The following is a 280,655-nucleotide window of genomic DNA, read 5'->3' as shown; positions in this document are numbered from 1 at the left end:
TCGTCATTCCCAAGCGGCGGGTCCGGAAGGGCTATCAAGTGGCCGGAGGGCTACTCTTATGACCAGCATTGCGTTGCTGGGTCACACTGGTGCATGTAGATCCAGCAGAGGGCTGACCCTGCCTTGTTCCTGCTCTGAAGTTTCTTGCCTTATTTCCAGTCCTGCTTGTTCCTGCTCCGCCTGTGCTTGCATGCTCTCACCTCCCACGGTGTGCCTTGGGGCTCCTCTCTGAGTCAGCCGAGGTCCAGGGGCTTACGCTCTCCCACGAGCTAGCAACCGCACTTCCGCGCTCTCAACACCAGCCTTAGGCCACGCCCGCATCAAGATCTGCAGGCCTCGTGGTTGCAACACAAGCCCAGAGCGGGGAATCCGCTGTGACAGGTTCTAGTGGAGAAGCACTGAGGCACTGCCTAAGGAGCGGCAGCGCAGTAACAGGAACCTATGAAGTAGAAGCGCTGAGAGATACCCCGAGGAGTGGGGACACAGAGACACAGTCCTGTAATGTAGAGGTGCTGAGACAGGTCCCGAGCGGGAGCGTAGAGACAGCGTCTCGTGACGTAGAAGCTCTGACCCAGGCCCCGAGGGACGGAAGCGCTGAGACAGGGTCTCGTGAAGTAGCAGCGCTGAGCCAGGTCCCAGATATAGAAGTGCTGAGCCAGACCCCGAGGAGCGGGGCACCGAGGCAGGGTCCCAGATGTAGAAACGCTGAGGCAGGCCCCGAGGAGCAAGAGCGTGGAGACTGGATTCTGACGAGCAGAGCAGGGATCCATAGAACAGGAACAAGTCCGGAGAACTGGAGCAAGCACTAGCTAGGAACCAGGGAACTTGCTGCCAAGTCAGTTAGTGGTGGAGAGAGGTAGTCCTTAAATATCCTGGGCCAGTGATGTCATCAGTCGGGGATGAGCCTGAAGTTCCCGCCATAGGCCCTTTAAAGGGAGGACAGATGGCGCGCGCCTAGGGAGACCCAAGGTCAGAACGCTGGTTGGCGGCGTCCTAGCTGCCACAGGGAGCCAGGAGGAACGTGGCAGCAGTGACTGGCTGCGGCCGTGAGAGCACCAGGAGTAAAGGGCCAAGCATGACAAGAGGTGAGTTGAGCCGGCCGCGGGTGGCCATGGCTGGTGGGCGTAACAGAGTTTTGATTCTGTTTTGATTTCTCTGCACCAGAAATGGGTTCTCCATGCCTAGAAGGTGTCTGCACCAAAGATGGCATCATGGCTTTGCTTGTGGATAGTGATAAGGGGAAATTACATTAAAGGGGATTTTCTCTGCACCAGAGAAGAGACTGCTGGTGCAGTGCATAGGCGCTTCGTTTCTAGACTTTGCATGATTGCGTTTTTTACAACAAAGAATTTTCATAGGACTGTGTCTTCTTTAATTTGGGTGACGGTCTCTGATGTATGGAATACTTCATCTTAACTGCTGAGGTGGAAACGAGATTTTTAAAAACATCTGTAAGGTACAACTACCCAATGTTATGGATCTTGGTGACATATGAGTACAGGTTGAGCAGTCAGGAACATTATGGGAAGGACTGAGACATTAGATACATTCTTGCAGATCCAAGAGAGTCATTTTTGAAGAGTAATGGGGACACCTTTTGAAACCTGCTTTGTCGTCAACCATGTTGAAAAGAAACAATGCTAAATTGAACTCGATCTATTTTTCTATCTTATTACTTCTTTTTTTAGGAAACTCAAATGAAAAATAAAAGAATAATTATAAAAGGAAAAAACTTTAAGAAAAAACACAAGCAGCTTAGAATAAAGAGGGCAAAAATCACATCCTTGTGTGCTAGTGGAAGGAACAAGACCGAGGAAACCTGCGCAACAACACCCATGCACGTTCACAAAGACTTTCTTAGTCTTTTTGAGCTATGAGATGAGATAGGCGCCATCAGATGATTTCACCCCACTTATGTGGCCGATACTTGTCCTGCCCTGTGCATGGAGAACAGAAGACAACATCTTTGGGTAGACTACTCAGTCCTTCGAGGACCACAAAGAGGTCTGATTTTCAGAAAAACCCGCATTTGCAGGGTGTAACTGGTTCCTAGACCAAATGTATACAGCTATATCTGAAGCATATTCATTGTGCATATATTGATAACCGGGCCTGGTTTACTTGACTTACCTGCAGTGAAACAATGACAGTTGTATTTTACAAATTAGCCACAAAGTATATAGTCTTACGTACTGTACTAAAGCAAAAAACATTGCATTATACAGACATTCTAGCAAATACGTGACAGGCATACTTTCTTTTCTGCCTCACCCTCTTCTAAATATAGAAAATGATCATACTGACAGGGTTGAGAGGACAGGTAAAAGACTGGGGAAGGGTTGCACAAAAGATTTTGTATTTGCATATGCCTAAATTGGAGGAATCTCTACTGGGCAGACCGGAAGGACTATTTGTTGTCATTTACTATGTCACTATGTTATGATGACACATTGGCTTTAGGCTGCTCCTGGGACAAGTTTTATTACAGATTAAATCAGCTACTGACAAACCTTTGATACAAAACCAAAACATCAGTGCTTAATTTGATGTGTAATGCATATTTCTTTTTTAAATATTCTGTTTATTTCTGAGTGTCTTGGTTTCTTCTTGTTAGCTATTTAAGTGACATCTGAAGAATACTGTACATGTGGGTTACTATGATGTCTCCAAATTCATATATTTCAGCATCTCTTTTATTGGTTCAATAATTGGTAAGTTCATATATCATTACAATCTACAAAGACTCTCGTGTTCTCCAGGACCAATACAACTACTAGAACACCAAAATGTTTGTGGTTAAATTATATCATATTTGGAGTCTCCAATTTGCCACAAATGTCCATTCTATATGCTTATTTCCTATATGGTACAGATGTCCAATATTACTTACAATTTTCTAAAACGCCAGTGGATTATATGGCACGAGTAGTCTGACAGAAAGCTGCACTCAGCATGTCTACATGATCTTCCTCTAGCAAAATGCATGCATGCAACACTGGCAAATTTAGGCCAGGGCCAACCTTTAAATTGCAGAACGCAGCACGATGCTAGTTATTAGTACCCACAATTTTCTCATTCATGTTAATTTCTATAATATTTCATTTTATTTCTTTCCTGTACTACAGAGAAGAGCTCTCCCAGGCAGGGGAGTAATTTGGCTGAGGATCCCTGGTGCTCTGTAATTTACAGAATCAAATACAAAACATATTTGCTGGTGGAAAATGGAGCAAAATGTAAAACATATTAAAAGGGTTAATGGGAGAAAGTACCTCAGGGCGTCTGTGTAGGGATGTGTAACCTTACCGGCTTGAAGGCCTGACATGCCGCATTGGTACTGAAACTAGTAAGGCAGGGAGAGCAATTGTACCTGATCAAGCGTGCTGAAAACCTCAGAGCTGGTCATTTCACATTCACGCAAGTTCTTGAAGAATTTTACAGGACGAATATCATTTTGCCTCCAGCTCCCCCAATGTAGCCGCACCCTAACATAAAAGAAAACACAGACACAGCATAGCAGTCTCTCTCATTACTTGATCTTTTTTAACTTTACAAAAATATACCAAACTATCCCAAAAAAAAGGGATAAATACAAAGCAACTGATTTATTTAATTTTTTTTTTATGCTACCACATTCCGACTCTTCACTATATTCAAAAGATTTCTAAACATGAACACAAAAACTTCTGCGAGGGTAAACCAACCCTGAGATTCCTTCCCTTACTCAAGGCAAGAGAGTCTCAACGATTCCCATACATCACTCACAAAAGTTAAACCTCAGTGAACAGGGAAAGCACGACTGTGCAAAATGTGTCACCATATTTTATTTCTATACTAACTCGATCTCCCGAAGTAGTGCATTCAGTATGTGCAAAGTGTGTTCTCACCAAAGCAAGCGGTTGACAGAAAACAACAACAACAACAACAAAAAAAAAAAGACTTGTTGCAGTTAATGTATACTGAGAAGGTTGCAGGAAATGTCTGAGTAAGCATAACTTAAAGATCCCTGCTGCTTCTGTCCCTGCTCGAGATGTACAAGTCCCGGTGAGTTACCTGTCAGCCGGGCACCAGCCCTGGGGAATTCCTGGGTGGCAGCTGCTACTGCCGCTCGGGGCTTTGCGCTATTAGAATTGAAGGAAAAAAACACCTTCTCACCGCCCATTAGCCCCCTGGAGAGGGGGAGGGGTAGGAGTGGGGAAGTGGTGCATTTGATTTGAATATCACTCTTGATTGGCTCTCGAAAAGAAAGAAGCTCAGCTTGGCTGAAATCAAGCGTTTGATGCTTTGTGTTTTTACATATATGTATATTTCTTTTTAATGCATTTGACTTTGTTCAGATGAAGCTGAATTAGTGCTCTTGGCTTAGATAGACATATTTAAACTTGAATGCTATTTTTCTTGTTTTACATGCATTGTTTTCAATCGTGGGAGTTACTAAGGGCAGAAAAATGAGAGAAATTCAGGACAGGAGAGAACGACATTAAACAGAGGAAAACATAGTAAGATTTAAATCTGTCTCCTGGATTTTTTTTTTAAATGTATTTGTACACGTCTCTGCTGTAAACATTTACCTTACTGGCCAAAAGTGACAATTACTTTTTAAAAAAATCTAAATAAACTTTATTGATAAAATATAATTTTACAACAGCAATCATATTAATGCAACATTAGATACTGCCAATTTTTTTTAAAGCGATCTATTAAATTTACTGTGATAACTGGTACATTACAAAAAAAAATTACATACTGAATAGTTGAACTAAAGGTTCATTTTTTTTATGTAGACATTTTATATACCATCGTTCCATATCCAGATCACAATGGTTTACAGAAGTAACATTCATAACTATAAATCAACAAATATCAATAGTTTACAGAGGTAGCATTCATAAATAGAAATTAACATATCAAATGAAATGTTCCAATACATATTAAAACCGCTTACTAAAGATATACGACATAAGGCAAATAGTACAGGAAAATAATATAACTACAGTATCACATAATGATCAGTACATTGTATTGAGATTCATACATTCTCTCGTTACATTTTATTCCTCGTGCTTCAAATTAATATCTCTCATTCTTCATGATACTATAGTTATCTTACATTCAGATGGTTTTAAGTTAGGTTATATGCATTTTTGAATAGTCATGTTTTTAGCTCACATTTAAATCTCTATCTGGTATCAAATGGAACATCTCAGGTAGAGAATTCCAGAGCTTTGGACCTGCTATAGAAAACACACAATCTATGACTTGGGTCAGATGCGTACTCCATAATGTAGGAACAGTCAGTAGTCCTTTATTTTGAGATCTTAGTGTTTGCTGTGGTGTATATGGTCGTAATGTCATGCCGATCAGACCAATATTCCTGGAATGAATGATTTTGACATTAACATTAATACTTTATAATAGATTCGGGACTGTACTGGCAGCCAGTGCAGTGAAATCAGTGAGAGTCTAATGTAATCAAATTTCCTAGTTCCTAATAAAAGTCTGGCTGAGGCATTTTGTAATAATTGTAGTGGTTTTAAGAGACATATGGGAATACTGAATAATAGAGAGTTACACTAGTCTAAGTTTGAAAAAATAAGAGCTTGCAATACCATACAGAAGTCCTTGAAAATTAATAAAGGTTTCAGCTGATGTAATATATGCAACTTGGCGTAACCTGTATTAACTCATTTATTTATTTAAAAGTTTTTATATACCAGAATTTAGCTGGCTGCCTTCATTCCAGTTTACAGATACAACAACTTAATACATTTGGGAGCAACTGACAACAAACAGGAAAACAACTGACATCAAACGAATTAAAAAATAATAAATAAGAGATATCAAATAAGAGACATCAAATAAGTTAAAATAATAAATAAGAGACATGAAATAAGTTAAAATCAACATCAAAATGCAACTTGGATAACTTATATCAACTATTTTAAGTGATGAGGAGAGGGGCATGGAGTATAGTCCGGATTATGATATAGCGTAAGGCGGCGAGTATTGGAGCTAGATGAATCTATGAAAAAATGATTATTATGAGCTTGAGAGAAGGTGTATATAAATGACGTGACATTTATTGATGTGCTTTTCCATATTAAGGTTTTCATATAGCTGGATACCTAAATCGTGCACTTGATTTGAAGGAGTAATTTGGAAAGCACCCAAGTCTAGAACCGGAGGTTTAACTATAGAAGAATTTTTACTTAACCAAATGATTTCAGTCTTATTAGGGTTTAATGTTAGTTTAAGCTGAGATAGTTCTTGCTGTATTGCTTTCATATAGATTGATAGTGTCGATGCTGTATGTTCAAATGATTTAGGGAATGGAATGTAAAACTGTATGTCGTCAGCATACAGGAAGAAAGAAGTTCCTAAATCCACCAGTAATTTACACAGTGGGAGCCAATAAATATTGAATAATATTTCCGAGAGGGCTGAACTTTGAGAGATACCTGTATCAATATGGAAAGTATCAGATATGTGATTGCCCGATTTGACTTGGAATGACCTATTAGATGGAAAGGAAGAGAACTATCTGAGAACACTTTCGTCGATCCCAATGTTGCTCAGCTGATGGCACAACAGGGTATGGTCCACAGTGTCAAAGATGACTGTTAAATCGATTAGCACAAGATAAGATTCATCAGAATCAAAACTCGTAAAACAGGGTCCATTAAGGAGAGGCATAAAGTCTCAGTTGAACAATGTTTCCTAAATCCAAATTGATTTGAGAAAGAATATCCTGGTCTTCCAAATGATTTACAAGTTGGGATAACACAGCTTTTTCAAGTACTTTTGATAGAAAAGACAGATTGGGATAGTTGTCCCAATCGTCAATTCTACTGGTTTTAATTTTCAGAATTGATGTTATCACAACTTGTTTTAACCCAGATGGAACAATTCCTTCTGAGAGAGAAAATTAATTAAAGTTGTGATTGTCGGAGTGATAACACAGTGTACTTGTTTTAAGGAACTGGCTGGAATTGAATCACGTGAGTGAATAGCAGGATTAATTTTGGCAATAATTTGATTAATTTCAAGATTGGTTACTCTGTCAAACGTTGTCCATTTGACCAAGCCATGGGAATCTTCAGGGGCTCGTGTGAGAGAACAGACAGGGAGATGATTTTTAAACCTATTAATTTTATCTAAAAAAGATGTGGCATATTCATTGCAAGCAGACTTTGAAAAGTTATAATTTCTCAAGAAGGAAGATGACAGGTCCTTAATTAAATGTTTAACAATATGAAAGAGTAATTTAGAATTAAATATTACTCCATGAATCTGTTTAATATAATAATCTTTTTTTTTTTTTTTGCTTTATTAGTTAATGCATGGTATTTTGTTAGGAGAGATTCCGAAGATGGACATTTCCGCCAGTGTCACTCTAATTTTCTAAGGGTCTGTTTAGTGTGTCTTAAATTATCATTGTACCGTGACTTCTTATGTTTGGAAGTATTCCTTTCTTTATTAACGGTTCTCGTCTAGACAGGACTGAGGTTTTTCAGCTATGTCATTGACAATCTGATCCCAGGAATCAAATGCTGAGGAGGCATTGGCTTGATTTAATTGAAGGAGCTTATTTTCCATTGATTCTGAAAGTACCTCTTTGTCTTTTTTCCTGAAGTTAAAAGTACGATTTTTTTGTCTATACTTTTAGGAGGGCTGAGGAAGGTTATTTCCACTTTTATTAATTGATGATCAGACCAAGGCAATATAGTATGAGAAGTATTGATTAGACAGTTACCGGTATTGGCAAATATTTGGTCTAGAATATGTCCTGATTTATGAGTAGCTTTGGAAACAAATTGGGGCCATCCTAAAGCTTCCATTGTCTCTAAGATCATTTCACAGGCTGCATTTCTAGGTATCTTATCTACACGAAGGTTAAAGTCTCTTACAATTAAGGTGGAGTCTATGATGGAAACACCTTAGCGAATAATTCAATCAATGGTGAGCAATCTTTTTGTACTATACCTGGAGGACAGTAGACCAGTTCTATGTTGAGTTGGGGAGATTTTAGAATTGCCACTTCATAGGGAGGGTTGATCTCTACTTTGTAGGGTACTAACACATTCTTTTTTGCTAATTATTAATCAACCCCTACCTTTTTGTATAGGTCATAGGAAAATGAAATACATCATAGTTAGGATGAGAGACCTGATTTCTGAGAACATTATCTTTGGCATTAAGCCAGGTTTCAGAGATGCAAAAAATTGTAGGATTTAAATCTTCTAATAATCAGAGGGATTTTATTTGTCAGAGACTGAACATTTAATAGGTGCAGAATAAACATTAAGCAGGAAGAAATAACAGCAGAGTTGTTACTTATCACCGGAAAGACCGAATTTGTATTCTTCTCTCTGCATGTTTCTCTCTGGGGATACTCCTTAGATCTCCATACATGCCACAGCTCAGAATAGGCTCAATGAAGCACATCTTATCCATGATTGTAACAAAGCGGACCAAGGTTCAATTAAATAACCACTTTGGGTCTGCACGAAGGGGCGCACAAAGGGGATAGCTCCTTTGTTGTGTTTCTTAGTCCGTGCGCTTCACGGCACAAGCGCCTTCAGCGTCATCGCTGTGGTTAAAAAAACTCTGCATCCGCTGATGTCAGCGGTGGGTGGGGCCAGCCCACAAGGCACAGATGTCTCCCTCTAAGAGCTAGGGGGAGCGTTTGGAGAGTTGTCAGTGCCATTGGTAGCCTGGCATGGTGTATTCTGAACTGCTTCACAAACACATCTGCCTCTTCATAGTTTACGGTTGGTGTCTGGTTGTAGAGTATGGAGCTCTCCCACTTGTCTCAGTCCTGCATCCTTCAAGCTGGGAGAAGTAAAAAAGAAAGCATTAGGTATCCTGTATGGTATTTGGAGTTGCACCTCAGGCAGTTCTAATGACAATTTCAAGGCTCCTTCCCTCAGGTACTCTTTGGCCAAAATTGCACATTCCAGAAAATTTAATGCTACAGAGAAAAAGCCACTCGCTACCACGAAGTAAAGCCCTAAAATTTTAGTCTCATCATGTTCCTTGCTCACTAACATCAAGCTGAGCCCTCCCGAGCAAGAGGACACGATTAAGGATTTTTGAACCCTTAACTGAAAATGTATGGGTCCCCAACTCATCTAAAACATTAAAATAAAACTCTATATGCATGCATATCTATGTCTATATACAATATCTGTATCTATGTATATATAATTTGATGCATAGATATACTATATACAGTAAACCGTTAATATTGAGATAGTTTGCTGCTTTCACCTCTTTCACATCCCATTTCTTCACTTAATGTTGTGAGTGCCGGCCACGGCAGACCCGCAGCTCAGCCCCCTCACTTCTCTTTGCCAAATCCAGCATCTAGTTCCTCGTCTCTGGCGGTGGTGGGCTGCCAGCTCCATCCTCGGGCCACCCCCGGTGCTCCAGCTTCAGCTACAGGCCTCTGTGCTCTGCGACGGGCCACTCCGCATGGCCCGCAGAGAGATGCTGCCATTCAGCGCTGTGCCCCTCCCTAGGCGCGCATGCATCACTGTCACTTATGAAGGGTCCGTGGCGGTAACTTGGCTGCGGCCCCGGATGATGACGTCGCCAAAGCTCCGGTACTGAAGGCCGGGCTCGGCTCCCGATAGTCACCTTGGCAACAGGTGTCCACACCGGTCGTGTACTTCATTGCCTCCTGGTAATTCTCCTGTGTTCCTGGTTCCTGATCCATGCAAGTTCCAGTTCCTGTTCTCCTTCGTTCCTGTGTTCCTGATTCCTAGCCCTTCTTCGGATTGATTACTTGGACACGATCTCTGCATTGCCTGACTATGCTACTGATCCTCTCCAAGCCCGGACCTCTGCTTTGCCTGACTATGCTACTGATCCTCTCTAAGCCCGGACCTCTGCATTGCCTGACCACGCTATTGATGCTCTCCAAGCCCAGACCACTTCTTTGCCTGATCACGCTACCGATCTTTTCCAAGCCCAGACTACTGCATAGCCTGACTACGCCTTTGATCTTCTCCTTGCTCAGAGCTCAGCCTTGCCATCGCTCCTTAATTGCTGCCGATCCTGACTCCAGCTTGCCTTACAATGCCTCTTCAGTCTATGTACTGGACTTGGCCTATTCAGGCTTCGGCCTGTTCTTGCTTGGGTGCCCCCTGTCTGACTTTGGTTCTATTGGCGCCCGGGTCTCCGGGACTCCGCCTCGTCCAGTATAGACTTTCCAGCTTTGCTGTTGCTGGTTCTGGGCTGACTGCTCTACCTTTCCATTGACGACATCATACGGAAGCCCACATAAGCCCAGCCAGCCCCGTACCCAAAGGCTCAACCTGCAGGGAATGAGGGCTGGTATTGGTGAAGCACCAGCCGGCCTCCGTCTATCAGCCCACTCCGCCTGCCGACGGTGGGGACCCGTAGGATCCTTCCTACGGGTAGCGTCAACCCCACCTCGGCCCAAGGGTCTACCTCCAGTGCAACTCTTAATTCTATCCCTTGTAAATCCAAGAGTGGACAGCTTTCCCTCTCTCATGGTCTAGGAGCAATAGTCAATTCCTTTCCTTTCTTGGGTTCTGGGACCAGACAGACTACTCCTCTTCCTCTCTCAGGTCAGAAACAGAGCTAAATTGCAGCTGCAGGCAGGCCTGGATTAGCCAATAGGAACACTAGACTAGGGTGGCAAATCTAAGGGACAGCAGGCCAGTTGAAGATTTGCTGCCTACCAGCTCTGTTGAATCTCAGTCAGCAGAAAATGACTTTTTCAGTGGACAAGTGGGACCTCAGTAATACTAATGGGATTAGGTCATTGCCGGCATCAAGTTAGTCCTGATCAGTAGCTGAATGCTCTAGAATTTTCTTGCACATGCATGCTGGGTTGGTGCAAAGAGCCATTGCATGAACCTCACTCCTCACCTCTCAATCTCTTTCTGTCCACCACAGCGAAAAATTGAGTCTGATCACTCTCCCGATTCCACCATATCTGATGATGCATGCTCCCACAAGGAAGTCTCCCTTTTTGCCTCTTTCCTAAATTTGAAAAGAAAATGTCTTCTAGAGATACGCATGACATTTGTCTACTCTGGATCCTCACCATGATTCAGAAAATTGCAAAACCTGTACTAGCATGTCACCGAGGGCCAGGTGCTATAGAGAACTCAAAGTGAAATATGAAATTTTTCATGCTCAGGTGGTTCACCAAAAATGGAAACATGGTACTTCACCAATGGATTCACCTCCTCATGAACCTAGGAAATCTCTCTGCTTGAGAACCATGAATCACATGGTGCTCCAAAGCTCTCCAAATGTTGATCTCTCTTACAGCCAGAAGTCTGAACTTCATTCCTCATCTGCTGAACCATGTGGCCCTGGGTCTCTTCACCTCTCACTGTCATTGGTTCCTGCTGGGTCAGGTAAGCCCCATTGTTCCAGCGCTGAATGCATTCTTTGTTGAAACGATTTTTATTGCTTTTCCAATAAATCACATCAAAGTACAAACAACAGGGAGAATACAGTGTTCCTTCTGCATTCAACCTCACTGAACAAGAGTAAGTAGCAACCGGAAAACTTCCTTAACACCCCCTTCCCCCCCAACCCCCCTCCTCCCTCTCCTCCCACCCCCCAGCCCCCAAAGCATCAACTAAGTATTCCGTGATATGGGTTCCAATTCACTTCAACAATGGTGAGTCCCATGCTCTAGAACAGAAGAAAATGTCAGTCATTTAAAAGCCAGCTACGAACTTTGTGAGGTAAAGTCTGTATGTACGAATCCCAAACTTGAAGGAAGATGCGGTGTGTCTTAGGAGAAGTCCGAGCCGACATCCGCTCCATTTGAATCAATAGATGGAAGTGGTTCCTCCAGGCCCAAAAGGAAGGACCCGCCGCTTCCCTCCACTGTAGGAGAATCAGTTTCTTCCCTACAAAACAAGCTTTCATAAACAAACGACGAGGACCCACCTCCCGGATGCGTAATATAGGAATACATTCAAAAAGTATCAATAGGGGGGACACAGGCAGTGAAATCCCCAAGATACAGGCAGTGAAATCCCCAAGATACGCCCCCAAAATCTTTGAATAATCGGACAGCTCCAAAACATGTGAGATAGAGTACCAATCGCCAGGCTGCACTTCCCACAAGTTGCCGCTGGCAGTAAAGTAGAGCGGAATGCCACCTGGGGAGAAACATATGCCTTCCAAATAAATTTGTACTGCATTTCCCGATAGTAGGAGTTCGAGGATACCTGGGCAATACGCCGGAAGCTGGAGGCTGCTCGCAATTTCTGATAATACTGAGAGAGCGATGGCACTCCTCTCTGAGCTAAGTGAAAAAAGTCAGCTATCCCCTGAATGCCACTAGTCGTGAGACTATCCTTCGGCAAGGATTTAATATAATGGGATAGCTGTAAATACGCGAACACAGAGGGATTGCGCAAGCCATAAAGTTGGGACAGCAGTTGTGGGGTGAGTAATTGACCTGTCTCATCGAAAACATGGCCTACTTGGGTGATCCCCTGCCTCGCCCAGTCCCTAAACACCCTTGAGGAGGAGCCTGGCAAAAAATCTAAGTTGCCTTGTAGGGGTAGTAGGTAGGCACTGCCATGTGGTATCTGCAACAACTTCCGAATTTGAGCCCAGGCATGTCTCACCGGGGATACTAAGCTCATCAAGAGCTCGGGCAGCCTCAATTTAGTCCCAGCTGCTTGAAGGACCCAGCGCAGATCGCTAGCCCCAAAAACAGTGCGCTCAGACTCCAAGTGAAAATAATACCCCTCTCCCAGCAGCCATTCTCTTATCATTCTACAGTTACTGGCTAAATTATAGAGGCATAGGTCCGGGACACTCAAGCCCCCTGTGCCCCACTTGCCCTGCAACCAGGCTAATGCTATGCGGGACTTCTTCCCCTTCCAAAAGAAATATTGCATCCCTCTCTCTATCTGTCGATGGTCCTTGATTTTAAGACGCAGTACCAGATTCTGAAAAACATACAGCCACTGGGGCAGAATAACCATCTTAAATAAATGTGTACGACCCCCTAGAGAGAGCGGAAGAGAATGCCATTTACGCATTCTATCCAAATGTAGAAGTGACTAAAGGGGGAATGTTGATATCATATAGCTGGGACATGTCAGCCGACAGAACCACCCCCAAGTAGCGCAAGCGTCCTGGGGCCCATAACAGTGGAAAAGCACCTTCCCAACCGTCTCACAATGCCTCGGTATAGGCTAGCACCTCAGATTTGTCATGATTCAGGCGAAAGCCCGAAAAGAGGCCAAACTCATTAAAGAGTGATAACAGATGCTGTAGCGAGGCCTTGGGATTGGTTAAAAAAAACCAGGACATCATCAGCAAAAGCCACATATTTGAACATGTGTGTTTGGAACCGGACCCCCTTGATTCGTCTACTCCCTTGAATAGCCAGCAGAAGGGGTTCCAACTGTAGCAAAAAAAAGCAAGGGAGATAGAGGGCATCCCTGCCGGGTTCCCCGCTGGATAGGAAAGCTTTCAGATTGCGACTGGTTAACCAGGATGCACGCCCTAGGGTTCTGATAGAGAAGATGTATGGCATCCAGAAACAGACCCATGAAATTCATTGCTTCTAAAATGTGGTACAAATGACCCCACTCCACCCTATCAAAGGCCTTTTCCGCATCAAAACTAATGGCCAGAAAGGGCTCCTTAATCTGCTGACATAACACCATGGCCACCAAAACCTGCCTGATATTGGTAGAGGCATATCTGCCTCACACAAATCCAACTTGGTCAGGTTTAATTAAGGAGGGTAAAACCCGGGCTAGCCTATCGGCCAAGATTTTTGCCAAGAATTTCTGGTCAACATTTAGCAAAGAGATGGGTCGGTACGCTGCAGGAGATTGGGGATCTTTCCCTGGTTTGGGGATCAATGTTATATGTGCTTCGTTACTTTGCCCTGGATAACTGCCCTGGTCTATCAAAGCATTGAAATTAGCTGTAAGCGGACCCACCAAGACATCCGTCAGGGTTTTGTAATATTCGGCCGTGAACCCATCAGGGCCCGGCGTCTTATAAGATTTTGCTTGCCAAATCATCTGTCGGGTCTCTGCCTCCGAAATCGGTAAATTAAGCTGTGCTTGTTGCTCGACAGTAAGTTGAGGCAGCTCTATCCCATCACAAAAGGCTGAACAGCCGGCCACATTGGGAGCTGCAGCAGTATACAGGTGGGCATAGTAATCCCTGAAAACCTTCAGAATGTTGGTTGTATCTGTGACTAATCGGCCCAAAGGAGATTTAAGTGCCGCTACATAGTGGGACAGGCGGCGTGCCCAAATCAAATTAGCCATAAGCCTACCCGACTTGTTCCCCATATGAAATAGTTTATGCTGAAAATACAGCACATTTTTCTTGGCCCTTTGATGTAATAATGAATTAAGCACATTTTGCACCAAAATATACAGTTCCCGATGCCTAGCAGAGTTATCAAGGAGCAAAGTCTGCTTGGCGCTGTGGAGGTGAGTGCTCAGGTAAGAATACACTTATCTAACATTTTCTTCCGATGTGCCACATAGGAGATGATGTCTCCCCTAAGAACCGCTTTAGAGGCATACCAAAAAAGTGTCGGGTCCCCCGTGTGCAATGCATTATTAGATGCGTAATCTTCCCATTTTACCCGAATGTGTTCTCTGAAACCCTGATCTTTGGCCAAATAGTATGGAAATCGCCATCTCATCAGTCAGGGGGTCCCTCCTGCCCATGACAACTCCACCCAGACTGGTGCATGGTCGGACAGAACAATGTCATCTATGCCCGCTTCTGTCAGTTGAGAAAACAAACTAGCACTCAATAGGATATAATCTAGCCGGGAGTGCATGCCATGTGCCCTAGAGAGATGGGTAAAGTCCCATGCCATAGGGTTCAGGATCCTCCAGGCATCCACCAAATCCAACTCTTGCTCCAACAGGGCAAAGGGTTTACCCCAATGACCCCTGTCCTGGCCCCCCATCCCACTCCGATCCAATTGGGGATCCTTAAGAGTATTAAAATCTCCTCCCATGATAAGAGGGTAGTTTTGGTAGGGAATTAGGTGAGTGTGAATAGTTCTGAAAAAAGCTATGCCAGGGTTGTTAGGAGCATACAGATTGCACAGCACTAAGGTGTGATTATAAATCTCTACTATCAATAGAATATAATGACCTTGTGGGTCTTTAACTTCCTGCCTAACAGTAAATGGCAGCCGCTTGTGAACCAAAATAGCCACCCCGGCTGACTTGTTAGTCACCGAGGCGTAGTGTACCCCTCCTACCCACCCTCGGCTCAGTTTCTGATGTTCCGCATCAGTGAGATGCGTTTCCTGTAAGAAGACTAGGTCCGCTGATTTCCTTCTGAGCTGGGAAAGCATTTTTGTTCTCTTAATGGGAGAGTTTATGCCACAGATGTTCCAGGATAGCAAACGCAAGGATTGACTAGCCATTTCCCCCTACCTCAAAAAGATGTCTGAAAAAAATTAAAAGGAAAGTAGAAAATAGGGATCTTCCCAGCTGAGATCCCCATTTCAGGATGAAGTGTAATACTGAACCCACCCTCCAACAGACCATACACCTCCAGTCCCATATCACAGCATACATACTCAAGATGAACAACCCCATTACCCAAACCCTTCCCCTCCCACCCACCCCCGACCCCCCCCCCCCCCCCATTCCACTAAACATACCACCCCACAGCCTTACAGCTATTAGAGATCACTCCAGTACAATCAACCTTCCCATCCACCCCCACCCCCTTGGTATTTGTGGATGTCCTTGCTAGCAATACAACATCAGACCTGCAAACATCATAGCATCTGACAGTCAAGCCCATATCCCGGACTTATAAACAATGCAAAGAGAAACCCTAGAGATTTCCCATCGAACGAGCAGGAACCTATTCTCATCATTGTGTGGGGTCTTGGAGGGCCACATGCGACAAAACAAAAACAAAACAAAACAAAAACAAATAGGGAAAAAAATAAATGAAGATAAAGGTACAACACAAAGAGAAAAAAAAACGTTGTACTGAAGAGGGGGTCAAAGTTCTCCTCTTAATGTCTGCTGATTTCCCCTGCATGAATCGGTGAACCCCCAGCCGATCGCGGAGATGTCCTGCCACAGCAGACCGCCAAGTTCTTCCCACGAGTCTAGGGACAGTCTCGGGGCCCCGAGGGCCCGTCCAGCATCAAGAAAGAAGAAAAGAAAAACGGGGGTGCCAATCAAACAACTCAGACTCTCTCTGCATGCAGCCCCAGTACTTAAGAGTTTCTCTGCTCCAACGTCGCCGAACTTACATCGATTCCAGCCGCAGCCGCTGTACAGGCGCTCCGTTTTCACTGCCTCGGGGCATTCGCCTCATCCGGCGCCGATTTCTCCAGCGTGGCCAGATAAGCCTGCGCCTCCGCCGGCGAATTTAGCCACCGGACTCTCGTTGGAGTGAGCACGCGCAGGCGAGCCGGGTACACGATCAGCGCTCGTTGGTTAAGGGCATAGAGACGGCTGCAGTATGGCGTCAGCGCGCGTCTTTGCTGGCTGAGGCCCGCGGAAAAGTCCTGAAAGATGTGCACTTTGTGGTTATCGTAGTCCAGGCCCTTCCCAGCGCGAGTGGCCCGGAGGATCAGGGACTTGTGCTGGAAGTTGAGGATTTTGGCAATTGTGACCCTCGGTTTCGCCACGTTGTCCCGCTTGGGGCCTAAACGATGGGCCCTCTCGATTCTCAGTGGGCCATGTGCTTGCGAAAGCTCTAGCGCACGAGGCAGCCATTTCTCCAGGAAAGAAGCCAGGTCTCCTTCAGCGACGGACTCCGGGATACCAACAAAACATAAGTTGGATCGTCTGGACCTGTTCTCCAGATCTTCCAGACGATCTGTATGTTTCCCTAAGGTGGCTTTAATACTGGCCAGCTCCTTCCGCAGGCCCTCCTGGTCATCCTGGACATCCGACACTCTCTGTTCAATGTCTGCGCAGCGGGACTTAAAGCCCACGATAGAGTTGGTGAGCTCCGTCAGTTTAAGGGATATTGAGGATAATTCGGGTCCTAGAGCTTCACAGACCGCTAGGCGTATTTCTTCCAAGGCTGGGTTCAGGGAGGCTTCCAGGCCCCCTCCATCTTCTTCCAGGGCCTGCTCCGGGGGACGGGCCTTATCCTTTTCTTTGTCTTTCCTCGTTGCCCTAGACATTTTTCTGCCAGATACCTAGAAATAAAGATGCCCCTTGCAGAGATTATAAAATGATCACTTTAGATCACAATTGGGGTCTCCGATGGGGTAGGATTGGGGCGAGAAGGCCGAGAAGGAAGATCCTGCATCTGATCTCCTTCACTGCATCACGTGATCTCCTGAATGCATTCTTTTGAAGGCTGCTATGCCTCTGCACTGGACTAAATATGACCATGCTTCATCCCACAGCCAGATGGTTTGACACCAAGACATGGGGCAGATTCACATGTATCCGGCTTATCAGCTGTAGTGTAACTCCATGGTACACAGCTGAAGTTGAAGACATTTGACACTGAAAAGAGTTATGCTCATAGCTTGCACTTTACTGTGGTGCCTTCTAAAGTGCCTAAACTGCCACCTCCAGCACCATCTACCAAGCGGTCCCCTGCAGCGCCGTCTATTTCTACTGTACCATCTAAGTCAACACAGTCTTCAAATCCTAAGTCCTCAGCATCATCTAATGCTCCGAAATCCACAGTGCCATCTAAGGCACCAAAGTCTTCAGCAGCATTCAAAGCTCTATCCAAGCAACAAAAACCTGTAGGCCATTCACGGCGCCACACAAAATTCTCAGCACCATCCATGGCACCATCCAAGGCACACAAATCCACAGCGCCCTTTACGATACCACACTCTACAAAGTGTCTCTATGCAAGGCCTCATCACATGTATCCTCTTCTCACCACTTGATACATCAAGTTCTCCTTCTTCCAGCATCCAACCCTCCTGATTTTTGACCATTGAGTTCTGTGGTGCCTCTATTGGGACTTGCCTTAGACCAGTTTGTCCAGCCCCACTGTCTCTCAGATTCCTCTTTGAATTCCAGGCTGGCCGGACCTTGTGCTCCATAGTTTTCTCTCCCAGATCTCTCCAACCCTGTACAAGAGAGCACTGACATGCCTTCTTCAAAGGCTTTTTTTTTTTTACAGACATGCCAGTCACTTCTCGACCCTTGTCACCATCTTCTCCATTCCCAAAGGCCCAGACTCCACAACCATCTCCAACATCTGAAGCCATCCCCTACAAGATCTTGACCATGTTTGAGGTCCTTGGATTCCTTGTACTCACCAGTTTATTCGGTAGTACTATGTTCACCGGACATTTCATTCATATCCTCCCCAGATGCCATGGGCGGGGGGGGGGGGGGGGGATTCATCCCATCTGATGACTTGATTTACTCCATTTTTTTGGCAAAACTAATGGAAGTCAATGGTTTCAATATCTTTGGTGAAGACGCCCCTTCTAAAACATGAAGCTGTTTTTCAATTTTTGCAACCACCTAAGAGAGTTCCATACGGTTCCTATTCATGATGGTCTACACGATGCCTAGCAGAACCTCTGGACAACCCCTTTTCTTTTATCGCAGATTTCAAGTCAGTGGACATTAAATATAAGGCCCAGCTTTTTCTGGTCACACTCAAAGTTAAATTCCACCTGTCTCTATGCTTTACTATGTGCCAAGCATTCTAGGACCCATGCTTCTGTGCCACCGAATAAGGAGCCTTATTTCCTTGATGCTGTGGGAAATACGGTGTTCCATTCTGCTTCCCTCATTACTTGTATCACTGCCCATCAACTCCAAATGGTATAATATTTGTTTATACTCCTGCACCACATTCAGGACTTCTCTGCACAGCTTCCGCAGGGTGTGTTGCCTGAAGCACAAAAACTACTTGTTGATGATAGAGACTGTGCCAAACACCTGACCAGATAGTCTTATGAAGCCTTTGATACTGTTTCTTGTACATTGGCTAGCTACTGCCATTGCCACTAGACATTTTTCATGGCTCAAGGCCTCTGGTGTCCATGAAGATGTACATGAGAAACTTGCTGATATTCCCTGCACTAGTACCAGTCTTTTTGGTGATAAGGTCAACAGGCAGTAACTCATCTTAAGGATCATGCATCAGTGATGCAGTCTTTGTCCCTGCCTTTCTCTTCACAACAGAGGCATAAATAGCCTGCTTACCAATACCATTGTAAGCCTTTCTACACTTATCAGTGCCACTTGCTTCACTCTCAGTATTGTCCTCATCAATCTCTGCAGTTTTCTGCTTCTTTCACTACTCCATGAACCCAGCCTCAAAACTACTCTTGTTCCCAGGACAACTCCCAGCGGCAGGCACAGCAATCTTCCCTGCCTTCGCTCTCTACTTTTTGACAGACAGTCCCTCTCTACAAACCCTTACCCAATACCCACCCATTCCAGTGGGTGGCCATATACTGTTCTTTTCAGAGGAATGGCAAAAATTCACCACTGACAGTTGGGTTCTCAGCATCATCTCCAAGGGCTACTACCTGGACTTCCTTTCCTTGCCACCACTGTGCCCCTCCTGCACCTTTCTCTAGTCCAATGGCTCAGTTGTCCATCCTTCAGCAAGAACTTCACTGAATTTTCCTCATGGGAGCAGTAGAACCAGTTCCTCTGCAATACTGGGGGCATGGGTTTTATTCCTGTTTCTTTTTGATACCAAAAAAGACTGGGGACCTCCAAGCGCTGAATCTGTTCCTTTTTCAAGAGAAATTCCAAATGACCTCTTTGGCAACCATATTTCCTCTGCTCCAGGAAGGGGACTGGCTGATGTCCTTGGATCTGAAAGATGCATACAATCACATCTCCATCCATCTTTCCCATCATTATTTCCAGTTTGTGGTGATGGATCTCTATTTTCAGTTCAAGATCCTTTCCCTTTGGACTGTCTACAACTCAACGAGTTTTCACCAAGTATCTGGCAGTCATAGCTGCATATCTCCATTGACTTGATGTTCTTGACTCTCTATATTTGGATGACTGGCTCATCATGAGTTCTTCAGTTCAGTTAGCGCATCGCCATGTCCTGTTGGTTGTCATCATGATGCAGACTCTGGGCTTCATTATAAATTTCCCAAAGTCTGACCGCTGTTCAACACACACTGAAATTCACAAATTCACAAATTGACTTGACTTCTGCCAGAGCATTCCTCTCTTTCAACAGGGACTCGCCTATTGAGAGCTGGCCCTGTGGTTCCGATCACGCTCGACCATGACAGACCAGATGTTTCTCTACCTTCTGAGCCATATGGCTTCTTTGATCTCAGTGGTACCTTTCACGCACTTCTTCTTGTGGCCTCTCTAGTGGCATCTTTGCTACCATTGGAATCAATTACAGCATCCCTGTCCACTAAGATACTGCTTCCACAGCATCTCTATTTCTCAGTCTCTGGAAGTCTGATTGCATTCTGTATGCTGGACAGAGCATTCATACAACTCCTGTCAAGTTCATCTTGTCGACGGATGCTTCCCTTTTGGGTTGGGGGTGCCCATCTACTCCACCTCTTCACTCAGGGTTCATGGACATGAACATAATGAAAATTTCACATCAATCTCCTCGAGCTCAGAGCTGTTTACCTTGCTTTTCTTACCTTTGAACCACAGCTTCTCCACAAATCTGTCCAAATCTACATGGAAAATATAGTCACAATGTAGAATCTCAACAAGCAGGGAGGTACTAGCTCCTTCCTTCTATGCAATGAGGTCTACACAATCTGGAAATGGGCCTCCCATAGGGAAGCCATCTATCATCTGTCTACCTTCCAGTAAAATACAATGTACTAGCGGACTCCCCCAGTCATCAACTCTTGCCACATGAATGGTCCCTACAGCCCAAGGTCCTTCATCCTCTTTCTTCACTGGAGGATGCCCTCCATAGATCTTTTTGCTTCCTCAGTGAATCATAAGCTGCCCCATTATTGCTCCAAACGTCCTTGCAAAAGTGCGTCCCTAGCACCTCCTTTTAGCCCGGAGCGGCGGCTGTCAGCGGGTTTTACAGCCGATGCTCAATTTTGCTGGCGTTGGTTCTCGAGCCCGCTGACAGCCACAGGCTCGGAAACCGGACGCCGGCAAAATTGAGCGTCCGGTTTTCGGCCTGACAGCCGCCGGCCCATTTAAAAATTTTTTTTAAATTAAAAAAATTTTTTTTTTAAACTTTTTTTTACTCTTCGGGACCTCAGACTTAATATCCTCTTTTGCTGTCATCTATCCTTCCCTTCTCCACGTTCCTCTTTTACTGCTTTTCTGTGCACTTTCCTGGTGCCGATAGAAACTAGCACCTACCTCTGGGTAGGCGCTAATTTCTGAAAGTAAAATGTGAGGCTTGGCTGCACATTTTACTTTCTGTATCGCACGGGCCTACCTAATAGGGCCAGCAACATGTATTTGCATGTTGAGGGTGCTATTAGGTGCCGCGGATTGGATGCGCGTTTTCCGCCCCTTACTGAATAAGGGGTAAGGGAAAATGCGCGTTCAAGGGCAGGTATCGGCCTGTCAGTTAGGGAATCCCATTAATGTGGCTGTCCCACTTGTCCATAGAAAAAGTGAAGTTGCTCACCTGTAACAGATGATTTCCGTGAACAGCGGGACAATCAGTCACACATTCTCACCCTCCTCCCCTACAGCATTTCCCTCAGGTTGTTGTTGCTTGTTCTTGGTTGTTCTGTTCTAGTACTCAGGTATTCAAGTGACAGAGGGAAGAAATGAGGATCATGCAACGGGTCTTCGCGCGAACCCACTGCACATGTGCAAGAAAATTCTAGAGTATTCAGCTACTGATTAGGCCTGACTCAATGCCGTCAGATGACGTGATCCTATTAGTGTGACTGACTGTCCTGCTGGCTGCTGACCATGGAAAACACCTGTTACAGGCAAACAACTTCGCCTTCTGCTTCCTGCTCCAATCCCTCCCCCTGCTAGGAGGGGAGGGGTGAGGCTGGAAAGAACAGAGCAAAGAAAACAACTGCTCTGTTCTAGCCCCTCTCTTCTTTCTTGTCCTGTGCAGGAAACAGGAGGAAGGAAGTGAGGCCTCAGCACACAGCAGGGAGCAAAATCATTCTGCTCCCTAATCCAGCTCCTCTTCTCCTGTCATTGAGAGACAAAGGATGAAGTGAGCTTGGAGCAGATAGAGCAGAATAAAGACAACTCTGCCTTCTGCTCTCTTGTCTCTTGTCAATGCAGGGGGGGGGGGGGGGGGGGAATAAGACAACAGCACCAACAGTGTCTTGAGTTGGCAAAACCCTAAATCGTCACTGGCTGCAGGTTCTAAATGGCAGGACAGGCTTGCATATCCTTCCTTACCCTGCTAAAGGGAGGTGCTGAGCTATCCTCTCTACTTCTCCATCTTTCACCTTCACTGCCCTCTATATCCCCCATCTTGACTAATCCTCTACCATCTTGTTACTCTCCTCCCCTCTTCATCACTTCCCTCTCAGCATCATCTCTTCTCCCCTTCCCTCTTAACTTTTCCTCTTTTGCTGTCATCTATCCTTCCCTTCTCCACGTTCCTCTTTACTTCTTTACTCTCTTTTCCACCTAGCCTGATCTATGTAGCGCTACTGTGGTGCTGGTGGAACAGAAACAGAGAACACAGGAAGAGGCAGCAGAAGGCCAAACATTGCCAAATTAACTCAATGAACCTGTGATTTTCTTAGGGGCTCAAACTAATTTGCGATCGTCTTTTTCAAAGTTTGTGCAACTTTATTGACAGCTGCTCAGAGGAGAGAACTGAGAGGTTGGTTTTATAAGCTACCAGTCAGAATAAACATGGGGGTCTCTTAATCAGGAGTTTGCTCTCCAGAGTTTGAGTTTGCTCAAAACCAAAAATGTATCAGCATAGTGGAGATGAAAAGAAATCCCTTTAGTTTTAAGTCTGCTTACTCATTTTTTATTTTTTTTTGCTCTGGTTATTTAGGCCACCATGATGGCAGCTGAGCAGGTCTATAGTGTTGTTTCTCACAAGTAACCCAGATGAAGGAGGGAGATTTTAGGCCAGGCCTGGGTTTCTGACAACCCCATTCTAATGCATTATGGCATTTGCAGAACTGATTTCAAAAAGTAGAAAAAGGGAACTACAAATACCACAATGCATCAGGATGTAAGATCAAAAACCAGAATTGGCCAAAAATCTCCTTCTTGAATTGGGACACATTGCAGCTCTGCTGATTAACTAACAAACGTGAATATTTTGGATAACAAACAAACGTGAATATTTTGCATAACATTTATTTTTAGAGTAGATCAGCAGCAATGGGAGGAGCCTCCTGGGAGGAGGAGAGCGCCTAGCAGTGGTTCAAGGCATAGGCTGGAGACCCAAATTCAAGTTCTGCTTTTGCAATTAACATTCTCTCTATTCTTAGTTTAGTTTATTAAAATTTTTAGACCCCTTTATGTCATTTAATTTTATTTATTAAAATTTTTATATTTCACACATTACTTTGATAGCAAGTCTATTTCCCAGTGCCTGGGAAATAGACTTGCTATCAAAGTTACAGGTCGATGCAATAAGACGCATGTCTTATTGCATCCCAGTGCCTGGGAAATAGACTTGCTATCAAAGTTACAGTTCGATGCAATAAGACGCATGTAAAAATGTGTATCCAGTGGGGCTAGTCCTCACATTGGGGTAGATTTAAAAACCTGAGCGTGGGCGTACATGTGCACACGCTACCCAGCGCACACACATGTAAGCCCGACTTTATAACATGCGTGTGCAAGTTATAAAATCGGGGGTTGGCGCACGCAAGGGGGTGCACACTAGCGCGCCTTGCTCACGCCGACGCTTGCGGGCTTCCCCTGTTCCCTTCCTCCTAACCTAACCTTCTCACCCATTCCCCTATCCTTCCCCCCCCCTAGCCCTACTCTAACCCCCACCCAAAATTCTTATCAAACCTTTTGCGCCTGCCTGGAGGCAGGCGCAGGTTGCACGCGTCAGCAGCCTGCTGGCACGTGATCCTCCGACACAGCGGCAAATGGCTACTGTGTTGGAGGCCTCTGGCCCCACCCCCAGACCGCCCTTCCCCACCCACATCCCACCCCTTTAGTAAAGCCCCGGGACTTATACACGTCCCGGGGCTTTACGCGCGTAGCCAGGCCTTTTGAAAATAGGCCAACGCGCGTAAGGCGATTTATGCATGTAGAGCTTTTAAAATCCAGCCCATTATGTATACACTGAAAATCTGGAAGGCGCTGAACAAAAACTGAAATGGTCAGAATAGGGCCTTTCTGTGCTCACTCCCCTGCATGGGAACCTCAGACTAGCGATAACTATGATGTACAGAGATGCTACCAATTGGAGAAAATTGGGCCTAAAATTTCTGAGACATTTATGGGAAGATGATAGTACTCAATTTAAATCCTTCCAGGTCCTTAAAGAGGAATTTGGCATGGAGGATGAGTTGGAAGTCTTTTACCGACATTTGGTGGCCAAGTTGGGTTGTTTCATGGAAAAGGGTTGGCAGCCTCTGGTCCCTGATCCAGTAGAGCATATTTTCATTCCGGAAACTATACCTCACAAGGGTAGATCTCTTTTTTTTAAAGCTTTGCAAAAAATCCAAGATGAGCAGGAACCACCTCTGGGTACAATACAGCAATGGAATAGAGTTCTTCAGCTGGAGCTAACTTGCCAGTACTGGAAAGGAATTTGGGGAAAAGCTTTTCTTTATGTATTCATTGTGTTGAAATGATAGTAAAGCTTCTCCACAGAGCTTATAGATACCCCTTATTCTACACTAAATTTTCTTTGAATTCCTCTGGGATCTGTTGGCAGGGTTGTGTCCATCCAGGCTCTTTTATACATGTCTGGTGTTCCTGTGAATTGATTGCGACTTTCTGGCAGTCGGTCATCTTGCGAAAAAAGATAGTCATCAAGCCTGAACTATGTTTTCTTGGGATTTGGGGGGGGGGGGGGGGGGAACACAACCTCATTACTTTGTAAAGAAGCCTGGCAGATCAATTAATACATGCAGGGAGATTTCTGATAGCCTCAATGTGGAAATCAGCACCAACACTGAGTTGCTGGTTGAGTCAGATACACGAAATTGTCTTGGAGAAGCTTACCCATCTGCTTAAGTGGAATATGCTGTTATATGAAAATAATGTGATTCCTCGTATTGGGGCTAGCCATTCAGTATAATTACAAATGTATGGACATGGCTTGTAGATGTGATGGGATTGCCTACAGAATATTTGTAATGTTGCGAATATGGCCTGCGATGCTTAGTATTTAGCTCTAGTTCCCTTCTGTGGGGGGAGGAAGTTTTATTGTTGTTTTTGAGGGGGGGATGGATTCCTTTTTATTTTTCTCTTTGAAATTTTCTTAGAGAGTTATAAAAAACAAAAACGTGCATCCAAACTGGGCACCTGGGTGCCTGATGCAATATTTAAATGAGCTGCTGCATTTAAAAGAACATGGTGGGGAAGATTTGTGTGTCCCTAATGCTCAAAAGCATCAGGTGCCCAGGAGACGTGGCTGTGCGCCCACAATTGCAATGGGCGCTCAATATAAGCATCTGTTTTATCCTGCCTCAGTTGATTTCGCCCAATATACACACACAAAATACATGCCTGGATCGTGTATATTGTGCATCCAGAATTTTTTTTTTTTTTTTTAGATCACATTATTCCTTTAATCTTGAACACCGCAAGCCGTAGATCTAAGTATCATAACTAGGAGGAACCACACAGAACAGTATTTTTGAATTTCTCTGGAGCCCTTGACTAGCGGAATGACTTAACCCCAGCTCCGAGCCTGGAGTTAAATTTGGGCGTGCATTTTGGACGAGCTAATCCCCTTATTGCATCGGGTTAGTCTAGCGCATCCAAAACGCGCTTGCGAGCTGGACGCACTTTATTGCACCGGCCCCTTAGATTATAGAAACATAGAAATGACGGCAGAAGAAGACCAAACGGCCCATCCAGTCTGTTCAGCAAGCTTTCGCTCTTGATTTTTTTCTCATGCTTATCTGTTACTCTTGGCCCTTAGTAACCTTTTGGTTCTATTTCCCTTCCACCCCCACCATTAATGTAGAGAGCAGTGATGGAGCTGCATCTAAGTGAAATATCTTGCTGTTGTATACGTGATCATATCATGATGTAATATAAGTTATACCGTTTTATGTAACGCAAAGCGTATAGATATACCAGTTTACTTTCATGTTTTATCTGTTTTACCTCTACAAATGTAATATGTTGTTTCAAATGTAAACCGGAGTGAAGGCAGCTAGCTAAACTTCGGTATATAAAAATGTACAAATAAATAAAAAAATAAAAAAAATCTAGCTTAATTAGTTAGGGGTAGTAACCGCCGCAATAAGCAAGCTACACCCATGCTTATTTGTTTACCCAGACTATGTAATTCAGTCCTTGCTGGTTGCTCTTCATTCCCCTTGCTGTTGAAGCAGAGAGTTTTGCTGGATATGCATTGAAAGTGAAGTATCAGTCTTTCTCCCCTGCCGTTGAAGCAGAGAGATATGCTGGATATGCATTGAAAGTGAAGTATCAGGCTTATTTGGTTTGGGGTAGCTTTTTTGTGAATGCAAATCCTTTTTTCCACATTTCCTCTTGAAGCTTAGAGCAATGTTTGTCCACTTTCAGTTTCTCCAGCTCTTCCCATACATTTTCTACTGTAAATGGAGTTACATCTACTCCACTCCCCTCCAGTTTCTTGTTAACTAGCGACGGTCCTTCTCCAAGGTCCTCTTTAGTGAACACAGAACTGAAGTATTTGTTTAATATTTCTGCCATTTCGTCGTCTCTCTCCACACATTGATCCTTTCCACCTTTCAATTTCACTATCCACTTTGAACTTTTCTCTGATGTATCTGAAAAATGTTTTGTCACCTCTCTTTATCTCCTTGGCAATCCTCTCTTCCACTTGACTTTTTGCTGTCTTGATTAATTTCTTCATCTCCTTCAGTTCTACCAGATATTCTTCTTTGTGCTCCTCCCTTTGGGATCTTTTATATTTCTTGAACGCTGTTCTTTTAGCCTTTATTTTGTCAGCCACCTCCTTTGAGAACCAGATAGGTTTCATTTTTCTTTTACTTTTCTAACATATAGATTAGTTGTCTTGGTAACTGCTCCTTGTAGATTGGTCCACTGTTGATCCACATCTCTCTCGTTCTCCCAGCCTTTTAGTTCTTCCTCCAGGTTCTTCCCCATTTCATCAAAGTCCGGGTTTTTGAACTGCAAAACTTGGGTTTTTGTGCTTCTTTTCCGTATCCTTGTTGTGATTGTAAAGCTCCGAAAGGCTGGACTTCATTGGGTTCCTATATAATTGGGTGAACAGTGCCCTAAGATAGAACAAAGTAAGAAATGACTCTAAAAGAATATATATACTATGAATTGTTTTTATTTACTTACTTTGACTCAAGGATACTTGTGAATAAGAAACCTAAAAGGGGCACTGTGTTATTCCCACATAGAACAATCAATGCATCATTGCTGTGTGATGTTTTTCTTTTCATACAGAATCCAGGCGAGTTAAATTTTATTGAATAGGGTGACCAGCTATCTTGCATCTCAAAAGGACAGCTCAGATTTTAGTTCACTAATTAATTGCTGGCACCTGTCAGAATCTGGACTCATGAAGCTCTTTATACTTTCATCTCTCATCAGCATGGTTGCCAACTGCCTGTAAGTTAAGGAGCTGCTCATAAAATTAGCCAGAAAATGGAACTGTCCATAAGGTCTGTTAAGTGTCTCCATTCTGCTTGTAAATTTACCAGTGGCTGACAACCCCAACCATGTCTCTCTTTCAGCTTCCTCTGACAGAGGCAACATTTGATGAAACCCTGGAGGCTGGAGTTCCAAGAGGAAGGTGCTAGTGAGGGCTGCTGTGAGCAGAGAAAGACAGCACTTGGAACCCAGAGGCAAACTGGTGGCTTTTGCCTCCATGGGAAACCCCCTTCTGCTCTGCTAAGCCTCCAAGTGGGATAAAAGCCATTGAGGCTGAGAGATGTTAATAAGTACCGGTAAAAATGTTTCTAGAGAATTGGCAACATTGTCAATCAGGATCATATGAAATAGCTCTATAGAGAAAATGTGGGAAATGTCACCATTCCACAACATCGTGCAGTAATACCTCTTTACATAAATAGGCCCAGGCCTGAGCTGTGGTTCTGAGGTCATTTCTGAGATGCGTTAATCCCTGCTGTACACACACAATGAAGCAGCCTTGGGCAACAATAGCAGAAAAATGTTGCTTTCTTCAGAGATGAAGAGTAAAGACTTTTTTGTGTGTCTGAACAAAGAAATTGCTTATTAGAAGACATATTTGGCTGAGCTAGGGAGCAGGTGCAGATAATTTGTTTAAAATGACCAAAACATTATTGGCTAGCAAGACAGACTTTGTATGTTAAATATGGATGCTTTGCTGTGTGTAATAAGGACACTGCCTCTCTATTAGAAGAGAATCTTGGTGCCATATTATGCGCGTGATAAAGCCACGCGGCTTGAACGGCCATTTTCTATCGCTGGCCCCATTATATGGAATTCTACGCCAAGTTCCATCAGAATTTTAAGTGATAAAAAGAATTTAAGAAAGCCATAAATCACCATCTATTTAAACAAGCTTTCAAAAATATTTTATGATCTTATCTTTGTTAAATTATGCTGTCTGTTGACATGGTTTATCATGTGATATATGTCTGTAGTTTAAGACCAATATTGTCTTATTTTAAGATTGCTGACTATTTTAATTATTATATTTTAATTATCTCACTATTTTAAATTGTTTTAGATGATGTACTATATATGACACTATTATGTTCGTATTGCTGTAAAATGCCCCAAACTTCGGAGGATGCGGTCAACAAATCTTTTAAAATAAATACATACATGCATACATACTACATGATCACTTCTCTCTCGGTGTTATTCTGTTTGTCCAGCTGCCTCTTGGAGTTGAACCCAGAAACAAACTTAGAATCCCTGCTTCATTTATCAACCTGAGAAAAAAGTGTGAAGACTGCCAGCAGTCCTGATTCTGACTCCACCCGCTAGGTGGGAGCAAATGGCCTCTGGCTGAGAGCTTGCTATAACTGTTCATACATGCATGCTGCAGCTGTCTTCTCCGTCTCTCTGTGCTCATGTTCAGGCCTTAGCAGATTTTTAATAAACCCATATTATTTATACCTTTCTTGCCTGCTTCTAGCTTGGCAATTTTTATTAGCTGATTTTTTTATTTTCTTCTGTCAAGTTTGTATTATATATTTTAAATGTTTTATGATGTGAACGAGCCTGAGCTGGAGCAAAGGGCGGTATATATACATTTTAATAAATATATAAGTTTGTCAACGATTTGCCCCTTCGGCTTTAATGTGAGCAGTGTATGGAGAAAGAATTAAAAACAGCAAAGGAAAATTAACCAGACAAGCAACCTCATGAAGACAAGTGGGCCTCTGTCTGGGAAGTGCCTTGACTCTTGCCAAAAATTCTCCATGGTACTGGCATGATTGTCCATAACAACACATTAAAGAGTCTTTGATTTTTTCGAACAAACTGATAATTCCGAATTTCTTGAGATATCAACAATGGCTCATATTGAAGAGATGGGACAGAGACATTAAACATCTTTCTTTTTTAATTGTTTAGGCATAGCAGTTCTCTCCTTCTCCTTTAAGCTTCCAGCTTGGTTGGAACCAGGCTTGAGATCCAGTGCACTTTGTACCAGCCTAGCTATCGAGAGAGAGTGAGAGTGAGAGTGAGAGTGAGAGAGAGAGAGAGAGAGAGAGAGACCTAGCTTGATGGACTCTCTGGGTAACATCAAGCTAGGTTGAGAGAACATTGCACAAATCTCATCTTTGAGTGAGTTTCCTCACTCCGAAGGTCATCAAATCTTCACAAGAGAGCACTGTTCTGTTCGTACATCTCACTTTGAATGTCAAAGTGGCCCCTAACCCCTACACTAATACCTAAACCTCACCTCGAGTTAGTAGGTGGGCCTCCCATAGAGATATAAATACATATCTAGTGGGAAGGCATTATGGCTAGGCGCTCTCGCTCTCTCTCAAATTGTGATAAACTGCCTATTACCATAAAATACACCCCTTTTTGTATCACATGCAATATTTAGTGCATTTTGATAAATCCAGGCTTAAGTTTGTACCTGAGGCAATGGAGGATAAAGTGACTTGCACAAGGAGCGACAGCAGAACTCAAACCCTGGTCTTCTGGTTTGTAGCCCACTGCTCTAACCACTAGGCTACTCCTCCACTCCACTAGTTGTCACCATTGCACGACTGGGACTTCCCCTCCCCCAGGGCCTGTGAATAGTGCCTCTATAACATGGACAGAACTTGAAAGAAAGTTGTTCTTACAAGTGTGGTGGAATCAGCTACATACACAGTCATATACTCACTAGCGTCTCCATAGTCATCCACAGATAAATCCTATGATGAGACAGTGGTAGGGCAGAAAACATACTTTTCACCAAGGCCATTTACAATCGCCCAAAGATGTCAATTCTGCAAGTGGGAGCAACATCTCAACAAGAATGTCACAGTTTGCATTGCTGACTGACAAAATCCTACAACCTTTGCTTTATCATCCATGATAAAACTCTATAACATCACCTCTTTACAGAGGCTGACCTAATGTTTGCAATTGCTTGAAGACAGGTCATTGCCCTTTAAACCATGTCTCAGCACATGAAAGAAATCCATTCAACCATGTTAACAAGAATTCACAAAATTCACAATAACCACTGATCAAACCCCACCACCCACAACAACAGAGAAGGCAAACTCCACATTATTATGTTACTGCTAGGACATAAATCATACAGTGGATTTGTGTCAATTCAAGGATGAGTATTATTCTTAAGAGAGGGTACACTGAGCATGTTTACCACATCAGGTCCAAGACATAAAGGAAGAAAGAAAAACTGCAGGTCTCTTGAACACATACTATTGAGTCAACTGAATCATCCATGCCTGATATTTACAACAGAATATACAAATCATGAGCAAGTATCAAAGCAACCACAATACTGAATCATTAATAATAGTGATTATTAATGAAGTGCCATGTTATATGGAATTTAACCCAGGAGCTGCTTTCAACATCATCTTGTAAGATATATACCAAGCACTCTAGTCTAACATCATCTGAAGTTACCACTGTCAACCATCTTGCTATGTTATTTATCAGAACTGTGTTATCAGTGCATGATCTTCCACTGCAAATGTTCAACATGACAAATACCAAGTTTCACCACCACTACTGTCACAAGTGGACACATTACAAGCCTCCTCATTAGAAACTCATTTGGAATTTTAATGTTAGGAAGTAGTTCAACAAATTACTGAAGTATTCAGAGGAGAACCCAGGACTTAAAGACCAAAAATCTCAATAATCCCAAAATGAAAGCTCATGATATTCCAAGCATGCTGAGAGTGAAACTTGATGCTTACATTCAACAAAAGGTGTTTTAGAGTCCATCACATTCTCAAAGCAGACAATATCCATCGTTATAATGTAGAAAACAGATGAAGATGGAATACCTCTGTTGCAACAAGGTTACAATCAAACTACTTCATTCTTCAAAATGCATTATGGCGTCAACGCAAAGGTGCATGCTATCACATATTCTTAACTACACCTTTTTCCCTGTCATTAAGCTGTGCGATATGCCCAAAATGGCCATATTGCAATTTGTGATAAATTTTTGGAATTGCATTTTGGCCATTTCTGGGCTGGAGAGGGAGAGAGAGAGAGTGCTTCTGGGGAGGGCCTCACTGTGTGCACCTATTTAAATCTCTATAGGAGAGCCGCCTAACAGGTTGAGGTGAGGTGTTAGGGGTGGTTTAGGAGCCAGTTTTGCATGTAGCATGAACCATACGAACAGCACAGTACACCTTGGTGAAGATTTGACATCATTTGGAGTGAGGAAAGTCTAACAAAGATAAAAGTTTGTACTATGTTCTCTCACCCTAGTTTGATGGACTCTATAAAAGGGTAACATCATGTTTGGGTGAGAGAACACGTGGTGTGGTAATTGCAAAATTTCCCTAAATATGTCCCTTTTTGTTACCATGGGCGTTATCACTGTTAAGACTTTTTGATGAATCTAGGGGAAAGTTCTTAAAGGTCTGTACGGTTTATAATGCAAAGCAATTTTTGGAGACAATCAAAGGAGGAAAAATATTTTCCAAAGTGAATTTGGTCCAGGCCTATCAATAGCTGAAAGATGACAAAATCTGCAAATACACAAACTCCTATCAGGCAAGGAGTAGCATTCCATATTAAAAAATTACAGTTCAGAGGACATCTCCCCTAGGATATGTCAACATCTCTAGCTGCATTGAAGGAAGTCTTATACTATTTTTATTGTTGCTGGTTCAGAAGAGGAGTTAGACAGGAAAACAAAGATATAGTTGCGATGGAGAAGGTACAGAGAAGGGTGACCAAAATGATAAAGGGAATGGAACAGCTCCCCTATGAGGAAAGACTAGAGGTTAGGAGTTTTCAGCTTGGAGAAGAGACGGCTGAGGGGGGACATGATAGAGGTGTTTAAAATCATGAGAGGTCTAGAACGGGTAAATGTGAATCAGTTATTTACTCTTTCGGATAATAGCAAGACTAGGGGGCACTCCATGAAGTTAGCATGTGGCACATTTAAAACTAATCGGAGAAAGTTCTTTTTCACTCAATGCACAATTAAACTCTGGAATTTGTTGCCAGAGGATGTGGTTAGTGTAGCTGCGTTTAAAAAAGGATTGGATAAGTTGACTTAGAAAATAGCTACTGCTATTACTAGCAACAGTAACATGGAATAGGCTTAGGGGTACATTTTAAAAAACAGCGCAGGCGCGAACAAAAGTACGCTGGATTTTATAAGATACGTGCGTAGCCGCGCGTATCTTATAAAATCCGGGGTTGGTGCGCGAAGGGGGTGCACATTTGTGCAACTTGAACATGCCGAACCCTGCGTGCGCTGCCCGTTCCCTTCCCCTACCTAACCCCCCCCCCCCCCCCCCGGCCCTATCTAGACCTCCCCCTACCTTTATTCGAAAAGTTACTACTGCCTCCGGGCAGTAATAACTTACGCGCACCGGCTGTCTGCTGGCGCAGCAGGCCCCGACACAGGCTGCTGTATCGGGGCACTCAGCCACGCCCCCGGACTGCCCACACGCCCCCCCCCCAAACACACCCCCGAGCTGACACCACGCCCCCTGGCCACGCCCTGACCGCCCCTTTTTGCAAGCCCCGGAGCTTGCGCGCGCCGCCGAGCCTATGCAAAATAGGCTCGGCGCGCACGGGGGGGGGGGGGGTGTTTAAGGGTTACGCACATAACTTATGCGCGTAACCCTTTTAAAATCCGGCCCTTAGTTTTTGGGTACTTGCCAGGTTCTTATGGCCTGGATTGGCCAGTGTTGCAAACAGGATGCTGGGCTTGATGGACCCTTGGTCTGACCCAGTATGGCATTTTCTTATGTTCTTAGGATTTTGTCAAATGTTCTACACTCACCATCTTACTGACAGTTTTCATCTAAAGATAAAAGTGTGAATTTTTATTGAAGTGTTCCACATACAATTCTTGGGTTATCACATTGATAAATAAGGACTTTGACCCCCAGATGAGAAGGTTTGAGCCATCCATGAAAGCCCCTTTTGCCTTGCTCCAAGCAGGATTTACCTATTTACCTTGGATTCCTCAACTTTTTATCATAACATCTTGAAAGACAAGCCTAGGATTACAAACCTCTCCATTGCCTTCCGGAAAATAGAACACTATAGAAGTGAACAGATCATCACAAAAATGCCTTATGTGCAGTTAAACAACTATTATCATCTGAAGTACTGATGCACTACAATGAAAAAATGCCACCGATTCTCACTAGTGATGTTTCACCTTATAGTATGGGGCATGTATTGAGCCACAAGAGGCAAAGTTACCAGTCATCTTCTACTTAAGGATATGAACATTCATGGTGAAAAGCTAAATACATAAAGGTGAATTTTACAAGTCTGACATACGCATTTAGGGGATGTGCGAATATGTCAGGCCTGTACACGCTGAGTCTTTAAAAAAAGGTGCCAGGATACACGCATACATGCCACTGCGCACACAAATAAAAAGTTCCCAAAAGGGGGCAGATTATGGCCTGGGCGTTCTGGGATTTTACCATTAAATGTACTTGTAAATATTTAGGAACACTGCCACGCACCAGTGTCCCCTGCCGCGTAACTTTATGTCTGCTATAGATGTGTATGTAGCAAAACAAAAAGATATAGGCAGATCAGCAGGGTTTTTTTTTTGGGCTAACAGGGGAGAAGGGAGGTTATTAAACCAAGGGGGTTTGGAAGTCCTATCCCTTAACTGGGCAAACTAGGAAAACTGGCAATGGCGTCTGCTTGCATGCCTTTTTAATTTCCCCAATTAAGCGGTAGAAGTGGAGTTTGAGCACACAGATGCACATCCACTTAAAATTGCACAATCATGTGTGCGCCGTCAGGCTATTTTATAACTTATGTGCATGCATAATAAAGGGACTTTCAATTTCAGTTTTTATTTTATTTTTCATAGAAATTTCAATACTATAACAAAAAAAAAAAAAATCAGTGGAAAAACGAGTTTTCCACTGATTTTTCTCCTGTTTATTAAAACAAAATAATTTTTCCACTAATTTTTTTTTAAAATAAAACATTGAAATTCCAAAGGAAAATAAATTAAAAACTGAAAACGAAAGTCCCTATATATACACAACATACAATTAAGCTAGTCTATAAAAATTGTTTAAACCCTGTTCAATAAATAAGAGGACAAGCAGCAATACATAAAATCAAATATATCAAATAAAATTATATTAAATTATAAATATACTTCAATATACATTGCTCAATTAAACTCCCAGTTTTCATATTCTATTATTCTGAATCTAAAAACAGAGATAGAAAATTAATTAGAGAATGCCATATTAAAGAACCAGGTCTTACACATTTTTTCAAATTTTTAAATATTTTCCCATCAACATTAGTTATTTCAGAAGAGTTTTCCACAATAGGACCTACAGAAAAGAAAGCTGTGTGTGAAAAAGCAGCCTAGTTTGCACTAGCACTAGAATTTTTAAACTTAAGACACAGAAAAACATAAAACTCTAGTAGGATAATATATTTCTATTCTTTTTCGCAGATACTGAAGGCCTATTCCATAAATCAATTAATGTACCAAGGTTAAAATCTTAAAACTAACTAAATAAAATAGGTAACCACCAATACAATTTCTATAGAGCACGATACAAGATCCGACAGCCTCAATCCTATCACTGTACGTGCGGCAGTGTTTTGAACAAATTGTAATCTCTGTCAGTAGAGAATTACAGTAATCCAACCACCCTAGCACAAGAGCCTGAACCATCCTGATTAGATCATTCTTACTTAGATATAGGCGAAGATTACGTATCTGCCTTAATTGCCAGAAGGATAATTTTACCATATTTATCTGAACATACATGGTCAACCCCAGATCCAAAATAACTCCTAGAATTTTTATCTCAGATTTTAATTATAATGGATGACTTTTCCAACTTGCAACTGGTGGTAGGGTTTCCATAGATATCACTGTTTTCTAAAGATTAAGCAACTATTTATTAGGGATGTGAATCGTGTGCCCGATCGTCTTAACGATCGAAATAGTCTGGCAGGAGAAGAAAATCGTGTTTGGCACGATTTTTTAGTTAAAAAATTGGTTTTTCCGATTAGTGCGCACTAACCGGGAGTTAGTGTGCACTAACCATTGTTAGTGTGCACTAACAGAAAATGATACAATTTGACACTTTTCAGGTCAGTTAAGGTCAGTTTAGGAATGAATATGTATTCCTATTGGCTGCCCTCTTATTTATTCATGTTACCAAGGTTCCCACTGACAATATATGGGGGATGGGAAATGGAAACAGTTGGTAGCTTGTCAAAAAAAGTAATGTGATCAGTCAATGTGACTAGAACTTGTGCCCTAGCCCTGATACCGGGAGTGTTGTGATCTTCCTGCATGCAATGCCATATCCCTGATACCAGGGGTGTTGTGATCTTCCTGCATGCAGTGCCCTATCCCTAATACCAGGAGTGTTGTGATCTTCCTGCACACAGTGCCCTATCCCTGATACCGGGAGTGTTGTGATCTTCCTGCACGCAGTGCCCTATCCCTGATACCGGGGGTGTTGTGATCTTCCTGCACGCAGTGCCCTATCCCTAATACCAGGAGTGTTGAGATCTTCCTGCACACAGTGCCCTATCCCTGATACCGGGAGTGTTGTGATCTTCCTGCACACAGTGCCCTAACCCTGATACCGGGAGTGTTGTGATCTTCCTGCACGCAGTGCCCTAACCCTGATACCGGGAGTGTTGTGATCTTCCTGCACACAGTGCCCTAACCCTGATACCGGGAGTGTTGTGATCTTCCTGCACACAGTGCCCTAATCCTGATACCGGGAGTGTTGTGATCTTCCTGCATGCAGTGCCGTATCCCTGCTCAGTGCATTAAGATTACAACACCCCCGGTATTAGGGATAGGGCACTGTGTGCAGGAAGATCACAATACTCCCGGTATCAGGGATAGGGCACTGTGTGCAGGAAGATCACAACACTCCCAGTATCAGGGATAAGGCACTGCATGCAGGAAGATCACAAGGGCACAAGTTCTAGTCACATTGACTGATCACATTACTTTTTTTGACAAGCTACCAACCGTTTCCATTTCCCATCCCCCCAACCATCACCTCAGTGTGAACCTTGGTAACATCAATAAATAAGAGGGCTGCCAGCCAATAGGAATACATATTCATTCCTAAACTGACCTTAACTGACCTGAAAAGTGTCAATTTGTATCATTTTCTGTTAGTGCGCACTAACAATGGTTAGTGCGCACTAACTCCCTGTTAATGCGCACTAACTCCCGTTAGTGCGCACTAACCCAATTAACGATTTTTTAACGATAAATCGTTAGAATTCCTATTGTATTGTGTTCTTTAACGATTTAAGACTATTTTAAAATTATCGGACGATAATTTTAATCGTTGAAAAACGATTCACATCCCTACTATTTATTGCTTCTTGCCTATAACTGGACCTCCTGTAGATACTACATCAACTGGCCTATGATTACATCTATGGCTGTGAGGTACAGGTTGCAACATATAAAACGCCACTGTTAGAGTTACAGGCCAATAATAAATTAACACTGAAAGTAGTGGCTCCCTGAATGTTTTGCTGAATTGTTTGGTTGCATGCATATGATAACAAGTCTACCATGCTGGAAAATGAATCATGATTACAGACACTCTGAGCCAATTGCAACTGAAGGGTTAGGAATTCAATATTCTAATAATGATTGAAAATCTGTCAAAGTTCCCAATTCTGGGTAAGAACCTTGGCCAAGGTTCTTACCCAGATCCCCTCCCTACCCGAGTGTTTTAGACAAGAACCACACCCAGATAGCTTCTGTAATTATTGTCTTTATTTAGACTTATGCATAAGGAGAAAAGCTTTGCAATTCTGCCCAAAGCAGGAAGTATGTGACAATATATCACTTCAGTCATTCATTAGTAACCAGAAAGCTATTAATTAGTACTCAGCTAATCATTCGCTACTACAAACCTCAGAGCGTGGTTTACCCAGGACCATGTAAGTAAGAATTTTACCGCAAACAGTACTTTTTATCAGTAAAACCGATCACTAGATCTAACTAGTTTCTACCAAATCTGACTACTCCTTTCTCAGAGGTCATTGTAGGTTATACAGTAGCTTTAAGAAATTAAAAGCACATTCTAACAGGTCTGTGCAGTTCTCTTTAACTGAACAGTGTAAAAGCACAATCCAGGCAAACCGAACAGGGCCTTCTAAAGTTCTACAGTTCCAATGCTGGAAACAATACCAAAACCACCATCCCACATAAATGATATCACAAGGATAACATTAAAAGAGCTTTTCTGGTCATGTATCCTCAACTAGGTACAGGGGGAGGGGGCCACAAAAAAACAGGAGACATTTAAAACTTTTGTTGCTCATTGAAATGAATTGCCAACATACAAAGGATGTCTCTGGTCAGGAAGTTTTTGGGATCTGTGGGAGGGAGTGCTAGGAAGCGCTCTCGATTCCGGGGGGATGTGTGCCCATGGACCACGACGCAACTGCAGAGAGGAGCTCCGTGGAAGCGCCGCAGCAGGCAAGACGTGTCCTAGTATGGGAGGAGCAGGCTGACCACTGCCCTAACCTCTGCCGAACCTGCATGCACCGGTAAAGACCCAACGCAATGCTGGTCTCTGGGGTAGCCCTCAGGCCACTCGATAGCCCTTTTGGACCTGCCACTAGGGAGCAGCAGATGCGGCAGGATGGACAGAGGTTGAGGACAGGCGACATTACCGGAACTAGGAACAAGACGGGACCTTGGACTTGGATTAGACTTGAAGACTTGAACAAGGTGAGGTCCTTGGTGAGGCCTCACCTGGAGTACTGTGTTCAGTTCTGGAGACCGTATCTACAAAAAGACAAAGACAAGATGGAAGCGGTACAGAGAAGGGCAACCAGGAAGGTGGAGGATCTTCATCGCATGACGTACGAGGAGAGATTGAAGAATCTAAATATGTACACCCTGGAGGAAAGGAGGAGCAGAGGTGATATGATACAGACTTTCAGATACTTGAAAGGTTTTAATGATCCAAAGGCAACGACAAACCTTTACCATAAGAAAAAAATCAGCAGAACCAGGGGTCACGATTTGAAGCTCCAGGGAGGAAGATTCAGAACCAATGTCAGGAAGTATTTCTTCACGGAGAGGGTGGTGGATGCCTGGAATGCCCTTCCGGAGGAAGTGGTGAAGACCAGAACTGTGAAGGACTTCAAAGGGGCGTGGGATAAACACTGTGGATCCATAAAGTCAAGAGGCCGCCAATGAAGAGTAGGTGACTCGCCAGAATGATGGCTACTGCCTGGAGACAATACCCTTATTCAATAAACATACACATGGTTACTGTGACTCCAACATCACTCTAAGCTTCAACAGCAAGAGGAAATGTGGAAAAAAGGATTTGCACTCACAAAGACGGGAGTAGCTGGCTTGTTACGGCAGTTACTACCCCAAACCAAATATCCAAATTACTACCTCCACCTTCCTCTATTCCTGATGCCTTTCAACTAGCTTGATCACTCCATTCTTATACTTCACTTTCAATGCATATCCAGCATAGTTCTCTGCTTCAACAGCAGGGGAGAAGAAAAACTGTTACTTCACACATCCAGCAGAGCTCTCTGCTTAAACGGCAGGGAAGAAGAAAAACTGATACTTCACGCATATCCAGCATAACTTCAACGGCAGGGGAGAAGAAAAAAGGATTCACACTCACAAAGCGGGGAGTAGCTGGCTTGTTATGGCGGTTACTACCCCAAACCAAATGTGCCTGATACTTCACTTTCGATGCATATCCAGCATAGCTCTCTGCTTCAACGGCAGGGGAAAAGAAAAACTGATACTTCACGCATATCCAGCATAACTTCAACGGCAGGGGAGAAGAAAAAAGGATTCACACTCACAAAGCGGGGAGTAGCTGGCTTGTTACGGCGGTTACTACCCCAAACCAAATGTGCCTGATACTTCACTTTCGATGCATATCCAGCATAGCTCTCTGCTTCAACGGCAGGGGAGAAGAAAAAAACTGATACCTCACGCATATCCAGCATAGCTCCCTGCTTCAACGGCAGGGGAGAAGATAAACAACCAATAAGGGCTGTATAACATAATCTGGGTAAAAACAAATAAGCATGGGTGTAGCTTGCTTATTGCGGCGGTTACTACCCCTACTACCTCTAACTAATCAAGCTAGATATTTCACTTGGATGCAGCTCCATCACCGCTCTCTACATTAATGGCGGGGGTGGAAGGGAATTAGAAGCAAGAGCTAAGAGAAACAGATAAGTATGAGAGAAAAAATGAGGGAAGCTTGCTGGGCAGACTGGATGGGCCATTTGGTCTTCTTCTGCCGTCATTTCTATGTTTCTATGTTACTTGGAACTCAGATGAGAAGTGGACACTTGGACCTCAGATGAGAAGAGGACACTTGGAGCTTGGAACTCAGATGAGACGAAGACACTTGGAGCTTAGAACTCAGATGCTAGATGCTCAGACATGGAAGGAAATCAGACGTAGATTGAGGAGAGGATTCCGGTTACTCAGACGAGGACTCTTGGAAGGACTCGGACGAGGATTTGGAACTCAAAACTCAGACGGGATGAGACAAGGACTCTTGGGACTTGGAAGGGAGCAAGGACAAGATTCAGGATACTCAGAGACCTAGAGAGGTGTTGCCCCTCAGGGCGCCCTACATAGCCGATGTGGGCTGGTCATGGACCATCCTGTCCCATGAGGAGAGCAGAGCGAGCACCTGTCCAGTGAGTTAATGGAACAGTATTGTCATGGCCAATACCAGTTGTTGCACAGCTGCCCTATCATTTTAAGACTGCAATACGTTTGAATTTGACCCTGATGTCTGAAAAACTGTTACTTGGGGAAAGGGTGTCTCCCTATGCTGTGTAACCAGCCTCTACAGGCTTTGAACTCCTCCATTGACCTGTGTTAGTTATTATACCTGCCTCTTCTCACTCATGCCAAGCAACCGTACAAGAATCAGCCAATGCTTTTTTTTCTTAGCTTTGTTCTTCAAAAATATTTATTCAGTCCCATAACTATCAACTGAATGTTGGGACACAATCCTCTCTCTCAATACACATTCTAAAATGTCCTAAAATAGCATTTGATGCTTGGCTGCCCTATTCTAGTCAAAATATCAATATCCTATTATTTAAAATAGTTTAACAAAAGAAGGAAAAATTATTCCATGTATATGAAATGAATCTAGCTTAAACCAATAATTGAAGCAAAACCTTTCATAACTCCAAGAGTCACTGTTTGTTTATCTTCTTAATATAACCACCAGATTTCCCTCAGCTAGTGCTTCTTTATTTAAGAAAACCTCTTAAACTGAGTATGTGTGTTGTGTTTAAAGTATGTCTTGTACTCGTCCTTGCAATTACCTATCTTAGAGCTTCTTTATAAAAATATTTCTTTATGGAGAGCAGTATATCCTCCTATAAGTAAATTCTCTTGCATTATGTATATATTGAATGACCCTGTGCAAAAAAAAAAAAAAAATTGACATTACTTCCTATAGTATGAATGACTTTCCACCTCCTGAAAACTAAGCATCTTGTTGTAAATATGAAGCATTGAATTCTGTGTTTGACTATATCTGTCTCTAGCATTTTTCCCATGCCGATGTCTCAAAACAAGTCTAATATGGTTTGCGTCTCCAGCTAAGCCTCTGCTTCAGGGATCATCCATTCTCCCAAATTTCATACTGCTCTCTCAGATCCATAGCTTCAACTTTTACTTCTAGAAAAGCAGTTATCAATACCAGTCTTCACACAAGAACTTGTTTTTTTATCATTGAATTTAATTCCGACAAAGAAATATTCCTAGTATTAGAATTCACTATACTGAGTTTTCTGCAAAGCAACATGAAGCTGAGCACCATAAAAATATCATGATAAGGTTAATTGGAGAGTTCCAGCTACAAAATCCCTGAAAGGATCTGTAAAAATACATTTATTACAGTGGACAGTAATTTTTAAACAGCTGTGCGGGTGCACATTTACATGGCTATTTTATAACATACGCGCGTATGTACACGCATGGTACAAAATAGGCTGTATGTTGTACATGTGCGTGCAAATGCCACCTCTCCCACATTAAGTGGGGGGATTTTAGTAGCTACATGCACCCATGAAATTATCAGTTCACTCATTTAAAGGGTAGGACTTCCTAACTCCCCTACTTAATCAGTCTCCCTTTTATCCCCAACCCTTAAAAACCTTGCTAACTAGCCTCAGGTTTTTTTTTTTGTTTTATTAGTTTCACGCCATCCATAGCAGAAGTAAAGTTCTGTGGATAGGGACCCCAGCACGTGCTGGTGCACATAAACACTTACACACCGGTTTCATTCATTTTTTCTGGGACACCCATTCCCTGCTCAGATCCCTCCCCCTTTTAGAACAAAAATGTTTTGCCCGCATACCAGGAGATACGCGAGTACTCGCATGCTGTTTAAAATCCACGTGGCGTGTGCCAGCCCGACTTCTATGCATATCTCCCGGCTTTGGTGCATAAGGGCTTTTCAGATTCACCTTTAAGGAGGTAATTTTAAAAGGCGTTATATACGCAAATGTAACTTGCTATCATAATTTTAAAATCCAAAGGACAATTCAATAGCTTATATCATAGCACTTTTCAAAAGCCCACTTACATACATCCTTCTGAAAATCACCTCCTAAGGTTGTAACTTTAAAACAAGTACTTATGGGGTGCATGAGCACTACAAGTACATGCGTATGATTTAAAATACGCCTACTGCGCATATGCGTGCTAATTTTAAGCGGTTACTAGAGTAAATGTATCTCACATATCTTCCTTAGGACTTTGTCAGCTTTAACACATGCAGGTAAGTAGATTTTAAAACATACTCGCCTGAAGGCCATTCACAATTTTCCCAAATAGTCAATCAGTTTGCCCAGTCCATCTCAAGATCATCCAGGACCCTCTGGTTCTTCAGCTTGCTCTCCCCCCAGTTGACTCAGACCCCCTCACCCAGTACATTTAAGATAAAAAGTAATTTCTGCAGACTTACAACTTCAACAAGTGCAGAAGTAAACATGTGTGGCTAAAAGCCCGCCGTGTGCTGAGCTGCCGGATTTAAAATACTGATTTATGCACATAACTCTTGGCCCCATCCCGGAATGCCCCACTCATGCACAGCCCATATACTCGCATACATGGGCCTTTTAACACAAGCAACATTTAAAATTCACCCCTAAGCTTTTATCTCACAGACACAGATGGGTAAAAAGCCTTAAAGGATAACTTTCAAGCAACTCTGCGTGGCCATATATGCATGCAAATGTGGCCACACTGAGATTTACAATAGTATTTTATAACCCATGAGTATCAGATAAACGCTTATAAAATATGCATTAGTGTATCCCCCAACATACATAAGTATGTGTGTTTACATGCGAATCCATGCAATGTACTGAAAGTGAGTATTTCAATGCATTGAATGTGTGCACTTTTCCTTCTAATTTTAAAAATATGCATATATATCTTATCCACAAAAAAAGTAGGACTTAGGTAAAACCCAATTTTATGAGTGAAATCAGTATATTATTTATTTATATTGTTTTATATACCGATATTCTGTAATCAATCATACCGGTTCACAATTTCAAAATAAAAAGCCAAAAGAACTGTTACAATGAAACAAATAAAATAAATATGAACAAAAAATAAAATCAAGTCATAAAAACAATGAAATTAAAAGGAAAAAATCAAGTACCACAGCTATAAATTAATAGATTTAAAAACAATAAACATTAAACATCAGTAAAACAATCAAAAGAGCATTAGCCTCTCAATAGGTTAAGGTTTGTCTTTCAGTAAAGTATAAAACCCTCATGTGGTATCTTCTCCGAAAACTTTTATAAATAGCCATGTTTTTAAATCTTTCTTAAAAGTCTGATAATTCGATTGTAGTCTCAGCTCAATAGGAAGAGAGTTCCATAATCTAGGCCTAGCTATAAGATACTGCTCTTTCTCTAACTTTGGTTAAATGAACTGATTTAACTGATGGAACTGTTAGTAAACCCTTATTTGAGGACTGTAAGTTTCTCTGTGGGGTATAAATCCGTAAAGAAGCATTCAACCATTCAGTGTTCACATTTGATAGATTTGTATAATAAGCAGCAAACTCTGTAATCTGTTCTATATTTTATAGGTAACCAATGTAAGTCTTTCAAAATAGGAGTAATATGATCATATTTTCTTGCGCCAGTTATAAAACATGCACGTGTAAGTGAAATTACCAGTTTTCCAATTCCTCCATCAGTTCACCCGGTCCTTCTCCAGGTCATCGAGACCTTCCTGCTTCTTCAGCCTGAACTCCCCAAGTTCACCCAGACTCCCACCCAGCCAATAAGCAAGTCTGATATCAATTACGCAAGATAATTAGCGGGTGTAAAATTATTTATTTATTTGACGAGTCTTTCATACCGATATTCGTGGGGACATCATATCGGTTTACAGCGAAACTAAAGAATGGGAATTACAAAAAACAGGTAGTGGGGAGAGGGAGGATACATAAACCAAAGAAAGCAAAGAGAGGGATGAAAACAAATTGCCATATGCAAGCACATTTCTTTTTAAAAATAGCAACTTATGAGAGTACTGCCCCTTTTTTTCATGCACATGTGCACACGAAATGTAAAGTACGTGTGAAATTTCCAGATTTATGAACAATTATTATGCAAGTATAGGCCACTGATGAGCATATATACTAATTCTTAGACATGTATCTCTTTGAAAAGTCACCCCTTAGTGCAGGTGGCCACAAACTTTTTAAGCAAAAGGCCACATAAGACATTTCAGATCACTAGGACTACTCTGAAATCCCGAGGCTCCAGGAATTGAAAAATATTACAGAATATATTCCCGTTTTTTTCATCTTTTCATGGAACTTGGCTGTGATATTTGCTTGTAGTTCTTGCAAAATGGCTCCTCTCATTGCTGAGTTCTTATTAGGATCCCTAGACAACGGAGTTTAAAAAAATCTTTTTGTGGGAATCCTTCCATCACTCACTTGTTGGAAGTTATCTGGACTCACTCCTTTTAATAAGTAGCTAGCCTGACTCCTACAATTTGGTTTGCAGGAGGAGAGGGCCCCCAGTACATCACGCTGCAAATTTTCTCTTCATTTTGAGAAAATACTTCTCTAATCTTTTCTTTGCCTTGCAGAAAAGAATAAAAAGCTTTCATCTGATTTATTTTTTCTTGAAATCATCTTCTCTGTATAGGTAGTGACTTGCTTTGCATCTCTTCTCAAATTTTTTTTCTTATTCTACTTAAATTTTACAAAGACTGGTTCCAAGAATAGTTGAAAAAGAGGTATGACAATAATGGTAAACACAATCTTTTAGCTCCAAATCAAATCAAAATGGATAATTAAATTACCACTAAGGTCCCATCCAGCTCTCAAAAAGGGGGGAGGGTGAGGATCTCAAAACAATAGACAAATTCAGAGAGATTAAAAAGGAAAAAGGAAATCTGGCAGACACACAGTACATCAGATAAATTAAATACCGAGTTAAATATTTACAGGTGAATTTTCAAAGGAGCTATGCATGTAAATGCAACATATTGTCATAGCAATTTTCAAAAGCCATTAAGTCAATTAAGTGCATTTTACATATGTGACGGGGGCTACACCTGTCACTAAATATAATCCTCAGATTTTACCAGCTATGGCAGTGGGCATGAATTTGCATTTTTTAAATCCTCTTGCTAGAACCCCATCTTTTGGGGGGATAGGCTTCAAGGGGATATAAAATCGCTTGGAGCATGCTCAGTAGTGAGAGGGTTAGGCATGGCTGAAGAAGCTAGAAGGAAGGAGGTCCCTCCCAGGAGCTCAAGAGAGAGGGCTAGGAGCTGGAGATTACTCCTTGATCACAGAGCAGAGGTGAGACAGAGGAGAGCTGCTTTGAGATTCATTCAGCTTCTCAACTGAGGAACAATGTTTGATAGTGTAGATTTTTTACTTCTTGGTCTGAAGGGAAGGGTTGACCCCCATCTCCCTGAGGGTTGGGATTGGATATCTTTATGCCCATGCAACCAGACAAGTGAGGCTGGAGAGAGAGACTTTTGTAAAGAGAATCAAGAACCTTAATGTTCGATAATTGGAGTCCCCGTTTAAGATTTTGGGAAGTTTGGAGCCCATTTTGGATATTTTTCGAATGCGGATATTTTCCCAACAGATTGGTTGATTGTGGAACCACAATCTAGTTGTCCTGCCCCACTGGTGAGGATACATTGACTGAGGATGAAGATGCAAGAGGTAGGAGAGAAGTGAAAAAAAATCGAGAATGCTCAAGGATACTACTGCTTACTTTTCTCATTTTGATTTTTTTTTTATGTTCTTGATTTTCTCATTCTTGGCTTGGATACATTTAGTTAAAGTTACAGTAAAGGAGTAATAGACTCCTTTTGAAGTTCATCCTGCTGATTACAGTGAAAGGGCTGAATGGATGGATATTGGGTTGAGTTCATTTTCTACTTTTTTCTACTCATTTTGTTTTCCTTACTCCTTTCCTGGGCAATGTTGCCCCTTGGTGAGATTTTCTACTTAGAGTGTGAGTAAGCCAGTGAGTGATTGTGCCCAGGGCCATGGAAGATAATTCTTCCTCCCAATCCGGACTCGAACCTGGCCCCGTGGCACATCTAGTTAAAGATAAAGCACCAGACAAGGGAATCGCTATGCATGGGTAAAACCTATGGACAATTCAATGGCATATATTGTAGCAATTTTCCAAAGTTCACTTACATGGGTAAAGTGTATTTACACTTGTAGAGCCCAATTTTAAGTGGGTAAATGCTTTTGAAAGTCAGGTCCTTAGGGAATAATTTTCAAAGGCATTTACACGCATAAATCCCAGTTTTCTGTGCATAAGTGGTTCTTTGAAAATAATCCTGGCGGGTGTACATTTATTTATTTATTTATTTATTTATTTTTAATTTTTATATACCGAAGTTCTTGTAGGGACTACAAATCACTCCGGTTTACATACAACGAAGAACTGCTCAACAAAGAGCGGAGCTTTACATGGAACCGTATAACATATGGAACAGTATAACTGGTTGACAATTTAACATAGTGCTAAATAAAGTAATAATATTTTAACTGGTAATAAATAAAGAAATATAATATTTTATATAAGAAGTATAACTATTTAACGTAGCAATAAATATAAATATAAGCAGTGCCTAATATATATATGAAATAAAGTGAATTTTTGAGCTCAAAGATAATTGTCCAGTTGCAGATTCTTAAAAATAGTACTTGATACAGCGTCCATAGTTAAGGGATACCTGGTAATTAGGAGGTCTGTCAGTCACAGTAAGTTTGTCAGTAATTAGGAAGTCTGTCAGTCACAGTAAGATTAAGCGTCTGGGAAAGCTTGTTGGAAGAGAAAAGTCTTCAGTCTTTTTTTGAATTCTTGATGACTGGGTTCTAGTCTAAGATCTGGGGGAAGCGTGTTCCACTGGTGTGGGCCTGCTGAAGATAGCGCTCGTTTGCTCAATGATGATTTTATTTGCGGAGCATGCAGTGTTCCTCTGTATGCGCTTCTGATTGGTCTGGAGGAAGTGTGCGGTTGGAGTTGAGAGCTTAATGTGATGGGGGCTAATTTGTTTGTCGCTTTGTGGATGATAGTGAGTACCTTATAGAGTATCCTTTGTTTAATGGGGAGCCAATGTAAGTTCCGAAGGATTGGGGTGATATGATCTTTTTTGTTAGTGCTAGTTAGAATTCTAGCCGCTGAATTCTGAACCATCTGTAATGGTTTGATAGTGTTGGCGGGAATACCTAGTAGCAGGGAGTTGCAGTAGTCGAGCTTGGAAAGAATGATGGATTGTAGTACTAGCCTGAAGTCGGAGAAGTGAAGGAGGGGTTTAAGTTTTTTGAGGACTTGCAGTTTGTAAAAGCAGTCCTTTGTGGTATTGTTTACGAACTTTTTTAGGTTTAGATGATTATCTAGCCATGCTCCAAGGTCTCTGACTTCAGATGAGAACGAGTTGTTTGTGTTTGGTAGAGAAAGGCTGGAAGAGATTGTGCGTGGATCTTGGGAGACAATGAGCATTTCGGTTTTATTAGCATTCAATACTAAGTTGAGGCTTGAGAGTAGGTTTTTGATGGGCTGTAGGCATTCGTTCCAGTACGTGATGGTTTTTTGAAGGGATTCTGTGATCGGAAGGAGGATTTGTATGTCGTCTGCATAGAGGTAATGGGTAAGCTTAAGGTTTGAGAGTAGATGGCAGAGAGGGAGGAGGTAGATATTGAAGAGGGTGGGTGAAAATGATGATCCTTGTGGGACTCCTTGCTCTGTCAGGATTGGATGCGATTCTTTGTTGTTTATCCTTACTTTGTAGAATCTGTTGCTTAAGAAGGAATGGAACCATCTAAGGGCTGTGCCTTTGATCCCTATGTTGGCTAGTTGGTCTATTAGAGTAGAGTGTTTTACTGTATCAAATGCAGCGGAAAGATCCAGAAGAATGAGCAGGTAAGATTGTTTAATCTCCAGATTAACGAGGATTGTGTCAGTGAGAGATAGTAAGAGCGATTCGGTGTTTAGGCGTTTTCGGAATCCATATTGAGCTGGGGATAGAATGTTATGATCTTCCAAATAATCTGACAGTTGCTTGTTGACAATTTTTTCCATCAGTTTGGCGATAAGTGGTAAGTTTGCGATGGGTCTAAAATTAGCTGGGTCTGATGGGCAAGCGTTTGGTTTCTTTAGTAATGGTTTCAGTATTGCCAATTTTAACTGGTTAGGAACTAAACCTTGAGAAAGGGATGTGTTGATAATTTCTGCAATTGGTTTTGAGATGGTGTTTGGTATGGCGATGAGGAGATTTGTTGGTATTGGGTCAGATGGGTGGGAGGAAGGTTTGAATTTTTTGAGTGTGTTTTCAATCTCCAGTGAAGAAGTGAGCTCGAATGAATCCAGGCTTGTGGTTTGTTGCGGCAAGGATGTGAGATGGTGTGTTAGGGTAAGGCTGTTGGATGTGATTGATTGGGAAAGGTTGGTGATTTTTGTTTTGAAGTAGTTGGCTAGTTCGTTTGCTTTGTTGAGAGCTTGGTGGTCTGGGATAGTAGGAGGAGATGGTTTGGTTAAAGAGGAGACGTAGGAGAAAAGAGCCTTTGAGTCGAATATAAAGTGGTGTATTTTTTTTCCGTAGAATTCTTTCTTTGTTCTAAGGATTGTATTCCTATAGTTGTTGAGGAGGGATTTGTAGATGGCATGTGTTGAAGTGGTTGGGTTTTTTCTCCAGCTTTGTTCTTTTTTTCTAAGAGATTGTTTGAGGGATTTAAGTTCGGGTGTAAACCAAGGTTTCCTATTGTCTAGTGTAGGTTGTATGGTTTTGGTTGTAGTTGGGCAGATTTGATCTGCAATTTTATTGTTAATATTGATCCAAGAGGTAGTTGCAGTTGTTGCGTCTGTGAGATCTAGTTGCTTTAATGCATCAGACATCTTTTCATTGAGTATGTCTGGAGAGCATGGTTTCCTGAAGTGGATGGTGGTTTTGTTAGTGGTTTGAGGTGGTGTGTTGTTGATATTGAGGGTTGTGTGGATAACTTTGTGGTCTGACCATGGTACTGGTGAGCAAGTTGGGTTAGTATGAATGTTAAAGGGTTCATTAATAAAGATGAGGTCCAGAGTGTGGCCTGCCTTGTGGGTAGAACTATTGATAATTTGAGTAAAGCCCAAATGGTTGAGAGAGGAAAGAACAGTTTGGCAGTTGATGGATTGTGGAGAAGCATCTACGTGTAAATTAAAGTCTCCGAGGATTATAGCAGGTTTGTCGGCATTTAAGTGTTTGGCTATAAGTTCTATCAGTAGAGAGGGATCCAATTCTAAGGTTCCTGGTGGTGCATAGATTAAAGCTATTTGGATTTGTTCAGATTTAAAGAGGGAGAATTCTAGTTTGTTGGAGGAATTGGTAAGTTGTAATGTAATATTAAGACCTTTTTTTGTTGCAAGAAGGAGACCTCCACCTCTTTTTTTGGGTCTTGGGACGGAGAATAAGTCGTAAGATTGTATGGGCAGTTGATTTATGAGTACAGTATCTGTGTGTTTTAGCCATGTCTCTGTAATTGCACAGATATCTGGGTTGGCTTCTATGAGGTAGTCACTGAGGATGTCCATTTTTTTGGAGAGCGACTGAGCGTTGAATAGTGTTAAGGTAAATAAAGAGAGTCCTAGGAATTGTGTTATCGGTGAGATCATTATAGGTAATAGTCTTTGTTGTCGTGTGATGTGATGAATTGCTGGTTTTGTGTGCTTTCTGATTTTGTGCCAGATTTTAGGTATGGTGCAGAGGTGCATTATTGTAGCTCAATTGGTTGGGAACAGTGGTGTAATGTTGAAAATGGTGCATTAGGTATTGTACACGCTGGGTGAATGGTGTATAGGCTGGATGATTGCTGGTGAGGATGGATGATTGCTGGTGATGTTAATTGATTGCTGGTGAGTCTGGATGATTGCTGGTGAGGCTGGATGATTGCTGGTGAGGCTGGATGATTGCTGGTGATGTTAATTGATTGCTGGTGAGGCTGGATGATTGCTGGTGATATTGATTGCTGGTGAGGCTGGATGATTGCTGGTGAGGCTGGATGAATGCTGGTGAGGCTGGATGAATGCTGGTGATGTTAATTGATTGCTGGTGAGGCTGGATGCTGGTGAGGCTGGATGATTGCTGGTGATGTTAATTGATTGCTGGTGAGGCTGGATGATTGCTGGTGAGGCTGGATGAACGCTGGTGAGGCTGGATGATTGCTGGTGATGTTAATTGATTGCTGGTGAGGCTGGATGATTGCTGGTGATGTTAATTGATTGCTGGTGAGGCTGGATGATTGCTGTCAATGTTATTTGCAAGCTGGTGGGTCTGGGTGAGTGTTGAGGAGGCAGGTATGAGTGTGAGCCCTGGAAAATGGGATCGCTGGGTGCAAGCTTGGTTGATGTTGATGTAACGTGCTTCGGTTATAAGCCGAGGTGTGAGGCAGAGTCTTTTGGTGTGGGTGGTTTCAGTTTGTGCTCCGATTCACACGAAGGGGCACACAAAGGGGCATGCCCCTTTGTCGCGCTCCTTAGGCGTGCGACTCCAGGCGCGCGACGCCTCGATCAGTTTCAGCCCTTTAAAGGGCTCTGGGGATTTACTCATGATTTACATGATTTACTCATGATTTACTCATACATGTAAAAGTATGAGTAAATCATGACTTTGTGCATATTTTTAGGTGCATACTAAATAGGCACTGAGGGGGCCAGAGTGGGGGGCGAGATTGGGATTTTCAAAAGTACACCTATAAATCATCATGTACCTGTTCTCTCTGTGTGTACACTGCATGGGGGTTCCACGCACAACCTGAGAAATTCTGGCTGTGCGACCTGTTTGACAACTCCCCGCTTAAAGGTGAATTTTAAAAGTCGAGCGTGCACCAACATCGAGAGATGTGCGCGCACGTAGGACATGCTTGTGTCCACCCAACTTACGTCTCCCAATACGTGATCTCACTTAGAATGAAAAAGGGGTGTGGCGTGGGCGTGCCAGTACATGCACCTAGGTGCAGTGCCATGTAACTTTACTTCTTCTATGAAGGAGGTGTAAGTTTAAAAAAACAAAAGGGCATCCCAAGAGTGGTTTAAGGGGTTAGGGGTAACTGGGGGAGTACAGGCTAAAGAACCGGGGTGGGGGGGGGGGGGGGTGTCTGAGGACCTAGCTCTAGATTGGGCAAATTGGTGGGCAAACCAGTGCAACTGGTCATGCAGTGGATGCACGCCTGTTATAAAATTCCCCCACTTGCGCAGTTCATAACTGGGTGTGCGCGCAGCTGTGTGCCCAACTGCAAATAGGGCACACACATAGGCACGCCTAGGCTGTTTTATAACATACACGTGTATGTGCGCATGCTATAAAATAGCTGTCCCTGGGTGCACGCATCAATGTGCAGCTGTGTGCTCCTTTGAAAGTTATCGCCTCAGACGGTAACTTTTAAACAGGCCCGTGGGCTCAAATAATGCATATGCATCAACCCATGGCTAGGGACATGGCAATTTTATAACACATTTATTTATTTATTTATTTTTATTTTTTTCTATACCGATATTCTTGTAGAGATACAAACCATACCGGTTTACATTTAACTTCAATTTCGCCTTATAGCGATACAGTAAACAAGTTAGCGAAGTCAACAGTTTTAACAGGAAAAAGAAAAGTAACATTCTGATCTGATCATTGCATTTTAAAATCAATGGAAATTATTTATACATATCAGATAAGCTCATCCAAGAATCAGAGGAATTGAAATACTCATCTTAAAGGGATGGAAGTAAGGTTAAATAAAGGGACTGATGAGGATAGAGGAGGGGGCAAGAGGTAGAGGGAGGGGTGGGTGAGAGGGATAGGCTGAAGAAAAAGCTAGTAGAGAGCAACGTTGTATGGAAGATAAGTTAAATGTCCTGAAAGGCTTGGCTAAATAGCCATGTTTTTAGTCTCTTTTTGAAGACAGTCGGGCAGGATTCTTCTCTCAGTTCGTGTGGAAGCGCATTCCAGTGGTGTGGGCCAGCTGTTGAGATGGCACATTTTCTGATAGAAGTTTTGGCTTGGGGGGCGAATAGGGTGTCTTGGTAGGCACTCCTAATAGGTCTAGAGGAGGTATGAGGTTTTAGTAGAGTGGAAGTGTTGAGGAAAGTGAGGTTATGGATAACTTTATGGATAATCGAGAGTACCTTGAATAATATCCTGGATTTGACTGGAAGCCAATGTAGGTTTTGAAGAGTGGGGGAGATGTGTTCCCTCCTTTTGGTATTGGTGAGAAGCCTAGCTGCAGAGTTCTGCATCATCTGAAGTGGTTTTAAAACAATGGCTGGAAGACCAAGAAGCAGAGAGTTGCAGTAGTCTAGTTTTTTCAAGATGATTGCTTGCAGTACAAGTCTGAAGTCTTTGAAGTGTAGAAGTGGCTTGAGGTTTCTGAGTACTTGAAGTTTAAAAAAGCAATCTTTAGTGGTGGTGTTAACGAATTTCTTAAGGTTGAACTGATTGTCAAGGATGACCCCCAAGATCTCTGACAAAAGGTGAGGGTTTTATCATAGTGAAGATTGGTTGGGGTGAATTCAGGTTGTCTTGAGAAATAATGAGGATTTCAGTCCTGTTGGAATTCAACACAAGGTTGAGAGAGGCGAGTAGATTGTTGATTATTTGCAGATAGTTGTTCAAGTGATTTATAGTATTTTGAATGGAATCTGTGATTGGCATGATTATTTGAATGTCATCTGCATAAAACTAATGTGAGAGATTTAGCTTGGTAAGCAGGCGGCAAAGTGGGAGTAAATAAATGTTAAATAGTGTGGGTGAGAGGGAGGATCCCTGGGGAACACCCATGCTGGAGCTGACGGCTGGCGATACTTTATTGTTAATCTTGACTTTATAGAATCTATTGGACAGGAATGACTTAAACCAGCTTAGAGCTACTCCCTTGATGCCTATTTCTGCTAGTCGTTCCAGTAGAGTAGAATGGTTGACCGTATCAAATGCTGAAGATAGATCAAGTAGTGCTAGTAAGTGCTTTTGACCTTTTTCCATGTTGATAAGGATGTTGTCAGCGAGGGATAGGAGTAGAGTTTCTGTGCTAAATGATTTCCTAAATCCGTGTTGAGATGGGAAAAGGATATGATGATCCTCAAGATACTCAGATAGCTGTTTGTTAACCACTTTTTCCATGATTTTTGCAATCATTGGTAGGTTGGCTATTGGACGGAAATTAGCTGGATCCAAAGGGGACAGATTCAGTTTTTTTAATATAGGTTTGAGAATGGCAAACTTTAGTTGGTCTGGCACTAGACCTTGGGTTAAAGAAAGGTTAATGATGTCCAAGATAGGTTTAGAGATGGAGTTTGGGATGTTAAATAGTAGATTTGTCGGAATTGGGTCAATAAGGTGCATTGCTGGTTTCAGCTTTTTAATGATGTTTTCAATTTCCAACGTTGATGTAGGTTCAAATGTTTCAAGTGATGAGTTTAGTTGTGGAGGAGTGATGGTGAGGGGAGGATGAGAAGTAGGAGGATAAGAGAGAGTGGTGGTAAGGTCTAAGATTTTTTTCTTAAAGTAGATTGAAAGTTCAATAGCTTTGTCGAGTGCTGCATCATCTGGGATGAGAGGGGGGGATGGCTTGGTGAGAGTAGAGACATATGAGAATAGGGCTTTTGAATCGAAGAAAAAGTGATGAATTTTTTTAGAGAAGAAATCCCTTTTCGTTTTAAGGATGGCAGTTCTGTAAGTAGTAAGTAGAGTTTTGTATGCCGCTTGTGTTGCTGAGGATGGCGTTTTTCGCCAGATTTTTTCTTTCTTTCTGAGATTTTGTTTTAAAACCTTTAGTTCAGGTGTGAACCAGGGTTTCCTGTTAGGAGGAGGATTGCGTAGTACTTTTGTGGAACTTGGACAGGATTGATCTGCGACCTTTGTGAAGATATTGATCCATGATGTAATCGCTGTGTCTACATCCGATAGTTTAAGATAGGGTCATTCTTTTTCAAGGTGAGATTTGATGAGATCAGAAGAGCAAGGTTTTCTGTAATGAATTGTGGATTTAGGGAAAGAGAGAGGAGGATGTTCTTTCACTATAAGGTTAGAGTTGATGAGTCGGTGATCCGACCAAGGGATCGGAATAGTTGTTGGGTTGGAAGTAAGAGAGATACCATTGTTGATGAATATAAAGTCTAAGGTATGGCCAGCCTTGTGAGTAGGACTGTTCACAATTTGTGAGAAACCTAGGTAGTTAAGTGAAGAGAGTAAAGTTTCGCAGTTATGAGAACGGTGGGGGGTGTCTACAGGTAGGTTAAAATCACCTAAAATTATCGCAAGTTTAGCTGTATTGATGTGTTTAGTTATAAGTTCAATGATATGTTCAACATATGCGCTATCTTATAAAATACAGGCACATGTGCAGGTAATTTTAAGTGGATGCTCATCTATGTACGCAAATGCTGCTTTGACCATGTAAGTAGGGGGATTTTAAGACTTGTGTATCACTGCCAGTAGAAGTTTTACCAGTTTGTTCCCAGTTTGCCTAGGTAAGGCAACCCTCCCCCTCTAGTTTAATAGCCTCCCTTCTCCCCTGTTAGACCTGAACCTTAAAATCTGCTAACGCGTTTAGTTTTTTTTTGTTTTATGACTTACACGCCATCCATAGTAGAAGTAAAGTTACGCAGCAGGGGACCTCAGCGTGCACCTGTGCGAGTATTTATGTGCAAATATTAAGGGGAAATCCAGGAACGCCCATGCCCCGCCCAGACCACACCCATGATCTGCCCCCCCCTTTTTGGAACTTTTCATTTGTGCGTGTAGCGGGAGGGAGGGGAGGCTTTTAAAATCCACTTGGCAGACGCCAGCCCAGTTTACACACATCTCCCCATTTTGGAGAGCACCAGAATGTTCAAGTTCACCTTTTAGAGTATCAAGAACATCTATTCTATTTCCCACTTTAAACATCAGGCAGCCTGATCCCCTCCCACCTCATAGCAATTTGCAGGGAGCACTGGGGAGGGAATTTAATTTATTATCCTGCTGTTCATTAAAACATCAGAGCACTGTACAATTTGAAAATACATTTAAATTAATTTGTTACAATAAATATTAAATTATACATAAAACAAATAATATAATAATGGGGGGGGGGGGGGGAGCCTGCGTCTCCCCTCACTCCCAAGCCACTCACAGCTGAAATTATGTGCCCAACAGCAAACATCCACAAAAATAATTGGCGAGAACATTGCTAATCAGATTTCTTCCCTTCCAGTATCATTGCCCATACCCACTGAAAACTCTGGAGATGCATGCGCCACAGCATTTACGTGCGTATATGGGCACTTTTAAAACTATGGTCGGTGTGTGTAAGCCAGACTTCTTCCCGCATCCTCTAACTGATGCGCATGAGGGCTTTTAAAATTCACCTTTAAAAGGAAATCCGAGTAATTTTAACTGCGTTCTGAAGTACATAAATTAAATATTACTAGTATCACACTGCTTTAATGTCTGCTCAGAAAATCTGCTTGCATGTTGTCCATTCCCACTATGTAACAGGCTGCTAACAGCTGTTCTGCCCAGCTGATTAGATCCCGGCTTCCTGAGCAACTGCCCGACTCTTGGTGCCAACCCTGTCGGTTGATGTAAGCCACAGTCATCGCATTGTCCAACAATACTTTCACCGGCTTCAACCTCACCAGAGACAGAAACACTGTAGAGCCAAATGTACCACTCTCGTCTCTAAGCAATTGATGGACCATAAGGCTTCCTCCTTTGAGCACTGGCCCTGTACAGACTGTTCCTGACACACCATTCCCCAGCCGGAGAGACTGGAATCAGTGGTGACTAACATCCAGACTGGAATATCAAGGTCCTCTTCTTGTCTCAACTTGACTGGAAGGAGCCACCATGAGATACTGGACCTGGCAAACTCAATAAGCAGAAGTGAAAGCTGAAACTGCTCTGAAATGGTCCCAGCGGGATAGTAAGGCCAACTGTAGAGGCCTCATATGAGCAACGCCCATGGAACCGACTCTAAAGTGGAAGCCATGGACCCAAGAACTTGTAAGTAATCCTAGACCTTGGGAACCCACTTCCTCAACAATTCGCAAACTTGAGCTTGCAATTTAGAAATCCGCTCTTCAGTGAGGAAAACTTTCCCTGCCTTGGTATTGAAACATGCCCCCAAAAATTCCAAAACCTGGGAAGGGAAAAGATGACTTTTGGACAGATCCACTATCCATCTTAATGGCTACAGGTGCCGGGGGACCAAGTCCACTGCCTCCTGGCAAAGGGTTTCTGACTTTGCTCAAATCAACCAGTTGTCCAGATAGGGGTGAACCAAGTCCCCGTCACTTCGGAGGGCAGCAGCCACCATGACCATCATCATGGTGAAGGTCATGGGTGCTGTCGCCAGAACGGAGAGCAGGATACAAAACTGAAAATGTTCCCCCAGAACCATGAAAATCAGGTATCTTTGATAATCGGGCCAGATTCCTATGTGCAAGTACACTTCGGTCAAATCCAGAGATGCCAAGTACTCCCCCTTGTGAACTGAGGCAATCACCGATCGCAGTCTCCATATGAAACCAAGGAACATTTAGAGCCATGTTCACTTTTTTTTAAATCGAGGACTGGGTGGAATGTGCCCTCCTTCTTGGGAACTATGAAAGAAATGGAATAGCAGCCTGTGCCCTGCTCCTCCAGGGGGAAAGGAACAATGGCTACCAGCATGCAAAGGCGATAAGGTTTCCCATGCTGCCAATTTATTTTCTTCATAAGTACATGGGGAGACCAAGAACAAATCTCTTAGTGGTCAAGCAAATTCTAAAGCGTAACCTTGTTCTATCACGCTTAAGGTCCACTGGTCTGACATGATTCTGACCCACTCTTCTTAGAACAGAGCCAACCGGCCCCCTAATACTGGCACAGAGGAGTGGACCAGCCTGGCATCAATGGGCGGACTTGATTCCACCACCACTCTGGGAGAAGCCATCTCTTCCCAGCCTTCTCCCTCGAAAGGACTGGTTCCAGGATGGCTGCCTTCCCGAGGACTGTCGCTGGGTGCTTCTGATGCTCTGGTAGGCCGAAAATGCCTATTTCCTCTGAAATGAGCACGCAAAGAAAAGGACCCTTTCCCCTTCGGCTTATCTTCAGGCAGTTTATGAACCTTGCTCTACCCAGAGAAGCTTGATCATCTCTTCCAAGTCATGACCAGAGAAAAATTTCCCCTTAAGAACATAAGAAATTGCCATGCTGGGTCAGACCAAGGGTCCATCAAGCCCAGCATCCTGTTTCCAACAGAGGCCAAACCAGGCCACAGGAACCTGGCAATTACCCAAACACTAAGAATATCCCATGCTACTGATGCAATCAATAGCAGTGGCTATTCCCTAAGTAAACTTGATTAATAACCGTTAAAGGACTTCTCCTCCAAGAACTTATCCAAACCTTTTTTGAACCCAGCTACACTAACCACATCCTCTGGCAAGAAATTCCAGAGTTTATTGTGCTTTGAGTGAAAAACAATTTTCTCCGATTGCTCTTAAATGTGCTACTTGCTAACTTCATGGAATGCACCCTACTCCTTCTATTATTCGAAAGTGTAAATAACCAATTCACATCTACTCGTTCAAGACCTCTCATGATTTTAAAGACCTCTATCATATCCCCCCTCAGTCATCACTTCTCCAAGCTGAACAGCCCTAACCTCTTCAGCCTTTCCTCAGAGGGGAGCTGTTCCATCCCCTTTTTCATTTTGGTTGCCCTTCTCTGTACCTTCTCCATCGCAACTATATCTTTTTTGAGATGCGGCGACCAGAATTGTACACAGTATTCAAGGTGCGGTATCACCTTGGAGTGATATAGAGGCATTATGACATTTTCCGTTTTATTAAACATTCCCTTCCTAATAATTCCTAACATTGTTTGCTTTTTTGACTGCTGCAGCACACTGAGCCGACGATTTTAAAGTATTATCCACTATGATGCCTAGATCTTCTTCCTGGGTGGTAGCTCCTAATATGGAACCTAGCATCGTGTAACTACAGCAAGGGTTATTTTTTCCTATAGGCAACACCTTGCACTTGTCCACATTAAATTTCATCTGCCATTTGGATGCCCAACCTTCCAGTCTTGAAAGGTCCTCCTGTAACGTATTACAATCTGCTTGTGATTTAACTACTCTGAATAATTTTGTATCATCCGCAAATTTGATAACCTCACTTGTCGTATTCCTTTCCAGATCATTTATATATATATTGAAAAGCACCGGTCCAAGTACAGATCTCTGAGGCACTCCAGAGATCTGTACTTGGACTCCATTTAATCCTACTCTCTGTTTCCTGTCTTTTAACCAGTTTGTAATCCACGAAAGGACATTGCCTCCTATCCCGTGACTTTTTAGTTTTCTTAGAAGCCTCTCATGAGGGACTTTTGTCAAATGCCTTCTGAAAATCCAAATACACTACATCTACAGGTTCACCTTTAGCCACATGTTTATTAACCCCTTCAAAAAAATGCAGCAGATTTGTTAGGCAAGACTTCCCTTGGGTAAATCCATGTTGACTGTGTTCCATTAAACCATGTCTTTCTATATGCTCTACGATTTTGATCTTGAGAAAGTTTCCACTATTTTTCCCGGCACTGAAGTCAGGCTCACTGGTCTATAGTTACCCGGATCGCCCCTGGAGCCTTTTATAAATATTGGGGTTACATTGGCCACCCTCCAATCTTCAGGTACAATGGATGATTTTAATGATAGATTACAACTTTTAACTAACAGATCAGAAATTTCATTTTTTAGTTCCTTCAGTACCGTAGGATGCATACCATCCGGTCCAGGTGATTTGCTACTCTTTAGTTTGTCAATCTGGCCTACTACATCTTCCAGGTTCATAGTGATTTCGTTCAGTTCGTCTGACTCATCACTCCTGAAAACCATCTCCAGAACTGGTATCTACCCAACATCCTCATTAGTAAACACGGAAGCAAAGAATTCATTTAGTCTTTCTGCAATGACCTTGAAAGGCCAGGCTCCCAACAGAGACTTGGATGAGACGTCAGCTGCCCAATTCCTCAACCAGAGCAGCCTGTGGGCTGAAACCGCCGACATAATTGTCCTAGAAGAGTTCCTAGTGAGATCATATAGCGCATCAGTGCCATAGGCCATCACAGCTTCCAGCCACTGCACCTGCTGCATTTCAGATTCAGATGAGGTTCTGTCTGATTGTGACTGTTGAACCCAGCGCAAGCCCACTCTCAACATGAAACTGCTACACAGCCGCTCGAATGCCAAAAGCAGCACCTCAAATATCTTCTTGAGTTGCACTTCCTATTCTTTTTTTTTTTAAATTTTTTTATTTATTTAATTTTCAAATATTTCAATTTACATTGATGATATATAGGAAAAATTTGGTAGTTATACAAAGAAAATTCTCAAATTCCAATATATCAGGAAACAAAACATCAGTATAACATTTCCCAAATATTATAAGAAAAATGGGGGAAACCCAAATGTAAGCAGATTAATAGGAAATTACAAACTTAATATGCTGAACACGAGTGAGAGAGCAGTTAACATACATATTTAGCCATTCTTACTAGACCTATATGGAGTGAGAGTCCAAGTAAGCTCGTAGTTGTTCCATCTCTGTAAAAATATATCTATTATCTTGATAAATCAACACACAATGGCAAGGGTACCTAAGGTAAAATTTGGCACCTCTGGACACAATCTCATTCCTCATTTTTAGGAATTCTTTTCTTTTCTCTTGAACTTTCCTTGTTATATCAGGGAAGACACGTATTTGGAAACCATAGTAAAGTTCTGCTTGCTTTTTAAAAGCTCTTCTAAGAATTTCATCTCTTTCAGATGTTTGAAGAAAGGAGATAAAGACCGTTGCTCTTTCTTCTATTTTTGCTTCATAGGACTTCTCTAGAAAGTCTGTTAAATTATCTTTAGGGGTGGTATTTTCCATGGATTCATCACATTGCTGCTTTTCTTCTTTTTCTTTCCCTTTTTCTTGTCTCACTGGTAGGTAGTATAATTTGGAAAAAACAGGTACCATTTGTTCTGAATAGGCCAATATGTTAATAAAGTAACTTTTTATCAATTCTTTCAATGGCATCCATTTTGTTCTTGGAAAATTTAGTATTCTAAGGTTATTTCTTCTCATTAAGTTTTCCATAACATCCATCTTTTTTTCAACAAAAGATTCTGATTTTATAAGATTAGTTTGTACTTCTTTAATCTGTTTAACTTCTTTTTCATTTTCTACCAGTGATTTTTCCACATTAATTATTTTTTTCCTCCAAAACGTTAGTCTTTCCCATATTTTCTTTAACCACATTGGTCAAGTCAATTATAGCCATATTTATTGTGGTCAGGGCCTTCCAAATTTCTTCAATCGTTATTTTTTCAGGCACTTTTAGAGGATAGTTCAACATTACTTGCACACTTTTCCCTCTATCTCCAATGTCTAGAAGACCTTTAGTGCCCAATGCTGGAGACCCAGATTCTGCTATTCCCTCCCTGGAGTCTGAATGAACAGAACTCGCCGAAGTAGGCCTGGAATCCATACCTCTTCTCTGGGAGTCCTCTGATTTTCCTGTAGGCAGTATCGATGTTTCCTGCATCTGTTGTTAATCTCCCCTTCCTCCGGGGGTCTGCTGGGCATCAAAGGAGTTGTTGGCTCGCCGGGGCTTAACGATATTTCCTCGGCCAGGGTGAAGGGCAGCCGCTCTCTGCTTACTTCACCAGCGGCCCCGCTTTCCGGCGTAAACTGCCCTGCTTGAAACGCTTCCTCGATCCGCGTTTGTCGATAGGAAATCTCTGGCGTAGAAGCAAGGACCTCTCGGATCCTTGCTTTTCGTTTAGTGTGTGGCATGGAAATTATTTCCAAAAGAAAAGCAGTCTTAGGAAATATTAGGAAATTTTGTTAGGCAGACGAGGAGCTCGGTCGCGTTCGTGCTCACATCGTGGCGGCCATCTTGGATCTCCAACTTCCTATTCTTAAGATCTTTCAGGGCTGCAGAACTGGCAACTGGAACAGTAGTCTTCTTAGTAATCGCCGAAACTGATGCATTCACCTTTGGGACCTTCAGGAGCTCAAGTGTATCCTCTGGCAAAGGATACAACTTATTCATGGCCCTGCTGACCTTCAGGCTTGTCTTGGGAGTATCCTGCTCCCTCACCATCAACGTGCTGACCAATTGGTGAAAAGACCTTGCTGGACCACGGAGGTCAGTCATTGCTAGGTCCAGGTCTTCCAGCCCTGATTCCTCTCGTGGAATCTTTATACCCAGTTCTTCCAGAACTGTGGGAATCAGGGGATCCAGCTCCTCCTTGTGGAACAGCCCTACCACCTTGGGATCTTCCCCTTCCACCACCAGGCTTTTGGTCCACACCTATCTGGATCCTGGTCCACCAAACCTGCATCCGACTCTGGTGGACCCTGCGCCCGCAGATCCTCCAGTTCTGAAGCCTCAGAGGAGGTGTCCTTGGTGGTAGTCAGTGCTGAGGCCTCTGGGACCCTCCAGACCCTTGTAGCCCACTCAGCCCAGGAGGGCCTGGCCCTCTTTGCCAGTCTTGAGCGTGCTGAAGCCACCTGCGCAGTTTTAAACTGACTCACGGCTTTCCTGGCTTTATAAGCTTTGTGCAATAGGAGAACAAAATCAGATGAAAAAGCAGAAGCAGCATTTGAGTCATCCCATGGCAACCCCTTTTTCTCTCTCTCTTTTTTTTTTTTTTAAACAACTTTAAACAGGCAGATAAAGAAAATAACACTTCCCTTGAAAGAAGACCAGCAGCAGGCTCTGTTCCTCCTTCAGGGTGAGGGAACTGGGACCCCCAGCTTTTTATCCTGTCTAGCAATAAAGGACAGAGTGATAAAGGATCCCCAACCCCCTGCTCATCCACCTAAAACCCCCCTGGGAGGTAAGCAATCCTGGATGTTCTAGGCTTTTAAAGCTTTCCTTTTTTTTTCTTCAATCTCAGACTGCAGGCTTTGCACCTCCACCATCTGCTGGAGACAGAGAAATACTGAGGGACTGCGGATGACACAGCCTCGTGTTAAGAGGCTGTCAGTAAAACTTTCTCTGTCCCCATCTACTGGAGGGAGGCAAAACCCAGGAGTCTGGACTGAGCTGGGTACGTAAGGGAATTAAAAATCAATTTAATGTAGCCCTGATCATAAAACAGATTGCTACTACTTAGACCAAAAGCTACTTTAACTGAATTTCTGTAAGTTTAGTTTCAGAACTGTGGAATTCTCGAGCACAGATTTTTCTGCCACATGGAGCCAATTCTAGGTCACCATACAATTCTATTTCTGAAAACTCCAGAGTCACTTAGACACCATATTCCAAAACTCTTCTCACCCACCATGCTAGAGGGAAACAGACAAGAAGTGTTTTTCTATAAAAGCATCTTTTATTCACTGTATTCTTTTGCAAGTAGGAAATGTCCACATCTAGCTTTAAAACAAAAAAATATCCCAAAATGGATTTGAATAGAGTTTATCTGATGACGGATTCTTGCATGTGAAAGTCATATTCAGATCAGGGCTGCACCTCAGACTGTGGGTGTGCTTTCACCTGTGGTCATTTGCCTCTCATTTCCTTCTGGTTTTTAGAATAACCAAAATTAATATTCATGATACATTTGCATTAATTTAGTTTACAGAACAGATTCATTTTGTAGCTTGGTTACCTGGGAAACCACATTCATCTGTGGCCTCCAGAAATGAAGCAGCACGACTACTATTGATCTGGAAGAAGTTCAGTAGCCTCCAAGAAGCGTCTAAACAAAGATTCCTCTGGACGTGCATCCTTGCAATCAGCAAGATAGCTGGTGTCTGTACAGAATGGTCAAGGGCTGGAGGGGACTGGAAACCAAATAAAAAGTTGCATCCACTTTTGAAACTTCTTCACTCCCTGCAAACTACTATGCCAATATGCCTTCTCCTCCCCTCCCAGCCTTATTCTCTGTTCCTCATAGATTTGCCAGTTAGTTTCCTGCGCTGGGCCTTGCTGGTTTTCCCAACTTTGGCCTTCAAGGGTTTTTTAGTCTTGTCTTGGAAACAGCTTGGCTTCTTTCCCTTTGATTTTTTTTTGCTATGGGCATGCAAGGAGGCCGTCAGTGCACAGATCCTGCAGGAGAAACAGAAAAACCATTAGCTAGAATCACTCTTACAGGCTGTGTTTACCTTATATCTGTTTAGGTCACTTAGCTAAACAGAGTCCATTAGAGTTTTCTGTCAATCATATTTAGGACACAAATCCAGTGAGGCCTGGTTGAAGGAAGAAATCCCCTCTTCCCCAATCCATGGTTGGTAACGATTAATATGATTATTAATCCAATATAACAAGTGAAAGCAATTTCCAATTTGTTCTCCCTTTTCTGGATCTAAGGGATTTCCTAGGTTTTGCCCTTGCAGTGACCTGTCATCCTTTGTAGATATTATGTAATAAAACTAATGGCCTTGGCACTCTGTTTCTATCCCAATCCTGTAGCACAGATGCAAACTCTTCTTAAAGGGCAGAAACTGCATGCTCAAAATTCAAAGTAATTTACTGTTTAATCTGGCATATGCATTGGAATAGAGTGGATCACCCAGGCCCTGGATCAACTAGCTTTTCCTGCTGCCAGGGATCTTCATTCTTTCTTTAGCAGGTTCCTGGAACAGCTGATGCTAACACCGCATGGCTCTGCGAGTTTGAGTAGTGCTGGTGCCTGTACTTTTGCGCTGATCTCTGAAACTGAGACCAGCAAAAGAATACAGAGAGTTACATACACAGTGCCGGCATCAGTTGTTCAGGGGACCAAACGAGAGAAACTGAATAGTGGTGGAGTAAGCCAGCAAGGTTTGAGGGGACTGGCTTGTTCGGGAGGAGGAAGTTGTGGTGGAGGCAAGCAGGCTTGCTGGGAAGTGGTGATGAGGCAGGTAGGCAGGCTTGCTTGCTGGAAGGGAGAAGGTGGTTGGAGATAAGATAGTCTGCTGGGGGAAGGCTGGCTAGCAGGCCTCAGGGGATGGCTACGAGGCTATGGGGTGAGGTGAAGACAGGCTGATTGGTGGGGAGGGAATGGCTGATAAAGGACAGGCTGGCTAAAGGAGCAATAGATGGTTATGAGGGCAGGCTGGTTGGTTGGGGATAAAGAAAATTAGGTCTTACCTCCGATAATTTTTGTTCCTGTAGTACCAAGAATCAGTCCAGACTCCTGGGTTTTGCCTCCGCACCAGCAGATGGAGACAGAGCCAAACTTGTCAGGCTCCGTATATATACCAGGGTGCCACCCACAGCCTGTCAGTATAACGTAATGTCGAAGCAGAAAACCCCTGAAACTGAACACTAACTAAACCCCGGAAGATTAACCGGAGAACCCTGGGCTCACTGTCCCCAATGAGAGACCTGCCCCCAAAAGAAAACCAAACATATAGCAATTGATCGGTGTGAAGAAAATCCCCCAATATCCTCGCAAATAAAAACACAGCGGACTCTCCGAAACTGAGATAGTATTGAGGGCGGGACTCTGGACTGATCCTTGGTACTACAGGAACGAAAATTATCAGAGGTAAGACCTAATTTTCTTTTCCCTGTACGTACCAGATCAGTCCAGACTCCTGGGATGTACCAGAGCTAAGATTACTTGGGATGGGATCCGGAGAGGCCCGCTCTTAAAACACCTGCTCCGAAATTGCCTTCCCGTGAACCCTGGACATCCCGACAAGAATGACGTGCAAAAGTATGCAAAGATTTCCAAGTTGCAGCCCTGCAGATCTCCTGTGGAGAAATCTGCATACACTCCGCCCAGGAAGCTGCCTGGGAACGCATCGAATGGGCCTTGAGACCCTGCGGAACAGGTTTACCAGAGAGTAAATATGAGGAACCTATGGTCTCCTTCAACCAGCAAGAAATGGTGGTCTTGGAGGCCTTATTACCCCTTTTTGGGACCTGACAAAGCACAAACAGGTGATCCGATAATCGAAAGTCAATAGTCACCTCCAAGTATCGTAGTAGAGATCTACGGACATCCAACTTCTTCAGATCCCTTGAGACTGGATCTGCCCCCGGGAGATCCCCAAAAGAAGGAAGCTCCACAGACTGATTCAAGTGAAACGAAGAAACCACTTTCGGGAGAAACGAGGGAACCGTGCCCAGCGTAACCCCTGCTTCCAAGATCCGCAAGAAAGGCTCCCTACAGGACAAAGCCTGAAGCTCTGACAATTTTCTGGCAGATGCGATTGCCACCAAGAACACTGTCTTCAAAGTAAGGTCCTTAAGGGTTGCCCGTTTTAGAGGCTCGAAAGGAGGAGCACACAGGGCCTTGAGAACCACGTTCAAATTCCAGGAAGGGCACGGAACCTTCAAGGGCGGACGCCCCCTTCAGAAACCTGTTCACATCGGGATGCGCTGCCAGGGTTCTTCCTTCGAGAAACCCCCGAAAACAACCAAGAACCGCTATCTGTACCCTGAGAGAACCACAGGATAGACCTTTAGCTAAACCAGTAGCAACCAAGACACGAGGATCAGTGAACACCAGGAATTCTTTATTATGCACAAAACATCTTAAAAAGCCAGACTCAGGCCGAGTTTCGTTCTTTGAGCTACTTCAGGGGCTAACAGAACAAAACAAATATAGTCACCTATAAAAACATATAAATGTGAATAAGACATATACACCAAACATGATAAAATTATATAAATAATATAAAATCAAAAACACAAACATAATTATTGACAATAGACAAAAATATTAAAACATGGTCTAATCAATTAACTTGACAAAACTCCTTATGAAAAAACATGATTCTGTGTGTGTCCCTATCTATATCCATGTGTATAAATATGGAAGTAAATAATTATTGTATTTTCAGCCTATTAGTTACAATGTGAACCGGTATGATGTTTGCATACTAATGCCGGTATATAAAAGTTTCAAATAAATAAATAAATAAATTATGAAATACCTATTTTATGTTTTAATATTTTTGTCTATTGTCAATAATTATGTTTGTGTTTTTGATTTTATGTTATTTATATAATTTTATCATGTTTGGTGTATATGTTTTATTCACCTTTATATGTTTTTATAGGTGACTATGTTTGTTTTGTTCTGTTAGCCCTGAAGCAGCTCAAAGAGCGAAACTCGGCCTGAGTCGGGCTTTTTACAATGTTTTGTGCATAATAAAGAATTCCTGGTGTTCACTGATCCTCGGGGCTTGGTCACTACTGCAATTTTGGATCGGTTTCCAGATTGTTTCTTTGGATCTTTAGCTAAACCATCCTGTAGAAAAGCCAAAATAGCTGAAATGGATGCCCGGGTAGCGGGAATTGAACACTCAACGCACCACGATTCGGAGATCTTCCACACTCGTACGTACGCCAATGAAGTCTACTTCTTTCGCGATCTCAACAAAGTAGAAACCACCACGTCAGAATAGCCTTTGCTCTTTAGACGACGCCTTTCAAAAGCCATGCCGCTAGACAAAAGCGATCTACCTGATCGAAACACAAGGGTCCCTGATGGAGGAGATCTGGTAGATTCGGAAACCTGAGCGGCCCCTCCACAGCTAGGTTGAGGAGATCCGCAAACCAGGGCCGCATTGGTCATTCAGGAGCCACCAGATTGACCTCGGATGGATGGGCCTCTACGCGCCGAAGGATTCTGCCGATCAGAGGCCAAGGAGGAAAGAAATACAGAAGAATCGAGGTGGGCCATGGTAACGCCAGGGCGTCCACTCCTTCTGCTCCCGTTTCTCTTCGGTGGGCAAAGAACCATGGGGCCTTGGCATTCTGGAACGTTGCCATCAGATCCATGGCTGGAGTGCCCCATCTGTCGCAAATGAGTTGGAAAGCCCTGTCTGTCAGTTCCCATTCTCCTGGGTCGAGATGATGGCGGCTCAAGAAGTCCGCGTGAACATTGTTGACCCCTGCTATATGGGACGCTGATATGCTGGATAGGTGACGCTCCGCCCACTGGATCAGAAGGCGAGCCTCGAGGGTTACCGGTTGACTTCTGGTTCCCCCTTGACGATTGATGTAGGCCACCGTGGTCTGAGAGGAACCTGACTGACTTTCCTCGGATCAGGGAATGAAACGCCTGCAACGGCAAACACACTGCCCTGGTCTCCAGCCGATTGATCGACCAGCGCGCCTCGGTCGCAGACCAGCTGCCCTGAACTGACTTCCGTAGACACACTGCTCCCCAACCGCGGAGGCTCGCATCCGTGGTGACCACCGTCCATTCTGGCGTCACAAGGGGTACTCCCCTGAGAAGGTTGGTCGAGGAGAGCCACCACCCGAGGCTGAGACAAGCCGGCTTCGTCAATGGGGATCGGGAGATAAAATTGTTCGGACACCGGGTTCCAACGGGAGAGCAACGCGGACTGTAAGGGTTACATGTGCGCGAACGACCAGGGCACCAGGTCCAGTGTTGACGCCATGGATCCTATCATCTGTAGATAATCCCAAACTGTCGGCGGTTATTTCAGGAGTAAGGACCGAACCTGCCCCTGCAATTTGCGGCAACGCTCAGACAAAAGGAAGACCGCCCCTTGGCGAGTATCGAACAAAGCTCCCAAAAACTCCAGAGACTGAAAGGGAATGAGATGACTCTTCGCGACATTCACCACCCAGCCTAGGGAACGCAACAACTGCATTACTCGAGTGATCGCCGACTGACAGAGGGACTCAGACTTCGTCCGAATCAATCAATCATCCAAGTATGGGTGTACAAGCAATCCTTCCCTCCAAAGCTGCGCCGCTACGACCACCATGATCTTGGTGAAGGTTCTGGGAGCTGTGGCCAGATCAAAGGGCAAGGCCTGGAACTGATAGTGCTTCCCCAAGACATTGAACCAGAGATGCCTCTGGTGATCCTCCCTGATCCCGATGTGAAGATAAGCTTCCGTGAGATCCAGGGATGCCAGGAATTCCCCCGGCCGCACTAACGCTATGATGGACCGTAACGTCTCCATGCAAAAGCGTGGGATCCACAGACATCTGTTGACGCACTTGAGATCTAGGATGGGTCAGAAAGTTCCTTCCTTCTTTGGAACGACGAAATAAATGGAGCAATGTCCTCTTCGTTGTTCCTGATGGGGGACCGGCACAATTGCTCCCAGGTCGAGCAAACTTTCCAAGGTCTGTTGGACCGCTCGGCGCTTGTCTGCGTTTCCGCAAGGTGAAGGGAAGAATCGTGGATGGGGCGTAGCCGTGTTTTATTACCGAAAGTATCCATTGATCCGACGTGATCCTGGTCCATTCCTCGTAGATGAGAGACAATCTGCTCCCTACCCTGGGTAACAAGGAATGGTCCAGCCTGACATCATTGTGTGGACTTAACACCGGCAGGGGACTGAGAGGAACCAGGCCTGCCAAAACGCCTGCCCTGAAAGGACTGAGTCTGCTGACGTCCCCCCCCACCACCCCCGAGCGAAAGGAGGAGGAAGAGGAAGGAGTACCTGGGCACGAGGGACGAGCCCTACGATTTCCCCTGAAATGAGACCTAGAGGAGAAGGATGACCGGGGACGTGTTCTGTCCTCCGGAAGACGATACCCTTTATTCTCCCCCAGTAGCTGAATTATGTCATCCAACTCCTTCCCGAACAGCAGCTTACCCTTAAATGGTAAGGAGCCCAGCTTGGACTTGGACGCCCCGTCCGCAGACCAGTTCCGCAACCACAGAAGCCGCCTCGCGGAGACGGCCGAGACCATGGAGCACGCAGAAGTTCGCAAAAGATCATACAGGGCGTCCGCACTGTAGGCCACTACCGCCTCCAGGCATCCGGCCTGTCGAGCTTCCTCTTCCGACAGGCCCTCATTGGCCAGGAGTTGTTGGACCCAGTGTAGTCCCGCTCTGAGCGTGAAATTACTACAAATTGCTGCCTGGGACCCTAGGGCCGAGACCTCAAAGATCTTCTTCAACTGGATCTCCAACTTCCGATCCTGGAGATCCTTCAGAGCCGTGGTGCCCGTGACCGGGCACCATGGCTCTGTGCGCTTCGTGACCGCTGACACAGCTGCGTCCACCTTAGGAACCCGCAGGACTTCCAGGGCGTCCTCCGGTAATGGGTAAAGCTTGTCCATCGCCTTCGAGACTTAACCCCAAGTCCGGGGTGTCCCATTCCCGAAACAGCAAATCCGTAGCTGAAAAATGGAAGGGGAAGGTCGTAGGGGGGGCCGCTCAGACCCAACACCACCAGATCCATGGAGCAGAGTCTCTTCTGGGGGAGTGGCGATCCCTAACTCCTCCAGGATGGCGGGAATGAGGGGTCCCAGTTCGTCCCTACGGAATAGTCTGATAACTCTGGGATCGTCGCCCTCGGAAGCCTGACTCTGCCGCTTTGATCCTGGCGAGGGGTTCCTGTCTCCCTCTGCCCCCCCTCGGGGGTGGGGATGGACCCTCCAAGTCCTCCTGGTCCGATGTATCCGGATCCTCTTGTGGGGGAAGGGCCCTCAGGGACCTCTTCGCCGGTGGCAATTCGGTCGGGGTCCCCCGCTGTGGGCGTACCTTATTTGCTGGGTGTGGCCCCTCGGGTCCACCCGCCGACGCTAAGGGTCGTTTGCGGGTCTTACGGGCCTTAAAGGCCCTGTACATGGCCAGAATAAATTCTGAAGAAAAAGAGGAGCAGGAGACGTCCGAATTGGACCCTGTGACGTCGCCTGCTCTGTTCCCCAGGGGTTCCCCGGGTGAGGCCAGCCGTGGGAGGGGCAGTTGAGGGGACAGGGAGGGCGGCTAATTTCTGCCCTCTCTGACGGCGCCACGATCGGGACCGGTGCCAAAATGGCGGCTTTTGCCGCTCCTGCCTGCAGTGACCTAGGGAGAGGCGCGGAGGGAGTCCCAAACGCGACGGCCATGGCACCCCGCTTTACTACCACCACCCGCGTGGCTCCCGAGGGTCCCTCATCGCCAGGGATACAGGCGGAACAAAGCCCATCCCTGGACAGCCGCGTGCGCGCGCCGACCCGCAGGCCACACAGGCCGCGCCATGTGGCATCGCGGGTCGGACTGCGCTGCCGCGCTAAAAACCTTGAAAAAAGAAAAAAAAAATGTCCCTCGGAAAACAAAGAACAGCCACGAGGAGAAGGAAAATGCCAGACTACCGCCGCGAGAACCAAACGAAACACTAACCCGTTTACTTTTTTTTTTTTTTGGAAGCGATGCTGTCTCCCGGCGAGTGCTGAAGCGGCCTGGTTGGGGTGAGTGAGCCGGGCTCCCTGGTATCACCTCTGCTGGGCCGGTTCTCACATGCAAGATCCTTGACCCTAAGCCACAGCTGCCTGACAACCAGGGGGGATGGCCCCCTCGAGACCTGGCAACCCCCCTGGGAGGCTCAGACCCGGCCAAGTGACACCTGTTCTAAGAAAAAATATCTTCAACTTTTTTTTTTTTTTTTTAAACTTTACTAACAGGATAGAAGGAATGAACAAACCTAGCTAACCAAATCCCTTCTCTCCTAATACTAACAACCAATCTAGTTCAGTAGAGACTGTGGGTTAAGCACCCTGCATCTGCTGGAGACAGAGATATACTGACAGGCTGTGGGTGGCACCCTGGTATATATGCGGAGCCTGACAAGTTTGGCTCTGTCTCCATCTGCTGGTGCGGAGGCAAAACCCAGGAGTCTGGACTGATTCAGTACGTACAGGGAATGGCTGATTGAGGGCAAGTTAGTAAGGACAGAGAAGGGGCTTGCTGTGTGTGAGAGAGCATGCAGGAACAGCGTGGGGGGGGGGGGGGAGTTACTCTTGGATTCTCTCTACCTCTTTTCAACTCTATTTCCTCTGCCCATCCTTGGACCTCTCCCCTTCTCCTCTCCTTTTCCTGTTCTTACTCCAGCTGTATTTCTTCTCCATCCTTGGTCCTCTGGTGGAGGCAGAGGGGAAAGATAGAGAGGAGGATGGGGGCAGGAGATGAGAAAGAGGGGAAAGTTGCACTATGGGCAAGAGGAAAATGGCAGAGGGGGTGGGGAGGGAAGCCAGGATAGAAAAGTAACGAAAGGGGTAGAGTAGAATGTGTTATGTTGGGACCACCAAGGTCCCCTAATTGTTCTTGTGGTCTTGGGGTAGAGTAGAATGTGTTATGTTGTGGCCACTGAGTTCATCCATGTAGGGATCTGTAGCAGTCTTGTTGGTGTTTCTCCACAGGACATGCATTAGTGTTTTAGGGTCCACTGCAATATTTGCAATTCTGCTTTTTCATAGATAAATTTGTTGCTGTTGGAGTCCTGGGAATTAATTTTGCTATGGTGTGGCCAATATTCTACATGTGTGCTGAGTGTTTTTTGCAGGATTTTCTCGTTTCACAGTGCTTGGTATTGGAGGAATTTATGCTGCTTTTACTGAGGACATCAAAATGTGAATTATTTTATATGGGGTAAGTAAACTAGTCTCTCTCTCTCTCTCTCTCTCTCTCTATATATCTATATATATATATATATATATATATATATATAAAACTGAAGGTACAGGATTTATATTGGGTTTATCTTGCTCATACAATGACAAGATTGAACCTCACTCTTAAACCAGGGTGAGGTGGGTATGATCTCAGTCTCTTAAATTTTCTGATAGTGGTGTTAATTCATACATTGTGCGAAATAGCTTTTTGCTGCAATATATACAGGCAACTTATCAAAGTGTGCTTGGAAGTTTTTAAATCTAGCAAGTGGTGCCTAAACAATTGGGATAATTTGTATATCTTTATCACATTTTCCTGGTCTCAGATTGTATCTCTTGGTATTTTATGATCTTCCCTCTCTCCATACATAATACAGAATAGTCTTGTATAGACACGTCTAACAATACTATTGTGGTTTTCTCCTTTACCACTATGCTTTTATATCATCAAGATTTTTTTACTGATTTGTTTGAGAATGTTCCATGTGAACTCAACTTTATTCTCTGCAATTAGGCAGGGTTGTGATTCCAGTATTTCACTGGTACTACAATGTTATAGTGTTTATACCATTTCCAGAGATAGCGCAGTTGCATACCTGTAACAGGTGTTCTCCTAGGAGAGCTGGGCTCCATCTCTGATGGAGTCCAGCAAGGAAAACTTTTGTCAAAGTTTCTAGAAGCTTTGACTAGCACACTGAGCATCCATGCGTCCACGCGAGGTCCCCCTTAAGTCTCGTAATATAGATGAAAAAATACATGCGAAAAAAATAAAACAAACCAAAATGAGAACCCAACCCTGTGGGGAGGCAGACGAGATTCCTGAGGAGTAACACCCTGCTATCCTAGGAGAACATAAGAAATTGCCATGCTGGGTCAGACAAAGGGTCCATCAAGCCCAGCATCCTGTTTCCAACAGAAGCCAAACCAGGCCACAATAACCTGGCAATTACCCAAACACTAAGAATGTTATAGAAAACACTATAGTACCGAAACACTACTAATCTCTAACAGATAATGTACTACGTGGATTTGACAGCGGAAAACACTACATCATGATGTTATTAGATCTCTCAGCAGCATTTGACACAGTTAACCATGACATACTACTAAAAAGGTTAGAAGAAACAGGATTACAAAACAAAACAATTGAATGGTTCAAATCCTACCTTAATAACAGATCCTTTCAGGTACAGATAAAAAACACAATATCAGATAAAATAGAACTAAAGACAGGGGTCCCCCAGGATTCAGCACTTTCGACGACTATTTAACATTTACATGCTGCCCCTTTGCCACCTACTGGCGGGATTAGGTATCATACATTACATATACGCTGATGACATTCAGCTAATTCTACTTGTAGAAGAAACAACTGAAAAGACATTAAACTTGGCAATGTTGTATCTAGATACAATAAGACAACTACTAAATCAAATGGAACTAGTAATTAATATTGAAAAAACAGAATTTATACACCTTGAACAAAATACATTTAAAGAATTCAGAATCCCAAACTTAAAAATGACAAGACAGTGGAATTAAATGAGAAAGCTCGTAACCTAGGAGTAATAATTGATATGGAACTCAGCCTTAAGCAACACATATCACTAAAAGTTAGAGAAGGCTACGCCAAATTAATGGTCGTTAGGAGACTAAAACCCTTATTAACTCAAGCACACTTTCGAAAAGTTCTACAAGCACTAATTTTCGCTAGCACAGACTATTGTAACTCACTTTTCCTAGGATTACCTTATACAACACTCAAACCACTACAAATACTACATAACTCGGCTGCCAGAATACTTACTGGTAAAACTAGAAGGGATCATATCACTCAAACACTTGCCGAATTACACTGGCTGCCAATAGAACAAAGAGTGCAATATAAAATGCTATGCACAATTCATAAACTAATCAATGACGAAAAAGATGACTGGCTAAACACCGCACTGCGATTGCATGTCCCCCAGAGAAATCTCAGATCAGCCAATAAAGCTCTACTAACCATTCCCTTGGTCAAAACAGCAAAACTGACCCAAGTTAGAGAGAGAGCACTATCCTTAGCGGGTCCAATATTATGGAATACAATGCCACTCGAAATAAGATTGATGAAAGATTTAAAACTTTTCAAAAAAGGTTTGAAAACTTGGCTATTCAAAAAAGCCTTTCACAATGAGGTCAATGAGTAAGAACACCTACTCACAGATGAAAACCACCTAAAAGCATAACTGCTTTCTTTACTATTTTTATCATAATTACGTATTAATTTAAGAGCGACAGTATAAAACATATATGATTATCCAATGAATCATAAAAATGGTAATTCCAATCCACTGTCCATATAGATTATTGAAACATGTAACTGAAAAATTGATTGGCACCCCCTAGATAAATGTACAAACCAAACTTATATATGTGCCTAATTGTAAACCGTTGTGATGGTGTATTACTAAACGACGGTATAGAAAAGTTTAAGAAAGAAAGAAAGAAAGAAAGAAGATCCATTGCTACTGATGCAATTAATAGCAGTGGCTATTCCCTAAGTAAACTTGATTAATAGCAGGTAATTGACTTCTCCTCCAAGAACATACCCAAACCTTTTTTGAACCCAGCTACTCTAACTGCACTAACCACATCCTCTGGCAACAAATTCCAGAGCTTTATTGTGCGTTGAGTGAAAAAGAATTTTCTCCTATTAGTCTTAAATGTGCTACTTGCTAACTTCATGGAATGCCCCCTAGTCCTCCTACCTATTATAGGTAAGCAATTGCACTTTCTCCTAAGGCAAGTAGGATGGTAGTCCTCACATGTGGGCGAGTACCAAGCCCCAGACTGTCCCCGGCCACCATAGGGACCACTGCAACCGACCAACGGGCACAACAACTGCGGCGCCGTGAGCTGAAAAGGGACTGTCTGGTTCCCACAAAGCACGGAAAGAAAAAGTTGGGTTCAGGACTGGAACAGGTTGCAGAAGACTGATTGACCAAAGGCACTGCTCTGACGCCCGTCCTTGTAAAAACAGTAATGAGCCACAAACGGGTGAAGAGAACTCCAGGTTGCGGCCCGGCAAATCTCGGCGACAGGGACTGTGCGCAAATGAGCTACTGACTCCGCCATGGCTTGCACAGAGTGAGGCTTTATTCTGCCGGCAAGCGGGAGGCCTGCCTTCTGATAGCAAGAGGCAATGCAATCCGCCAACCAGTTCGACAGAGTCTGCTTACTCACAGACTTTCCCAGTCTGTTGGAATCAAAAGATACGAAGCGTTTGGTGGACTGTCTGTGGCTTGCTGTTCGATCCAAAATGAAAGCCAAGGCCCTTTTGCAGTCCAAGGTATGAAGGGCTTGCTCCCCCGAGTGGGAATGAGGCCTGGGGAAGAAGGTGGGTAACACGATGGACTGATTACGGTGGAAATCTGATATCATCTTGGGCAGATGCGTACACAACACATGATCATGGAAGAACTGTGTATGATGGGTAGGTCACCAGAGCTTGATGCTCACTGACCTTACGAGCTAAAGTAATAGCCACTAGGAACAAAAAAAACTTTCCAGGTGAGGAATTTCAGGTCGCAAGACTGCAGCGGCTTAAAAGGAGGTTGCATGAGTCGTGCCACAACAACGTTGATGTCCCAGGTTGTGACAGGAGGCCGAAGAGGGGGCTTCAGCTCGAGGAGGCCTACCAGAGGTTGCGCGGAAACGGACGTGCCAGTGACACCCCAATGGTACCACTGACAGCACTCAGGTGGACCCTGATCGAGCTGGTCTGAAGCCCAGACTTGGAGAGTTACCACAGGTAGTCCAACAGCTGAGGGAAGGGGCAGGAGAAGGGATCCAAGCCATGTCCCGCACACTAGATGGAAAATATCTTTTCCACTTTAAGCTGTAGGACTTTCTGGTGGAGGGTTTTCGGGACACCACCAGTACCTGGGAGATGCAGTCCGAGAGCACCAGAGGCTGAAGGACTATGTGCTCAACATACAAGCTATCAGAGCCAATGCCTGGAGGTTCAGATGGCGCAGGGTGCCTTAATTCTGAGAGATGAGATCGGGCGCTGCTGCCAGCTGGATGGGGGCCCACACCGATAAGTCCTGCAGAAGGGCGCCACCAGGAACATGGTCCCACTGTCCTGTTGAAGCTTCAGCAACGTCTTCAGCAGAAACAGCAGAGGGGAGTACGCATGTAGCAGGCCTCTCCCCCAGTGGAGGGAGAAGGCATCGCAGGCCAGATATCCGTCCCCCGATAACAGGGAGCAGAACTTGCTCACCTTGTAGTTGTGTTGGAGGCGAAGAGATCCACATCCGGCGTGCCCCAGCGGTGAAACCGCTTGGCCGCCACCCTTGGGTGGAGGGTCCACTTATGAGGCTGAAAGGAATGGCTTAAGAGATCCGCCAGGTCATTCAGACGACCCAGCAGGTACGTGGCACGCAGACACATCCCCTGCGAGAGGGCCCAAGTCCACACTTGCACTGCCTCTAGGTACAGCAGGAATAAGCCTGTGCCTCCCTGCTTGTTGATATACCACATCGCAACTTGGTTATCCGTTAGAATCAGGACTGCCTTGGATGACAACTGGTCCCTGAATGCCCACAAGACGTACAGGATTGCCCGAAGCTCCAGGAAGAGTATCTGACAGCGGCCGTCATAGGCAGTCCAGAGACCGTGCGTGTGGATACCGTTCACATGGGCTCCTCAGCTCTGAGGGGAAGAATCGGTGATGAGAATCGCCTGAGGCGGAGAGGTTTGGAAGGAAAGACTTTTTTCCAGGTTGGAAAGATCTTCCCACCAGGATAGAGACACTCGCAAAGGGTCTGTGATTGCGACAGAAGCCTCAAGATCTTGGGAAGCCTGTCGCCACTGGGACCGCAAGGTCCATTGGGCCCCCCTCATGCAGAGGCAAGCCAGAGGGGTCACATGCCCAGAGGCCGCCATGTGGCCCAGCAGGCGGAACAGAAGGCAGGCTGGTACCATCCGGCTATTCTGGATAAGGATAGCCAGCAACGCAAGGACGATCCCTCTGTCCCTAGGCAAAAAAGCTTTCGCCTGTGCCTTGTCCAGTTTGGTGCCTATGAAGTTCAGCTGAGGAGACTGGCAGAGATGAGATTTAGGGAACTTGAGAAACACCAAAGCCTGCAGCGTCTGCACTGTCAGGGCCAGAGCATGCAAGGCTCCTGAGCGGGAGTCACTCTTGAGCAATCAGTCGTCCAGATAGGGGAACACGTGCACCGAGCGACGCCTGAAGTAGATGGCCACCATTGCTAGGCATTTGGTAAAAACACCGGAGCTGATGCCAGCCCAAAGGGCAGCACTTTGTACTGGTAATGTGCTTTCCCCATCATGAAGCGGAGGTACTTTCGGTGGCTGGGGAAGATAGCAATGTGCGCATAAGCCTCGAGATCGAGGGAGCAAAGCCATTCTCCTCCTCTGAGGAGTGGGAGCAGCATGCCCCCGAGACCATCTTGAACTTATCTCTTACGAGAAACTTGTTCAATGCCCAGAGGTCAAGAATGGGGCGCAAGCCACCATTCTTTTTCAGAATGAGGAAATACCTCAAATAGAACCCTCGACCCCTCTGAAGGCGAGGGACTGGTTCCACCGCACCCACCACGAGGAGGGCAGCGGGTTCTGTCTGAAGTATGACCTGATGGGCTGATGGACATGGGGGAAGAGGTCTCATGGAGCCGACTGAAGTTTTGACAGTACCCCTGACGGATGATAGTGAGTATCCATCAGTCCGACGTGATCTCTTTCCAGCAATGGGAGAAGCTCAAGAGCCTGTCTCCGACTGGGGGATCAGACGTCAGGGGTACGGTCAACTGAACTTTGCTCCCTTGCCACCAGTCTAAAGCTTGTGGCCGAGGTGCCGGCTGGGGCCTAGGCGCTCAATGCTGGCAAGGACGGCCACTGGAGCTGGTGCAAGCCCTGGAGGCTGGAGGGTAATACTTCCTCTGCCTGTAGAAAGGTTTCCTGGTTCCTGGCCTAGAGGACTTCCTGGCTGAGGACAGGGAATCAGAAGTGCTAGCAGAAAGCTGTTGAAGGGTGTCATGATGGTCCTTCAATTGTGCTACTGCATCCCGGATTTTATCCCCGAAGAGGTTTTCACCTATGCAGGGGAGATCGGCTAGCCTGGCTTGGACCTCCGGCCGGAGGTCAGAGGCTCTGAACCACGCCATTCTCCTGGCACAATGCCAACCGCAGCTATACGGGCCACCGTCTTGAATACCATCATAGATGGAATGCATTTCGTGCTTCCTGGCCTCGAGACCCAGCAGGACAATGGCCAAGAGTGTCGACTCAGCAGGACAATGGCCAAGAGTGTCTCCTGTTGAGGTAGGCCCGCTGTGAAGTCCTGGATCTGTTTCCAGAGATTGCGGTTGTATTGGGTCATATAGAGCTGGTAGGCGGTGATGCGGGCCATCAGCATGGCGCCTTGGAAGACTTTCCTGCCCAGGGCATCCAGCTCCCTGTGCTCACACCCCGGAGGAGTGGACTCCACGCCCACTGACTGGTGGAGGAGGTGCCACTACTGAAACCCCACGGCCTGCTGGACCAAGGAGGTGGCGTTAGCCTTTCTACTGATGGGGGAGATAGAAATGGGGTACTCCCTCACGTGGAAGAGGAGGTCCTTGAAAATGTTGTGGATAGGAACCACCACGATCTCCTTAGGAGCGTCGACGAACTAGAGAAGCTCCAGCATCTCGCGCATCCTCCTCAATGAGCAGTTGAAAGAGGATGGCCTCAGCCATGGCCCTGACACATTCTACAAAGGACAGGTCCTTAGGGAGTGGCGACCAGCGCCATTCCTCCGGAGAGAAGGGTTCTGAGAAGGGAGTCGTCCGAATAAATGGAGGACGACTTCAAGGAGTCATCACCCCAAGGTCATAAGGCCCTTCCTCCTCACTGGGACCAGTGTGCCATGGGCATGGTCCGTGAGGGGCATCAGCCCTGTGCTCCGATGGCCTCGAGGGCACCGCGGGAATTGACAATTCCCCTAGCATCGAGGGGACCAGAGGCTGCAGGAGGCCAGAAGGTCCTGGCAAGGGCTCGGGGAACCGTGGTCTTAGAAACATGGTACCACCGTATCTTCCTCATCGGAGGACCTGATAATTGGGATCGCTCTGGTGGAGGGCATCAGTGGCCACTGGGGAACAGAGTGTCCCTCGGACACCGGCTGCGTCGGAAGGGTGCCCAGGACAACGTTCAGATGCTTCAGCAGGGGTGCTAGCATCAATGGCAGAGGCTCGGATACTGGTATGGGGGCTAGTGGAACCAGAAGCTCAACGCTCTGGAGAGCCTTAAGCACTGCGGTCTGTACCCTGCGATCCAACTCCTCCTGAAAGTCCAGAGTGGCCTGGACTGAGGGAGGGGGATGAGGCGTCACCGGCTCTTCCTCAGGTCTCAGAGGTGGCACGGTGCCCGGCACCGGTGTGGAACGCCTAGCCTAGGACTACTGGGGGCATCAGAGGATAGGGCCTCCGATGGCTGGTGTCGCTTCGGCGGCAGCCCGGATGTCTCCGGAATTAGAGCTGTGCATTGATGGCCACCGGTGATGATGCTTGCAGGATTCTCCCCTCTGTGCTCGGCCCGCTCTTTCCCCGGTGCCGAGGAAGCAGAAGATCCAGATGTCCGGGAGAAAGGGGAAATCACTGATGATCTATCACCTTCCCCACGATCCTTGGATCAGCCAAGGGAAGCGTATCAAGGGGCTCACCATGACCTCTAAGCGTCGATGGAGCTGACGCAGAAGTAGTAGACTTCAGGGTCCCGAAATGTTTCTCCATCTTATCGAGGCATGTCCGACATCCTTGGGAGTCATCTGGGCACACAGATGGCACCCATGGATGTCGTGAGAGGCCCCCAGGCAGAGGATGGAAACCTCATGCGGATCTGTGATGGACATGGTTCGCGGGCACTGGGGGCACCGATGAAAACCAATCAACGCCATGAAAAGCACACGGCGTGCGGTCGATGACCACCCAGTCACCATGCGGTGAAAAGTCAGGTATCTACCGCAAAGTTGGAAGAAAGGTAAAAAGAACAACCTACCACACTGAGGATGCACAGACCACGAAGGGGGACCAGACGAGGAATTTGGAAAAACTCGAAAACTATCAAGAAAATAACAAGAAATTTGAGAGCGCCACGAACCGCAAGGCAACTGCACCGTGGAAAAGAAGAGACTGAACGGGGACCTCACACTGACAAGCGGATCGCAGCATGCTTGGCATGCTCAGTGTGCTGGTCAAAGCTTCTAGAAACTTTGACAAATTTTTTCTGTGCCGGGCTCCATCGTATGATGTCACCAACATGTGAGGACTACCATCTTGCTTGTCCTAGAAGAGCCATGCTTTCTCTGCAAAATTTGACACACAGGAAGTGGTAAGAATTATAAAGCTAAATTAATTGGACAGATGGACAGACTAGATGGACCCACAGGGGCGGATTTTCAGACTCCGCGAATAGGCCTACTTTTGTTTGCGCTCCAGGCGCAAACAAAAGTACGCTGGATTTTAGTAGATACGCGCGGAGCCACGCATATCTGCTAAAAACCTGGATCGGCGCGCGCGCAAGGCTATCGATTTTGTATAGCCGGCGCGCGCCGAGCCGCGCAGCCTACCCCCGTTCCGAAATCGGAGCGGCCTTGGAGGGAATCCTCTAACGCCCTCCCCTCACCTTCCCCTCCCTTCCTCTACCTAACCCACCCGCCCGGCCCTGTCTACACCCTCCCTTACCTTTCTCCGGGGATTTACGCCTCCTGGAAGGAGAAGTAAATCCCCGCGCGCGAGCGGGCCTCCTGCGCGCCAGGCCGCGACCTGGGGGCGGGTATGGAGGGCGCGGCCACGCCCCCAGACCGCCCCGGGCCGTAGCCACGCCCCCGTACCCGCCCCCAAAACGCTGCCGACACGCCCCCAAAACGCCGCGACGACCGGGCCCGCCCCCGACACGCCCCCCTCGGAGAACCCCGGGACTTACGCGAGTCCCGGGGCTCTGCGCGTGCCGGTAGGCCTATGTAAAATAGGCTCACCGGCGCGCAGGGCCCTGCTCGCCTAAATCCGCCCGGTTTTGGGCGGATTTAGGCGAGCAGGGCTCTGAAAATCCGCCCCACAGTCTTTTTCTGCTATCATGTTACTATGAATAATAAAAATGGCTCTTCCAAATTCACAAGCAAGGAGCTGACAAATATTGGCAAGTGTTAAAACTTGATGTTTTTCAGTTACTCTGCCTGTACTGCTGCAAATATTGTGGATTTTGTAAGTTGATGTTGTGATTAGCATTGTGTGTTAATACTAATCAATTATACTCTATGATAAATGCAAGGAATGCATGTTTAAAAAAAAAAAAAAGAATGCAGCTACAGTTTTTGTTCTTTGCCTCCATCTGCTGGTAGGACTGCAAAACCCACTTATCTGGATATGAACAGGAAATATCACCAAGTATTATTCCAGAGGCTCCATGGGATCTGAGCAGTCCTCTTTAGATCTCCTAAGGCTTTAGCAGTCATTAGGATTGTTTCATAAGTTTGATAGCCAGCAGGCACCTACAGTTCCTCTGCGGATTCATCAACCCCTGAAGAAGAAAATGTGTGTTTCCAAACCTTGCAGCTTTTAGGTTGGCCAGAGACAAGAGGTGGATTGGCCGGAGATTAGAGACAGTTTGTGCATTGCTTCAATCTCTTAACTGATCCCGATGCTTAAGTGTCTCCAGAAGCCAATACTGCAGTCTCTTGTGACTTGAGAAAAGTAATGGTTCATATTGTTCTTAGCAGGACCTCTTTTTGAAATATTATTTACAACAAAAAAATGACTTAAAAATATATGTAAGTGTAAGACGAGGGACTTCTACAGACCAATGATTATAAATCTAGCATGATCTCTGAAGGCATAAAAGACACCAAGACATATGGTACAGTCCCTGGGCCATTGTATGAGGTCTCTTCAATTTAATGATATAGTTTCTAAATGAATGTGTGCTTGATTTGGTATTAAAGTGAGATTCCTTGTTCCTTTGTAAAAAAAATAAAAATAAAAAATAAATTGTAAATGTAAAATAAGAAATTGGCAGAGAAAGCTGGTGAGGGAAGAAAAGGTTAGTTGGTTTGACATTCTCTCCTCTCAGACACACACACACACACACACACACACACACAAAACAAAAAAACTAGACAGGTGCCAAGTAACCCCTTTTCTAGACAAAAAAAGTTTAGACCAGAGAATATGGTAAGCAGTCTGAGTTTGAAGCAGTCTTTCCACAGGGAGCATCCATTTTGTTACAGCAGTCAATATCACAAAATTCCCCTTTCTACCAACAATGGGGAAAGCGTCCTGACACCAGTGCTCTTCTAATGAAAGTACAAAATTGATGCTCCCAGATGTAATAGCCTTCATCAAGATAATCTAGCTCACTCAGTCTAAAATTCATTATCCAGCTATGGGGAAAGGAGAAACTCTCACACTTGACCTTGATTTTGAAGCATTACCATCACTAGGATAGCCAAATTCCACTGTAAATTTACTGTCATTTAAGACTGGATCCTTTCGTAACATTGTGCCACTCTACTCATTCAAATTCACTATTTTTTTTTTTGGAGTGGGGGTAGGGGTATGAGTAGTTACTGAATCCTTGCATACTTTTTTGACAGGAGAGGGTCTCCAGCTTTTTTAGGTAGAAATGCTGTGGCCTTGGCTGTCGATTTTTCATCTTCCTTCTCACCCTGGCCTTCTCCTTCCTAAAGGGAAAGATTGAAATAGCAATATCAATGGCAGCAATGACCCTTAGGACCCAAGTGGAATTATGAAGGGCTCCAGAGATTTCTCAAAAAAAGACAAAGACCATAGCTAAGGGAGACTTGGCCTAATCGCTAGAAAAATGGACTGAGTACCAAGATTCAAATCCCACTTCCCTACACTTACATTCCTTGCGTTTTTGGGCAAGTCCCTTGATCTCCTATTTCCTCAGGTACCCATTTAGATGGTAAGCTTTTTGGGACATGGATTTACTGTTTCTGAAGTCTCATAATGCCGTAAGCCACCTTTAGTGTCCTTTGTAAAGGTGGGCTAAAATTAAAAATATATATATACACATTTCCTGTCATAGGCACAGAGTGGGCGAACACACCTTGGTAAAACCTGGCCCAATTTGACATTTCAAAGAGAAAACATTAGAAGACTGGCAAGGAATGTGCAGAATAATATCTCAAGACTCAGCAAGCCCACTCCTAAGTTTTCTAAATGTATTTCCACTATTGCTCACATACATAAAACACTGCCTCCCCTTGTCTCATGAATATGAACACATTTTGGAAATTTGCATTCAATGTAAAAACCGCCTTCAGAAATTGTGTACTCCATAAATACACTTTACAATCTTTTGATTTATTAATAAAACAGTGACTATTTTAATTAATTCCATCATTCTTAAAGTATTTGTGGGAGCCTGGTGTTCCAACTCTAGTGAAACAAGTAACCTACACCACATTGATAAGAAAAAAAAAAATTACTCTATCTAGGGGAAAGCAGTACAGAATTTGTTTCTGGTGAAACAACTGTGTCACTGGACAGTGACTCAAGTCAATCCTTGGGACACCCAGCCAGTCTGGATTTCAAGATATCCACAATGAATATGCATAAAATCAGAAGCAGTGCATGCAAAGCTCTCTCATGCATATTTGTTGTGGATATCCTGAAAACCAAATTGACTGGATGTGTCCCAAGGACTGGATTGAGAACCCACACATTAGAAGACTGGCAGAGAAATGTGAAGGATCATACCCCAAGATCCAGCAAGCCCACACCTGACAGATCCAAGTTGCTGATTGTTGTTACTGTGACAGTGTGGTTGGGATGGTCATACTGAACAGATTCAGTTTTGGATGTCACCAGTCGCTCTAGATCATCTGCCTCTTCTGTGAAGAGAATAGAAATGAGAAATTACTGCTTACCTGAATTTCTTTTTCTCTATTGAAGACAGGCTAATCCACATCAGTGGGTTATGCACGTCTACCAGCAGATGGAGACGAAGCAAAGCTGATGTCACAGTATATAGACCCCTGCTCTGACATCAGCCCACCAGTATTCTCTACAAAAGCCAATTGTGGACAAACTAAAAATACTTTGTTATAACCATTAACAGACAACCACTCAAGTACAGGAAATACTGAGCTCAAACAAAGAGTGTAACATCAGTAGTCTAGAGACTGAAATGACACTTACCAGTTATCTCCAGAAAGCAGCCACTCAGGAGGACAATATAATCTCCAACTAGCAGCCAAGAGCAGGAAGGTAGATTAACCTGTCTTCATTAGAGAAAAGGAAATTATCAGGTAAGTAGTAATTTCTCATTTCTCAGCATTCAAACAGGTTAACCCACACCAGTGGGATGTAGCCAAGCTACTCCCGAAAAGGGTGGAAGGCTTCCTGTGATTTGACCAACTCCACACACAGAAAGGCTGCGTCCTCCCGGGCCTGCACATCCAGGTGGTAATATCTGGAAAAAGTGTTTAAGGAAGACTATTTCGCCACTCAGCAACACCATTCACCGGGCCCTGGAAACAGGCAACAGCCGCCACCTGTACCTTCAAGGAATTAAGGGCCAAGCCTTGAATCAACCCATCCTGCAAAAAGTCCAAAATCAGCAGGATCTTAACCGAATAAGGATGAACCCCTCGTTCCTCACACCAAGCTTCAAAACACTCGCCAAGTCTGAATATAGGCCAAGGAGGTTGGGAACTTCAGAGCTCGATGCAAGGTGGAAATCACAGCAGTGGAATATCCCAATTCAGCAACTGAGCCCTTTCAAGGGCCATAACGTAAGACAAAATTAAGTCGTATCCTCATGAAGAATAGGCCCCAGATATCTTTGGAGTGGAAACCATAGAGGAGAACCGGACAAGAGTCTCTGCAGATCTGCATACCATGGTCTTCTGGGTAATCAGAAGCCACCAGAAGCACCATCTCAGTGACCCTCCATCCTTCGAATCAACCTGCCCAACAAGGGCAACGGGGGAACCTGCCCAACAAGGGAATGGTCGTCCACTTGGTGACAAAACACACCAGTGCATCCACCTTCAGAAAATGCAACTGCTTCCTCACTACCAGATCCAGGGGGTACAGCCCTTCCAAGGTTTGTCCCCCTTTAAAATTAGCTTCCAGAGCGCTCCGTTCAAGATCAATCAACTCTCGAATAGCATCCATAACACAGAAGAAACAAGATGCTTTATGTAAAGTAACCAAAATAGGATTTTTCTTTGGCTCACACATGGAAGCAGTTACTGGCACTCCCAGCATCTTCAGCCGAATCTCTCCTTGCAAGGGCTCGGGGAAAAAAGCTAAAACAGAGTTTCTTACCTGTAACAGGTGTTCTCTGGGGACAGCAGGATGTTAGTCCTCACTCATGGGTGACATAATCAGATGGAGCCTGGCACGGAAAACTTATGTAAAAAAAAGTTTCTGGAACTTTGACTAGGCATACTGAGCATGCCCATCATGTCCTATACCACGCATCCACACAGGGTCCCCCTTCAGTCTCATAACATAGCATTATGATTAAAAAAAAAAATTAGGAGAAACCCAACTCTGCAGGGTGGTGGGTAGGTTTCGTAAGGACTAACATCATGCTGTCCTAGGAGAACACCTGCTACAGGTAAGCAACTCTGCTTTCTCCTAGGACAAGCAGGATGGTAGCCCTCACACATGGGTGAATCCCTAGCTATAGGCTGCTAGGGATTCACCCATGTGTGAATCCCTAGCAGCCTGGACCAATGGACACCCTGGTTGGTGTCCATTGGTCCAAAAGTGGACCAATGGACACCAACCAGGTGCCAATGGGCACAACCACCTCAGTGCTGTTGATAACAGAGGGGGAGATAGTTTGAACCTAAACAATGGGCCCTAGGCAGGGAGAGTCAGGTTCTACATCTCAAAAGATTCCGCAGGACAGACTGGCCAACCCTATCCAGACAGTAGTGTGATACAAATGTGTGGAGAGAGCTCCACACATAGATCTCCTCTATGGAACTGCTCGCAAGTGGGCCACCGCCGTTGCCATGGCTCTGACAGAGTAAGCCTTGACATGACCCCCAAGATGCAGTCCTACCTGGGCATAACAGAAGGAGATGCAAACTTCTAGTGAACTGGATAATGCCTGTTTGGCAATGGCAACTCCCAATCTATTTCTGTCAAAAGAAATAAAAAGTTGGGTGGACTGTCATAGAAACATAGAAACATAGAAATGACGGCAGAAGAAGACCAAACGGCCCATCCAGTCTGCCCAGCAAGCTTCACATTTTTTTCTCATACTTATCTGTTTCTCTTAGCTCTTTGGTTCTATTTCTCTTCCACCCCCCACCATGAATGTAGAGAGCAGTGATGGAGCTGCAACCAAGTGAAATATCAAGCTTGATTAGTTAGGGGTAGTAGGGGTAGTAACCGCCGCAATAAGCAAGCTACACCCATGTTTATTTGTTTTACCCAGACTGTGTTATTCAGCCCTTATTGGTTGTTTTTCTTCTCCCCTGCCGTTGAAGCAGGGAGCTATGCTGGATATGCGTGTAGTATCAGTTTTTCTTCTCCCCTGCCGTTGAAGCAGAGAGCTATGCTGGATATGCGTGAAGTATCAGTTTTTCTTCTCCCCTGCGGTTGAAGCAGGATATGCATTGAAAGTGAAGTATCAGGCTTATTTGGTTTGGGGTAGTAACCGCTGTAACAAGCCAGCTACTCCCCGCTTTGTGAGTGCGAATCCTTTTTTCTTCTCCCCTGCCGTTGAAGCAGAGAGCTATGCTGGATATGCGTGAAGTATCAGTTTTTCTTCTCCCCTGCCGTTGAAGCAGAGAGCTATGCTGGATATGCGTGAAGTATCAGTTTTTCTTCTCCCCTGCCGTTGAAGCAGAGAGCTATGCGTGAAGTATCAGTTTTTCTTCTCCCCTACCGTTGAAGCAGAGAGCTATGCTGGATATGCATTGAAAGTGAAGTATCAGGCTTATTTGGTTTGGGGTAGTAACCGCCGTAACAAGCCAGCTACTCCCCACTTTGTGAGTGCGAATCCTTTTTTCCACATTTCCTCTTGCTGTTGTAGCTTAGAGTGATGTTGGAGTCACAGTAACCATGTGTATGTTTATTGAATAAGGGTATTATCTCCAGGCAGTAGCCGTCATTCTGGCGAGCCACCCACTCTTTATTGACGGCCTCTTGATTTTATGGATCCACAGTGTTTATCCCACGCCCCTTTGAAGTCCTTCACAGTTCTGGTCTTCACCACTTCCTTCGGAAGGGCATTCCAGGCATCCACCACCCTCTCCGTGAAGAAATACTTCCTGACATTGGTTCTGAATCTTCCTCCCTGGAGCTTCAAATCGTGACCCCTGGTTCTGCTGATTTTTTTCCTATGGAAAAGGTTTGTCGTTGTCATTGGATCATTAAAACCTTTCAAGTATCTGAAAGTCTGTATCATATCACCTCTGCTCCTCCTTTCCTCCAGGGTGTACATATTTAGATTCTTCAATCTCTCCTCATAAGTCATTTGATGAAGACCTTCCACCTTTTTGGTCACCCTTCTCTGGACCGCCTCCATCTTGTCTCTGTCTCTTCGGAGATACGGTCTCCAGAACTGAACACAATACTCCAGGTGAGGTCTCACCAAGGACCTGTACAAGGGGATAATCACTTCCCTTTTCTTACTCGATATTCCTCTCTCTATGCAGCCCAGCATTCTTCTGGCTTTAGCTATCGCCTTGTCACATTGTTTCGCCGACTTCAGATCATTAGACACCATTACCCCAAGGTCTCTCTCCTGCTCCGTGCACATCAGCCTTTCTCCCCCCATCGAATACAGTTCATTCGGATTTCCACTCCCCATATGCATGACTTTGCACTTCTTGGCATTGAATGTCAGCTGCCATGTCTTCGACCACTCTTCCATCTTCCTTAAATCCCGTCTCATTCTCTCCACTCCTTCCGGCGTGTCCACTCTGTTGCAGATCTTAGTGTCATCCGCAAAAAGACATACCTTACCTTCTATCCCTTCCGCAATGTCGCTCACAAAGATATTGAAAAGGACCGGTCCCAACACCGATCCCTGTGGTACACCGCTTAAAACCGCTCTCTCTTCAGAGAGAGTTCCATTTACCATCACACATTGTCTTCTGTCCGTCAACCAGTTTGCAATCCAGGCCACCACCTCGGCACTCACTCCTAAGCTTCTCATTTTATTCACCAGTCTCCTGTGCGGGACAGTGTCAAAAGCTTTGCTGAAATCCAAGTAGATGACATCGAGTGCTCTTCCTCGATCCAATTCCTTGGTTACCCAGTCAAAAAAGTCAATCAGATTTGTCTGACAGGATCTTCCAATGGTGAATCCATGCTGTCTATGGGCTTCTGTCCGCTCCAGATAGAAGGCTCTCTTGCAAACCAAACCGTGCAGTGCTCGTTTGTCTTGGTGCGAATGGGGCCTGGGAAAGAATGCTGGCAGGACGATTGACTAGTTAAGATGAAAATCTGTCACACATTAGGCAGGAACTTAAGAGTGCATACGTAAGTCCACCCTGTCAAAATAAAACTTGGTATAAGGTGGATAAGGAACTAAGGCCTGGAGTTCGCTGTCTCTGCATGCTGAAATGACCGCCACCAAAAATATGACCTTCTAGCCAGGTACTTTAGGTCACAGGTGTACAGCAGCTCAAAAGAAGCTTTCATCAGCTGAGCCAGCACCACGCTGAGGTCACAAGACACCATAGGAGGCCTTGGGTGGGGCTTCAACTGAAACAGGCCCCGCATGAACCGTACAACTATAGGCTGTACAGAGATGGGCGGACCATCTACACTATGGTGATATGCACTAATTGCACTAAGATGGACTCTGACGGAACTGGTTTTTAAGCCAGCCTCTGAAAGGTGCAGAAGGTAATCAAGCAGTTTTTGTGTGGGGCAGGAGAAAGAATCTAGGGCCTTTTGCTCATACCACATGGAAAACCTCTTCCACTTCAGTCCATAGGACTTTCTTATGGAAGGCTTTCTAGAAGCCACTAGGACCCAAGTCATCTTCGGAAAGATCAAGCGGCTGCAGAATCAGCCTCTCAGAATCCAGGCTGCAGCCTGCTCTGATCTTGTATGATGAGATCTGGGGACGTCCCCAGACTAATTGGTTTCCAGATGGACAATTCCTGAAGGAGTGGAAACCAGACCTGTCTTGACCAATGAGGGGCTATGGGGATCATAGTCCCTCAGTCCTCTTGAAGCTTCAGGAGAATCTTCGAAACTAGAGGATTTGGAATATACGCGTACAGAAGATCCTTGCCCCAATGGCGGACAAAGGTGTCCAAGGTTGGTTTGGCGTCCGACCAGTACAGGGAGCAGAACTGAGTCTCCTTCCTGTTGCAGGGAGATGTGAACAAGTCCACATCTGGGCTTCCCCAGAGACGGAAGATCCGATTCACCATCCCCTGGGGTTCAGGGACCACTCGTGGAGCCTGAAGGCTCGACTCAGTCTGTCTGCTATCACGTTCGCTGTTCTGGCCAGATACATGGCCCAGAGCACCATCCCATGGGACAGAGCCTAAGACCAGATTGGACTGCTTCCTGACACAGGAAGTAAGACCCTGTACCTCTCTGTGCTTGACATACCACAATGCTACCTGGTTGTCTGTTTAGATTAGGACAATTTTGTTGGACAGCCGATATCTGAAAGCCCATAGAGTGTACCTGATCGCCCGAAGCTCCAGGAAGTTGATTTGACATTGTGCTTTCTGTACGGACCACAGGCCCTGGGTGCGGAGCCTGTCTACATGAGCACACTACATCAGGGTGGACACATCCATGGTGAGGAAAATTTGGGTAGGGGGAGTTTGGAAAGATATTCCCTGCTCCAAATTCAAGAGAACCCACTACCAGGACAAGGAGTCCTGGAGAGACTGAGTGATGCGGATGCGAGCCTGGAGGTCCTGGGTGGCCTGGCGCCACTGCTATCTCAAGGTCCACTGGGATTTGTGCATGTGTAAACATGCCAAGGGATTAACATGGCCGGTTGCAGCCTTGTGGCCTAACAGCCTCAACATGTGCTGAGCTGACAACTGCTGGCTCTGTTGAATCACCTCTGCTATGGATGCCAAAGTGATCGACCTGGAGCGTGGCAGGATGGCTTTCGCCTGAGCCATATCTAGCAGGGTTCCTATGAAATCCAATTGAGGTGATGGGCTGGGAGTTGATAATGAACCCTAGTGACTCCAACACCCAGATGGTCAAGCGCAAAGACTGATCTGCCCCTGCCTGAGAAGTGCTCTTGACCAGCCAATAATTCAGATAGGGGAAAACATGCACTCCCAGTCTATAGAGATGTGCCTCCACCATGGCCAGACATTTTGTAGACACGTGGAGGTGACGCTAGCCTGAACGGCAACACTCTGTACTGGAAGTGCTGTTTTCCCACCTCAAATCTGACATACTTCCTGTGATCTGGAAAGATCTTGATGTGAGTGTACGCGTCCTTTAAAAATAGAGGGAGCATTGCCAATCCCCTTTTTTTGCAGGAAGGGAATCAGGGTGCCCAGGGAACCATCTTGAACTTTTCTTTTTTTTTAGAAACTTGTTCAAGGCCCTCAGATCTAGGATGGGACGGAGTCCCCCTGTTCTCTTTGGAATCAGGAAATACAGGGAGTAGAATCCCTTCCCCCTTTGCCTTGATGACTGCTCTGACTGTTAAGAGGGTGGCTAGCTCCCTTAATAGTACTTCCAAATGCACTAACAGCCCCCAAAACAGGCATGAAGGAGAATTTGGCGGGACACTCAATAGATTCAATCGGTACCCTTGACAGACAGAACCCACTGGTCCAAGGTTATACTAGGACACCTATTCTCAAAGAACCATAGCCTGCCCCCGACCGGGAGGTCCAGTGTCTTGGGTATGGGCAGCTAGCTTATACTCCCTACGATCCAGTCAAAACCCCGTCCCGGGATTTGGCTAGGGCGCTGATTGGGGCTTGGAGCTTGCTGCTGCTGCCTGGGACAGGCGCAAGAGCTCACTCTCTGTGAACAGGAGTGAGGAACTGGAGGATAGTACTTCCTCTAGCGGTAGACAGATCTCCTCTGACCCAACCTCACAGACCTCCTGCCTGAGGAGGGCAGGTCCAAAGTGCTGGCGGAGATATGCTGGAGTGATTCTCATGATGATCCCGCAACTAGGCCACTGTGTCCCTCACCTTATCTCCAAAAAGATTCTCTGTGCACGGCAGGTCAGAGAGTCTTTCCTGTACCTCCGGTTGGAGAGATCAGAGGCCTGCAGCCGTGCCATTCGGCGGGTGCCGATTTCTGTTGCAGAGACGCTTATTGCCATGGAGCGCACCTCGTATTTTCTGCACTCCAGACCCTGATGCACCAGTGACAGAAAGGTTTCCTGCTGCTTTTGAGGCAGCCGCATGGCCGCGTCCTGCCCCAATTTCCAGAGGTTGCAAGAATACTGGCTCATGTAGAGCTGGTAGGAGGCAATGTGGACAATGAGCATAGCTCCCTGAAAGACCTTCTTCCCAAGAGCATCTAGTGCTCTGTGATCCTTCCCTGGGGGCACTGAGGTATGGATCCGAGCGCGCTTGGCTTTCTTGAGAGCAGATTCAACCACTACTGGTTGGTGTGCCAGCTGATGCCTGTCAAATCCAGAAGCCTGTTGGATGAGGTAAATCCCGTCCGCCTTCCCAAATACCCAACAGCAACTCCTTTAAGATCTCGTGTACAGGGACTGCCACAATCTCTTTAGGAGCCTCCACAAACAGGAGGATTTCCAGCATCTTGTGCCTGGTGTCCTCCTCAATCATCAACTGAAATGGGATGGCCTCCGCCAATGCCCTTACAAAGCTTGCGGTCAAGTCCTCCAGCGGTGACCTCCTTCGTTCCTCTGGAAGAAGACTGTTCTGAGGGAAGACCCTCCAAGTTCTCTGAGGAGGATTCTGCATAGGCCTAGGCACTGGTGCTTGTCCCCGCAAAGCTGGACGGGGGCTGCAGGCCAGGCATCAATGGCTTCCTGGGAACCAGCGCCAGCTGGGTCGGTAACACATCAATGAGCACATCAAGATGCTCAAGTAGCGGTTCCAGCAGGGAAAGCATGGGCACCGATATAGTCTGTGCCACTGGCTCGATGCCCCACAGAGCCTGATCGACCGCCAGCTGGACTCTGTACTCCAACTCCTCCTTGAAAGTTGCCAATGCCTAAACGGACTGGGAAGCAGGAGAGGTGGCTGGATCTTCCTTGAATCCCCGAGGTGGATCGGAAATTGACACCAGGACCAGTGGAGACCATCACGGACCCTTGGCATCGATGAGGGATGGGCACTCCTTGCCGCAGGGTCACTTCGGGGGCATCATAGCAAGTGCCAGTGCCAACTCGAGGCCGGGACCGTGCATCGAAGGCGACCGGTGCAGAATTTGAAGACGATGAACCCCATGTCTTCGATCTGGAAGAGACAGACAAGGGCCGGTCCCCTGGCCCCTATCTGCCAGTGGCATTGATGGAGTGGATGGCCCTGCCAATGGCTTGGTGTCCATTGTGCAGCTCCATGGTCCTTCGGCGTTTATGCCATCAACGCTGATGTCTTGGACTTTCTCAACCTGAAGAGCTTCTCCATCTTGTCGAGACAAGCACATCCCTTCAGGGTCATTTGGTCACACAGGCACCACCCTCGAGCATCGTGCGATGCCCCCAGGCAGAGGATACATATGTCGTGTGGGTCCGTAATGGACATAGTCCTCGGGCACCAAGGGTATCGATGAAAACCCGAGACCATGACGTTATGAACTGAAAGCACAGAGGCACTGCTGCCACAGGGGAACGGAAGTGAAAGAAAAAAAACCAAAAAAACCGGAGAGAGATCCGCACAGAGAAATGACACGAGAAAAACCCAAAGTTTTTCAACAACTTTTTAAAGAAAAAGACCACGAGCTCAGTAACCGCAAGGCGAAAGCTCCGTGGGGAAAAAAAAAGAAAAGACTGAAGAGGGACCTCGCGTGGACGTGTGGTATAGGGCATGCTCAGTATGCCTAGTCAAAGTTCTAGAAACTTTGACATAAGTTTTCCTGCCAGACTCCACCCAATGATATTACCCATGTGCGAGGTCTACCATCTTGCTTGTCCTAGGAGAAAAGCAAGTTGCTGCGTTGCTTCTCCTCTCCTCAAATTGCTGCTGCTATCTGGAGTCACTGACCCCTCGCAAGCAGAAGTCAATGCTGTTTGCAGACCGTGCCCACACAACTTCTTCCATTCTGCACTAAAACCGCACTATCTTTTTTTTTTTTTAAACTCCAAAGTAAAAATCAATATACTTTCCTGATGCAATTCTTTGATCCTGCCATGAAAGGGAAACAGAAGAAGAGGAAAGGGTAGATCCCCCCTAACTAACCAGGCGCAAACCAAGCCAAGGGTCACCAACTCCACCTTCTCTTCCCTACCCTATCAGAGGGATAACCCTCAAAGGACCTATTCGTCCAATTTTGGACTTGCGTGCCTTAAACAGGTATCTTCAAAGGGAAAAGTTCAGGATGGTAACCTTGGACTCTCTACTTCCTCTTCTACAAAGAGAAGATTGGCTTTGCTCTCTGGATCTCCAAGACGCATACACACACACAAATCTCGATCATTCCATCTCGTCGCAAATTCCTTCGGTTCCTAGTCGGCCACAGACACTTCCAGTACCGGGTACTGCCATTCGGCCTAGCATCCGCACCTCGGGTCTTTAACAAGTGCCTCGTAGTGGTCGCAGCCTACCTCAGGGGTCAAGGTGTCCATGTCTACCCTTATCTTGACGATTGGTTGATAAGGGCCCTCAACTCAAAAGGACGCACTAGCCTCCTTACGTCTAACTCTCAATATACTGCTGACCCTTGGGTTTCTGGTCAGCTATACCAAGTCCAAGGTAGTTCCAACTCAAACCCTATCCTTCATAGGTGCCGACCTGGATACCGTACAGGCAAAAGCCTTCCTCCCTGGCACAATCCCTCCACGCTCGGGGTTACTCAACAGCTAGTCTTTTCCTCATTTTGCTGGGTCACATGGCATCCTTGGTACATGTCACTCCGATGGCCCACCTCACCATGAGAGTGATGCAGTGGACCCTAAAATCCCAGTGGGCTCAGGCTTATCATCCAGTGTCCAGCATTGTCCACGTTACCAAGCAGATCCGCCTGTCGCTGTCTTGATGGATGCCACACTTCAATCTCCTTCAAGGCCTTCCTTTTCAGGCTCCAGAACCTCAGATTAACTTGATGACGGACGCCTCCAACCTAGGGTGGGGTGCTCATGTCAACAACCTGCAGACTCAGGGAACCTGGTCTCCAGAGGAAGCCAAACATCAAATACATTTCCTGGAGCTTCAGGCGATCAGATATGCCCTCAGGGTTTTTCAGGATTGCCTCTCAAACAAGGCCATCCTTATTCAGACCGACAATCAGGTAGCAATGTGCTACATCAACAGGCAGTGGGGAACGGGCTCCTACCTTCTGTGTCAGGAAGCTGCACATATATGGGCGTGGGCTCTTTCCCACTCAATGTACCTCAGAGCGACCTACTTGGCAGGCGAGGACAATGTTCTAGTGGACAAGTTGAGTCAAACCTTCCATCAGCATGAACGGTCTCTCAACCCCACGGTAGCGAACACAATCTTCCAACGTTGGTGTTATCCACACATAGACCTCTTTGCGTCTATCCACAACCGCAAAATACAACTTCTGCTCACTGACTCGCAGCCGCCACTCACAGCCGAGGGACGCTTTTGCCCTCTCGTGGTCCAGCGGTCTCCTCTACGCGTACCCTCCACTTCCACTCGTATCAAAGACTCTCGTGAAGTTGCGGAGGGATAAGGGCTTAATGATTCTGATAGCCCCTCATTGGCCACGCCAGGTCTGGTTTCAAATCCTCCAGGACTTATCAGTGCGCCGGCGCATCTCTCTGGGGGAGGACCCGCTACTGGTAACTCAGAACGACGGGTGCCTACGCCATCCCAACCTCCAGGCCCTGTCCCTAACGGCCTGGATGTTGAAAGGGTAATAGCCCAACCCTTAACCTTTCAGAGTCGGTATCCCGAGTCCTGGTAGCTTCATGAAAGCCGTCCATGAGACGGTCTTATTCTAAATGGAAGATGTTTACTGTCTGGTGCACGTCCATGTCCATAGACCCCTTCACTTGTTCCACTGCGAAGTTTCTGGACTACCTCTGGCACCTATCAGAGTCAGGCCTGAAAACTTCCTCTATAAGGGTGCACGTCAGTGCGGTAGCCGCTTTCCACAATGGCATGGGAGATGTCTCTATTTCGACACAACCTTTAGTAACACGTTTCATGAGAGGCTTACTCCACCTAAAGCCTCCACTTCGCCCTCTGGCCCCCTCCGGTTTTGGGACGGCTCATGAAACCTCCATTTGAGCCTCTCCACTCCTGCGATCTCTGCTATCTCACCTGGAAAGTAATTTTTCTTCTCGCTGTAACATCCGCTCGCAAAGTTAGTGAGATGCAGGCATTAGTCACATACCCACCTTACACTAAAATTCTACATGACAGGGTAGTGTTCCGAACCCACCCTAAATTTTTACCAAAGGTAGTATTGGAATTTCATCTTAATCAATCCATTATCTTACCTACTTTCTTTCCCAGGCCCCATTCAAACCCAAGAGAGCAGGCTCTACATTCCTTGGACTGAAAACGTGCCCTGTTCTTCCATCTAGAGCGCACGTCTGCCCACAGGAAGTCCACTCAATTATTTGTCTCTTTCGATAGAATTAAGTTGGGTAATCCAGTGGGAAAACAGACCCTGTCCTCCTGGTTGACGGACTGTATCTCCTTTTGCTATCAGCAAGCAGGCATTCCGTTACAAGACCGTGTAAAAGCACACTCTATCAGGGCCATGGCAACCTCAGTGGCATCCCTCCGTTCGGTGCCGCTCACAGACATCTGCAAGGCTGCTACCTGGAGCTCTCTCCATACCTTTGCAGCCCATTATTGTTTAGATAAGGCTGGCAGGCAAGATTCCATCTTTGGCCAGTCAGTTCTTCGCAACTTATTTTCAGTTTAACTTCCCAACATCCTGCCAGCGACCCGTGAGAATGCTGAAGTAATTGAAAATAAAAACGCAGTTTTCAATGTCAAGTCCTTCAGAGGTGTTTATTCTAATGGCTCAAAAGAAGGGCTGCTAATACACTTACTAAAAAATTCAAATTCCATAACAGTTTCATAGACCACAATGTAGGATTAAGGCACATGGCAATCCTCAGAAGATATCTCCTAGCCTTAGAAAACCATTCCCAATACAAAGTATCTTTTCCCTTTCCTTTTTCTATATATATTTTTTTTTTTTTAAAATCATAGCCTGTATGACTTACCTTAGCCAGCTGAAAGCTCTGGTTCTTTTTCTGCCTTGAAAAAGGTTGAAGGCAGTTTGAATATTAAAAGAGTGTGTTACCTTTTCTTGTCAACTGTCTTATTGCTCAAGCTATTACCACATTCAAGGGATGGGAGCCAGAATGGAAGCTCTTGAATTAGTGGACTTGCTTTGAGTTTTGACAAGATGTGGCGAGCTTTCAAATTGTCATGGCACACTTCGCTACAAGGTTTATCAAATGCAGGAGCTTGGCTTCCACAAGCATTTCAGCTCGGAAAGTAAGCAGACGATAGCAGGTACGAACCAATTTTCCTAATTTTCGTTCCTGTAATACCACAGATCAGTCCAGACCACTGGTGTTTATACATCCCTACCAGCAGATGGAGGCAGAGAACAAAACATTGAGGCACTACTACATAATTGAGAGTGCCACCTGCTGTCCCCTCAGTATTGACTTGTACCTAAGCCAAGATTAACCAAAATTCCTTATGCTAGGGGAATCCCAAACCCTCCGTAGGGTTGGATACCCCAAAGCTGGAGGTCAACCAGCTCCCACAAGCAACTGCTTAATTGAATAAAAATACTGAATAACTGAAAATACAACTCTTCAAATATATCCAGAGAGGTAACAGGAACCTTCGGTCTTTCAGTAGCAATATCGGGGCAGGCCTCTGGACTAATCTGTGGTATTACAGGAATGAAAATTAGCAGGTAAGAACCAAAATTTCCTTTCCTTAACATACTCAGATCAGTCCAGACCCAGTGGGGTGGTACCAAAGCCACCTTACACTGAGTGGGGACCCGAAGGGCCCGCTCCTAACACACTTTCGCTGAAAGTAGAATCCTCCTGCCTGCTAACATCCAGGTGATAATCCCTAGTGAAAGTATGCAGTGAGGACCACACAGTGGCTCTACAGATCTCCTGAGGAAATTTCAACTGACACTCAGCCCAAGAGGCTGCCTGAGCTCTAGTTTAATGAGCTTTTAAACTCGTTGGAATGGGCCAGCCCTTACAAATACAGGCCGAGCAAATAGCCTCCTTCAACCAACGAGTCAAAGTAGCTTTTCTCCCTTTCGGGATCCATCATATAAGACAAACAGGTGGTCTGAGTGAAGAAATGAATTAGTGACCTTCAGATAACATAACAGAGCGTGATGGACATCTAATAGTTGGAGGACATGACCGTCCTCTGAATTCAGAGACCAATCCAGAAATCCCCGGCAATTCCACTGTGATTCACATGGAAGGCAGAAACCACCTTAGGCAAAAAGGAGGGAACCGTGTGCAAGGAAACTGTCATAGGAAATACGCAAGAAAGGATTGCGACACGATAAAGCCTGGAGCTCAGAGATCTTTCTGGCTGAGCAAATAGCCACTGGGAAAACCACCTTCAATATCAAATCCTTCCCCAAGGCTCAAAGGGTGCCTCACAGAGAACTCGCAAGACTAAAATCAGGTTCCAATCTGGACATGTCTTCTGCACCGGAGAATGAACATGTTTCACTCCTTTTAGGAAATGAACAACATCCGGGTGAGAGGCCAAAGATTTACTCTGACCCCCTGCCCCTGAGGCAGCCTAAGGCCGATACCTGTACATGGAGCGAGCTGTAGGCCAACCCCTTGGACAAGCCCAGTTGAAGAAAGGAGAAAATATGGGGTACCGTTGCTGAAAGAGGATTCAGACCTTGCTGTAAGCACCAGGACTCAAAACCCTTCCACACCCTGATATAGGCCATGGAAGTGGAAGGTCGTCTAGCCTGAAGAAGGGTGGTAATAACTGGTTCCGAATACCCCTTCATCCGCAACCGCCACCTCTGAAAAGCCAAGCCGCGAGACAAAAAAGTGATCCTCCCGATCCGAAAAGATGGGTTCCTGATGCAGTAACCCCAGCAGGTGAGCCAGACGAAGAGGACAGTCCACCGCCAGATATACCATATCTGCAAACCAAGGATGGTGTGGCCATTCTGGCACCACTAGGACCACTGATTCTGGATGTGCTTCTATCCTTCGTAAGACTCTTCCTATGAGAGGCCACGGAGGAAAACACATACAAAAGTATACCCCTTGGCCACAGGCACACCAGAGCATCCAGCCCTATGGACCCAGCTTTCTTTCTGCAGATGAAGAATCTCGTGGTTTTTGCATTCGCCCGCATTGCCATGAGATCCAACTGAGGAATCCTATCTGGCACAAATGTGATTCTAGGCTTCCGGGGACAGTTCCCAAGCCCCAGGATAGAGTTGCTGTCTGCTGAGGAAATCGGCCTGAACATTATTGACGCCTGCTACATAGGATGACGCCAGGCCCTCCAGGTGACGCTCCACCCACCGAAACAGCTGAGCTTCTCAAGCCACAGTGTGACTCCTGGTGCCTCCTTGGCGGTTGATGTACGCCACTGTCATCGCATTGTCTGAAAACATCTGAACCATGCCACCCTGAACCAGAGGCAGAAATTCCACTAGTGCTCTGAGAAAATAATCCTCTTCTCCAGACTATTAATGGACCAGGTGGCCTACACCACCGACCCAGATATTCTGCTCCCCAATCCTTGAGACTGGCATCCATGGTCACCACCATGCAGTCCGGCATTTCCAGATGCACTCCCTCTCAGGAGAAAGCTGAGGAGGCGGCCCATCGGAGTCTCGGTCGGACTGAAAATCATGTGTCATCGTCTCCCTCGGGGATGGGGGCCCGATGATACCCCCCTTAAAGTTGCCGCGGTACTCACAGTCTGGGCAGCCTTCCTGGATTTCGCCGTCTTTAGGGTGGACCCTTACCCTCCTGATGCAGGAGGAGTGCGCATTCAACCAGGCTGACTACAGCCCATAGGCCCTGGAGGCCTCCATTAGCGGCTTTTCTGCCATGAGGCCTGCAAGGAAAACAGGCCTAGCGCCCCACACTAGCAGGAGACGCCGCTCACATGACCGTTGCCAGCAGACTGTGCAATCGCACTGAAAGGCCAGCGCGCAGGAAAACAGCCAAATTAGGCCCGAACATCATGGCCCACAGCACAAGGACCCTCCCTGGGTAAAAAATCCATAATCAACGCTGCTGTTCACTCTCTCCCGCACCAGCGAGTTGCTAGGGAGACCAACCGTTCAGCCACCGCAGCACTATTCACCGAGCAGAGGTTTCTGTGCGTTCCCTCACACTGCTTTTCTCTACTTTTTTTTTTTCCAAACTTAAAGCAGCTAACAGAGAAACTCCAGAATAGAACAGGGTACTTTCCTGGATGGGGTCAGCGGAATACGGGAGAGATCCTTAGGGTACCCAGTCCCCTGGCTATCTAGGACCCCGGAACAGCAGGCCACAGTAGCCAGGGGTATCCAACCCCTTGGTCGCCCGGCTCAACCCTAGGGAAGGCCCGTAAAATGGAACCTAACACCTCAGGGAACTAAATCTCCTCTCAGTCAGGACTGCAGGTAATGCACCTTTACCATTTGCTGGAGACAGATAAATACTGAGGGGACTGCAGGTGGCACTCTCTGTTATGTAGCAGTGCCTCAAAGTTTTATTCTCTGCCTCCATCTGCTGGTAGGGATGCATAAACCCCACTAGTCTGGACTAATCTGGGTATATCCAGGAACCCTTTTTTTTTTTTTTTTTTTTAAAAAGGGCCTGCTCAAACTACACATGTAGTGCTCTCCCAGAAAAAACAAAGCCCATCAGATGGGTAGTGAGCTGCTTTGCTATCCTGGCTCGCATCACTGTGGAGAACAATCCATAGGAGCTTGGCCCATTAAGAAAAATCTGACTCAAAACAAGTTTGAAGGCTATATCACCACCATGAAAGTGTCGTAAAAATTCCCTTCAATTAAAAAACTGGGTCAAGACTTGTCCACAACTGTCTATCCAATAGCTGGAGGCAGAGAACACTGGCTGAATCTGGTTCCACAAAAAACCTCTAATATAAGGCTTCAAAAATCCTCCTTGTTAATTCTATAACTTAAAACACTGCTCCAAAAAGGAGGAATTATATTTTACCCTTGCTAACACACAAATATTTTTTTGGGAAATTGTATCAGAATGATTGTGCCTTCACAGTCACCTGGCTCTTGCGGAGAGCACTTAGGTGTGGGTAAAATTTAAATGTTGCACGAGAGATAGGTTTTTAATAGTGAATCACGTGATGGGGTTTTTAAAATAAGAAACTGGGAAAGAGTAAATGAGGTGACTTTGTGCGCCATATACATGATACTGGTTGCAGCCCTGTAAGGGCAAGAGCCAAGCGACTGTGAAAGCACAATCATTCTGATACAATTTCCCAAAAAAATATTTGTGTGTTAGCAAGGGTAAAATATAATTCCTCCTTTTTGGAGCAGTGAATCTGGTTCCATGCATGATATACATACAGGTGATGTAATCAAAAAAGAAAAAAACCTCTGCCTCCAATTGCTGGATGAGGGGGATTAAATCCACATGTTCTTGACTGGTGGAGCAGAAGGACAAGGAAACACCATATTAAAGCGAAAAGCAAGTTTGCTTACCGTAAACGGTGTTTCCGTAGATAGCAGGATGAATTAGCCATGCTGTATGGGAACTGTCCATCAGGGCCCAGGAGGCGGAGCTTTGTAGCAGAGTGTAGATCTTTGATCCTCTGCGGCTGCGCGTGGGTTCCCGCGCAGCATCAACGGTTCTCCTCAGTCTGTATTTAAGCAAGCGCGTATCGCGGACCTATCGACTGCCAGGGAGGCGGGTGGGTCAGCATGGCTAATTCATCCTGCTATCTACGGAAACACCGTTTACGGTAAGCAAACTTGCTTTTTCCCGTCGATAGCAGGGCTGAATTAGCCATGCTGTATGGGAGTCCCAAGCCCCCGTACACGCTGTTGTCCTCCGGTAGCGTGAGTTGTTGTGGCAGTCGTAGATCACTTAGCTACTGCGTGTAAAATTGTGTGTCCCAGAATTGCATCTCCCGCTGACTGTTTATCTATGCAGTAGTGAGATGTGAAGGTGTGTAGGGAAGACCACGTGGCTGCTTTGCATATATCTACTGGCTGCACGTTGCGGAGATGTGCTACCGATGTCGCCACGGCTCTTAATTGATGAGCCTTGGGTTGCGCAAGCAGCGGGGCTCCTTTTTTGGAATAGCAAAACTTGATGCATTGAACTATCCAGCTGGCTATGGTGCGTTTGGTTACCGCTAAGCCTGGAGCATTTGGATTAAATGACACAAACAGTTGTGATGTCCTGTTTGGGGAATGTGTCCTCCTTTTATAGTATGCCAATGCTCTTTTACAATCTAATGTGTGTAACAAGCGTTCCCTGTCGTTAGCGTGTGGTTTGGGAAAAAATATCGGCAAATCTATAGTTTGATTGAGATGAAATGTGGAAATCACCTTTGGTAGGAACGAAGGGTGAGTGCGCAGGACAACTTTGTCATGATGAAATTGTAAATACGGTTCATAGTGTACCAGTGCTTGTAGCTCACTGACTCGTCGTGCTGACGTGATGGCTACCAGAAACACTACCTTCCAGGTGAGGAACTTCAGGTGTGCCGACTCCAAGGGTTCGAATGGCGGCTGGGTTAGTTGTTCTAGAAGTACATTTAGATTCCACGGTATCGGTGGTTTCACGATCGGTGGGCGTAAACGTAAAAGACCTTTAAAGAATCTGGACAGTAACGGGTGTTCCGCCACCGAGTGGTTGTGCAGTGGTTTATGATATGCCGCTATTGCACTGAGATGCACTCTGATCGACGAGGTTGCTAATCCAGAGTCATAGAGAGACTGTAGGTAATCCAGTAACGTTGCTGGGGGACAGTCCGTAGGTGAAACACGCCTTTCGCTGCACCAGTTGTAGTAACGTTTCCATTTGAACGAGTAACACTTCCTTGTTGACGGTTTCCGGGATTCGAGAAGAATGGTTTGTACTGTCTGAGATACCCCTTGCTCCGTTAAAGATGCCCGCTCAATCTCCATGCAGTTAGATGGAGGGAGGATAGGAGTGGGTGAATGAGTACTCCGTCGTCTTGCAGGAGAAGGTCTGGCCTGTCCGGAAAGCGGATTGGGGTCATCACCGATAGCCGTAACAGATAACTGTACCACGGCTGTCGAGGCCACGCTGGTGCGATGAGTATAAGTTGACCGTGATCTGCCATACATTTTTGTATGGTTCTCGTTATTAATGGGATTGGCGGAAAAGCGTATAGGAGACTTGCCGACCAAGGGATTAGGAAGGCGTCCTGCGATAAGCGGGACGGGCTGGGTCGGACTGAGCAGAATTGCGGTAGTTGGGCATTTTCTTCCGTGGCAAAGAGGTCTATGGTTGGTTTTCCCCAACTGTTGAAGATCTCTTGTAGTACATCGGGGTTCAATTGCCATTCGTGTGGGTAGAAGATGCGGCTCAATCTGTCCGCTCTGGTGTTTACTATGCCCGGAAGATAGGTCGCTTGAAGATGAATGGAATGTCTGTGAGCATGAGAAAAAATCTGAAGCGTCTCCCTGCACAGGGGCCATGATCCCGATCCCCCTTGTTTGTTTATGTAGAACATCGCCACCTGGTTGTCCGTGTAAATCATCACTCTTCTTCCCTGCAGATAGTTTTGGAACGTGAGTAGGGCATTCCGGATTGCCCGGAGTTCTAGGAGGTTGATCTGCAGCTCCTGTTCTGACAGGGACCAGAGGCCTTGTGTCTCTAGGTGGTCTAAATGTGCCCCCCATCCCTTCCGTGAAGCGTCCGTCGTGAGGACTGCATTGTGAGGTGGGGGGTTTAACGGTGCTCCTTTTTCGAGAGTGGGTTTCCTGAGCCACCAATCGATATCCTGTCGCATCGGATTGGTTACCTGAACTCGTTTGTGTAATGGTTGGGAGTGTTGTGTCCATTGCCTCTTGAGACCCCACTGGAGGAGCCGCATGTGGAGTCTGGTATTCGGGACCGTAAATATCGCCGCTGCCATATGCCCTAGAATTTTCAAGATGGACCTGGCTGTGGTACATCTCGTGTGTTGTAGAACCCTGAGTAAGGAGCACATCTGAAACTTCCTGTCCTCTGGTAGGAAAGCCCTGACTCGAATTGTGTCCAGTCGAGCTCCTATGAATTGCAGGATCTGCGAGGGCTGTAAATGTGACTTTGGAAAATTGATCATTAATCCTAGGCGTTGTAAGCATGCTATCGTTATGCTGAGATGCGACTGTAGGACGTTCGGGTCCGATGCTATTATTAACCAGTCGTCGAGGTAAGGAAATATGGTCAGACCTTGTAGACGAAGGTGGGCCACCACCACCACCATGCACTTGGTGAATACCCTGGGGGCTGCCGACAGTCCAAACGGCAGGACCTTGTATTGGTAATGTTTGTTGCGATACTGGAAACAGAGGTACTGCCAACAGGATTTGTGGATAGGAATGTGCGTGTACGCATCCTTTAGGTCTATAGAGCACATCCAATCCCTGGGTTGAATTAAAGGTAGGATGGATTTCAGAGATACCATCTTGAACTTCTCTCGTACCAAGCACTTGTTGAGCTCTCTGAGGTCGAGGATGGGTCGATCGCCCCCCGTTTTCTTTGGAATGAGGAAGTATGGAGAATAGAAACCCTGGCCTCTCAGCGCCCGCGGGATTATGCGGATTGCGTTCTGATGGAGAAGATTGGTTAACTCCCGGGCCAGTTGTGGATGTTCTAGGTGTCTCTGATTTAGGGGGAAATGAGGTGTGACCGGTTGGGATAGGAAATGTAACCGATACCCTTCCTTTACGATGTCGAGTACCCACTGATCTGTCGTGATGGCCTGCCATTCGGTCAGGCAAGCCGTTAACCTGCCCGGGGGATATTCCGGTAAATGGGGTGTTGGTGGTGGCCGGGAGTTCAAAAAGACTGCGTGGTCTTTGCTGGAACTGTCGACTGTTGTGGCTGTTGTTGGCGTTGAGCGCGAGGCCGTCCCCTCCTCTGCTGTTGCTGCTGCGGAGGGTTGTTGTTTGGCTGCCGGTTATACGGTAGGTAGTTCTGCTGTCTAAAATTTTGATAGCTCCTGTACTGTTTCCTGGGAAACTGTGGTCGGCGCGTCGAGGAGAAATATCGTTTCGCTGGCACTGGGGCCGCGAGTGACTGGACCGCTATCGCTTGATCTTTTAGCTTACTGACCGTATCTTGGAGGCGGTCTCCAAAAAGGTTCTCCCCCGTGCATGGCAAATTTGCGAGCTTCTCATGAAGGTCTTCTCTAATAGCACTAGCTTTGAGCCAGGCCAGACGTCTAGCTGCTATTGCCATGGCGGAAGCCCTGGACGAGTTTTCGAATCCCTCGTATACCGCCCTCAGCATATGTCGGGTGCACTCCTCCATATCCGAAATTACCGCCGGTGTGGAGTCTCCTAAGGACGTGAACAGACCCTTAGTGGCTTGTAGGCACTCATACATATATTGTACCATATAAAAATTATGGTGTTGGATTCTCGCTGTCAGCATAGCGTTTTGGTAGACGCGTTTGGCAAAATCGTCTAAGGACTTATTGTCCTTTCCTGGTGGGGCGGACGCATGCGTCTTCGCTTTTTTAGACTTTTGTAAGGCGGATTCCACCACTATGGAGTCATGTGGTAGTTGTGGCGTCGCATACATTGAAGGCTTTTGGAGCTTAAATTTTAAATCAGTCTTTCGGGATACCGACTGTAAGTTAAAGGGGGTCTCCCATGACTTTTGCAGGACACCATGGAGTATTGCATGAGGTGGGAGAGCAGCCGGCTCTCCGGGCGCATCAACAATTTTGAGCAATCCCAAGGTTTCTGCTCTTGGTTCCGGTAGCTTTTGCACCTCTAACTTTAGTATATTTCCCATCTTTGCAATGAATTTGGGATATGTGAGATCCTCCGGAGGGGAATAGGGTTCCGCTGGTTGTTCCGGAGGATCCGACGGGTATCCCGTTGAAGATGTAGGCGAGGAATGCGTAGATTCTATAGTCCTTGCCGGAGACGGTGAGTGGACGGCCGATCCCTGCGGAGATGGGGATCGGGAAAATGGTAAATCCCTTTGTGGGCCCGGGCTAGCAGTGTCTGCCGGGCTCGCAGCCTCCGGTGGTAGGGTGTATGTCGACTGCAGTGTCTCAAAAAACCCGGCTAGGGAATGTGTCAAGTCCCAAAAAGCTTTCGATGTGTGGGCCGCATCGATGGTGGCTTTTCCCTCTGTGTGGAGTGATATGGTACCTCTACTGGTGGAGGAACAGAAGTACCTTCCCCCTCCGAATCTTCACTCCATCCCATTCCTTCTCGAGGAGTGGATTTTATACTCCTCGAGTTGTTGGATGATGAGGATGAAATCGGGATAATCCCTTGAGAAATCGAGCCCGATCTCTGAGATGTACTCTTATGTTGTGACGACGAAGAAGAGGAGGATCTCCTTTCTTTACGATGAGAGGCATGATGCCTTTTTGCACTGTGCTCCCTAGTGGTGGATCTGGAAGAGCCCGAATGATGTCGATGCCTTTTTTGTGTTGAAGGCCGAGTACTTTCTCGAGATTTCCTGTCTGACTGTGTTTGTAAACGGTGTCGACCACCTTGCTTTGAAGTGTGGCCCGAGTGTTCATGGTGAGTACCTGTGGTACTCCGCAGGTCCCCCTCTGGATCTTTAAACTGTCGATCCCTTTGGGAATTTTTATCCTCTGTCAGGGATTCTGACCAGGGGTCCCGTTGTTCGGGTGCCCCGGATGCTTCGGTGTCCGCTGCCGCGGTATGGCGAGATGTAGGCCTTGGTGCTGCCGTTGATCTGGAGTGGGATGGTTTCGGCTCCCTTTGTAGTTGAGATTGCAGCCCCGATTGAGTTGACGGCGCCGACTTAGGCTCCCGTGCCGACTGAGTCTCCGGCGCCGAACGAGGTTTCGGCGCCGATTGAGGTTTCGGCGCCGACTGAGACTTCGGAGCCGGGGGAGGTTTCGGCGCCGATTTCGACTCCGCATGGGTCTTCGACGCCGGGCGGGTTGTCTGCGCCGAGTGGGTCTCTGGCGCCGAGTGGGTCTTCTGCGCCGAGTGGGTCTTCGGCGCCGAGTGGGTCTTCGGAGCCGAGTGAGGTGACGGCGCCGAGAGAGGTTTCGGCGCCGAGAGGGTTTTGGGCTTCGATTGTGCCTTCATGGACTGCGTCGGCGCCGCCTGTGACTTCTTCGTCGTCCTTTCAGTCCTTTTAGGAACCTTTACCGGAGGTTCCCTGTCTCTATATGGGTCCTCCTTTCGTGATAATAGTAAGGATCGGACCGGGTTGTCTTTAGTATGCGTTAGGGTACTAGGCTCAGTCAACCTGAAAGGCCTTTGTGTCCCCACGTGCAGCGGCTCGGAATTGAGACCAGGGCCCTGGTCTCCCTTCTCCTTGGGTTTCCGCTTTGCGTCTCGGACCTTTGGCGATTGAGGGTCCCACGAAGTTGCTCTCTTACCCGCTTTCGTCTTGGATTTTGGGGCCGGAGAGGAGTGAGTTGTGGACGCCTTGTCCTCCGTCGAGAGCGCCAGCCACCGGTAGCTCCTGTGTCGCCTGGCCCTCGGGGACATTTTCGCGCAGTGTTCGCAGTCGGACTGGTCATGGTCGCGTCCCAAGCAGCGGTAGCAGCGATCATGTCCGTCTGTGACGGACATGATCTTACCGCACGGACACGGCTTGAAACCCGACTTCTGCGCTGACATTCTTTTTTTTATTTTTTTTTTTTTCTGAGGAGAAAAGGCTCCGCGTGCTCTCCAGCGCGCGGAAAAAAACAGACTGAGGAGAACCGTTGATGCTGCGCGGGAACCCACGCGCAGCCGCAGAGGATCAAAGATCTACACTCTGCTACAAAGCTCCGCCTCCTGGGCCCTGATGGACAGTTCCCATACAGCATGGCTAATTCAGCCCTGCTATCGACGGGAAAATAAAAGTATTTCAGAGAGCAATCAGTTCATTCTTAAGGAGTGCTTTGAAGACTGGTTGGAACCAGGAGACCTATTGTACAATTTGAAAAAAGTTCTTTATATAAAGAAACGTGTATCATCTACATAAATACCTGAGGTATTAAACTTAAAATACTGTTTATTATATGCCATCTAGGGGTCTATAAATGAATGGTTTTCTCCCATTTTGTGCCTATAGGAAAAGTTTTAAGCGTATAGGACCCTTAGTCTTCATTTCCTCAGCATTACAATGAGTGTGCGCTTGCCTAGACTTCTCAGGTTTTCTATTAAGGTCTCTTGAGAAGAATTTCAGACTTTGGAAAAAGCAAAGAATGGCAAGGCGATACAGAACAGAAAGCAGGAAGAAGGATTGCAGGGGCTTGGATGAGTTCTTGGAGAACAAATTCATAAACAATTATTAACCAGGGCGACTTGGGAAAGTCACTGCTTATCTCTGGGAACTAGCAACAAGAAAAGGAGCTACTCTTTGGGATCTGCCAGGTACTTCCTAGAGATCTGAACTGGCCACTGTTGGAGACAGGATGCTGAGCATGATGGACCTTGGTCTGACCCAACATCGCATATCTTATGTTCTTATTTGGGAGAAAAACCTTTTTTTAGGGCTGTTTCTCTACAAAAATATAATTAGGACATCTGGCTTTAACACTGCACTTACCCAGTGCCTCTTCCCTTTCCTTCAGCATCCGCATATACTCCTTGTGTCTCTAGAAAAAGAAAAAAAAATATCCAGACAGTTGCTCCAATGTAGCCAAGAAACAGCAGAGGGCAGAAACTAGATGCAGGATTTGAAACCCCATCACCAGAATCTGATGTTGTGGACATCGGCATTTGCACATGCAATAGACAATAAGACTGGAGCTCATTGGAGTCTAGTGAGTTGGCCTGGATGGAACCAGATATAGATATATTGCAAGGGAAGAGCTCAGTAACCCACAATCCAGTGGGAGTACTGAGGAGATGATCACCTGCCTGGTGGCTGGAAAGAATCGGTAAGTACTACTTGGAGAAATTTTTAAAACTTAAAAGTATTGAGAAGTAAACTATTGGAGTATACTATTTAGTGTGTTCGTGTGTTTTGTTTTAAATAGATAGGTCAGAAAGTCAGGCAAAAAACACAAATTTGTGTTTGTATTTCCCAACCCTCCCACCCATCCCTAGCTCATCCTTTAATTTATAGGCAGGTATCACTTTCACACTTAAAAAAAACAAAACAAAAAACAGTCTTTAAAATTAAACTCAAATTACCCACACCTTATCAAGTTTGATCATTCCCTTGTAGGTCACTACTAGATATATAGTGAATACGCTAATACATTTAAAGGACCCTCCCTAATTGTACACATTCCTCCCAAAGCAACCAAAACTTAACTAGGAACTGAACCAATTTAAGATGCAGGCAGTAGTCCAGCAGTAAGAGGGGGGCCTTCCAGTCTTTTGCATAGAGTGTCACATGTATGATTTTTTTACCCGCTGGTGAGAAATTGTATGTGTGCATGCGATGCAAAGAGCTCCTGTTTCAGAGAATGAGTCCGATCTCTGGAGACTAGAGTGGCAGACCTGGAAGAGCTGAGGCAGACAGATGTATATAGATGAGAACTTCAGGGACATAGTAGCCAAGTTCCAACTCCAGTCTGGCAGCCCTGGTGCTCCTTGGAGGAGAAAGGTCTCATGAAAGGAGAGCATCAATCTGGTACAGCAGGAAGTGATCCTGTAGCAAGGACCTGCTCTCCAGGTGGTGCATTGTCCTCTTGCACAGAGGATGTGTCTCCTAGGGCTACTGCCTAAGAAGGGTGGGTTAGGTCGGCCGTCATAGTTGGTGATTCAATTATTAAGAATGTAGACAGTTAGGTGGCTGGTGGGCATGAGGATCGCCTGGTAACGTGCCTACCTGGTGCGAAGGTGGCGGACCTCATGCATCACCTAGATAGGATTTTAGATAGTGCTGGAGAGAAGCCGTTGTCATAGTACATATGGGCTCTAACAACATAGAAAAATGTGGGAGGGAGGTTCTAGAAGCCAAATTTAGGTTCTTAGGTAGAAAGCAGAAATAAGCAAGTTTGCTTACTGTAAACGGTGTTTCCGTAGACAGCAGGATGAATTAGCCATGCTGTCTGGGAGCGTCGTTGCGCGACCGGCAGGTGGAGCTTCTCCTAGAGTTCAAAGTTTGAACTCTGTGCTTCTGCGTGGTGAGGTTCCCACGCGATTGTATCATTTACCTCAGTTTCTTGTTTCAAAGCGAGAAAAAATATGCAAATAAAATAAAAATATCTATATTCAGTGCATATGTATAGGCTGTCTAGGGAGAAGGGAGGGTCAGCATGGCTAATTCATCCTGCTATCTACGGAAACACCGTTTACAGTAAGCAAACTTGCTTTTTCCCGGTGATAGCAGGCTGAATTAGCCATGCGTCTGGGGGTCCCAAGCTCCCGGGTGGCGTCTAGATGTTTGCCCTATAGGTTAGGACGCCCACCCGTAGACCAGCTTATATGGTAGACAGTCTTATCTTTTTGTCATGGTTGACAGGATTGCGGAGCCCATGGCCGCATCAGAAGTGCTTTGCTGTTGTAAGCAGTAGTGCACTGTGAAAGTATGTAGAGAAGACCAAGTTGCCACTTTGCAAATGTCTATTAGTGAAACGTTTCTGTAATGGGCGACTGATGTTGCAGTTGCTCTGATTTGGTGAGCCTTAGGCTTCGTTTGTAGTGGCAGATTACACATGTTGTAGCAAAACGTAATACACTGGGACAGCCAACTAGCCGAAGTCCGCTTGGTGACTGGTTAATTAGGAAAATTTTGGTTAAAAGAGAGAAATAATTGAGATGGCCTTGATTCCGAATGAGTTCTTTGTTTGTAATAGGCCAACGCTCTTTTACAGTCTAAGGTGTGGAGAAGTTTATCTCTGTCATTCTGATGAGGTTTTGGCTTAAAGATCGGTAGAGAAATGTTCTGGTTGATATGAAACGCCGATACCACTTTTGGAAGAAAGGTGGGATGAGGACGAAGTGTGACTTTGTCATGAAAAAATTGTAAATACGGGGAGTAGTGAACTAGTGCTTGTAATTCGTTTACTCTTCTTGCTGATGTTACCGCTACTAAGAAAACTGTTTTCCAAGTGAGGTATTTGATGTGACAGGTGTCCATAGGTTCGAAAGGAGGGAACATTAGCTGTTCCAGTATTATATTGAGATTCCATGGTACCGGTGGTTTCGAAACCGGTAGCCGGAGATGTAAAATAATACGTAAGAATCTGGAGATTAAAGGGTGGTTGGTAATAGGTAGTCCGTTTTGAGTATTATGAAAAGCTGCTATTGCACTAATGTGTACCCTCACCGAGGCATAGGCAAGACCCACTCTGAAGAGTGTATGCAGGTATTCAAGGAGATGTGTTATCTCAGTAGAGAACAGATCTAAGTTCTTTGGTTTGCACCATTCTGTATACCTGTGCCATTTTCCTGCGTAGTTACACCTAGTGGATAGTTTTCTGGACTCAATGAGAACATCTACAAGGTGTGATGAGAGCCCCAGGTAATTCAATACGTGCCTTTCAATCTCCATGCGGACAGATGGAGGGATTGATGCATTGGATGAAGAAGGGATCCCCCCTCTTGCATCAGAAGTTGGGGATGGTCTTTTAATAGAATCGGAGGACGAATGGATAGTTGCTTGAGATACGGATACCATGGTTGCCTTGGCCAAGATGGGGCTATGAGAATCATGGCCGCTGCGTTGTTGATGCATTTCTGTATTGTTCTGGAAATTAGTGGAATGGGAGGGTAAGCGTAAAAGTAGTCCCTCCGTCCATGGAATGGAGCGTAACAGAGTTTGCTGTGGTAGATTGAGCAAAATGTTTGAGTTTGTCGATTGCTCACTGTGGCAAACAGATCTATTGTTGGAAATCCCCACTGATGAAATATGCTGGTTCAAAGTCCATTCGTGTGGATGGAAAATTCTGCTGAGGCGATCCGCTGTTACATTGTCGAGACCAGGGAGGTAAATGACTTGAATCGATACTTGGTTGGATACTACCCACGTCAGTATACGAAGCGTTTCTCGACAGATGATCCAGGAATCTGACCTTCCTTCTTTGTTTATGTAAAACATGGCTACTTGGTTGTTGGTGTATACCATGATATGCTTTCCTCGAAGCTAGTCCAAGAAGGTTTGAAGTGCTTTCCAGATGGCTCGAATCTTGAGGAGGTTGATCTGAAGATTGGACTCCCGTAGAGACCAACGGCCCTGAGTCTTTAAGGTGTTTAGATGGGCTCCCCAGCCCTTCCGTGAAGCATCTGCAGTGAGAGTGACTTGATAGGGAGGTCGCTGAAACGGTACCCCTGAGTTCAGGTGGTTGATATTCATCCACCATTGAATGTCGGTTTTCATCTGTTTGGTGAGATGCACTCTGGTTGATAGTGGTTGCCAGAAATGAGACCACTGGTTCTTTAGACCCCATTGTAGACGACGCATGTGGAGTCTCGTGCATGGAACTACATGGATGGCCGCTGCCATATGACTCAACAGTTGAAGAACCTGTCGTGCTGATGCTTGTGATTGGGTGAACAGACATTGAGCCAGAGAAGACAAAGTGTGTATCCTGTCCTGTGGAAGATACGCCCTCTAATGAATAGTGTTTATGAGGGCTCCAATGAACTGTAGAACCTGAGTAGGTTGAAGGTGGGATTTTTCGTAATTGATTATGAATCCCAGTTTCTGAAGACAATTGATTGTTTGAAGTGTATGAGTCTTTAAGGTAGTCTGATCTGAGGCTACTAACAGCCAGTTGTTGAGATAGGGAAAAATCTGTATCAAGAGCTGTCAGAGATGAGCCACCACCACTGCTAAGCATTTAGGGGCTGAGGAAAGGCCAAAGGGTAGTACCTTGAACTGGTAATGGATGTTCTGAACTTGGAAGCAAAGGTATTGCCAGGAGGAAGGGTGCATGGGTATATGGGAATAAGCATCCTTCAGGTCTATGGAACATAGCCAGTTGTTGGGTTGTAGAAGGGGTAGGATACTCTTGAGAGATGTCATCTTGAACCTTTCTTTTTGAATGTGTTTGTTGAGATTTCTTAAATCTAAGATGGGTCGAAGTCCTCCTGATTTCTTTGGAATGAGAAAATATGGGGAGTAAAACCCTTGATTGAGTAGTGAATTGGGAAGAATTCGAATGGATCTGTGCGTTTGCAGACTAATTGTTCTTGTAGATCTGCGGCGTAAGTTGATATGGTGTTGAGTGGGGAAATCTGTGGAAGTGTGGGAAGAGTCAACAGGTTAATCAGTAACCCTCCTTTATGATGTTTAGCACCCAGCGATCTGAAGTAATGCTTTCCCAGTTGGGATAAAAATGTTGAAGACGTCCCCCTATATAGTGGGGTGGAGGTGGTTCTGGGTAACTCAAAATGACTGAGTTGGTTTTGATGTTGTTGCCGGAGTTGGTTTTGGCGGACGTGGTTGGCGGGGTCTGCCACGAGATGCCTGTGGTTGTTGTTGAAAACGTTGATGTTGATAATACTGAGATCTGTATGTGTTATAGGGTCGAAATGGGGTTCTTCCGTAAGGTCTTCGTCGATATGAAGGATAAAAACGTTTAGCGGAAGAATGTGGATCTGAAGAAGTCAGAGATTGCACGGCCATATTCTGCTCCTTAAGAAGAGTTACTGTTTCTCCAAACTTGGAACCAAAGAGATTGTCCCCCAAACAAGGAATATCCACTAGTTTGTCATGGACATCGTCCCTTATGGAACTAGCTCTTAACCAAGCTATTCGACAAGCCGCTATAGCTGTCGCCAAGGAACGAGCAGATGACTCAAAAGACTCGTAAACCGAACGCAGTAAGCGTCTGAACCCCTCCTCCATATCTGTGAATGGTTGTGGTAAAGAATTATCCTCTGCCATGCATACTGGACGTAATTTCTGTAAGCATTCGAAGAGACATAAAACTGATGGTGTTGAATTTTTGTGGACAGCATGGAGGAGTGATAGACTTTACGACCAAAGTCATCTAAGGACTTGTGATCCTTTCCAGGTGGTGAATTTGCATGGAATTTTGAACTCTTTGCCTTTAAGAGTGCCGATTCAACCACTATCGAATTGTGAGGTAACTGGGTGAAGTGGTATATTGTGGAATTCCTCATCCTATATTTTAAATCCGTTTTCCTTGAAGCTGCCAAAGTAGAAAAAGGCTTTTCCCACATTTTGTGTAACACGGCATCCAACACCGCATGTGGTGGTAAGGCAGTTGGTTCAGGGGGCATTTCAAAAATGTTTAAGATGCCAAGAACCTCTGCCCTAGGATCCGGAAGTTTTCCCGTTTCTATATTTAACAAAGATCCTACTTTTTCAATAAACTTAGCGTAGGATAGATCCTCGGGAGGAGAATATGGTTTGGGAAGACCTTCCGGTGGGTCTGATGGGAACCCCGTAGATGACGAAGGGGAAGCCGTGGACCATTGTGAATGAGGAGAGTCTGGCCAATCGGGATCTGGAACTGACTTTTCTGTTTGCTTAGGTGGTGGTGGAACTGTTGGGATCTGTGGAGTAGAAATTGGAGAATGAGCACCCGGGTCCCTTGGGTGCATCTCATCAAGATCCTGAAAAAATGATGACAAAGCAAAAGAAATTTGAGACATCGCCTTTGACGCTAAAGTATGATGTGAAGGCGTGTGAAATGGTTCTGAAGGATGAGGTGGTACCTCCCTAGGGAATTCTTGAGAATGGCGACTTGGTTGTGTCCTGTGACTTGATTGCGATCTCAAGGAAGAGGACCAATTAGATTGAGAGCTCTTCCCCTCTGAAGAAAGTATATCCACATCCGAATTGGTACCCGGTGAAGAGGGCATTTGGAGATGTTTTGTCTTGGCCCTTTTCTTCCCATGGCGCTCCTGATGAGATGCCCCTTGGGAAGATGAGAGAGGCGAAGCTATAGGTGGGTCATTATGCTTTGCACGTTTAGCCGTATCGTGACGGTGATGGTGCACATGCTGTCTTTTCCGGATAGTGTGATGGGATGACACCGATAGCGAAGCCGTTCTCCCTGAAGGAGCATCCGAAGCATGTTGCCTCTTGTCTTCATCCCGAAGTCCTCTAGGCGCCGGTGCTCCATGAGTTGCGCCGTGTTGTGATCTTTCACGCCCTGCTTCGAATGGGGCCTTCCACTCTTCCCGTGCTCCAATTGCTTTGGGGTCAGGGAGCAGGGGCGAGGGGGCACAGAGCCCTGTGCCCCTAAAGACGCAGCTATCTTAATTGTTAAGGGAGTCGAGGCCTGAAGCTCCCTTCCTGGCCCTGGTAGCAACACCGACCTAGCCGAATCTCCTTCCCATGACGTGGTATGTCGTGGCTTTGTTTTTGTTTTCTTCGCCGGGCCTGGCGAGGCGAGAGAGGAACGTAGGCGCGCGATCTTCTCTGCGCGCTGTCTTCGGGCCCGGGGCGACATCCGACCACAGTCTCTGCAAGAGGCCGTGTCGTGCTCCGGGCCCAGGCAAATGTAGCAATAATTATGTCCATCGGTGATGGACATAATTTTGCCACATTGACAATACTTGAACCCTGATGGCTTCTGAGCCATCGCTAAGTGAGAATTCTTGAAGAAATTGAGAAAAATCCAAAAAATGAAAAGACGAGGTGAAGGAGAAAAACCGCCCACATGCAGTCTTGCTCACGGAAAAAAAAAAAAAAAAAAAAGAGACTGAGGTAAATGATGCAATTGCGCGGGAACCTCACCGCGCAGAAGCACAGAGTTCAAACTTTGAACTCTAGGAGAAGCTCCGCCTGCCGGTTGCGCGACGACGCTCCCAGACAGCATGGCTAATTCAGCCTGCTATCACCGGGAAACAGAACCTCTAGGTTAGCATTCTCTGAAAGGCCCCCTGTTCCATGCACAGGTCCCCAGAGGCAGGCAGAGCTCCAGAATCTCAATGCTTGGATGAGATGATGGTGCAAGGAAGAGGGATTCAGTTTTGTAGGGAACCTTTTGGGGAAGGGGGAGTCTTTTCCAAAGGGATGGGCTCCATCTTAACCAGAATGGAACCAGGCTGCTGGGTCTAACCTTTAAAAAGGAGATTGTTCTAGTTTAAAAGCTGCCCTAAGGGGAAAGCTGACAGTCGCGCAGCAGGGCATACCGTGTTTCTCCAATAATAAGACAGGTCTTATATTCTTTTTTTAGCTCCGAAAAAATGGTTAGGGCTTATTTTCAGGGATGTCTTATTTTCGGGGAAACACGGTACTATCATATGGCCGACCGGGCCGATTTTATTTCGGCTGCCCCCCCCCCCCCCCGAAATGGTACCCAAAACTCGCCCAGACCCTTCAAATTTGATTAATTACAACGGAGTTATTAAAAAAAACAAAAAAACAAAAAAAAACCAAAAAAACACTAAACCTACCCCAACATTCAAATTTACTTCATTGCACCCCCCCCCCCCCCACAACTTGCCAAAATTCCCTGGTGGTCCAGCGGGGGTCCCGGGAGCAATCTCCCAGGAATTTCGGCAAGTTTTATTGGGGGGGGGGGGGCGGTGCAATGAAGTAAATTTGAAGGGTTGGGGTGGGTTTGGGTTTTTTTTACAACTCTCGGTCTGCCCCCCCCCCGGGGACCTTCGGTACGTCTTGGGGAGCGGGGGGGGGGGGTGTCTGGCAAGTCTTGGGATGGAACCGTGCGTCCACTTAAAAGCTAGGGCTTATTTTCAGGGTAGGGTTTATTATCGGAGAAACATGGTAGTTCGGAGGGAGGTATCAAAGGATACTATTAAAGCATTAGAGTTAGGGCATCCCAACAGAGGTTCCAATAATAAGAAAAGCAGTCCAAGTACCTATAATTAAAAACTCACCTGAACTAAAAGATTCCAATTTATCCCTGTCAACTGAAAAGCAGAATGTAAATACAAACAAAAAAACACACTTTGACCTCCAGCACCCAACGGTCTGAGGTAATCTTTTCCCACTCCCCGGAGAAGCTGGACAATCTGCCTCCTACAGTTTCTACGAAGGAGTGGGGACCACTGGCTTCATTGAGCTGACTTGCTACTCCCAGCGCCCTGCCCAACGCTGTCTCTGACCAATCTCCGAGCTCCAAGAAAGGATTGTAGATGCCCAGCGCTCTGTTTCAAGGCGGAGCTAGATGAGGACTTGCCGGAACAAAACCTACAGGAATCCCGAAACGAGCTCAGGGAGGGAACACCTTCTTACTGGGTTTCCTGTCCTCCAGCAATCGGTTCCCCTTGGACTCCCCCAAGACCTTCATCAGCTGATCCAAATCCTCTCCAAATAACAGCTTCCCCTTGAAGGGAAGTTTACAGAGCTGGACCTTGGATGATAAATCGGTCGACCAGTTACGCAAGCACAGAAGTCTACGGGCGGCCACCGAAGAGACCATACAGCGAGCCGATGTACACACCAAATTATGCAGAGCATCCTCCGCATAGGCTATGCCTGCCTCCAGATGAGCAGCTTGCAAGGCATAGCCATCTGCCGAATAAGTCGGCATCAGACCCTTCTGAGTCCAACAGGGAGTCCTCCATTAGGAGACAGAGTTTGGCCATCGCCCTGCCCACCTTTAGACCAATGTCCAGAGAGTCCCATTCTCGGGTCACCAACTTTTGGATCTTCTTGGGCAATGGGAAGGAGCTGGTGGGCCTCTCAGTCCATCCAGGACTGGGTTAACACCTTCATTATCCGATTCCTCTTGAGTGACCTTAACTCCCAATTCCTCTAACACCTGAAGAATGGGGGACGCAGCTCCTCCCTCTTAAATAGTCACACCACTCGCGGATCATCTCCCTCCGTGACCAGCAACTTGTCTGGATCTGGGTCATCCCTAGTCCTACCAGCGCCGGGGGTAGGTGGTGCATCCGGGTTGGCTCTGGGATCGAGGAGGTCCTGCTGAGACTGATCTGAATCCTCACCATCTCTGGGGAAGGTGTCGGCAGCTGCTCGATGTAACCTCAGGCATTGAAGAATATCACCAGAGCCCAGAGAGGCCAATTTGGGCTTCTTATCCATGGGGGACCAGGGGTGGACCTCCGCCTGTCTTCTCTTTGCACTTCTCTGAGCCAAATAGGCCTTGTGGAGGAGGATAAAATCTGGCGAGAAGTCCCCTGGCTTATCTTCCCCCAGCCCTAAGGGAGTGTCAGCACCTCTCTCTCCCCCTCCGAGACACCCTGTCTGACCAGGGAGAAAGTGGGAGGGGGGTCTCCGGATCGCGCCGCTATCTCCTGCTCAGCGGTCCTGGCGAGGAGGGAAACGGGCCCTGCCGACCTCGATTTCCTGTGCCGCCTGAGGAACCTTCCTGACCCAAAATGCACTCCTGGGAGAGAGACAGAGAGGGTTCAGTCGCGTGGCACACAGCCATTTTCCGTTTTGGCGCCATAGGCCCACCAGGCTCAAAGCAGCACGCCTCCCACTAGGCTGCACATGTGATGTGGTGTTCCCGCTGCAGATGCCAAAAATCAAGCCATCGCCAGGAAAGGAGAAGAGCCCCACCGGAGCACTCCCTGACTCGGTCCTACACTTCCGGTCCCTAGTTGGCTACCAAAAGGAACAAACGCACCGCAGTCCTCTTCTGGACACAATCAGTGGCGTCTGCTGCATTCCCCTGAAGCCTCGACCGCTGTGCTGACCTCCACCCTCGATCTGGTCCAGCAGCTCCTGCTGACAAGGCCCACACCAACTATCCTGACAGACTGTCCTGCAAAGCTTTTTTGCTCTGAATCTGTTTTCTTCTTTTTTTTTTTTTAAACAAAACTTTATTGTCCTAATACTTCCCTATCCAGAGAAGAGGTGGTTGAGGGGGAGCCTCGGAGAGTCAAGGGAGCCAGGGCCCCTGGCTATCGGACCGTCCTGTATGCTGCTGGTGAGCTCATTCAGGGGTATCCAACCCCCCGGTCGCCTAGCTCCACCTGAGGGATGGCCCACGAAGATGCCTAACAACCTCAGGGAGCTTCGCTGTTCCTGAAAACTTACACTCACTACCTAGGGTTTCTATTTTTTTTTTTTTTTTTTTTTTTAACTATCAGCCTGCAGGTGTGCACCTCTACCATCTGCTGGAGTCGTAGAAATACTGAGGGGTCTGCAAGTGGCACTCTCGGTTAAGTAGTAGTGCCTCAGTTTTGTTCTTTGACTCCATCTGCTGGAAGGGATGCATAACCCACTGGTCTGGACTGATCTGCGTATGTTCATGAAAGGCTGATCTCTGCCCTGTTTGCTTTTCTACTTTTTTTTTTTTTAAACTTAAACTTTATAAAGTACAAGATAAATAGAAGAAGAGCAACCTTATTACAAGAGGTGAGGGAACTGGACCACCAGCTTTCATCTCCAATTAGTCCAAGAGCAAGTTGGAGTCCCCAGCCCTGCTCGTCCACCTCTACAACCGGGAGGGATGGTCCCATCAAGACCTGCCAACCTCCTGGGAGAGGAACTCCTATTGAACAAACATCTTCTGCTTGAAATTTTTTTTAAAGGTTCAGAACTGCAGATTTTGTACCCTCCTCCATCTGCTGTAGACAGAGAAATACTGAAGGACTGCAAGTGCTACACCAAGTTATGTGCCAGTGGCTGTGAAAATTTCTCTGTTTCCATCTGCTGGAAGGGAGGCAAAACCCAAGAGTATGGACTGATCTGGGTATGTACAGTGAAAGGCCTGATTCATTAAGGCTTTTCACCCATTTGTGTCTATAGGAAAAGACTTTCATAAATCAGGCCCTAGAACTGACAAAAAATAGTCAAGTGTAACCAGTTATTTGTCCACTCTCCCAGTGAGAGTAAGTACTTTGTATATCCTGCCCCGAAGGAATCTGTACCTCTTCTCTCATCTTCTTCTGCTCCTCCTTAATCTTCTTTTTCAACTCCTCCACGGCTGCTTTCCGTCTCTCTACCTTCCGTTTGTGAAACCCAGTCAGGTACTCCCTGAAACAAAGAGGACAAGTTTCTCAGGGATGAAGACTGGAGGACAGTCAAATCATGTCTTCATGGAGGGAAGCTCCACTGGATAGCATTTCCCAATACCAAACATCAAAACTGGTGGTAAGAGGACAGAATGAGCAAGGTTGGGAAGTTTTGAGAATAGCTGGAACAGGAGAAAGTTGAGGTCAAGCTGGTGTGGCTAGGGTTATGAAGGGAAGAGAGTGTTGGGACTGGAGCAGGGAGCAAGTGCTGATTACTGGGGTGAATGAGTATTTTGTTGTGGTAGTACATTTGTGTTATGAAAACATTATATACTTGATTCAATCAGAGAAGTTACCCAACAATAGTACCTGCACTGCAAAGACGCAGACTTTTGTACTCCCAAAGAAATGAAAATTGGTTCTTACCTGCTAATTTTCGTTCCTGTAATACAGCAGATCATTCCAGACCAGTGGGTTTTGCATCCCTACCAGCAGATGGAGTCAGAGAACAAATCTTTGAACACTGCTACATAACAGAGAGTGCCACCTGCAGTCTCTCAGTATCAGCCTGTACCCAAGACCCAACAATAAAGAGCAACTAAGGAGCGACCTGGCTCAAAAACTGGACCCTTCCCAACTAACCAGAAATCTAGGTCGCCAGAACCAACGAAACATAACCGGAAACCCATCGGCTCTGCTTTATGATAATAATACAAACCAATTATTTCTTCAGATTATTAAAGTTCAACAGGATTCTTTCGGAGTCAGATTGGGTGGGGCTCTGGAATGATCTGTTGAATTACAGGAACAAAAATTAGCAGGTAAGAAGCAAGTTTCCTTTCCTGTACATACTCAGACCATTCCAGAACAGTGGGATGTACCCAAGCCACCCTACACTGGGCGGGCCTTTGAAAGGCCCGCACGGAGGATACTCTCACCAAAGGATGCCTCATCCTGCACCCTGACATCCAAACGATAAAATCTGGTGAAAGTGTGAATGGAAGACCAGACAGCCGCCCTACAAATCTCCTATGGAGAGAGAAGTTGACACTCAGCCCAGGAGGCTGCCTGCGCTCTTGTGGAATGAGCCCTTAACCCCACAGAAATCTGCCTTCCTTTGGAAACGTAGGCAGCACAGATGGCCTCTTTAATCCATCTAAAAATGGTCGCTTTCGAAGCTTTGTCCCCCTTTCTTGGCCCTGGCAAACAAGACAAAGAGGTGGCCTGAATGCCAGAAGTCACTGGAAACATCAACATAGCGCAAGAAGACGCATTACACATCCAATAAATGCAGCTCCCTCTCCTGGGGAGAATCTCGTAACCATTCCAGAAACCCTGGAAGCTCCACTGTCTGTGACATGAAAAGAAGACACCACCTTGGGCACAAAGGATGGCACGGTTCTCAAAAAAACTCAGACATTATAAATTCGCAGGAAAGGGTCCCTATAAGACAAAGCCTGAAGCTCTGAAATCCTCCTTGCCGAACATATGGCCACCAGGAATACTACCTTACGAGTCAAATCCTTTAAAGATGCCCTCCTCATCGGCTCAAACTCAGCCCCACAGAGCGCTCAGAGAACCAAATTTAAGCTCTAATCAGGGCACACCTTACGCACATGTGGACACAAATGTTTTACGCCTTTAAGGAACCATACAATATCCGGATGCGCTGCCAGCTTCCGACTCTGAGAACAGTCTCAAAGGGCGCCCAAGGACACCACTTGCTCCCAAAACGAATTAGACGCCAAGCCCTTGTTGCAGGAAATCTAAGATCTGAGACACTTCTACCTCCGCAGGGCTCAGCTTTCTCCGAAGACACCACCCTTCAAACAGCTTCCAAACCCTAACATATGCCATCGATGTAGCAGGTCTCCTAACCTGAAGAAGCATGGAAATGGCTGGCTCTGAAAACCTTTTCAGGCGTAACCTCTGCCTCTCAAAAGCCAGGCCGCGAGACAGAAGTGATCCTCCTGATCAAAGAATATGGGCTCCTGTTGCAGCAGTCGCGGAAGATGGGCCAGCCGTAGAAGGCCTTCCTCCGCCAGATCTGTGAACCAGGGATGTCTGGGCCACTCGCACCACCGTCCACTGATGCGCTTCTATCTGCCTTAGGACGCGGCCTATGAGAGGCCACAGAGGGAAGACGTAAAGAAGGATTCCATGGGCTACGGACACACCAGGCCATCTTCGACTGAAGAACCTCTCCGTTTTCAAGTTGGTTCGCATCGCCATCAGGTCCAACTGGGAGCACCACACCTGGCACAAATGCAGGTCCATGCCTCGGAGGACAACTCCCATTCTCCTGGGTCCAATCGCTGTCTGCTGAGGAAGTCCACCTGAACGTTCTCTACCCTCGCAACATGTGACGCTGCCAGATGCCCTAGGTGAAGCTCGGCCCAGGCGAACAGCCGATACACCTCCAGAGCTACCGCAGGGCTTCTTGTTCCCCCCTGCCTGTTGATGTACTTTGTCGGACAATACGAGCACCATCCGACCCTTGACAAAGGGTAGAAACACTTGAAGGGCCCAATGAACCGCCCTGGTTTCGAGTCTGTTGATTGACCAAGATCTCTCCGTCACTAGCCACAGGCCTTGAGCCATCCTGCTTTGGCAGACCGCTCCCCAACTGGAGAGGCTGGCATCTGTAGAGAGACCACCACCCACTTCGGGGGATCCAATCCACCTCCTTCTCTAAGTTGCGATGCAACAGCCACCAAGAGAGACTGAGCCTGGGTTCCTGAAGAAAAGGCAAGGGGATATCGAACTGTTCCAATACGGGACTCCACTTAGACAACAGAGTACATTGTGAAGGCCTCGTGTGCACAAAGGCCCAAGGAAGCCATAGAGCCCAGGATGTGGAGATAATTCCAAACTATTGGTATCCGCATACGAAGAAGGAACTTCACCTGAGCCTGCAACTTCAATACTCTGACTGCCGCCAGAAAGACCTTGCCCTCCTGAGTATTGAACAGCGCTCTCAGATACACGAAAATTTGTGTGGGCACCAATTGGCTCTTCTGCAGATTGATGGCCCAACCGAAAGACCATAATATGCTCATTACTCTCTGAATAGAGTTCTCGCATTCCTCCCGAGACTTTGCCCGGATGAGACAGTCATCCAAATATGGGTGCACCAATATCCCGTCCTTGCGTGGCACCACTGCCACTACCACCATTACCTTGGTAAACGTGCGAGGAGCAGGGGTCAGGCTGAAGGGAAGAGCCCGAAACTGGAAATGCCGACCCAGCATTTTCAACCTCAGGAACTTCTGATGTCTTGGGCAGATCGGGATATGCAGATACACCTCCGTCAAATCCAGAGACGCCAGGAACTCCCCCTTGCACACCGCCACAACCACCATGCGCAGCATTTCCATTCGAAACCTGGGCACTCGCAGGCACCTGTTCACCTGCAAGTTGAGGATAGAGCAAAAGGAGCCCTCCTTTTTGGGTACCACAAAGTACACTGAGTACCGTCCCTAGCTCTGTTCTGAAGGAGGGACAGGACAAATGGCGTTCAGGTCAAGCAACCTCTGCAGCGTCGTCCATACTGCTTCTGTCCTGCTGTGCAAAATGACATGAGACTCTACAAATGCATCTCTAACCTGGAACCAGGCAACACCAGGAAGGAACCAGGAACTCCGCAACAGGAACTAGAAACAACAGGGAACCTTGTTGCAAGGCCCTGAGAGCCGGAACTACAGGGCTTAAGTAGCCCTGCAGCCTCTGACGTCATCCGAAGGAGGAACCAAGTTCCCCCGTGCTTGGCCCTTTAAATGGGAGACCCGAGACGCGCGCGCGCGCTTAGGGGGCGGAGCCAGCCGCGGCGAGACGCCGGCTGCTCCGCCGGAGCGGGGCGGCAGAGGAGCCTGCAGGCCCAGGCGAGGTGGGAACGCGTCGGGCCTGCGGCGAACGTGGTCTCGGGAGGCACGGGGAAGGCGGCCCGAAACCGGGGCGGCCACGAGGTAAGCGGCGATTCCAGGGCCGGCCCGGAATCGCAACAACATCCTTAGTAAACTTCCCTTTTAAATGGGAAGATTCCAGTCTTAGTCATTTAAAAATATACATTTTCTAAAGGCGTAAAAAAAAATAAATAGCAAAACCGTTTCAGATTGGAACTATTCCAGTCTTCATGCTTAAATTATGTTTAAAAAAAACAACAAACAAACCCCACCTGGCATCAGTATCTTAAATTTGTGATTTTGCTGAGATGAACATTTTAAATAGTTTAATTTTTTTTTTGCTTTAGTATTTGTTTCTACCCACTTTGCTAAAAGGGGCGTGGGATAAACACTGTGGATCCATCAAGTCTAGTGGGCATAAATAAAGAGGAGGCAGCAAAACACTGCACGGAGCGGCAGTAGCCACAGAGGCATTCACGGAGCGGGATGCCAGTGGCCAGTGGTTGGTGTTCCACCTTCAGGCAGCAAAACACTGCATGGAGCGGCAGTAGCCACAGAGGCATTCACGGAGCGGGATGCCAGTGGCCAGTGGTTGGTGTTCCGCCTTCACGGAGGGCTGCCATCTCCAAAAAAAACAAAAACAAGAAACAAACAAACAAAGCAGGGGTGGGTAAGAGTATGGGGCAGGGGTGTGGCCTGCTTGTTGCAGCGGTTGCTACCCCTGATTGAGCTGGATGTTCACTGGGATTCGGATACAGCGCTGCTCTCTGCATTGGTGGAGGGGTGGAAGGGAGTTGGGGCCGGAGGGTGATGGAAGCCAATAGTGATGGGTGGGAGGGAGAAAAAGGGTGGGAAAATAAATAAATAAATAAATGGATGAACTGCGTGGCTTGCTGGGCAGACTGGATGGCCGTTTGGTCTTCTTCTGCCGTCATTTCTATGTTTCTATAAGAAACCCAAAGCGTAACCATGCCTGACCACCTTCAAGACCCACCGATCCGAGGTAATCCTATCCCACTCCTCATAGAAGTTAGATAATCTGCGTCCTACAGCTTCTACGTGGGGGTAGGGACCCCTGGCCTCATTGGGCAGGCTTGCTGCCTCCCGAGCCCAGGCCTGCGCCATCTCTGGACGCCCGACGGTCCCCTCGAAAGGACTGCCGACGACCAGGGCTCGGCTTGGACACGGGAGGAGGAGCTGCTTTACCGCCGTGAAACCTAAGTGAGTCTCTAAAACGAGCTCGGGATGGGAACACGTTCTTACTCAGGTTGCCGGAGGATAGGAGAACCATCTCCAACAGCTTCACCAACTGGTCCAAATCCTCTCCGAACAGGAGCTTTCCCTTAAAGGGGAGATTACAAAGCTGCGCCTTGGAGGTCAAGTCCGCCAACCAGTTTCCCAACCACAAAAGCCTATGGGGCCGCAACAGAGGAAACCATACTACGAGCAGAGGTACGGACTAAGTCATACAGCGCACCTGCCACATAGGCGACCCCTGCCTCCAGGTGGGCTGCCTGCAAGGAAAAAGGGTTGCCGGACTTAGCACCCTCCGCAGCTTTCTGGACCCAACACAGCGCAGGCCCGCTGCATCATGCTGGCACAGGCCGTCGCATGCACACCTAGGGCCAAGACCTCAAACAACCGTTTCAGCTGAATTCCAGTTTGCGATTCTACATGTCCTTCAATGCAGCTGCCCCATGCACCGGGGTCGTCTTTTTAGTGACAGCCAATACAGCCGCATCCACACGCAGCATTTTCAGGAGGTCCAAAAGTCTCCTGCGCCAGGGGATATAGTTTAGCCATTGCTCTGCCCACCTTCAAGCTGGCATCTGGGGCGTCCCACTCCCAGACCACCAACTTCTTGATCTTCTTGGGCAGTGGAAAGGCCAACGTCAGCCCTCGCAGACCATCATGCACCGGATTGACCCCCTCACTATCAGACTCTTCTTGGGAGATCTTAACCCCCAACTCCTCCAGAACTTGAGGAAGTAAAGGACGCAGCTCCTCCAACTTGAACAGACAAACGACTCAAGGGTCCCTCTCCGGAATGGGGAACTCATCCAAGGTTGGGTCATCTTTGGAGTGATCTCCCAAATTGGGGGAGGTATCGGCATCCGGGTCCGTCCCCTGAGGGTCTGGAGGGTCACCACGCTGCAGAACACCATGTGTGTCTTCCACGAAGGTTGGGTCCCCCCGCGCTGGGTGGAAGCCCAGGCGCAGAAGGAGGTCAGGAGGACCTTGAGAAGCCCGCTTAGAGCCCCCACCTGTCGGGTCCACCAGCCGCTCCGCAGCCCTTTTCACCTCATCCCTCTGATTGGCTAAAAAAGCCTGATGAAGAAGAAGTAGCACAAATTCTGGGGAGAAGCCTGCAGGCTCTCCCCCCCCCCCGGGGTATTGCGCTGTAAAACTTCTTCCCCAGCAGCCCGGTCAAGATCCACCGGGGACAGGGGTGGATGGGAATCCCAGCCCTCCCTACAACATCAGAGGTCTCTGTTCCCGGGGAAACGGCAGCTGTCCCCGCTGACCAGAGGCCAAGTCTAATGGAGCGGCCCCCTCCCGAGGGGCCCTCCTGGCTGGACACGTAGGATGCACAGAGGGAACAGGCATCCAACTTCACCCCTGCCACGCCGCACACACAGCAGGCAGCCATTTTGGATTTGGGCGCCATGCAGCGAAACGCGCAGCCACACGGTCAAGAATGCCCTCTAGCGGCCCTCACCTAGGCAGCCTCGCTCTGAACACGGATGGCCGCACAAAGCCCCTGTGCCTCGCTGTTACCGGCCCCGACCTAGTCTCCTGCACCGCAAAGAGCACATGCGCCCCAAGGGGAACAAGAAAATTCCCTCCCCTGGGCTAGAACTCGTGCCTGCAATCAGACCCGCCTGGAGCCCCAGGGAGCCGACCCCCTCACAACAGACGCTGCCCTGCCTCCTTGACAGATCGCAGTAACCACTGTCCTGGCCAGGTCCCACCTGACTCCGAGGCCTACCTGAAGAACTTGAAATAATGATAGTTAAAATCTCCCATAATTTCACAATCAGTTATAGGAATTACTAAAGTTCTGCTTTAAGCCCCATGTAACCTCATAACTGCCCAATAATAAAATTACACCTCTCATGTATTTCCCGCAAAGGTTTATTTGATAACCAGGCCAGTAAGTGTGGAAAAATTATTAACCAGCAGGAAAAAATGCTAATGCTCTTGAATCAGTATACATCTTTTGAGTTTCCTCTTCCCTCTCCTTCCCTACTTAACATTTAGCAGTGTGAGCTTATACCCCCCATCCCCAAACAGACTGAAGTGTTGCACTTTCCATTGCAGCTGACATTAAAAGGTAATGATTAACATATAGAAGGTATAATATTTGACATCTTCCATGAGAGACCAGTAATAGTTGTACAGCACCATATGGTTTTAAGAAATTAAAAAACAAACAAGGAACCAGCCCTGTGACTCAGTGGTAGTGCTGTGCACTGCCATGTGGAGGTACTTGAAATCAATTCCCAGACTGGGTTTTCTGTTACCCAGGCCAACCAGGGATGCCGAGGAAGCAGCAATCCCAGAAATATCTTAAAGCTTGAAAAAAAATTACTAGGACACCAGCATGTGCGGAAGCTGCAGAGGCAGTGCTCACAGACAACATGGAATGGTGACATCTAGTGGCCAGATTTAAGGCATGATTGTAGGATTTCGAAAGGAGCCCTGACGCATGGTCTTCAGCGAGGACTGTGGCTAAACTGATTGGTCTAAAGTACATTAGAAAGGCTGTCACAAAGTGGTCTCTTTCTAGTGACTTCAGGATCTCCAAGGACAATGGTAGATGATGTAGTAGAACGTTATATTTGTGTGTGCAACTTTGGTTTATGGAAAATGAATAAAAACAATAAAAAAAAAAAAAGAGGGTGCCCTTCAAGTTTTTCTGACTCCATCTGCTGGAAGTGAGGCATAACCCATAGTCTGGACTGATCCGGGTACGTTCAGCGAATATGACATTTTCAGTTGTTAACCATTCTCTTCCTAATAATTCCTAACATTCTGTTTGCTGTTTTGACTGCTGCAGCACACTGAACCAACAATTTCAAAGTATTATCCACTATGATACCTAGATCTTTTTCCTGGGTGGTAGCTCCTAATATTTATTTAAAAGTGTTTATATACTGCTTATACAATGGAGTTAGATCAAAGCTGGAACCTAACATCGTGTAACTACAGCAAGGATTATTTTTCCCTATATGCAACACCTTGCACTTGTCCACATTAAATTTCATCTGCCATTTGGATGCCCAATTTTCCAGTCTCGCAAGGTCCTCCTGTAATGTATCACAATCTGCTTGTGATTTAACTACTCTGAATAATTTTGTATCATCTGCAAATTTGATAACGTCATTCGTCGTATTCCTTTCCAGATCATTTATAAATATATTGAAAAGCACTAGTCCAAGTACAGATCCCTAAGGCACTCCACTTTTTACCCTTTTCCACTGGGAAAATTGGATTTAGACAGTAACCGAGGGCCCCAGCCTGTTACGGTCTGGGGAACTGATACCCCACGGGGGTAACCTGAACAGAGCAGCAGTTACTACCCTTAACAGAAGACATGGATGACTACTCTTAAATAAGCCTTTACACTTCTGATACACCTCAACATTGTTCTCTGCTTTGAAGGAAGGGGGTGGGAGGTGGAGGGAAAGAGAAATTTGGATTCAGGGACAGCCAACATGAGTCATGACTTTTTTTTTTTTTTTTTTTTTACAGTGTGGAGTACTAATGCATAGACATTAAGAAAAAAAAAAGCCATAGGATGCTTCTACTGCCAAGTCCATAAGCAGATACTACCATGGGAAGCTTGCTGGGCAGAATGGATGGACCATTGGTCCTTATCTGCCATCACTTCTATCTTTATATGTTAAATCTTAAGAACACAAATAAGTATATATTTGTATTTATTTAGATTTTTATATTCCACTTTTTTCAGCACATCAAAGCAGATTACATTATACATACATATATATATATACACACACACACACATATATATATATATATATATATAAAACAGACCAGCACCAACATATGAACCATGTAACTGATTTTCCATAACCTGCATTTTTACTTATTTCATAATTGTTTCCTTTTTCTTGCCTTTTTAATCGTTTTGTAATTACTTTGACAACACAGGTAAAACTGTCATGCCAAAAGAATTATCTGAATCTACCGAGCAGGGCCTCTCTCTCTTACTGTTTTTGAGTAGCATTATAAAGGAAATAAAAGTAGTAACAGTAACACTGGTGATGCAAGACTTAGGGACACGGTAACGTTTACGCCATTCTTAAGCAACAAGCCAACCTGTACTTATGATTGTAATACAATCTCCCATCCCACGAGCAAGCACTGACAATAACGTTAGCTGGGGGAGGACGGGACACCATGGGAACCGTAAGAGCCCGCCAATGCGCGTGCGCAAAAACAGCTCTTCCCCTTTAGGCTTCTCACCGCCGTTTTTCCTCGTCGAAGGTCAGCACCCGCCGGAACCCACCGCCTGGTTTTTTCTTCCTCCCCATCCTGCGGCTAGAGGACAGGACACCGACACGCTTCGACTCTGCAGTTCACATACAAGCGTGCGCCAACTAGAAAACAAACACCCCCACTTCCGGTTCAACCTAGTTCGCTGGCCTGAAGCCCAGCCTTACTCCCAGTCCCATTGCATTGTGGGAGACGTTTTTTTCCCGCTAAAATTTCAAACCAATGCTGCGTGCCGCTGTCCAATGAGGACGCGCGCTGAAGTGATGCAGGGATTGTGCAGATGTCTTTGCTTAAGGGCGCTGTGCAACTCGTCAGATCCTGTACAATCGACAAATATGGCAAACAAGAATTCAACATACTATCCCTTGCCCCAGGACGGTAGTCTATGCTTGCGCCGCCCAAAAAACAATGCATGCACGATTTGTGGTGCAGGTTCTGGAAGGAAATTTTAAACTAGACCTTGCTTTTTGGTACCTATAAACGCAGATGGGAAATAGAAGAAGGTGAGCTGACAAACACCACAGTGCACCTAGATATCAGTTAAGAGATCAAGAAGGGTTAATATTCTCAGAAACTGGATTATTTGACTACTATGCTGCAGGCTTACAAATGTTTTGGGATCTGTGGCACTACTTTAAAATGGGAATGGACCATCTTAGCCAGGGCTGACCATATGAAAAATTATAGTATTGGGGATGGGGCTACTATGGTGGCATATGCCCCCCCCCCACCCCCCCACCAAAAGTGCTGGCCCAGGGCAGTCACCCCCTATTTAACACCACACCCCCCAGGACAGCCCTGAGCTTAGCTCCCCCCCCCCCCCCCCCTTGGAAACAAGATTTAATCTGATTATATCTGATGATCTTAAAGTGGCCAAACAGGTGAATAAAGTGATAGCAAAAACCAGAAATATACTTGACTGCACAGAAAGAGGAATGGTCAGCAAAAAAAGGGAAGTAATATTGCTCCTTTATAGGTCCCTGGTGAGACCTCATTTGGAATACTGTGTACAGTTCTGGAGACCACATCTTCAAAAGGATATAAAACAATTGGAATTGGTCCAGAGAGTAGCTACTAAAATGATCAGTGGTTTTCATTATAAAGCATATGGAGGTAGATTTAAGATCTACCATGTATACCCTGCCTAGAGGAAAGGTGAAATAGGGGAGGTATAATAGAGACATTTAAATATCTCAAAATTTTCCATGTGCAGGAGGGAGCCTCTTTCAACAGAAAGGAGACTCTTCATGAGATGAAGATGAAAGGGGGTAGACTCAAGAATAATCTTAGGAAGTATTTCTTTAGAGAAGGTAGTGGATGCATGGAACGGCCTCCTAGTTGAGGTGGTGGAGACAAAAACAGTATTTGAATTCCAGCAACCATACAGCTGATCTTTGAGGGAGTGATGGGAATTCTAAGGCTAGATATATTGGATGGATGGGCAGACTACCCCCGCCATCGATCTATTTCCCTTCCACCCCCACCATCGATCTATTTCCCTTCCACCCCTGCCATCGATATATTTCACTTCCCCCCCGCCATCAATGTAGTTAGCAGTGCTGGAGCTGCCTCTAAGTGAAGTATCTAGCTAATTGTTTAGGGGTAGTAACCGCCATCAGAGAAAGCTACTCCCACACATGTTTATCCAGCCTGTGCAACGCAGTCCTTGTTGGTTGTTGTCTGAATATAAATCATCTTTTCAACATTCCCCCTGCTGTTGAAGCAGAGAACTATGCTGGATATCATTGAAAGTGAAGTATCAGGCTTATTTGGTTTGGAGTGGTAATTGCCGTATCAAGCAAGCTACTCCCCTGCAGGAGTCCTTTTTAACTAGGGGTCCCAGAGATTCCCCTTCCCATTTTCTCTTGTGGTTCAGGGGGACTCTGATGAGGGGGTGACTCCGACGTCAGCCTGGATCAGGGGATGGATGGCCCTGAGGGATTTTCACCAAAATTTATCCTCTTGATGCATAAAGCCTTCCTGGCAAGGAAGGGGACGTAGGGGAAGCAGGCGAGAGCTGGGCCTCCCCTATCCGTGCCAAAGAAACCTAAGAGGGCCATAGGTGGGTCTGGGGACTTACTGCATCGTCTCCTGCATAGAAGCCGTAGGGGGCAGCTTGTTCAGCTTTTACATGGAATGGACCAGGATTACCTCGGACTGTTGGGTGCTAGAGGTCATAAGAAATGGCTACGCTCTTAAATTTTCTGCCTGGTTAAGGAGGCCTTTCTTGAGTCTCACGTGGTCTCTCGCAGCAAGCGGGAGGCTGTGTGGTGGACGCTGCAGAGGTTACTGGATTTATGTGCCATAGCGCCCGTGCCGTGGGAGGTACAAGGGCAGGATAGGTACTCCATTTACTTTGTGGTTCCCAAGAAGGAGGGTACCTTCTGTCCCATTTTTGACCTGCAGAAGGTGAACAGGGTCTTTCGGCTGCCGCGTTTTCATATGGGGGACACTGCGCTCGGTTGTAGTGGCAGTCTGCAAAGGAGAGTTCCTGGCTTCCCTGGACTTGACGGAGATGTACCTTCATATTCTTATTCGGATGGACTATCAGAAGTTTCTTCGTTTCATAGTTCAGGGTCAGCATTTTCAGTTTCAGGCCCTTTCTTTCAGGCTGGCATCAGTGCCACGAACCTTTCCCAAGATGATGGTGGTGGTGGCTGTGGCCCTACGCGAGGAAAGAGTTCTGGTTCATCCGTACCTGAATGATCGGCTCATTCGAGCAAACTCAAAGGAGGAGTGTGAGAGGTAGCTTCAGCAGTGATGAACACCTTGCAATCACTCGGTGGGTCATAAATATACAAAAGAGCCACTGGCTCCCACCCAGTCCTTGGAGTTTGTGGGGGCCCTATTCGATACTAGAAAGGGTGATCTTGTCGGAAGACCGAATGAGGAGGTAGCAGGCACAGGTGACACGCCAATGGCTTGGGAATACTTTAAAGTGCTCGGTTCCATGGTATCCATGTTAGATTTGATTCTATGGGCGTTTGCGCATATGAGACCACTGCAGCACGCTCTGTTGTCCAGGTGGGACCCGTTGTCGGGACAATATAATCTGCTATTGCCCTGCTGCGAGAATCCAGGTCTGCTCTCTATTGGTGGCTGTCTGAGTGCAGTATGATGAAGGGAATGGACCTGAAACCCCCTGCCTGCGTGGTGGTCACCACAGACGCAGGTTAGCGTGTTTTCGGACAATGCAACAACGGTGGTGTACATTAACCGTCAAGGTGGGACGAATAGTCCGGCAGTAGCTCTGGAGGCACGGCGTTTGTTCGTGTGGGCAGAGCGCCATCTCAAGGGCTGTCACAGGGGCAGAAAACATACAGGCAGACTTCCTTAGCAGGCAGCAACTGGACCCAGGGGAATGGGAGTTGTCCCATGAGGCTTGGAACCGCATTTGTGCCTGGTGGGATGTTCCCCAGCTGTGCCTCATGGCGACATGGTTCAACACAAAGACAGATTTTTCTCAGTCGCAGAAAAGAGGTCGGTTCGGTGGGCCTGGATGCTCTAGTGTGCCCTTTGCTGTTGGGGATCCTGCTGTATGTGTTTCCTCCTTGGCCTCTGGTTGGTTGAATTCTGAGGTATATAGAAGCGCATCCTAGTTCCGTGGAAATGTTAATTCTTAGCAATATTTTAAATTGCATTTCTCTTCAAGATACTCATGTCCGCGATCGCTTCCAGGCAATGAGGAGTCTTCTGAGTATTCATGGACGTAGGCCCTCGAGGAGTGAGTACCGGATCCCGTCTTGGCAATCTGAAATCAAGAAGAGAGAGCGGAGCCCCCGTGGAGCGAGTACTCCTTGTAAGTTTGAAAAGGCCGAGCAGTGGAGAGGATTCCCCTCGCTGACTCGGATCGTTGTTGCAAGTATCGTGGACTGCCAAAGCAAGTCCTGTTGGAGTTCCTTGCTAACTCGTTAGAGATTAGCAAACAAAGACCTTTTAAAGTGAAAATGGATGACGTAACTACGGGGGGGGGGGGGGGGGACGCCCCCGAGGTTCGCGCCATTGCTGGTACAAAGTCTGGAGTGCGCGCGCGCCATTACGTCATCAGGAACATGGCAGATCCGTAGCGTCAAGCCAGCCCGGGGACACCGGGACCAAGAGGCAGGGAGAAGCCACAGCTGCATCTGTCCATCAGAGCCGAAGGGAGTCGCTCCCAAGGTAGAGAGGGTGGAGCGAGGGGCGAGAAGAGGCATGAACGCAACAATTGGGGTCTTTATCCCCTGGTTGCTCCTCTAGAAAATCTCAAACTTCCAAGGTCCAGCCCTGCTATCTTTCAGATTGCAATGCAGAACTATCCAATTCTTATGAAGACTTCAGCCAAACACTTTGTGTAAACCCTCAGCAGTCTCTGAAGTACACAAGGCGCAGCCCTAGGAGCGGGAAGTGCGGCACAGTCTTGAAGTACACAAGGCGCTACCCGAAGAGCGGGGAGCGTGGCACAGTCTCTGAAGTACACAAGGCGAGGAGCGCAGAGCGTAGTACACCCACACTAAATCTCCAAGTAGCAATGAGTTTCCAGGAACCACCCCGAGGAGCAGGGAAGTCAGCAAACAGGGCTTCAGGAGCGCAGGGGCTTTCCCAAGGAGTGGGGTAGCCAGAGACAGGAGCGAGCCCCCGAGGAGCGGGTCCTCGAGAGTAAGTCTCACGCCAGAAGAAGCAGGAACTGGAACCGCGGGTCCGAGGAGACTGCAGCAGGAATCAGCAAGGAGGGAACTCGTTGCCAAGTCGATTAGGGCCAGGCCCGGTTCGAGCTTAAGAACATAAGAAATTGCCATGCTGGGTCAGACCAAGGGTCCATCAAGCCCAGCATCCTGTTTCCAACAGAGGCCAAACCAGGCCACAAGAACCTGGCAATTACCCAAACACTAAGAAGACACCATGCTACTGATGCAATTAATAGCAGTGGCTATTCCCTAAGTAAATCTGATTAATAGCCGTTAATGGACAGTGCCTTGTGTACTTCAGAGTCCAGGGCTAGTGATGTCATCAGGAGGAGATGCCCCGAGGTTCCCGCCCTAGCGTCCTTATAGGTGGGCCTGGTAGAGCGTGCGTGCGCCTAGGGAGGCCCGGAGGAGAGATGGAGGTCGGCTGCATCCCTGCTGCCATGAGGAACTCCGGAACAGGGTGACATGCGTCAGGAGTGGCTAGCCACAGCCGTGAGTACACCCCAGGAGGAGAGGGTGGGAGCACATAATGTAAGTAACAGCGGTCTCAGCTGTCTGCGACCAATGGTCGTAACACATTGGCCATCCTCCAGACGTCACATACAATGGATGATTTTAATGATAAGTTACAAATTTTAACTAATAGATCAGAAATTTCATTTTTTAGTTCCTTCAGTACCCTAGGATGCATACCATCCGGTCCAGGTGATTTGCTACTCTTTGTCAATCTGGCCTACTACATCTTCCAGGTTCACAGTGATTTGGTTAAGAAGTTACAAAAAAGAATATGGAAGAATCCAAATTCCTACACAATAATAGTATGAAAATTGGATCTCAAATTCCAAATCTTCAGGATTAGGAACAGTATAACTACTGCATCAATCAGCTTTGAAAAGAATAAAGAAAACTAGAATTTTACCCTATCAGGGAAAGGTCCTCAGTTACTAGACAATTTTGATAAGGAAGTATTTCAGAACCCCATGCTTAACGCACAAATAGCTGCTTACCAATTCCATATGGTTCAGATCTTACGTGACTGTTTGCAAATGCAGAAGTCATTTCTTCCATCAGGCAATACCATCTCAGCATACCCACAGCCATTTCTCGACATGGAAGAATGCATGTGCCATCTTATTTGCTCGATCTACAAAGTGTTTGACGTAACCTCAGGCTGCAGAGCAGTGTTTACCAACCCTCTCCAGGAGGCACACCTAGCCAGTCGGGTCTCCAGTAAATTTAAATCTATCTCATGAATAGTTGGAAGGGATCTTTCATTTCCCCTTACTAATTAATCTGGGGAGATTCCATAGGAAACAACTGAGAGACGTTTGGGTTTTGTTACCCTATGCGGAAACATGCAGATGGTGTATGCTAGCTGTTTATCATCCCAATGCACCTGATATCCAAGGAGGCAGGAGTGGTCTGCCCTAATTTCTTCTAATTTTTCTTCCTAATTTAAGGGAAAAGAATAAGAAAGTTCCTTTAGGGGTCAGCCTCAAATTGACTCATCTGCCTGCTTTTAAAGATTGTTTTTGTTGGGTTTGTGTCATTGTGGACCCTTGGTCGCAATGGAGATGACTCTGCCCACAGGGAGAGGTCCCGTGGGGAACCACTGCGATAGGCTGACCTCAGATAGCAGACACAGTATGGATAGAGGCTTTATTGTACTGCTGTAGATAGATGATGAATGCAGGAAGGTAAGGCACTGATCCAAGAAGTGCCAGTACGTTCAACAGGCTCAGATGTATAATCTCACCCAGATGTTCACGATAGGCGGGAGCCTGCAGTGCGGGTAATATCACGGCTGGTGGATGGAGCTGGAGCACCGGATCATAGAGGTACTCACAGGAATGATGGCGTCTTCCTGATGATGGAAAGTTGGGACCGAAGGTCCGTGGTGCAGGATATAGTGGCTGGTAAGCCCTCGAGGAGCGAGTACCCGATGGTCCGATATCCTGAAATGTAGAAGAGAGAGAAAGACCCCCGAGGAGCGGTTGTCTTAGTTAGAGAGGACCCCGAAGGAGCAGGTATCTAAAGCTTCTACAGGAGCGAGGCCCTTGGAGTGGAAGCAGCATCTAAGTGTGCAGCTTAGAGCGGTAGCGGAAGTGGAGGTTTGATATATCCAGAGGTACTGACGTCATGCGGTGGGGCCGCCCCTGAGGTTCCCTGAGGTTCCCTGAGGCCGCCCCTGAGGTTCCCTGAGGTTCCTACGCTCGCACCCTCCTAGGGTGCGAGCGTAGGAGATGTGCACGCTCGCACCCTAGGAGGCCACGGGAGTGAGCATGGCGGATGGGGACGCCCATGCTGGTTTGGAAATGCCGAGACCCTCGGCACTCGGCACCGGAGGCAGCCATCTTGCCCAAAGAGAGTGAAAGAGGAGAAAAAGAGGTAAGGCAGAGCAGTCATAGCCGTCTGTGACTGACAGACGCAACAGTTTTGGATTCTTTTAAGCCAGTTTTTGAGAATTCCCTATGAGAGCCTTGGTATGCCTCCACAGTGGATTGGGGTGCCTGCTGTGTAAGGTTAGATCATGTGTAAGGGAAGATTCTGGCAGTCTTGTGTCTCTCCTCCAGAGGATTTAAGATGTCTGGTGACCCAATACAGAGTAATTATATTTATGCATTAACGGGCCGATACAGTAAAAACCGCGGAAGAGCCGGCGCTCCGAGGCGAGCGTCCGCTCTCCTGACGCGCACCCAGGCCACTTTCCTGGGCGTGCAATTGAGTATTTAAATGAGGGCCTGCGATAAATGGAGGCGCTAGGGACACTAGCATGTCCCTAGCACCTCCTTTTTGACAGAAGCAGCGGCTGTCAGCGGGTTTGACAGCCAACGCTCAATTTTACCGGCGTTGGTTCTCGAACCCGCAGACAGCCACAGGTTTGGAAAACGGATGCCGGCTAAACTGAGTGTCCATCTTCCAACCCGCGGGCCGAGGGGAGATTTTAACGTTTTTTTTTTAATTTAAAATTTTTTTTAATTTTGGGGCCTCCGACTTAATATCGCTAGTAGCTTCGGGGGGGGGGGCGGGGGGGTGTTGGCCACGCGCTTTCGATGAGCTATTACCCCTTACTGTATAAGGGGTAAATATAGCGCGACGAAAACGCGCGGCCAAACTGGGGCTAAAGGTGCGCTCAGCCGAGCGCACTATACTGTAACGGCCCGTTAATGTCTTTTGCACTATCTCCTCTGGAGGCAAGGAAGTTTTATTCCATCCTTCCTGCTTCTCGTTTGATTTTTCCCCTTTTTCGGTTCATTCTAATATCTTTTCCACTTGGAGCTTAAAACCCATGGTACCTGGGAGTCAGCATACCAAGCCTTGGGAAGAGGGAAGTTTTTCATCCAGAAAGATACAGAGGTGTTACAAATCCCATCTAAAAGCAAGGGATCCCAGTAAAGTGCACTAGTAGGAGAAAAAAAGAAAATACAACACAAAGGTGACAAGAAGTTTGTTGCTATTGAGGGAAGTTTTACATAAAGGGGTGAGAAGTGCCCACCATAAGGAGTTAACAGAATCAAGAAAGAGAGTGAAGTACCCTTCTGGTGCAGTCTGAGAAGTTAAAGGATGTTAAAGGATTTCTTAGAAGATACTAAATCTGGAACTAAGTTCTGATTAAATATTGGGACTGTATACATTCTAACCACTTCCAGTGGGCAGATTTAAGAATTAAATTAGGAAGTAAAGGAGGATTGAACTAACTTCAGTCTACATAATCAGAGGAAACTGAGTAAGTGAGAGAAGAAGAAATTTCATTGTAAATAAGGAATGCTTCCAAAGTAGTTAAGAGACTTTGCTAGAAGATGTGAAGTCACAAGTTTATTCTATCTATCTGCTGTCTTATTGTTTATTGCTGCTAATCAGTTGAATGTGAGAAGTGTAAATATTATTCAATCATCTGATCAAACTATCAATAAAGAAGCTGGAAACCACCATTTCTCTCCTGTGTGTTTATTGGATGCAAAGAAAGTGTAAGTGAAGTAAAGGGTGGATACAGAGCTTGATTGTAAAGAAGCAGGGTATAAGAGCTTTTGTTCATCCCCAAACTGGAAGCCTCAGAGACTAAAGCTATCTGTGGAGTAAGGGAGAGTTATATAGAGACTGTAGAGGTGTTTTAAGCAGAAAGGGATTGGGAAACACTGCTCCTTAGGAGCATGTCAGATGGCTTGGTTGCGGGCCAGCAGCTTGTGGAATGATGTCCACGATAAGCTAGCGGACATCCCCTGCCTCAGAGACTACCTCTTTGAAGATAAACTCAACATGTGGTAGTGCAGTTTCTCTCGGAGCCACAGTCTGCTCCATGCCAATAGTACTATGCTTTTAAGTACTTACAGAGATGCCCCTTCTGGCACTATCAAAGATACAAAATCCTGCTTTTGCTTCCACAACAGCAACAGCTTCAGGTCTGAAGTCAGCAGTGAGAACGCCATCAATCAAAGGTAGCACAATGGGCCTAACCAAAGCCTGGGCCAAGTTGTTGACCATTGAAAGCCAACAGATGTCCTTCCCGATAGGAGGGAGAATCCAACCATACCTGGAGGAGTGGCACAGGCAGCGGTGTACCTAAACTATTTGGCACCCAGGGCGGATAATTCTTTTGGCACCACAATATAATATTTCAAAACAGCAGATACATCAAATAACATCCAATAATGAAACTAATAAGGATTAAAAAAAATCAAACCCTGAGATTGTCATGGATTGGCATAAACACATGCTGTTTCACACCCTCTCATATACATACACACACATCTCTTTTCTCAAATATCCCCTCTATCACACAGGCATACACATACACACACAGGCTCTGTCTCACACACATAACCTTTCTCTCTCTCTCTCACACACACAGGCTCTCTGGCTCTCTCATACATCCATTTTCTGTCTCCTCTCCCCTCCCAGACTTCCCAGTCTTCAGTAGTCCTCTCCACTCCCAGATGCCCCATTCCCCAGAAGTCTTGCTCCCCAGCCCCCTCTCCCATTGCAATCCCCAGCATCTTATTCCCCACCCTCTCTCCCCTTCCATACCTCTCAATCCCCAGCAGTCTTGCTCTCCAGCCCCCTCCCCTCCCAGACCTCCAAGCCAGCTTATATGCAATGTAATAATGCAAAAACAGAAATACCACCATTCCTCATAAAATATAGGTCAATCATAATAGTGTTAGAGTTTTGGACCCTTGTGTTGGAGTGACCACCTACCAGGAAAGCCCAGTAGGCACTCACTGCCAACTGACAGAAGACTGTGCAGAGACTGGTAGGAGTTTTGCCTATATCACCCTCTTTCCCTGCAGGTTGAGCCTTTGGGTTCCAGGTTCCGGAGGTCTTAGATGAGTGTCTCTAGTGAAGGCTAAGAAAGGTTCCTTATTCAGGCTGTGGTCGAGGCACGTGGCAGACAAGGATGGCCAGGTCACAGACTAAGGTCAGTACTAGGGGTCAGTCCAAGGGATTAAGGCAAGGCTGGGCAAGGCTGAAAGCACGGAAGGCTGGACAAGACTGAACACAAGGGCAATAAAGCTCTGGAATTTGTTGCCAGAGGATATGGTTAGTGCAGTTAGTGTAGCTGGGTTCAAAAAAGGTTTGGATAAGTTCTTGGAGGAGAAGTCCATTAACGGCTATTAATCAAATTTACTTACGGGCGGATTTTAAAAGCCCTGCTCGCGTAAATCCGCCCGGATTTACGCGAGCAGGGCCTTGCGCGCCTATTTTCCATAGGCCGCTGGCGCGCACAGAACCCCGGGACGCGCGTAGGTCCCGGGGTTTTTGGAAGGGGGCGTGTCGGGGGCGTGTCAGGGGCGGGGCTGAACGACGCGGCGTTTCGGGGGCGGGATGTGGCGTTTCGGAGGCGGGCCTGGGGGCGTGGTTTCAGCCCGGGGCGGTCCGGGGGCGTGGCCGCACCCTCCGGAACCGCCCCCGGGTCGGGTCTCGGCGCGCCAGCAGCCCGCTGGCACGCATGGATTTACATCTCCCTCCGGGAGGCGTAAATCCATGGATAAAGGTAGGGGGGGTTTAGATAGGGCCGGGGGGGGGTGGGTTAGGTAGAGGAAGGGAGGGGAAGGGGAGGGGGGGGCGAAAGAGAGTTCCCTCCGAGGCCGCTCCGATTTTGGAGCGGCCTCGGAGGGAACGGAGGCAGGCTGCGCGGCTCGGCGCGCGCCGGCTGCCCAAAATCGGCAGCCTTGCGCGCGCCGATCCAGGATTTTAGAGGATACGCGCGGGTATGCGCGTATCTTATAAAATCCAGCGTACTTTTGTTTGCGCCTGCTGCGCAAACAAAAGTACGCGATCGCGCAGTTTTTAAAAATCTACCCCTTAGGGAATAGCATTGCTATTACTTGCATCAGTAGCTTAGGATCTTCTTAGTGTTTGGGTAATTGCCAGGTTCTTGTGGCCTGGTTTGGCCTCTGTTGGAAACAGGATGCTGGGCTTGATGGACCCTTGGTCTGACCCAGCATGGCAATTTCTTATGTTCTTATGAGGCTGAAGAAGGCAAGGCAGGGTTGAAGACATGGAAGGCTGGTCGAGGCTGAAGATGAAGGCAAGGCAAGGCTGGAGACACAGAAGGCTGGATGAAGCTGAAGAACAAAACAAGGTAGGGGGTTACGACATATCCGAAGCAGAAACTCACGCTACCTGGAGGTAGTTGACCTGTTCCTGAGGCATTGTGTGAGTGCCGATGGAGGCCCTTTATAGGATAGAGGCCTGACATCATTGGTAGGTGCCAGTGGGACTAAGTCCCACGCGCACGTACCTAGGCGCACGTTAGGAGGAAGTTGGAGTAGCAGTCACTGGCCGCGAAGAATCCTGTCTGTGGCATCCTGCCACGTGCCCGTCACCAGTGACATTCCCCGGTCCAGCAGTGAAAGGTGAGGGAGCCGGCAAATGTAACAAATAGTAAACCATTCTAATAAAAACAATATTTCAAAACAGATTACAAATAGAACAGCTAATAAATAAGAATAAGGCTAAAAAAACCTTTAAATATTTCCCATAAATCAATTAAATATTTTAAAACAGCAGACATATAACACCCAAAAATAACACCCAATAATAAAACTAATAAGGATGAAAAATTTCCATCTCTCCATATCTGGTGTTCTGAATGGAGGGCAGCTGGAGAGGGGGTGTTGTAGACACCACCTCCTGGAGTGGCACAGGACTGGAATGGAGTGTGGATGGCCCGGTGAAGCTGGAGAGCTGGTACAAGGTGCAGGCTGGGCTGGAGCACTGGAATAAGGTGCAGGCTGGAATTGAGTGCTAGTAAGAGTTGAACTGGAACCTCGGGAACAGAGTGAGGTGAGCGTGGAACTGGATGCAGGTAAATGTGGAACTGGAGTGCTGGTAAGGTTGGAACTGCAACGCAGGAACAGAGTGAAGGTAAGAGTGGAGTTGGATGCAGGTATACATGGAGCTGGAACAGATAGGATCTGAGTGCGGGTAAGCGTGAATTGGAATAGCTGAAACAGACTGGATCTGGCTGCTGGTATATGTGGAACTGGATCGCTGGAACAGACAGGGACTGAGAGCAAGCAAATGTAGAAGTGGGACTCTGGAGACAGGGACTAGGGTAAGACAGACTAGGGCCAGACAGAACAAACCAGGATAAGGACTACACAGAACATGGAACATAGAGGGCCCGAAGGCAGTGTAGGCAAGAAAGACCCCGAGGGGCAAGGCAGCGAGAGGACTAGAAGCAGGGAGAGACCTGGGGGTCTCAGAGCTAGGCCAGGGGTCAGAAAACAGAGAGGTCAAGGGTAGGCCACCAGGCAAGGAAGGGTCAGAAGGCCTGCAGACCACAGAGCAAGGCTTTGAACAGAAGGTCGGATGGCCACAAGGCAAGCTGGAGTCAGAAGGCCCAGAGGCCAGGAAGCAAAGCTAGGAATGGCGTGAGAAATCCACAAGGCAGAGGGGGCTAGAGCAGGGATCCAAGAAGGACTTGATGCCAAAACACTGAGGCATGGGCGAGAGTCTGGGTGTGGTACAGGCTAGAGAGAAGGGGTTGGTCATTCAGGGGAATGAACTCGTGGAGGCAGAAGCACAGGCTGAGGACAGGAGCCCAAGAATACTGGAGAACAGTTCAGAACTGGGCTCACTGGGGTCCTCTGGTGGAAGGGAGGCTGCACAGCAACCAGAATCGCAATACCTGGGAACTTTTGATTTCCAGTCACCCTGAGATTGTCGTGGATTAGTGGAGGGGAGGTTGGTGAGCAGGGAAAGAGACAACACAAACTTTCTCCTCGCTCTCATATACACGCACATTCAATTCACACTCACACACATACACCCTTCTACCCTCTCTTTTTCTCATTTTCTCTTCCTCCCTCCCCTTCCCCCGTTTTCTTCCATCTCACACACCTCTCAGTCACTCATCCCCCTCGCCTTCCCTCTCTCACTCACCCCTCTTCACTCACTCTCATGTCCCTTCCCTTCCAGTCACTCACTTCCATTCACCCCCTCCCTTCCACCCAGTCTCTCTCCTTCCTTCTCCTCTCAGTATCTTACCACCTCCCTTCTCTCTCAGCCACTCAAAACCCTCAGCCCTTCCCATCCCTCACTCTCAGTCCTTCCCTTTCTTTCCTTCGCTCATACCCCTTTTCTTCCTCTCATTCACAGCCTGCCATATGACTCAACCCTACCCCACCCAGGTGGTCCTGCTGGCTGGATATGAGAAGCCCACCGGCAGGTCACAATCTGGCTCACACTGGGCACTGAGTGCCACCATGTGAAGCCTCTTCTTGCTGGCAGGGGGGGGTGGGAACTCTGCCAGCTCGCAGGGCCTCTGATCTCTGGTAGGGGGTGTCACACCCTGGTTGGGTTTTTGGGGGGGTCTTTATTTATGAGATGCATTTGCATGCACTGCATGTGGGTGCATTTCATGCATGTTCACTGCGGGTGTCCTGGGGGCCTCGGCTTGGCTGACTTGTGGCGCTCAAGGACCAGGGTTGGTTACCCTTACTTCTAGAACATTGCTCTCTCCTGCTTGCTAGCAGCAGTGACTCCAGCACTGTGCTCCCTTCTTTGATGGTACCACCTCCTGCACATTATTCCTCTGGGCCTCATGCTGGCAGAATTTTGCCACTCCCAAAATTTGCCACTCTAGGTGACTGCCATTAAAGGAAGCACTGGCCCTGAAAACAAGGCTAAATAAACAGAAAGCAAGGACTTTATGCTAGTTAAAAAAAAAATATTTTATAACTCATAAACCTAAAATCAACAGATCGCTAGACATGAGATGAGGCATAATTTCTCAGAGCATGTCCAAACTTGATAAACTGTCTTCCTACCATCATACTGTGCACCCTTCACAGGGTTTCGCTTTGGTGTTAGGAGCACTGCTTTATCTTATCTTGGTTGTGTGCATAGGTTCTCCCTTCTTTCAGGCCTTTATTTTGGCAAAAGAAATGTGGAAAAACTGGTTTCGTGATTAATCGCACCACTTCCCTCCCTTCCACCCAACGAAAAGATATCCTCTTACTATTTCTCTGCCTCAGTAATGTTCACTTCTGCTGTGTAGCAAGCCGGTTGGTGTGTGCAGCTCACTGGCTTCTCCAGTCCATTTACAGCGACAAGACCAAGGAGTGTGAGGGAGACAAAGACTATGGCAGGAGAAGAGGACAGAAATCTTAGAGATCTGAGGGAGCTCGTGAAGAAACATGAAAACAAGACCTGTGCAGACTGTGGAGCACCAGGTGAGCAACCCCTGTTCCCCTGCCTTTCCCTCCTTCATGCACAGCTCTTTCTGCTCAGGAACAAGCTGGCTTCAGTCTTTGATAGGAGCCAGGATCAGTGTGAGAGACGGGAATGTGCAAAATCTTTCATATTCTCTGTCCAGTCTTTTTCTACAACTGGGCTTCGACAAGTCACTCAGATCCCCTCCGACTCCTCAGGTGCACATAAATTGTGAGCAGGGGAAGAAGGACAGTCACAGAAGGCAAAGACAACAGAAGTGAAAGGGAGAGAGGACTTAGGTTAAAAAAAAACCCAATTAGGAGATATTTAATTTATTTATTTATATTTATGCATATTCATGTACCAAAGAAAATGGTACTTATGGATATCTCTGATTTGCATAAAATATAGAAGATCCCATACATTTCTAGTTATAGAATGCATATTGACATTCAGTACATCATTCTATAGTGGTCATATCTTACTCCAGCTTTGTTAAACAAAGAATGGCTGATTACTTTTGAAGGGTTTGCATACTAAAAGGCACATTAAAAGACATGATAGGATTGTGTAAAATTTGATTTCCAATCACCCTGAGATTGCCATGGACTAGCAGGGGCAGGGGACTGGAGGGAAGGCTGGAGGCAGCAGTGTGCACACACACACACACACTTCCTCTTTCACACACTCATGTTCCCTCTCATACTATTTCACCCAAATGCATGCTCATTGTCACACACATGCTCACTTGTTCACCCACATACACACACTCACCCGTGCACATCCACTCACTTCTCTTCCACACACACATGCACACTCCCACCAAGCCCACTCATACTCACATGTCCGCGTACACTCACTTCTCTGCTTCTCACACCCATATTCACTCATCTTCTCTCCTCACCTCGAACCCTTCGGGCCACAGCAGCCTCCTCTTTCCCCAGACCCGCAGGGACCAATGCTCCTCCTCTTTCTCCTTTTGCGGTGCGGGCCTGATGTTGCCCGTTTCATCTTCCCTGCTGCTGCTGCTGCTTTTTTCCTCTTCTGCTTGGAGGGCCGTTGCCGCCTGTTTCTTGTTCCCTGCTACAAGGGGGCTGACACTCTTGCTGTTCCTCCTCCTGCTGTGTGGGAACCGATGCTCTTCTTCTTTTTCCTCCTGTCGTGGGGGCTGACACACCTCCTCCTTCGGGCCCTCACTGCTCCAGCGACTTTTTCTTCTTCTACCTGCTTCCACAGCAGCAGCAGCAGCCAGAGCTTTCAGATGTTGGCCTGAGACCCAGCAATTTGTTCAGAATTCTGGAGTCTCCGGGCCAGATCCAGAGGGTTCCCGGGGATGTCTAAAACCTGTGCCTTTTAGGTCTGTATGGTATGTATGAATTCCTAACTAATGGTCACAACCTCCACCCATGTAGATCAATGAGTTGCAATAGATTCTGCCGTAGATAATGTAAAATGGCAATTGGTTCTTATTAAGCTTTTATGCCGTAGGAGGACACCCGATGATATAAAAAGTGAGACTTGCTGACAGAGGATATTTTTATCATTTTGCCTGGTTACAATGAGGGCATCTTTTTCCATGGAGGGTGTAAATTCTATACTTTACTCCTAGGCTTAAGGCTTACCTTCCCTTTGAAGAGATCCTAGGAGGAATTATGGGGGCACCAGCAAAGACTCATAATAAAAACTTTTTAAAATATATCCGAAGCAAGAAACCTGTGAGGGAATCGATTGGACCGTTAGATGACAGAGGGGTTAAAGGGGCTCTTAGGGAAGATAAGGCCATTGCAGAAATACTATATTAATTCTTTGTTTCTGTGTTTACCAATGAGGATGTTGGGGAGATACCGGTTACAGAGATGGTTTTCAAAGGTGATGAGACTGATGAACTGAACCAAATCACTGTGAACCTGGAAGATGTAGTAGGCCAGACTGACAAACTAAAGAATAGCAAATCACCTGGACCGGATGGTATGCATCCTGGGGTACTGAAGGAACTCAATGAAATTTCAGATCTATTAGTTAAAATTTGTAACCTTTTATTAAAATCATCCATTGTACCTGAAGACTGGAGGGTGGCTAATGTAACCCCAATATTTAAAAAAGGCTTCAGAGGCGATCCAGGAAACTATAGACCAGTGAGCCTGACTTTAATACTAGGAAAAATTGTGGAAACTATTCTAAAGATCAAAATCACATAGCATATAGAAAGACAAGGTTTAATGGAACACAGTCAGCATGGCTTTACCCAAGGCAAGTCTTGCTTCACAAATGTGCTTCATTTTTTTTGAAGGGGTTAATAAACAGGTGGATAAAGGTGAACCAGTAGATGTAATGTATTTCGATTTTCAGAAGGTGTTTGACAAAGTCCCTCATGAGAGGCTTCTAAGAAAACTAAAAAGTCATGGGATAGGAGGCGGTGTCCCTTTGTGGATTACAAACTAGGTAAAAGACAGGAAACAGACAATAAGATTAAATGGTCAATTTTCTCAGTGGAAAAGGGTAAACAGTGGAGTGCCTCAGGGATCTATACTTGGACAGATGCTTTTCAATATATTTATAAAAGATCTGGAAAGGAATACGATGAGTGAGGTTATCAAATTTGCAGATGATACAAAATTATTCAGCGTAGTTAAATCACAAGCAGATTGTGATAAATTGCAAGAGGACCTTGTGAGACTGGAAGATTGGGCATCCAAATGGCAGATGAAATTTAATGTGGACAAGTGCAAGGTGATGCATATAGGGAAAAATAATATTTGCTGTAGTTACACGATGTTAGGTTCCATATTAGGAGCTACCACCCACATTGAGGGCCCAATTATTGTTCATCTTTTTCTTCATAGCTGCTTCTTGTTACCTTCCTCCCAGTTCGGTATTCCCTGTTAACATGTAATTTCCAAGCTTATTTCATTCATTGTAAACTGGTATGATGTCCACAACTAATGCCGGTATATAAAAATGTTTAAATAAATAAATAAATAAATAAATAATACATTGAAATCATCGGCTCAGTGTGCTGCAGCAGTCAAAAAAGCAAATAGAATGTTAGGAATTATTAGGAAGGGAATGGTTAATAAAACGGAAAATGTCATAATGCCTCTGTATCGCTCCATGGTGAGACCGCACCTTGAATACTGTGTACAATTCTGGTCGCCGCATCTCAAAAAAGATATAGTTGCGATGGAGAAAGTACAGGGAAGGGCAACCAAAATGATAAAGGGGATAGAATACTCCCCTATGAGGAAAGGCTGAAGAGGTTAGGGCTGTTCAGCTTGGAGAAGAGACGGCTGAGGGGGGATATGATAGAGGTCTTTAAGATCATGAGAGGTCTTGAACGAGTAGATGTGACTCGGTTATTTACACTTTTGAATAATAGAAGGACTAGGGGGCATTCCATGAAATTAGCAAGTATCACATTTAAGACTAATCGGACAAAATTCTTTTTCACTCAATGCACAATTAAGCTCTGGAATTTGTTGCCAGAGGATGTGGTTAGGGAAGTTAGTGTAGCTGGGTTTAAAAAATGTTTGCATAAGTTCTTGGAGAAGTCCTGCTATTAATCAGGATGACTTAAGGAATAGCCACTGCTATTACTGGCATAAGTAGCATGGGATGTATTAGTGTTTGGGTACTTGCCAGGTACTTGTAGCCTGGATTGGCCACTGTTGGAAACAGAATGCTGGACTTGATGGACCCTTGGTCTGACCCAGTATTTCAATTTTTTATGTTCTTAAAGAGAACTGCCTGCCTTGGAAGTCTCATCATTTATCCCAACGTCTCATTTACATTGTGATGGACTGTGTAAGGAATGAATTCTCTATAATGAAGGAAATTTTGTGTTGCTGCTAAAGAGTTTATTTTGCCATTGACTGTCTGCCCTACTGTTAGAATCCTGTGGAAGTGTAACTGGTGAAGACACCCTGAGGCCAATATTCAAAGCAATTAAACTAGATAACTCACAAGTTAACCAGTTAAATAGCGAGTTTTAAATATCCCCTCTTACTTATTTCCTTACCTTATCCGACTAAGATTTAGCCAAATAAGAAAGGTGCAATATTATGGGCACATTGGGGCTTTCTGAGGGTTGTTTGATTATCTCCAGACATGCCTTTGAGTTTGGGAGCAGGTTTAAAGTTATCCAGGACCGTGCTCCTGAGTAACATTTCCCTTAACTGCTATATTCAAAGAATATAGCTGGTTAAGTACCGATGCAGTATTTAAAAAAAAAAAAAAAAAAAAAAAAAAAAGGGCCATGATGCATTCCTGCCAGCCTGATCCTCTCCCTTCCCCTGTGAAACACATTCCCCTGTTGGGCAAATTCCTCCCCCGCCCCCTAATAAAAATCCAAGCAAAAATGACACAGACCTATGTGCTCCAAAACCCACTTTCCTCTTCCTTCCACTCCCCCCCCCCCCCCCCGAAATTATAAAAATAAGTCTATCCCCAATCAATCCAGCCAGCTCCCTCCCATCCTTCCTGGACCCTCTCATACTTCCAAATGTCGCCGGAGGCCGGGAAGAGGAGCCAAGCAGTATTTTGACAGCAATGCTGGGTGGCTTATGTGGCCAGCGTAGATGTCACAGCAATACCGGTTGTGCCGGGAGCTGGTCGCTTCTTCCCAGCTCCCAGTGGGCATTTGGAGATATTAGGGAGGGGTTTCCGGGTGGGGTGGGAGAGTACAGAGTGGGTTGACCGGTGTTGGGAGTAATGAACGGGGAAGATTGATTTGCCAGGATTGACTTATTTTCACAGTTTCTGGAAGGGGGGGACGGGGGACTTTCGGGCATATTGGCCCATAACGTTTTCGCTTGTTTAGAGGGTGCTTCGGGGAGAAGGATGCTCGCCTGACGGGGATTTCACAGGGGTGAGGGGAGGATCGGGCTGGCAGGCCTGCACTGTTGCCTTTACTATTTTAAATACCGCATTGGTGCTTAATTTGCTATATTCTTTGAAAACAACCAGTTAAGGGCAAAATTACGTCCAGATAACTTGGAAACATAACCATTGATTTTCAAAGATAGCTGACTAGGTTTCAAAGTTATTCGTCTACATATAGCTGGATAACTTTATTCAGGGATATTAAGTCGGACATTCATCCTGCTGAATAACCCTGATAAATTATTTGGTTAGCTAACAGGATAAATTATTTGTTTTAGGCTTTTTGGAGTATTGGCCTCCATATTGTTTTGTCTGTTTAGTACATTTAGAAACACTAGGTAGTTGTGGACTGAACTCTTAATCACAGGGCTTGGGTTCACTGAAGGCGGTAGTGATTGTGACCTTGTGGTGCGTTTGAAGAAGCCCAACTAATTGAGAAGGGTGACCTCTTCACCCACAGTGGGGAGCGGTTCCCAGTCCACTGAGAAGGATCACAAAGGAAAAAGCCTTAAGAGCCTGGTCCATTACACCATCTGCCTGACCACTGCTTCTGTTTTTTAACCCACAGCCCAGTGCAAGGAAAGGCCAGAAGCCCTCTGTTACACATGGTTTTTATTTATGTGTCCCTTGCAGGGATTACGTAAAGATTCAAAGTATTTAGAGAAAGGTGGTTAAACAAAATTTACAATACATCTGGATGTAAATTACTGTTGGATTATCATTTGTTACTTCTGAATCGAACCTAAGTGTGTTCTAAATCAGAAGAGTCTGATGAACTAGATTAATAATTGCCTCTAACACAAAAAGCATATTCTAGAGATGGAGCACTTTTTGTTAAGGATGACTTATCCTCTTTTAATGCTATTTGGTCTCCCTTTTTGAGTCTTGCAGATTAGCACATTGGGCCTGATTCATGAAGGCTTTTCTCCCATTCTTAGTCCGATTAAAATAAAGTGATCTTAGGTTAACACACGGTTGGACACGTGTTATGGACGCGCTGGACTAACACCCGATGCAATAAGGGGATTAGTGCGTCCAAAACATGCCCAAAAACACTGTTTAGCTGATACCGGTTCTGATTCACATCGTGAAATTTTTATCTTGCAGTCCGATCGGGTTTTCTTTATCGGCTGCGCCCAAGCTGATAACCAAAAAATACAGCCGACTCTTTAAAATGAGTTTGTTAGTATCCCCCCACACTCCGGACTGCCCCCCCCCCAAATCTTTTAAGTACCTGGTGGTCCAGCGGGGGTCCTGGGAGCATTCTCCCGCACTCGGGCCGTCGGCTGCCACTAATCAAAATGGCGCCGATGGCCCTTTGCTCTTACCATGTGACAGAGGCTATCGGTGCCATTGGTCGGCCCCTGTCACATGGTAGGTGCACTGGATGGCCCGTGCCATTTTTAAAGATGGCGCCGGCTGTCCATTGCTCCTACCATGTGACAGGGACCGGCCAATGGCACGGATACCCTGTCACATGCTAAGGGCAAAGGGCCATCGGCGCCATTTTGTTTACTGGCAGCCGACGGCCCGAGTGCGGGAGAATGCTCCCAGGACCCCCGCTGGACCACCAGGTATTTAAAAGATTTGGGGGGGGGGGGGGGCAGTCCGGAGTGTGGGGGGATACTAACAAACTCATTTTAAAGAGTCGGCTGTATTTTTTGGTTATCAGCTTGGGCGCAGCCGATAAAGAAAACCCGATCGGACTGCAAGATAAAAATTTCACGATGTGAATCAGAACCGGAATTCGAACCGATACCGGTTCCGATTCACATCTCTAAACCTTCCACTGTTGAAAAACTCTAAGTAGGGAGACTTTTTTTGACAGGATTTAAAGCAGTATGATCTGTCAAGTATTTTTTGAGGAAAAGACAAGTTAAACAGCAGAAGGGAAAATCCTGCCTTGCACTGATTCATGCATCTGGGTCAGAGTTATATTGTCGTCACTTGTACTCTCTTGGGGCCTCTGTCTGGGCTTTTGGTTTTGCGTTATTTGCTGACTCAGCACTTGTATGGCGTCTGTTTTAGTTTTGTGAGCCAGAGGGGAATGGACTGGAACAGAAAAACTCAGGAGCTGCATGAGCCAGTGTAGAAGCTACAGCCATGGTTTAAACTTTTTTGTTTTCTGTAGCACTTCTGTAATATATATGGTGTTAATGTAGCTCCTCTGTCTTCAGATCTTCAACAAACAGATTGAACAATTATTAATATTACCGCCATTTCTATCTGCTTCACAGAGTTCGAATGAATGTCAGCTATACTGCAAGTTTAACCTGCAACCTCAGGTCAGAAAAAAACATTGCAAGCCACAATTTTAAGGAACAGAGCTGGTCCTCTATCATATAGCAGTTTCAGAAGGACATAGGTCTGTAAGTAGAGCCTTGTTATGGTTAATGGTGTTTGGGTGGATCCTTGGACATTGTAGCAGCTGACCACGCCCACGGGGGGCAGTCCCATGAGGGACCACGGTGTCAGGCTAAACTCTGGCCACAAACACAGATTTGAATCTTTTATTAAACAGTTTTGGAAACCACCAGAGGTGGCAGTAGTGAGTAGTGGTGTAGAGCCCGGCTGGGCAGGTCTCCCACAGAACGCTGGAACAGCGAATCCTCTGCTAGGCAGTGCTGTAGTGGAAAGAGACAGAGTTATGAGCACACAATGAGAAGCATTCAGAGTCCCAGGTAGAATTAGGAGAAGCTCCGAGACAGGGAGAGCAGGCCCTCGAGGAGCGAGTACCTGATCCCTTAGAGTAGAGAGACTCAGTTGTATTGTACTCACGCAGCAGTAACAGAGATTCCACTAGACGAGAGGTCTGGCACCGGAGCGGAGGGAAGGCCCTCGAGGAGCGAGTACCTGGTTCCAGTGAAGCAGTACTGTGGAATAGATGGTATCTGTACTCACTGATGGAAACTGTTGGTGAAGTCTTCCAAGTAGAAGGGTTTGAAGATGCAGGCAGCGACTCAGGGAACATGGGCCCTCGAGGAGCGAGTACCGGTTTCCTGATGGCACCTGAAAGAAGCAGAGGAGGCCCCCGAGGAGAGGGTACCCCATTAGTAACCCCGAAGGGTTTAAGAGTTCCAGAAGCGCTGGAGTGGCAGAGCAGCTTCAGTACGGAGAGCGAATCCCATCCATAAGGTATCCGTTGCTAACTTGATGAGCTAGCAAATACTGTAGGCTTAAATATCCGGGAGGCGTGACATCATATCAGGGGACACCCCTGAGGTTTGCGCCAACGTGAAAATAAGATGAGGGCGGCGAGCACGCGCACGCCCTAAGGTACCTTGGAGGAGCATGGCGTGAGACAGCACCAAAGCCGGTCTGGGGACGCCGGAGAGGACGGCAAACAGACGCCATGGCAGCCAGTAGTCCGAGGTGAGCGGGAGGAGCCACAAGAAGTGAAAGGTAGGCGGGGCGAAGCCGTCGATGACCGACGGTCGCAACAAGCCTAATGACTATCGATGATACAGCTTCAAATACGGAAGGTATAGCCACTCGTGTATGATTTAAAATATGCCTACCATGCATAAGTATGCTCCTAATTTCAAGAGCTTACTTGAGCAAACCTATTTCGCATAACTTCCATAGGACTTTGCTGGTTTTATTGTGCGAATGCAAGCAGATTTTACAACATGCTCACTTGAGTGACATTCCCAGTTTTTCTAATTAGCCCACCAGTTTGCCCAGTCAATCTCAAGGTTATCCAGACCCTTCTGGTTCTTCATTCTGCATGCCCCCTCCCCCTCCCCCCCCAGTTGACCTGGACCCCTCAACCTGTCCTCTAAGCCTTAAAAGATCTGCAGTCTTGCTCCTCCTCGTCAGGAGCAGCAGTAAAGTTACGTAGCTAAAAAGCCTTTGCATGCTGCAGCCTTTGGTTTTAAAATACGGAGATAGGCGCATAATAGTTGGCTTCACCCCGGAATGCCCATGCCCTGCCCCTTATTTTTTGCTCATGGAAGCACATATATGCACAGAAATCACTGATTTTAAAATCCACATGGCTTACACGCGGCCCATATACTCGTGTATATGGGCATTTTCACACGAGCAATGCTTTTAAAATTGACCCCATAGAGAGAGCTGCCTGCTAGAATATACGTATACTACCGTCTAGCGCAAGTCTTTCTAACCTATCCTGAGATCCCCACAGCCAGATGGGTTTTCAGGATATCACAATGAATATACATGAGACAAAATGTGCATACACTGGAAACCCAGTATATTCACATTTACCTCATCCATGTTCATTGTAGATATCCTGAAAACCCATCTGGCTGTGGGGTGTCCAGGATAGTTTGGAAAGCCCTGATCCAACAAATGGACCTACCGCTCATATTCTAGGCTGAATACATTATATTTCTTCCCCAAAGTGTTGTTAACTTAAGGTTGAACTCATCCCTTCCTTTCCCTTACCTTCCAACTCCTCCCTTTCTTCCAACCCTCCATCTCATCTTCCAGCCTCCCCTTCCACCCCCTTCCACCCCCCTCACTTTCCCTCCTTCCCTTTCTCCCCCTCACTTTCCAATCCCCCATCTCGTCCTCCATGTCCTTCCGCTTTTGCTCTCTCATCTTCCGATGCCCCCCATCTTCCATCCTTCCCTTCTCTCCCTCGCCTTCAAACCTTCCCTCACCTTCCATAATTCCTCTCCTCCCTTCCAAACTTCTCCCCTGCCTCTCCATCTTTCTATTTCTCTCCCCATTTTCTAACCTGGGACCCACAGTCCTTTGGATTTTCAGGATATATGCAATGAATATGCATGAGAGAAATTAGCATATACTGGATTTTTAATGCATGCATGTTCATAGTGGGTTATCCTGAAAACCTAATGGGTTATGAGGTCCCCAGGACAGGTTTGGGAAGCCCTGATGTAACCTTTTTTCTGAAGTCTGAATTGGAGATGGGGGTTCACTCTTGGTTACTGCAGAGCCCTGGTGGTTCTTCTGATGGGGGGGTGGGGGGGGGGGGGGGGGAGAGTTATTCAAAGCCCTTAGGAGCAGGGAAAGATTTAGGCATAGGCAACATAGGAACATGCTTAGGCCGTCAAATACTGGTTTCCCAAAAACTGGGACTACCCCAGTGTTCTTTAATTTCCACAGGAAAATACCCCTACCGTAATCCTTTACCTATGGGTGCCATAATTTAAAATCTGATGTGACTTAAGAATTGGGATATCCAGGGGTGGTTCTATAATGAGGCAGGGTGAGGTGGGCCGCTTCAGGCAGCAAAATTTTGGAATGGCAAAAGTGCCCTCCAAAATGCTCAGTGGCCACCTCCCCATGCCTCCTGATACTTATTTAGCTAAACATCGGCGGAATTCCAACCCCCTGCCAGTGAATGAAATAGAAGACCCTATGTGTATCCAGAAGCCGTCCCTCTGGTCCAGCGCAGCAGCACATCTGCTAAAGTATCTAGCCTGAAGGAGCTATGGTTTCACTCCACAGCCTACAGTTGTGCTGCACTATGAGAAATTGCATAAGTGTTTCCCCTTTCCCTCCTGCAGCAACAGCCAGTGCCTCGAGTCCCCTTCTTCAGACTTCCGCCCACGGCGCGCAAACAAAGGCCGCCAGCACCTCTCCTCCCTCCCGCGGCGTGCAATTAAAGTCCGCTGGCACCTCTCCTCCCTGCAGCGGCACGAAAAAAAGGCCCATTCGGGCCATCAGTATCTCCCCCTCTCGCTCACCACAAAAAAAAGGAAGGCCTCCTGCCACAGTGAATAAAAAAGGCCCAGCGGAGCTGTTGACACCTCCTGTGCTGTCCACAATGTATAAGGAAAGGCCCAGAAAGGCATCATCTTAAGCAGAGGCTCCAGTCTAAGAGTGGTAGTGAGAGAGAGGGAGAGAGCACCAGTGAGTGAGAGACAGCTTGTGTGTGTGTATGAGAAGGAAAATCTGAGACAGCTTGTTTGTGTGAGAGGGAGAGAGTGCCAGTGAGTGAGAGCTTGTGTGTGATAGAGAGAGATTTGTGTATGTGTGTATGTGTATGTATGTGTATGTGTCTGAGAGAGAGAATAAGAGATATACGAGTGCTCATGGGCGCTAGAGACTGAGAGAGCTCCAGTAAGTGAGAGACAGCTTGTATGTGTTTGGGTGTTTGTGAGAGGGAGATTGTGAGGCACCTTGTGTGTGTGAGAGAGGGAGAGAATTCCAGTGAGTAAGAGAAAGCTTGCGTGTGAGTGAGGAGAGAGAGCACCAGTGAGTGAGAGTGTCTGCCAGTGAGTAAGAGAAAGCTTGTATGTGAGAGAAACAGGGTGAGAGAGCCTGTGCGTATGAAAGTGAGGGAGAGAGAGAGCCAGTGAATGTAAGAGAGCCTATGTATGAGAGAGGGAGAGAGAGCCTGTGTGTGAGAGAACCTTTGCTGTGAGTGTGAGAGAGTATGTGCATGAGAATGAACATGTGTGAGAGAGAACAAACGAACGTGTATGTAAGCGAGTGTGTGTATATAGAGAGAGAGGAGATAAAAGTATGCACCCTCTCTCTCCCAAACTAGTCCATGACATTCTCAGGGTGAATGGAAATCAAAAGTTCCCATGCATGGAGAACATAGGATAATTTTTAGCCTTGTTTTAAATATTGGATTTTACTTGATTTAGCTGCTGTTTTGAAATATTTTATTGGTGTTTGGTAAATTCAAATAAATGTTTATATGAGTTAATTATTGAATGTTATTTGTTTCGATTCCTGTTTTGAAAATTTATTCTTATTAGTATGGGTTTCCTATTATGATGTTTTTTATATTTCATGATTTTATTTATTTTGTGAGAAATGCGATATTTCTGTTTTTCCATTCTTGAACAATATACACTGTCTGAAGTTTGCAATTTCCAACTGCACGTTTCTTTTTATATTTTATGATCACTTTTTTCTGTCTGTTCTGCATGTGTGACTGAGGTGAGGTATTTTACTAGCATATAGTTTCTATGTAGGGATTTATGGAAGCCTGTTTTGTTCTGCTTTTCTAATAGGTGGTGTATTGGTGTTTAGGATCTGGAGTAATATTTGCAGTGTTGCCTTTCTTAGGTAGGGTTTTTACTGTTTGAATGCTGGCAGTTAGTGCTGTTTTGATTCAGGAGGGTTTATTATATTATAATTCAATTAACTCATGGCTTTCTGAGGACCAAAGGCCCCACACCCAATTATACATTACAATGATGTAATGTAATGTAATGATGTAATGTAATGCATTCCAAGTGTGTTTTTTGCTTTTTGCAGGGTTTTTGGCTGACACATAACAATGCATGTAAAAATAATATATATGTTGTTTTGATATCTTTACCTCAGAAGACTGTATTTTGAATGTCCTTTTTCATGTAAAATGTGTTATTATAAAATGCAGAATTTGTAATTGTGGGTGGTGAAGGGCATGGGGGGAGGGAACAAGGCTGTACAGGGCCTAGTCTGGCCTTATGCCCTTGCAACGGGCTTGGAAGTGTGCGCCACACACAGACCCCCCCCCCACCATTCACCCATCTCCCACTTCTCCAGGGGGAAAGTGCTGGGGAAGGTGGGAGGCAGGTCTTAGGGTTCCTGGGCGTATGGCGGGTTGCCAGCTTCCTAGAAACATCACTCTGCCACTCCCCTGGGAACTCTGACCCCCTTCTTTCCCCTTCTGCAACATTTCAAATCACTCAAAGGGCCAGACTGCTTAGAGTCTCCACGCTTGATGATTTGACTTGTGCCACTCCCTGGTGGAGTGAGGTCAGGTGGGGCTGGGGGAGCGCCATCTCATCCCTCGCCTCAGGCAGCAGATTCTCTTGAGCCGCCCTGGGGATTGTAACGCCTTAACCGCGACAGTTTTGTTCTATGGAAACCGACCTGATTTGATACTTGTATTGAGAAGGTCGGTATATAAAAATCCTAAATAAATAAACAAATAAATAAATAAAAATGCTTCTCACTCCAAATTGTTCTTTCAAACCAATGAAAATCTGCTGATGCAAAATAGAAGATAGACCGAATTGACAAAAAAAAAGTTTCTTCTTCAGAATTCTAGCCAAGTACAAAAAACAAACATAAATTCAAATGCCTGGGATCCCTTTAGCCTCCCTTGCCTCTAAGGTTTTCTGTTGCTCCTACAGACTTTCCCCTTTACCCGCAATCTTTAAAGCTTGTCTGGATTATTCTCTTTTCCTTTAGTTGGACTGGACATTTTCTGAGGGTTGCTAATGCAACAATCTCAGTGGATGAACATTCAAGATGCTTTTTCCTAAGTCACTGAACTAGGAGACCCTTTTTTCTTTTCCAGTTGGAGCAGGAAGACTCCCTCTCCCAATTCCTCTCAGCAAGCAAGCTAGTCTCATGCGCTCTCTCTTTCTCCTCTTCAGCTTCCTGACAACTCTAGTTTTATTCACATATAATATTGCAAACGCTTCCCTTCTGGGCTGGCGTACCCAGGGGTTGTTATATGTGCATAGTTTCCATTACAGCAAGCTGCATCTCTGCGAGTTCTTGATTAGGCCTGAGCTAGGGTTGCCAACTTTTAACTGTCAAATTTCTAAACATATGGAGATGCTGTTTAATATCTTCACTGATGTTGTTTTACATATGTGGCTTTTTATTGCCACTCTTCACCAGTAGAAAAGCACAGAAGCATAGACTATCATAGCAAATAAGGACCAATCTAGTGTGCCCAGTTTCTGCTGCATTGCCATAAACCCCAGCTGATCTCTGACTTTCTGTTACACGTGCCATCCACGGCAGACCCACGGCACAGCCCCCTCACCTTTCTACAGCGACTCCAGCTTCTGGTTCCTCCTCGCTGGCGGCGGTGGGCTATCAGCTCCATCCTTGGGCCTCCCCTGGTGCCTCCGGCTCTGCTACAGTCCCCGGTGTACCCAGTCCTGTAACCATTTCTCGTCGGGCCTCTCCGCATGGGCCGAGACACTGCTACTCGCGCCTTGCCCCTCCCTAGGCGCGCGCGCGCACCATTGATCCTTAAGTAGGGTCCATGGCGGGAACCTAGCCGCGGCCCCAGATGATGACGTCAACTTAGCTACAGTATTTAACCTCAGGCTCCGCTCCCTAGCATTGCCTTTGCAACAGGTCTCCTCGTTGGTCGAGTACTCGTTGCCTCCTAGAGATTCGTCTCATCCCTGCGTTCCTGTTTCTCGTTGTTCCTGGTTCCTGTCTCCTGGTTCCTACCTTGCTTCATACCTCAGATTGACTATACGGACTTTGACTTTGCTTTGCCTGACTTTGCCATTGATCCTCTCCAAGCCTGGACCTCTGCTTCACCTGACTATGCTATGGCCTATCTCGAGACCCAGACCCTTTCTTCGCCTGACTACGATACTGCCTATCTCCAGACCCAGACCTCTGCTTCGCCTGACTGTGCTACTGCCTATCTCCAGACCCAGACCTCTGCTTCTCCTGACTATGCTACTTCCTATCTCCAGATCCAGACCTCTGCTTCTCCTGACTACGCTACTGCCTATTTCCAGACCCAGACCTCTGCTTCGTCCGACTACACTATTGCCTATCTCCAGACCCAGACGTCCGCTTTGCCTGTTTACGTTTTTGACTATCTCCGTGTTTAGACCTCTGCCTTGCCTGACTACGCTTTTGACCATCTCTGTGATCAGACCTCAGCCTTGCTTGCCATTGCCTCCAGATTGCCGCCAGCCCTGACTCAAGCCTGCCCTTGGACACCTGTTCAGCTTGCTCCCTGGACGTGGTTTCTTCAGGCTTTGGCCTGCTTTTGCTCGAGCGCCCTCTGTCTGCCTCTGTTCCATTGGCACCTGAGTTTCCAGGACATTAGCGAGTCCAGAATAAGACTGTACCATCTCTCACCTGCTGTCTCTGGGCTGAACCAACTCTTATTTCGACTACACACAGAGGCCCACCTAAGTCCTGCCAGCCCTGGCACCCAAAGGATCATCCCACGGGGAACGAGGGCTGGTATAGGTGAAGCTCCAGCAGCCTCTGTCTATCAGCCCACTCTGCTTGCTGACGCTGGGGACCCGTAGGTCCTTACCTACGGGTTGTGTCAACCCCACCTCGGCCCAAGGGTCCACCTCCGATACAACACTTTCCCTTCACTTTTATCTTCACAATTTCACAATTATCTTCTGTACCTGTCCTGTGCTTTCTTGAACTATATTGTTTTTGCCTCTTTCACCCCCACTAAGAGCTTGTTCCATGCATCCACCACCCTTTCAGTGAAGAAATATCTTCTGATTTTACTCCTGAGTCTACTGCTTAGCTAAGCTTTAACCCTTATTCTTCCTCTAGTGCAAAGTTAGGATCTTCTCCATCATGGCCAAAATCACTCAGAAGTCGCAGAAATAATTTTTATTTATGAGACCTATGGTATTGCTGTTGAATGCTCAGTTTTTCTTGAAATTTACTTGTAAATGATATGTTAAATGCAAGGAGGTTTCCTATATTATTTATATGAGCCATCCCAACTAACCATTTTTGAGTGATAAAATTGTTCAGCAGGATCAAATTGTTCCCTTGAATCCATATATGGGTGTATTATGTCATATAACACTCTACACACAATCTGGTAAAGCAAAACTTATCTTACTAAATGTTGTAAATATATGGTATGAAATCAGCAAAGAGAAACAATATCATAATGAATATCAATACAAACACACAATATAGTAGGCATTACGTAGATTAATCAAGTAAATAAGACTGAAATCATAAGAATAAGGAAAAGGTATTATACAAAGAATACTCTCCTCATAGGTTTCTCCCTGCTATGGAATTGTGTATTCTCGAAAATGGAAGATTGTACTATGCCGGGAACTCCACATAGTTCTCTTGTTCGTGGCTCATTCAACAACTCCTGTTGCAAACAGCTTTATATATCTTTAGTCCAGTGACTGCAAGTTAGGTGTTTCAATTTGCACTTTAACCAAAGGTTTACAACCAGCTTGTTAGGAAGATATTTCAGTACTAGTCTTTGATCTTCCAGTGTTTAAGAGACACCAGATGTCTTTTGAGGTTATCTTAACTCATTATCAGCCCATTGGTGTCAGGGAATCTCAGGAATGAAGGGGGAAATAAGATGGTTATAGTGTGATTACAATCCTTGTACTTAAATCATCAATCATTGGGTCCCGTTCTGATCCATAGCTCTCTTTGTGTCACAAAGTCTTCTGGAATCTAGCTAAGCTGCCTAAAATTATCTTCTGACAATCCATTCCTGTAGTAACTTCTTGAGTTACAAAATGTGCTCACATATAATTATCAATGCTGCCTAGTCATGATTTCCTGCAGACATATTTCTTTTTGGGTTGTGGTATTGTTATCTCCTTTTTTGATGAACTAGAAATGTTAGTTACTTTAGGTGATTATATGATCTGCTTTGTATTTTTCTTTGATGTTATTTCTATATTGCAATTTATTTCATCTCAAGTTATCTTGAAGTTTTATATTTTGAAAATTGAATTAAAAAAAAGAAAAACACATGAGGCAAGCATAGGGTCATAATAGGGATTGTTGAGCTTAGTAGTAGGTGTGGATTAGCAGACTAGATAGGCCATATGGTCCTTTTCTGCCATATTTTTATGAGCTCTAGTTCTAGAATTCTTTTTACTCCAAAAAGGTTTTCTTTTACTGGTCCAGTAGTCAAATTATTGTTTTGAAAAGTGTTTTAGGCCTATGATTAAATCGTGGCCTGAAGTCTTTGTGAGTGAAAATAAATGTATACAACACATTGACTATAGAGTACCTACAAAAGCGCATACTCTATGGTATGCAACCAACTAGGTTACATAAAATAAAACCAGCTGCTGGGGAGTCTAAAACTTTCATTGGTTACTGGGGTTCATTGGAAAATGGTTGAGCAGATGTGTAGTGGACTGAATTCAGAGGTCTTTCTTTACTGGACAAGGAAATTTTCCCTTCTGTGGTTGAACTGACAACTGCCACTCCCAAGTGAAATGGCTTCTTCATGCTAATACCAGTTCTATTATCAACACTTCTATCTCAGGCAAAACCAAACCCTGGACAAAGAGTTCAGTCCACACTTTGGATTGGTGGAGCCAATAATGCCTGATTAAACACAGACTTTAGGGTATCTTCAACAAGCTCAATTGTTTCTACAGTAAACATCGGCAGACACTAGCAAAACCAAAATCTTTAGCAGCAGCATATAAGATTCCTCCACACAGGGAATCCATTTCTAGCAAAAAGCCAGAACAATTCATCTAAATGTAGCAAGCTACTATAAACCAAGTTCCAGCCCCCATGAGATTATCATATGTTGAAGCCTTACAATGTGGACCGAGTTGTACCTGGATCTGAGTGACGTGTTTTGGATCTGCCAAAAAGGATTTTTTAACCCTCTAGAGCAGCAAGTACTTCTCAACCGGGTTGTGTCTCCAAACACCAGCAGGTATGTTGTGTCTCCCGGTGTCCCACTGCCCCTTTGCACTTTTCTTCTCCCTTTTTCCAGCCCCCATGGCCCAATTGGAAGCCTCCTTTCTTCCTACCCCCTTTGCCCAATGGGAAGCCTCCTTCATTCTGCCTGCCAGTGGGAGTAGGAAGATGGGAGGAAGCCTTTGATTGGCTGGTGAGGCAGGCATCACATAGCCCGGGGGTGGGGTGGGAGGAATGGCAGTGTTGAATCCTAACGAAGCAAGGCCGCCATGGGAGCCCATCCCCATGGCGGCGAAAAGGAAAACCCAACCCCAACCGAGGCCACCTCGGGAACCCATCCCCGTGGCGGCGAAAAAAGAAGGCCCACTGGAATAAAGACACGGTGGAACTGGAGCCCATCCCTGCAGTGAAGGAAGAAGAGATTTTTGGAGAGTTTGTGTGTGGGTGTGAATGAGTGCCTGGGTGAGAGCTTGTGTGTCTGTGTGTGAATGGGTGCCTGGTGAGAGCTTGTGTCTGAGGGTGTGAATGGGTGCCTAAGTGAGAGCTTGTGACTGTGGGTGTGAATGACTGCATGGGTGAGAGCTTGTGGCTTGTGGGTGTGATGGGTGAGAGCTTGTGTGTGTTGGGTGCCTGGGGTGAGAGCTTGTGTGTGTGGGTGTGAATGGGTGCCAGGGTGAGAGTTGGTATGAATGGATGCTTGGGTGAGAGCTTGTATGTGTGGGTGTGAATGAAGCCTGGGTGAGAGCTTGTGGGTGTGAATCGGTGCCTGGGTGAGCTCTGGTGTGAATGGGTGCGAGAGCATTGTGTGTGATTGAGAGCTTGTATATAAGAGAGCATGAGTGTGACTGAGAGAGAGACTGGTCAGGGAGGTGATGTGTTTCTGTGTGTGTGAGAGAGAGGACTGGTCAGGTAGATGACTAGTGTGTGTATGAGAGAGAGACTGGTCAGGAAGATGACTGGTGTGAGAGAGACTGAGACTGGTCATGGGGTCTAATTGGGTGTTGTGTGTGAGTGACTGGTTGTGGGCGCTAAGGAAGAGGACTGTGAGGACAGAGCGTTCAGCAGCTCTTGCTGCTTCTGGTGAGTGCTATCGGCCTGGAAGGGAAAGGAGTAGGAGAGTTGCTGGAGAGGGTAAGTAAAGGTAGCTTTTAAAATTTATTTTTCTTAATTGACTGCCATTTTAATTATAAGAACATAAGAACATGCCATACTGGGTCAGAGCAAGGGTCCATCAAGCCCAGCATCCTGTTTCCAACAGTGGCCAATCCAGGCCATAAGAACCTGGCAAGTACCCCAAAAACTAAGTCTATTCCATGTTACAGTTGCTAGTAATAGCGGTGGTTATTATGTAAGTCAACTTATTTAATAGCAGGTAATAGACTTCTCCAAGAACTTATCCAATCCTTTCTTAAACACAGCTATACTAACTGCACTAACCACATCTTCTGGCAACAAATTCCAGAGTTTAATTGGGTATTATGCAATGTCTGCTGTTTTGAAATATTTTATTGATATTTGGACATGTTTTAATAATTTTTATGAGTTTTTAATTGTTGGATATTATTCTGTTCAGCAGCTGTTTTGTAACATTTTTAGTATAGCTTTACAATTAGTTCTGTGTGGGGTTCTATAGCAGCTTGGCTTATTCTGTTTTCCCAATAGGAAATGTATTAGTGTTTAGGGCCTGGTTTAATAGTTGTATTTCTTAGATAGGATTGTTACTGTTTGAGTGTGTTCCATAATACAGGAGAAACTTTGTGTGGGTTAGTTTGTGTGCATTATTGCAAATCCTGTAGGTGCTATATTTCTCTTTCCGTTTCTCCAGGTTCGCATTGCATGCAGAGTGGCTTTTTTGGTTTTCCATTCCAGTTTCTGTCTCCATATTTATAATTTGTGGTTTTTTCTGTACTTGGTGAAGGTCAGTTCGGGTGTGTGACCGAGGTAAGGTAATTTACTAGCATGTAGGCATTTGTATCAATCTTATTTGTTGTGTTTTCTCAATAGGATATGCATTTAGTGGTAAATTACTGTCTTTTCATAAGGAAGGCTATTGTGCCTGGTTAGTAAAGGGAGTTTGTTTGCTTACACTGAGATGTCATCAGAACCAGAATATCTTTTTTGTATGGCGAGTTGTACAGGGTAATGCCCAAATCTGCTCTGCACTCATTGCTGGGGGTTGAGGGATTCCTGTGGATGCAGAGTGCATGTTTACATTTAGCCCCATGATGGTCACATGTTCAGTGTTTCACGCATGTGAGAACCATCTGTCAGGTGTGTCCCGGCCAAAAAAAGGTTGAGAACCTCTGCTCTAGAGACTGCAAACCACCACAGCCAAGATGAAAGGATATAAAAATATGTCAAAACCCCTTTGTGCTCTCATGTGACTGACAGATATTCCATCACTCACAGTATTAATTTGGGAAAAAGGCTGTAGTGTTTAACCTGCTCAGAGAACAGCACTAGACAGCCAGCAGAGAAGGAAGATAAAAGAATGCCGGGAGACCATTTAAGGTAGAAAAAGCATAATTTGGTTGGTTCTGTCTGTGTGTGAGGAGTTGGAGCCAGGAAGAGAAGAGTGTATCTGGTAACTGCAATCAGTTCTTCTCCTGAGGAACTAATTATCAAGAGGGAGAGACAGAAGTCTGCGCTCTGAGGAAATAGGGAGAGAGACAGCTATTCTTTCTTAGCTGAGGTATGAGTAAAATCCCAACAAGGGACAGAAGAGCCAGGAGCTGAAAGACTGAGAGTCTTCTTTTCCAGAGACATCCAGGCCCAGGAGCACATGGCTGGATCACCCTCCTGAGTTAAGTAATCTAAACTTTGCACAAAGAATATCTTAGCAGAGGAGAGACAAAATTTATTTCCTTGCCTTTTGTCACAAATTCAGTATCTCATCTTAACTGCTTCAGCCTTTCAGCTGAGGTCAAGCATAAACCCTTGCCACAGCCACATGAGAGAGGGTAGGGAAAGAGAAGCTGATGGACTGGGGTCTTTATGTAAGAGACTGAAACTAGGCCCGCTTTCTGTTTAGTACCAAGTAAACCATTTGGGTAGCTCCTCAGGAGAGAGAGACCTTCCACACACTGCAGTGCTCATCTGTTTGGTTTATCTTCTAACCAGCTCCACCATCAAGGGGACTTCTTCATTTTCTTGATTTTTTTCCCAAACAATTTTGTGTTAGGGACAAGGTGCCCTTTACAAACTAGTGGCATTGGGATGGATCTGTTGTCCTCCCCCCCCCCTTTTTTTTGAGTACTCAGGGATAAGACAATTTTTGAAAGTTGTGCACTTCACTGATTTCCCCCCTCCCCAATCTTTCTTTATTAGTGTTCCTTATTTTTTTTTCCATCCATATGAGTATGTTGGTTGCCGTGGCTAACAGATCATGCTCAATGTTATTTTTGCATTTCTTGATTTAAAATAAGAAAACTGCAAGTTTATATTATACTTCACTACTGTAAGTTTCCCATTTAATGTTCTGGTTGGATTTACTGTCTACATACATAATACTAGTAAAAGGGTTAATTACTGTTTTATTCTAGTGTGATGATTTTTTTCTGGTCTGTGGTGCCACAAGTGAGAGTTGTTTGGGAAGGGCACAGAATTGTGGTGTCGGGGTGACCGGGACCCTGTCTCATCCCCCTCTCAGGCTATGAACCTGAAGATAAATCATATTAGTAAATATAATTTCTCATGTGGTACTCCCCATCCAAAGCATAGGGGTAATTCATAATCCAGATCAAGGAATGGGCTGAACTGTCCCTGCTTTCACTCCCACTGCACCAGTGGACTTGTAGTCCTACGTGTTTTTTTTTTTTTTTTTTCTTTTACAGAAATTAGATCTATGCATCCATCCATACATACATACAATGAGGCAAAATCAGAACTGACTGTTTGTTCCTGTTAACATTGAATCAGTCCTGTCACCCCAATCCCTAGTTCCCTGCTGCCAATCGAAATCCACTTTGCTGTTCTCCACCCTCCTCATCTGTTCTTGCCCACTAGAACTGGAAGCTGTTTAGATTTTGTTTTCTCTTAGCAGACCCAGATTGGGCCTCCTGCAGCCTGGGAATCTTTATCTGCTTGAGCTGCTCTGGCATCCACCGCAACATCCTGTCCATCAGCAAGGTGAAGTCCCTCAAGATGGATCACTGGGATGAGACACAGGTGCAGGTGAGGCTGAGCGCAGCCCTGTGGCAGGGGTGGGAAGGTGAAGAGACGTGAAGCCTTGAGCTGGCAGAGTGCATGGCCAAGAAAATAGCTCACTGATGCCTTTGTCTATCTTGCTTTGCAGTTCATGGCACAACATGGGAATGCGGAGGCGAAGGCCACCTACGAGGCGCATGTACCCGTGTACTACTATCAACCAACGCACCTGGACTGCCAGTAAGAAAGTGCCATCATTATATGTCTTTTAAGGGGCAGGGAGGGAGATGGGCCCCATGATGAAGGACCCTCTCGCTGAAGGATCAAAATGTGGTTTTCCCTGTATGTACCAGGATCAGTCCAGACTCCTGGTTTTGCCTTCCTTCTAGCAGATGGAGACAGAGAAAGCTTTGACTGACTCTGCCCTATATCCTGAGGTGCCACCTGCAGTCCGTCAGTATGTCTCCAGCAGATGGTGGAGGGTCAAAATCTTGCAGTCTGTGTTAGTTTAGTTTGAGAGGAAAAACAAAAAAGTTGAGGTAGTAACTTTAGGGTTAGTCTAGGTTATTCAGGACTGGCTCTTTAAAAAATAAATAAATAAATGTAAGAAGCCGGTTTTTACTGCCTCCCAGGGGATTGCCAGGTCCTGAGGGGACCATCCCCCTGGTTCTTGAGGCCACCGGAGTTGGGGAGGTTGAGGACCCTGCATCCACTCCTGGCTCGGGTGATACCGGGGAGCCCGGCTCACTCACCCATGTACGGCACAGGACCCGCGGAGCAACTGGAAAAAAAAAAGTTTTTGAAGGCAAGTGGCCGAGAAGGCAGTGCACAGTCGGCCTCTGTTTTTACCTCCATGGGGAGGAGAGACCTTTCGCCGCTGGTGGTTCAGGTTTCTATCTCTCTCTTTCTCTCGCCAAATTGATGATGCTGGGGGGAGAGCATGTCAGATGGAGCTGCGAAGGCCGTGATTCGGCATGGATAAGCATCAGGAGGAGCCAACACCCGAGGTCTCCCTCTCCAGACCTGTTTCCGCTTACTGCGGGAATGGACGCTATTTTGCGCAGTTTTCGCACAGCAACACGGCTTGCAGAGGCAGGGAGGGTTGGATCCCCCTCCCTTGTCCTGTAGGAGGCAGCCTCCGGGGGGGGGGGGGGGGCGGCAGCTGCTGACAGGAGCAGCAGGCAACGGGGAGGATGGCGTTGAGAAGGCCTCAGACTCCTCCTCATCCTCTTTCTCCTCGGATTTTATTCTACTTCTGCATAAAGCCTATAAAACAAAAAAGCACATAAAAGACGCCTGGGAGGTAGATCCACGGCGCTTCCTGGTACCAATGTTTCCAAACGTTCAAGACCCCTGGAGCAGGGTTCAGGTCCCCTTAGGTGCGGCACATCTCATTCCACAAGCTGACGCTACCTCAGAGGAGTCCAATCCGGAGGACCAGGGACCCCGAGACAAACCCCTGCTAGAAGCGGATGTCGGGGATGAACAGGACTTCAATTTTACCTCCTGGCCTCCCTTCACAGTACTCTTCCTATGCTGATGTGTTCTCTAAGAAGGCTGCGGACACTCTCCCTCCGCATCGAGTGTATGATTGCGCTATTAATCTACCCAACTCCGAGCCTCCTTGAGGAAGGATTTACCCTCTATCACTTGAAACTCAGGCCATGTCTGACTACATCCACGAGAATCTGGCCAAGGGGTTTATTTGACCCTCCAAATCTCCCGCTGGTGCGGGATTCATTTTGTAGGGAAAAAAGATGGATCACTCCGCCCTTGCATTGATTACCAGGGTTTAAAACAATTCACCCTGAAAGACCTCTATCCTCTTCCTTTAATCTCTGAACTTTTTGACCGGCTTCAGGGAGTGAAGATTTTCTCCAAATTGGATCTCAGGGGAGCTTACAATTTGGTTTGTATCCACAAAGGAAATGAATGGAAGACAGCTTTTAACACCCGAGACGGCCACTTTGAATATCTTGTGATGCCGTTTGGCCTATAGCAATGCCCCAGCTGTGTTCCAAAATGTAATGCATGAGGTCTTCAGGGATGTTATATCAATGTATTGTGGTGTATCTTGACGACGTTCTGGCGTTCTCTAAGGACCTTCAGAGCCACCGTCTTGATGTCTCTCACGTCCTCCAGCGCCTTCGAGACAACCAACTCTATGCCAAACTTGAAAAATGTTCTTTCGAGCAGGAAACCATCCCCTTCTTTGGCTACATAGTCCTCCAGTCAGGTGTTCAGAATGGATCCTCAAAAGTTGAAAAGCATCAGAGATTGGCTGCAGGCCTATGGGCCTTCACTCCTTACAAAGATTCCTTGGCTTTGCCAATTACTACCACTCTTTGCTACAGAAAGTGGCCCACACAGCCAAAAGATTCTTTGACGCTCGTCACCCGTGAAGCTCCTCAGTTTAATCCAGGAGGAAAGTGTGGCTCAGTACTCACTTCATCCATCTTAAACTCCCTTCTTCCCACTTCGCTCCTAGGTACATCGGTCCCTTTCACGGTGATCCGCCGTTTGGGTCCAGTCACTTACAAACTGCGGCTCCCAACCACTCTTAAAATCCACAATGCTTTTCAATCATCCTTGCTAAAACCTCTGGTACTGTCTGGATTCTCCAAGAAGGCTCCGGACTCCCAACCTGTCTCCTTCGAAGTGGATGTAATCTACCAGGTTCAAGACATTCTTGATATACGTAAGCGAGGAAAGAAATGTCTTGGGAGGGCTTCGGCCCAGAAGAAAATAGCTGGGAGCCTGCCATCAATATCCTGGATAAGGAGCTCATCAACAATTCCATGCTACTCATCCTTCAAAACCCAAACCCCTGGGGGGGGGGGGGGTACGGACGACTGTTATTAGTGATGTGCAATCATTTTTGCCGAATTGGAAAATTTCAAAGAAATAGTCCAATTCGGCATGGGTCGGAGGACCCGAATCCCGAGACAGATTTTCTTCGTATGTCGGGGAAAATTCATTGTTCGGGTTAGCGCGCGGGGGAGGGGGGGGGAAGGGGCAAATTTATTTAAAAAAAAACAAACCCAAGCCTACCCCCAACCCTTCAAATTTAGTATTTACAACCCCCCCACCCTCCCGACTCCCCCAAAAACTTGCCTGAAGTCACTGATGGTCCAGCGGGGGTCCCGGGAGCGATCTCCCACTCTCGGGCCGTCAGCTGCCAGTAAACAAAATGGCGCCGTGGCCCTTTGCCCTTACCATGTGACGGGCTACCAGTGCCATTGGTCGACCTCTGTCACATGGAAGGAGTAATGGATGGCCCGTGCCAAGATGGCGCTGTTTTTTTTTTTTTGGCCCACGCTCCGACTCCGTGCCCTCCTATGCGCGGCACTATCCCTTCTCTATTTAAGGACCATTGGCGGGAATCTCTGGACTGTCCCCGACTGATGACATCATCACCTTGGGATACTTAAGCACCTCCTTTGGCCTATGCAAACTGACTTGGCAGCGAGTTCCTTTGCCTCACTGGTGCTTGTTCCTGCGTCTCCGGACCCATGGTTCCTGCATTGGATCTCTACCTGCTATCTGGACTCTGGCTTGGGTACCCGCTCCTCAGGGGCCTGCTTGTGCTTTCCTCGGGAGACCTGGTCTCCAGACTTCCCCGCTTCTCGGGGTAGCTCCTGCGCTCCTCACCAGAAATTACACCTCTACGCTTCCCCGCTCCTCGGGGCAGCCTCTACCTTGCTACAACCAGAAACTTTGACTCTACGCTAACCCGCTTCTCGGGTCAGCCCCTACGTCATTCCATCAGAGACTTTGAATCTTCACTTCCCTGCTCCTCGGGGCAGTCTTCACTCATTACACCAGTGGTTCGCTCTACGCTCCCTGCTCCTCGGGGCAGCCTCTACGTCATCACCTGAGACTCTATTGCTGCGCTGTCCCACCCCTCGGGACAGTCTCTGCACTTTCCTCGTCAGAAATCCTGTCTCCGCGCTCCCCCGCTCCTCGGGGTCTGCCCAGCGCACCTCTGCCTGGGAGCTTCTCTTCTGGTACATTGTACACTCAGCCCTGCCTAGTATTATGACTCCTTCAGACTGTGTCTCAACATCCTGCTCCTCAGGGTGCCTCACAGTATTTCCTAGTGCAGGTACCTGCACATGGCAGTGACGCAGGACATCCTCTCTTCTCCAACTACAGTCATGTCCCTGCTACAGCTGACCTCACCTCCTGACGGTGTGGACTTGTGGGGCCCCCTCCAACTCAAGTAGCATCAACATCCACCTTGGGCCAAGAGTCCACGAAACCCACGAATCATAACAATATGGAAAAATGGTTTAGTAAATCTAAACAAATGCGGGAATATTTAGCCGCGTAATCTGATATTCATGCACAGTTTGTGTGGGTACATTTTGTTTGCTAATTGGCTTGTTTTGTGTAGTTAGGTGCCCATCAAAAAATGTACCCTGGGAAGTCCAATAAAAATATAGTGTTCGCTGCTGACACTGTTCTAGCGCAACATAAACATATATATTTTTTAACTTTATCACCAAATTTTTATCACGTCTGTCTTGAGATTGTTTCAGGGGAGCGGGTTTATTAAAGGGTTACCAGAAGATTCCATGTCACCAGGAATAGGGTGAGCCAGTCCTTATTTTGCTGCATTGCATGCTGGAAGCAGTGCATCTCTCCATTCTAGATGACACGGAGTCCTTCTGATAATCCTAATTGGGGAGGCAGTGTCAGATAGGCAGCTTACTGCTCCATTGTTAAAAAAAAAAAAAAAGAAAGAAAACTAGTAGACCATATGCTTGGCCACTTACTAGAGAGAATGTGGAGAAACAGGTTGCCATGCTGCATGTTTGACAGACTTGTCCTAGATCAGGACTTCCCAAACTTGTCCTTTTGATTCCACAGCTTGTCAGGTTTTCAAGCTATCTACAAGGAAGATGCATGAGATCAATTTGCCTACTTTGGAGACCCAAGATGTGCAAATTAATCATTTGCATATTCATTGTGAGTATCCTGAAAACCGCACTTGCTGTGGAATTGTCAGCAGGCCTGGATTTAGCCATAGGTAACTTAGGAATTTGCCCAGGGTACCAAATTCTGATGGTGCCAAACACCCAGGCCAAAATGGAGTGTAACTGTGGCAACGAAGAGCCTGCTCCAACAATCCACTTCAAAGGGGAGGGGGAGCAATCTGGGATTTTGGGGTGTGGTGGAGGGAAAAGGAACTTCCCCCACTTTCCGATCTCTAGGGTCTCCCACCCCCCACTCTCCACCCCTGTCTATTGGTACAAAACTCTTAAATCCAGCTCTAGTAGTCAGGTCTGGGTTAGGAAGCCCTGACCTAGAATAAATGCTTCTGGTTTGTGATAGAAATAAGAATTAAGGAGATTCAGAACATGTTTAGTGCCAGTAGGGTCATTGGCTATGTCCCTGGCTCTACCACTGTAGCACATTTGCCATTTACGAGAAAAAGGTGCTACATTCAATAGGTGCTTTTTTTTTTTATTTTGGAAGAAAATGTCTGCTTTTCAGAGAAGCTAATGTCCAGCAGAGCTGAGCAAACTTTGTAGTGTGCATTTCCTGCAAGATGGGGCAAGCCAGATTCCTTTCCATGCCCTTTCCCCCAAAATTTCTGCATACGCTGAAAACCCTGACCTGCCACTTTCCTTCCCCCTCTCCGTTAGGGAAACACAGATGTAAAATAGCCATAACACACACATTGCCACTGCTGTCTCCGGCATCTGTATAAAACCTTAGGGTGAAGGGGAATTTCTGCTTCCTCTGAGGATAACATCTTCAGCTTCAACTGTTTCTGTTTTTGCCTGCTCTGTTTCCCTTGCATTTTTATTTCACTCTCTCCATCTGGTTCTCACCTGTCAGCAAAGAATCTCAAGGGCCACTTGTGGGGTGTCAGCGGCACCACATGAATTCCTGTGTTTTATATGCTCCTCCTCCTCCTCGTGTTCCTGTCAGTATTCTGCGATGGGGAAGGTCATTTTCAAAGCCATTTCTGTGGAAATGGCCTTTTAGAAAATTGCTTGCCTGATGCTGATAAACGTTCACATGAAAGGCATATATGTGAGTAACTTTACCCACAGTGGAGCCGATGCAATACAGTGCATTCAGCCTAGTGCCCAGCTTGCCGTGCAGTTGGACGTGTGTTTTGGATGTGCTAGAATAACTCCCGATGCAATAATGGGATTAGTGCATCCAAAATTAGTGCATCTTCATCTACCTAGTTCCATTGCCCTTGTTTTATTATAACTTTGCCTCTTCTTCTATGTTAAGGTTAATGTTATAACCCCTTGTTCCATGTAAACCGATATGATATGATCTGTATCATGAATGTCGGTATAAAAAAAAATACTAAATAAAAATGCGAATCCAACCAGCGTGAAACTAACAGTGCTCATCACAGGTAAATGCCATGTAGATGAGGCTATTAGCTATTACCCTGATGCAAAAAATCACTTTGCGCCCAACGCACATGTTTTAACAAGCAAAACTTAATGCCAGCCCTGGAGCTGGCGTTAAGTCTTCACCCGCTCCAAGCTGCTATAAAAAAGCCAAATATACTGCTTCCTCAGCATTCGGGCAAGAAAATCCCAGCGAGTGGGTTATGCACCTCTGCCAGCAGATGGAGACGGAGCAAAAGCTGATGTCACGGCTATATAGTCCTGCCCTGACATCAGCCCACCAGTATTCTCTGTCTCCAACAGATAGTGGACATGCATTTCCCTTCGGGGGATTGCCTATGAGTAAAAAAAGAAAAGAAGAAGAAAAGATGAAAGAAGTAGGAAAGGAGATATCAGAAAGATGAGATGTCTATATAGCACTGCTTGCCTCCTGAGGTGATACCATGCGGTCCCTCCCTCAGTAGAGCCTTGAGTGGCATGGACCTAGATTTGAATCAGCGGTAGCAGGCTGAGATAGGCTCGGCTGTGAAGGCTTTATCCCTCCCTTCTCGTAGGTGGACCCGTTACTGCTCTCAGCCAGAGAGGGCTGAGCTCAGGTAAAAGTTTTTACCTTTTTTTTTTTTTTTTTTTAAACAGCGAAAAGGAAGAAAGGAGGAGGAGGATCTGCTTCCTTGGCGTTCAGCTGTCCCGCTCACGTCTCTGGGGATTTCTATGAGGTGAGGAGATAGTGCAAGGACAGTGGGCTGAGCAGCTGTTTGGCTAGACCCCGCTCCCAGGCTTCTCCTGTTTTGGCGCAGGATAGGCTGCGGGGTAGTTTTGTGCGGTTTTGCTGCAGGCCGTCAGCACGCATCTGCATATCTGTTTGTGCGTTCATCCTCATCTGTGCGTCCAGTTTGGGCATTCTTCCTTCTGAGCGCACATCTTGGGCGTCTAGCTTAGGTGTCGCTATTGGGTATCCAGTTTGGGCATCCAGACTTACCAAGCTGCCCTTCAAAGGCTTTTGTTTGGCAGTGAATTGGAAAAAATGGCAAATAAATGGGGAGAAACCCAATCCCTCAATTGCCAGAAGACAAGAAACCTTTTGCCCGGTCTTTATGAGTGACTGGCTGCTCTCGAGGACTACCGACATTTTAGGCCTTATAGATGAGGTTCTTACCAGATGTCCCATCCCTTCCACAGTCTCAGTCCTTTCACCTTCGAGGACCTTGAAAGGATGTGGGCTCCGGAGATGAAGGCCCTTGGTCTTCCCAGTGAAGTTTTGTGGGCTCACCTGTTGGTGCAGGAAATAGGTGATTGTCTATCCCATTTTTATCACTGATGAGTCCAGATTAATTTGGATCAGTGGGTTCTCAAAATGATTTGGGATGGATATAATCTAGAATTTCTTTGCATTCCTCCGGTTGCCTTCATGGTCTCTCCATACAATTCCCCCTGCTAAATCTGAAAACGGTGGATTCCCGTTCCCGAATTGCAGCGAAATACGGGCCGTTATTCCATTTATTTTGTTGTGCCCAAGAAGGAAGAGTCATTTTCAGCCTATACTGGATTTCAAGGGCATCAACTGACATATATAAGTCATGCATGTCAAGATGGAAATAATGCGCTCTGTCATAATGGCTGTTCAAGCAGGGGAGTACCTTATTCTCTGGATCAGACAGAGGTGTATTTGCATATTCCCATCCGACAGGAACATCAGTGGTTCCTTTGATTTGCTATCCTGAATCATCGACTAGCCACAGTACCCAGGACCTTTTCTAAGGTCATGGTGGTGGTAGTGATGGCCCTTCGCAAGGAGAGCATTCTAGTTCACCCCTATCTGGATGACTGATTGATTAAAACCAAGACAGTGGAAGAGAGTCTTCGTGCTTCCCGCAGGGTGGTTTGCTTATTAAAGGAACTAGACTGAGTGGTGAATCTGGCCAAGAGCAATTTGCAGATGTCTCAGACCCTGGAGTATCGTGGGGTTTGATTCGATACAAGGCAAGGCAGAGTATTTCTGCTGGAGTCTTGGATCCATATGATGATGCTGCAAGTTCAATCCCTTCGGAACTCTGATCATCCGACCGTGTGGTCTTATCTACAGGTGCTAGGGTTGATGGCTGCCACTTTAGAAGTGGTTCCTTAGGCAAGGGCACATATGTGCCCTCTTCAAGGTGCATTGCTCTCCCAATGGAGTCCGCAGTTGCAGAACTATGCAATGAGGCTGCTCCTTCTTATAGAAGTGATATCCCAATTGGACTGGTGGTTACACGTGGATCATCTCAGGAAGGGAATTTCCCTAACAATGCTGGATTTGTTGGTACTCAGGACAAATGCGAACCTCCAGGGCTGGGCGGCTCACTGTCAGGTGTTGGTGGTACAAGGGCACTAGAATGCAGCAGAGTGGCAGTGGAACATCAACAGATTGGAGGCACAAGTGGTTTGGTTGGCATGCCTGCAGTTCACTGAGAGGCTAGAGGCTCGGGCGGTCTGGATAATGTCTGACAATGTGATGACGGTGGCTTACATCAGTCATCAGGGTTGAAACAAGAGTCAACAGGCTTCAGAGGAGATAGATTCTCTCATAGTGTGGGTGGAGCAGCATCTCCTAAGCATATCTGCCTCTCACATTGCCGGAAAGGACAATATCAGAGTTGATTTCCTCAGCAGGAAAAACTTGAACCCAGGAGAATGGGAGCTGGTGGATGAGGCCTTTCAGATCCAGGTGAACCACTGGGGCCTACCGGATTTAGGCCTGTTGGCGACCTTCAACAATGCAAAAGTTCCACGCTTCTACAGTCGCAGGTGGTAGCCAAAAGCGATGGGTATCAACACTCTTGTTCAGGAGTGGTCAAGTGGTGCCCATCTCTGCCCTGGCCTCTGATAGGCATGCTGGTCTAGAAGATTGCAAATCAAATCAACACCATCCTTTTAGTGGCTCCGGATTGGGCTCAATGGCCGTGGTACATCGATCTCCAGAGACTTCTGGTAGGCAGTTACCTCTGGCTACTGTTTTGGATGGATCTGTTATGTCAGGAGCCCATTCTGCACAAGGATCCAGGTCGATTCTGTATTATGGTTTGGCCATTCAAAGGACTCGGTTGTTGAAGTGGGGTTTTTTGCCTGTGGTAATTTCCACTCTTCTTTGGGCCTGGAAATGTTCTACTTCTCTAGCCTATATTAGAGTTTGGAGGGTCTTTGAGGCCTGCTATTCTGAGTGAGGTACTCAGCCACTCAAGGTGGATATTCCTTTGATTTTGGAATTTTTATAGGATGACTTGCTTAAGTATTTGGCCCTTAACACCTTGAAGGTTCAAGTTGCAGCCCTGGCTTATTATAGGGGGAGAGTCAATGGAGGACCTTTTGTCTTCCCATTCCGGACATGTCCCATTTCTTGCAGGGAGTTAAGCATCTTTACCCTCTGTTGCAGCTTCCGATGCCTCTGTGGGACCTCAACTTGGTCCTCGAGTTCTTGGTTGGTCTGACTTTTCGACCGCTGCATACTCTTTCCTTGTGGCTGCTTACCTTGAAGACAGTTTTTTCAGGTACTAATGCTGTTCAGCTTCAGGCTCTTTCCTTCCCTGAGCCTTTTCTCCATATGACTTCAGATCCAGTTCACCTTAAGACTGGGCCCTCCTTTTTTCCCAAAGTGGTTTTGAAGTTTCATTTGAATCAGTCCATTTCTCATTTGAATCAGTCCCTGTCTTGTACAGGGACAGAGATGAAGTGGAGTACCATCTTTTGCATTCCTTGGATATCAAGCAACATTTACTGCAGTACTTAGAGATGACCAAAGCTGTTCAGAAGTCTGATCACCTGTTTGTGCTCCATGGTGGAGGTAAGCAGTAAGCACTGGTGTTGCAGGCAATGATCGCCCACTGGGTCAAGGAAGTCATTATGGCATCCTATGTGACTTCAGAGATTGCCATACCAAAACAGATTAGACCACATTCCACGAGGGCTCAAGTAGTATCGTGGGCGGAATTGTGTTTTGTTGTCTGCTGAAATTTGCCAAGTGGCGACATAATCATCTTTGCACACCTTCTTCCAAGCATTACTGCTTGGATGTTAGGGCTAGGGAGGTCGCCACGTTTGCACGGGCGGTATTGACTGTTCTGCTGGCTTCTCCCACCCTTTTTGAGATTAGTTTTGTTATATCCCACTCATTGGGATTGACCTGCCTGAATGCTGAGGAAGGAGAAATTACTACTTTCCTGATAATTTTCTTTCTTCTAGTAAGGGCAGGTCAATCCCAGACCAGCCCTCAACTGCCAATGTGTAAATTTGTGGTTCGCCTTCTTTGGGAGAGCTATGCAGAGTATGATTTCTGCACTTCATGGAATACTGGTAAGTGGCTTCTCTAGCCCTTAGTTTGCTAGATATGTTCCTTCATTTGGCTGAGCTCAGTGTTCCTGTCAGTTGAGAAAATGAATGGTTGGCTGCTGATAATAATGTTCAAGTATAATCAGGTTTGTCCACAGTTTGACTTTTCCAGAGAATACTGGCGGGCTGATGACGGGGCGGATCTATATAGCCGTGACATCAGCTTTTGCTCCGTCTCCATCTGCTGGCAAAGGTGCAAAATCTACTCGTTGGGATTGACCTGCCCTTACTAGAAGAAAGGAAATTATCAGGTAAGTAGTAATTTCTCCTTTTCTGTGTTAGTATTGTCCTGATACTATGTAGGAGGAACCATAGGAAGTAGCATGAAAAAAAAAATTCTTGACAGCCTTCAGGTTAGGAATATAGACACTCAATGTATGTGTGTCTGTTTCCTAACCCATGGCTGTGTGCTCGTTAATTGAGCGTCCGTTTTCCTAATCGGCTCACAGTCACATCTCTGGGTGCCCAATGCCATGGACGTGCTAGGGACGCACAATTTATCCTTGTTAGCACAGCAGCTCATTTGCCTATTGCATTAGGCACCCAGGAGAGAGGGATGTGCGTGCCTTAAAAAAAGATGTGCCCAGTTTGGATGCACAGTTTTATGTGCTTGATATTACATCAGCCCCAGTGAGCGGACATGTCCCTGGGAGTGGGGGTGGGGAGCAGTGTACACTAATGCACCTGCAAGTACATATTTTTTTTAAGTATGAATGCACTTCCACCGCTCTCCAAAAAAAAACCATGCGTGACCATTAGGAAGGTGTAAATATGTGCGGGTAGTTTTGGTGGGATAATCTATCATAGGAAAATACATGCAAGAATACTTTAATGCAGGCAGTTACAAAATTATCTCCTATCGCTCTGTCTTTTCAGCAGGTACCTCTGTTAGTCTGTTTTTCTAATCTAGTGTCACTATGTCTCACAGGGTCCTAAGGGAGCAGTGGATTCGGGCCAAGTATGAACGGAAAGAGTTCAAGGAGCCAGGAAAACTGATGCTTTTTTCCAATGGTAAGAACGGGACAAAAAAGAGTCAGAGCTGCTGAGAGTGACAGCTCTGCAGATGCCCTTAGAGCACAGCTGGTGCAGTGGTGCAGGGGGTGTTCATACACCGCCAGATTCCTGATCCCACATCAGCAAGGCAGTGGTACAAGAGCAGCTCACCCTTCTGACACTAGCAAGCTCGGTCCTGTGAGCACTGCCAGCGACCGACCCTAGCTAACACTTCCAAATCCGCAGCCTGCAAAAGGGAAAGGGCACCAGGAAAAAGGTGCAAGCAGGAGCCAGCTCTCAATTCAGCAGGCAGGTGAAGGATGTGGTGAATAAGCAGAGGTTTCTCCCACACTCAGTGTCTAGCACGCCGAGGCCTATCAGGGAGAAATGTCTGCGGAGGCTCACTTTGTAAACTGCTTGACCTGCACTCTTAACTATGATAGACTGGGGCTGCAACAGATCGATGGGGCTGTGGTAAACCAATGCTCTCCTATGGTCCCCAAGGGAGTGGGGCTTCTGCCTTCCTTGCAGCCCATTCTCACAGCAGCCAAGAGAAGAAGAATGAGAAGGAGCAATAGGGAGAAAATCTGACTGAGGGATAGAGAGAGACACAGTTTGACAGAGACAGAATGCAAACAAAAGGGACAGAGAAAGTACATTTTGCTGTTAAATCACAGTGTCTTTAGTTTTACATCAGACCTGTTTTTTAGGCTATCCTGAGGCATCCCTTACCGGAGAATGCCTTCCCGAAGCAGTGTGCAGAAATCAGTCTGGCCACTAATGGGGAACTCGTGCTGCACCTGATCATGAATGAGCCAGGGCTCAGCCCTAAAGACTCAGCTCTACAGCAGCAGTAACTTTATTTTTTGCCCAGCACCATCGGTTTCTTCCTGCGCCTTTGGACTGCCAGCTTAAAATCAGAACTGGCCTCTGCTGGGCTTTGGCACAACGAGCCTTCATTTACAACTACTCTCCGGGATGTTCCCATTTCATATCCCTTCAGAACTCAGTCAGCCCAGCCATTGCAATGACAATTGGGCCGGGCACCCTTGACCCTTGGGCTGTGCACCAGGGCTCTTTCTGGAATTCTGCAGTCATGGCCCTTAAATCCTGACGCTTAGTTGTTGTCATTGCATGATGGCTGAGACTCCCTGCCCCCAGGGGAGGGGAGGGGGGTGGAGGTGGATGTGAGCACTCCCTCCATAACATCACCCGGCCTCAGCCGACCCAAGGAGTGGGAGCATCGACGCCTGCAGAAAATTTTCAGGGGCGGGAGAAGGGACATTAAACAAGAAGAGGAATGTACAAAAGAGAATCGCGGAAATAGTTATAAAAACAATTAGTCTTAAAAATCAAAGTGGGGGGGGAGGGGTAGGTGTAGCCCTCCTCCTGCGCAGGCATTGAAAAGGAAAGACATAAATCACAGACAGCCCGATACTGTAAAACCGCGGGAGAGCGGACGAACGCCCGCTCTCCCGGCGCACGCACCGGCCCTTGGCCGGTGCGTGCGCCGGGAGAGCCATATATTGAGGTGATTTGGCCATATATTGGCCAAATCACCTGCAGTGTTTCAAATCCTGGCCCCCATCAGCGACAGTGTTTGCCCACCGGTGCCGCTGATAATGGAATTTCACATCCCACCTCCCCCTCCCCCCAGGCAGCCAATGTGCCTGCTGTTTGGTGCTGCCAAAGCAACATTTGAAGCAGGCCCTGTCCACCAGAAGCACTTCCCAGCAGGCTCCCTGGCCACGGACTTCCATCTTAACCAGTCAGTCGTCCTGCCAATATTCTTTCCCAGGTCCCATTCGCACCAAGGTGAATGAGCACTGTACAGTTTAGACTGCAAGCAAACCTTAGTCTTCTCTCTGGAGCGGACAGAAGCCCATAGACAGTCCACCCAACTTTTTATTTCTTTTAATAAGAATAAGTTGGATGTTGCCGTTGCCAAACACACTATCTAATCGGCTAGCAGATTGCATCTCCTGTTATGCCCAGGTGGGACTGCATCTTGGGGGCCATGTCAAGGTTCATTCTGTCAGAGCCATGGCAGCATCGGTGGCCGTCTTGTGAGCAGTTCCCATGGAGGAGATCTGCAAGGCTGCGACATGGAGTTCTCGCCACACATTCACATCTCATTACTGTCTGGATAGAGATGGCCAACGCGACAGTAGCTTTGGCCAGTCTATGCTTCGGAATCTGTTTTGAGGTGTGGAACCCAACTCTCCGCCTAGGGCCCATTGTTTGGGTTCAGGGCTGCCTATCACTGTATTATGAACAGCACCTGGTTAGGTGTCTGTTGGTCCCTTTTTTGTGTTGGGGGCAGCCTGAAGCTATGTATTTATCCATATGTGAGGACTACCATCCTGCTTGTCCTCGGAAAAAGCAAGAGTTGCTTACCTGTAACAGGTGTTCTCCAAGGACAGCAGAATGTTAGTCCTCTCAAAACCTGCCCACCACCCTGCGGATATGGGTTTCTCCTATTTTTATTTCATTATAATTCTATGGTACAAGACTGGAGAGGGACCCCGCATGGACGCATGATATAGGGCATGCTGGGTATGCTCAGTGTGCTTAGTCAAAGTTCTAGAAACTTTGACATATGTTTTCCGCATCAGGACTCTACCTGATGATGTCACCCATGTGTGAGGACTAACATCCTGCTGTCCTTGGAGAACACCTGTTACAGGTAAGCAACTCTGCTTTCACTGGTCTTCTGGCATATGTAATTCAGTCATTGCCATAATACAAATTCTGCAGCTCGTCTGTTAACAAATACACCTCTACACGAACATATCAACCCCAGTTTTGCAAGCTCTGCACTAGTTTCCCATCACTTATCACATTTAATACAAATTAGCTACAACTGTTCCTACTCTAATTGTGTCTCTTCACCCTGTATCACTGCCTCATTGCATTGAAATTGTACACTCTCTACCGCTCAATGAGGTCTGTAAACCATTATCTGCTGGATTTTCCCTCTGCAAGATTGGCCTGCTTTGATGAAGCAGAGAACGCTTTTTTCTCGATGGCTGGTCCCACCCTCTGGCACTCTCTTCCCAGAGATATACAATCCATCACAGATCCTAAATTCTTTAGGGAAGTGCTAAAAAACTCATCTATTCCTGATGGCCTTTAATTCTGTCAGCTGAGTTATTGTAATTTTTACGACATGCCACAGTTGTTTTTTCTTTTTTAATATGTACAGTATATTTATATATGTTGTGTTTCTGTTTTTAGTCATATAACTATGGATGTTTTTACTATAGTCAGCCCTGAACTTTGGAAGGGCGGGTAAAATATCTTTAAAATAAATAAATAGGAGAGCTTGAAGTGGGGTAGTTGGGACAAGTGAGAGTGGATGTTTGGAAAAAGAGAACGTCAGTTTTTGTATGGTAGGAGGTGAGAGAGCAGAAAGGAGGTAGTAATGAGGTAAGGACAAGGGAATCAGATAGCTGTAGATTAGTGAGGGGGTGATGGAGGGCTGAGAGGTTGCAATGAAGGATAGAGTTGGGGAAGTGAATAGCAGGGCCAGGGAGATCTGGAGAGAGAGATGGAGGAGTGAAATCTAGGCAAGAGTGAATAGAGAGGCAGAGAAATGAAAGGAAAGGAAAAGATCAATATCAAAGCGATGTAGGAGAGGAAGATAAGCAAATAGGAGAAGAGAAAAAAAAAAAGAAACGTTTGGAGAAGAGGAATGCACTGAAGGCAGAAAAAATCAGGACCAACACAGTTAGAAAAAATAGAATGCCAAACAGCAAAGATAGAAAATAGTTTGGGCCTGATAGTCAATGAATATCCAGCTAGCTAAGTTAGCCGGATAATTTCATCTTATCCGGCTAACGTAGCTGGGATATTCAGTGGCACACCCAGATAAGTTTAAAGTTAGCTGGATAAGTTTATCCAGCTAACTGTAGCTCTAACTTATTTTGATAATTTAACTGGACAAGTGTGAATATTGCCACTTATCTGGTTAAGTAATGCCATCCTCATCCGTCCACTATCTGCCTACAAATTATTCAGATAGCCAGATAAGTGACTTATCCAGCTATGTAGTGGTCGCTGAACATAACCGGATTTTCAGCGGCTGCTAGAAGGCCAGATAAGTCCTACTTATCTGTGGGCTCATATGAGCAGAAGACCTGAGCTGGGAATCAAAACAGTCTCTCTCCCTCCCATCCCCCACTGAGCCCCCAAACTGGACTTACAAGATCTGTAAATTTGAGAGATTGAGATGGTACCCAACACATATCCTGGCTTATGAGTGAGGCTCATTCCTGTCACGTATGCACAAAACAAACCCATGTGGAGATACTAACTGAAGAAACAGGAGTATCATGTTACCTCCCCGAAATTAGCTCTGTTTAAAGAAACCCAACAAAATAGTTGGGTAAAGCTGAGACTTTAATAGGCTAATGAATGTATTCAGGTGCAAGTCTTAGGGGTTCCAAATATCTCTTCCCTACTCATCTAAGCTAATTTTCTTTGAAATCTTAGGCAATGGCCGTTGACCGTGATAAGTTCACCCACTATCCCATCCCCTCTGCCCAGTACCAGCTTAACCTCCAGAACAAAAGTGTTATCTTTTGAAACACAAAACCTCTTGTTGTAGGGACAAAGGAAGGGAACCTCTGGAAACGTGGACGAGACAACGGGCAATATCTGATCCGCAAGTTTGTTTTATCCGAGCGGGACGGGACTCTGAAGTACTATGTAAAGCAAGATGTGAGTGATACTGTTCAGCGCTGACTCTGTCCTGGGCATCTCCTGTCCTACTGCCTTCCAATATAAGAACCTGGGGTGGGCACCTTCTGTGGGTAACATGGAGACATTTCCATTCTTCACACTCTCAGTCCTCAAAGATCCTGGTAGCAGTCAGACATTTCCATTCCATGTACATTCAGCCCAGGGGACTCTCCCCCCCCCCCCCCCCAGAGCTATTGCGAGACCAGAGACCACTAAAATTACAAGTCTTCTTGTGCATTGTACTTGAATTAGAGTTCAACAAGTTCTCTCACTTTTCAGGCGAAAGAACCAAAAGTGTGCATTAAAGTCAATGCCCTAAATGCCACCCTGCAGCCTGAGAAAATTGGGAATCCGAATGGCCTGCAGCTCACCTACCTCAAGGATAACAAAACCAGGCACATATTCCTGTACCACGATCACGGGAAGGTAATTCAGAACCAATCCTAAACCAAGAACATATGCACAGCATTATTGCACTTAGTGCAAGATGCTGGTTAAGGAAAAGGGAGGGGAGTGGGAGCAGTGGCTGTGGGAAGGGGAGGGGTGAATGAGCGCTAGATGAGGGAAGAGGATGGCTTTGGGAGATCAGGCTGAGGGAAGGGGAGGAGTATGGGAGGGGTATGGGAGCTTAGGCTGAGGGAAAGTGAGGAGCATGGGAGCTCAGGCTGAGGGAAGGGGAGGGGCATGGGAGCTCAGGCTGAGGGAAGGGGAGGAGCATGGGAGCTCAGGCTGAGGGGAGGGGTATGGGAGCTCAGGCTGAGGGAAGGGGAGGGGTATGGGAGCTCAGGCTGAGGGAAGGGGAGGGGTATGGGAGCTGAGGGAAGGGGAGGGGCATGGGAGCTCAAGCTGAGGGAAGGGGAGGGGTATGGGAGCTCAGGCTGAGGGAAGGGGAGGGGTGTGGAAGCACTGGCTGTGAGAAGGGGAAGGGTATAGGAATGCTGGCTTTGAGGTAAGGTGTAAGAGCATTAGCTGTGAGAAGAGGAAATTTTTGGGTATGCAGAGCACTGGCTGTGAGGAAGGATATGGGTACGCTGGCTGTGGGAGAGGAAGGGTATGACAGCACTAACTGTGGGAGGGAGAACATGTGAGAGCACTAGCTGTTTAGGATATCACAGAAATGACTGTATTGTCCATTTTTTGGTGCTTTTCATGCAGAGCGATCTTACTTGGCACTAACACATTTTTCTTCCTATCTTGCATTATTAGGAGATTGTTGGCTGGTTCAATGCAATTCGTGCAGCCCAGTTTCACTACCTGAAGGTGGCATTTCCCATGGCCAGCAATGATGAGGTGAATCACCAGCAAGCACTGACCCTGGCTTCCAGAGCCTCAGAGCCTCTAGCAAAAAAAGTGCTGCACTGCTATACAACCATGTCCAGTATCAAAATCATGGACTCTTACAGATATAAATAGTGAAAGAGAGGAAGAAAAAAAAAACCATGCATGAAAAAAAAAAAACCCCACCCCTGGGGGAAAAAACTCCACTCTCTATAAATGAAACAAATGATAGCTCATGACTCTAAGTGACAGCCTGGTACAGCGTCAGCCACAAAAGGCGATCTAATGTCGGTGGGTTTAGGCTAGAACTCAAACTGGCCCCCCCATCATCAGTCAGTACACCACTGACAGCTCCTCATTCGTCAGCATTAAACCCAGGGACATCCTACAATCAGACTCCCCGCCATGCTGATAGTTATCTAGCACAAGTGAAGTAAAGCCAGAAAATCCTAACAAGAATCCAGGTGTGTGGAGGGCTTCACAGTTGTCCCCACATCAGCTGCACAGTGGAAGAATTGGGTTTTTTTGGGCTGGGGGTTGGGCGGGGGAGGGGGGTACAAATATGTTTAACATTATCCTTCGTTTTACAGATAAAATGCAGACTGACCCGGAATTTCCTGAGAGAAGGTTACATGGAAAAGACTGGCCCGAGGGTAATGTTACCCCCCACCCCCTCTTTGGGGGACCTCCCAGAATGCAGGGGCTCACTGTAGTCCCCGGGGGCCACTTCTGCTCCCAACTCTCTGTCTCCTCTCAGTTCACACCAGCACAGTTCACACCAGCACAGTTCACAGCAGGCCACCGAGGTTCGTTCCGGCAGGGAGAAGGATAAACCTGCGGGGGGCCCTAGGCTCATGGGGCGAGGACCCTACACAGTCTCTCACTTCCTTTAAAATCTCTGGATCCATAAATCGGAAATTCTCAATATTACTCTACCTGGGCCGGAGGTTCTCACACTTACGAAACAATTCTGTAAGGAGGAACAAACTGTTGGAGGAATTGGAGGAATTGTGGTAGTGTGTGTACGTGCTATCATATTTGGTGGCAATGCCCAAAATTAAATAATTATTAAAATCTCTGGATCCAAAGTACTCACACTTTGCTTGAGAGCACCCTTGACCCTGAAGAAAAACACTGGACACTCTGGCGGGGTGTTAAAAAAAAAATATTTACTGCAACCAAAAATACTTAAAAGTCCAATTCACAACAAAAATCCTCCAGCTAATCTCACAAAAATAAACAGCCTAAATGTGCCTTGTTTCTCAGTTTTAATAGCTGAGGAAGTGTCCCTTTGGATGGCAGGCACTAGGAAAAGACCCAACTTTCCTGGGTGATAGAGCTCCTAACAGGGCTGGGATCTCCTTTATCTTTCTAAGATGGTAAAAGCTTGGACCTCTGTTGGTAGAAAGACCCAAAAAGTGTTCAAAATCCGAAAGTCTTTCTTCCTTTTTCTGTGGGCAAGAGCTGGAGGCAAACAATTCCTCTCAAAGCAATTGGAACAAAACTCTGCAAAAACTGCTTCTCTCTGTCAGGTCACTGCCGCCCCTTCTTTAACTGAGCAAATGGAGTCACAAAGCCGTCCTGACCTCCCAAAGCAGGGCTAACAGACCTGCTCAGGCAGGAGCAGGAGGATCCCAAAAAGCAAACTCGCAGGAAAAAACACAAAATAGCTCTTCTCAAAATTCCTTTCAACTTCTCCTCCACTCTGCACAGACACCTCTTTCCAGAACGTGGGGTACCGGATGAGGAAAAAATGCGTCTTCCCTGGAACCAGGCTGGGTGCCCAGAACTGGGAGAAACTGCAACACTCTCTTTGCTTCTCCACAGTCCACAACAAAAATCTAATACTTCAATACTTCTTTACCTGGTATCAGGCTGGGGGCCCAACAATGGGGAGCAATCCACAGCAACTCAAAAGACAAGAAACTAAATACTTTAAGCCACACCAACCCAGGTGCAGAGACACCAGTCCAGACAAGTGCCTGGAGGTGCCTGCAGGGATGGCCTGCAAACTCTCTCTCTCTCTTTAAACTATCTCTAGCTTACTAGGTAGTAAGCTAGGAACAATTTAGGTAGTGGAGACCTAGGGGCTCTACAGTTAAGAAGGAGCAAGACTGGAACTGAGGAAGGATTCTTCCCCAAACATCTGTGTAAGCATTCTCTGCCTTGTCCTGTCAGTACAAGAAGAGAAACCAGCTCCCCTACCATTGATTCAGGGAATGTTGGTGTGTGGAACCATGAAATATAACGGCAGAGAAAAATCCCAAGGCCCATCTAGTCTGCCCATTTTCCTTTCAGATGTAATGGCACGGATCCCAGTTGGTCTCAGGCTTTTATTTTACTTCTTCACAACTAGGAATCCTCAGTGCTTATCCCAGGCTTTCTTGAATTCTGTTACTATTTTTGCTTCCACCACCTCAATTGGAAGCCGATGTTATGCATCCACCACCCTTTCTGTGAAGAAACATTTTCTAATATTAATCCTGATTCTACCCCCTTTATTCATCACATAATGGCCTCTTGTTCTAGAACTTTCTTAGAAGTGCCAAAATGGGGGGGGGAGGGGCAGAAGTTAAAAGTAGATGCAGATGGTGTGCAGTAAAATGGCTACCATGTGTACATCTTGCCAGTGGCCACCCTTGCCTTCCCTTTCCCAATTAAACAGCAGAATTCATGGTTTGTTGTTTGAAGTGCGAGGGGAGTCTGTACTGTAAAATGATTAAAGGCAGGGACTCCTACAAGGGGACGCCCAGGATTTATTGCAGTCATGCAGGTGATATCATTGCCGCTCTGTCTCCTCTTTTTCCTCTACAGCAAACCGAGGGTTTTAAGAAGCGTTGGTTTACCTTGGATCACCGACGACTGATGTACTTCAAAGATCCTTTGGTGAGTGGTGCGTCCTTTGATTTTCATCTTTGGTGCACAGGCTGAAATCAGGATTATATTCTCTAGGGAAGGGCAAGGCAGCTATGTCCTGACTCACAATCTGGATGTGAATCAGCTGAAGCCTTGATGTGGTAGAAAAGAGAGGTTTTGAATTTGGAAGAGATTTTGCAGGGTTGTCATTAGCATCAGGCAAATGGGGCCCCGTGCTCTGAGTCTCAGAGGTGGCTGCTGCTTTTTTTTTCTATCCCCCAACATCCTTCCTGCAGGTAACTCTCCACCGTCCTACTGTAGCCTCTGATTCGCGCACAGCTCCAAGTCCCTATCTCTCGCACAGATGCAGAAAAAGAACGCAGGAGAGGCGCGTGTAGCAGCAGAAGCTTTGTCTGCTTGCCATGCCATCTCCTCCTTTCCCTTTGCTGCCGCAGCACCTGTCTTTGCTTCCATATGCGGCGGCTGCCACTGCCTTTGCCTCCCCTTCCCCCACCTCCATTTGCTGCTGCTGCCGGGTGGGTGGAGAGAGCACTGCCTTTTTCCACTCCTGGCTTGCGCCCATCGACATTCTCACTGGGCTGGCCAGCCCAAAGGAGAGAACTGCCACTGTTAAGGAGGAGGGAGGCATTGCTGTCTGGGAGCCAGGAAGAGGAGGAAATGGGGAGTTCCCTGTACGTACCAGGATCAGTCCAGACGGTGGGTTATGTCCCCCTGTCCAGCAGATGGAGTCAGACCAGAACTTCCGAGGGAGGTGCCACATAAGCCCCCATCCCCGCTATCCCTCTTCAGTATTTGTTCCCGTAATGCCTGGGCCCGCTCCGGCCGTAGGAAAACCTTGCCCTCCGACGTGTCGAATCTCGCTCCCAGAAACTCCAATGACTGGGACGGGGTGAGACTGCTCTTGGCGAAGTTGATGATCCACCCAAGGGATTGTAGCAGCTGCAGCACTCTGTCGACCGCCCGACAACCCTGGCTGACCAACCAGGAAAGAAAAGCAAGAATTATTGAACAAAGTAAGACAGAAAGTCAAAGTCCTGGGGAACTGCTGTTCCCCTGCTCCTAATCTGCTGGAGTCAGAACGATACTCAAGAGGGATAGCGGGGATGGGGGCTTATGTGGCTCCTCCCTCGGAAGTTCTGGTCTGACTCCATCTGCTGGACGGGGGACATAACCCACCATCTGGACTGATCCATGGTACTACAGGAACGAAAATTAGCAGGTGAGGAATAATTTTCTTTTCTGAAAATGCTCCTGCTGGTGTGCAGGGAGAAGAGGGCACGATAGGCAAAAGGTGTGGGGAAGAGAGAGTGGGGATGCTAGGAAGATTGGCCAGGGAAGGTGGGCTGAGGGTAGGGAGTCATGGAGATCATGGAGGCTCAGGGGATCATGGAGATATTAGAAAGAGGGTGAGGAGGGAGGAGAGTGGAGTCATGGATGGTGAGCAGAGGGAGGGGATCAAGTAGAGGGTGGGGACAGAGTGAGATCAGAGGGATGGTAAGCAGAAGGAGGGGTCAGGAGAGGGTGGGGGAAGAGTGAGGGAGGGAAGGGTCTCGGGGATGGTGGGGAGAGGAGGAAGGCAGAGCAGGGTAGTCAGGGAGGTGCTGGACAGAGGGTGGGGTTCTTCTGGGGTGAGGGGAGGAGGCACCTTTGGCTGTAGCCCAGGCTTAAGATTGGCCGCATCTGGAGAGCTAAAGTTAGGGGCAGGGGACAGCAATGTTGGGAAGTGGTGATATGTTTATTTTTCTACTGTTTCACTGTAGAATCAGGCTTGTGATTTCCAATTTAGTTTTTGTTTGCATTTTCTGTTTCTAATTTGTTTTTCCTTATTTTGTATTTAGTGAAGGTTTGTCTGTGTTCTGCATGTGTGATCAAGGTTAGGGATTCTGCTAGTGTATAGTTTCTGTGTGGGGGTCTACAGCAGTCTAGCCTGTTCTGTTTTCAATAGGAAGTGTATTGGCCTTCTAGGGCCTGATGTAAAATTTGCAGTGCTGCCTTTTCGTAGGTAGGGTTGTGACTGAGTGCTGGAAGATAATGCTGTTTTGGTGTGGCAGATTTGAATTTTAGGGTAAACAGTATTTTGGCAGGCTCTGATAGCTCAGTGATGTATATGAAGGTGCAGGCACACATTTCAGGCACACACAAAGGGGCGCACAAAGTGGCAAGCTTCTTTGTTGTGCTCTTTCATGCGCACGCCAAGGGCACATGCCTACCGGTGCAAGCACCTTCGGCCAGGATTTTGCGGTCTCGGCGGTATTGGTGGAGAGGCAGATGTTGATTGCTGGGTGGGACTAGGCCGCCTGGTGCCGGTGTCCTCCTCCCTCACCTGTGTGTGTGTGGGGGGGGGGGGGGGGGAGGGAGTGCCCCTCTTCTAGCTCCTGCCGGTGCCTGCCGCTATCTTGCTGGTTTGGGGGAAAGGTGCTGTGGTAGCTGGGATATGCTCAGATTTGTGTTTTTCACATGATCCTTTTGGGTGGGGAGTCTTAAATAACTAGTACTGCTTTTGTAGAAAGGAAAAGAAAAAAAGAGATGTCACATCTGTTAAATTGATGTTGGCATGTTAAATGTATGCTGCACTATGCATTGACTCAGCAGTACTTGTTGTAGAAGTTGTGGAAAGGGACCACCATAACACCTGTGCAAGGCTACTGAAAATTATTATATGCCTCTAATGCCATGGGCCATAGATAATCATATGTCAACATTCTCCACAATGAATTTTCATGCTACAGTATTGTGTTAAATGTAATTTTTTTTTTGGCAATTTTTTTGTTTTGCAATTAAAAGTTCAAAAGGAATTATTTCCCTTCTACAAGTCCATGCCTGATGTGATGTCATGTTTCAATTATTGCGTTAGGGGCATATTGGGTCTCCTTTTTACACTTGCTGCTTAATATCACCACTGTTTTGGTGTCTGCAAACAAAAATGGGAGTAAGAGGCTATATGTCCACCATGTACAACATCTATCATTTCAGTAACAATTATCATTGATAACAAGTTTCTTTCCTAGTTATGTTTATTCCAAGTTATTCTCCTCCTTGTTCTTTGTAAGACATATTATTGTCATTATTTATTGCCTGCTAGAATGTAAACCGGAGTGATAAGTAACTCTGTTACCTGAACCTCTGTATAAAAAAGTAAATAAATAAATGTACAACATCTATCATTTCAGTAACAATTATCATTGATAACAAGCTCCATTCAATTTTGCCATTCACTCCAAATGAGAGAAATAATCTTCTGTCTTATGAAAGTTTTCATCCTCATGTAAAAGAAATCTTCCTGTGGGAAGATTTTTTTATGCTTGTGTGATTATGCTCGGACCTATCAGAATTTAAGATTCAGTCTAAAATTATGGCTGAACGGTTTTTAGTACCCTTCAGCATGTGTTAAACAAGTCTATTGTCTTGCATTAAATGCAATCATGACATATTAATGTTGCCAAGAGTTAAGATGATGTCTGGTCAACAAACTTGTGTATTAAGACATATGGTGCTATCATCTCAGATTCGCTCTGCCTTTCCACAATACTGGCAAATTTTGAGGGGTCATTCTGTATGGAGTTTTCCACCCCATTTTGCTCTCTCACATGGTAAAAATATTGAGGAACAAATTATAAGGATCTTTCATGGAATTAAGGGAACGTTAGGATGAATTTGATGGATGCATACCCTTATGAGAATTGTTCTATGTGTCCTTTAAGCTTGAATCAAGACTATATATTTATATACATCCATAGGTGAAGTTATTAATGTGAAATAGAGTATTGCAAATCCGCACACACAGTTTATTTAATCCAATGCCCTTGTAAACTGTATTATTTATTTATTTATTTATTTATTTATTTAGAATTCTTATATACCGACATTCTTGTATAATTAACAAATCATATCGGTTTACAATACAACAGAACAATAGCGGCTAAGGCATTACATTAAAACAAAGCTTCTAATAGAATATATAGAACAACATAACAATAGCAGCTAAGGCGTTACATTAAAACATAGCGTCTAATAGAGTATAAATATGAGAACAAGTGAACAATTCAAATAGAGCGTAAAGGGGACCCTGAAGGACATAGGAGAGATCTTAGATCCCAATTATGTTCTGTTATGTCTGTTATGTTATATAGGAAAAACCAAGTGCATGCTCTGGATTAGATTGGTAGAGTATAAAAGCTGCTTGCGGACATTGCGACAAGAAGCCCCTTTAGTTTCTCATTTTATGTGACATGGCCATGCTTTTAATGACATCAAGTCGGTTATTTGTGATCAAGTGAAGCTTGATTGGCAAGGAGGGGATAGGAAGGGTACAGTAAATAAGAAAGACAAGAATGGATTTTCTGAGTGGGATCAGTACATCCCCAAGGTTTGAATGCTGACTGAGAATGAGTGGCATATTTTATTTTGACAGTTGGAGAGTATTCAGTTCAGCCGAGATAATGCCAGAGTGGTTTTATTATAACACAGATATACTGCATTTAAAAATGGATGGGAGCAACCAAAAAATATGATTTAAAAATGATTTGTAACAGTTGAAGAATACGTTTTGAATTGAACAAGCTGTTCAAGGATATCTGCCGAGGCAGAAACAATAGTGCATTAGAATGTGCAATAGGCAATGGGATTTATCCTCTGGAAAAAAAATACTGGAGCTAAGTGCCTGAGGCCCTTAGATTGTTAGCCCTCTGGGGAAAAGGAATACCTAATGTACCTTGCCTTGAGCTACCAATGAAAAGGCATGAGCAAAATAAATAATAAATATTCCATTGTAGAGGCCAGTTCTGATTCAGCTGGAGGTCCAATTCAGCAAGAGGAAACTGCCCAGACAAAAAAAATACATTGGGGGTCAATATTCAAAGCCATTTAGCCTGATAACTCACAAGTTATCCAGCTAAAATCTAGCTGGATGATAAAAAGAGGCATTCCAGTGGTGTCCCTTAGTTATCCAGCTAACTTAGCTGATTTTCATCTGCATCTGGCTAAGTTGCCAGATAACTTTAGGCCTGCCTCAGAGTAGGTCTGACTTATCTGGCCTCATGTGGCTGGATAACTTTAGACCTTACCAGCTATATTCAAATATAGCTGGTTAAGTGGCCATGCTATCTTTTAAAAAACGCCTAGCAGCCCGAATCAAAGTCCCACTCCCCACCCAAGCTGGAAAAAAAGGCCGTGTTGGGCCAAGCCTCCACCACCTCCCAAAGCCATCTGATAGAATTTTATCAGAAGGCTTGGGTTCATAGGAAGAGGAATGGTCAGCAGACAAAACGGAGATGATATTGCCTCCGTATGTCTTTGGTGAGACCTCATTGGGAATATTGTATACAGTTCTGGAGAAATCACCTTCAAAAGGATATAAACCAGTTGGAGAATGTCCAGATAGTGGCTACTAAAATGGTCAGTGAACTTCGTTTTAAAGAATATAGGGGATAAATTAAAAGATCTAAATATGCATACCCTAGAGGAAAAGCAAGATAGTGGAGATATGATAGAAGCATTTAAATATCTCAAAGGCTTCCATGCACAGGAGGCAAGCCTCTGTCCACGGAAAGAAGTCTCTAGAACAAGGAGTCATGGGATGAGGGTGAAAGCAGGTAAACTCAGGAGTAATCTAAGGAAATATTTCTCTACAGAGAGGATAGTGGATACATGGAACCACCTCCCATGGAGATGGTGGAGAAAAGAGCAGTATCTGAATTCAAGAAAGCATAAACATAGAGGATCTCTGAAGGAGTGGTAGGAATTGTAAAGCTGAATAGAAGGTTTGGAGATTGGATAGGCTATACGGTCTTGTTCTGGCATCATGTTTCAATGTTTTTATGTTAGTGTAAGGAGTCCCAGGACGACCTTCCCCCACTCACTCCTTGATTCCATCGAAATTGCCAAGAATCAGGTCTTGTGTGCCTCCTCCCCAACCCACAAACCCTCCTGATATCTTTTTAATTCTCCTTCTTCTGCTGGGTTCCTCATATCAGGCAAAATGTACTACCCTACCATACACTACCGATGAAAGTGAGACTACAAACTGATTTTAAGAAGTTCATGCGGGATTTAAAAACCTGGCTGTTCGACAAGACATACACAGAGGGAAGATGAGATAGCATCTGTTTTACTGTCAATTTCTTTTAACTCCAGTACTTATTTATTTCTTTTAGCTTTTACTTATTTATTCCTTTAGCTTTTATCTTTTACTATTTACTTTTATTATTATTATTTTAAATGCCAACTGATTATTAGCATTGTTTTTTTTACCTTAATGTATTTTACAATTTGTAAACCATATTGATGGAAGACGGTATAGAAAATGTGATAAATAAAACAAATAAATAAATAAATAAATACCCTGATGGAGCAGAGACATCAGTTTGTTTGCAGAAGGCAAATAAAGACTTTCAGGCTTACCTAGCACATTACTGTTTAGTAAGCTTTCAGTCTGTTTACGTTTATCATGAGTGTTTGCACTGCTTTTAGGATACATTGCACTTGTGATAAGATTCTATCAGAAGGGTTTGGGGGGAGGCTCAGCCCGGCAGGGCCCTTGTTTTGCAGCTTGGGTGGGGAGTTGATTCAGGTCACTAGGCTCCCAATGTTGTTTGTTTTTTAAAGTTAGCATAGCCACTTAGGGGGTCATTTTCCAAGGAGTTACCGCGGGAGATAAATTCTCTTGTGAAGATTTGATGACCTTCGGAGTGAGGAAACTCACTCCAAGATGAGATTTGGGCAACGTTCTCTCAACCTAGCTTGATGGACACTCTACCTGGGCAACAACAAGCTAGGTTGAGAGAACGTTGCCCAAATCTCTTCTTGGAGTGAGTTTCCTCACTCCGAAGGTCATCAAATCTTCACAAGGGACCACTGTTCTGTTCGTACGTCTCATGTTGAATGTGACCGTGGCCCCCAACCCCCTACGCTCATACCTAATCCCCACCTCGAGTTACTAGGTGGGCCTCCCATGGGGATACTAATACCTGTCTAGGGAGTAGGATCTATAGCAAGGCTCCCTCTCCCTCTCCCTCTCTCTCTCTGCGATATTGGTAAATGAGGCCCTTAACCAGCTATATCTATAGATATCTAGCCACACAAGGCCAGATAACTTCAAATCTAACCAGTGATATTCCAAAAATGGCTGGTTAAGTTTAAAGTTATTCAGCTCCTTTAACTAGATAACATTAAACAGAGAAATTCAACGAGACATTTATCCCATTGAATATCCAGCTAACTTTAATCAGATAACGCATCCACTTGCTGGCTTACTGAATATTGGCCTCATTATAAACAAAACTATATTTGTAATAAGAAAAATTGTTCAGTAAAAACTCTATCAAATAGAGAAATAAATATTTATAATGCTATTAAATTTTTAACGATGTGCCTACAACACATCAGTTTGCATAGAGAGTTGGCAAGTTTATTATTTTTTGGCTTATCTCTTTTTTGTCTAAGTATATGGGAACACCACCTCCCAAGAGTCATCTTATTAATTTGTTTATGACTTGCTATTGTACACTGTCTGCATGAAGATACAGTCGAAGACGGCTGAACTCGACAGAATGTGTCTGCTTTTGGTCCTAAGCTATCTTGTTGCTATGAGGTAAATTTGTTGGATGGGTAGTTTTTATTTGTACCCCTCCCCTCTCTTTTCCCTGGCACAGGATGCATTTGCCAAGGGCGAGGTTTTCCTGGGCAGCAGTGACCATGGCTATGATGTAAAGCGAGGTCTGCCCCCTGGCACCCAGGGCAACGCCACCTGGCACTATGGCATCACCATAGTTACCCCGGAGCGCAGCTACCTCTTCACCTGTGAGAATGAGAGTGACCAGCAGGGCTGGATCACCACCTTCCGGAAGATCATCAGCCAGTCCATGACACCTCAGGACTGCACAGGTAGGCTTTCATGCACTGCTTCCACTCTCCCTTCCAGGAAAGGAGGCAGATTTAGCATCATTCTCATTTTTCTAAATATTATTTTTTTCTGGGTGTTAAGATAAAAGGGACTTTTAACCCACCAATGTATTCGTCTTGTCACATGGAAGCATACCAATAGAAGGAAACCAATGTCCCTTGAACTGTATAATTGTGTAACACATAGAGCCAGAGGTACTAAGCATTTTTGCCATAGACACAAAATAGGGGAAACCCTTTAGAACAGGGGTTCTCAATTCAGTCCTCTGGACCCACCTGGCCAGTCAAGTTTTTAGGATGTCTACAATGAATGTGCATGAGCGAGATCGGCATGAACTGCTAGAGCACTCCACTGACTGAGACATTCCTAGGAAATTGACTGGACAAGAGATGGAGGAGATAACCGAAGGTGATATTGCCTCTTCAGAAGGGTATAATACCTCAGTGAAGAAGCTGTTCAGGAGAGGGGAGCTGGTGACCCTTCATTCTGGGGCATGATCTCCTGCACATTTTGGATAAACAATGAGAGGCAGTAATCTGTAGCGAGATCCCATATTCCTGGATGCTCTTAGCCCTCCCCCCCCCTTCCCCACAGGTAACAGTCTCCCCCCCCCCCCTTAAACAGGGATTTGCAGCTCCTGGATGGATTCACGGCTGGTGAGATAAGTAATGCAAGGCACTCCTTCAGTTAGATCTCCCATGTGGCCTGGCTCGGGCTAGTTCAACACAGTGTTTATACCCATGCTTCTCAGGAGTCCCCCCACAGAGTGATGGCCATTGCAATCTCAGCCTTTTTCTACAATTTTATCCTCTCTAAGCCATAACTCTCCTTTGGCATAATCCTTGAAGTTTAGGGTTTAAAGATCAGAGGCTGACTAGGAGTGTTTATTGGAAGCTTTTCTTCCTCCTTTCACCCCCCCCCCCCCCCCCCAACCCAAATTCCAGTTCTGGTCGGGGCAATTTCAGAAGCTACAATCTGCTCAGGCAACTCTCTCCCTTCCTCGGGTAGGTAATCCAGGATAATGAGTTTGGCTAGGATGGAGCTATCCTTGTTGCAGGCTGTTATGTGCTTGGCACGCCCCTTCACAGTGACTCCTGGAGTCTTCTTCCCTGGGTGGTCGGACACCACTCAGGGATTTCCCTGTCGCCCTCAGTGTAGGCACTGAGGGACTTGTGCTAACCCTGATCCCATACCTGCTGGCCTTTACTGCCCCATACCTGCTGGTCAAGATGTAGTAAAGGCCTCCCTATGCAGGGACAGTCTCTAGTTCTCCTTTTAATCAGATGTTTGACTACTCATGCCATGTAAGAGTAGGAAAGTCATTTGGCTGCAGCCAGAGTTATGCAGATTTTTATCTTGAATGGCAATTAGTCCTTCCTATCTCTCGAGTATAGGGAAGCCTCTCGTATCCAAAGAAGAAATTATTCTTATGGTGTTGAACTTCAAGAGCTGTAGGCCTTGCATTTAGTGTCCAGATCTCTCACTTCTATGTCCACTCCAAATTTGGTCTGTTCTGCAAAACCTAAGCTCCGGGGCAATGGACTTGAATGTAGTACCTTTGGTGCAGACCCACATGTGTTTCTCTTGTTCCACACTCCTCTCAGGGTACTATCCAGTAGTCAAGTGTTTGCAAGATTTACTTTCCCTCTCTCTTGGGAGGTTAGAAGGAGCCTGAGCATGTGTCTTTTCATAGTTGTCTCCTGCAGGAAATGGCTTTGGAGTTTCCTTCATGGTTATTTTGCATCACAGACATAAGCCTTATATGTTAGAGAGGGGAATAATGATCCAGGGCATCTGAATCAGGGAAGGAGTCCTAATGGAGAACCAATGGGTCCATGTCTAGGCTGAAGGTCAAAGCCAGCATCTAGCATTCCAGAAATCCTGGTCTCTGCCTTGAGAGAAGGTGACCTAGGTGGTAGTTATCAATGTAACATCATTAGCTGATGTGAACAAGATGAGGGAATCTAGTAGTCCTCAGGTACCCTGGAAAGAGATTCAGATTTGGTCTGGGACAGAGTTTCTTTGCAGGACCTAGCAGCAGTTCACATGGCTGACACAGTCAACATACAGATGAATATTTTCAGCTGATACTCTTGAGACCCCAAAGTGAAAGGACTTGCAGAAGTGGCCATTGCCTTACTAGGGGTTAATTAGGGCACCTCAAGTAGATCTCAGATCAGCCCAGCAAAGCTCCAAGACAAGCAAATTCTTTCATTGAAATAGGAAAGCAGGAGCCTGGTTATTTGGATATCCTGAATCATGATCTGCATCCAGTCTTCTACATGTCTTCCTGTTGGGAGCCTGGATATTCCCTGGCCTGAGTTGTGAAAGTACAAATAGGGGTGCTCTTTCACCCTTTCCACCAGTCAGAGGATTCCTCCCTAAAAGATCCTTTTCATTCTCTTTTACAGCTTTGGTTATTGAGAGAATCAGGCTACATAGTGAGGATACTTAGTATCGGGGATTGCAGCCTTCTGTGGTACAAAAGAGGACCATGTAGTGAACCTGACAGAGTTTGGAGCCTCTGCAAGGTCAGTTTACAGAGGAACAGTTTTCACTTTGAGGGATTGATTCCTTCAATCTTATCCTTCCACCAGAGGAGACTGACATGAAGGCATAACCCACAAATCTTGCAGAGGGCAGAGACCTATTCTCGTTGTTGCAAGGAATACAGTCATAGAAACTTTCTCACTACTTTCTCAGATGGGATACTTTCTTCTGTGCAGTCAAGAATTTAAGTCCTCTGCTGTGGGAAGTCTCCTTGATTTAGAATCTAACTTAGTTTTGAAAGAATCTGATCTCCTTCCTCTCAAGTCTCTTACAATAATGTCTTTTTGAGTCATGTTGTTGATGTTGGTCTTCCTGATGGCCTTTGGTAATTTTAAAGGAAAGGGTATCTCTGTATCCAATATATTCTCTCTTCTAAGGATAGTGATTCATTTCTGTCAGAATCTAGCTTTTGTCTCTTATAACAGTGGGAAAGTCAGGCAATGTAGGCTAGGACGGGAATGGCCATTCCTAAGTCCTTGTAGTTCACTTTTGAAATGTTTGTAGGTGATCAGCTTCTTCTTGGATAGGTCTTTGATGTATTCTATTAAAGCACAGTGGTTTCTAAGGCATTGATTTCAGGAGGAATCAAGGAGATGAATGCTTCAGCTTGCTCCAGCAAAAGTTTGCACACTTGATGAGGGAGTAGGACTCTTATGCAGAAACAGAAACTGTCTTTCTAGAGGATAATGGCAGGGCAGCACCCCTGTCTCCATTACATCCCTGCTCTAAGCACTTCATTGTAGATTTGTAGGTCAGAAGAGGCTACATTTTGATGTAGAAGTCTTGAGGGCTATCATGGATTCATCTTGCCTGGTCTGGGTGGAGTTTGGGTATATCCCACTTGTCTGGACTGATCTGGCATGAAATTCTTCTAAAGGGACATCACTCCACGCAAGAATTATATCAAAATTATCTTTGGTTTGATAAGGGTTTAAAAGATCTTGAGGGATCAAACATTCTAACTGATTTCCTGTCTCCTCCAATTTCACCCCCCAACCCCCAGTTAGGACAGAAGGAGGGTAGGGGGAGCATCAGAAAGATAGGATTTCCTGAAGGCTGTTTACAAGGGGAGGTGCTGGAGCAGAAGCAGAGAGAGAGAGCTGAGAGTGAAAGCAGGCACCCTGTAGCTTTCTTCAAAGGATTGAATTAAGAGGTGGGAAAACTTTCATGAATATTGATTCTGCGGCAGTTGTCAGTAATAATGCAGCAACAAGCTAAATATATGTTTCTTCTGTGCACAATCGTAGGAACATAGGGGCGCTGACTATAATGAGAAAAACACAGGCCAGTATATTGTGTAACCATGTAAAAAGCGTCTGCATGGCAGGACAAGAAGCAAACAGTTTTTATATTTTGTCAACTCACCATCACACAATGATACCATCCTACAAAGATGGACTTTCTGGCTGACATTCACTACCATGGACTTCAGTATCATCATCCCATTACGGATTCACAGAACGTTAGGGCTTGGGAGACTTCACAAGATTATCTATTCTGTGCCAACCTCCTTGGGGAGTAGAGAGAGTCCCAGCCATTGTTCAACAGTGACGCCTAGTGGCCAAATTCAGAACCCATGATTGTAGGCTTCTGCAAGGAGCCCTGGCATATGGCCCCCAGCCGAGGATAGTCACAGTAATGACTGGGCTAAATTGAGTTGGGAGGGGGTATAAAATAGGGGAAAGATCCCTGAGTAGCTACAAATCCCAGCCCAGGTTTTGAATGACCTGCCATGCTCAGTGCCCTCTTGTGCTTTCCTGACTTATTTTGCAGCCTTTAGGCCTTCTAGGTTAGCCTAGCCAGCCTTGTGCCCTGTTGGGCCTTCCTGTTTATGGTTGCCTTTTCTGTCTTGTCCTTGTCTAGTCCTGTCCTTTTCTAGTTCTTGTCCTGTCCTGTCCAGTCCTTGTCGAATATCATAAGCCCTGCCCTTGTCTTTTGGTCCTAGCTTGCCCTTGATCCCAATCCTTGTTCCAGCTTCCAGCCTAATCCATGTCCCAGCTCTCAGTCTGTACTGTGTTCTAGCCCTGCCTATATCCAACTCCTGCCCGCCCTTAACATCATCCTTGCCTCCAGCCCTGCCTGTACCCAGCTCCCAGCCTGTGCCTGAATCCAGCACCAGATATGATATTCCCCAGAAGACAAGTCCTACCAGTCCCCAGATTAATGGGCTCAACCTGTGGGGGACGGGGCTGGTTAGCCAGAAGACCATTTCTAGTACTGCCCTGCAGTGCTGTGCCGCTTCTGTGGGACTGATTCCTGACTCCAGCTAGCCAAACCGTGATACATCACACTTATATTTTATTTTATTGATATTACATTTGATATAACAGCTCAAATGTAATTACTTACTAGGTGGTAAACAATTATAAATATCTAAAAAAAAAAAATACTCCCACCCAATATAACTATAAAACACTCCCTCTCAATCTACCTCATATGGTCAAAACAGAATTATGCATAAACATAAAATCACCCCCCTTTGCCCCACAAATACATTTAAATCAAATATAAAACATCATCCTATATTCCCTGTCCATCCAACAGATATAACAAGCCCAGTCACCATTACTTGGATATAGTACCTTAGACCTATTCATACCAAACCCTAATCAGTGTTGTTAAAAAAAACACCCTTACATTTTGCTATGGATTTTGAAGTTATTTTGTTTTGGTGCTCCCTGTAATTTTTGGTATATTTAGAAATGCTTCGGAACCACTGATGTAAGTACCATGTCACTTTTGTCGTCCTTCTCTGAACTGGCTCCAATTTCTTTAAATTCTTAAAGCGTAGGGCCATAAAGCTGAATACAGTACTCCCAAGAACAGGCTCACCAGTTCTAAACGGAGAAGGGGAGGGAGGGAGAAGAATTTCTTCATTTGTCTTAAATGTATTAATCCTGTTAGTGCATCTCAAGATATTGTTAGCCAGTGATGTGCTGCCAGTTTCTAATCACAGGACTCTCACTGCACAGTAATCAGCAAGTGTGTGGTGTTCATGATCATTAGCAAACACCAAACAGGATACCTTTGCATACACAAGACAGTGCCACAAATTGCCATATAGATACTGATACACCCAGGGGTGTAGGATGACTGAAGGGAGAAATTTGCTGCTGCCTTGTGACAAAAACAAATTAAATGCATGCTAATTGTGTAAATAAAAGGATAGTCAGATTGAAAGCTCACTTCCCCCATATACTAATGTGCATTAACTTTCTCATAGACATGTACACATAGTACTGAGAAAAATAATGACACTGGGACAGGGCAGTGATGGAAAAAAAAGGTTAGCATGCCAGCCTTGTTAACCTCTCTGGCAACCCTACCAACACCGAAAAGGCCATTGAGATGCTGATTGCATCACTACCTTCAAGACACAACAAAACAGCACAACCCCAGCACCCCTGCTGCTCCCCCAACAGTAAGGCTAACCAGAATTCCTTGAGGCCTACCCAACCCTACCCTCACCCTGCACCCCCCCCCCCCCCCCCCCAGGTCTCCCTGATCCCTATATCTCTTCTGCAGGCAGAAGGAGATGTGCTTACCTCCGGCTAATTTGCCCAGTGCTGTCAAAATCGTGCCAGCTCCTCATCACTTACACTTTGTTCACATGCAGGTCAAGATGAAGCAGGGATGAGCTGGCACCATTTTGACAGTGATGGGCAAGGTAGGAGAAAGTTAGCACCCCTCTTCCCTAACATGGAAGTGGTTCAGGGATGCCTGGGCCCTGGGGGCCTTGTTACAGGAGCCCACATTTGGATTTTTAGTTTAGTTTAATTTAATGTCCTTTTAGACCACCCTTCTCATAAAAATCTAAGCAGTATACAGCAAAGTCACATAAAAACTTACAAAAACATGTAAATAGTTAAAATCAACTAAAATTATAATAGAAGGAAAAAATACTCAAATGACATTTCTCTCCATTACCTGCGGTTATCATTCAAAACAATCCTCCAGCTCACAGAGTTCAAAGTGCATCAATAATATTTCTTGCAGTCATGGCATATGCAATTCATAAGCCTGATTAGAAAACCAGGTCTCTATAATCTTCCTGAATTTCAAATTACCCTTCCCATTGTTTTCAAAGAACATCTGCCGTCCCACCTTTTGGCATTTCCGGACTTCCAGAAAGATTGCGGTAAAACGGTTTAAGTGACCATTTGCCCTTTGAAGTCAGCATGGCTGAGCAAGGAAGCAACAATTTTCAATGAATAAATGCTTTTCAGAAGTCACTGTCTTACAAATGCATATGTGATTCATAAGCCCGATTAAATAACCAGGACATTTGTAATCTTCCTGAACAGGGGCGGATTGCAGGCAAATATCAGCCCAGGGGATTTTTTCAAAACCAGCCCACAGGATACCTGTGATTTCCTTGGCACGTTCTATGCAGTCTATGCTTCACCAGCTCCCAAAATCCTATCGAGCCGACCTTGGAGAGATACATCTTGTGACCTGGAGCCTGGCAGAATTAAGGCAAAATATCTCAGACATAAATTTAAATCTTTTTCCTAACAAACTAGAGTACATCCTAGACCAGGGGGTGAGCAAACTGAGCTGCAGTCCCCCATCGATCCATGCAATCAGTTGGGGCCCCCGCGAGTTTAGTTACATCTCTCATATATCTCAGATTCCTGCTCTGGTGTTAAGCTTTTTGCCAATCAACCACTCTTCCTGAACCAGTTGTCAAGAAATGAGACAGTCACACTGCCAGCCAAGTGGCTCAGGCACAAACAGACATTTGCTGTTGTGCTGCTTCTCTTGTGTTCATTCAGTTGAGTGCTGACCTGCCCCAGCATTGCCGCATCATTATGTACAAAGTTGATGTCTGTTGCCAGCCCTTTCCTCAGCCCTGCTGCAGCCCCCCCCCCCCTCCCTTTTAAATCCTCACCCCCTTCTTGGCACCTTTATTCTCCAGAAGACTCACTGGTTCCACAGCCAGCTGCCGCACAAAGCTCAGCGCAGCCATCTCAGACAGAAGCCTCACTAATACTGCAAAAGCACCTCCTTCTGGCTCAACTCTTCTTTTCTGTGACAGTAGCTTGCCTCCACGTCTGGGGCCTCCCCCCTATCCAGCACATTCTCATTGACTGTGTGCTGCATGGTCTGCTGCTTTTATAGGGGCCGATGCAAAAAAAAAACCCGCGCTGAAAGCGGACGCTGTGTATTCAGCGCCTGGTTTCATAACGCGCCCCCAGGCACCTCTCCTGGGGGTGCGATGCAATATTTAAATTAGGGCTCGTGTTGTCGAGGAGGCGCTAGGGGCGATTGCGCGCCCCTAGCGCCTCATTGACAGTGCAAGCCAGAAAGAGGTCCGCTGTGGTGGCTGTCCGCCGGTTACAAAAACGGACGCTAAATTTATCAGCGTCCCGTTTCCCTAACCAGCGCACATGCAGGGGTTAGGAAAATGGACGCTGATTCAGAGTCCATTCTCCCAACCTGACTACCGGCACCAGAAGGGGTGTAAATTATTTTTATTATATATATATATATATATATATATATATATATATATTATATATATAATATATATGTATAAATTATTTTTATTATTATATATTATTATTAAAGTGTCGGGCACTTATTATTAATTTATTCACTCCTTCACTTATTGCGGATCGGTCCCTTTACTGTCACATGTCAGTGAAAGGACCAATCTCCTTTCAGAAGGCTGTCCTGAAAGGGGATTGGTCCTTTCACTGGCATGTGCCAGTGTAGGGGCCAATTGCATAAGGGAATTAGTTAGCGCCTCTACAACCCGCGTCGAACTGCAGGTCATACAGTTCGCTGGGCTCAGCGTACTGTATTGCCTCGGCCCCATAATTCCTTAGGCTTTGCTCTTCCTACCTACTCCTGGGGAAGGGAGTCCAGAAGTGAACCATACCACTTGCTTCCTCTAGGGCTTAAGAAAAAGAGAATTAAACCCTGGCCAAGGATATATGCATCACTACTGCAGCCGAGACTGGGAAGAGCCTGGCCCACAACAACAACACAGCTCCAGATAGAATTCTGCTTTCCCACATGGAGCCAGTACAACCAGAGCTAGTGCAAGGGTATGAGGCACTCTAGGCAAAACCTTACAGCCTTGCACCCTCCAGCCCCACCCTCCACACACACAATTAAAAATTATGCATTTGTAATAAGTACAGTCTTCTAAAGTAAAAATATCACATGTATACTATATTTATGTGCACTGCTGTGTTGCCAACCAGAAAACCCTGCAAAAAAAAGTAAGAAAGACCCTTGGAATTCATATGGTAACGTGTTCTGGGTGTGCGCTTGGCCCTTAGAAAGTCATGAGTAAACTAAATTATAATTACAATATAGTAAAACTCCCATACCAAAACAGCATTAACTGCCAGCACCAAAACAGTAACAACCCTACCTATGAAAAGGTAACACTGCAAATATTACACCATGCCCTAAAACATCAATACACCTCCTAATTGGAAAAACTGAACAAGCTAAGCTGCTACAGAAACACCCTAACAGAATGCCTCACCTCGGTCAGACACAGGCAGAACGCAGACAGAATAAATACACCAATACAGAATAAAGAGACCATAAAGTATAGATAGAAACATGGAAACAAAAACTGAACTGGAAACCAGAACAAGCCAGACACTGTGTATGAAAAACAGAAACATTCCTTTCCTGATTGTACCCCGGATCAGTCCATATGAGTGGGTTTATTCATCCCTACCAGCAGATGGAAGCAGAGAACAAAACTTTGGGGCACTGCTACATAACCAAGAGTGCCACCTGCAGTCCCTCAGTATTTCTTTGTCTCCAACAGATGATAGAGGTGCATACCTACAGTCTGGAAGTGTAAAAAAAAAAAAAAAAAAAAAGGAAGAACAGGATTCAGCTCCTCAAGGTGTTAGGTTCCTTCGTGGGACAATCCCTTGGATAGAGCAGGGCGAGTATGGGGTTGGAAATTCCTGTCAGGACTCTGCCCTTTTTGGTGGGGGGGGGGGGAGGGGGAGATAGCCAGAGGCCCTGGCTCCTCTCCCCCTTTGGGCTCTTCACTCCCTCAGTGTGCCTGGTTCCTCAGCAGGTAGCCTCCAGAATCAGGGGAGTAGTGCTTTCCCCCTTGTCTTTTTTTTGTTCTGGCCCTCTTTCTTTAACAAAAAACAGAGCAGTGAAGCTGGGGAGGCTGCAGCAGTGTTTCTGTGTAGGGCTGAGGAGCAGGTAAGTTTGTTTTTCATCTGCTGGGAGGGCAGGCAGGAGGGAGCAGGCCGAATTGCCTACCTGTTATCAGGGTTTGTGCTGTATTTCAGCACCCGGACAGCGATCAGTGTGACGCTGAGCTCCGTTAGTTTTAGGCCTGACCACATGTGCAAGCCCGATTGCCCCGACACACCGGCTCCCACAAGCACAGCAGGACTTTGCCGCGGCTGCGGCCTGAGGTGATCTTGCCTAGATGCGGCCTCGCTTTGTCACGAATTTGCGCCAGAAGGGCCGGAACCTTGGCGGGACCCCCAGGGAGCGGTGACAAAGTGCAGGCAGCTGGGTTGGCTTCTGAGGCCCCATAGGGGGTCAGAGGAGCTGGAGGCCATTTTGACAGCATATGCCGAAGTGCAGGCTGCCATTTCAGAGCCCCGGGATTCCCCTCCCTCGCTTTTTCTGGTGGGAAAGGACCCTGCTGCTAGCAGGGGACCGGGGGGGGCTCAGGAGGGAGTCAATCAGGACTCTTCTTCCTTGGACTTGGAGACCTGGAGGCCTTTTCCATGGGCTTTGTGCTTCATCGTCATAAGGCTTGTTTAGCTCAGAAGACTAGAGGGCCTGTGAAGTCAGCGCAGGTCCCCAAGGGGGGAGCAGAAGTAAGGTCAGACAATGAAGGTGTGATGGTCCACTCCTCTCAGGAGGCTATCGGAGGGAGGTTCTCTTTTTTATGAGGAGTGGACCAGAATAACGTCAGATCAGTTGGTCCTGAAGGTGGTAAGAGATGGTTATTCCTTTGAATTTTCTCGGCCACTCAGGGACACCTTTGTAGTCTCCCGCTGCATTTCCCAGAGCAAGGAGGAGGCGGTGCGGGATACGCTACAGCGATTACAGTTTTTTTGCACCATTGTTCTGGCCCATTCTCGATCTGCAGAAGGTGAATGCTGCTCTCTGGGAGCCGCAGTTTTGGATGGAGACGCTGTGCACAGTGATAGTGGTGGTATGCAAAGGGGAGTTTTGAGCGTCCCTGGATCTGTCGGAGGCCTACCTTCATATCCCTATTTGACTCGAACATCAGTGGTTTCTGAGATTCATGATTTTGGGAGAACATTTCCAGTTTCGAGTTCTTCCCTTTGGGTTAGGGATGGCGCTGCTCACATTCACAAAGGTGATGGTAGTAGTGGTGGTGACCGTCAAGGAGGGCATCCTAGTACACCCATACCTGGATGATTGGCTCATCCGAGCAAAGTCAGAGGAAGAGTGTGGTCACTTAGTCCAGCAGCTGCTCCAGCTTCTGGGGGCACTGGACTGAGTGATGAACCTCACAAAGAGTCATTTGAAGCAGACTCAATCCTTAGAATATCTAGGGACTCGCTTCGATATCCATCTGGGGAAAGTGTTCCTGACTTCGGAGAGAGTCCTCAAGCTGCAGAGTCAGGTTCTTCAGTTGCAGAGCTTGGTGATGTCCAAGGTCTGGGATTACCTACAGGTCCTGGGGTCCATGGCTTCTACGCTGGATTTAGTACCATGGGCTTTTGCTCACATACGTCCTCTGCAGGGGACGCTGTTATTCTGTAGGAACCCACGTCTGAGGAATTTCAGCTGCCATTACCATTGCCAGAGGAGGCCAGGTCCAGTCTTTCATGGTGGCCGCGGCACAATCTCGAGAAGGGAATGGATCTGGAAATGCCCGACTGGGTACTTTTAACCACGGATGCCAACTTCTCTGGTTGGGGGCAATTTGTCTGGGGAAATCAGCCGATGGTCAGTGGTCATCAGAGGAGGAAGCTTGGTCAAACAATCGACTGGAAACCAGAGCAGTGAGCAAGGCCTTGTTGGAATTCCTTCCACTCGTTCTAGGCAAATCAGACAATGCGACGACAGTAGTGTGCATCAGTCATCAGGGCGGTATGAAGAGTCATCTGGTGGCGTTGGAAGCACAGGAGCTGTTCCTGTGGGCAGAGAAACATCTGGAGAGACTAGCTGCTTCTCATGTGGCTGAAGTGGACAATGTGCAAGCGGACTTCCTCAGCAGACAGCGTCTGGATCCAGGGGAGCAGGAGTTGATGGCAGAAGTTGTCATCTTGCTACAAGTAAAGTGGGATAAACCAGGGATAGACCTCATGGCGACTCTGGCGAATGCGAAAACAGGTCGCTTTTTCAGTTGCAGATGGGAGGTCGGATCGGAGGGTATCAACGCTCTCGCTCAGCCATGGCTGACACCTCTTGCTGTATGTGTTTCCTCCGTGGTCGCTCATAGGCTGGGTGCTGCGGCGCATCGAAACTCATCCAGGCAGGGTGATTCTGGTGGCGAGTGAGTGGCCGCGGCAGCCATGGTTTGTGGATCTTCCGTGTCTCGCAGTAGACAGACCCGTTCATTTGGCTCATCTCTTAGGGTTACTTCGTCAGGGACCTGTATTTTCAGACCAGGAGGATTGCTTCTGTGTAGCAGCCTGGCTTTTGAGAGGCAGTGGCTCCATTTGAAGGGATATTCAGAGCCAGTGAAAGAGATGGCTGACTGGGGATATAATAGAGGTCTTTAAGATCATGAGAGGTCTTGAACGAGTAGATGTGAATCGGTTATTTACACTTTCGGATAATAGAAGGACTAGGGGCCATTCCATGAAGTTAGCAAGTAGCACATTTAAGACTAATCGGAGAAAATTCTTTTTCACTCAATGCACAATTAAACTCTGGAATTTGTTGCCAGAGGATGTGGTTAGTGTAGCTGGGTTCAAAAAAGGTTTGGTTAAGTTCTTGGAGGAGAAGTCCAGTAACTGCTATTAATCAAGTTTTACTTAGGGAATAGCCACTGCTATTAATTGCATCAATAGCATGGGATCTTCTTGGTATTTGGGTAATTGCCAGGTTCTTGTGGCCTGGTTTGGCCTTTGTTGGAAACAGGATGCTGGGCTTGATGGACCCTTGGTCTGACCCAGCATGGCAATTTCTTATGTTCTTATGTGATTGCAACTTTGCTTCAGGCAAGGAGGCCTTCCACTTAATGACTTTATGTCCGGGTATGGAGAGTATTCAAATCATGGTGCTTGCTGAAGAGGGTACAACCCTTAGAGATGGGTGTCCCGCGTATATTGGAATTTCTGCAATGAGGGTTATCTAAGGGGCTGGCGTATTATTCCTTCCGGGTTCAAGTAGCAGATTTGGGTTCCCTGCACAGCAGAATTTGGGGAAAGCTGCTGGGGTCTCATCCAGATGTGGCTCATTTTTTGAGAGGGGCAAAGCATCTGTGTCCTCCAGTACAGAAGATCTGCCCGGAATGGAATCTGAATTTGGTACTTTGGGTGCTGTGTGGACCCCCTTTTGAGCTGATGCGGAGGGCATCATTGAAAGATTTAACCTTGTAGACTGTTTTCCTGGTGGCTACCTGTTCAGCTAGATGAATCTCTGAGCTGCAAGCGTTGTCGTATAAGGATCCTATCCTCCATTTTTCGGATGATGAAATCTCCTTACGAACAGTTCCATCCTTTTAGCTGAAGGTAGTTCTTCGATGGCTCGAGAACTTCACTTATTGGACATGCATCGTATCAAGGTGACTAATTCCTTTCGTAGATCGGTTCATCTATTTGTCCTATTCAGTGGAGCAAAGAAGGGAAATAATGCTTCCAAAGGCATGATTGCTCACTGGTTGAAGGAGATGATAGCTTTGGCTTACATCTGCAAGGGCTGGCTGGTGCTGGAAGGGTTGTGAGCACATTCCACTAGGGCGCAGGTGACCTCATGGGAGAAGTGTCAATTGCTTTCTCTGCAGGAGATCTGCCATGCGGTGATGTGGTCTTTTCTTCACACTTTTACCATACATTATCGTATAGATGTACACGCTGCAGAGGAGGCAATGTTTGGGAAGAGTGAATTGCACGCAGGTCTTTCGGGTTCTCGCCCAGAATAGAGGGGCTTGGGTACATCCCACTCATCTGAACCTCTCTGGGGTACGAACAGGAAAGGAAAATTGGTTCTTACCTGTTAATTTTCGTTCCTGAAATACCACAGATCAGTCCAGAGACCTGTCCCCATCTTTCAAAAGACTTCCTCGCTTCTGGGTGCTGCAGAGCTGAGATTTGATGTAGTCAGAGTAATGAGAAATGTACATAATTGGATATATGCTTTTTCTGTTAACTCAAAAGGGCCTAGTTTCAGGGGTTCCAACTTTAAGTCTCTATTTGCACTTAGTGTGGGTGAAGGTTTGTTAATGTAATCATTTTGGCCTGGGATCAGGTCAATACCTAGGGATTGCAGTGCCTCAAAGTTTTGTTCTTTGCCTCCATCCGCTGGTAGAGATGCATAAACCCACTCGTCTGGACTGATCCGTGGTCCTTCAGGAATGAAAATTAGCAATTTTCCTATTCCTCATAAAACAACAAACATAAAATCCAAGAAATATAAAACACAATAGTAAAACCATACTAAAAAAAAGAACAAATATTTAAAAACAGCTGATGAATAGAATATCCACTAATTAAAACTCATAAATTTAAAAAGAAGTTTACCATTTTGAAATTTTTTTTTGGTATTCGAGAGACGCATCAAAACCCAATAATTAAAAGTGGTAAGGATAAAAATGAATTCCCTGCTTTCCATATCTGGGAACATTTGATTTCCAGTCATCCTAAAATTGTCATGGATTGAAAGGAGAGATGTACAGACTTTCTCCTTCCTCTCCTCTCTCTCTCTCACTCAAACACATGCAGGCTCCATCTCTCTCTCACAATTATGCCTCTGACTCTTTCTTTGGCCGCTGGTGGCCTGGGATCTGGCGACAGCCTCTCTTTCCTCTCGTCAGCGGCCCTCAGCTTCCCTTCTTTTTCTTTGGCATCATTTTTTCTTTTCGGCCCCACTGGCCTGGGCTCCAGCAATGGCTCGCAGCATCTTTCTTTCTTTTTTGGCCCCACCAGCCTAGGCTCTGGTGGCAGCCTCTTCCTCCATCTTCGGCCGCCAGCGGGATGGGTTCCAGTGGCGGGTCGCTACTCTGGGTTCTACATTTTTTTGCTCCTCAGAGCACAGCAAACAACATAGAGGCCATGCTGCCACCTTTCGTCATATGATCAATGTATCTGAAGCCCTGATAGGCCAATCCACGCATGCCTCAGTCAAAAGGTCCTGATAGCTGAAGGATGTGCAGCATATCTCTTCCAGTCTCAACTTCGCTGTTGAAGACAAAGTTAAAAAATCTTGACTTGATAACCTCAGTGTTCTACCTGAAGTCTTTGGAATTAAAAGTTTGGAAAGATTACAGAATAAAATTATTCAAAAAACCTAAACATAAAATCTTAAATTCATATTCTATAAATAACAGAATTATGAATTTCAGGTAGATGGGCACCGCAGAGTTGAGAGAAGAAACACAAGTTAATGCATGGCCCTCCAGGCCAAAAGTGGCAAAAATAATTTAAAAAAAATGCATTTGCTAAGTACTGCAGGACACAGAGTTAACATAACAAAAGTTAAAAATGTTTTATAGGCTTTTGCTTCTGGAACTTGTCTAAACCCTTTTAAAATCCAGCTACACTGTTTTCATCACATCTTCTGGCAATAAATTACAAAGTTTAATTGTGGGCTGAGTGAAAAAATACTTTCTTCGATTTTTTTTTTCTAAATGTGCTACCCATTAGCTTCATGTTCCATAGTCTTCGTGCTCTTTGAAAGGGCAAATACCTGTTCCTAGTTTACCCATTCCACTTAACTCAAGATGTTATAGACCTCTCTCATATCTCCCCTCAGCCCTCTTTTCTCCAGGTTCAAGAGCCCGAATCTGTTTAGACTCTCCTCACAGGGGAGGTGTTCCATCACCTTTTCATTTTGGTTGACGTTTTCTGGACAAGGTGCCACCATTGTGTGATGGCAAAGACTCCCTCCCCTCAGGGGCTGTGGGAAGGAGAAATTAGCTAATGCTATATCTGTTGGGTAGGTAAACAGAACACTTCTTTTAACTTACTTTTCTTTTTAACTTACTTTTGTCTTTCTCTCTCTTCTCCTAGTTCCATTACCTTTGTTCAATGTAACTTCATTTCCTATGCACTAGTTCAGTTTTATTGTTACCCTACACTCCTTGTTCAAATGTAAACCGGCATGATGTGATCCTATCATGAATGCCGGTATATAAAAAAAACTAAATAAATAAATAAACTTCTCTTTCTAGCACTATTCAGTTCACTAAACAACAGAAGTTTCATATCCAAGACTGAAGGAGCTTACTTCTGGGACGTGCATGTTTGTGCATCTGCATGTATGCGTGGGTCTGGAAAAAAAAGAAACCCACCCCTCAGATTCTTTTTTCTTATTTCCCTCTATCTTCTGTTTCTTTTCCTTCACAGTGGAAGCACATTTCAAGCACAGATCCTAGGGCGCCTCAAGCCGACGTGGAATCACTCACTGCTCTTCCCTGTCCAAGATCTCCAGAAGAAAAATTCTTCATCAGAGCTTGAAACGCAACCCATCAAATTTTTTTGGTTTTAGTTTTATTTTCAAAATGTAAACATGTATAAAAGAAAAGAAGGGCATAATTACTTGAAAATTGCCTGGCATCCTAGGACCCACAGTCTGGACTGAAGCGCAGTGGGGTTTCTAATGGTAAGCCTTCCTGAAGCACTCTGTACCTCTGTGAACTCTGAAACTGATGGATTTGGTCACCCACTGACGTCATTGTTTCGAGGACAGGTTGATCCAGTCCTGGTTTTACTCCAGCTGCATGCATGAACTTGTGGTTCTGAGATTTCTTAAGAAAAGTAGCATTACAAGGCCATACGTGGCACTTGGGTAAAATTAGGACGTGCTGAAAAACAAACTGAAGCCAGTTGGCAACTCTTAACTGGTTCCCTGTCAATCATGACATTCTCACTCACCCCAATTTCCTGATGCATTTTGGAAGCTTGAAGAGAGCCCAGACTTCCCTGTTACGAGCGCGCGCGGCGCTGGTCGTTCTCAGTGGGTGGTGAGCCCTTGGGCCACGGCAGGACTCAAGGAGGAGCCCCAAGCCACACCGTGGGAGGTTAGCTGAGCAGGCATGTGTGAGCCAGGCAGGCAGAACAGAAGCAGGGAGTCCGACCCTCAGCCGGACCTGCATGCCCATGGTAGCCAACACGGGGAAGTTGACTAATGAACGATCCTCCGACTGTTCCCGGCCCTTTCGGACCTGCCGCAGGGAACGGCAATGGGCAGCAGGCCGGACGGAGGCGAGGGCAGACAGAGTCCTTAAACAGAAGGACATCAGACGGGGCAGAAGCAGGCTGAAGCAAGACGGGAGACATCAGGACAAGGGCTGAAGCGAGACACAGGGAGGATCCAGGCGAGCAGGAAACTCCGATGCTGGGATACTCACATCCGAAGCCCCCTCGGCTGGCAGAAGCTCAAGAGCCCTGTGGGACGAATCCCTCCTGTGGCCACTCCAGGGCCCAACAGGACAGAAGGCTCAGGAACCAGACAAGGACGTAGGTCAAGGCAGAGACAAGAAGACATCCGGGCAAGGGCTGAAGCAGATACTGTAGACAAGGCTGGACGGAAACATTGCACTGTCCATCAGGGCGCCCTACTCAGCCCACCCGTGGGACTGAGTCGCGGACCACCCTGTCCCAGACGCGCCCTACACAGCCCAGGAAGGTTGGTCGCGGACCACGCTGAGAAGGAGGGTGCGGGGAAGACCCAGGCGAACAGGAACTCCGATGCTGGGGATACTCACATCCGAAGTCCTTACGGCTGGCAGGAACAGGAGCATACATCTAGGCAGGGACACAGGACAGGAACCCATCAAGGCATAGGCGAAACCGGGGGACCTGGATCGGCAGGGTTACAGACGACTGTAGAGCCCGATCCGGAGGCCCTTTGCAAGTGAACAGAAAGTCCTTAAGTACAGGAGGTAGAAGGCAACTCCCTGGGAGGAGCTTGCCAGGACCGCCCACCGCTGGTCCTATAAGTCAGGTGGAGAGCTGCGGGCCAGCCCCTAGGAGAAGGGCGTCGCCAAACAGGAAGTCCAAACGCTGGCAAGCAAGCCACAGGCACAGCTAGGCCTCTCAGGCCCTGGAGCAAGTCCCGGATGGAACACAGGCGAGGCCCAGGCTTCAGAGCGGCCTCTGGAGGGAGGTAAGAGACCTCCTGTAGCGCAGCAGCAGGGGGGATCGCAACAGTCCCAACAGTAGTGCACGGTAATGAGAAGATTGGGGAAAGTCTGTTCTCCTTGCTGGTGCGAGAATGTCAAGGTGAAGATGTAAAATACCACAACTCACAATGAGCACCAGATCGTTATGGAGGACTTCCTGAAAATCTATCAATAACCACAATACAAATCCTCCATGATAGATTATTTGTTGAAAACCTTGAACCTTCTAAAACCTTCTAAAGGTGAAGATGTAATCATCAGGGACTCAATGTTATTGCTTTTCTCTTCTAGGAATTTCAACAAAATAAAAGGGTATATTTTAGTTGCTTGTTGTGGCTTATGTATAGATATTAAAAAATAAAATCATCTGGGTCCCTCCTGTGGCCAGCGAGAGGCAGAATCAGAGCAGCAGAAAGCTGCTCAGTCCCTCTGCCTCTGCCACAGTTAAAGTCAGCAATGAGAGGAGCAGCAGGAGTTGTCACAAAAGCTCCCTCCATTAAAGCAGATAGGGCTGACTGGTAGTGCAGGAGAAAGCGTGGGGAGAGTGCCTGTAACGCTCCTGTTGCCACTGCTACTGTTGCAGAGCAAGACCAGCTGCGTGGCAGTGACATGAGCAGCCATTGCAAACCTGGAAGTGTGCAACGGGTTGCAATGGCACTATCACCACTGGTGCCAGGATAGTTCTATATATATATAATTTATATATTATATTTATATATATATATATATAATTTATATTATATATCTATATATCTAATATATATCTTAATATCTCTTTATATATCTATACTATAATTTATATCTCTATCTATATATATAGTATATATAGTATATATATATATATATATATATTATATATATATATTTACTATATATATATAATATATAATTATTTATATATATTACTATATATATATATATATATATATATAGTTTATATAATTCATGTCTATCCTGTCTCCTTTCTCCCCCAGTTTCATCAACCTTGTTATATTGTAACTTTTACTTCCTCAGCACTGGTTAAAAGTACATAGTTATTGCACTCCCTGTTATCTGTAAAACCGGCATGATATGATTGCATCATGAATGCCGGTATAGAAAAGCTTTAAATAAATAAATAAATAAAAATAAATAAATAAAGCCCCAAGGGACCTTATGGAAAGGAAGTGCCTCTGTATAAAGTGTCCTCCCAACAACAGGTGGCAGAGAGAACATTGGTTCCACATAGCAAGCAGGATACTTAACAGAGTGAGACCTCACTTGCCAGTATTGGTAAACAGAGGAGGCATGGCTTATTTGCTTTTTGCATGTGGATGTAAAGTCTGTGAAGAAAATTATAAGGACACCAGAGGAATAACAGGGCTCACTCTTAGGGAAGAAATGTGTGCATTTTTATTAATGTAAAAGTGATCTTCATCAAGAGAGGTATAATGGGAAAGTTAAAAGAATTCCTTTGCAAAGGATTAGGCATTGAACCCAGGACTACTTTATTGTACCAGGAGGAGTATTGATTCCAGAAAAACTTTTGAACATGGAACAGGAATCAGTTGGGGGCAGATGGTGAGAGGACTTGGAGAGAAGAAGAGGCATGTCAGTGTGTCTACTGAGAGATAGCAACAAATAGTCATTTGTCAGAGAAAAAAAAGAAATGTTAGAAGAGGAAAAATCCTTATCTTGACAGATGTAGGTTGTGTTGTAACCTAGTGGTACAGCTCTCTTGAAGGTAAGCAAATGGAGAAATTTGTGTGGAAGGAAAATTTAGATAAAATCGGCTATAGCAGATTTGAATATGTTTGTGTGTGGCTTTGCTGATAATTTTAAAGGTGTGAAGAAAAGCTGGAATTGAATCTGTTCAGTTTTGAACCAGAAACTGTAAAACACTGATTGGAATGGAGTGTGCAAATGGTGATTTTGCATAAGTCCCCTGACAGAATGGAATGCTGTTGTGAAAAGCAATCTGTGAGAACAAAGTTTTAACTGGAACTACATCCCCAATTAATACGTTGGGAGATAAAAGAAAAAGTTCTCTACTAATTGAGACCTTCTCTAAGAGAGCTGATAGTGCAGAGGCTGGAAGTTAATCTCACAATATCTGTTTAAATGAGAATTAGAGAGAAAGGTAATTTGAGCATTTCTGACTAACTTAAGGACACACATTTATTTATTGCTTATTTTTATTAGTTAGTTCATAACTCAGTACAGAGGTTCCAGCAAATGAGACCTTCACCTACCTAGCAACTTGCAAAAGATAATTCGTGAGTATATAGACAGTTTCTCTTGTTGATTTTGTTAAAGTTTAGTGTAGTAAGTACAGTGCTGAGGACGGACAAAGATCAGTGAAACCAGAGAATATCAAGAGGAGGAAAGCGCACCAATTTACTACAGCATCACCTGCAGAGTTTTTTTTTCAACCCATGAGCTGTGTTGGCACACCTGCTTGTAGGACAGTAAATTTCTAGCCAGAATGACATGCCAAAACACATGCAGAGATACCCATGGACACACAGAAATTGGTACACAGTGGCACACCAGAAAATAAGACTGACAAATGATATAGTATTTTGACATATTGAGTACTGAATAATATAATTTATACTTACCAGGTTGATTTTTGAGAAAGAAGTGAAACCTGCAAAATCCAAAAGTGAGAATATTTTGAGGAAAGAACCATGATTTTTATTTTAAAGAAATTTGTGATAAGTTTGTGTTAATAACTAAACTGAAACTTATCTGATATTTTGTGAGGGTGAATCCTTGTATCTGAAAGACAATAGAAATAGAAAAGTTAATATTTGAAAGTGAAAAATTAAAAAAACCAGGATTTGGTTGACAGCTATAAAGTAAAATGTTAAAAGAAATATACCTACCTGTTGGAGATTTATTTCAAAGTGTTTAAAGGTGTTCTTTGAAAATATGGAAAGAAATTGTACTTGCTAATGTAAGAAGTTTCTTTGATTTCTGTTCTTTTAAAAATAAACTCTATTTCATTTCAGAATTTGAGTCTAAGTTAATATTTAATTGTTTAAGCTGGACTTTATTCATTAATTATTTTCCAAAACTAATCTAATGGCACTTAATTGTCTCTTCTACCTCCTGGAAAACCAGTTGTATTGTTAATTGCCACAATACAGGGAAGAGGTATTCTTTTTTGTGTGACTGCCACTGGGGGAAAATAGAGGGAGAGAGATCATCCAAATTGGCCCTATGACTACTCTAAGGATCTCCTTCTCCTGTTCCACCTTGGGGTGTTACATTACCAATACTTGAACACCTTTCCCCAGCCTTGATCTGCCACTGCTGCTGCTGCCTTCTCCTGCCTCTCTGCCTTCCTACTTCCCACCATCCAATTTGCCTCAGATGCCTCTTCCTCCTCCCTCCCAGATCCCAACATGCCATTGCAACCACCATCACATTCTGCTTGCTTCCGCCTTCTGGGTTCCTCATCTGTCAAAGCCACCTTCTCCTCCATACCTGTTCCCCTGATCTGCAACAGCACTCAGTCATGTCAGCAGAAGCTGAGAATTTTGAGTTTTTTTGTAATTTCATGTACTTGAAATAAAATCAGATCCCTGGTAATCATGGATATGGATATAAGGAAAAGAGGTGAAAAAAACTGTAATCTGTTGTTAGGCCAGGGCATTCACTCACTGCACTGCTCTGGTGATAGCTAGCAGGAGATTGGAGAGAATATTGTTCGCTGCTAGAAAGAACCAGACACTGTAGGCAAATAAAAAACAAGAAAAGAGTGACTGTGAGAGAAGGCTATTGTTTGAAGCAATAATATTATTCCAAAAAGGTCTGAAATCCACCGGTACTTGCCATATGGGTTCCTTAATTACAATGACCCGGTAGGGAAGCCTTTGCTTGCTATTATTAAGTTCCTTCTGACTCTTTGAAATTAAAATACAAAACAAGATGTCCTTTACCATGCCCATAAAGTTTATAAGAATGGGAGAAAAACAGGTAAGAGAGAGAGAGAAAAAAAAAAAAGTGACCCAAAGAATGAAAGGACAGAAAAATTCTTAATAATGTGAGGAAAAGGCCTAAACCGATGGCTTGGCGCTAGTGCTATGCACCGCCATGCAGAGGACCAGTGTTCAATTCTCAGTCCTGGTTTCTGCTTCCCTGGCTGGCTGGGACCGAGAATGCTGTGGAAGCAGCACTCTCAGCCCCCAGGATGGAAGGAATCCCGGCCATTGCATAATAGTGACACCTAGTGGCCAAACATCAGGTTGACTTTAGCCAGGTTCCTGCGGTCTGTAGCATCTAGCAGAGGACTGCCACTGCAATGACTTGAGTTGGGAGGAGTATATTAAAATAGAGGAAACCATTCCTCTAGGTATTAGTGAAGGAAGTTGCCTGGCACCCGATCCTAATCCTGGCTCCAATTCAGCTGGAAGCCCAAAAAGGAGCAGAAGGAAATTGTCTGGCTAAAAAAATAATAATAATACAAGAAAGGGAAATAAAGTTTGGAGGAAATGCTATTAAAGAAGAAAAGAGAAAGAAATGAACAAGAGAAGAAAGAAGTTAAAAAGGGGCTGAGATCCCTCTGCTCATAAATGATGGCACAGTTCAAACTATCTGTGGGTTGACACCTAACTGTTAAATGTCAGTAAGTGAGGATCATTATTAACACCAAACAGGACTTCTCTGGTCAGGCAGGGAAAACTTTTCATTTGGTCCCAGTGTTATGAAAACAGTAAAAGGTTAGAGGGGGAAAGGGGGACCTCTGGTCTCTAAGATTTAAAGAGAAATAGATCTGTGGTGGAGAAAATCTTTTTCGTGTGCTTGTGAAGGATGGCGGCACCTATGGAGCTTAATGAAGTTAGTGAAAGCCTTCCCGAAAGAGGGGAAGCTGAATTTTCAGGGATTGCTTCAGAAGCAGAGACGGAAGAATCTGAATATTTGGATACACTGGTGTGTCTTCAAGGCTCTGGACACAGTAAGAAAATCTTGGGATTAATGTTTCAGAGTGACATACTAATTTCTTCTTTAAAGTATGTATCTTTGTTGAAAGAGAGCAGCTAATTTTGATTTTCTTCTTTTTAGATATAAATTGATCCATGCTTGGATAAAGGATAGCATGCTTTATTGTTTTGGGAATGCTGTCACCCTTAGCCAGACCTAACCTGATTGTATCCACTTCCGAAGCTAGCCGCTAAAGTCACGAATGAAAATGGAAGTTCCATCTCAAGCCAATTTCTCCAACAGTTCAGCTGAGCTGGGACAGGAAAGCATAAATGAGACCCTGGTGACAACTCTCTTGGGTGTTATTTTGACTCTCATGTGCCTCTTTGGTGTTGCCGGTAATCTTTACACCTTGGTCATCACCAACATTTTAATGAAGTCAGCAGGGTCAATGTACGTGTATGTGGTCAACTTGGCTTTTGCGGATCTACTCTACTTGTCTACTATTCCCTTTGTGGTGTGTACATACTTTGTTCATGACTGGTTCTTTGGTGATATTGGCTGCCGAGTTCTTCTGAGCTTGGACCTTCTCACCATGCATGCCAGTATTTTCATACTGACTGTGATGAGTCTGGAGAGGTACAAAGCAGTGTCTAGACCACTTAAAATGAGGTTATCCAAGACCTACCGCAAACTGACTAGCCTTTTCATATGGCTTCTGTCCTTGCTTTTGACCTTACCCATGATGGTTATGATTCATCTACGAGAGAGCGATCAGTACTCTAACAAAAGGATCTGTTTTCCCACTTGGACACCTGAAGCCTTCAAAATTTACCTCACAATCCTCTTCACCACTAGTATTTTGGCTCCTGGACTGATCATTGGTTACCTGTACTCCCGGTTGGCAATTACTTACTGGGCTTCTGGCCTAAAATTCTTGACAAAAGAACGTCGAACACTCAAGCAGAAGGTTTTCTACAGAATTTTTAGCATCATTCTAGCTTACTGGGCCTGTTTTGTGCCATTCTGGATCTGGCAATTGGTCAAGCTCTACACTCAGGGGTCACTAAAGTTGACCTCTGATGCTCAAGTGTATCTCAACTTTGCAGTAACTTGCCTCACCTATTTCAACAGCTGTATCAACCCGTTGCTGTACACTTTACTCACAAGGAATTACTGGGAATATTTAGCCAGCCGAGCCCGTGGCTCCATCTCCACTGTCACAAGGAAGGGGTACCATGTGAGCCAATTAGAACAGTTGTCTCTGAGGACAAGGATGCTGGCATGCCAGGGTGGCGAAAATGATTTGGAAAGGAGAGCACGGGAGTATCAGTGACAGAACTCATGGCTTGTGTGCAGTTGTAATCTTCATAAAAGAATTAAATGATGCAATCAAGGCCCTGAGGTGGCCCTACCCCTTGCAAGGGTTTCCATTGTAACAGGAAGCAAACATGGGAGGAGGGAGCAGGGCCATCACAGGGACTTAAGTGCACCGCGGGCAGCTGTAGGCCCCGCACTGAATTTCTTTTTTCAAGTCGTTGCTGTTGCTGCTGCCATGGGATCTGGATGCCACTGCCTTAGGTAAGTGGCTGGGAGGCAGCCCAGATAGAGGTATAGCAGCACTGGCAATGCTTTGGTGCCTATCAAAGTTTAGCGCCAGAGGAAGTTTCCTATGTTTCCTAAGCCTAAATCTAGGCCTGGCTCTAGTTGTGAATGAACTGTCACACATCGTATGTGATAGAGGTGGACTAGGAGTGGACCCCCCCTCCCCATGTCTCGGGGGGGGGGGGGGAAAGGGGTGCCTGCCATCCCCCACCCCACTGCCTATGGCTGCTGGAAATGTAAATCTGGCCATGACAGCAGCATTCAGCAGAGGTTAATGGCATCAGAAAGGCACTCTGACAATTACAAAAAATGACGGAATATAAACTAGTGCCAATATATAATATAATCCAAAATTATACCTACAGTACCTGAATGTAATTCACTTTGAAGTGTCTGAAAGGCAGAATATAAATCAAATTTAAAAAAATATTATTATGAATGTATACTGGAACTCAAATGGATATCATGTAGTATCCAAATAGGGTTAAAGTGATTTTATAAATTGAGCGCTTTCAACACATTGAACTATGTAACAGCTCTCACGAAACAGTACTCAGTTCTAATCATATACCATTATATGAATTGTGATACTGCATCATCATACTGTGTCTTATTGTATCTTCATATTACCTCATATATTAGTAATTTTACAGCTGATTTCAAGTCCATTATAATCCACACCATCTCATACAGCTGATATGGGTCAAACATCAACAGGAATCACTTATCTTGTTTTCGATCACTTAGACAGTTGCACAGAAGTGGTGAAGATCGGTGTGTGATATTCGGACTTATGTAGCTATCCAGAAATATGTGTCCAGCGTGGCCCAGTTTATTGATTTATTTTAAAAATGTGTATTCCATTGATCTACAATTATCAGTGGATTACATCATCACACACATAATCAGAAATACAAAATAGATAAGACATCCATAATAACAGAGATATAGAAGGGCATGAACAAAACAATCAACAGCAGGTATAAATCGAGCACTTATGTCAAATCTAAACATAGCTGGATGTTTCTACCATCTCTACAGATACCCAAGACCCTTAATATCCTAACTTTGCTTATGATAAGGCATGTCTGCTAATTATGTTGATTAACTCTCTGTAACAGTTTAGATTACAGTTGTGCATACTGAGATCCTTGCCTCACCCCTATTGCCATGAATATCTGGGAAGAATTACCTAGAGGGCAGTACAAAAATCTAGAGACACCAGCTGGCTCCATTTCCAAAGTTTATTAAGCAATGACAGGCAAGCCGACACTGGTGTTTCAGCAGAGTTCCTGTATGGGTACTGCCTGGCATCCATTTGAGTTCCAGCATACATTTACAACTATGACAACTACACCAAACCACAAGTGCCCAAAATAGCTACTTTATGGGTTAATGTATCATATTATTTTAAACAACTACCACTTATATGTGGCATAAACAATATGCATAATGGTTAGAAGTAGGGTTTATTCTGATGGCTCACAAAGGCAGAGCCTCCCATAACTAATTTGTTGCTTTACCCTTTGTATGTACATAAGAGGGTTGAAAAAGGAAAACAGTTACGTTTTGTATTTTTCAGTTGGTTTTTTTTTAATTTTTAATTGCATTTGACGTTTATTTCAGTTTGTTTCATTTATTAGAAACAAAATAAACATCAAAGCTAAAACAAAAAAGAAATCATTAAAGGAAAGGAAAAATGCTTTCCCCACGGAACTCCCCACCCTCTCCCGTACCACTGAAATTTAAAGCTTGAAATCCCACTTTACCCAGGCACCTCTATTCCCTTCCACTGGATCTATGAAGTCCAAATGGGGCAGGAGAGGTTCTCACTCATTCCTGCCTCATCAGATCCCATTTTCAAAATGGCTCCTGCCCCATTTTGACTTTAGAGATCCCATGAATGGGGTAAGAGATGCCCAGGGTGTTGTGTCTGGGGGTGTGTACATAGGGGGAAGGCCTTTAGTTGGCAGAGGGGTTTTCAATTTCAAAATGTCAGTGCTGCTGGGAGGGTTTCATTTCTGAAATGGAAGGAAAAAAAATTCAGCTTTTTTTTGGTTCATATTCCAACAAAACAAGATTTTTTTGTTGTACTTTTTATTTTGTTAGAAAATAAATGCACATCCCTAGAACATAATGGTTTGTATGTATTATCTGTATGGCAGATGTCTTTAAATGTTGCTGAGCTTTTTTCATTATTATTAATAATTTGGTTGGTGTTTTGACTTTATTATCTGTGTACTAAAGTAAAGGGCCAGAGCATAAAATCTCTTAAGATTCTCTAAAGTGGTGTGGTTGCCGTGTTAGGCCACTTGAATGCACAGAAATAAAGCTTTAGCAAATAGAATCAAAAAAATAAGGCAATACCTTTTTATTGGACTGACTTTGTACATTTCTTGATGAGCTTTCAGGAGTTAATACTCTCTTCCTCAGGTCCAAATAGGAGGCTGATGGAATAACTTGTGGGTTAAAACTGTGTGCTGAAATTCAGTAGAGTCTCTTAACTCACAGGTAAAACATTTTTTAAACTCCTGATGCAGTAAGCTAATGGTATGCTAATGTATCGGGCGTTAAAAAAGTGTGACGACTGGAAAATTTGCACACAAACCCAAGTTACAAGGTGTGCTCAACAGAGGTTGAACACACATTTTAAACTTGGAGGAGTGGAGGAGGGGCCTCTCAGATGTGATTTATGTGCCCAAAACTCATGTTTTTTGCACATAAAACATGAATTATAATCACAGAACGTGATTTGTGTGCATAAAATATGATTTTTGCGCACAAAAATGTTTTCAGACCACAAAATATTTTTTTTGCACACGTAAATCATATTTATGCACAGAACACATGCCTGAATCCTGATTACAGGTCCTAGCATTGGAATTTTGGTTTCTTTTTTTTATTTTTTATTTATGCATTTCACAATAATCTCAAGACAAAAAGCTTGAACTGAAAAATATAGAGAGATAAATCAAATAAAATTTTAAGCAAATATCAAACATATAATCATTTATTTTCCTCTCTAATTAAAGCCCTCAAATATGGGGGAGGATCTATATTCAACCTAAAGAATAAATTCTCAAAGGAAATTACTTGATAGGATTACCAGTGACTCTATTCCATCTGTGAGGGAATGGATATATCTAGGCTGGGTTCCGGGAGTGCCACAGGAGATTTTGGTTTCTGCCCATAAACTAAAACTAGCACTGGACTCTTTACTCCACCTCTGACCAAGAGTAATATTTCCAGCTCTAGGAAAACCTGAGTTAAGCCAGAGCACCTCTCTGCATGGGGGTGGGGTAACAGTTAATGCCTTCATTTGCATGGGCTTGCCATGCGAGGGCGCTAAACTCAACGCACAGTTGTACACATACATTTTTTGTGCGCAAAACTCCTTGCTCCCTCAAAAAAATATGCATACAACCAAAGGTATAGCAGTGTGCTCTGCTGAGTACTCCCTATTACATCGGCCCCAGAATGAGCAGGTCATAGTAAACAACGACGTTTTGTCTGAACAAAAAAAGCGAATCACATTACAATGGTGGAGTGAAGGGGAAGGGGAAAGTGGGAGGTTTGATGTGTTAGCAGCGTGTTAAAAAGGTGACAGGCAGTAGAATTATTGTGGACTAACTTCATGTACTGGTGACCAGCTTTTAGAAATTTAGGTCAGTGGAAGAAGAGCAAAGGCTGAAGATGGGATTACATTATCAGGATTTGATTTCAAAGCTGTAAAGATTTGTGACGTAAAAGGAGGATTGATTTGGAGGGGAAGTAGTGAGGTGCCTCCCTGGGTGTCCTTCCAGCCATTTACAGGTGATAAAGTCTATTTGTGTAGATATGTAAAGGATCTCGATGAGGGAAGAGGGCAGATGTGCAGATATGGGAAGCCATAAGAAATCAAATAGGCTTGCACATAAAATGATATCCAATAAAGAGGTTTCACCTATGGAGCTGGCTGCTGGAGTGTGCGACCTATGCAGCCGCAAAGGTGCCGTGCTCAAGGGGGCGCCGCTGGCCCCCTTGAGCACGGCACCCTTCCCTATGATGTCTGCAAGTAAGATACTCGGGAATGCTAGGATCAGCCTGCAGAGAGGAGGAGGAGGTGAGGAGGTAGGGGAAAGGGGGGGGGGGGGATGCTGCTGGGCAGAAAAAGGGGGAGAGTGAGAGAGCGAGAAGAGAATGCTAGGGAGAGAGCGTGGGATGCTGGGCACTGTGGGCAGGGGGAAAGAGCAGGGTAGGGAGTGGGGGAAGAATGGGTATACTGTGCAAGTTACTGCTGAAGGAGGGAGTGCTGTGCTAGACCCGCCACCGAAGGTGGTGGCGGGCGCTATTTTCAGCTTCCGCCAGGGGCAGATTAGTCTGTCGGGGCTTTGGACATGCCCCGGTGGGGCAGTCAGGCCAATGATGTGCATGGTGTTGATGGTAGGCATGCGTGTGGCCCCACTGTGATCAGCGCCAGGTTCCCGTGGCTGCCCTTCTCAGGGAGCAGGAGCCTCGCCCACTTGATTCTAATTTCGCTTTCTCCGCAGTGGCTGTAGGGGGTTCCCTGTGCCTGTTCCAGCTGCTCTCCTTTAGCTGCAGCGGTGGCAGGAAACATTCCAGCTACCTCCTCTTGCACCTGCTCTATCTCTCCTGACGGGAGGCAGCTAACCAGACCTCCCACTGCTGTCTCAAGGCCCCCTTCTGCTCTCCTCTGCCAGTGGCCCCCTAATCCTTGGACCGTGGCAATAAAAAAAATGTATGGGAACTTTGCAACCCATCCCTTTCCACTTCTAGAAAGACCTCCTTCTAAAGCATTAACTGGCAGACCACCCATTCTCATGGAACCCTGTCATGTTCTACCTCATCACCACCAATGTAAATTAAAACTTTTCTTTTTAACCATAATTATATCAGTGAATCACTGAGCTATGTGTGAGCCAGAGTATGTGTCTATAAGCATGGTGTAAGTGAGTATTTGTGTGTGTCTGCGAGCATGCATGTGAGCAAGCGTATATGCGAGAATGCTTTTGAACAAGAGTGTGTGCAAGCATGAGCATGTCTACAAAAATGTGATTGTCTGCAAGCATGCATGTCTGCAAGCAAGTCTGTGAGTGAGTGTGTGCATCTGCAAGCATTTGTACCTGGGAGCATGCATAAGAGCAAAGGTGTGTGCGGCTGTGAGCATGCGTGTGTGTGTTTGCAAGAATTAATAACGTGTGTGAGAGAGAGTGTATGTTGCAGGCAAGGACCCTTGGGCTAAGATGGATTTGACACAACCTGCAAGGTGAAGCCCTTCAGGTCCCCACCATCAGCTTGTGCAACTGGATGAGGCAGAAGCCTGACTGGAGCTTCACCTATACCAGCCCTCGTTCCCCTTAGGTTGAGCCCTTGGGTGCCAGGACAGGCAGGTCTTAGGTGGGGGCCTCTGCTGAGGAACTGGAGGTTTGTAGAGATGGTCGGGTTACAGGCCAGGGTCAGGGACAGGTGAAGATCAGACGTAGTCGAAGAGCAGGCAGTGGTCAGTGGCAGATAGAGTTCAGATGTGGTCAGAGTAGGCAGTGGTCAATGGCAAGTGGATTTCAGATGTAGCCGAGGATCAGGCAGCAGTCAGTGGCAGGCGGAGGTCAAGCAGAGTCCAAGGCAAGCAGAATTCGGAACCGGAGATCCATCCATGGAAAGATGGGATGGATAGGCAGGCAGGGAGGCAAGGATGAGCACAGATGGATAGGCAAGTAGGCAGAAGAATTGAAGACTGACCACAAGACAAAGACAAGGAATGCAGGAGAGCAGGAACTGAAGAAAACAAAGTCAAGAACGCTGAGGCAACTCATTCTAGTAAAGAGTAGTGGACCTATTGCTGAGGCAAGGAGGAGCTGCTGCAGTGGCCTTATATAGGCCTTTGAAAGTGAGATCATTAATGGGTGCTGTTGGCCTTTTCCTGCCGCGGGCCCTTTAAATAGGTCAGCATTGACATGAGCGTGCCTTAGAAGGGTCCGGGAAGAGCAACGATGTCGGAAGCAAGCTGAGCATGGCGGCCTGCCGCGCGTCCATTCAGGGGCCTACCCTGGCATCACAGTTTATTCCCTCAGGCTCGGGGCTGGAGGTAAGTGTGGTGGACTGTAGGGCAAGCCCGCGGACTGCCAAATGCAACAGTGTGTGTGCACACTCCCCATCTTCAAGTAATCCATGACAATCTCAGGTTGATTGGATTCAAAAGTTCCCAGGCACAGAGAGCAGAAGATTTATAATTATTCGTTTTAACTAATATTTGATGTGTCTGCTGTTTGGACATATTTTATTGGCATTTGAAAACTTTTAAACATTTTTATGTGAGTTTGTATTATTGGATATGGATATTATTCATCAGCTGTTTTGAAATATTTATTCTTTTTATTAGTATGGTTTTACTATTATCATTGATCTTTTATATTTCTTAATTTTATTGTTTGATGTTTTATGAGGTAATGTTTCTATTTTCCATTTTTGCAGTGCATACAATCTGGCTTATTGTGGTTTCCAGTTTGTATTTTGTCTGCATGTATTTATTTTACTTTATGGTCTCTATATTCTGTATCTGGTGAGGGTCTGTGTGCTCTGCACGTGTGACCAAGATGCGATATTCTGCTAGTGTGTAGTGTCTTTGTAAGGGTCTGGCTTGTTCTCTTTTCCCAGTAGGAGGTATACTTGTGCTCTTGGATCTAGTACATTTTCAGTGTTGAGTTTTCATAGGTACAGTTGTTACTGTTGAGTGCTGGCAGTTAAGTGCTGTTTTGGTATGGGAGGTTTACTATGTTCTAATCGTAATTCAGTTTACACATGGCTTTCCAAGGGCCTGTCCACACCCAATGCAGGGGTGATCAACTCTGGTCCTCAAGAGCCACAAACAAGTCTGATTTTCAGATTATCCTCAATGAATGTGCATAAGACAGATTTGCATACACTACCTTCATTGAATGCAAATATACCTCAAGAATATTTAATATGGAAATCCGGAAAATCAGTCCTGTTTGTGACTAAGGACCAGTGTTGGCCATTCCTGCCATATGGGTTCCACGTGTTATTTTTTTAATTTAAATTTATTCTTTATTGGCTTTTAAACATAATTGTACAAAAACCAGTATTCAAGAAAAATAATAAGCTGACAGGAAATATCAAGGAAAACAAAAAATAAAATACTCATGGTCATGATTATTCTCCAAGTCCACTTTATGGAGCTGGCATAAAGTAATTGTTAAGGAAAATAACACACATCACTGTCGATTGCACACAATGCAATACTAATACTAAACCTCAATTCTGCATAAGCTTCCTATTCACCTGATGGATCCCCACTGTTTTTGTCCCTAATAAACGTTTCCAGGTAGGAGAGATCAGTGAAGATGTATCTATTTCCCTGATGGGTAATAAGGCATTTAAAAGGAAATTTTAAATAAAATAAACAACCCATTGACTGAACCTTGGACTTCAGGGCCAAAAAAGATCTTCTCCTCAACTGTGTCTCTCTAGAGACATCTGGGAAAATCTGGAGCATAGCACCACAAAACTTCTCTGTTTTATACTTAAAATATTGACGAAGGATCACATCCCTGTCTAAATCAGCCACAAATGTGACAATAAGAGTAGCCCTAGTTTTTATAGTATCTTGAAAATCCATAATATAAGCTGAAACATTAGAACTATCAAATGATGCAAAAATGTCTAATCCCCCTCTTCTTCAACATGTTTCTTAAACTCTGGTGCATAAAAACATCTTGAAAGAGCAATTTCCTTAGATTGATCACGTTTAACATATTTCCCAAATAGTTCCATAGGTGAGATAAATGTAGATTTAGGGAAATTTTAAAATACGCAGATTTTTAGCTCTCTAAATATTGTCCATAGATTCTATCTTAGAATGAATATAAAGATAATCTTTTATATTAGCAGTCAATGAAATATACATAAATCAAGAACATTGACACACTGCTTTTCTAAATTAGAAACTCTATTATCAATTTCAGTCACCTTAGATACAGTCCCAACAGAAAAGGAAGATAATTGGGCAATAGATTGAGACATTGTATCTTCAATTCTTGTTACCACCTTCCAGATATCCTTTAAAACCACATCTCCCGGTTCAGTCGAATCACCATATTTCACTCTCCCTGGAGCTCCTAATGGTACATTAACAGTAACTGGTATAGGGACCGGTACCGTTTTAATAAATTCTTCTCCCAGTGAAGTAGAGCTATCTTCTGCTCCTTCAACATTCGTGGTAGAAACCAACAACTTCAGATCTGGAGTTGATATTTGCTTCACACCTAGTCCCTCAAAACCGGTAATAACTAACTAGTGGACTATTATTTACAACAGATTTTATATGTAAAAGGACAGAGTACAAGAATCTTCTGAGGTAACATTATCACTTAAAACAACATGTATATTATATTTATATGCACTGCTATGGTGCCAATCAGAAACCTTTCAAAAAATACTTGGAGGAGCCTACCTGCCACCAGTTACTGTCGATCCCTGCGGAATGAACAGGTGCACCACTGGTGCTCCAAAAGGGCGCGCCCCTGAGGAAAATGTTTTCCTGGCTGTGGTAAAGATGGGGAGAAAAAGGAAAGAGACCTTGGCTTCTCCAGCTGTCCCTACTTCATTGAGAGGGTCTATTGACAACCGCCTGGTTCGAATCGAACTGCAGCGGGATGGTGAACCTCGAGAATTTTCAGTTGAGGCCTCTCTGAGCTTTATAGCTTCTTCCACTCCATCCTGACCTATTTCTACTGCTGCTGGCTCTGGGGATGTAACGACTGTCAATGGAGTTGACAGTATGCACTGCAGTCTCATCCAGGACTTAATTATTTAAGCCTCAGAGGAAGCAGGTAGCTTCGATCACTTCCCTGTGGTAGATAAGTAGAGCAGAGCCTGGGGAACCATAAAAGCAATAAACTTTGTGTAGCACACAGTTACAGGTGGCCAATGTAACCCCAATCTTTAAAAAAAAAGGCTCAAGGGGTGATCTGAGAAACTACAGACTGGTGAGCCTGACTTCAGTGCCAAGAAAAATCATAGAAACTATTCTAAAGAACAAAATCATAGAACATATAGAAGGACATAGTTTAACAGGACATAGCCAGCATGGATTTAAGTAAGGGAAGTCTTTCCTCATCAGTCTGCTACATTTTTTGAAAGAGTTAATAAACATTTAGAAACAGAAATGATGGCAGAAAAGGACCAAATGATCCATCAGTCTGCCCAGCAAGCTTCTTAATGTAGTAACTAACTGCCACTCTGTGCAGGTTATTCCCATGTTTCTCTTAAGGGTAGTAATTGTCATTCTGTGCAGTTCTCCCCAAGCCTTATGATACCTATAAAATTTGCAGCTAGCAACATTTTTTACTGGGTAATGAACTTTCCTGAAAATTCAGACAGTTTTGCTTGACGTGCTTTCCTCATGGACTTTGCCATAGAAGCAAGCCTGTGTTTTTTCCCTTATGTCTGCGTATCAGTACCCCAGACCGTAGAAGTCGGGTCCTCTTGGTTGTTGTCTGTATCCTATTCCCCTTTTCCCCTGTCATTGAAGCGGTGAGCAATGTTGCAGTTGCATTAGAAAAATAAAGCATATTGGTTCAGTGTGCTGCGGCAGTCAAAAAAGCAAACAGAATGTTAGGAATTATTAGGAAGGGAATGGAGAGTAGAACAGTGAATGTCATAATGCCTCTGTATCACTCCATGGTAAGTACATACCTGGAGTTCTGTGTGCAGTTCTGGTTGCTGCATCTCAAAAAAATATATATTGTATTGGAGAAGGTACAGATAAGGGTGACCAAAATGATAAAGGGGTTGGAATGGCTCCCCTATGGGAAAAAGCTAAAAAGGTTAGGGCTGTTCAGCTTGGAGAAGAGACAACTGAGGGGGGATATGATAAAGGACTATAAAATAATGAATGGAATAGAATGGGTAATTGTAAATCGCTTATTTACTGTTTCAAAAAATATAAAGACTAAGGGCATGCCCTGAAGTTAGTAAGTAGCACATTCAAAACAAATTGGAGAAAATTCTCTCTCACTCAAAGTATAATTAAGCTCTGGAATTCATTGCCAGCAGATGTGGTTAAGGTAGTTAGCATCGATGGGTTTAAAAAGGTTTTGGACAAGTTCTTGGAGAAGTTGATAATCTGGTATCAATCAAATAGACGTAGGGAATAGCAACTGCTTATTATTGCATGATAGCAGCATGGCAAGTACCTGGCAAGATACTGTTTGGGATCTTGCCAGGTACTTGTGACCTGGATTGACCACTGTTGGAACCACTGGGCTTGATGGACCCTTGGTCTGACCCAGTATAACAAATTCTTATGTTCTCAGTTTTTATTTTATTTTTCCCAGGAATTTATCATTGTTTATTACAAGAGCAAGAATTATATTTACCTGGAAAAATGATTTCACCCATTTTTGTTCTTCAAGACTGTGGATTATTGGCACTGGGCATAGTTTCTTCTCTTAGATCAGGCTGTGAAGCCTAAAATAGGGATTAATCACCACACTACTTCTCCAGCTCAACACTCCAAAACAAAATCCACTTCGTCTGTGTCAGGCTGTGAAGCCCAAAGATGGTGAGAACTCCAAAACTGCAACTCAAAGCCAAACAAAACCTACAGAAAACCACACTGCTCCTCATGCACCTCCTGCTTTTAAAGTGCACTGCTGACCAATCCTAACAAGCCTCTATGGATGTCTGCAAACTACAGAAATCCTAGCCTGGGGATCTAGCTAGAGACCAACCGAATGGTAGAGAGATGTAACTATATTTGGGGGGAGGGGGACCAAACAATTGAATGGATGGATGGAAGTGGGGCTGCAGCTCAATTTTCTCACCCTTGATGTAGGGTGTGATCTACTTAGTTATTTAGGAAAAATATTAAATTTACGTTGGAGATATTTTGATTCAATTCTGCCAGGCAGTAGGTCAAATGATGTGCCTCTCAAGGTTTGACTTGATATGCTTTCAGGAGCTGTTAAAGTATGTCCTGCACAGAAAGTGCATGAGGGAGCCAGGCAGGTATCTCATGGGCTGGATTTTAAGATCTCTCAGGCTGATAGTTTCCTACAATCTGCTCCTGGTTTCCACACAGGATGCCAGTTAGCCTTCTCACCCACAAATAGGGTTGCCAACTGGCTCCAGATTTTCAGGACAGGTTGATCAAGTCCTGGTTTTACTCCATCACATGCAGGTACTTATAGTCTTGCTTTTCTTAGGAAATGAAATAGGGACATCAGAATAAGTCCCAGCTTGCAAAGGCGTAAAACCAGGACTGGATTTAACCTGTCCTGAAAATCTGGAGTCAGTTGGCAATCCTACCTCCAAGCTTGTTGATCTGTCTGATTTACTCAGTTTTTATCCCATGGACACAGAATGGGAAACAAACCTTGGTTAATCCATGCCTTAGATGGACTGACAGAGCAAGCGCACTACTTCATACTTTGATTACAATAGCAAACCATTTGTCTTGGCGCCATGGGAGATGCGCCAAGCGCCTACAGAGTTCTGTCAGCAGTAGAAATTACTCTGTACAAATAATGAGGCTGATAAAATATCCTGAGGCAGATTTATCAGTTTTGCTAAGGCACAAAATTTGCTCCAGGTTTGCTCCGGTGTTTGCTCTCTATTAAAAATAGTGGAATGTCTTCTGTAGCAGTTTCTGCACTGAAGCGAAATTTAACTAAACCTACCCAATAGGAGACTTTGGGTTTCCAGGCTGGACACAAAGCTCAGGATCAGTTGCTGGAGCTCAAGACATGAACCAATAAGCCCTGTTATCATTTAATGATCCCCACTAAATATCATGTCCAGAGAAATACATCCTGAGCTTTATATTCCATTTTCCCTGTACAGAAAAAGTAATTGTTTTCAATGTGCTGATTACATACGTGGTGGGAATTACAGATTCGCAACAGAAAACTAAATAAATAAAGTAACCCGAAAGTCTAATTTTTATGGTGTAACTTATCTCCAGAAAGACTCACTAACAATGGAGCAAAGAAAGTCTTTACTCATTACTGTATAAATAATCTTTCCCTCCTATCCAGCTCATAGTACTACCCATGCCTAAAATATGGTCCAAACTACTTATAAATTGTAAGGCATTATCCCAATCTATATATACCACAAAGTGCAATCATTTTACATCAAAATTAATCACATTTCTCCTGGATTTTACATCTGTGCTTGATCCTGAATGTCAGCAGAAGGCATGTGTTGGCCATGCAGGACTACTATTAGCCATAAAACTCACTTGTGGCGCATGTCTGAACAGTTTGCCACAAAAGACAGCTGCAAAACATGCTTCTGGGTAAGAGGGTGAATAAAAGTGTGATACGCTTCTCTCTGACGCTGTCATGGCAGGTCCTCTGTTTTCTGGACCTCTGAAGCTGCTTCACTAGTAGGTTTACATCAAAGTGTAAATCTGGTGTGCCAGAGATTGCCAAACCTGTCGTGAAAACCCCAAAGCAGGTCCGTTTTCAGGATATCTACAATGAATAGGTACTAGCTGAATTAGTATATACTGGGGCTCCAATATTTGCAAATTTATCTCATGGCTCTTCATTGTGGATATCCTGGGCAAGTTTGGAAAACCCCTTAATAGATACTGGCTACCATATTGAAGACAGTGCTGTCCCTGGAGGGGGCACAAACCAGGGCCTCTGCTCCAGGCCCTGTACTTTGGGGTCCCATGGCTACCATGGTAACCCTGCCGCCTAGCATCACATCCTTTAAGCCAGACCCTCTACATTCTTCTGCTGCTGCTCCTCCTCCTCCTCTCCCTCTTCCCTCCTCCCCAGCTGAAGAAGTTCTGCTTGCTGTACCACAGTGGTGCCCAGGAGGTGAAAGGCATCTCCCTCTGCAGCCTGACCAGTAGGAGAGCGGAACCGGTGGGTCACTGTCTAGCCCATCTAATCCACTCTTGCTGCTACTGGCTCCTCTCCTTCCACCACTGTCCAATCAGTTAATCTGAGCAGCAGGATAGAATGTGCTGGATACGCTGGACCCACTCTCCCTCAAGCTGGGCCACCAGGGTGAGGGTGGGCATGCCCCCTGGGAGGCAGAGGAGCAATTTTCAAGATGGGGGTCATAGGGATTAGATGTGGGTGGGCAGTGGGAGAATGTGAGGGATGTGAGGCGGGGACTGACAGATGAGATTTGCGGGGGGGGGGGGGGGGGGAGGGGGCAGAGCTGTTCAGGTGGAGGAAGCAAATCTTGGCAACGCCTAATATCATTTATGCCAGGCCAGGAGGTACTGGGGGTTCGGGGGGGGGGAAGGAACTCTCTCTCTCCTACACTCCTCAATCCTATAGTGGGGGAGAGTCAGCCCTGAAAATGAGGACATTGTGGCAGTGGCACTGCGAGTGTATTTTTTTTTTTCTGCACCCCAAAGCTGGCATACATAAACTGTTGGCTGCCAGCAAAGATTATTCAGGATATTTATTTACTTGCATGTATTAATTGCCTCTATAAACCATTCTAGGTAATTTACAGAATTATATTACAATATATAAATACAAACTCATAATCCCCCATACATCTACTTAAATTGCATACAACAAAAGCCTACCCACAAAAAATAAATAACTCCTCAACAACCACCCCCCCCAACTCTCTCCCAATAAAACACTAAAAGCAAGACATCCTCTAACCCTAATCCTGACCAGGGCCCTCAAGTCTGCCCAATATATATAATTTTTACTTATCTCAACCCCTTGCCAGGAAAATCACATACTAGCTGATACGTCATGAGAAATAGCGATGCTTTGAACATCCTACGAAACTTTAAATAATCTTTTTTCTAAAGGCAACGCAGGAGAGAAAACAGTTGCAGCTTTGGATTCCATTTTCATTGGGCAGAAGATTCAGAAGCAAGCAGCTTTATTGGCATGACAATTTGTACATGTGCTGCCAGTGTGTAAAAAAAAAAAAAAAATCTGCTTTTTAAACCATAAACTGAGCAGTTGTGCGCTGGACGTCAGAGCAGCCCCACACAGGCAACTGACACTTCTTTTTTTTTTTCCAGTGGGATTTTATCAGCAGGGGCAACTCTAAAGAATATATAAAGCTCTGATCGAGAAAGTGATAAGAGGAGCACTGCGCCCACCATAGCTGGGAATGTGTCATGCAGGTGTGAAATTCCTCACCCCTGGAGCCAGAGGTGCAATTGACTGCAGAACAGCTGGTCTGACAGGATGGTAGAAGGCCGAGGGGACTTCACATGTTCCCACTAAGAACAATCAGGCCGATGCAATACAGTGCGCTGAGCTGAGCGCACTGGTTAACCCGTGCGTCCACAACCCCTTATGCTATAAGGGATTAGCATGTCCAAAACGAGCATCCAACCCCCCTCCCCCGCGAACCTAATAGCACTCAACACATGCAAATACATGTTGATGAGGCTATTAGCTATTCTCCCCGGAATAAAAATAAATGTGCGTCTCTTGTGTACATTTTTATTCTCAGAAATGAACACCTGCCCAGAGCAGGCGTTAATTTTTGAGCAGTCCAAATACTGCTTTTCTCTACTTCCTCTGACTTAATATCATGGCAATATTAAGTCGGAGGAACAAAAGCGAGGACAACCTTTTAAAAACATTTTTTTTAAAACAAAGCGTGCCGGCAGTCAGATTAGAAAAAGGGACGCTCAATTAAGAAAAGGGACACTCTAAAACTCTAAAACTGAGCCTCCTGCCGAGGAGGAGCGAGGGGCACACAATTTCCCCTAGTGCCTTCTTTTTACTGTGGCAGCCGATTTAAATATTTGGCTAAAACTGGGAGCTTCAGGATGTGCACAACAGTACCAATCATCTCTTCAGACTATGATCACTGGTGTCTGGCTAACGAGTCCAATAATAAAATCCTTGAGGAAATTTCTGTTTCTAAATGAAGCAAATGTATCCAACTAACCAAAGAAAAACTCCTTTGTTTATCTGTCACACCACTAGCCAATGGCAAGCCTATTTTGACAATGCCTGATGACATCACAGTGCTGCTGCACGTGGCACCGCAGAGATATTAAAAGAATAGGTAAGAGGCCGATGTAATAAAGCCTTAGTAATAAAACGTGCACTATAGTGTAACAAATGTTTTCTTTACTTGCGTGCCAAAAAAATAAAAAATTAACTCCCCACGCAGTAAGTTAATGGCATGCAAATACCTCAGGAGTTTAAAAAAGTGCGCCAACACAAAAATGTGTACACAGGTGAGTGAAAATGTGCATTCAACCTAGCTCACCTTATCATGGTACATGGGCCCCATTAATATCAGTAGCACAAATAAAACATGTTTTATTATTATTATTAGGATTTCTTATCTGCTTTTTTTAAAAAGAAAATTCACCTAAGGTTGGGTACAACAGTTTAAATAAACCCCCAAACAAACAAATATTAGGTGTAACAGCATAACGGTTCTAAATCTAAATAAGTAGACAATAAGAGGTCAATATTCAAAGCCATTTAGACGGGTAACTCACAAGTTTTGAATATTCCTCTTATCTGGCTAAAAGATAGCCAGAAAAGTCATTATCTGGCTAAGATTTAACCGAATAAGAAAGAAGGATGTTTGGGGCATTCCAGGGTGGGGTTAAGTTAGCCAAATAGCACATCCATCTAACTCCGATATTTGGAGTTAGCCGAATAATAAGATATTTGGCTAACTTGATATGTGACTGTGAACAGGTCTAAAGATCAGGGCAGGTTGAAAGTGCTTCTGGAACTGGGGCTTTCTGAGCAGCAGGTTTCGTGTTGTTAGAAACTGGAATTTATTGCTTCGAAACCTGTTTAGTTGCATCACAACAGACAAGCATCTACATCTTCGGGGTTCACAATTTGGCATTCCACACACCTCCATTAGGGCAGGATTAGTGAAATGACTCCAGATACACCCAAAAAACAGTGGTGGATTCCTATTCTGGCATCTGTTACAGGTACAACCATACAGGTGGAAACAGGGTAAAACCACATAGACAGGAACAGGGTAAGTATAGCAAAGGCAGGGCAAATCAGAATATGGATGCTAAGCAGGGAAGACTGAGACGGGATAGGACTCTAGGAGGTCTACCAGAACAGGAGAGCCACTGAGAGACCCATAAGGAGCAGGAGAGTCACTGGAAGGCCCACAGGAAACAGAATAAGAGAACAGCTAGGAAATACACAGACAAGGGGTTACTGGAGGACCTAGACCAGACAGAATAGGAACAGAAGAGCAAGGCAAGGTATACACAGAAAGGCAGGAACCAAAGTCAAAATAAGGACCAGACAGAAACAGAAGGGCTACAGGACAGCCCACGGGAACCGAAGGGCCACAGAGAACAGGAGCACAACTGAGAACAAGGAACAAACAAACAGGGACAGTCAGAACAATACAAGAAGGCCAAAACAGGCCTCACTGAAAACAAGGGAAGATAAGAAGACCATTAAGGCTACAAAATAACAAGACAAGGCAAGGCAAGAAGTCCACACAGTAACAAGGACAACCGCAAGGCTGGCCAAGCAAGGAACCGAGGTAACTCAATGAAGAGGCCCTGAGGATACAGTGAGGGAGATACTTATAGGGCAGGCCTTGCTGAGCCATGCAACCTTTAAGGTGGCAGCTACAGTGGGGGTCAGTGTGGCTCAGGGAGGAGGCTGCATAGCAGCGAGGTTCATTATATGCAACTTGTTAATGAAAGTGCTCTTTGCTATGCAAGAATCCAGTCAATTGTCAATGGAGACTCCTATCCAATGATCCAGTTTGGGGGCTTTCATTGAAAGATGAATCTCTTAAGTGTGAGCGAGTCTCCAGCTCCATTGTCCTGTGAAGGTGCTCTGCAAAGTGTACCTATGGAAAGACATATGTCAGGAAGGTGAAGAGGCAGAAATGCCAGCAAAGGCAAGCCACAATATGTCATTACTCTTATGTACAGTATTGTAGCACATTTTTACTTAGAATTGAATGTATTGTTTTCAAGACAAATGTATTATGAAATGAGAATGTTCTAGAAGACACTACTGATATGAATTCACTGGGGAATGGCACTTAGAAATACAGAAATATACCAAAGCTCAATGCCTGCATTCCACTTAGCTCTAGGCTCATCTTACATGTGGAAAGATTTTGTATATTAAAGATAATGAATTGGCATTAACCATTTAAAAAATGTTTTGCTAACTAATAGGCCGATGCAATATTGGTGTACGTAAAATGGGCAATCATGATTGAGTGCCTGCTCTTCTAACACGCATTGATCCACCTCTTCTAGGCACCCAATTTTTTTTATTAAAATTAGCTGCCACGGTGAAAAGGAGGTGATAAGGAAATTGTATGTCCCTAGCCCCTCCTTGGCATCAGGTCCTAGGAAAGGTGGCTATCAGTGCGGGTTAGGAAACAGAAGCTCAATAGGAGTGTCCATTTTCTCCCAGCATTTGTCTGAGAGAAGAGGAGGAATGGATAGGCAGGGCAGGGAGGCAAAGAGAAGATCAGGTAGGCAATGTAGAAGGAGACGAGGGCTGAAGACATAAGAACATAAGAACATGCCATACTGAGTCAGACCAAGGGTCCATCAAGCCCAGCATCCTGTTTCCAACAGTGGCCAAACCCAGCATTCCTGTTTCCAACAGTAGCCAATCAAGTACCTGGCAAGTATCCAAACATTAAAAATATCCCAAGCTACTATTCCTTATTGATTAATAGCAGTTTATGGACTTCTCCTCTAGGAACTTATCCAAACCTTTTTTAAACCCAGTTACACTAATTGCTGCAACCACATCCTCAGGCAATGAATTCCAGAGCTTAATTATGCATTGAGTGAAAAAGAATTTTCTCTGATTTTTTTAAAATGAGCTACTTGCTACCTTCATGGAGTGCCCCCTAGACCTTTTATTGTCTGGGAGAGTAAATAACTGATTTAAATTTACCTGTTCAAATCCTTTCATGATTTTGTAGACCTCTGTCATCTCTTCTTCAAGCTGAACAGCCCTAATAATCTCTTTAGCCTTTACTCATAGGGGAGCCTTTCCATCCCCTTTATCATTCTGGACACCCTTCTTTGTACTTTCTCCAGTGCAACTATATTTTTTTGAGATGCAGTGATGAGAATTGCACATAGCATTCAAGGTGAGATCTCATCATGGAGTGATACAGAGGCATTATGACATCCACTATTTTATTCGCCATTCTCTTCCTAATAATTCCAAACATTCTATTTGCTTTTTTTGATCACCACAGCACACTGAGCTGACGATTTCAATGTATTATCCACTATGATGCCTAGAACTCTTTCTTGGGTGGTAACTCCTACTATAGAGCCTAATGTTGTGTAACTATAGCAAGAGTTATTGTTCCCTATATGCATCACCTTACATTTGTCCACATTAAATTTCATCTGCCATTTGGAAGCCCAATATTCCATTTTTGCAAGGTTCTCCTGCAGTTTATCACAATCCTCTTGAGATTTAACTGCTCTGCATAATTTTGTGTCATTCGCAAATCTGAACATCTCACTCATCGTACCCCTTTCCAGATCATTTATAAATATATTAAAAAGCACCGGTCCAAGTATAGATACCTAAGGCACTCTACTGTTTATCTTTTTCCACTGTGAAAACAAGCCATTTAATCCTACTCTCTAGTTCCTGTCTTTTAACCAGTTTATAATCCACAAAAGGACATCACTTCCTATCCCATGACATTTTTGTTTTCTTAGAAGCCTCTCATGAGGGACTTTGTCGAATGCCTTCTGAAAATCCAAATACACCACATTTACCGGTTCACCTTTGTCCACATATTTATTCACCCCTTCAAAAAATTATAGATTTGTGAGGCAAGACTTCCCTTGGGTAAATCCATGCTGGCTGTGTCCCATTAAACCATACTGTAACTGAACACAAGACTGAAGACAGGACTAGAGAAAGCTAGACAAAGAACTGAAGGCAAGCTGGACAAAGACCAATGACAGGATGGAGACTAAGACTGGAGCAAGACTGGAGACATAGACAAGGATCAGGCAAAGACGCAACATTATTTATTTATTTATTTATTTATTTATAACTTTTATATACCGGCATTCGTAAAAAAAAACATCATGTCGGTTTACAGACAACTGAGAAAGGAAATTACAATGATAGATGGAGGAAGGATAGGAAGTTAAAAGGTGACAACTTTACTGTAGAGCCAACGGGCGCCACAGTTATTAAATGAGATTACATGTGGTTAACCAGGTTGGACATAAATTAATTATATACAAGAGGCGACAGAGTGGGGGGTAGCGCGGGGTGGGGGATGAAGCGCATAGGGGAGGCGGGGTGGGGTAGTGCAACATGCACTACTCCAAGTAGCTAGACTTTTGCTGAGGCAAGTTGTAACTGTAATGTTGCTTTTATATAAGGCCTTTAGCTAATGTCATCAACAGGGGCCACGGGGGAATTTCCCGATGTGGTCCCTTTAAATTCTAGCGAAAGATGCGTATGTGCACCTAAGGAGAACGTGCCATGCAGGAGTTGGCAGCAGCAATCTGCCATGCTGGGGTCATGGCAGCATCTTGTCATGTGGTTGCAGATAGCAGTATGGTGCACTGGAGAAGCTTCCCTACACGGGGACACAGTTTAGCAGGCCCAAAGCAGAAGGTGAATGTGGTGGTTCACGGGGAAAGCTTGTGGATCACTGATCATAACAATACCTCCCTGTCTTAAAACCCCCTCCTGAGCACTTGGGTTTGTGGGGGTTCTGGCGAAGAAAGTCTTTTCCACTTATCTCGCCCTGAGGTGCTGGCCTTTTTCGGTTATCTATGATTTTCTTGGTTTGGGTGTTGGCTTGCTCAGCCAAACGATTAGTTTGTTCCCAAGAGCTGAGCTGCAAGTGAAGGAGTGGTCTCTTCCATGTTGGCGGGGGGGGCATGCCTACCATGAGGGTAGAGACATTACCCTCCTTTTCAGACTTTTGATTGGCAGGGCTAGATAGGACTGTGGAGGTCCGTTTCCGTTCTTCCTGAAATCGAGTATGCAGGACTCATATATCTTCATCTTTGCAGTGGACGAGTGACTCAAGCATTTTTTTTTTTTTTTAGCAAGGTTGTTTTCTTTTTCCAGACTCTTTCATTCAGCTCTCTAGTTCCAGTTGCTCTTGTAATTGTTTACAGGCTACTTTAGGGGTATTTTCCTGGCAGAGTTGCAAAGCGATCTGAACTTCTCTGTATTCCCTATAGGGAGTTTGAGGTCATGGAAGGGTGGATGCTACGATCAGCAGGCAAGACGACCCTTCGGGTTTCAAACAGGATCTGGTACAGCCAGGTCCCAAATGGGCGAGCTCCAATGTGGACCAGTCAAACTATGGCTGATGTTGCCAGAGCCATGGCAGACCTAATATAACTGGATTCATGGCTCTGGACAGGACGTGGAAGCTGATGACCTCCGTGTGTGAGGGGCCAATATAAGTTGAGGAGCACATTGGATCGGGTCACTGGTCCCAGAAGAGGGTCTCCATAGATGGACGAAAGTAGGGGCAGAGTCACCAGAACAGTGGGTATTTGGAATTGATAGACAAGGTTTTACTGTATGAAGTTCCCCTCAGAGCCGAAGTCCACCAAAGACCAATTGGAGAAACAGATGGGAAAGTGTTCCAAGGTGATTGGCAGGAGAAACTGGGGAATCAAGGTAGTGAGGCCTAGAGTCATCCGCCCAACCGACTCTGGGCACTGAATACTTCTCATTCTCTCAGGGCATTAAACCAAGACATAGCCTCAGGCAGCGCAATACAAGCAGAGGCCTTGTTGCCTGCGTCAGATCTTTTCTTCAGGGGCCAAGCAACAGCAGTCCAATTGATTGGAATCTTGTGGTGATGGAAAGGTTGGTGCCTTTGGGGACTGGGGCCGGCAGGTCTTAGGTAGGGGCATCTGTTGGCGGCAGCAGAAGTCATCGTAGAGTAGTCAGGTCAAGGTGGATGGAGGTCAGGCATATCCAGTGGCAGGCAGCAGTCGAGTATGTCCGTGATCAGTCCAAGATCAAACCAGGTATCCATCTGAGCGGAGAAGAGGGACAGATAGGCAGGGCAAGCAGGCAAAGAGAAGAACAATGTAGAAGGAGAGAAGGCTGAAGGCAAGACCTGGAACTGAAGACCTTGGAATTGAAAATGCTGGAATTGAAGACAAGACTGGAAACAAGCTGGAAGACGACCAAAGGCAGGCTGAAGATTTAGACTGAACTAGGCTAGAGACGAAGAAAGGGATCAGGTGAAGAAGCAATACGCACTGCTCCAAGTAGCTGGATCTATGGCTGAGGCAAATTGTGACTGTAGCAGTGTCCTTATATTGTGCCTTAGGCTGGTGTCATGAAGAGAGGCCATGAGGGAATTTCCCGCTGTGTTCCCTTTAAATTCTAGCGAAAGTTGTACACATGCGTCTAAGGAGGACACGCCATACACGAGTTGGCAATGGCATCCTGCCATGCCAGGTCATTGGTAGAATCTTGACATGTGTGATGCAGGTGGTGGCATGGTGTGCTGAAGGAGCCTTCCCATGTCAGGACATGGCCCGGCAACCCAAAGCAAAAAGTGAGCATAACACATAGACTGTGGCATTAAAAATGGCATAAATATAATTTAAGACTCTACAAATGGGATTCAGCATTGGCAGGCATTCTCCAAAGCACCATGGGAGCAGCAAAGAAGCAGAAAGAGGGGGAAGAACACTCTAAGGCTGCAAGAGGGGATCAGCAACAGTTAAATGAACTCTTGATGGCATCACAAGAGGCAAAGTGACACCAACAGTGGCATTAGCATACTAAGGCACCACGAAGGGGGAACAAAGCAGAAAAGGTGGCAGGAAAAACCCCAAGGCACTGTTAAAGGGCAAAGCAGTAAAGAGTGGCATCAAGACTTAAAAAGAACATGAGAGGTGCACAGTAGCCTCCCTGACACAAAACTCCTCAAAATATAAGATCTGGGGTACAGCCAGAAAGCACAGTGGCAGAAAGAACCCCAAGGTGTAAGGTCTGGGCATGGCAGCAAGGCTAAATGGCACAAAAACCCAGAAGGTGTATCATAAAGGGCATAGCAGCAAGGCAGAATGGCATGAGAGATGCCAGTCATTCTGTTCAAGTACATTTGCCAATTGTTTGAATCAGTGTAACATAATGAACTGCAATAATTATTTTCTGGAACTAAGCTTTGATTACATTCCCTGCTGGAACTTGATCTAGCTATTGGGTGGAATGGTGATTTTCTTGTGAATTGGGCTTTCTAAAGGAGCCTGCTATCACATGCAGAACATCTAAATTGTTTCTCTAATGTGTTGTGTGGTTTTCCTGGAGAGAGATGAGTGTAGAAACTGTTTCCCATGGTCTGTAGTTCAAGTCTAGCTGTTCTATTTTCTGATTTTGCATAAGATAAATCTACCCGACTGAAAGTAACCACACTCAGAACATGTAAATGGTTACTTTCTTCTATGCATTATGTTCTGTTTGTATTTCTTTCTGCTGACTGAGGACTTTTGTGGATAAGCCACCCTAGAATCATCAACAAACAGAGGCAAGGACTGGAGAGGTAGAAGAAAATGAAGAACCCTGAAACGTGGCATAGGAGGAGAAACTTGTATTCTTCTTTGACTTTTCTCATTCTGATATGGGGACACAACACCCCAGTATAATCAATAAAGAGGAAAGCTAGTGGGAAGAACAGTCCAAGGCTTCAAAAGAGAGCACCAAGTTTAGTATGAACCCTACAAGGTTGCATGAGAGGGGCAGTGTGGTGCCATGTGTAGTATGAATAATAGCTAAAGGCACCATGAAAGGGAAACAAAGCACCAGAAGAGGCAGAAAATACATGAAGGCAGTGATAGAAGGTGAAAGCAACTGATAGTAGCATGAGGAAACCAAAGGATTAAAAGAGGCACAAAGCTATCACTCAGAGTGGCAAGAGCACCCCAAAGCTCCAAATGAGAGGCAAAGAATATCAAGTAAATTGATAGAAAGTGACAAGCATGCAAGGAGAAAACAGGAAATCCCTGGAGGATACCTGACATTTCCAAAGGATCTGGCTGTTAAGGCTTGGATCTAGCCTTCTCTGGAGGTTAAGATGCTACTAACTAGAGGCACCAAATGCTCTGTAGCCAGTAGCAGAATATAAATAAATAAAATAAAATATTTTGTGATTCAGGAATCCAGGACAATATTCTTCTAAATCAGTATTTGCAAATACTGGCTTCATTACCTCAGATGTAATAAGGAGCATGGTTTTGGTTGTTCTGGTTGCTGTACTACTGCAGTCCAGCCCTTGCCTTTTGCTGTGGCACAATTCATCAATGAATATCTGATGAGACTAATTACACTATCAGTAAGGGTACAGATTCCAAGAGACCATGAAACTGTTAAAGATAAGTGGGTGGATAAGGCCTATGTAAAGTATCCATGGCAAGAGCAAGAGTTGGCAGGTACCATAGGAGAAGATGATTTTGAAGGAACCTCATAGACACTACAAGCAGGAGTGGGGGATGCATTTCCTAGTCAAAGGCATTGTGGCTGATCCTACTAGTAGCATATTAGTAGAAGTCAAGCAATATCTGGAGTAGTATGAAGGGGCCCAGGAGTGATGCAGCACACATGCAGGGCAACAGATGTCCAGGAGAGGACCAGAAGTCAGTAGGTACCATAGAAGGGGAAGAGAAACCAGAAAGAACCTTGTAGATATAATAAGTGGCGTGGGGGATGTCTCTCCCAGTCATGAGCTATGGCTACACCTGGCTGATCAACCAATCCAGTAGTAAGCCATGCACTGAATAAGTACACATGGTAGGTACAGTGAAACTACAAATGCCTCATAAAATCAGTTATGGTTTTATGAAGTGGTATAGCAATCATGCAGGACAATGGATGGCCAAGGCAGAACCAGAAGTCAGCAGGTACCGTAGGGGAATGGGAAAGAATCTCATGGCTAGGCAGAGTGGGGGAATGGTATTTGAAAGGAACATCGAAGATAACTGTAGCAGCGGAGGAAGCACCACAGTGTACCAAGACTGACTTGGAGTGGCAGGGACAGCCATGCTGCTGGCAGTGGTTTAAAACTGAAATGCTAGGAGCAGAGCAATGCAACAAGAATATTAGCTGTACAACCCTAGAGTGCACCTAGAGAGTCAAGGGGCAGGATGAATGGCATCAGAAACCCGAGGACCGTCATTCCCAGATTTAGACATAGGCAACTGCTTAGGGTGCCAAATTTTGAAGGAACCAAATATCCAGGCCAAAGAGGACCCTGCCTCTGCTTGCTTTAGGGTCATGTGCCAGCACAAAGGGGTGCTGCCATGGTACTCTGCCCATAGGCATCAAAACCTTAAATCTGGCCCTGGGACTGGTGCAGCGGTGTTGCTGTTTGCCCTGGGGCTGAGGGAGATGTCTGCCACTGTGCCTTTCTCCAGAACTTCCTCCCCTTAAGGAAGTTAAGGGGGACAGGGTCCACCAACCTGTTGTGACTGTGAACCAGCTTATATTGTCCTCAGTGCACCCAGACCACATAATGCTTTTGGGCTGGCAGGCTACAGGCATTTGCAGTGATGTCAGTGACCCACCCAACCTGTATGGAAACACTGAACAAAGAGTAACACATTTGCAAGTTGAATGGCCTCCTGGAACCCTGTGGCACAATAAAGGTGAGGTCAGTATGGATTTCCTAATATAGGATCCCATCATATCATGCAGCAGACACACCTGTGGACTGATACAACTGCCTCATAAGGCAAGTGGAGTATGTGTGTGCATGCTGTAACCCAAAACATGGTTAACTTATCCTAGTCAGGGTCTATAGCAGTCCTGATGTGCAAATCAGTTGTCTGGCCTGGGTTTTGGGGAAAAAGAGTAGCTAGTTCCTTCCAAAATGGGAAAGATGGTCTGCTTGCTGGCATAGAATGCAAGTTTCTAGTGGGCCACTTTTAGAAAGCATCATTGGCGCAGGAGGAAGAACCGAATGCTGAACTAAGGTGCCTGATGTTGATGCTCCTCAGATGCCAGAAAAGATGTTGGTTAATATATACTTCAAGACAAAGGCCATTGAAGTCGGAATCCACAAAGGAGTGTACATCAACGCAGCTGCCTAATCAACTAGTCTGAGGAGTGCTGCAGCAAGCATGTAGGTCAGTGTGCGGCAGGGCAAGAGCAAGAATTGGAAAGTACCATAGGGGCATAGGGGAAGGGGATTTGGAAGGATTCTTGAAAACACTAGACAGCTGGAGCAGTGGAGCAATGGAGGAAGAATTGTAATGTACCAAGACTGGCTTGGGGCAACAGTGGTACTGGGGATTATTAAAAACTGAAATGGAGAAATGGTAAGACAGTCTGCACACTACTCCAGTGAAAAGACAATTTTCATCTGGCAAAGCGAAGGATTAAAGGTCTTGGGGATGAACTGATCAGAAAAAGGGCTGAGCTTTGGAATGTGTTGCAAGGGAAGTTGGTAAGTCAGATCTATAACTTCGGGACAACGATTGATTCAAAGGCCTGGTTCGCAAAGTGGAGTTGGGAACGCACTGTGGCTGGACGAGATGCTGCCCACTCATGGGTGTGGTGGCGACCCTAGACTTGAGCCGGGCCCTTCCTGTGGATTGTCTGAGCTTCTGTGGGTGTTTCTTCCCCTCCTCTGGTGAATGGCACACTGATACTAGTGCAATACAGACTAAATTAGAAGCAAGCTAAAATCTATGTCATAAACCCCATGAGAGCCCCGAAATACTATGTTCTTCTCAGATCAGTTCTGGAGAAGATATGCAGTGCTTCTTGCACATATTGACTGTAGTGAAGGAAACACCCTAAGGTACCAAGACTGGTTTGTAGTGGTGGCACCAGCAGTGGCACTAGTGATTTCAAACTGAAAAGACAGGAACAGAGCAACACAGTGAGAATAGCCCTAAAACCTCCAAGATGTACCTCAAGGGCTGAAGTGCAGGAAGAATGCATCCGACGCCTAAGGAGAGGTGCAGGTGTGCAAAAGCAAGGGATCACTGGGCAAGAGCTAGAGTCTCCATGTACGGTAGGGTAAGAGGATTTAGAAGGAACCTTGTAGAGAACCGGCACGGGAGATGCCTCTCCCACTCAGAGCTATGGCTACTCCTGGCTGATGTACCAGTCCAGTAGCATATGCCTGTGGTAAACAATAAGCCGTGCACTGAATAAATACACATGGCCAGCACAGTGAAACTGTGAATGGTTCATGAAATCAGTTTTGGTTTTATGGAGTGGTGCCCCAACCGTGCAGAGCAACGGAGAGCCAGGGCAAGAGCTATAGTTGGCAAGTACCGTAGGGGAAGAGGATTAGGAATGGGAAGGAACCGCATAGACAGACATAAGTGGGGATTGCCTGTCTCAGTCAGAACTCTGGCTAAACCTGGCAGATCTACCAGTAGTATATGCTACTATTAAAAAGTAAAGATCAAGCAGCATGAAGGGCCCAAGGAGTGCTGCAGCAGCCGTGCAGAGCAATGGATGAACAAGGCAAAACCAAAGCTCAGCATGGAGCAGCAGCTGTTACTACCCTTAACAAAAGTCTTGGAGGTAGCCTACATGAAGTGGCATCTTCTACCATCCTTAACAAAGGCTTAGGGGTAATGTGCACACAGTGGCAGCTGCTGCTACCATGAAAATCCTGCTGGGCAGACTAGATAGACCATATTGCTCTTTATCTGCCATACATGCACCACAGTGAGAGCTGCGGTGGAGTCGTGGAAGCAACAGATCTTTGTAATACTAGAATATATTAAAAGCCAAAGTGCAGGATTATATATGATCAGAAGTTGAACATGGGCCAGTTCATTATAGGAGAGAGGTGAGCACCTTACGGAAGGAATGGGTGAGGGCCTCCTTTGCCCTTGGCGATTGAAAGGGAGTAAGTCAGCTGATAATTACAGTCTCAAAAACTCAAAATCCAATGGTTGCAAAATTAATCTATTCCAAATGCATCTTTAAACAGTAATGTTTTAAGTGCTATCTTAAATGCCTTTAAGTAACCAAATATTTTGAACCTGAACCAGCAATGTGATTGAAAAGGGCCTGTCATGTGTTTGTTAAATGTGCTTCTCAGGGGTATGTTGGAATGTCAAACAAATTTTGAGCAAAGGAGTGAAGAGATCACGAGGGGGTATAGATTCTGAGTTGAGTTAATCCATGGTATATTAACATTTGTCAATAAATTAAATATAACTTCTTCTTTGTACTGTACACACAAATGCACCAGAAGTCAATGAAGTGACTGCAACACAAGAGAATCTCATGATCACAGAGATTTATACCTACAGCTGCTTCTGTATAATTGGAGTGGATGCAGCGTGTTAGCTGGAACGCTCCAAAAAAAAAAGTGAATTACGGTAATTTATACTTGAGAAAAGCAGGGATTGAAGAATTGTAAAGAAACCAGAAGGTGGATGACTTGGTGAAGTTGGGCCAAGAAAATGCGGTCAACTTGAGGAGCAAGAATCCAAGATGATGGATATGGAAATGGTGATGTCTTCGGTGAGCGCCAAACTGGACAAGGTGGATTGTAACAAGGAACTTATTAAGAAGCTAGATGACCCTGAAAATGTAGAGGGAGCTGACGTAGTGACTTTTTTCTTGACATGGCTGCCGACTTTCTTGCACCTTGAGGTTAGTGGAGAGGGCCATTAAACTCGACAGGGCTCATCGTGCTCTGAAACCTACACCGGCAAATGGAAATTGCCCGCGGACAGTTATTTTATAGCTCCATAATTATACCGATAAAAATAAAATTCTCGCTGCAGCTCAAGAGCTGAAAGACTTGTCATTTCAAGGCAGAAAGATTTTGTTTTTCCCAGATTTCTCCATGGATTTACACTGAAAGTGACAGGCTTTTACTGGTGTCAAAAAAGGCCTGCAAAAACTGAATCTGCAATATGCCTTGCTGTACCTAGTAAAGCTGAAGATTTTTGCTCATGGCAAGATCATAGTTATGAATACTGTGAAGGAAGCCGAGCAGTGGCTGAAGGATATCAATACCTGTTCCTCTAACAGAAGCTGCTGCAAGTTTTCATTGTTTCTTTGTTCTATGGCGGCGATCTTAATTTTTGGGAGCTAATGTTGATGGCTTTCTACCAGGTTGTTGTTGCGCTACCCGGCCGCGTTTGCTCCGCGGTCGGGCCTGCTCACCTTTCTCGTCCATCCACGAGCTCTGGGCTCTCACACGCCGCAGCTGCAGCCAGTTCACAGCGTCCCCGGTTCCCCTGCGCTCAGACACCTGTCCAGGCCTCACGGCGGGGCTCGGCGACCTCCGTAGTGTTAGCCCCGCCCCTAGGCGCTCGTGCGGACCGTCCGGCCTCTTAAAGGGCCAGGGACGGATCCCACCTCCGCGGCGCGCCCTGAATGATGGCTGTATTAAAGAAAGTGGTCTGACACCACTTCCTCGCTTTGGCAATCGGGTCGTACACTCCGGTGTCCCTAGTTTGCCTTCCAGCGTCTCCTGTTCCTTCGTCTCTCTATCCCTGGACTGGATCTATCCTTTGGACTGATCTCACAGTACTGACCATTGTTTGCTCCTGACTACTCTTGATTGCTGCCTGGACCTGACCTCTGCCTGTTCTCTGACTACTCTTAATCCCTGCCTGGAACTTGACCTCTGCCTGACCACTGACTTCTCCTGATCATTGCCTGGAACTTGACCTCTGCCTGACCTGACTACTTCCGGATTGACTACAGGTACTGTCCCCTGTTTCGGCTGACCATTCTTAACTGTTACTCTGGCCTTGATCCTCGCCATCCACTCGGACTCTCTGTTCTGGCCTCCTGTGACCTCTGGATATTCTTGTTTGGACATCAACCAGGCACCCTTGTTGTGGTGGGCACTCCTCTGCACTTCCTCTCCAGGAGATCCTGCGAGGCCCATCTAAGACCAGGCGGCCCGGGTAACTAAGGTCTCAACCTGAGGGAACCCCGGGTTGCTATTGGTGAAGCTCCAGTTAGCCTCTGTCTCCTCCTGTACTTCGCCTCCTGGTGGCAGGTTCTCTCTGGTGTTATGACCAGGAGGGAGGTGAATCCTTGGACCGATGGTGAGGTTGGTACTACCTTAGGAGATGGCTCCTCAGGTTCCCCTGTTGGGTGGCGAGGTGGAACAGAAGTAGGACTGGCCATCATTTGGTCTTTAGGGTTTTTTTTAATTTAGAGGTACAAGGCTCTAGGCGGAGTTCAGTGGGCATGGAGTTCCATGGGAAGGGGCCTGCAACAGAAAGGACTCTATCTCTAATGGAGGTAAGGTGGGTGATTTTGGGTAAAGGCATATATATATATATATATATATATATATATATATATATATATATATATATATATATATATATATATATAGGGAGCCTTTGTAGGCTGTTCTAGTGGGTCGGTTGGAAGAAAGGAAACGGAGGGAGTCGTCGAGCCACTGTATGTTAGGGTTGTATAGGGTTTTGTGTATAATGGTAAGGTTTGGAAGAGAATGCGGGAGGAGATGGGGAACCAATGGAGTTCCTTGTGGACAGGGATGATGAGGTCAGATTTGCAGGTGCTGGTAATAATTCTGGCCGCTGCGTTCTGCAACATCTGAAGCGGCTTGATGGTATTGTATGGGAGGCGTCAAGGTGGAAGTGGGGATCCGTAGATGTTCCACTAGTCGTTGAAGTTGCCTCCTGCCCCTGAGTCCACTAGGGCAAGAGTCTGGTACTGTAGAGGACTGCAGATGAGAGATACAGGAAGAGAAAGTGGAGGAGAAGGAGTGGTGAGACCTAAGAAGAGTCCTCCCGTAGGACTTAGTTCTGTCCATTTCCCGGACATATAGGGCAATTTTGGACCGCATGGGCAGCTTGTCCACAGTACATATGCAGCCCTAATTTCTTCCGCATTCTTCTCTCTTTTGATGTCAGGTGGCTGCAGCCTAATTGCATCGGTTCCTCTTTGCCGGCTGCTGGGACCGTAGGGGTAGCCCTGGATGTGGTTTTGACACGGACTTCACTCAGAAAGGGCCTCCTGGAACTCTTGGTATCTTGAACTTTATCTCGAAGCTGACGGTCAATTCTGGTTGCCAGTTTCACTAGTTCAGCCAAGGTTTCAGGCATCTCTCTGGCTGAGAGTTCATCCTTCAAGCGAGTGTTCAGTCCTTCGAAGAACAGCATATTCAGGCATCTTGAGTCCCAGGATAATTCAGACGCCAGTGTCTTGAATTCAATAGCAAAGTCAGCTAGGATCTGGTTTCCCTGCTTTAGGTGAACCAAGGAAGATCCTGCAACAGAATATCGGGTAGGATCATCAAAAACTGATTTAAACAGTTCAAGGAATCCTTCAATGTTGTGAAGGATCGGGTCCTTGCATTCCCACAGCGAAGATGCCCAGGACAGGGCTAGGTATGATAAGATTATACATAGTCTTCGCATAAGCTGTGGGGAAATGTCCAGGTTGTAACTCAAAGTGCATGCAGCACTGGTTAATGAAGTCTCTGCATCTCCATACTTCTCCCGAGAAGTGGGTAGGAGCTGCTAGAGGTATAGTTGTCTTGACTGTCATCTCTGACGATTCAGCCTCTTTACCTGAGGTGAATGGGGAGTTCATCTGTTTGTGTAACAATTCAAATGCAGCGGTCAGACCTTCCAGCACAGTCTGCTGCTCGGCGATCTGATGGGCTAGGCCGGGAATGGCCTGCAACGCCGTGAGCTGAGCTGGATCCATGGAGTTGGCAATCTGCTGTTATTACGTGTGTTTTAGTGGATCCTTGGGTGCTGTGGAGATGACCATGCCCACAGGGAGGAGCCCCGTGAGGAGCCACAGCACTGGGCTAGACTCTATACACAAAACAGGATGATTGAACTCTTTATTTATACAGCTTGAAGTAGTCACCAGGTGGCAGTGGTGAGTTGTAGTCCCAGGGACCTCGGCAGAGGGAGCCTTTCTCTCCAAGATGATGTCAGAAGGTTCCGCATCAGGAACTACTGTGGATGAGACAGATGAGATGTTAGTGTACTCACTCGGTATTAGCTGTTATGGATGCGATTCCACCAGATAGTCGTAGATGGTACAGGCATTGAGGCAGGGAGAGCAGGCCCTCGAGGAGCGAGTGCTTGATCCCTGAATGGCACCTGAAAGTAGAACAGAGGTCCCCCGAGGAGCGGGTACCCAAGTTAGTAGTCAAACCCTGAAGGGCAGAAGGAGAGCTTCCCGCAGGCAGCAGGGAAGCGGCAGAGTAGCGCAGACAGGAACAGTCAGACTATTCGAGCCTTTGCCACCTCAATGAGCTAGCAATCTTGAGAAGTAGATATACCCGGATGGGCATGATGTCAGATGAGGGAACGCCCTCGAGGTTCAAGCCACTTGGCGTACATAGATGTGGGTTGTTCGCGCGCGCGCACCCTAGCAAGTAGCTGGGAGGAGCAATGGCGTACGGCTGAACCATAGCCATTCCGGGGACGCCAGAGACGATGCTGCAATAGCCATCTTTCCCAGGTAAGTGGGAGGAGCCAAGATAGGGGTGCAACAAGTGGGGCGAAGCCGTCGAAGACCAACAGACGCAACAGTTCCTCCCCCTCCCCTACAATGGCACATGATTAATTTGTAATCTATACCACTCACATTTTCATTAGCGTGCCTTGCTGTAAACCGTTGTGATGGTTATCTAACTTAACGACGGTATAGAAAAGTTTTAAAATAAATAAATAAATAAATGTAGCATCCTCTCTGGGCTGGCAGCACAACTTCTGTAAAGCAACTATGGAGTTCCTAATCCCACGAAAGAAAAAAAAGTCTGCTGCGGCCTCAATAACACATGCCCCTGCAGGAAAAGAAAACTCGACAGGATTTCCTGAAAGTGAAAAGGCCCAAAGAGTATGTGTGAGAGAAAGAGAGAGAATAAGAGAGTGTGTTGTTTGTGTGAGTGAGAATAAGAGTGTATGTATGTGTGAGAGAGCGAGAATAAGTGTGTGTGAGAGAGAGAGAGAATAAGTGTGTGTGTGCGTGTGAGAGAGAGCATTTAGAGGATAAAGTTTGTGCACCCTCCTCCTCCCCCACCTATTCAGGACAATTTCAGGGTGACTGGAAATCAAGAGTTCCCAGACATGGACAGTGGATGAATTTTTTTATCCCTCAGTTTTAGAAAATTGGATATTATTTGATGCGTCTGCTGTTTTGAAGTATTTTATTGGTGTTTGGTAAATTAAAAATTTTGTAAACATTTTTAATTATTGGGTATTCTATTCATCAGCTGATTTGACTATTGTTATGGCTGATGTTTTATATTTGATTATATTTGTGATTTAATGAGGAATGGTTATTCTTTTTTCTACTGTTGCACTGCACACAGCACCTGGCTTGATGTGGTTTCCAGTTCAGTTTTTGTCTGCCTGTTTCTATTTATACTTTATATAGTTTGTTTATTCTATTTGGCAAGAGTCTGTGTTCTGCATGTGTGATCAATGTGAGGTATTCTGCTACTTTGTCATTATAGGGATCTTTAGCAGCCTGGCTTGTTCTGCTTTCCTAATATTTATGTTGTAGGACCTCTTGTAATATTTGCAATTTGCCCTTTTCATAGGTAGGGTTGTTACAGTTTTGAGTGCTGGCATTTAGTGCTGTTTTGGTATGGGAGATTTAATAATAATTCAGTTCTCACTGCTTATTTATTTTATTTATTTAAAAGTATTTATATACCGCTTTTAAAAATAGATTTTGTCTGAGGGCGTAGCCTACACCCAACATGCTCTACAGTAGACCTAATACTATATGGGTTCCAAGTGTTTTCTTGCAGGGTTTTTTGGTTGGCACCACAGCTGTGCATGTAAATACAAATACCACAACATGTATATTAACTCTCAAAAGACTACTTTGAATGCCCTTTTTCATGTAAAGTCTCCCTTTTGGGGTTGGGAGGATGTGATTTATAAAGGCATAATTTGTAATCGGGTGGGGAGGGAGTAGTGGCACAAAGTTGTAAGGTTTGCCTAGGACACCTAATACTCTTGCACCTGCCCTGAGAGAGAGGCAGTTGGCAGGGGTCCTGGGAGTGTGGTAGGTTTACCAGTTCCCTAGAAATAAATCAGTGACGCTAGCAGCCACTCTTCTGGACTCCCTGACCCCTGCTTTCCCCTCTTCCCCAGCATATCAAAATCACTGTAAGGGCAGACTCCAGGGGACTCCCCTGCTCAGCCCCCTCAGTAATTTGACCTAGGCTGCACCTTGGGGTGGGGGGTGGGGGTGGGGCACCATCTCATCCCTAACCTCAGGCAGATTGCCTTGAGCCACCCCTGCTAAAGGCTGTAAATAGGCCTGCAGGCCATCATCTAGGAATAAGACCAAAAGCAGCAGCAAGACTCTAGCTGGGGATTTCTGTGTAATCTTACTGCGACCCAAGAGAAAATTGCTACACTCGTCCATTCTCTATTAGTTTTTAGATAATCTGTCAACCAAAAGGCCGGGCTAATGCTCAGTCATGTTCCAGCTCAGGCCCACTGGGGATGCAGTAGTAAAGGCAGCATTCGTAGCACCCAGGAAAAGCACTTGTGCTATGTTCCAGAAAGCAGCACTGGTTCTCAACCAGAGACCTGCTGTGATGAGTGTGGGGGAGTTAATAGGGAACCCCCTGTAACTACGAAGGCTTGTGGTAAAAGAAAACCACTGGGCCAAAAGTAGTCGGATCTAGCCTTGCTGGCACTGGAGCTTGCTAAAGTTACTCAGCTCAACCTGTAACAAATAATTAGACATGTGACATCCATGACACTTGAGGACATAGAGTTAATGGTTCTGAACAAAGGCCAAGATCTGAGAGATGAATCATGTGGCTCCCAAGTGATAGAGGGAGAAACTCCAGCAATTATTTACGCACCCAACTACATCCAGTGTATGGCTCAGGCAGCGGACCTAGACTTTAGTAAGCCTTATTCCATTCTAAAGTTTATAGTCCTACTGACCAGAGCCATAGCTGGGCAATTTGCACCTATGGCGAAAGGAAGATGTTCCCTCACTCTGTACACATTTCCATATAAAAAAAGGATAAAACTGAGAAACTAGAGGCCTGCATGGTGGTGTGCAAGCAAGTGGGGAGAAGGTGGAGCCACGGGCTCCTTCACACTAATATGTGGCAGACTGGCTCAGGCAGAGACAACTTCCCTTATCCCCATCCTAAATTATGATAACTCTGCCCCAGCTACAATTTTATTATTTCAAACTTTACATATCAAAAGGACATTTATATTAATATGGAATTCAGCTATGCCACCCAATTGATTTTTTACACTTTTGCATTGATCTATAAAACATGTATCACAGCAGAAACACACCATTATATATTATATTATGTACAATGTACAGATATTACACTGGGCGGCGGGCGCTAGTCAAATACACCTCCAATTGGGGAAACAGAATAAGCTAGACTGCTACTGATCCCTGTATAGAAACACTAGCAGATTACCACACCTTGGTCACACATGCAGTACAGAAACCCTCAAACACAGAATAAGGGACCACACATGATAGAAATATGCAGACAAACTGAACTGGAAACTAAGAAGCTTGACTCTGCATGCAGTGCAACACTGGAGAAAATTGTAATGCATTTTCTCTTGTACTGGGCAAAATACAAAGATAGCAAAAATGCTCTTTTGCAAAAGCTGACATATTCCAGGTTCTAAACAAAATACAATGTTTAGAACCATTGCAGTCTGGGTATTTTAATAGTTTCTAGTTTTTGTCCTTTACTGCCTTCAGTGCTTTTTCTTCCAAACTCATTTTCCAGGGTCTCCTTTTAAATTCTCTCTTCTTGTATCTTCTTCTCCTAATCTATCTGACACTGATTTTTCCCTTGCAACTCATTTCTTTGCCTTTATTCTCATAGCTAGATTTCATCCCTTCTCTCCAGTTCTCCCTGTCCCTGCTATTCACTTCCCCAACTCTATCCTTCATTGCTCGATCTTCCTTCATCTGCTCCTCACTGATTTCCAGCTACCAGACTCCCTTGTCCAAACCACACAGTTTCTGGCTCACTCACCTTTCATCCCAAAGTTGAATCTCAAACCATCAACTCACTTGTACCAACTATCCCTCGTTCAAAGACTTTTTCCCATCTCATTACCTTCCCATCCTTGCATTTCTCCATATCTTGTCTTGAAACCCTTCCTTACCCCTCCCCATGCTAGAGGCAACTCTACCTTTTATTTCCATAGATCCTCCTATCCTCAGCCTCCCTATTTTTATCTCATCTCCCACTTTCACCCCTTTTGCCTGCCCATCTTCCTCTAAATCCCTCCAGTCCTCCTGTTCCACCTCTGTTCACTCATTCCCCAGATTTGTTTCCCCCTCTTTCATTCACCCATTTCATTCCTCTTCTTCCTCTCTTCCCTTTGCCTGCTCAAACTCTTTCCCTGTTCCTCACTCTCCTCGTTGACTCTAGTCCCTTTCTCCTGCCCACCATACCATTCCTCCTCAGGCACACACACCCCCTCCAGGTTCTTCACATCATCACTTGCCCATTTCTCACCATTCAACCCCTTGCCCCAACTGATAACTCCCCTAGCTGCATATTTCCTCTCCACCTGCTCCTTGTCCCACACACTTATCCATAAATCTAGTCTCACACCCTCCAAACTCACCCCAGCTCACTCCAGTCTGATCTCCCAATTGCTGATCCCCTTCCACTCGCCCCCAGTCCCCATAAGTCTCCTCCCATCCAATCACAGGCCCTGCTCTCCCCTCAATGCCCCGTGCTGCTTTCCCCACTAAATCCCCAGTCCCCCATCCATGCCTCAGTTGCCACGTTCCATTCCTCATTTCAGTCTTTGCTCACCCAATCCCAGTCAGAATTCATCCATCTTAATCCCCAGTTGCTGCTCTCCCCCACAAACCCACCCACCCCAATCCACGCTCTCCACATTCATCCTGTCTCCCACTCCCTGTTTATTCCTTCCCACCTCTAATCTCCCAGTACCCATGCTCCTCAACCCAAATCTCCAGGTGCTTCTCTTCCCCCTTCTAACCCTGTTACTCGCCCAAAATGCCCCAGTGTTGCTTGTCCCTCTCCCAACTCCCAGTCTTTGCTCTCCTGCAAATGTTCTCCCTCCTCAAGGCCTAGCCTAAGCTGGAAGAGTGGAGTTGGTGCCTTTCTCTTCCTTCTATATGGTTCACTGTCTAAGAAGCAGTTTGAACCATAACATGCATCTTAGGTTTCTAGGGCGCTCCATGTGGTTCAAACAGACTAAACTGCACAAAGAGGGAAAGGCACCAGCTCCACTTTTATGGCTTATGCTGGGCCATGTATGAGGAAGCACCAGCAGCAAACCTCAAATTTTGGCTGTGCTCGCAGCTGCAGACTTCAGTCCTGCATGAGCTGATCAGGTGAGTTGGGCAATAGCAGAGCATTTTCGTTTTTGTCCTTGTCAGATTTGGGGCTGGGGAAGCAGCCTGATCCAGAGCAGGTGCTCCTCTCCTCCCCTGCCATAAGCACTGGAATGGGGTGGGTCCCCTTGGCTTTGGGCCAACCAACATTTGGCCCACATAGCATCAGCAACTAGGAAGCTTATGGAAAGGGATGGAGATTGGTCTGACTCCCTAAGAAAAAAGGTGATCCACTGCCCCATATCCCTCATACCAATAGTTTCTGGGCACAACAGCACCTATGGCCACTGCCACATTGGCCATCGGCTACCTCTGACACCCCCACCCCAAGCAATAAATTGTATTACACTGATATCATGTTACTCTGTCAGATGCATGAGCTCATAAGCTGGCTCTCTTGAAATAGGGCTACAAGAGAGTACAGATAGGCCTGATCAGCCTTCTCTGAGAAAAGAGTAAGTTAGCCCCAACCTTCCTCTGGCATTTAAATACCTTGCTTAGTGCTCACTACTAACTCTACTGCACCAATGCATATCTTCGTAAGTTACCATAGAAAATGTCCCCTAGCACAACTTACCTGTTACAATCCTCTGGCACAACACCTTTGATGCTAATGCATTGGCCAGGTTTTAGGTTCAAGTTGCTTATAAGCAATCCCTATGAATGAGGAAAAGGGAAGATGTTACTTTGTAGAGATGTGAATCGTGTCCTTGATCGTCTTAACGATCAATTTCAGCTGGGAGGGGGAGGGAATCGTATTGTTGCCGTTTGGGTGTGTAAACTATCGTGATAATCGTTAAAATCGTGAGCCGACACACTAAAACCCCCTAAAACCCACCCCCGACCCTTTAAATTAAATCCCCCACCCTCCCGAACCCCCCCCCCCAAATGCTTTAAATTACCTGGGGATCCAGCGGTGGTCCAGAACGGCGGCGGTCCGGAACGGCCCCCTCAATTGAATCCTGTTGTCTTCAGCCGGCGCCATTTTGCAAAATGGCGGCGGCCATAGACAAAAACAATTCGATGCAGGAGGTCGTTCCGGACCCCCGCTGGACTTTTGGCAAGTCTTGTGGGGGTCAGGAGGCCCCCCCAAGCTGGCCAAAAGTTTCTGGGAGTCCAGCGGGGTTGAGGAAGCGATTTCTTGCCGCGAATCGTTTTCCGTACGGAAAACCAAAAGCCAAAAGCCAAAAAGCCAAAAGTCCAGCGGGGGTCCGGAACGACCTCCTGCATCGAATTGTTTTTGTCTATGGCCGCCGCCATTTTGCGGCAGCCATTTTGCAAAATGGCGCCGGCTGAAGACAACAGGATTCAATTGAGGGGGCCGTTCCGGACCACCGCCGTTCTGGACCACCGCTGGATCCCCAGGTAATTTAAAGCATTTGGGGGGGGGTTCGGGAGGGGTGGGTTTTAGGGGGTTTTAGTGTGCCGGTTTTCCTGCCCTCCCCCTTCCCCCGATTTACGATTTTTTAATGATAAATCGGGGGAATTGGTAGTGTATCGTGGCCCTAACGATTTTTGACGATTTAAAATATATCGGACGATATTTTAAATCGTCAAAAAACGATTCACATCCCTATAGATTCTGAAAATTCATCAAGCTAAACCTTTACAGTCTAACAGTCCTGTACAAATGTAATCATGCAACATCTGCCTTTATGGAAAAGGGCACTTCTAGGTCAGGTTAGACCAGCACAACAGAGTGCCATTACTCATGTTTTGGCTTGGAGGAAACATAGGTTGAGAACAGTCTTCAAACCCTACCCATCACCTGGGCATTTACCTACAGGAAGGTTTTAGGGATTAAATAATGAGCATGGAAGGTTAGATTTGTTACAAAAAGGGCTTCGGTCTTGCCTACAGTACAAAATTTGATTTAGGGAAATAACCTAGGGGCTAGTTTTAGATCTGTACAACAAATCTTGGGAAAAGCCCTCTAAACACTTCATTGCAAGGGAGTCATCTACATCCCATATCCTCCCCACCCCCCCCCCCCCCCACGCAGGAGGGAAGGAGTGAGAGAAGCACTAAGATCTTATCTAAAATGTTATTCTTTAGTGGAAACCTCCACCGCACATCTTAATCTCTTTAAAACAAGTAGCCATGAAACTCACATTTTGATAAGAGCAGATCAAGAATCTTGGGTTGAAAAGAAAACCCAGGAGAAGTCCATCTCCCTCCAGGAGAACACTGACGCGTTGGAAAAAGCTTTCTAGCCATCTTTTGGCTAGATGAACCCAGACAACAAATCTAAAGTACTTTAACCCAGGGGTGAGCAAACCTTGAGCCATGGCCTCCTTTCCTTCATGCAATTGGTTTGGGGGCCGCTCATATGTGTGGTAGGCAATAGGCATCAGCTGTGATCTGTCCCTGGGTTGAGATCTGGAAGCAGCAGGAACACCTCCTGGGCTGAGGCCTGAGGTTGGCAGCTCTTCCTGGGTTGTGGGACACTGCAGTGGCTGCTCCCATGTCCAGTTCTGCCACACAGTGAGCAGCTCCCCACCTGGATCCACCACAGCAGAAGTGGCTCCTCTCCCTGACCCACCAAAAGATGCATGGCTAATCCAAGGCATGCTCACAATGTCACTATGTTCTGCAACTCCCTCCCTCCTAAGCTGGTACTGAGTCTTGGCAGTGTAGCCATCTTTTCTTCCCTCATTGGGTAGCCAGTGTACCTCCTTTTCAGGATAGTTCAAGAATTCCCCCTCTGGGGGGCCCATCCCCTGCTTTAACCCAAGCTCTGAAATTTATCCACCTTAATACGTTTTTATAACCTTATACCAGAACAGAAAAAAATGCTTTTTTACTCAGTTTGAAAGTACTGAATGTTTAACCCATCCTTGAGTGGCAGTGACTGGATTTTGTATCCCTTTTAGATGACTGGGTGGAAGGAAGAGACCAATAAGCTTTATCAGAAAAAGAAATACTGCAGTAGAAAGCATGAGATGAACACTTGCATTCTAGCTCTCTCCCAACATCTATATTTTTTTTATATATTATTCCCCCATAGGCTGTTCTGTTGCAACATAGCCATTGCCCAACAGTGGTGCTCAAGCCTTACATTTTGACCTGTGGGGCCCGCATTGGCCATAAATGCATACAAAAGAGAATTAAGAGTCTCAAAAGCTGCATTTCTGGATTTCTCATTGTAGTCCCCTACTAGATGTTCCACTTAAAGCATACCATTCCTTGCATGTAAATTATGCAGGGAGCCACACCCAGTCTCGCCACACTAATCAGAACAGGTACAAACATTTTGGGCTGGAAAAAGCATTTTGTTAACCAAAACCAGCATTATAATGTCCATTTAACCATATCACATCACAGCTCCCTCAAGCTACTCTGTGTCAGCACCTTGGTACACTGCCAGTTTCCTTTAACCCAAGTGGAAATTCAATCCAGCCATCCATCAAAAATTAACACTGGCTTTGTACTTCTCCCAAGCTCCCTCATTCAGGGAACCACCCAGATATCAGCATCTCAATTTATAGTTGGAGTGGCAGCCAAACCAATACCCGAAGAACTCTAGAGGGAACCAGCTAGGTAAAGGCAGGGTGCAGGCAGCAAACAAACCTCTCTAGACCAGAAAGACCATATGCGCTAAACCAGGGCCTGATTGTTGCATTGGAGGAGGACTCTTGGGCCGAGGCGGGGTTGACGCAACCCATAGGTAGGGACCTACCAGCCCTCGTTCCCCACGGGTTGAGCCTTTGGGTGCCTTAGCCAGCAGGACTTAGGTGGGCCACGGGGTGTAGTCGAGGTGAGAGTCTGTTCAGCCCAGAGACAGCAGGTGAGAGATGGTACAGTCTTACTCTGGACAGGGTAGTGTCCTGGAAACTCGAACGCCTATTGAACAGAAGCAGACAGGGGGCACTCGAGCAAGAGCAGGCCGAAGCCTGAATGAACCATGTCCAGGGAGTAAGCTGAAGAGGCGTTGTAGAGCAGGATTGAGTCAGGCCTGGTGGCAATCCGAAGGCAGTGGCAAGCAAGGCTGAGGTTTGATCATGGAGATATTCAATAGCGTAGTCAGGTGAAGCAGAGGTCTGATCACAGAGATAGTCAATGGCGTGGTCAGGCGAAGCAGAGGTCCGGGCTTGGAGAGAGGCAATGGCGGTGGTCAGGCGAAGCAGAGGTCCGAGCTTGGAGAGAGCCAATGGCGTGGTCAGGTGTAGCAGAGTCAAAGTCCGGGTAGTCAATCCTAGGGATGAAGCAAGATAGGAACAAGGAGACTGGAACCAGGAACAACGAGGAACAGGAACTCAGGGGATGAGACGAATCTCTAGGAGGCAACGAGTACTCGACTAGCGAGGAGACCTGTTGCAAAGGCAATGCTAGGGAGCGGAGCCTGAGCTTAAATACTGTAGTTGAGTTGACGTCATCATCCAGGGCTGCGGCTAGGTTTCTGCTGCAGTCCGTACTTAAACATCAATGTTGCGCGAGTGCGCGCCTAGGGAGGGGTGGGGCGTGAGTAGCAGCTTCTTTCCGCAGGCCACGCGGAGAGGCCCAATGAGATGTGGTAGCACGTCCGGGAATGCCAGGGACTGCAGCAGGGCCGGAGGCACCGGGGGAGGCCCGAGGACGAAGCTGATGGCCCACCGCTGCCAGCGAGGAGGAACCAGGAGCTGGAGTTACTGTAGAAAGGTGAGGGGGCCATGCCGCGGGTCTGCCGCGGACGGCACATGTAACAATGATTTAAGAGTTTGGCTCTTATAAGCAAGGTTGCAAAGTGGAACATGGGAGTAGGGTTGCTGACTCCAGATTTTCAAGACATATTGGTCCTGTTCTTTTTTGTCTCATTGCATGCAGAAATGTGTAGTGCTGATTAGAGATGTGCATTCATTTTAAACGAATTTGACAATTTCAACGTCATGGTTTCGGAGCACTCAAACAAAATAAATTTTTCCAAAATTTTGGAAAAATTCATATTTTGTGTTAGTGCGCGCTAACCATAGGTAGCGCACACTAACTTTAAAATGTTAGTGTGCATTAATTATGGTTAGTGCGCACTAACATGAAATTTGGGAGCCACGAAAAAATAAATCCCGAGCCGTAGAAAAAATGAAATTACCCTCAGGGGACTCAAATCGAACCATGAAACGAAACCGAAAAAACCCCAAAACACATCACTACTGCTGATATCCCTATTGCATTCCTTAAAAAAAAGCAAGACTACAAATCCCTGCATGCAGTGGGGTAAAACCAGAACAGGATCAATGTGTGCTGAAAATCTGGAGCCAGTTGGCAATCCTAGGTAGGAGACCATAGAGATCAGAAAATGGGGTATGTCCCTAACCCCCTCGTTCCATAAAGCCCCAGAGTGCCAAAGCAGTGTCCCTTCGAAGTGTGCTTCCTTTTGGACCAAGTATTTGGCGCCTTCAAAATCTGGCATCCTAGGCAGCTGCCTATTCCTAAATCCAGGCCTGCACTAGACTGCAGAATTGACATTATGTTGAACCATGGGAGCCAACTTTTCAAAACTGGGGTTTGCTAAACTCGCATTAAGTTACCCCTTCCTCGAAAGAATATGGGAGTTTGCTCAGTATATGGAGTGTTCCAGCATCTACAGGGCTGGCACTCGTGAGAGACGCATATGGTTCAATACATATACCCTCACAAGTAAGGCAAGCAAGGGAAGTATTCAGAACGCTCCTCAGTAAAGAGAGTTGGTAGCACAGGATTTGAGGACAACTGATCCGTGCTGCATCATTTAAGCTCTTCTAGTTAGAGCTTAAGCAGCCCCTCGCCCCTGAGGCATTCACAGCCCTGATTCTCCCCTTTAAAAAAGACCAGAGGGTAGGAGAGATATCATTAAATTTCTAAAAGTTTAAAAACTCTAATCCCTCCTCACTTACCACCTTTTCATCTTTTCCCACCCTCTCTAGTCCCCAAGGCACCTGAAGAAATAAGTATATAGTGCACATGATTAGCCACACAGATCCGGACAGGTGTTTAATATTCTCATTGCACTCCCAGAGTAAGTAATATTGCCAAGAGCCATTTAACTGTACAAACATATGGCAAGGGGAAAAAGTGTCAGGGCCAAGGAATATACAGAGAAGGACAGAACAAAGGCTTGTTTAAGGGAGAGAAAATGAAGGAGACAATTACGACGTGCAACAGGAACATACATTTAATGAAGAAAAACAACTTTGCTAGTTAACTCTCAACAAGAAACATCAATGTTTAAGAGCAGTTTCCTTCAAGAGCTCACTCCAAATTCACCCACAAACTGGGAGACGGGGGAGGAGGCAGGAACGTCAATTGCCTGCCCCACCCCCGAGAGAAGAAATTATGTGTTAGAGAAAAGTTTTAAAGTGAGCCCCAGCACCACATTTGTACCTCAGAACTCAGCAAATGATATAAATACTACATATTTTAAACAAAAACCAAAAAGCCACATAGCCCTGCAATGATCCTAATTACTCACGGCCATTCTGCTTGCTAGCTTGCTGCCGATCACCCACAAACTGAAGACCAAAATCTCAGCTCAGAGTGAAGGTCTTCACTGCAGTCTCTGCCTTTAAATTCAGTATGTGGCAGGGTCACCTGACTGGCCTCAGCCTCAGAACCAACCAAAAGAGGATGATTTTGATTGACAGCTCTCTGACATCTGCCATTCGACAGCCTGCTAAGATCCTCCCTCTGTGCTCTTCCCTTCATTGTAAACTCTGTACCCTGCAATCAACCCAGCAGAGATTAAGCTGGGATGGAGTCATTTGATTTCTGGATGAAGTATTAATAATGCCTAAACAACTTTGTCTGCCAGAGCGATTAAATTTGTAATGGTCTTCGTTGGAGGAAACTGGAACAAATGATGGAAAAGCTTTCACAATAAATGTCAGAAATCATAAGAGCAATGAAGTCCTTTTATTCCAAGTTTTATTCTTCAGCTTCATTGTGCAGTAAGAATATGTTGTTACACCCGTCGGTCGCAGACGGCTGCGAACACTCTTGCTCACCTCTTTTTACACTGCCTTATCTCCATGGGGAAGACTGGCGGCCACCGCCAGCTATCGCCGGCCTGCCTACCACTCCCAGGCCTTCCGGGGTGGCATGGACACCGCCGACCACCATCTTGTTGGAATCCCTTCGATGCACACGCGCATGCATGGGCCAATCTTAAGCACAACAAGGCGGGAACCTCGGGGGCGTCCCCTCTGGATGACGTCATCCCTCCAGGATATTTAAACCAGCTGGCCCTGCCTACCGACGACTTGGCAAAGAGATCCCTCCTTGCTAAATCCGCCTCGCTCTCAGAAGACACTTCGTTCCAGTTCCTGTTCTTGGCATGAGACATCTCGGTATTCGCTCCTCGGGGGCCCTCTCTTGTCTCTGGCTATCTGCTCCTCGGAGGGCGTGATGCTCGGAACTTCTGCCTGCCCCGCTCCCCGGGGCTTCCCTGGAGCCATTACTACTCTCTTTGTGAGTACCCTGCTCTGCAGACAATTACCATTACTACCGAGGACCTTTCTGGTGTACCCGCTCTGTGGACCATTCCCATCTCTACCGAGAATCCCTCTGGTGTACCCCTCTTAGCGGACCATTACCATCTCTACTAAGGAACTCAATGGTGTACCCCGCTCTGCGGACTACTACCATCTCTACTGAGGACCTTATTCAGTGCACCCCGCTCCGTGGGCCACTACCATCTCTACAGAAGACCTCATTGGTGTACCCGCTCTGCAAACCATTACCAGCTCTATGGATGTATCCTCACTGGGTATCCCCCATTCCATAGTCCCTGTGTTTCTGGGTATGTGAGGCTTTCTCTTTGACACCCCCTGCTCCGCGGATAGTGCTGCTCTATCTCTTTAATAAAGATTCTAGACTGACTCTGTGTCTGACGTCAGCTGAGACCTCGCCTCCCCACGGTGAGGCTCACAGGGCTCCTCCCTGTGGGCAGTACCATCTCTCACCTTGGCCCAGGGCCTACATACTAACTAATCCTAACAGATTGCCAAGCCCATGGACCCGGCCAGGTCTCAGCAATTCAGGCCATCCCTGGCCCGGCCCAAAGAATCACAGAGCAGCAGAAGATCCTAGAGACTTTGGCTAACGCCATCAATCAACTGAATAATCGGCTGGACTCTGTTCCGACACCTGCCAAGCCTAACTCAGCTATGCATGCTCCATCCTTCCGGCCTCCAGTGCGCTTGCCGGCACCCCCTCGTTTTTCAGGTGACCCCTTGTTATATAGGGACTTCTTGAACCAGTGCAGCATGCACTTCTCCTTACAACCTGCATATTTTCCTGACGTAGTTTCCAAAACTACATATATAAGTGTTGCGGTCTCCACCGCTTCCCCTTCTTTAGCTCTGAACAGTGCTCACCTCCGCTGCTGGAAACGCCGCGTTCCGCATGCCCGGGACACCTACGGCTCTGCTGGCTCCACGTGGCGGCCGCCATTGCTTGCCCATCTCCCCGCTGCCTCGCGCGCGCGTGAGGACGCACACTATGTGCGCACAGGTCCCGGAAGTCTGGCCCCGCCTGTGCTAATGACGCCACGCCCTAAGCCTGATATAACCGGCGTCCGGATGCCTTCTCTTTGCCTTGCAACGAGGTTCACTACTGCCTAGTAGTTCTGAGTTGCGCTTCGTCTGTTCCTCGTTCCTGACTTGACCTTTGGATTGCCTTTGACTTTGCTTCAGCCTGCCGCCTGCCTCCAACCTTGGTCCGCTCCTGACTTCGCTTCAGCCTGCCGCCTGCCTCTGACCTTGGTCCGTTCCCGACTCCGCTACAGCCTGCTTCAGTTCACAGCCAGCTACAGACTCCGTTCCAGTCTACAGCCTGCTTCAGTTCACAGCCAGCTACAGACTCCGTTCCAGTCTACAGCCTGCTCCAGTTCACAGCCAGCTACAGACTCTGTTCCAGTCTACAGCCTGTTCCAGTCCACAGCCTGCTATCGATTCTACCTCAGCCTTCAGCCTGTTCCCGGTCCAGTATTCTACAAACCCTGCCTCACAGTCCGGCTTACTACAGGTATCGCTGCCGCCCGCTGTCCTGTCATCAGCTGGCCCTCGACCTGCACTGCCGGCCTACAGACTATTTTTCACTCTTTGGACTTTTCTTACTACACTCACTGCCCAGGCTTTATCTGCTATTTGACTCTGAGCTGATATCCCAAGTCCCAAGGTTCCAGGACCCTACAGACTCCTCCTGGGGGGCTCCTGGTTCCCGGGTGAACACCGCCAGCCTGTGGCTCCGCCTCCCGGCCTACCCTGTCACCCTGGGTAGACCGGCCCAAGGGTCCACTATCCTGCCTGCAGCACCCAACTGCAACATATAAGAACATATGAAATTGCCATGCTGGGTCAGACCAAGCCCAGCATCCTGTTTCCAACAGAGGCCAAACCAGGCCACAAGAACCTGGCAATTACCCAAACACCAAGAAGATCCCAAGCTACTGATGCAATTAATAGCAGTGACTATTCCCTAAGTAAACTTGATTAATAACAGTTAATGGACTTCTCCTCCAAGAACTTATCAAAACTTTTTTTGAACCCAGCTACACTAACTGCACTAACCACATCCTCTGGCAACAAATTCCAGAGCTTAATTGTGTGTTGAGTGAAAAAGAATTTTCTCCGCTTAATCTTAAATATGCTACTTGCTAATTTCATGGAATGCCCCCTAGCCCTTCTATTATCCGAAAGTGTAAATAACCAATTCACATCTACTTGTTCAAGAGCTCTCATAATCTTAAAGACCTCTATCATATCCCCCCTCAGCCGTCTCTTTTCCAAGCATTGGCCTGGGCGTCGCCTCTTTGGGAGCGAACGGATCCAGTCCTCAACGACCTGCCGGGCTTCTACACCCTCTTTCGCACTGTGTTCGATGATCCAGGTCGAAAGGCCATCTCCAGATCTATGCTCTTACATCTGCAACAAGCTTCCAGATCACTGACTGTCTACGTCATCGAGTTTAGGACTCTCTCGTCTGAATTACACTTGGATCTGAGCTGCCTGCGTGCCATATTCCTCGATGGTCTGAATCCTCATACCAAGGATGAGTTGGCAGTATGAGAACTCCCTGAGGCCTTGGACTCCCTTATTGACCTCGCTGGTTGCATAGACAGTCATCTGCGTGAGCGTTCCCAAGAGGTCAGAGGAGCCAAGAGAATGGTCTCTGGTGCTCCACGCCTTCTCCCAACATCATCCACTCAGACCGCCACTACACAAAGCACCGAGGAAGAGGAACTGATGCAAATGAGTCGTGGTTACCTGTTATGCTCTTTCCACAAGGAGTCCGTCCCTTTTCTGGGCTACGTGGTCTCTAGCCAAGGGTTTCAGATGGATCCACAGAAGACTAAGAGCATCCGAAAATGGCCCCAACCAATGGGCCTTAAGGCACTCCGAAGATTTCTGGGTTTTACTAACTACTACAGGTCATTCATCAATCACTATTCAACACTAACCGCCCCACTCACAGCGATGACACGAAAGGGAGCCAATTCATCCCAGTGGTCACCTGAAGCCGTGTCTGCCTTCCAGGAGCTTAAGGAGGCATTTCTACAAGAACTATGCTTGCGTCATCCTGACCCTCAACAACCCTTCATTGTCGAAGTAGATGCTTCTAACATTGGTGTTGGGGCAGTTCTCAGCCAGCATTCTACTAATCACACCTTGCACCCGTGCTCGTTCTTCTCCCGACGCTTCTCTACGGCTGAGCATAATTATGGAATCGGAGACAAAGAATTGCTGGCGATCAAACTAGCCTTTGAAGAGTGGTGCCCCTGGCTCGAGGGACACAACACCAAATAACAGTGTATACTGACCACAAGAACCTTGAGCACCTACACCACGCTCATTGCCTTAACCATAGGCAGGCCCAATGGTCTCTTTTTTTTACTTGATTTAATTTCCTATTTTGATACCGGCCAACTAATAAGAACATCTGAGCAGATGCCCTCTCTCGTTCGTTCACCACTGATGATGTCCCAGATATCCCTCGGCACATCATTGACCCGACCAAAGTACTCCTCTCCGCCACACACACATGGTGCCATCCGGGAAGACGGTGGTTCCCAGACCCCTTCGAGGGAGGATCCTCCGCTGGGCGCATGACTCCCTACTCGCTGGTCATCCCGGGCAAACTAGAACTCTCATGACACTCCAGAGGTTCTATTAGTGGGCCACCATGAAGAAAGACACTCAAGCATATGTGGAATCATGTCCCACTTGCACCCGTCAAAAGCCGCCAGCAGGTTGTCCTTGGGGCCTCCTTCAACCTCTTCCTGCACCTAGTGAGCCATGCACACACATATCCACAGATTTTATTGTGGACCTACCCCCTTCCAGTGACAATAACACTATTTGGGTCACTGTGGACCGTTTTTTGAAGATAGCTTACTTCGTGCTGCTGCCCAGCCTTCCTTCAGCTCCGGAGCTAGCTAAACTTTTATTCGTCAATCTTCCACCTTCACGGACTCCCTAGGCACATCCTATCGGATAGGGTTGTTCAATTCACGGCCAAGTTTTGGAGATCTTCGCCATTGCCGCCTGCTGTATCATTATGCACAATATTTCAACTTTTTCCCTTGGGAGCCTAGCGACCATCTTGTTTGAATCCAGCTCAATGGCAAGGAAGGAAATGGTTGTTGTTGGACCTTCTGTTTTGCTGTGTGCCAAAGGCACGTCGAAATCCTCAGTGATGGACTGGAAATCACAGAGCAAGCGAGCGCAGGTTTTGGAATGTCTTGGATCCATGAACAGAAAATCATCTAAATATTGAATGATGTTACTTGAGGCTGTCTTCTGTGCTGCCACCCAATACAGGAATGAGCTAAATAGCTCAAAATAAGTGCGTCAGACTGAGCATCCCATAGGCATACATTTATCGAAGCAATATTGATTCCTGAAAGTAAAACCCAATAATGGATTTTCAACGTAGCATGGAAAAGTTCCATGCTGATTTTAAAAACATGAAGATTAACAAGTTCAAATGAGATGAAATGGATTATAAAATCCTTGGCTGAACCGTGACCAAGAGGTGAAAAGAGTTAGTTTTGACCTTTCTGACTGATAGTTCATCTGGCAGCGATGAAGAGACACCAGCAGTTGATTTTTTCAAGGAATGGTTGATGCAGAGACCAAGAAATAGGCAGGGGGTGATCTCAGCATTGAGGAACGAGGAATTACAATACACACGATTGGGAGCAGCAATGTGTGTGATTTCATCTACTGCTGTTATTAATATTACAAACTGCATTCTTACACCTGAGGAGAAAAAGCATTTTGAATAAAGGTCTTAATTTTTTACCCACTTAGAAACATGATCCCCTTTAGTTCTATTGCAATTGTTTTCGTTTTATAATGCATTTACAGTATAAAGTTTATTTTGAAAAATTTCCACCAACAGCGGGGTGGTTGTCTCTGGTTAAAAACAAATCCAAGTGGTGTCCGCCACCACTGATAGATCCACCTATTCAAATTTTTCAACTGTTGATGTTGTGTGACTTGGAGCAATTAGAATGTCAAGAACAGCATGCCTTTTTCAATACTTCACAACAGGATATTTTAGCTATTTTTCAGTTAAGAAAATGAGACGATATTATAGTTAAAGCTTCTGACAAACGTGGTGCACTAGTAGTTATGAACCGCAATCAATATTATACTGACGTTTTTTGACAACTAAACACTAATTATTATTTGGAGCTGATGGAACATCTCATATTTCATAAGAACATAAGAACATAAGAAATTGCCATGCTGGGTCAGACCAAGGGTCCATCAAGCCCAGCATCATGTTTCCAATAGAGGCCAAACCAGGCCACAAGAACCTGGCAATTACCCAAACATTAAGAAGATCCCATGCTACTGATGCAATTAATAGCAGTAGCTATTCCCTAAGTAAACTTGATTAATAGCCGTTAATGGACTTCTCCTCCAAGAACTTATTCAAACCTTTTTTGAACCCAGCTACACTAACTGCACTAACCACATCCTCTGGCAACAAATTCCAGAGCTTTATTGTGTGTTGAGAGAAAAAGAATTTTCTCCGATTGGTCTTAAATGTGCTACTTGCTAACTTCATGGAATGCCCCCTAGTCCTTCTATTATTCGAAAGCATAAATAACCGATTCACATCTACTCATTCAAGACCTCTCATGATTTTAAAGACCTCTATCATATCCCCCCTCAGCCGTCTCTTCTCCAAGCTGAACAGCCCTAACCTCTTCAGCCTTTCCTCATAGGAGAGCTGTTCCATTCCCTTTATCATTTTGGTTGCCCTTCTCTGTACCTTCTCCATCGCAACTATATCCTTTTTGAGATGCAGCGACCAGAATTGTACATGTACAGGAAGATGTTATGATCTTTATACAGTGAGGATATAAGCTTGGATAATTGACCTGGAAAGAGAGAGAATTTTTAATTAGTGATCCCGGTCCTCTATAATTTACCAAAGATTCATAAATTTCTCCAGAATCCACCGGGGAGGCCAATAGTTTCAGCTAAGGAGCTATCCCCATTTCTTGGGATAAAATATTGCAACCTACTGGTCCGTTCATATATTAAAAACAGTACCAGCATGATTAATTTTCTTTATGATCTTTCTATTGAATCCAATTGACTCCTAGTCACCTTTGAAATAGAATTGCTGTATATTGTGATTCCTCAGGACGAAGCTTTATCTTCTTTGACAGAAATTCTGAATACTCAGAGTTGCAATTCGAGAATTCCTACAGATTACGTAATTGAATTAGAGACCTTAGCATTAAGCAAAAATTATTTTGCTTTTGATGGGAGGTATTTTTACAAGTCCATGGTGCAGTGATGGCCCCTAACATCGCAATATCTATGAGGTGTCTTTTGAATCTCAATATATAACTGAGAATGGATGGATAGATTGCACACGAAAATGTTGGAAACGCTACATTGATGATGTGTTCATCCTGTGGCAAGGCTCTATAGCATCATTGATGGACTTACACATATGGCTCAATTCATTGGGTTCTTGCCTGAAATTTACTAGGGATGTGAATCGTTTTTCGACGATTAAAATTATCGTCCGATAATTTTAATATCGTCTTAAACCGTTATGGAACACAATACAATAGAGATTCTAACGATTTATCGTTATAAATCGTTAGAATCGTGAGCCGGCACACTAAAACCCCCTAAAACCCACCCCCGACCCTTTAAACTAAATCCCCCCCCCCCCCGAACCCCCCCCCCCCAAATGACTTAAATAACCTGGGTGTCCAGCGGCGGTCCGGAACGGCAGCGGTCCGGAACGGGCTCCTGCTATTGAATTTTGTTGTCTTCAGCCGGCGCCATTTTCCAAAATGGCGCCGAAAAATGGCGGCAGCCATAGACCAACACGATTCCACGGCAGGAGGTCCTTCCGGACCCCCGCTGGACTTTTGGCAAGTCTTGTGGGGGTCAGGAGGCCCCCCCCAAGCTGGCCAAAAGTTCCTAGAGGTCCAGCGGGGGTCAGGGAGCGATTTCCCGCCGCAAATCGTTTTCCGTACGGACCCTCGCTGAACGACCTCCTGCAGTCGATCTCCTGCCGGCGCCATTTTCCGTACGGAAAACGATTCACGGCGGGAAATCGCTCCCTGACCCCCGCTGGACCTCCAGGAACTTTTGGCCAGCTTGGGGGGGCCTCCTGACCCCCACAAGACTTGCCAAAAGTCCAGCGGGGGTCCGGAAGGACCTCCTGCCGTGGAATCGTGTTGGTCTATGGCCGCCGCCATTTTTCGGCGCCATTTTGGAAAATGGCGCCGGCTGAAGACAACAAGATTCAATAGCAGGAGCCCGTTCCGGACCGCTGCCGTTCCAGACCGCCGCTGGACACCCAGGTTATTTAAGTCATTGGGGGGGGGGGGGTTCAGGAGGGTGGGAGATTTAATTTAAAGGGTCGGGGGTGGGTTTTAGGGGGTTTTAATGTGCCGGCTCACGATTTTACGATTTTTCACGATATTTTACCCCCCCAAACGGCAACAATACGATTCCCTCCCCCTCCCAGCCGAAATCGATCGTTAAGACGATCGAGGACACGATTCACATCTCTAAAATTTACCATGAATTATGAGAGTGAGACTGCATTCTTGGATATGAAGATTTTTAAGGATCTATTATCTTGAGGAAGCCCAATTGTTACGGTTACTGTGGTAGTGTTACAGTGGACCCCTTGGGCCGGGCTGCAAGGAGGGTTCCCCTGGCAGACTGGGAGGCGGAGTCTATGGGTCTGGCAGCTGGGTTCACCCAGGACCCAGAGTCCCCCCGGGAGGAGCCCGTAGGGATCCGGGCCCTTGGGACTTAAGCTGGAGAAGGCCCGTAGAGGAGGTGGCAGAAGCAGGCCAAGGTCAAGGCAGTGATTAGCAAGCAAGTCCAGAAGCAGGCCTGAGGCAGACAGGCTGCTAGCTAACAGTGTGCGGAAGCCGGGCAAGGTCAAGGCAGGTAAATAGCAGACAGAGTTCGGAAGCGGGCCCGGGTCACGGCAGCCAGCGGACAGAGTTCAGAGGCAAACCAGGGTCGAGGCAGGCGGCAAGCAGGCAGGGTTCTGAAGCAGGCCGGGGTCGAGGCAGGCGGCAAGCAGGCTGAGTTCTGAAGCAGACCGGGATCGAGGCAGGCGGCAGGCAGGCAGAGTTCTGAAGCAGACCGGGGTCGAGGCAGGCGGCAGGCAGGCAGAGTTCTGAAGCAGACCGGGGTCATGGCAGGCGGCAGGCAGGCAGAGTTCTGAAGCAGACCGGGATCGAGAACCAGGAAGACAATCGAGAAAGTCACTGAGGCAGGAACTGGAACGACACAAGAGAACCCGGAACCAGGAACCGGCAGCGTCCGGAAGGCAACTTAGCATACAAGGAACCTCGTTGCAAGGCGTCTACTGGGAGACTGGACGCGGGTTAAATGCAGGCCTGGGATGTGACGTCAGCCGGGGGGCTGTCCCGTACTTCTGGGTGCTGGGCACACATAAGGGCCTTCCTTGCGCATGTGCGAGGCAAAGAGAGGGGCGGAGCTTCTGGCGGCCTGGACGGCATTCTCCACGTGGCGGCACCGCGGCCATGCGGCCCACCGGACCAGGACCTCGGCGCGTCTTCCTGCAGGCCGGAACGGAGGTAAGCGGACCCGACCCCGATCATGGGGGAGGCGGTCGGGACCGCAACACCAATAACGTATTGTCCATTAGAGTTTTCATCCAATTAAGTTTAAGAAGAATCTTCCAGTAGGACAATTCCTGCGACTACTTAGACTTTGTTCAGATGTTCAAAATTCAAACAAAGGTAATTGCAAATCATTTTTTGAATAGAGGGTACCCCTTATCCTCTGTCAAAACTGCATATCTCAGAGCTTTCTTCAGCAATCGGGGCTAGTTTTTGCAACCACTGGTTCAGGAACAGTCTAATAGGCAAACATTTGTTTTGAGACACCCTATTGCTTTGACTCAAATTTGTAAATTTGTTTGAAAGCATTGGCTGATATTGCAATGAACCCATGCCTCTTTTGAAGTGCTGATATTTTTTGCTTTTTCAAGAAGCCAAAACATTAATGATCAGATTATCTGATCCTCCTCTTTTTAGCTCAGTTCAGTTGACCAAGTTTTGAATGTCAGGAATGTTTTTATTGCGAGCTTAAAATTCAAGACGATCATGTGACCTCTACTTCTGGCAGAGTTGATCCTATATTACGAGATGTCTTGTATAAATCTTCTTTTGTGATCTATATTATTGCTGCGTCTGTTGGTCTTCGACGACTTTGCCCCGCCTACCTCTCTCTACCTGCGGCTCCTCCCTCTCACCTTGGACTGATGGCTGCCACAGCGTCTGTTTGCCGACCTCTCCAGTGTCCCCGGTCCGGCTTTGGTGCTGCCTCCCTCCATGCTCCTTCAAGGTATCTCTAGGGCGCACACACGCATGCCGCCCTCATCTTTATTTCCACGTAAGCGCGAACCTCAAGGGCGTCCCCCTGTTCTGACGTCACGACTCCAGGGTATATCTGCCTACTACTTTTGCTAGCTCGTTGAGTTAGCAACCGGAACTCAACAGGATTCTTACGGATGGGATTGACTCTCTGTTCCTAAGCTACTCTGCCACTCCAGCTCTAACTGGAACTCTTACTACCCTTCGGGGTCATTAACGGGGTACCTGCTCCTCAGGGGCCTCTCTGCTTCTTTCAGGTGCTATCAGGAAACCAGTACTCACTCCTCGAGGTCCCATATTCCCTGTGTTGCTGCCTGCAACTTCTACCTTCTACTTGGAAGAACTAACTACAGTCACCATCTGTGAGTACAAGAAACATCTCTCTCTACAGTACCGCTTCGCCGGAATCAGGTACTCGCTCCTCAAGGGCCTGTCCTCTGTTCCGGTGCCAGACCTCTCATCTAGTGGAATCTCTGCTACTGCTAGTGAGTACAACACTACCGAGTCTCGCTGCTCTAAGGGATCAGGTACTCGCCCCTCGAGGGCCTGCTCTCCCTGTCTCGGAGCTCTCCTATTCTACTTGGGACTCTGAATGCTAATTCTACTGTGTGCTTATAACTCTCAATCTCTTTCCACTACAGCACTGCTTACAGAGGATCCGTTTCCAGCATTCTGTGAGAGACGCGCCCAGCGGGCTCTACAACCACTACTCACTACTGCCACCTCTGGTGGTTCCATATACTGTTTAATAAAAGATTCAAATCTGTGTTTGTCTGTCCGGAGTTTAGCCTGACACTGTGGTCCCTCACGGGACTACCCCCCCGTGAGCATGGTCAGCTGCCACAGTGTCCAAGGATCCACCCAAACACCAATAACCATAACAATTATAAATTCCCCATGTGAGCTGTGTTACCTGGCATGACCAAATGGATGATCAGAATATGTCTCACAAAGCATAACAATGGTTTAAATATTGGTAAGATGGAGGCACTGATCATGTCTCACTTTGTAGAATGAGGACATACTGTTATGGATATAAATTGGGCTTTGTTAGAAATAGTGCTGGGACAATGGGGAGGAGGGAATAGGGTACTAAATTTGGCATGAAAAGAGCAAACCTGGATTTTTCATAATCGCACTGTTTTTCCATTTGGATTGAACAGAGAGATCAAGTGGGCTGTGTCCTTATATTATGATGTCGTTAACATGACAGCATCTACGTAAGGAGTTGTGCCTATAAAAGACTATATGATGACAGTTTGATTTATTCAAGATGGCCATGTGTTGAGAAAGCTGTATGCGTCAGTGTATTGTTGCAAACCTTCAATGTGGGGTCTTTGCCAAGCTGACAGTAAGTGGGGTCCTTTTTTGAAAATGACTGTGTACATCAAATTGACCAAGACAATACTTGTTAAAAGCTATGTCGTTACATCATTTTCCATCTGATACTTGTATTTATTTATACTTTGATTTCTAGAGAGTACAAAATGGCAGTTTGAATGGTGATCGAGCCCCTGAAGCAGTGACCTCAAAACATGGTGCCATGTCAGACTTCTAAAATATGAGTGAACATAATTTGGATTGCAAGGACAATTGGGAAGTATCCATTTTTTAAAAGCATTGAAAAAGAAAAAAAAGTAAACATTTATTAAGCAAAATGACTGTTGGGACCAATGATTAAATATGATCGGTTAAGTGGATGAACATGTTTTATTGACTAAAGTAAACCATCCTGTGTTATGATGGTCCTCTAAATATTAAAAATTAATGAACTGCTGAATCTTCAGGCAATGATAAAAATTCCTGGTGCAATTATAAGCCATGGTGATGCTGTTCATGGACTCACTGCAGCAGTTGCTAAATCACAGAAGCTAATGAAAAAATTAAGAGGATTATCTACTACTAAGTGATCGCCTGAAGATAGAAAGGTGATGATATATGCTATTTTTATGCCACAAACCCCATTTTTATGTCTCTTCCAATTATAGAACAATTATAACAAAGGCAAAGTTGCAAAAGGTAACATAAAAATAATGTCACAGAAATAATTGAGTGACAACATCTTAAAACAATTGAAGAATGAATATGTCATCTCTTATATAAAGGTCCAGCGAGGAATATTTCAGGGAGATTCCCTGTCATCACTTTTGATTTTTCTGGCATTAAAACCCGCATAGTGCTCTCATTAACTCCTTGGGTTATAGAATTAGCCTTAATTCTGGAGCTATCAATCCCCTCCTGATGATATCGCACTTATTGTTCTTTGATGATCTGAAACTCTACAGTTCTTGTGATGCTCATTTAGCAGAAAAAAACGGGTCATTCATCAAAATGCGTTAGGGTCCTAATGCCCACGATAACGCCATAATCGCATTGCAAGATGTGAAAATTTAGACAAAGGGGAGGAGTTTCATTTCAGGCAGGAGAGGGAAGGGAGAGGAGGAAGAGGGAGGGAGAGAGAGAGAGAGAGAGAGAGAGCCTCTGGGGTGGCACATCTATTTGTCAGCTATTCATACCACTGTCGGAGAGTCAATTAGTAACTCAAGGTAAGGTTTGGTGGTGGTCTAGGGTTGGGGGGGGGGGGGCAGTTTAACATGCACAGTCAAGGGTACGAACAGCACAGTACATATCAGTGGAATGAGGAAAAGAACACACAGAATAGATTTGTACAATGTACTCCCGCCCTCTCTCTCCCTCTCAGCAGGAGCAGTCCAAACCATGGAAATGCCTGTCTGGGCAGCTGGCAAAGTGAAAATATCACAGGTGTGATAAATTTAATGCACATTGTGGTAAAATACCTATGCAAGGCGCTAAAATAGCATGTGTTGCAGTGACTCAAAAATTACCCTAACCACACCCCTTTTTTTTTTTTTTTTAATTGTGGGCGCTATTCAAGCAAAATATATAGCAAAATGATGAATCTAGGCCTAACTTTGTATGTTTATGAGTTTCTCAGATGACATCAGGATGGCATTTGGCTTGGACAAATGTGCAAAGGCAATTTTCCTTAAACAAAGTTAAGCAAAACTAAAAACATTACTCTGACTGAAGATTGCAAGATAAAGGAGCAGGTCATGTATATAAATATTTAGGAATAGAAGAAGGTGGGAAAATTCAGCATGGAGCATTGAGAGAAAAGATCAGTAAAGAGTTTTATAAGAGTGAAGCTGAAATTGAAGAGTGCCTTAACTGCATGAAATAAGATACAAGCCATTAACCAGTTTGCAATTCCTGCATTGTCATACAGTTCTGGAAGTGTAGACTGGCCTCATAAATATCTTTAAGAACTGGATGTAAAAACAAGAAAGCTTCTCCACGCCTATCAGGTAATTTCTAAGAACCAGTGCATGCCGAGATTGTGCATCCCTAGGGCTGAAGGTGGTATGGGTCTTATTGAAGCTTATAGAGCTATCATAATAAGCCTTCAGGCATACTTAATAGCATCAGACCCTACTACCCATACTTCCCCTACTACCCATAACTAATCAAGCTTGATATTTCACTTGGTTGCAGCTCCATCACTGCTCTCTACATTAATGGTGGGGGTGGAAGGGAAATAGAACCAAAGAGCTAAGAGAAACAGATAAGTGTGAGAAAAAAATGTGAAGCTTGCTGGGCAGACTGGATGGGCCGTTTGGTCTTCTTCTGCCGTCATTTCTATGTTTCTATGTTTCTATGTTTCAGACCCAATACTAAAATAGTACAGAAGTACAAAAGCAAGCAACCATCCTCCGTCTCAGTCCTTAAGCTAGGACAACTTTCTGATGAACAGAGTGAATGACTAAAGGTCCTCCAGTACACAAAGGTACAGAAGCTAAAGAATTAGCAAAACTAAAGAGGAAACTTTTTAAAGAATCAGATCAGCAATTAAAGAAGGATAATTGGCACAAATGTAGATAGAGGTAATAATAACATGGTTTGGGTCCTGTGCTTTGGCTGGTGGGCTTTGTTGGCCTGGGAGAGCCTAGAACAGGTAAACCCAATTTTTTTTAAGGTCTGTGGACCCAGGAGAGAAAGCAGCATGTGTTAGCTGCTAGCGGCTGACAGCTGCAAGAGTTTGGTGCCCGGGGGCTTGGGAAGCTTGAGAGGTTTTAGTGGGGTTGGGAGGAAAAGCAGCGATACTGCTACAAGCGGCGCTAAGCCACAATTAAAGTAAAAGTGAATGCCAGCCGCGAAGGAGGAAGGAAGTAAAAAAAGGTAGACATGCAGCAAGAGCCGGAGCAACCAAGAATACTGGCTGCCGTTGCCATTCCGACTCCGATGTAGCTGGGGCTGCATTTTTTAGATAAATCAGTGCCGCTGAATACTCCATGCTGAATTTTCCCACCTTCTTCTATTCCTAAATATTTATATACATATTATGACTGGGCTTAGAGGGAGGCACCAGGGATGCTGCTGCTGCAAATTTAAAGGGAAATACAGCATCAGAGCATTTTAAAAAGCACTGGTGCACTCTGAGTACAGGCCCGGGGTCCTCGCTGACATCAACAATGACATCGGCAAGAGGCTGCTCCAAAGATGCCTGAAGGTAATTTTGAAATTTTAAAAGTATAATATAAACTAAATAAACTATTATAAAAATTTTAAAATGGTGAGTTTTTATTGGGGAGCATGAGGAGAGGCTTCCACTTTAAGTACAGCACCTGGAAAGCACCCGGTGCCAACAAGTTTAATAAACTTTTGAAACTGTATACATTTCATTTATTGGCCAGTGTTAGTCTTGTTTAGGGGTTCCAGTAACCTGACTACTATTAGAATTAGGGGTCAAAAGTGAATATAAGAGAGTTATTGCTAGGGATGTGAATCGTGTGCCCGATCGTTTTAACGATCGGGTTCGGCTGGAGGCAGAAAAAAATCTGATCGGTAGAGATGTGAATTGGAATCGGTTCCGATTCCAATTCACATCGCTAATTTTTTTTAGTGAGGCCCAAGCCGATAAAAAAAAAACCCACCCAACCCTTTAAAAGCGCCCCCTTAGCTTCCCCCACCCTCCCGATCCCCCCAAAACATTTTAAAATTACCTGGTGGTCCAGTGGAAGCCCTGGGACTGATCGCCCACACTCGGGCCGTTGGCTGCCCCGATAAAAAAAAACCCCCACCCGACCCTTTAAAAGCGCCCCCTTAGCTTCCCCCACCCTCCCAATCCCCCCAAAACATTTTAAAATTACCTGGTGGTCCAGTGGTGGTCCCAGGAGCGATCTCCCGTTCTCGGGCTGTCGGCTGCCACTAATAAACATGGCGCCGATAGCCCTTTGCCCTTACCATGTGACAGGGTATCCATGCCATTGGCCGGCCCCTGTCACATGGTAGGAGCATTGGATGGCCGGCACCATGCCGGCGCCATCTTTAAAAATGGCGCCGGCCATCCAGTGCTCCTTCCTTGTGACAGGGGCCGGCCAATGGCATGGATACCCTGTCACATGGTAAGGGCAAAGGGCTATCGGCGCCATGTTTATTAGTGGCAGCCGACAGCCCGAGAACGGGAGATCGCTCCCGGGACCACCACTGGACCACCAGGTAATTTTAAAATGTTTTGGGGGATCGGGAGGGTGGGGAAGGTAAGGGATTAGTTTTAAAGGGTCGGGGTGGGTTTAGGGGTTGTTTTGGTGTGCCGGTTTTCCCACCCTCCTCCCAAATAACTCCCTTTAGTGGACACTATCCCGATTAACGATATTTTCACGATAAATCAGAGGAATTTCTATTGTATCACACTTTTTAACGATTTTTGACGATTTAAAAAATATCGGACGATATTTTAAATCGTGAAAAAACGATTCACATCCCTAGTTATTGCACCTGTTTTCCTCAGAGGGTCTCTGAGATTAAAAAGTGAATAAAACATCTTAGAAAGTGGAATTTAGTGGTCTTGGTCACCAAATGGGATTATAACAACACTGTTCTGAACTTTGGTTTGGGCAAAAAAATGTTTAATTTGCAGAATACAAATATAATTAGCTTTAAAACTGCTTAAAATAACTAATATAGTCATAAAAAGACAAAGGACACCTGTAAAATTTATTTGGAATCTAAACTGAGAATTTGGTGTGGTTTGAATTTGTGTAAATGGAAGTTTTATTGGTTTCATTTGACTAATTTTTCTCATTCACTTTAATGGACAAGGTAAGGGTGGTTAAAAATAAGATCCGTTCAGCTCTCACAGAAGGAAAATAAAAACATCCTTAAGTCATCCCCTAGCAATGCTATAGCAATGCTAGAACACCTCAGTGTTTATGCAAAGTAGTTAAGTGATTGGGTCTGCATAACAATATTAAGTTAAGCCAAAGAACAGGAAGATTTAAGAAATAAATTATCTAAAGAGAATGTTTTGAACTCATTAAAAATTATTTTTAAGGATATTTTCCTTAGCCATGGGGTTTATAAGTGATTCCTTAGAGCAGGGGTGGGCAAGTCTGGTCCTCGAGGGCTGCAAACCAGTCGGGTTTTCAGGATACCCCTAATGAATATGCATGAAATAGATTTGCATACAACTGAGGCAGTGTGTATGCAGGTCTCTCTCATGCATATTCATTAAGGATATCCTGAAAACCCGACTGGTTTGCGGCCCTCGAGGACCGGAATTGCCCACCCCTGCCTTAGAGAATTAGTAAGTTTCCTGAAATAGATAAGTACTATTTCCTAAACTGACATCAGAGGATCTCTGCTGAGGATTTTCACTGAGCATGTTCTGAAACTGCAGGCAAAGCTGAGTTGGAAACTGACAGAGTGAGACCAGGTTGTAGATTCCTGTCACAGACCCCTACTTTACTTGGAAGAGTACCCAAAACACTTAGAAGCTCTTGGTTAATGTATGAAAGTGTGTATGTAGTGTTGTTTGTAAAAGTTAGTTAAAGTAAATTTAATCTCATAGCTGGTTCATGGTATTTATCATCTTTGATAGATAAGTGAATGTGAGGAAGAGTGGATGATTGGTGTTCTGATTCTGAATTTATTAAACTGAAGTACATTCTACCTCAGGAATATTATTTCATAGAGTCCCATAGAATTAAAACTGTAGATACTCTACCTGTATGTAAAGATACTGCATTGTTGAATACACAATATCTGTAGATAAAGGTGCTGCTGTGTAGTTTTCATAGAGGACAAATATTTGGAATGTAGAAATCCCATAACTTTTTTCTGTCTTTACTGGAAAATTTATCAATAAGATAATAAAAGGGTGAAAAAGAGTATTAAGTGTGGAATGTAAGAAAGAGAGTAATCATAATTATTTATGATCTTCATCTATAAGTTCTCACAAACAAATTGCCTGTAATATAACATCTAAGTTGAGCCTCTAAGTATAATTAAACATGGCTGATACAACTATTATTTGATTTCTGTTAATAAGAACTCCAGTCTCAATTAGACATCATGACATACACTAGCAACATTGTAGGCTGTGGAAGATTGGCAGTATGAGGAAATCCATATTTGTTATTGATTTGATTTGAGTTAGCATAGTAGATAAACCATTGTATGCTGAGACTTTGAGATCAAGAGTGGCAGTCCGGGTCTAGTCAGCGCTATCAAACAGCACACTCTATTTCTTGATAGCAAGCCACCAAAGCTCTACTTCACTCCTGGGTCAATGTTTTCTATGCAGCGTTCACCAACTGCACTCTCAAAATTTATCACCCAGACGTAAAATTAAGATAAGTGCGTACCAACAAACTGTGAAAAATTTGGTTAGCTGCATTAGTAAGGTAACGTAACATATATAGAGACGAGAGCTCATAGTTAGTCATTCAGGAGTTAAACAAGGAGAATAAAAACTATTCATACTTACTTACCTGAAGGAGAATCCTGGCACATTCTAGAATATCATGAAGGGCCTGTAATGATAAAAAATTAATACAAACAATCAGGTTTTCTTGGATTAAAGATGAAATTACAACACTTGTTCTCTTTAAGAAAAACTAAATATGGAAAATCCTTATCTGATAATAACTTGGAGAGAAGTAGTGCTTGTAAAGGAACCGGTTTATATTCAAAATGTGTTAAAAAATTTGAGCGAGAGTATAATATAAAAAATTGTTTTGTGCATTATTTTTTTATTTTGTTTATTTATTTATTTGTTGATTTTATATACCGACATTCGTCGGAACATCATGCCGGTTTACATTGTAACTGTTTAAAACATAAGAGCGAAAATACAATAAACAGGAAGGGGGAGGGGGAGCAGCGGAGAAAAGAGGAGAGAGGACAGCAGTAGGAAGGATAGGGAAAGAGAGAAACTAATAGGAACAGTATAAGAAGAATACATGTTAAAAACTCCAGAGGCGATATATATACATATTAACTAGAGGAGTACATGACCATTGATAGGAATGACTAGGAGAGGTAGGGGGGAAGGAGGGACAAGGGAGAAGGAAATCGAGGGGGAGGAGGAAAAGACTTATAATTCTTACTTTGAAAAATTCTGCTCAGGGCGGGAAAGGAAAAGGAGGAAGGGTAACTGGGAGGTGGGGGAGAGTGTACGTGGGCTAAGTGATTAGTTGTCTAAGCTATGTTTGGTCCACATTTGGATAAGCCATTTTAAAGAGCCATGTTTTGATTCCTTTTTTAAATTTGCGCAGATTAGGTTCTAGGTGGAGATCAGTGGGCAGGGTATTCTATAGGGAAGGGCCAGCAATGGAGAAGGCCCTTTCTCTGGTGGAGGCATGGTGCGCAGTTTTTAGGGTGGGGGTGTATAGAGTTCCAGCAAGGTTGGATCTGAAGGGGCGGGTGGATGCTCGGAAATGTGGTGCATTCTCGAGCCAGGTTTGATTATGATTGTACAGTAGATTGTGGAGAATGGTGAGTATTTTGTATTTTATGCAGGAGGCAATGGGTAACCAGTGGAGGTCTTTTAGGATAGAAGTAATATGATCGGATTTACGGGTGTTTGTGAGAATTCTGGCCATAGCATTCTGCAATAGTTGCAGAGGTTTGATCGTGGAGAAAGGGAGGCCCAGAAGTAAGGAGTTGCAAAAATCCAGTTTGGATAATATAGTAGTCTGTAGGACTGTACGGAGGTCTTGGGTATATAGTAGGGGTTTAAGTTTCTTTAGGATGTGTTTTGTGCATTGAAAATATTGGAACAATTGAAATGTTTATTCTGTTCAATAATTTAACTTATTTCCAGATGTGAAGAACCTGAAAAATTATACATTTGCCAGCAAAATAACACTATTAATTTGATTATAGAAGTGCCTTTGAGTTCATTTTTATGTTTTAACTTTTTGACGTAGAAAATATTCTGGGTGTTCAAACTATTTCCATGACATAATTTAAAAGTGAAAACCCCAATAGCCTGGTCATCTGGCTACCAACGTGACAGTGCTTGAAGTAGTTTTCTGCCCAGGGGTGTTTACACAAGCATAAGTACAGTAAGAAGTACAGAGAGCTACTCCAGCAACCCCTTGGTACATCAAGATTTGAAACAGCAATGGCTGAGAAGAGGTGCAGTCAAACCTATGGATGAGAAATTGGTAATTACAACACAGGATAGTGGACTTTGGACAACATGAGAACATGAGAACATAAGAACATGCTATACTGGGTGTTATGGTTTTGAGGTGTTTGGGTGGATTCTTGGGTGCTACAGTGATGGCCGCTCCCATGGGGAGGAGCCCCGTGAGGATCTGCAGTACCAGGCTAGATTCAGAATGCACAAACACAGAGATAGGTTTTATTATGTAGCTTGTAGTAGTCACCAGAGGTGGCAGTAGTGAGTAGATTCTTGCAGCAGCAATCTGAGGTCCTCGGCTGAGGAGACCCGTCCCACAATGGTGGTGTAGTTCTCCAATGAGGAGCCGTAGGTGAGACAGACTGTTAGATATTAGATTACTCACAACTCTTGTAGCTGTAATAGTGGAGTTCCCAGCAGGTAGAAGTAAATGTTTAGCAGGCACTAAGTAGACAACACAGGCCCTCAAGGAGTGAGTACCTGGATACTGGATAGGCACCTGGAAATAAACATAGAGCCCCCGAGAGCAGGTACCCAAGTTAGTAGAACCCTGGGGGGTAGAGAGAGCTTCCAGCGGCAGCAGGAAGCAGCAGAGCAGCTTAGACCGGACAAATCCAATCCTTGCTAACTCAAAGTCAGTCAGCAAATAGGGCAGGCTAAATACCCAGATGGCGTGACATCACTCGAGGGGACGCCCCCGAGGTTCGCGCCAATTTTGGAATAAAGACGTGGGTGGCGTGCGCACGCGCACCCTAGGAGGCCCTCAGGTACATCATGGCGGAATGCCTTGCCATAGCCATTCCGGGGACGCCGGGGAATGCGGCTTTCAGACGCGGCGGTCGCCATCTTCCCGAGGCTGGTGGAGAAAACGAGAATTGAGGTGAGGCACAAAGGATGAAGCTGTCTGATTCCGACGGACGCAACACCCCCAATAGTTCTCGTCTCTGGTAGGTGGAGCTGGTGAGGTCAACCCGGCAGGACCTTCACCTATACCAGCGATCGTTCCCTGCAGGTTGAGCCCTTGAGTGCCAGGGCTGGCAGGACTTAAGTGGGGATGCCTCGATGAAGACGATGAAGCTGAAGACGAATGCAGGATCAGAGGTCCGGGTCAGGGCTGGCAGTGAAGGTGCAGAATGGAGTCCTATCCGAAGGTCCGGGGCAGGCAGCAGAGAAGCAAGAACGAAGTTCCAGGCCAAGGGTCGAGATGGGCAGCAGACAAGCAAAGACGTGAGGGCAAGCCGAGGTCAAAGGAGATCAAGCCGAGGCCTGGGTCACAGGAACTGAGGATCAAGGAAGAGGCCAGAGGCAGGAACGAAAGCACTGTCAGGAAGGCAGGAACTGGAACGCAGGACTGAACACAGGATCACAAGGACTGGAACAGGAGCAGGAACGAAACCAGGAACAGGATCAATGCAGGAGCAGGAAGAA

The 280,655-nt window shown here is 45.6% G+C and overlaps 3 protein-coding genes across 5 annotated transcripts; 2 read left to right on the top strand and 1 right to left on the bottom strand.

The window, feature by feature from the left end:
• Positions 1 to 62,588: 62,588 nt before the first annotated feature.
• On the bottom strand, positions 62,589 to 128,246 carry NOL12 (nucleolar protein 12). The gene is made up of 6 exons (XM_029590107.1): positions 128,042 to 128,246; positions 118,563 to 118,668; positions 107,428 to 107,476; positions 83,346 to 83,479; positions 82,206 to 82,303; positions 62,589 to 63,327 (listed from the first exon to the last, which is right to left on the bottom strand). Exons 1-6 carry the CDS (start codon positions 128,107 to 128,109, stop codon positions 63,156 to 63,158), a joined length of 627 nt encoding a protein of 208 aa, XP_029445967.1. The 5' UTR covers positions 128,110 to 128,246; the 3' UTR covers positions 62,589 to 63,155.
• Positions 128,247 to 142,177: 13,931 nt separating this feature from the next.
• LOC115084802 (arf-GAP with dual PH domain-containing protein 1-like) lies at positions 142,178 to 209,016 on the top strand. Of its 3 annotated transcripts, none has more exons than XM_029590105.1 (11): positions 142,178 to 142,415; positions 163,643 to 163,773; positions 163,895 to 163,986; positions 175,420 to 175,502; positions 180,094 to 180,206; positions 180,507 to 180,653; positions 181,434 to 181,517; positions 182,096 to 182,158; positions 184,320 to 184,391; positions 192,032 to 192,263; positions 208,326 to 209,016. In XM_029590105.1, the coding sequence occupies exons 1-11, from the start codon at positions 142,325 to 142,327 to the stop codon at positions 208,352 to 208,354; spliced, it is 1,137 nt and encodes a 378-aa protein (XP_029445965.1). In that variant the 5' UTR covers positions 142,178 to 142,324; the 3' UTR covers positions 208,355 to 209,016. The 3 variants fall into 3 exon arrangements, with proteins under 3 accessions (XP_029445965.1, XP_029445964.1, XP_029445966.1); XM_029590104.1 differs by having other exon boundaries at positions 163,640 to 163,773; XM_029590106.1 differs by lacking the exon at positions 182,096 to 182,158 and having other exon boundaries at positions 163,640 to 163,773.
• Positions 209,017 to 215,273: 6,257 nt separating this feature from the next.
• On the top strand, positions 215,274 to 216,347 carry LOC115083312 (urotensin-2 receptor-like). Its single transcript, XM_029587116.1, has one exon. The coding sequence runs from the start codon at positions 215,274 to 215,276 to the stop codon at positions 216,345 to 216,347; it is 1,074 nt and encodes a 357-aa protein (XP_029442976.1).
• The last annotated feature ends 64,308 nt before the right edge of the window (positions 216,348 to 280,655 follow it).

This window comes from Rhinatrema bivittatum, chromosome 2, assembly GCF_901001135.1.
Source record: "Rhinatrema bivittatum chromosome 2, aRhiBiv1.1, whole genome shotgun sequence".
Classification (NCBI taxonomy): domain Eukaryota; kingdom Metazoa; phylum Chordata; class Amphibia; order Gymnophiona; family Rhinatrematidae; genus Rhinatrema; species Rhinatrema bivittatum.
This window is presented reverse-complemented; position numbering and strand designations above follow the sequence as displayed.

What these genes read in the sequence shown, in the direction of transcription:
- NOL12 (XM_029590107.1), bottom strand. Translation starts at nt 128,109, where the DNA reads ATGGGGAGGAAGAAAAAACCAGGCGGTGGGTTCCGGCGGGTGCTGACC. An exon ending in AGAAGAAGATGAGAGAAGAG is followed by an intron (nt 107,477 to 118,562) that starts GTACAGATTCCT and finishes TTCTTTTTCTAG; the next exon opens with AGACACAAGGAGTATATGCG. An exon ending in GGAAAGGGAAGAGGCACTGG is followed by an intron (nt 83,480 to 107,427) that starts GTAAGTGCAGTG and finishes TTCTCTTCACAG; the next exon opens with AAGAGGCAGATGATCTAGAG.
- LOC115084802 (XM_029590104.1), top strand. Translation starts at nt 142,325, where the DNA reads ATGGCAGGAGAAGAGGACAGAAATCTTAGAGATCTGAGGGAGCTCGTG. An exon ending in GGGATGAGACACAGGTGCAG is followed by an intron (nt 163,774 to 163,894) that starts GTGAGGCTGAGC and finishes CTTGCTTTGCAG; the next exon opens with TTCATGGCACAACATGGGAA. An exon ending in TGTACTTCAAAGATCCTTTG is followed by an intron (nt 184,392 to 192,031) that starts GTGAGTGGTGCG and finishes TCCCTGGCACAG; the next exon opens with GATGCATTTGCCAAGGGCGA.
- LOC115083312 (XM_029587116.1), top strand. Translation starts at nt 215,274, where the DNA reads ATGAAAATGGAAGTTCCATCTCAAGCCAATTTCTCCAACAGTTCAGCT.